The sequence below is a fragment of the Cavia porcellus genome, unplaced genomic scaffold, assembly GCF_034190915.1.
Source record: "Cavia porcellus strain 051 isolate PalLab524CR breed Dunkin Hartley unplaced genomic scaffold, mCavPor4.1 scaffold_18, whole genome shotgun sequence".
Classification (NCBI taxonomy): Eukaryota; Metazoa; Chordata; class Mammalia; order Rodentia; family Caviidae; genus Cavia; species Cavia porcellus.
The window spans coordinates 60,134,615-60,422,972 of NW_026947501.1; the positions used below are offsets into that span (position 1 = coordinate 60,134,615).

A 288,358-nucleotide genomic window follows, 5' to 3' on the forward strand; every position below is an offset into this window, starting at 1 on the left:
ATTTGAGCATACCTTCATACACTGTAGTATCAAACATAACAAAATAGTATCAAACTACTCAAGACAATGAAAGTCTTACAGGGTATTGAAAACCAACAGAAAACAAACAATGATTACTATATTATCTCCTTGTTCATAAAAATTTTTGCTTATACCATCACATATAATAAAATCCAATAAGATACAACATGATAAAACTGATGGAGACAGAAAAACAAACGCTTGGTAGGACTTCAAAACAAGATGGCATTAAATCAGCACTAGCTATTCTAACGTCTTGCTTTCTTCAAAATAGCTGTTCATGTCATCACAGAAAATAAAATCGAACCTAGAATAAAACCGTCCCAACTAATGAATGAAAACATTATAAGTTTTCAAAGCAATATAATGGGGAATCATGATTACTTTTATGTATATTTACCATTTCTTACACTAGAGAAACTATACAGTATTTATACATGTGAGTTTGATTTATTTCATTTATGAGTATAGTCTCAATGCCGCACCCATTTATTTATAAATATCTCAATGTGATCATTCTTGATAGCTGAGTAGTACTCCATTGTATAAAATACCACAACTTTTTTATCCATTCCTGCTGATGGACACTTAGATTGTTTCCAAGATCTAGCTATTACAAACTGTGCTGCTATAAACATGGGTGCACATATATCACTGTGGTATGATGGTTTCAGTTCTTCTGAGAATATGCCTAGAAGTGGAATAGCTGGAACAAATGGGACTTCCAATCCCAGCTTTTGAGAAATCTCCAGACTGACCTGCACAAAGGTTGTACCAGTCTACACTCCCACCAACAGTGCAGGAGAGTTCCTTTTTCCCCACAGCCTCTCCAGCATTTGTTGTTGTTGGTTTTCTTGATCCTGGCCATTCTTTCAGGAATGAGATGGTATCTCAGTGTGGTTTTAATTTGCATTTCTCTAATGACCAATGATGATGAGCATTTTTTCATGTATTTATTTGCCATTTGAATTTCTTCATCTAAGAATTGCATCCCGTATTAATTAACAGTAGACTGAAAAGATGTTTCTGCACCAGAAAGAGATCTAAGAGAAAGAGCATTGATAGAAATTGATACTGATCAAATGTGGGGAAGGACAGAGGCTGGCTCCCTGGTTTGCAACTTAAGAAACAGGAAACTATGACTTGAGGTCATCTTTCTACCCTAAGCCTGCTTTGTCTACATTGTGTACTTTTAGCAGCTACTTTCTCTCATGAAATCTACATAGTGTGTGTGTGTGTGTGTGTGTGTGTGTGTGTGCGCACACGCGCACGCACTGTGTGCTAGAGGAGGAGGCTCTGGAATATATGTTGATAAAGAGCATTCTTACAAAGAATTAGAATTACTAATGGGGGACAGAATGGTTTCCTCAATATGCAGGAACATCTATTACTATTTCCTCTATGCAAAACCACTAACCTATGTTTTACAGAAGCCACAAAGCTATTATCAGAAAAATGATTACACTGAATGCTAATCATTTGTTTCCTTGTATGATTTCACCATCAAACCATGACTCCCTTAAGAATGCAGTGCATATGTATCTATAAAACATCGGTTAACCTTGTAGATGTGTTTTGATTTTATTTGAATGAAGGCATGAAAATATAGTTTCCACAAAATAATGAGAAGTCACTTTGGATGTGATTATTTTAAAATGGCTCTTTTCCACTGAACTGTTCTTGCTTCTGTCCATACTTCTGTCCAAAGATAGCTAGCAAGCAGCTTCTGCCAATTAGTGCTAAACACATTCATTGGTCCATGGGGATCTTATTTCTGATTAAGAATTAATACACTTTGACATGAGTCTGTCAATGTCAATTGGCTTAATTCAAGCTGAAATGTCAAACCACTTACCACATGGATCATCCATATCTAATGCTGAAAGCAAGGGTGAAATAGCCAGAGTTCTCCTATAGAAGAAGCAAGCCCAGCACCCAGGGGGCTGCAGAGTATTTAAAGAAACAAACCCCCATCTGCAAACACATAAAGTCTTCTTGTTAGATTTTTTTCAACAATGCTGTGTGTTAAAGAGGTAAATATAAGTTACAAGGGGCCAAGAACTGTGTCTTCCATGTTTATCATACCATTCTCGTGATAAGAAAACAGGGCCTGGACGTGGTAAATAATCATTCAATTCTGGCTTAATAAAGAGGACCAATGATTTGCCCGAGCAAAATCATCATCAAAGGTGCATCAGCAATCATGCTCGCCTTACAAATGCAGAAAGAGTACTTCAAGGACAAATCCCATAACTCTGAAGTGAAGAAAGAAAAGGGTCAACAGTCATTGATGAAAAGATAATTACTCCTTCTCCAAATGAGATCACATGACCAAAGGCATCAATGTGCACAATTCCTGTATGGATTTCTGTGGTTTGGAGAAGTGCTCCCCAAAGGTACAGAGTTAAAAGAAGGGCCAACCCCCCCGGATGGCACTGTTGGAAAACTGGGGAGCAGTTGGGAAATCATTGAGAAGAAGGCCTAGTAGGTGACCTGCAGGTGGGGGAATGCTCCCAAAGGGGTTTGGAGACCCTGGCACTTTCCTGCTCTTCCCTTTTGCTCCCTGCCTCATGAAGAGGTAAATAGTTTTTCTCATTTCATAGTAAGTGTTCTTACCATGATTTATTTCTACACGACAGACTGAAAGCACAGCAGACTCAGTCATGACTAAAACTCCCATATTGTGAGCCAAAATGCATCTGTGCTCTTTAGAAGCTGATTATCTCAGGCATTTTCTTACAGTTACGGAAAGCTAACACATGAATCAAAGTGTAGCACTAATAATGCACACCAAGCTTCTGTTGAGTCACTTTGACTTAGGAACAAACTATTTTTGAAGACCCTTTTGGAAACTGGCTGCTCATTTAAAGGAAAGGAAAGTGTATGATGCTGATTTAGATATGCATATAATGTTTTATAGTTAACAAAAGTAATAACCAACCTTTGCTGATTGCTTACTATAGGCCAGATAATACTTTATCATTGCCTATTAATTCATTATTTACTCTTATTATCCCTCAATTTTACGTATCAGTAAAAGCAAGCTTAGGGGGAAAAAGCAACTTGCCTAGAAAGTGGTAGAAATGCAGGGAAAATACTCTTCTTGATACCAGACAGAATATTTGTCCAGATATGTAGAATGTAGGCCAAGAGTGAATCTTCTGTAGCTATGGCCTTTGGGTGAAAATGATCTCTAAATGCAAGTTCATCAACTATAGAAAAAGGACCAACGCTGTTACGTGATCATAAGCCTATGTTCTTCCTAGGTTGGATGACTGGTGAGCACTTAAGATGCAGTGTGGTAGGTTTTAAGGTGACAAAGAAAGTGAAACCTAAGGGAGCAAAAGAAAGAGCCAGTGAGACAAGAAGCCTGCAGGTAGCCCGCTGTAAATTCCAAGACGGGGCAGACACTGCAAAGACAGCCCAGGACAAGTGGGTAGACTTCATCAACCACAAAACAGTCACCTAAACCCATCGATCTAAACAAATTTGTATTTTTAATTATACAAGTCAGCCACAAATTCATGTTCACTACAAAAATCCAATCTAACATGGAGAAAATGGGAGAAAAGGAGTGCATATCTGCCTAGGCATGACAGTGCATGCCTAGAAGTCTAGCATTGTGTGAGGCTGAGACAGGATGGTTACCTGTTACTACCCTGGATAACTTGATGATTTAATGAGACTCTGTTAAAATAAAAAGGGTTGGCTCACAGATAAATTTCAATTACATGGCTATGTAGACTTTTGATGCATGCATAAATAAATACATATATAAACAAAACCTGTTTATACTTACATAGGTATTATTTTTTATTTCCTTTTTAAATTATCTCAGAAGCCTTATATTTGTCTATAAAAACAGCATTTTAAAGCTATTTGAATAGTATCATTTTTGTACAGAAATGATAGGTACTCAAGAGTTCATAGCAACAAAAGCACACTAAACCTGGAAAGTACAAAGCAAACCTCTCTAGGCCTCCCAAAACCATACACTCCTCCAACTGAGTGTGTAACGGTCTGCGTGTATTTTCTCCATAGCTTAAAGCTAGGCTGTTCTCGGGCAGGCAGGAAACAGCCGACCCCCCGCCCCGTGGATCACACTTGCCTCCCACTCAGCTGTCGGAGGATCTGAGTGTGAGGTGGGTGGAAGCAGCTCGGCTGCTCCCCATAATACGCTGAGAGATTTCTCGTCTGTGTCATGCGACCTCTGCAAATGCCAGTCTGAAAAGGACTGCATTCCTGATGTGAAACATTCTTTTAATGGAAAGATGCGTTGTGGAATAAGCAGAACATGCTCTTCCTTCAAATGTTAAGGGGAGGGATGGGGAATATTCCTTGTAAATTATTTACTGTCTTAAACTCAGTTATTCAGAGAGTGCATTTTGATAGGGCACGGTAAAACCAACAGGATCAGCAGGCAGAGCGTTTATTCAAATCGCCACCTGTACAAAGGAGGTAATACTGAATTCTCCAGCTCACAGCGTTCCGCTTTGCACCCTTCAGGGCCGTGCATGATTCCAGCTCACGTTTCTGTTATAATTTATAGTAAATGAGGCATGCATTTGTAGGAATTATTTATTTACTTTGAAGTAAATCCATGATCTGTGAGTGACCCTATTAATAGTGAATAAGAGGAAAGAATTACTTATTACCGGAATGAAGGGAGAAAAATAAGATCTAAGCCTGTAACGTGCTCGATGTTCGTACAGTGTAAATTCTCCCCCACATGGCTCATGACCGTAACATCCACAAGATAAGCGAGGTGAGATTACCCTCTAAACACAACAGACAAAAAAAATGGATGCTTTCGGATCTGACATCCTATTTTCTCTAAGAAGAAGCTGCAATCAAGGCACAAATATCCTAGGTTTTAGGAATGCATAATTCTTAATTCTTTCATAATTCAAATAATTAAATTATGCAAACTAGGGTTGATGCAGCATTTTACAGTTGAAAGCAATTTCACAGCAAGCAATTGATACTGTAACTGGATACTCTGGGTGCTAGTCACACTTCTTTACAAAAGTCACACTTCTTTACAAAAGTATGAACCCAGTGGATTTAAAGACTCACTTTAGGTCATATCTAAAAAGTGGCGGGATCGAAGTGGCAGCGCTTTGGCTAGCAAGTCCAGTGTTGGTCCCGTAAAGTTCATGACACTGTTTTCATCTAGAATCTCTAACTACCTGAAGTACATTTTACAGCCTCCCCCTTCTCTGTGAGATAGAGACATGGGGATTTTCAACCTTACTTTTCAGGGCACACCCCTCAAAGTACCAAGGATCAATGCTAAAGTCATCCTAGCAGCAGAAGTAACTGCTCCCAAATCAAGTACACTCTGTTTATGCAACGCTTAGTCATACTGTCTAAACGGTCCCAGTGGTTTTGCCCACGAAACCAGAACAGCTAAATAAACCCATTGCTTCCGTTCTGTGTAGGGATATAATACAAGTTTTCTAAGTTTGACCACATGGGGGCAGTATTACCATGCATTGAGAGTCTTCCAGCCGAACAGTTCAGGAGGAACCTGCACCAATTCACTCCAGAAAACATTCTTTTGTGTCCTCTTCTTTTATTGAGAGATGTGCAGAAACATAGCAAACTGTGTGGTCTGTGAATTGAGAGCCCTGTTTCTTCTGTCCAGTTCAATGCAAGGATGTAGGTGCAGGGCGAGAGCCATTACTACAAATAATAAGCCAATTAATTTGAGTGGTGTGAATTTGCCTAAGGACTAGGAGAAAGGCCTTCCTTGGAGAAGGAAGACAAGGCAGGGCGAGATGTGAAGGTGCCTGCGTTTAAGACTTCTCTCATCCCTTTGTTTGACTTTCCCACAAGGAATAAAGGAACATGGACAGTCATTGTCCGCTTTTTATGGGTGACTTCTAATTTATACAAGCCACATGTTGTAGCAACAAATTCGTAATGAAGTCAGCTTTGGAATCTGCACATTTTAAATGTTTCATCCTGCTCTTCGCTCACATGGTTTTAGTGTGGAGGAAACTAGTTCACATGCACATTGTATACACATTGTTTCCCGGTGTCCCGAAAGGACTGTCTCATTTCATCTTCACAGGAAGGGTTCGGAAGAGGTGCCATCATTTTCATCTCACAGGTGAAGAAACTGAAGTCAAAAAATTAACTGAGCTGATTCAGATTCCCACGGATAGTAATCAGGTTGAACTTGATTCATCTGAAGCAAATCATTAGTTCACCTCCACAGTGCGCTAAATTCACACCCAGAATATTTTCTCCTTTGAAAATTAATACTTTTATTTTGTTGTTATTCAACTTATTTTTAAACTCTTAAATAGGGACATATCAAGAAAGACACAAGAAATAACGGAAACTTATTATCCAAATGAGCCACAGTGCCTTCAGAGGTGCTTCTGTGTTCATGCAGGCTGATGTTCCTATCTAAAGGGAGACCACCCCACAACAAGGATGCAGTGCAATTAATTTAACCAGTGTGATTAATTTCCTCTGCCTTTGATCTTAACTAAGAAACACAAATGCTTAGTTCTCTCTTCATTTAAAAATCACATCTTGGTAACAATAATAACAAAAATTTAAAGGTGGTTAATAGTGGCTAGGTTAGAAAAACGTAGCTTGTGTGGTTTAGGAAATTGTAATGTAACTGTATTCTAATGACTTTGTCATTAGTTGCAGGAAGAACAAAGCCCAGCTGACTACACAGGGAAGTCATCAGGGGCCTGTTCAGGAAGTCCTCTGAGGGAGGTGCTCTCGGGAGCCCACCTAAAACATAATGGTGCACCTATTTCAGGCCCAAGGCTGTAGATGCACCCCCACACTTCTTTCTCCCAGTGTCTGGTCCCTGAATTTCCAGTCATGTTCTTTCTGTTTGTCCAGCCAGGCTATGTGCACTGCTCATCTGTGCATACTTCTGTGTGTGTGTGTGTGTGTGTGTGTGTGTGTGTGTGTGTGTGTGCATGTGTGTGCTGCACCTGTGGCTCAAGGAGACAGCTCCCTCTGCACCGAGCCAATGACCAGGTGTGTGAAGTTCTGCTCAAACCAAAGTGTTTCCTTTCACCACTGTCCTTCATGTCCGCCCCCACTGGTGACCAGAGAGCAGTGCTACATACTCAGTTGACAACAAAAAGTCATTCCAACCCACCGCATCCCAGGCCTTGATCACAGGAAACACTCTGGCAGGCTGTGGGCATACATGGAGAGAGATTTTGGGAAAATGTGGCAAGGTGTCCAGGCTGTTTATGTCATTTCTGGACCTGCGTTGGTCCAATTCATCACACACTATGTCCAGACTACAACAAATCTCAATGCTTTTTCATTCAGCTTGATGTGACTGCGTGTACTCAATTTATAATAGTAAACTTGATGTGAGATGCCATCAGTTCAGTGGACAGCAGGCAGGTCTCATAATGTCCAGATGGCTGAGATATCTACAGACAATGAGACAGAAGAGTGTGGGAAAATTAACACAGCCCTTGGCCATGAGAGAGTGTGGTTGCTGCTGTCCTGCTCTGAATGGGAAGTGATTTGAAACTCCCGCCCACATAGGCAGTGAAAGACAGTGCATTTTCCAACTTCAAAGATGTGTTCCACGTGCCAAAGACTTTTATCCTTTTCCCCAATAGAGCAAACCCAGGCTGGCACCTGTGCACACTGCATCCAGCCCCTTGTCATCATGTACTGATAATCACTACTTGCAGGATGCATCCTAGTGAGAACAGCAAGGATGAAGACCTCTGCCTCTGGTTCTTGTGTGTCTTTGGGAGTGGCAGGAATGGTTTCAGACTGATCATCTCAGCCAGGGTGGAGCAGGTCAGTTGTATGTGTTCATACTCAGTCTTTTCTCCCACAGTAGGGTTTACTTTACAACTCAGAGCACCCATGTGAACGTTCCACCAGGAACTGAGGATACCTTTTGGGTCTCAATTAGTGATGGTGATGATAAGAAAGAGTGGAGCTCTAACTCTGCATCACTCTGAATCCACATGCTTCGGCCACAACTGGAAGACTCTGAGTGTGAGGACCAGATAAACTCTTTTTTTCCAACAGTAACAGCCTGGATTTTCCTCTTTACCTAGTAGACAGTTATTCTGATAAATAGTTGCAGATGCTTCTAGGGAAAGACCAGGAAAATATTTACTACATAAACTCTGCAGACATCTTTCTGAAGGAGATGTGATATCTCTTTCCATCAGTAAGTTCTAGGTCTACAAAGAGATATAGTAGTAACTTGAGATTTCCCATCACGACAACTGCTCTCAGCCCTAGCTCACCATATCTTAGCCTCCCTTGATAACACAAATTGAGAAATAACTGACTTTCCATTGCTCCATCAAGAATTGTCGTAATTTAACAGTTATTGTCACTTCCTATCCCCACTGGACAAGATACCTGATTGCTACTCTGGCCTTGGTGCCAATTATAATAATTACGTCCATTTTGCCATTCTCCAGAGAGCTCAATTTCATGACAGCATCTCCCAATATCAAACAGGACTGCATAAAAACATCCATCACCTGGCTCTTCAGAAAGCAAGTATGCCCTCACCTGCACATGCTTTATGGCCCCAAGGAAGGAAATGTTTCCTGAGCTCACCTAGGAATCAGCAAGCTGGTCACTCTCCAGTCTTACATGGTAAAACCATTTGAACGTTCTTATCCTTTGAGACTTATCCACTCTTTAACATGTTCCCGAAGAGGTTTTGATGTATCTAGCCCATTCACTTTTTTTAATCTTTTTCCTTTTTATCGGTACTGGGGATCGAACTCACGACTGCCTGCTTGCAAGGCAGGCGCTTATGCCGCTGAGCTAAATCCCCAGCTCCCTAGCCCATTCATCCTTGTCCACATTTATATATAAACCTTGAGTTGTCAGCCCAGAATTCCTGATACTGCTTCCAGAACATGAATCTAGAGTCATGGACAACTCCAGGCATGCAGTTCACTGTGTTGTTCCTACATTTCATTCCTTTAAATGTCCCCCTAGTTCTTACCAAGCACCATTAGCAATTCTCTGGGGAAACTGCCATTGTTTTTCCTGAGGCTGAGACAGTACTTCTCTGGACAGTACTAAGCTCTGATCCTGGATGTTGGTTTTGGGGAAACTGAGGGATGGTGGAGGCAGAGCTTGAAAACAGGAAAACATGGTGAAGCCCCGAGCTGGGGGTAGATTCTCACATTGTCCCCAGCAAGGAGAGGCTGCTTTGCTCTGCAGAGGAAGAAAGCAGATTGTTACATTAGAAATTCAAGAGATGCTGCAGATTGCAGGCCCTAGGGCTCATCCACTCAGATGTCTGCAGGCCAGGTGTTGGGCACCCACTCTTTCTCTCCCAAGGTGCTAACACAGGAAATTCATGGCTGTGTATTCTGTCTCCTCTGCAGCTGTGCCACCTTGACTTTCTACACAGTCTGCACCATAGATGAGCAACCAAAAAGCTGCTCCAACTTTCACAGCATGCTTTCTGTTGAAGGTTACTGTTTTTGGATTGCAATACAGTTAATCCATTTTAGTAGCCTCACTTTTCCCATACTGCTTATTCAATAGAGCCTTTGCACAAAACAGTGCTCCATCTACCCGCTTTATGCTGTTCCAATTAACCACAGGTGGAAACATCATTGATTATACCTGTGCACACCCCGAGTTATCACACCAGTATCTAGCATGACAGCACGGATCTCAGACTGGCCTCAGACATAAGCACTCCAGCCTCCAGACATGTTCTTGGAGTCTGTTTTCTAAAGATTTTCCTGGCCTCGGATTTCATAAACTTGATATCCTAGAAGACAGAGTTGGAGGCAGAAATGCTTCTGTGCTTTCACAGACAGGAGATATATATATATCAGAAAACAAGATGATTAAATAGATAACTACAAGAGAATTGACTCTATTTATGAGTAACCTCTACAGCTCTGCACCCCATATGGGAATGTGATATTGATTGTGTATCTCTATCTCTGTATTTTGTATCGGCTGTATCTCTGTATCTCTGCATGGCTTTGGAGCACATCCTTCCTCACTGCCCTTAGTATCTCTAAGTATAAAATAAAAACAAATTATGGCCGCTATTTTGTAGAATTGTGACAAGGATCAAAGTAATGAAATACATTACCCATGAAATACAACACCCATGATGAATCTATGTGAATTCAACTCTTAAGTTCTTGTCCAGAGACAGAGATATAAAGACAGCAAGAAAAGAAATAACAGTTCAGCAGCATGTGAAATTCAACTTTCAATAATTGGTAGCTTGCCTGGGTGAGAAGGGAGGTGTGAATCCTCGATTCCCATATTTAGTTCCAGTTTTCCCTGCCTCTCAGAGTGAGCATCTCATAGATGAGACATCACTGGTGCTTGAAGTTACAGCTTAGTAAAAAGAACAAAGAATCAATGTGACCATCGATGTCCGTTGTTACCATTCTTCTCTACCCTCTTTGCTTTGCCAGCATGCTGTGACCTCTGCCACCCGTTGGCTTGTCGGGTCTTCTCTGTATCACAGACAGTTGTCCTGTGTAACAGCCATGGTTCACCCTGGAATCACTGATCTTTGCCAAATTCTTCCTTTCATGGCTATTTAGAAACAGCTACTCTTTTAGCAGAAATGGTTATTCAAACCAGAATTTACCTGTCTCATCTAATTCCACTTTTGTACCCCAATCAGCATCAGTTTCTCAACTTGAGGCTCATCTGATTGTGAAGCCCTTTTGCCCTCCCAAGAGAAAAGGGATAGGAAAGCAGTTGCATTCATCTTTATCTCGCTAACATTCAAGTTTCACCCCCATTTATGGCCTGGGATCTCATCCCACAGCCAATGGCAGGGACACTATTCTTCCCCATCCCTGACAATGTCATCTTCACTACGATGTGTGATCTGGACCTCGGATCCAGACCACAATGATCACCCGATAGTCCATTTCTAAAATACTCCCTTACCTAAACATAGGAACCCTGAATGAGAGATGCCAGTGGTCCTGCCAGGATGTATTACATTATCAAAAGCTGCTCTCAACCTCTTTTCCCCAGCCTTCCTGTCCATGCTGTGTGAGGAGGGAATCACGTGAACACATTTCTCACTGTGGCCTTCCTTTAGTTCTCCATCTCCTGGAATCAAATGTTTAGATACAAAAGGAGAAGAAGGCCATGAAAAGACAAAAATGTTTAGACACAGAGAAGGTTCAAAGACCCAGCTTTCAGGAGCACAACCTGTATGTAAGTTACTGAACAGATGACTCCCACCTTTGTTGTCACTGTCAATGTTTGGGTTGATTCTGTAGCTAACAGGGTCTTTACCAAAAACGGTAGATCTGGGTTAGTCTTATGTTCTTAAAATTGAAAGACTCACCAAAAATCTCACTCTCAGATATGATAAACTGATTTAAGCACAAAGATTTCCAACACACACTGGTTGTTGTAGTGCCTGGTACAGTAACCCTCAACTGTTGTTAATTTTTTAAATTATTATAGTCTTTATTCTTTACCACCTCATTATAAGTCATCATACTAGTAGATGCGTTGGGTGGAAAACAGACCTTTATTTTCTTTCTGCCTTCAGACTTCAATGAAACAAAAACAAATGCCTAATTTCTATTCCTAATTTGATCATTGATTTGATGTTATATAATTTCAAGATATTATATGTTGCATCAGAGTTCAAGTTAAAATTTCAGAAGTGCTTTACATGCCAATTCATTCTGCCATGGGCTACTTGTAAAAGAATTTTTAAAAAAAGAAGGAGAGAAAGAAAGAAAATAATTGTAATCCAGCATGGACCATATATCTAGACGTGTACCTTGATTCAGTATAATTATTTTACATGTTTTGTATATTTTTGACCTGTTATTCTGACTGTTAATTTGTATTTATGATAATTAACTTGATAGCAACATCTAAAATGAATGAATCTGATGCTGACAGAACAAGGAAAAATGTCTAAAAATGAGAGTTAAAGTAAAGAATCAAGATGTATTATATACATGTGTCAATTCTATGCAATGGGAGCAACCATATGTACTGAAAGTAGGTACTAATAAAAAACAACAAAGAAAGAATTCACACTGTATGCCCTGTTAATTAAAAGAACCTTTGAAACAAAAGAATTTGTGGATATTGGCATGAACAAGAAAAAACAAAAAGAGAAAAATTTTTCATGAAATCTTAGCAGTAGTTTAACAAAACTCCTGTGTTCAGCTGAGCAGGGTTGTGCACACTTGTAATCTTGGCACTCAGGAGGGTAAGGCAAGAGGATTGTTGCAAGTTTTAGACCAGCCTGAGCTACAAAGTGAGCTCAAGCCCAGCCTGAACTGCATAACGAGACCCTGTCTCACAAAAGCAGAAAAATAAAATAGCATAAAATAAAATATAAAATAAAATCATGAGCTCATTTTAGTGACTTCATTCTAGCTTGCAGAGTTCACTGTTATATTTGAAGGAATAAATTAATTAATTGTACATTTAATTTTTTCATTGGAAGGTTAAAACAACTGAATATTAGAGATGAAGAAAAAAATGCAAACCCAAAACCCCAAAACTAAGGCATCATCTTATACTCCACATGCTTATTGGGCGGCCTGGAAGCTGCTTCAGAAACTAATGGATGTACAGAAAGCATATGGATTTTGGACACAGATTAACCAAATAAAATCCAGGCGCTCCCTCTTAATTAATGTTTGTAATTCTAGTTGAGTTAACTTTCTTCCTCTAAATTTCATTTACCAGCCATAAAATGGAAATGATAATACCACCTACCTCATTATAGGCATACAAAACAGAATATGCACTGCACTGCTCTCTGACAAAGACCCATGAGATACCTGTCCCCATGCCTGGTACAGAGAAGCACCTGAGTGTCAACTATCATGAGATACCTGGTGATAAAATGGATATTTCTTCGAAAGTATTTAAGAGATGAGGTCACTCTGTCTTGTCTTGGGAGTAAAGATAGGAAAAAGTCTATTTCTGGCTCTTACATGACTCCTTATATAATAAGGAATATTTTATTTCAGATATCCATTCCAAAATTATCAGAGCCTTTTCACTGTCCAAAATATAAAGTCCAAATTCTTTGTTTGGAATTTTAAAATTTCCACTATGTGTGTCCACTGTATTACTCACTTGTACTCTGTTTCTAATCAAGTTAAATGTAGTAGTAGTAGTAGTAGTAGTGTGTGTGTGTGTGTGTGTGTGTGTGTGTGTGTGTCCCATTATATGACAGCTGCTAGCTTCCACGCGGAATGTACCTCCTTCTCCTGTCTCCATTGCTCCCACAATTCCTGCATGGCCAGCCAAAATGTTCTCTGCTATGGACACCAACCTTTTGGCTTTCTGTCTGTCCTTTTAATGAATGACTATTCTCTGTCTCAGTCTTTCTGACGTAGCTGAAAACAACAGACACCTTGGCCACAAAATAGATACCTGGATTTAGATCAAAGAGCATGTGGCATCCCCCTGCCCACTTTAGGAATTAGCTCAGAGGCTGCATTTGACCTCATTCAGGCCAGAGAGAAAGTCATCTGGGATTAATGAGGAATTTTCAAAATGAACACAGTGCAGTTGTGTTCCTTCACACTGGGGTAGGTAAGGTAGTCATGAAACCCTATATGCATCTAGAGCTACGAGTCAGCTAATGAGCAAGAATATTCATGAGGAAATTTAAACAGACTCAGAAATCCTGAAGAAACACTCACTTAGTAGCTTCTATGGCTGCTTATAAGAATTCTCTGTCCCTGGAAAATACCTCAGTAAGGGAAAGGCAAGGCATGAATTCCTGATGTTAGTGTTATGATTCATTTTCCCACAAATTATTCATAGGATTTTCCTCATTCATAGCAAGATGGAACTTTCCTGTGCTCATGGGGGGTTATTATTTCATTATTGTCATAGAATTAATAGGTTTCGTTAGGTTTAGAGTCTAATTTAGGTTGAGATCTTTCTGCATAACGAAACTCCTTTGAAGGTTAAAAGGAAGTCATTACTATGAATAAATGAGAAAGTGAATATAAAACCTAACCCTATAACCCTGAAATGACTTTAGAGATTTTTTCTTTGGGTTGAAGAAACTATTAAAAAAATCATTTTCTTTATGAGAATTCATTTCTTATCCTTGTCCTAAGTAGATACCAAAGGGCAGACCTTCGTAGAAGATAGCAACCAAATAGACATGGTTCAAACTAATGTTTTCTGAACCTTTAAGGAAATTATTTAGGGCTGCTATAGACAAAGTTTAATCATCGAAATGTAATCTCAGTTTAATCTAACCACCAAAGGTAATTGCTCTGTAGACTTTTAAAAAATAAACAAACCTGGCAAGTTTTTAAATCCTTAGAGCATTGTACATGGTTATAAATATGATATTGAAGTTGAAATCTCTCTTCCTAGAAGAAGGATTATTTTATCAGTTTAATTTCTGGTGAGGTCACTTTGGTGACCAAAGTATCTCTCCACGAAGAAGGGATGTTGGCGGAAAGATTTAACACTCAGCAAGCACCTACTGCATGTCAAGAACTGTAAATGATGCCAAACGTGCTAGCTTTCACGAAACCCTTGAAACAGATTTTCTTAGTTTGCAGGAAGGGGCTTGGAGGCGTGGAGGAACCGGGAAAAGTGTCTATGGCCCCCTCGAAGAAAGGTAATACTGAGATTCATAAAATACCTCTGTTTGATTAAAACAAACAGACACACAAAAGCCTTTAGTTTGTACTTTCCAGAAATCCATCTCTGTACTGATGAGTCCATCTAATGCAGGCCAGATTACTTTGGCATTTAGGCCATAACTCTCAATGCCCCCTTACTGCTGGGTGGTCGTCAATCTAAGCAAAGAAATCTGGAGAATACAATGGCTGCTACACCTGGACCTGGTCATTAATTCCTGGGGCAGTAGGCCAGTGTGATTGCTGCTCTCAGGGTATGTAGAGAAAGGTACAGTACCATGTGCTGTTCAGAGGACACAGCCAGAAAGGATGGAATCAAGCACAAACTCAGCTCTGATCTGACCTCAAAGACAGCAGAAGCCTCCTGACAAAAGACAGAATAACTAGACACAGGCCTCCCTTCTGCTTGCTCTGACCTCAGCCCCGCTGTTGCCAGGGGTCCCTGGGAACTACTCAGGACTGACTCAGTAACACAGAGGTTCTCCCTCCATCCCGTTTGCCTTTGCACAGCTGAGCTGGTCCTGGTCACTCTCCTTGAAGTCGCACAGATGCGTGGAGTCAGTCTGCATAGCTTATAACCAGAATATATAGCCGTCTGCCACAGAAAACCACCTGCAAAGAAAACCCCAAAACAAATGGTCTGAAAATGAGCTAAAGGGATGGAAACTCCTGAAAGAAAAGGACCATATCCTACTTATCTCTGATTCTCCCAGAACATAGAGCAGGCACTACATATGCAGTTGATAAACTGTTTGCTCTGATTAGAGGTGGTGGTGGGTAGAATGGCAGGGATTTCATGTCATCTTAAAATGGTCTACTCCTAGTGAGAGAATTGCTTAAGACTTCCATGAAATCACATTATAAATTTTAAGTAAATGTACAAATGATGAGCACTAGAAAGGAAACATAGCACTGCATCTGAAATACTATAAAAATCAAATTACTGGTAAAATCTTATACATTCAAGGCAGAGCAGAATTCAAGTACATCTGCACACACACATGCACACGCACACACACTACATTGCCCCTTCATTAAATCAATTAAACCTGCGAGTTTTTGGTAATGATTTGGGAACTGACTAATTTTGAAAAAAGAGAAAGAGAGCGTATGGTACCAAATATATTTAACATAAAAATCTGGTATCCGTTTGCATAGCAAAGCATTGGGTAATGCAGGCGTCTCTTCTAAGCCTGCTTTCCGCACTCTTGCACTTCGTTATTTATGGAAATGTGGGGGGCAGGGAGAAGATGAACTCTTACCATGGCAACCCTAGCAGAACACGTTACATCGAATACCGTCACTGCTTGGCTAGAGAGCACTTCTCACCATGGGAGAGAAAGAGGCATTTCGCTTGATTATATGACTATTTAATGTCTATCAGGGAAAACATGCAAAAAATTAAAAGAACACTCACTTTATCTTCCATTTTGAAACAAACCTCTGAGACTTTCCTCTATTCATGAAATCACCATATCTCTTATGGACAAATTGATAAATATGTATAAATGTCCTGTAGTGTCTTCATATGATGACCAGGTCCTACCCCTGTGCAAAGACTGAACATGCTGAGTTGTTTATGATTTATTTCTGGTAGTTTCAGTTCAAAACAAAACATTTCCTTGCCCAGCAATTGCTTTCCTTCAGGTGTTTACACTCAGGTTACCATGGATTCAACCTCTGAAACATTCAGTTGCAGCAGCCACAGCCTTGCTGCCAATTCCCTTTCCATCTCGTTTTCACCTGCCTACGCAGTCCCCCAGATATGCCCTTGTGAACCTTTCAGAGTTAAGCAAACAGTTTAACTTCCTATGTGTTCCTTTCTTTCCCCTTCTCTCCCTCCCTCTCTGTGTCCTTCACTCTCCCAGTTTTGCTTTCAATTATATTCTCAAGGATCTAACTTTTGCAAAACCTTGTTGAATTATCTGAAAATTTTATATACTGTCAAGCTACAAGAACATAAAAACCAAAGAGAAGCCTATGAAGTGGCATTGCTTCAAAGCCATGGTACAAGGCAGGGAAGAAAACAAGTTTCCTTAATCCACAGTTAGAAGAGACAGAGTTGTTTCCCAAAACATTCCAGCCACAAGGACCAGCCCAAATGGACAGTCATATCTTCAAGGATCAGAGCAGTCAGACAGAAACGCTTTGCTGATGCGATCCAGACATATCTCCGTTTGTACAGTTGAGCAAGTTTCACTAATTCATTCAGAGAGCATTTTTGTGACCAAGTGCTAGGTACTTAATGCCTGTTAAGTTTTGCAATTTCAGTTTAAGCTTTAGTTTCTCTAGGAAGGATTCTCAGTGTTTGAAATCAATGTCAGGAATCCTGATTTGTGTTTTCCTGACCCTCTCATTTAATAGTAAGACAGCATTAGTAGTCTTGCAATTAACTTCTTAGTCTTTGTGGTAATCAGAATAGGCTAAACATCAGAAGCAAACAACGCCCCAAAATTTTAATGCAGCACAGGTACATTTCTCAGTTAAATTATCAGGCATTGTAAACTTGGAAGCTCTATAATAATGTTCTTACCTGAGAAATGATTAATAAATTCAGCTAATTATAAAGAGGATGAAGGAAGAGACAGGGAGGAAGGGAGGAGACAGTGGAGATCTCATACCTGCTTTAAAATTTCTGAGAAAAGTTTAAAATTGGCAAAAAGTAAGGATATTGATACTATCTAGATAGGGGATGAGACGTGGAACAACATTTAGAAATTTAGTGAGAAACATGGCACTCTGCCATAATTACCTATATGAAAAATTAAATTGCAAATCTTTCAGCAGAATAATGGGTTGTATGACAATATTTCAGGTTGTAACTGACATGAGAGACACAGAAATGTACAAGAAAGAGAGCACTAACATGGGAAATATCTTTGAATAAGCCAGATAGAGTGGGATTATGAACAAAAGTAAAGACAGAGCACAAATAGACTTAAAGCTTGGGTGTAAGCATACTGAATACAAGGAGTGATTGGAAATATGATGAATATTTAAATTTCAAAAACTACTACATTAAAAGGCACAATGCCTTGAAGCAAAACAAATACATCTATATCTGGATATATTACAACCAAATGTCAAATGTAAGAGATAAAAATGACAATCATTAGAGAAACATAAAAGAAAGACAATAGAAATTATGATTAGATTAAAAATCAAATTTTATACATGTATATATACACATGTCAAAACTTATATGAAAAGGACAAACATCTTCAGAGAGCTCTTCTTAAAACTCATGTTCAAAGCTTAATATAAAATCCCATCTTTAAATGAATTAAGATGGTGGTTAAAATAAACACAGAGACAGAGAGAGACACAGAGACAGAGAGAGACAGAGACAGGGAGAGACAGAGAGAGAGAGAGACAGACAGACAGACAGAAAGACAGAGAAGTAAACAGAGAGAGATGAGTTCTCCCAAGGATTTGGGAAACAGATAAATTTTACAATTATAAAATATCCACAAAAAAACCAAAAAGATGGTAAATTCTCTCAAAGTGAATTATGAGGCTCTTGTAACTCCAACATCCAAGCCAGAAAAGGATGGGAAAATTACAGAGCAAGCTTATTCATAAATGTAGTTGTAAAATCTGAAATTAAATATTATATTATATTAGAAAGAACAATTGATTTAAGTATATTTCATTAAGAAGACTTTATGAAGGGAATCCAAATATATTTAATATGGAAAAAAAACTACTAATGTAAAATACCAAGTTAAGGGGGCTGGGGATTTAGCTCAGCAGCATAAGTACCTGCCTTGCAAGCAGGAGGTCATGAGTTCCATCCCCGGTACCGATAAAAAGATTTAAAACATTTTTTAAAAAATCTTAAAATACCAAATTAAGAAGAACAATGTTACATCACCAGTGTATGCAAAAACTACTTTTGGTAAATGATTGTTCATCATTAGAAACCTTAGAAAAAATATATTTACACTATTTTTACCCTGTATTATATTAAAATTTTAACCTGCATAATAAGATAAAAGTAACAAACAAAAGTTATAAAGATTTAAAATAAAAATTAAATTTTAACTTCAATTATATGGTTATCTCTATAGAAAAGTTTTGTGTGTGAACTCTTATTAGCATCTTTGCTTAATAGAAGAATAACACTAAAAGAGAATTTTTAATTCTAATAAACTAACAATAAATAAATAAATACACCATGGAAAGTTTTGAAATGACCATTTTTACAAATGAATAAAACAACAAAGTGAATAAGAATATAAAACAGTTCCTTTACTTCAGAGTACTGTTTGGCAATTTCTTATAAAGTTACATATTTACCTTCATAACTTAAGATTCCACTGCAGTTATTTACTCCAGAAAAAGGAAAACATATCCACAAAGAAAATTACACAATACTCTTACAAGATTTATTCCTAACAGACAAACTAGATATAATAGACAAAAGCAGCTCAAAACTTGTCAATAGGAAAATGTATAAATGCATTGTGTTGCTATACACTATAATATAAAATTAGGCCACAAGAAAATTCTATGAAACGCTGCTAATGCAACAGTTGGACAGAACCTTCAAATCATCACACTGGCTGAAATGAACCAGACACAAAAGAGTATGCACTGTATAATTCAATTTATGTGAATTCCAAGAATTGGCAAAAGAAATAATAGAAACCGAGAAAGTATTTTTTTCAGTGGTAATGGTAAACTGCTAGAAAGGGATTCAAGCCATAGTGTCTGGAGGAGTGGAAGTAGCCACTCTTGGAGCATATAAGGATTCATGTAATTCCCCAAATTTCTCAAGCTGAACACTTAGGAACCATGTATTTCATAAAATAATACTTCAGTACTTCAACAGAGAAATACCTAAGCACCTAGAAATAAATTTTAAAAGATCTTTAAGAATACCCAAAAATTGTAAAACTTTATTGAAAAGCATTAATCTAAATAAATGCTTATGTTAATAGAAAAAACCCTAAGTGATAAAGGTAATAATTTCACATGTTCCATTGAACAATTTTACACATTTGAAATCTCAACAGCTGTGTTTTGGACCACCTAGATAGGAATTTAGAAAAGTTATACAGAACATGGTGCTTAGAGTAGCTGTTGCAATACGTGAAGATGGATTTAACAGGATGAGCAGAAAATGGGCACAGGGGAAGGAGAGTTTACTTATCAGATAGCAAGGCTGCCCGACTATAGGCATAAGTAATTAGAGTACAGAGAACACTATATAATGGAATATGTGAAACCAATAGGCCAGCAGATTGGGAAAATATACCCCAAGTCATAAAGCAAGCTAGTTTCATTCCACCTAATTGTTTTTCCCCTCTTCACTGAACCATTTACACTTTTACACAGATCTAGTTGTTATTTCTCTTATCCTAAACACACACATTATTTTAATTCACTCATCCCTATTACTACCAAGCTCTTAGTTACCCTAATTTCTCCCTTCCCACCCTCCCTTACATCCCATCTCACTCCTACACTCATAACTGCTCCATCTACAAAGTCAGCCATAATCTCCACATTGGTGGTTTCCGTGGAGATTTTTTTCATTTTACTTGCATTTTAAATATAATTGATAAATTTCTCCTTCCTTGGAAACTTTTCTTGCTTCCATATCATCAGAGTCCTTTTTCTCAGTGATCATTCCATCTCAGTATCCTTTCTAAATGTCTCTCTCTTCTCCTGGCCTCTTAATTTTTAAATAACCATCAATTTTTAAAGGCACAATTCTTTTAAAAATTTCTATTTATATTTAAAGCCTTAGTGAAATAGCTTTAGATGCCATTTACATATCTACAACTCTCATCTTAGTTACTTTTCCATCACTGGGACAGATATTCTCAACATCCTGAACTTAAGATAGGAGACATTTATTTTGGCTCACAGTTTCAGTCTATGTTCAACTGGCCCCAAGGCAGAAATGTGATGGTGTGAGAGCACAGAGGAGGAAAGCTGTCCATCCCACGGCTCCCAGGAAGCAGAGACAGCAAGGAGGAGTCAGGGACAAGAATATGCTTTTCCAAGTCACACTCCCCAGGACCCACTTCCCACCGAGCTCCGGATGCTCTGCTATGAACTCATCAGCGAATGAATTCAGCGGGAAGGGTAGCACCCTGTGATCCAGTCACCTGCCAAACACATAGACTTGAGGGACACACACTAGGTTTAAACCACATCGACTTTCAAGTATAAATCTCCATCTTAAAGATGTCTCAAAAAGGACAATTCTTCCTCAAAAATTGCAATCAGCTTCTCAAATGCAACATATGAAATAAATGAATAAACTCCAGCTTTCTTCAAAACTACTGCACTTGGAATGGTTCAATTTCAGTTGGCAACTTCATTCTTGCGATTGCTTCTATAAAATCACTCGCAGCCATCCTTGTTATCTTTCTTCCTTTTCTATATAAAACCCAAAACAAAATGTCCTATCTTCCCACTACCTGTATTGCTAGGATTTTAATGAGCTGTCATCACTCCTTAGTGAGTTACTGTCAGGTGCATGCTAACAGATCACATTGGTCAAACAGGTTAACTGTTATAATAATCCCTCAGTATAAATGACTTGATACAAAGAAGTTTATATCATGCAAAGTTCAAAGCAGACATCCCTGCCATGATGATTCTTAGAATACTACTCCAAGATGTATTATAGGAACCCAGTCTGGCCCATCTGATGGCTCTGCATGACCTAGAGGCTTGGCAATGCCATAAATTTGGAAACGCAGTGCATTGGGCAGCATTCAATCACCTGGTTAAGTTGGTGGAAAGGAATCCTGAGAAATGTAGAGAAACATGTAGAGTGTATATTACAAGGTATCCCCATTTCTTCCCTTGCCACTATACATCTATTCTAAGTGTGGTAGCCAAAGTAATACTTTTACATGTATCACTTCTTTACTTAAACCTCAGAGAATAGTCCACTTCACTTAGACTAGAGGTCAAACTTCCTACCAATTGCTGTTATGGTTTATATCTATATTTTCCCCCAAAACCTCATGAGGTTATAGATGGAGCTTTTGGAGGTGACTGGATCTAGAGTGCATGATAGATTAAGGGTGTGAGATAACGAATTTAATTTAGCATAGATCTGGTGGGTATCATGGAAGCAATGCCCAGGTTGTGGGTGGCACTACCCAAAGGTTAATAACCTAGATGGGATACAAGGGGAAGGAAGGGAGGCTTGCTGCTTGTTGCTGCTACTTCCTGCCTGCCTTGCCATGGACTGCTCCTTCTCTGCCACAAACCTCTGCCATGACACTCTGCCTTGGAGCCAGCCAACTACAGACTGAAACCTCTACAAATTGTAAAATGAATCATACATTTTATCCTTTAAGTTATACCTTTTATCCTTGGCAGTACTGGAGTGTCAACTATTGTGTTTCAGGAAAAAGAAAAATGATTAAGATAGTTACCTAGAGTTTGAAATCTCAGAAACCTTTATTACTCCATTACTCTCTAACTTTTCTGTAGCCCCTGCTCTGTTCCAGCTTCACTGAAATGTTTATGTTCCTCTATTTCCAGCTTACGACTTTGTTCTCTGTGGGGATGCCTCTCGGTGGCTTCTCCCTAGACATCTCCACGGAGAGCCCCTTTATCTCTTTCTAGTCTTTTCTCACATGTCTTCCTATCAGTGAGGCCCACCATGAGCACTCTGCAGTTGCTGCAGCATATTATCCTCTCTGAAACTTCCAGGCCCTCTCCCTTTTGGCGTTCTCAACGCTGTCTAGCACTCCAAAACAACATCTTCTTTCCGTCTGTTACCTGTCTTATTCTACCAAAAGGCAAGCACCAAGGAAGTTCTTTGTTTTGGGTTGACTGGTAACTCCTACAATGGTGGCTGGATTACAGTGGAAGTTGAATTACACTTTCAAAAAAATCTATCACTTTAATCCTTAGTATTACTACTTCTTCTAATGTAAATAAACAGGCACAGAAAGACTCGATAGTAAACATCTAGGAAGTGATGAAGTTGTACTTCAAATCCTGGATGGTCTGACTCCAGGGTCCATAAGCAAAACCACTAAATCTGTTTCTCCATTACTCATGCTTGGCCCCTGTACAACCCAAAGGACAACCACGCGAGTTAGGAATTCTTGATAAATACCTCTGTATTACAGAAGAGAATACTGCACCGTACAGTTGGTAAGAGATACAACCACATTTGACTGAAATATTTTGTTCCTAGGACTTCTTCTGCATCTTTCTAAAACTTCCATGGAAGTATTTCTAGAAATCATACATTTCATTTTTATGGTTGTAAAAATTATAAGGTTTTGTTCAGTGGTGATTTTTTAAATGATGCAGACATTATTTTACTGGAAAAAATTGAACTACATCAGATCACATGGCTCACTCACAACATTTAATTAGTCAGTGCTCATAATATCAGGAGCCAAATTCTATGATATTTTCTTTCCATATCATAATTTGCAGATGACATGATCCTCTACATAGAAGACTCAAAAAATCCACCAAAAGATTACTAGAGTTAATAAGTAAGTAAATTCAATAGCATAGCTGGATACTAAGTCAACACTCAAAAATAAATAGCATTCCTGTACACAAAAAACAAACTCACTGAGAAATTATGAAAATAACACCTTTCATAATAGCATCGAAAGAAATGAAATACTTAGGACTCAATCTACCAAAGGAAGCAAACGATATACATTGAAAACGATAGTACTGGAGAGTTTAACAGAAAATGGAAAGATATTCCTTGCCCGTGAATGGGAAGCACCAACACTGTGAAAGTGGCCCTATACCCAAAACTGCTATACAGATTTATTGCAATTCCAATCAAAATACCATTGGCATACTTCACAGATCCAGAGAAAACACTTCTAAAGAATAGCAAAGGCAATCTTAGACAACAAAAGCAAGGCAGGAGGCATCACAATCTCTGACTTGAAATTATACTAAAAAGTTACTACTATAAAATCAGCCTGGTACTGGCAAAAACACAAATCTGAGGATAAGTAGAACAGACTAGGAGATTCAGATACAACTACAAACACACTAAGTAACTTACCTTTAAAAAAGGGGTCAAAATGCTCACTGGAAGAAAGATAGCATCTTCAATAGATGGTGCTGGAAAAATTGGCTTTCCATATGCCAAACACCAAAACTAGACCCATATCTACCACCATGCACTAAGCTAAAGTTAAAATGGATCACAAATCTAAATAGTAAAACAGAAACACTAAATATACTGAAAGACAAGATAGGTAGAAATCCTGAGGACATAGTGGATAGATAGAGTTCATGAACAAAATGTAAATTGTGTGGAAAGTACTTCAACATCTTAATAACTGAGTTCTCGTCACATTAAAAAGTATTTGCATATCAAAAGAAATCACCAACAGAGTGAAAAGAAAACCCACAAAATAGGAAAAGTTTTCAGCCAACTGTCCCTCAGACAAAGGATTTATACCTACAACATATAAAGAATTGAAAAAAAATTAAGCCCCAAAATTCAAAGATCCTATCCAAAAATGAGCATCTGAATGAAAGCACACTTCTCAGATGAAGAAATACAAATGACAAATAAATACCTGAATAAATGTCCAATATCATGGGTCATTCAAGAAATGTAAATTAAAACAACACTGAGATTCCATCTCCCTGCAGAAAGAATGACTGTCATTAAGAAATCAACCAGTAACAACTGCTATCAAGGCTGTGAGGAAAAAGCAACACTTTTCCAGTGCTGGTGGGAGCACAGCCTGGTGTAGCCACTATGGAAATCAGTGTGGAGATTCCTCAGAATCCTAGGATTGGAAGTCCCATTCAATACAGCAAATACTTCTAGGTATTTTCCTAGAAGAACTTCAATACCCAAATACTTCTGGGTATTTTCCTAGAAGAACTGAAAATATCATCTCTTATTATTTTGTTTTGAAATTCTGTATCATAATTTTTATTCTTTATTTTTGTTTTAAAATTAAACAAATATAAATAAAAAAACATACTGACCAGGTGGTGAGTATCACCTAGAGCCCATTCTGGAAGCTGGTTACTACCAATGCTTCTACATATGGGGGCCCCAAGCTGGCACTAAACCATCTGACACACACTAATTAGAAAAAAATATACTTCTCCCACCAACCAGACACAGACTAAATGTTCCCATGTCATACACACACATGAAATCCCTTCATGGGAGAATGCATTTCTGTGCTCATGGCTTGGCCCACAGAAATTTCATCTGTGAGTTGTACACATACTAACACTGAGCATCACATCCCGGGGCTCAATACAGGCTGATTTTGTTCAAGCACAGCATTGTGTTAAGGGACATGACTTTGAAAGTACAGAGCAGCCCACCGCCTTTCAGGAGAGTAACAGCTTTGATAGGGAATACAGGCGATGAAATATTGTCCATTAAACATGAAGAATGGCATCTTTAAAATTCAGTTGCTAGCTTTAAAGCAAATATATAGCTTTATGCAAATATAAGGAATAATACCCCATTTCTAATCTGGTGATTTCAGCTAACTAATTCCATCTAAAACCAGAATTTCATTTTGAGTACCCAGTAGTTAACCTCTTACTTCTATGTCACTTTTACTCGGAAAAACTTTATCTAGTACCATTTGCATATCAGATATTTTCTGAATAAAATTAACAGTGATACTGAATAAAATTAACAGTATCAGATAAGAATTTGCTCTTCATATAAGTGGTATATGAAAGACACCTACAAGGACTTAAACAGATTTAAGGGTTACATTTTTCTTATTCAAAACCTTCTTGCTATCATTAATCTCTTTGCATAAAACTCCCAAAGAAGGATAGGTAATTCCCAACAACTACACTGTACCATGCACTATATAATGCAGATTATCTGTATTCATTCAAAAGATGAAGAAGGAATTATAAATAAATTAATAAGACAACTTTCTGGGTCAACATTTCTCCAAGCAGAGGTTGGTTTTTAGATAATTTAAAAGATAATTTATCTTCTGGTGCTGTCTCTCAAACTAACCTTCTTTGGGCTGCCCATAAGGAAGAGAGATTGAGTCCTGGTTTTTCATTGCTTCAGATTAGAAATGAATTGTGTCACGTCCGCTCATGGCCCATTGCACAACAGTATTTACATGGCCTGACCAAACTTTAAAGGAGCTGAAAAGTGTGTCCTTCTGTGTGCTCAGAAGAACACAACAACTAGAATAATATCCATCACCACATCACATCCACAGTCCCTCTCAGCAAATATTTCTGCCCATATCAGAAAATGTAGGAAAACTTTCCAAAGTGATCTAGCAGAACCTGGATTAGAAACAGACTGTATCCAAAACGTGTTTTGTTTTGTGCTCCACCACAGAAACCTACCACACGGTGGAATCATTCCTTTAAGAATTTCTCAGTACAGTATTTATTTTAAAATGGTAAGCATTAAAAAGAACATTCTTAGTGCCTTACCCCAATCCAGTCCTAAGGGAACTGGTTCTCTCTCATAACTGAGTAACTCTCACTTAGACCTTGTCTCTCTGTGCCATTTTATATCCTTGACCATCCACAGACCAGTTGAAAATTCTGTTTGTAATTCTAAAACTCTGTTCCCATACAGTGATTATTTGAGAAAGTCACTTTTTTCATTTGCCCTTTATTCAGACTCTGCTTTCAGGAAAGAGTATAACATCCATCCTGTGTCATTAAAGAAATTCACCATATTCTATTTCAGTCATCCTCTCATTCCAAACACCTCTAAGTGGTCACTTGCTTACTAAAGGAAAGGACTGTCTGAGAAGGAAGGAAATAGACAAGTGTCTAATATATTTTCTGATCCATACTGCCACAGAACATGAAAAATCAGATCTCTTTCTGTCTCTGCCTCTGTCTCTGTCTCTCTCTGTCTCTGTCTGTCTCTGTCTGTCTCTGTCTCTGTCTGTCTCTCTCTCTCTCTGTCTCTCTCTCTCTCTCTCTCTCTCTCTCTCTGTCTCTCTCTCTCTGTCTCTCTCTCTGCCTGACCTTGTATACCTTATTTAAACAATATTCAACAATAATAGACCCTGCTAGGATCTTCTTTAGGAATGCAACTAATCAACAATTGATTACCAAGACATCAGAGTGGTAGCCTGTTAACTTGATTTGCTAACAAAAACAATGCATCTCAAACCAAAATGTCAGTCTCCTGAGAAATTAAACCATGTGCATATGTGTAGCTTAGGAAAGAAACTCCTAAAAAAATAGGTTCAAGGAAACACAATGTCCAGAGAAAAAGATCAGGTTCTGCTAATGTGACCAATGAAGGTTTTAAGGGGGAAGTGGCACTTGATAATAAAAATAGTAGCTGTAAAAATGGAAATAATATCAAATTAACATGATTGAAAATTTATACCAGAGATTTTCCTAAACATTGCATGTGTGTTAAGACTTTCAGGGGTTAGAATGAGTCTAAGAGACTTTTTGTTCACTCATGTAACAAATTTGCTGAATCCTTGTTTGCATCTCAGGTCAAAATCTATGAATTGAGCTTGTAGCAAAAGGAAAAACAGAAAATGCCACTGTTCTCTGAGAGTTATCTTCTACAAAAATATGATTACCATTCTCTGGGAAACTGAGATATGAAGACGTGAAGTATCCTGTCAAAAGCCGCATCCATTATCCAAGCCAAGGTGTGATCACAGAAAGTAAGGCATAGAGTGAGTTCTTACCAAGACGGGGTGACAGAGTGAGTGGTAAGAATAAAGGGACAGAAGTGTCAGAAAACATCTTATGGGTGCTTGTTATATCACAGTACTCTCCAATTTTACATGGGCTACTGAATTTATTCTTCAAAATACTATGTGTATAATAACTGGAATAAATATATGAGATGTATTCTTCAATCATACCATATTTTAAATCTTTATATCTTTTGTGCTTGGCTGTCATTTTTCCCCTTCCTCAATTTTCTCATCTAAAAGCTAGCAAATATAACTAGACAGTACCGAAAGAAACAGAGGTTTTGACACTAGCAATCTTACATGCTTCTGCTTTCTCTAAGTGTTTCAGAGTCAGTGGCCTGCCTGAGTCCTTGTTTTGTCCCAGTATCTGAAACCTTGGCACTGCAGGATGAATAGTTGATCAATAAATGCAGAATTGGTTTGAATAAATGACTTGTAATTTTCTAACATGCTTTTATGAATCAGGGCATATGGTATGTGCTGTATGACTCAGAGAACTTCCCAGCGTTTTAGAAACCACCGCCTATTGGAAGAATTATCCTTATTTATCCTTAACAAAGCCAAGGTGAGTACTTGTGGCTTCAAGGAAGACCCATGTACCTAAGGGAGAGAACTGTGTAGTGCAGGCCAAGGGAGGCACCTTTCACTGTTTCCCTAATGACCTTGGGCCCAGTTACAAAGGTCAGAAAGTAATTTCAAAATGCATAAATATTCCTAGAATAAGACAGTCTTGCAATAAAAATCCAACCAAACACTGTACTTGTGCATCATAATACAAGCCATTGACTGGTGTGCTAAACACATTACTGAGTCCTCTGCAGTTACAGGAATCCATTGCTAAGAGCTGCATTTTCAAAGTTGGCATGGAACACAGAAATGACGAACCCAAGATTCATCCATTTTCTTTCCACTAATGAATACTTCTTCTGTTCCAAAGTCTCCCCAGTGACTCCCCCTGACAATATAGGTAATTAATGGACCCTTCTTTTCCATTCAGACACTGTTGAAAATGCGAAAGGACTTGATAATTGAACCTGCATCCAAACTTTCCCATTATCTAAATGAATAATAAGTGTATACTAAAGTAATAATTTTAGGAACTTTTTAACAGCTTATTGATAACATTCATTTGACAACAGAGAAAATGTCAGTAGAGGAGCTTTGCCAAATAAGACTGGAGCAGAAATTTCTTTTGAGCTGGGATTTGTGAGTAGAACTGAGTAAAGTAAAAACATTCAATATTCTTGATAAGTCTTTCAAAATTCTAGAATTAAGTTATTAAATAATACGTTGGTTCACAAGGTTTTTAAAACAGATTTTAATGAATATGCTTAAGGTTTCTTTGCTTTCAAGTTTGGAATAAAAGATTTAGAAAGGAAAACTACATGATAATAAAATAATATTTAATACTTCTGATATTAATTAATCTTCAAAATTAATCACTTCAAAAACTGCTGCATAACAGGTAATAAAATCTATTTGGCTCTGATTTTATTTTGGTGTAGGTATCACAAAATGAGAGTCTACATATCAAAAGTGTTTGAACCATGCAGAAATCTACCTTTTCTAGAATAAGTCTTTTAAAATTTTTGTTATTTTAAAGAGAATAAAACAAAAGAGAACAGAACAATGCAAGCACACAGCACTTCACAAGCAGACATCCAGATATCAACAGTTGCTACCATAATGTCTCTTTTCTTCAAAATAGTTGAGCATACCTTTAGACACAATAATATCAAACATAACAATATAGTATAAAACTATTAAAAAGAATGAAAGCATTACAGGACTTCAAAACCAAATAATAGGAAATGAACAATGGCTACTATAATATCTCATTTTCCTCAAAAATTTGTCGATATCATCACACATAATAAAATCAAATAAACCACAGCAGGATAGAACCAGTTGAAACAGAAGAACAAAAGCATGGCAGGACTTCAAAGCAAGATGATAGTAAATTTCAAGCTTTTTTTTTTTTTTTTTTTTTTTTTTGGTACTGGGGATTGAACTCACAACTTTGTGTTTGCCAGTCAGGTGCTTGTGCCACTGAGCTAAATCCCCAGCTAAGATGATAGTAAATCATCTTAGAGTAAATGGCTACCATAGTAAATGGCTAGTAGATAGTAAATGGCTACCATAATGTCTTGTTTTCTTCAAAATAACTATTCATGCCATACACATAATAAAATTAAACAAAACATAATAAAACCAATCAACTGAATGAAACCATTTTAAGACTTCAAAGCAATATAACAGGAAACCATGATTACCACAATATATCCCAATATATCCAAAATAGCTGCCCCTACCATCTGACAGCTTTTACATTAACTATTTTTGCTTTGGACCCTATTAACTCTTTCTGTTTCTTATGCTAGGGTTCACACATATGAGTTCAAACTGTTTCAGTCATGAACATGATCTCTAGTTGGGTCCATTTAGCTACAGGAGCCTTGAGATTATTCTACTTTATAGCTGGGTAGTTTTCCACCACATGAAAATACCATATCTTTAATATACATTCTGTTGTTGAGGGGCAAGTTACTCTTGCTTTTTGGGTTTTTTGTTTGTTTGTTTGTTTGTTTGTTTTTTATTTTTTGATTTTGGTCTCCTGTCCCATGAAAGAATCATTTTCTCTCCTTTGATTTTCAGTCGATGATTTCCTTTCCAGATAAATCTGTTTCTTGTGTACAGTATATCGATGGATCTTGTTTCTTGATCCACTCTCCCTGTGTTTCTTTTTATTGCTAACCTAAGGCCATCTACATTAAGGCCAGCATACATTAATTTGTCTCTGCCCTATTATCCTCCTGTTGTTGGCCTTCCATTTTTACTCTTCATTCAATTGCTTATCTTGCTTGGAGATCTTCCTCTGCTGCTGTTCCTGGAACCACGGTCATCTTTATCTCTCTCTAGAATATTCTTTAGCACTCTCTGTAGGGTTGATTTGGTAGTCATGAATTCCTTCAGTTGTCCTTTATCATGGAAGTATCTTATTTTTCCATTAATTTTGAAAGATAGTTTTGCAAGGTAGATCAATCTAGGTTGGAAGTTGTTTTCTTTCAGGGTTTGCAACACTTCACTCCAAGCTCTTCTTAACTTTACGATTTGTGTTGATAAGTCTGCAGTGTTTCTGATAGTTTTCCTTTATAGGTGATCTGTCTCTTTTCTCTAACATCTTTTAATATTCTATTTTTGTGCTGAATTTATGGAATCTTGATTATTATATATCTGGGTGTAAATTTACTTTGGTTATGGTGTTGGATTCCTATGTGCCTCATTTATCTGCATGCCAGATCCATTTCCCATGTTTGGGAAGTTTTCTTCTACTACTTTGGTGAATATTCTTTTAATTTCATTTGTGTTGACCCCTGCTTCTTCACCTATACGTATCACTCTTAAGTTATGCTTCTTTGCATCACCTTGCAGCCACTGGGTTGTTATTTCCTGATTCAAAGTTATTTTTAAGAGATCTTTCCTTTCACAATCACTAGCTGCAATCCTGTCTTCAAGATTTGAAACTCTATCTTTAGTCTATTTCAAGCTGTTTTGCCAGCTTTTGATTGAATTTTTAATTTCCTGCATCTCTACTTGAATCTGTTTCACGCACTGTAATTCCTTTCTACATGCATTCAAGATTGCCATCATTTTCCTATGCTCTTCTTTTTTGTCTCTGTCTTCTTTAGACCTGCTGAACAATTCTTTTAGTATGTTTGTGATTTCTTCTTTTACCTGAGACATTATTTCTGATTTGACTGCTTTTACAATCTCATGGAGTTCTTTCTTTACTTCAGTTGCTATCCTCTCAGAGATTTCAGGAATGTTACTTCCGTTTTCTTCCATGACTGTATCTCCTAGGCTTATTCTGTGTGGGCTAGAGATCTGAATTTGCCTTTTGCTCCTTTCTCTTGACCTTCTCCTGGGTTCCTCCCAACAAACTGATTGTGGAGTCCTAGGCACTTCCTGTGTTGGCTACCCCTAGGCAGTGTAGAGGAATGAGACAGGCACATGGGTTCTTCTAATTCCAGACTTACAGGGAGATAGCAGTGTGTGGAACAGGCTTCTTCAGACCCATGCAGCAACACTGTGGCTTTGCTGATGATTAGGTGTACATGGAGTTGAGACTGCTTCTCTCAGCCTGTGTGTCTACATTGGGACTCCCACAATGGCGGTATGTTTGTCTGATTCTGCTATTGAGTGACAGCTGCCTGAGGGAACCAAGGGCCTCCTAAGGTGGCCTATAGATACACAGTGCTTACCTGGCTGTGTGTCCCTGCTCCTCCTGCTGCCTGCAGGAAGGAGTCTTCTGGTTACAGCTTCCTGAAGGTGAAGATGGATCGGTTGTTTCTCTCTGCCCATGCTGGCCACCTGTAGGACATGGCCTTTTGGTGGCAGCACATAGCAGACAGAGGTCGCTCTGTCTGTCTCCCTCAAACCACACTGCTCACATGGAACAAAAGCCTTCCAGCAGTGGTGCTCAGCAGGCAGAGGTGGATCTGTCTGTCTCCCTCGGCCTGTGCTGGGCACACAGAGGAAATGGCCTTCTGGCATTGCCCAGCGGGCAGAGGCCAATCTTGTGGTTCTCTCAGCACATGTGCAGAGGAAAACTGCTAGGATTAGTCTTAGTGTACATTAGGACACATACTCCAAAGGCACAGGATCAAATAAGAGTTAACTTAAGAAAATTCTGTAGCTTAAGAATTTTCTGCTTGAAGTTCTTGTACTGAATAATCCAGAGACATTTTCTTTCCCTTAAGGCAAAATGCAACATACAGAGAAATAATGGATTTTACAATTATTCACAGTAAGAATATCCCATTGTATTAATCACTTGAGGAGACACAAATGAACAATAAATAATTGCTCATAAAGAAAATGTTGCTTGTTATTTTCTGTTTTCTCATAGTAGTGTGGACAATGCAAGGAACAAACAAAGTAGTTAAGAAAAATTATTTTGAGTATGTTTTAGGAGTAATCACTGAGACATATGTCTCAGACGAAAGAAAACTGAAGAAACTAGAAATGAAAATGTATACTTGGGAGACAGGAAGTTTAATGACAAAATTCAAAAGTGCCAGTACTCAAGGATTGAGCAGTGGCTTTCATAGTGAGAAGGACTGTGAGTTCAGGGATGTTGAATCAGAGCAGCACAGCAGGTTCCTACACATCAGCTTCTCACACGACGTTACCTGAAGTTCCTCAGAAACATACATCTTGTATCATACAAGCTTGTAAAATAGTGTGGGCTGCTTCAGCATCCTGGAAACTCAAAACGTAACCTGAGGATAAAATTTGGATCAATCTTAGAGGAATGAAACCTATTTGGTACATTTCAATCTAACATTTTTAAACTATTTTATTATGGAACAGAGCTGTCTTTCCACCCACACATGCACACACAAACACATGCTCACATGCACGTACATTTTCTTGCTTTCCTTTCATTATCTTTTCCTGGATATCGACAAACATCTACTACTATTCACAACTGTAAGTTTCTTACAGACTTTTACTAAGGAGAATGACCTTGAATCTTCCATCAGACATACAATATCAAAGGTGTTTTGGTATGGGTTCAGTCTAAAGGCAGAGAGACTAAATCAGAAGTGACAGTGTGATTTATGATTAGAATTGATAAAGCATCTGTTAGATGGCGCTATGGGGTGGACATAATAAAAAGGAAAGAACAATAACTCTAAACCTGTCATGTATAACTAGTGGTGATTTTAAGACAAAACACATACAGAGCAGATTCAAGAATTAAACCTTGTCCATTGTTTAACTTTGGAAATTTATGATTTCTGCTGCATATGTTTTGGGGAAATGTCAAGGAAGCCAATTAGGGTGATAAGAAATGACTCAAAAATTGACCTGGATTAGGAAACATTAATATTTCATTGCCATGTGAATCAATACAATTATTAAACTTGTAAATTAATGTATCATTAACATGAGTTTCCATCTTTTGCAAACTAAAACCTGTAGTCTATTAACTTGTAAAAGGATAAGCATTCCAAATTGTGTATGATCCCTACAAGTCAGAAAATCAAGTTGCAAATTTAATTCCACTAGAAATTCAAGATTCAAAGGTAGATAGAAGTAGATCACTTAGTATCTTTGTGTCTTTTTGTATAACATGCCAAGGAAGCCAATTGACCTTGGAAATATCTAGGATAACTGGATACTAGGCACTACTTAAACAAAAACCAAAAGGGACACCAGTGAACCTTAATTTGTTAAAATTATAAACTCAACCAATTTTATCAGAAGTCATGACCTTTCCCCAGTGTGAAATTCCCACATCTGATTTGTTTGCCAGACAAAACTAAATCATCTTTAAATTCAAGCTTTCAGGTTCATCACCTTCTTGAAAGCTTTTTCCAAAGATAAAATACCTCATGTTACTTCTCATGCTCCAGATCACATGCTACCATACTATTAATTGGATTTATGTCTTTCCATCAATTGTGTGCTCCTTCAAGTTAGAACTCTTGTCTTATTCATCTCATATTCTCTCACTTCACCATCTTTGACTTGAGGCTGGTGGCCCCTATTGAATGCATAATAAAAATTTGATGACAAAACAAAAGAATACATATATTATAAAAAGTACAAAAGCAGACATGAAAAACTGAGTGTGTATAAGAAAGAACAAATGAATGAAGATCCATATTGTCCAACAATACCAGAACACTTAATTTGATCCACCTTGTTCATGCAATTTGGTCTTTCGGAAAACCGGGCAGTCAAAAACTATGGAGCACCACATATGGGGTTTTAGGAAATTAGGAATAATTCCTTCTCACAGAGGTTCAGGGAGGCCCCACTTACTGCCTTATACTGCCATTGAGCTTTTGGTTAGAAAACTTAAGAGCAAGCCATCTTGTACAGGTTTTAGATGAAGAAAAGGAGGAAAGGTTGTTTACATGGTAAGAAATGTTGCTCAGGTTATCACACTGAATGTAGAAAGGCCAAATCAGTGGAAAATGTCAGAGACTAGCAAAAATATTATGAAAGCTGATCCTGTAAACCTTATTTTGTTTGATGGGCAAAGACTATAATCCACAGCTCAAGTTCAGATTTCCTGTTTAAATACTGTTAGTTTGAATGTTAATCGGGGTTCCACGTTTGATTGGGGGATCAGGGGTGCAAATATGGATTATCATAAAAATGAAAGGCATTTTCTGAATAAGAAGCTGTATGTGAACCCAACTAACAAATATTACTTTGAGTTTCCATCTCATTCCCAAGGTAAAATGGAATTCTTTCTCCTTTTATGCTGCTTCATGAGCCACTTTTCACTGGACCAAATGCACACCCTGTGTCTGGGTACGTGTACAAAAGCTAAAATAAACAAGCCAAGTAGCCAAATATCATGGCAATCTAAGCAAACTTGAAACCACTAACTCACAACAATAAATCTCCACACATTTCAGAGCCACAACCAGATCTCCCGCTTTGTCTTCCCACTATGAAGTCCCACTTCCCTGAAGAACCACAGGGAATCACTGCTGCCTGACCTACTCCTAATAACTGATAAATTCAACCTGTGATACACAGCAAAGGAGAATGCGCTCAGCAGAGAACCCTCAGTTGGCAAAGTCCTGCTACCCTACAAGTGCTTTGCTTATACAAATAATCAAAAAATTCAGGTTAGAGTGGGGAGACACAATTTCACAGAATGTTAAGGGGCTAAAACTTCAAGGTGTGGAGGTGACAACAGAGAAACCCTGACATTATTATTCCTTCAACCAATCCTTTCTACACTGAATGCACTGATTTGCTACATATTTTATATGATCTGATGGGCCTGCAATATTTATATGTACAACTTTTATTATATGTGATTGAGGTATTGAATTTGAGAGGATGTGGAGAAATGAGGCATAAACTTTGCTGTGGGTCAGTAGACAAGCAATTCCACAGGAACAACAAACAAAATTCAAGCCAGTTGTATACTTTTTTTTAAGCATTCAATTTTCTTAAATTCTGCCCCTTTTTCTTTGTCTATAGCAGAGTGTTCAAGAGTTACATAGACACACCAGAATTAATGAGCTTCACATATCCAAATCCATAATTCCAAATATTAATTAGTGGACAGATACAGAACATGGCAAATTTCTCTCTACCTCAAGGAAAAATGGTGGAAAATACCAAGAGTAAATAAGTTCTTCAAAAACTAAATAAATCTCCTTAATTCTTTTTTAATTTTTTTAAAAAATGTATTAGTACATGTGTGTAGTATATAATGATTTCATGAAAATTATTTGTCTCTGCTGCTCTGGTATAAAAATATTCTCATCTATGCCGCAATGGTAGGAACCCAAAACTTAAGTTTTGTTTTCATGTTTGTTTTCTTGAATGACAAAATAATAAAATGGTATAACAAATCTTCAAATTAAAAACATAAATCATTTTATAAAACAAAATGCAGAAATGCATACAGAATGATACAAGAAACATTCACATTTCCCAAGTTTTAATTCATATTTATCAAATGTAGAATCTGATACTGTTCTTAGTTTTTTACATAATTAAGTGACTTAGCTAAAACCGGGTCCTCTTTGACTGTCAGCCTTAGTGGCCAATGAATGATTCTAGGTAGCATAACCTGGACTACCTTCCAGACCTTCACTGCCCAAACTCAGAGAGGTTCTGGGACAAGTGATAAATGATGCTCCAAAGAAACACCTCATGCACTGATATTCTGAGAAAATGCAAAGTACAGAAACAAAATGTAAAAGTAAGAAACAAAGTTGAGCAATGTGTCATAGAGTTATTCTCTGCTCTAGCAAGGTCCTGCAGTTCCAGGATCTTCTTAAGCAGGAACACTCAAGAATCAATACATTTCTCCCATCATGCTCCCCCAAAACATCATTTTGACAATTACACAAGACAGCACAATTTTAGAGATCAGGAGTCAAGCAAAGAAGTTTCAGCACACTGCTGGTGAAAAAAAAATCCATGAATTGATGCATAGATGAGTGTAAGAATAGTTTTACTTTATCTATGTCACCCCTTGCCCTAAAGTGGTACGGCTCAATGCTGAGAAAAATCCCTTATCCTGAAATTTCTCCCACAGATAATACAGAGTATGTGGTGCTTGAGAACTCAACTCTTGCAGCTATGTTGGGATACTGCTCTAGTAGACTCACTTCTGTTTTGCTCCACTACGAAATTTAATCTTGGTCTCAACTTGACTGGATAGAATGACACCTAGCAAATTGGTACCAACAAGTGGGGTCATTGCTGTGACTATACCTGAAATTAATATAAGAGAATGAAACTCCCAACCCACTATATTTCCAGTATAAGTTTGTGTTCTATAAAATCAAAGAATTAATTTTAGGAACAATGGAGGTTAAGAGCAGAATATATCTATTGAGAGAAAAAAAGCTTCTGTCTGAGAGACACAGAAGGGGTCCCAAATGGGCTGCCAAACACTGTCTTTTGCAGGGATATTTATAGAACTGGGCAAGCATAGAGATACAAGCCAGAGAGAGGCCAGAATGTTTATAAAATGGGGGCAGTAAAGTTATGCTCACAGGTTTCAGATGAAAATACGGATGTTATGGAGACTTGGACTAAAGGCTTGTGTCAAAGAATTTAAATGTGTTTTGCCTATGGCCTGAGATTTTGTGGGAAATCAAGTTTTAAGGTAATAGACTAATTAATCTGGCAGTGGAAATTTGAAGGCAACATAGAAAAACCTTTTGTGATGTGAATCCATCAATGGGTTATATCCTGAGAGATAGGTGTCCTCATGAGCCAATCACTTCTAAAGAGCTCTGCCTCTGAACACAGGCATATTGAAGACTACACATGAGGTTTTGGGGAACATTTAAGATTCAAGATGTAACAAGACTCAAGCACAATAAACCTGGAGGTATCACACTTTCTCATTTCAAATTATATTTCAAAGATCTAGTAGTAAAACTGTTATGGTTAATGGCATACAAATAGATGTAGAGATCAGTGGAGAATAGAAATCTCAGACAAAAACCCATGCATGTAGGGTTTTCTATAAGAGGCCTAGTATATTCCATAGGACAAAGACAATATCTTCAGTGCATGGTATTCAAAAAACTAGATGTCCATCTCTGAAAAACTGAAATTGCATCCTCATCTTACCACATACACCAAAATCAGCACAAATGGATTTGAAATGTAAACACAAGACTGGAAATCATGAAAGTATTGCAAGAAGACACGGGGCAAAACTCTATGACTTGTGTTTGGCAATGGTGTTTTGTTTTGTTTTTTGGTATGACAGAAAAAATACCAGTAACAAAAGCAAAAATGAAAAAGTGCAACCACATAAACCTCAAAACATTTCTGAATATTAAACAATTAACACAATCAAAAAGTAATCTATGGAATGAGAAAGAATATGTGTAACTCATATATCCAACTAAGAGTTAATATCCAAGATAGGTAAAGAATTCACACAACTGAATAGCAAAAATCAAGTAATCTGATTTAAAAATGGACAAAGGACTTGAATAGATGCTTTTTACAATAAATATATCATGTTCAATAATTATATGAAAGATGCTCAACACCGTCAGTTATCAGGAAAAGGCAAATCATAACCACAAAAGAAAAGTCAGTTATTCCTTTCATAATAGCCATTATCAAAATCTCAAAAATAGTAAGTGTCCTTGAGGAAGTGGAGAAAAGAGAACTTTCATACATTGTTGATGGGAATGCAATCATTATAGAAAGGAGTAGAACTTCCTAAAACAATGTAAAATTGAACTCCAAATAGTCCAGCACGCATACTTCTGGGTATATATTCATACAAAATCAGTATGTCAGGTGAAGTGAATTCATAAACAACATAGGATTCCAAGCAACCAAATTGATAAATTTGGAATTTTATTAGCTGAGCTCAGAGACGATCCGTAGACCCCTGTTTCAGAGTCAAAATGAGTGGTGCTGAACTGGAAAGTTACAGAGCTTTTAAAACAGAAAACTGCAAAACAAGACATCCTGTTGGAAACAATTTACTAGAACCTTACATTAATTTTGGTTGACACCTGTATCCTGCTTCTTTGTTGAGCAGGTTAATTTTCTCTCTTGTAGGTGCAGCTCATTCTGCTTTGTCATAGGATTTGTATCCTGAGTAATTTTTCACTCTTCTGGGTCAGATACAGGGCACTAGTCAAATTCAGGGCTCAAGATGGTGTTAGTTATGCCAAGCTTCAGCATCAAACATATATATTCACTCCCTGTTCATTGCAGTAGTATTCACAACAACCAAGACATAAACAATCTTGGTGTCTTCTGATAAATGATTAAAGAAAATATGGTATACATTTCTACATTCACACAGGACACAGCACACACTGTGAATACACTTCGGCCTTTATTTGTTTTTTAAGTGATTTAATAAATTTATTTTTAAATTAAGTTTATTAGCAGAATTTATATACATAATGATTATATTCATCATAGGGAATTTCTACATGTACAGGACATATCTTGATTCCTCTTTTTTTTTCCATTCCCTTTAACCACAACAACAAAAATCCTGCCGCTTGCAATGATCTCAATGAACCTGGAAGACAATATTCTAAGTGAAATGAACCAGACGTAGAAAGGCATATATTACATGATCTCATGTACACATTGTCTTAGTCAATTTCCCATTATTGGACAAAATAACTGACACCCACAATTTAAAGAAGAGGTTTATTTGGCTCACAGTTCAGGACATGGTTAGTCGTTCCAAGGCAGAGACAGGATGACAGAGGACATGGTGAAAGAAAACACAGGGCCACTAGAAAGCAGAAAATAATGAAGGATCCAGGCAAAGATTACACAGCACTCTTCGGGGTCTTTTCCCCAGTGACCCACCTCCAACCAGGGCCCAACCCCCAACAGCACATTCAGCTATTTGACTCATGAACAGATGTATCCACTGCTAAGTGTAATGCCCGTGACCCAGTCAACTTCCAGAAACATGAAAATGTGTGGGGACGTTTTAGATCTAAACCATAGTAGAATTTTAAAAGTAGAAAGCACAGAAACAGAGTGGTAGAATAGTTATCAATAGTTATGGTCAGGGACATGGGGAGATACTGGTGAAAGGGCACAAACATAGTTGTGAGAATACACTTTGGAGGCCCAGTTGTCAGTCAATGATGGTAAGAGTTAATCAAAATATACTGGTTCTTGAAATTTTCAGGTAGTAGATCTTAAGTAGTCTCCTGTCTATCTCTCTTCCCCTTTCCTTTTTCTCTCTCTCTCACACACACCCTATGTGAGGTTATGGATATGTTAATTTACTTGATTATGGTAATCAGCACATAATGTATAGCAAAATACATAATATAATCTCAATTCATGCAATATGATTCCTCAATTATACATCAATAAAATGAAAAAAGTAAAATCATTGTTGAATAAAAACTGAACTGCGCAGGAACAACTTCAAAGAATCAACAACTAGGATCTTAACTTATTAAAAGTTTTTGCACATTGAAAGAAATCACCAACACAGTGAAAAGGAAACCCCTGGATTGGGAAAAGATTTTTGCCAAATGTCCCTCAGACAAAAGACTTTTATCTAGACTATATGAAGCATTGAAAAAAATCAGACTTCCCAAACTCAAAGACCCAATCCAAAAATTCAAAAGTGAGCATCTGAGGTGAATGCACAATTCTCAGAGGAAATAAAAAATGATCATCATTGGTCATTTGAGAAATGCAAATGAAAACAACACTGAGACACCATCTTACTTCAGAAAAAGAAATTAACCAATAACAAATGCTGGTCTGGCTGTGGAGAAAAAGAAACACTTTTCCACTGTTGGTAGGAATGTCGAATGATAGGACCACTGTGGAAATAAGTATGAGATTCCTCAAAAACCTAGAGTTAGAGAAGCATTTAATAAAATTTTTTTTATGTAAAGAAAAGGAAACAAAAAAATACATGGAGATAAAAAAAAGGTAGAAATAATACAAAATTACAGAAAAACAAACGGTAAGAAATCACAGGTTGATAAGTTACATATTGTCATCTTAGAAATAGCTGTTCAGGTTACAAAATTAAAGTATTTAAAATGACATTCAAAAAGTGACACTGCAAACAGTTCTGCTCAATGATCGAACAAAAACTCAGTAATATGGTTGTCAGTCCTACACACTTGTTTTACATCTCAAAGAGGGTAAGATTAAACATATCAAAACAGAACAAAACAGTTAAAAAAAAACAATTTAAAGAAATACAGATTACAAAGCAAGTCCACAGGAGATCTTCACTATCTATCTGTCTCTAGTTTCTTACAAATAGTTGTCCCCATCTTCACCCACATTATATACTTATTGCATATTATAGAACTAATCAAATCATTACAGGATGATGAAGGCTTTTTAGGTCTTCGAGATCCAACATTAGGGAAGACAATAATAACTACCATCACATCTCTCATTCTCTTCATGGTAGCCATCCCCATCTCTACATAGCATTTAATAAATTACTCAGGAGATGCTACCATTTATTTTTGCTGTCATGAGTTTTCCTTCACCAAGGTTGTGCACTAACTGTGACTCTAAAGTTTACCACCTTCTACTGCTGAGTTCATTTTCCTTGCTTTTGTCGCATTTCCTAACATAAACCAGCCCTTACCAATCTGGAGGATATATGCAAGCCTCTTCACCAAACCAAGACTCATTTAGTCAGAGCGTTAGTTTGAAAGAGAGGATTCAGCATTAAAAAGTAGTTGTATATTTATTTACATTACGTGTTTCAAACACTTAGTATACTTCCTTAAGGCTAAGTAAACACTTAGCCTTCCTACACAAAGGGTCCAAAGCACCGTGAACAAAATCAGAAAATATTTAGTGCAGTCATATCCTGAGTCCATCAACTCTTGCATTAGCCTCCATTCATTCCTTCACTATCTAGCACTTACTTTTGGGGGCATGTTTTCTGTTAGTCTTTACTTGCAACACAAAGTTCTCATACACATTCCCTTGGGCCCATTCTGTCATTATTTCTCCCATCTTCCCCATGCCTCTCATGAATTGTTCACCCAAGCCTACATTTCCCACTTGCCACAGAAGGCAACCTATAGCAATTGGTACCCACATTCATGAAAACCTACGTTAAATATTCTTTAAATTTGGCAGCTTACCTGTGAAAATTTGAGGCTTATTTAAGGTTCATGACAATTCACTGGAAAGACACTTGGACAGAATCCTAAAACAGTCCATGCCTGGACTCCTACCCAACTGGATATGGCCTCTAAATATTTCTAGGTAGTTTCTCATAAACCATATTTAAGAAATCAGATGTATAAAAATTTCCTCCTTTTATTGACTTAATGTCTGCTTTCCAGTGCTTTCCAATCCTAATCTTGTTTTTCAGAATCAATAGAATATTTTCAAGTAATGGTAAGTAGGAAACTTTCACAGAAATAATAAAGACGCTCTGCTGAGAAAATCCAAATGGAGACCAAATATCTACTACTTCAATACCCTGCTTCCTTATAGGAGCCCATTTTTCCATTGTAGACAACCATCACTTCTCTAAGAACTCTCCTCTGACCACTGAACTTTCGTAGTTCTTTTAAAACACAAAATGTGAACCCAAACCCTGCCAAGCATGAATAAAAATTTTTTGTTGCTGATCTGTTGAAGAACGAGCTTCTTTGGAAGGTTTACCTAGAGATGGAATGACAGTGAAGCGAAGATTTCAAAGAAAAAAGTTCAAATGGTTAGACATTATTCGGCAATGCTCCATCTGTCAGTAATAAAAACAAAACATAGTGGCAAAGGATTTTCAGAGCTGTCTCTGGCCAGCTCACATTTCCCACAGGGAAATATTTTCTTCATCCAATCCTTGAGCTACTTTAATTTTGAGGCCTAAAGTTTGGACTACAACAGTTTTCAACTAACCCATATTTATGAAAACAGCATCTGAGAGCTTGAGGAGATTTCAACACCAAAAACGGTTCAATAAAGGCTGAAAAGTACATTTCTAGCCTTTGGAAAGGTCACTCTTCCTGTTTTCAGGCTTGTGAACTGCATTACTTGTGGTGGCTCTGTTTTATCTCTTGTTTCTTTTTCCTGCAGGGCATTTCTGTGTAAATGTCACTTTCTGTAGCTAGTACACTCTGCAGAAGAAATAAAGTCTTTCTATAAATATCTAATGTTCTGTTCACCTGGTAAGGTTTTGGGACATTGCTCCCCTTGTATTTTAATTAATCTTACTCACACAGTGCTGTTTGCAAAAGTATTACAAAAGAAGATTAAAACACCATCAAAAAGAAAAGCAAACATAAAACAGCACCACAGCACCAAGTCTGCACAGAGCCAGTACCCAACCTAGTGTCTGATGTTAGTAATCAATCAAATATTTTTCTGCTTGAATTTAGAATCAGTTAGGATTGCATACGGGAGCTAATAAGAGTGAATTACATTTTCTGGGAAACATCAGTGTGACTTTGCCCCACAGATACTGGGATTCTTAATTCTCTTTCCACAGAGCTGCAGTATCGTGGGTGACTTCTTCTGATGTGACAACCAATTACCAAAATAGAATAATTTTGTAGTGGGTAAAGAAAAAATACAAAAATGAAACTGAGGTTCAGATACTCTAGTTGGGAAACTTGGAACTCTATCATTTTAAACAAATTCCTTACTGTCAGCCTTAGTCTCTTTATTCATGAAATGGGTGGTCTGAGAATTAAATGAGATGATGAATGTGTTAAATTTTGCACATCATGAGAATTTCATAAACAACAGCTTCCATTTTGTCCAGAGTATCAGTCTTTTACTGGTATTCCCAAAAGATTCTTAAGATATAAGAGTTCTTCTTGCTCTTACCTTGGACACTAAAGTCCCAGAGACAGATCAGATGCCTCAGTTCTAAGGTTTCTCAATAGGAATGTTCTAGACATTATGTGGTCATGCAAATTTTAAGAAGTACCAGGCTGGGGATTTAGCTCAGCAGGCAAGCGTGTGGTTATGAGTTCGATCCCCTGTACCAAAACAAAACAAAACAACAAAAACCAAAAAAGTACCTCCTCACTCTTAGACACAATATAATGCACAAAAAAGGACTGAAATTTGGAAAGATATTTTCCACAGAAATAATGAATGGTGTGAGTGGGTACTATGGCAAGGAGGTATTAGTCTCTCTCCTTTGCTGAACTGTTTGTATGACAAAGTATCAAGGTCCAAACAGTCAATAAGGAAGTGAAACTTGAAGACCACAAATTATCCTATGTTCATAGAATATGCCAAAACAAATAGGATTATACATTGCAACATGAAGCTCAAATTAATATGGTACTTTATTTTTAATTCAAATTATTTAAAAACCTAAATTATAAAAGTAATTTCCAAGGCTTTCTGAGAACTTGGAAATTCCTTTCCAAACTACATTCAGGTCATCTTTCCTAATTCAGAAAACCAGACAAAGAGGTACAGTGCAAACTAACTCCACACACTATCCCTTAAGAATCTATAGTGAATCATTAATGGTCAATTGCAAAATTAAGATGAAGATAGATCGTCTGTAAGTTGAGAAAAATCATTACATAAAATCACATTAAATACATTTTTAACAGTTAGCTCCTACTTAAGAGTCATGAATGCTTTGTCTATCATGGCAAATTTAAATATATTAAATTATACTCTCTTTTCCATATTATATTTTATGTAATTAAAAGAGTGAGGTGATATGGAAATGTTAGGACTTCAGAAATTGGGAAACTAACAATTAGCAATGATGAAATTGACAGTACATTTATATCTTCATTAACTCTAAGAGAACAGAACTTCACAAAGAAACACCTAACCTGTCAAGGTAACATGTTCAGTAATAAAATCTAGATGGCCGACTTTGATAGGGACTATATAAGATGCTGCGTAGTTAAATGGTGGCTTAATCACAAGTCAGACTTATGGAAATGTCACTAATTACTTCATTCATTTATTTACTCTTTCATTACTGAGACATTTGTGCCAACAGTATGTCAAATGTTTGAGAGACAGATGCAATCAAAACAGAAGATTTCCTCCAATCTGGTAGCAGGCACAGCTTTGGCTATAAAAGTAAATTTCAGAATTCCAAAAACAGACCAAATACTGTTTGATGTATGAGAATCTTTCAGTCTACATGGAGATATTATTAACTCAGTTTACTAGTGGAAATAACAAGCCTTATTGTCTTGTTTCCTAATCCTCAGCACTTTTTAATCAGATACTATTAGTCCCACTATTGCTCAAAAACACATAACCAATGACATCAGTTACTACCATTCATTAAATTCTAACTTTGACCCAAGCACTAGTGTTAATATTTTACATATTCTAACATATTTAATCTTCACAGCAATCATTTGAGGGGTGTATCATCCTTATATTATCAGATAAGGAAACTTTGGCACAGAGAAGAGTCAATGATTTGCCATGATCACTCTCCTAGTAAGGAAAGAACCCATGCTTCAAAATCTGCCACAACCCCTTCCTAACGGAAGTCACTTTTCCAGAACATAACTTTGTCTTCCTTGATAAATACATTGGAGTTCTTCATAAAATTATAGGCTAGTTTGAGTTTGGTTATAATTTCTGTGTCTCGTTTCCCAAATAGGAAGTCCTTTGAGTTCACACACAGTGGCCAAATAGAGTACAATCATTGCTTAATGTTTCCTTTCTTTGTCCTGATAGTGAAATGTAGCTATTTATATAAATAGCTGGTAAAGGAGAAGAACCAGGGATTAATGTTAGGTCATCTTCTCTTGTTAATACTGTCATTTGTTTAGGAAAACATTTCCATCCTACTTATCAAAAGCAAACACACTCCAGTCTTTTATTATTGTGCATGAAGGCAGGACTAGGGTAAGTAAAATGTTCCCAAAGCCTCATTAAAAAGGAAAATGAAAAAAAAAAAAAAAAACCACCCCAAAAGGAAAAGTATGACAATGAAACTCTTTTTTGCAAACTTGGGTCACTTAAATCATCTATGTGAGTAAGACAACACAGAAACACTTCAAAGTTGAAAGTCATAGTTCAAACTTGGAGTCACAAAACCTAGGTGGGCAATTTGACACAACTTTATACCTTTCTGTTCTCAGGAAAACAAGTCATCACTAGGTAGTTCCTATCAGCAGTTATCTATAAATTTATATACTCTCTACACTGCTGAGTACATAAAAGTATTGTTAAAACTATAAAATGACTTGACAGATGTGAAAGTGCTCTATGAACTCGGGATACATTAATTTTTATTCAACTCACGAATGTTTGTTGAGTCTTTTCTGTGTGATAAAGACTATGATAAGGCCTGAGGTTGTAAGGTCAATGGGATCCAATCCAAAGCTTTAAAGGATTATTATTGCTAGTGAGTTATTTCTAAATCCTATCTATAGCAAAATAGAGTCTGTTTTGTGTGCAATATATACAATTTATAGTACACTTGGACCTCTTGTTTCATAAATATTTACTGTGAAGTGTATGTTCACTTTCTAGGACATAAGGCATAATTTTACACTTTGAATCATTGTTGTAGCTTTGCGCTTTCATGGTGTACTAATCATAATTTCTGTGATTTATTTGTTGACAAATCCTTGGTTGAAAGTATGAATGTCAATTATAATATTGTTTCCATAAGAAGCACATTCCAGTTTATAACATGTGTTTTAAGGAACACATTTCACTCTGACATGTAGACTGCTTGTATTTTAAATTCACTTTTCAGATCAAAATTGTAGCACTGAAAAGTGAATATTCTCCCAGGTAAACAAGAATATGATATTTTTTAGCAAGAAATGTTGAATATTCTTAAATTCTATGGGTCAAGTCTTTTGCATTTGACCCACTGATTGCATTTGTTTTAATTAAATGTGCATTTTTAGTTTTTTCCTGCAAAGGAGAGATTATCTTATCTCATTTTATCTATCAATAACTTAAGGGGGAATTTGTGGCATTGTCACTACCTTCCAAACACTATTTTCTATGCCCTAAGGGATATGAACAATTATAAAAACACTGAATGAATTAATGAAAAAACCATGCCCTTGAGGGGCTTCTAAAAATAAATATTCCTTAGACCTGTATGTTAAGAATACCTCATCAGAAAATAGAAGGAGCCTGGTCTCCAGAAAAAGACTCTATACTAGCCCTGGGATGTCAACTCCAAAACAACACATTTAAAAAGAAAAATGAAATTCCTTTAAACTGACTGTTTTTGGAAGGTTCCTATTATGCATAACTATATGCAATTCATAACACATGCAGATTTTATTCACAGGGAGCCCCAAAAGAGAAAATCCCTCCCCCAATAACCCTCTAGGTAGAAGCAAATGTACAGAAAGACACACCTTTAAAATATGATTAGCTGGCAACAGCATAGCATTTCCTAAGAAAAATTAAAACTAGAACTATCATCTAATTCAGAGATCTCATTACTTTATTATAAAGGAAATAAAAACATCTAGGAGATATTTCCATTTGCATGTTCATGTTCAATCTGTCCTTCAGTAGATAGCAAAGTACATAACCACACTGGAATAGTATTAGTCTTTAAAAAGAGAAGGAATTTTTGTCCTTTGTGACACCATACATGAATCTGAAGAACACTAAGCAAAATAAGACAGGCATAGAAAGACAAATACATGATCTCTCTTATAAGTGATCTCTCTTATGCAGAATTAAAAAGCATAGAATTCATAGAAGCAGAGAGAAGGGTGCTTAGCAGAGTTTGGGAAAGACAAGGTGAAGCCAATTTAGTCAAGGAACACAAAAGTAAGAGGAATAAGCTCAAGAAACCTGTTGTGCAGCATGGCAAACAAAGGGAATAGCTATGTATATTGTATTCCTGAAGCTGGCTAAAAGATTACACAGAAAGAAAGATACATGTGTGAACCCATGAACAGATAGTTTAGTTTTGACCATTCCACCAGGTACACTTTTTTCAAAATTCATTTATAACTATAAAACAACACAATTTTTGTTTGTTAAAAGAAGTAGAGAGGGAAGAAAGGAGGAAAATGAAGAGGTTAAAGAAGGAAAAAAGAAAAGACAGTGCACAGGAAAGTTTTACAGAGCATTAGAAGCTTTTAAAATGCAAGTTATGGGGATGCATAGCTAGAGACAGAGTCAATACAAAAACAATCAGGTAGGCATATAGGCGGAGGAAGGGAATTTGGAGAAGTAGGAGAAAACAAAGCAAATTTAAAAGCAGCAAGTGTCAGTGGGGCTGGGACTTGGTAATTATGAAAAGGGCTGGGCTGTATAAGTGGTGGAAAGTTCATGAATTGCCTAGCACGCCATGTTAAGGAGCTGCAGATTAATCCTCAGCCACCAAGGAAGGACACCAAGCTTCTTCCCAGTTAGAGATACAGGAACACAGTGGAAAAGCACTAAGCTGGACCATGGCTCCTGGAAGGCTGACTACAAAGTATAATTTGTCCTGCCCCAAGGAAAAGGCAGGGCATGTCCTTGCGTTTCACCTGTCATTCACCTTTCCAGAGGCTGCACATGAAACCCTGAAGAGCTGGGTTTGATTTTATCTCCACTACTGTGAAACTCTGAGTCACTTTCTCTTCTTAAAAATTTGAGCCTGTATTTCTTCTATAAAAGCTACATAGTATAGATCTCGTAGCTCTTTCAAAAAGCTTAACGTAACATTGAGCCCATGCATTGCTCTCAATAAATGGTAGCATCAGGCAATGAAAATGATGGTAAAGATGTGATCAGTCTCTGTTTCTAGAAGCGTTTCCCTGTTTCAAGACATCATGTAGAAAATAAATGGCCTTTTCATGTTGCATCAAAGGAAGCCTTATGAGATATGAAGCCCTTTGTAAGCTGTGGATTTTGAATTCATTCTAAAATGTGACCAAAGTCATGCTTACAACATCAACTAACCTGATGGTTGGTTAAATACAATGTGGCCTCTTCAAGATAATTGCCATGAAACTCTCCAAAAGTCTGCTTTTGGAAAATAACTTGTCTCTAGAACCTGGGCGCCCTATGCTTCAACTCATTCCTTATCAAAAATTATCAGCAAAGTCCACTGGGAAAGCTTCCTGAAAAGGGAAAAATATGTATGATATTAGCACATCAGTCAGAAGTCTGGGGGCCCCATTTTAGATTGGTTTAGCCTGATCATTTGGAAGTAAATGAATTTTCACCTACAAAACATAACATTTGTTGGTGTTGAACTAGCATTTCAAGTTAGGCTATGCAAATTAAGCCTTAAGGAAATTTATAAAACATATGTGTAGATATTTATTCCAATTTTGTGTTCATTAAGTTTTTGCATTTTGCTTATGCTTTGTCTTGTACATACAAATATAACTATAACTCACATGTAGCACCCACAAAGACTTATCATTCAAGTCTTTAAAGTAATTATCTCTGACCTAAAGAGTTCGTTTTCAATTGTTGAAAGAAATTCTGCAACAGGGATAAATGCCACTTTAGCAGGCTTGAAGACTACACAAGAGCTCCAGGCAGGCCCTGAAGTTTCCAGAGGTAGAGGGAGTTCCTCCACTGGGAGAACCTGGAGAGTGAGGTGAGGAGACTCGGATTTCAACTCTTGTTTTGGAATTCATTTATTTTATGACTTGTGAAAGTTATTTACCTCTCTGGGCTTTGGCTTCCTTCATTTAAAACTGAATATTTGTACTATATGACTTCTAAGGACTGGCCGGTTTACTGCGTAGAGAAAGATAATCTCTACCTGCAGTGAGGAGCGAGGGTCTCAGTGATTACTAACAACTGTAACTAGAGCCACAGCGCCCAAAGTCACTTCCAGCACTACCACTTATTTGCACTAGGATCTTTCTTTCCCAAGTCCTGAGACTTTCAGTGCACTGTTTACTCCTTTTGTAAAACTGGAATGATGATGATAGCAATACCTAACTTCTGGGGTTGATGGGTGAATTGAACAAATTAATATTTTAGATCAAATAGTTCTTAGCACAGTGTAAAGTTCGCTATAAAATCTCTGTAAGAATTACTCCTTACTAAAATCTGTGTTCAATCATTTACTTGTATTCATCATCCAACTCTCCCAGCCTCATTCAAAGCTATTATTCTGGTCCCTTAAGATCTACTGTCCTGCCTAGAGCTACCTAGCTAGACACGGCTGAGGCAGTATCTCAATTTCCAATGAGAAGCTCTCAAATTCTTTAAACTTTGATGACATCACATTGTCTCTCTGGTCCTTCTTTCTTTTCTCTTATTTCTGGCCCTTTCTATGTGAGGGCCTGAGGTTCACCAAGTAAAAAGTAGCAAAGTTGCTCAAGGAGAAATGATGTTTAAACCAACATTTATAAAGACTTCAAAGTCTCAGGATCAAATAACCATGCATGACTGACAAAACAATTAGGATTTTTCCTTTAAATTCTTTATAGTAGCATTACCTGACCAGAGCCTCTAAAGTTAGATTTATATGAGGTTAAGGTCATAGAACTGAAGGTTATAACTATGAAAAAATTAAAGACTAAAAAAGCAACACAATGTGATTGTCATGAAGTTATACTGGTGCAACTGAATATTGACTACATAAAAATGTTTTAAAATATCATGACGTAAGTAGTATGAACAAAAACTCATCATCACATTTAATCATGGTTCGAATGAGGTAATTACCTTTTATTTTAAAATAAATAAAAGGACTATGTAGGGATAGTACAACAAATCCAAAATAATAAATGTAATACCCCAAATAAACAGGAGCAAGGTCAAAAATCATACGATCATCTCAAAAGAAACAGAAAAAGCACCTGACAAAATCCAACATCCATTCATAACAAAAATCCTGAATTAAATAATAATAAGTCTTTATTTCATTCTTATACAGGTCATGTGAAAAAAAATGGCCAACATCATACTAAATAGAGAGGAGCTCAAAGCTTTCCCATTAAAATTGGAAACAAGACAAGGGATTTCCCTGTCACCACTTTGGTTGAGTGCAATTCCCCAAACATTTGCTAGAGCAACAAGACAAGAAAAAGAAATAAAAGGCATATGGATAAGGAGGGAAGAAGTTAAATTATCATTATTTGACATGATCATCTATATACAAGATTCCAAAAATTCCACCAAAAGACTTCTAGACATAATATTCAAATTTGGTGGCAACGTAGAATGCAAAGTCAACACACAAAAATCAATAGCATTTCTGTATACCAATAACAAACTCACTGAGAGGGAATTAGAGAAAAATTCTTTCATAATAGATCAAGACAAATGAAAAACATAGGAATTAACCTAACTAAGGAAGACAAACATCTTTACAATGAAAAGTACATTATTCTGAAAATGGAGGTGAAGGAAGATCTTTACAGTGAAGACCATACTATTCTTAAAAAGGAGATTCAGAAAGATTATCAAGGAAATGAAAAGATATTCCTGGCTCCAACATAGGCAGACCAGTATAGTCAAGGTGGCCTTACTTCCAAAACTGTTACATAGACTTAATGCAATCCCAATCAAAATGCCAATGGCATTCTTTATAGAATTGAAGAAGACAATCCCAAAATTCATACAGAATCAGAAGAGACCTATAATAGCAATTCTGGCAACAGGGTTAAGGCAGGGACCATCACAATCTTGGACTTCAAGCTATACTACAAAGCTACAGTGATGAAAGCAGCATGGTTTTAGCAACAAATGGACTCATGGTTTTTGGATCAAAATAGAAAATATGAAAACTACTTCTGATTTTTGACAAATGGGTAAAATCTCTTTGCTAGAGTAAAGGATAGCTTCTTTAATAAATGGTGATGGGAAAACTGACTATTCATATGCTAATGGTTGAATCTAGACTCATATTTTTCACCACACACTAAACTAAATTCAAAATGGACTAAAGATCTAAACATATGTAATTGAATGAATGACAAAATAGGTAACATATCTTGAAGATATATGCCAGCAAAGACCTTCTGAAAAAAACCCTGATTGTACAGGAAATAATACCAAGAATTGACAAATGGGATCATATTAAATTAAAAAGCTGCACAACAAGAGAAACCCCTGAGTGAAAACATAACGTACAGAATGAGAAAAAAACGTTTCCAACCACTTCTGAGACAAAAGACATAGATCTAGAGTATATAAAGAACTCAAATAAATTAAACCCCTCAGATTTAAAGACCCAGTTTTAAAAAATGGTCAACTGAAATGAGTAGGCATTTCTCAGATGAAGAAATACAAACAGGCAATAAATTCTTGAAGAAAAAGTTCAATATCACTGGCCTTCCAAGAAATGCAAGTTAAAACAACAGTGAGATTCCATCTCACTCCAGGAAGAATGGCTGTCATCAAGAAATCAACTCTGTCAGAAAAAATAAACGAGTATTTTATAAGAAAATGGATGCACCTTGAAACCATAATGTTCAGTGAAGTAACTCAAACACACAACACTCAAATATCTTATGGCTTCTTTTATATGAAAAAATTTTAACGTTCATATAAAAGACAGAGGATAGGAAAAAAGTACAGTAATCCAGCATGGATATTGAACCTAAAGTATACCTTGTTTAAGTATACTTTCTTACATGTTTCGTATGATTCCAGGCTATTAGTAAGGTTTTCCATCTGTTTATATGATAACTAACTTCAGAATTTCTTAAAACATGAGTAAAAGAATTTGAAGCTAGAAAAATAAAAGGGGAATGGAAAGCAAGGGAAAAAGGAATTTAAATGGATTATGTACATGTACCAATTCCCTACAGTAAATGTGTCCATTATGTACTACAAACCTGTAGTAATGTAACTCAAAGAAAAGTGATCATGAAAAGTATCTTTAAATGTTAAATAATTCTATATATTTATGCATTATATTGTAAAATTTTGCTATATCTATATCATGTGAAATTATTAAATCAAACTAGTTAATAAAAAAATGACAAAACCACCAAGCATGTTGATTAATATTTCTTCTCCAGCACATCTGAATGATACTACAGGATATTAATCTGATACAAAGAATGACAATTGTGAATGACAAGCAAAAATCTTATTAATTAAAGTATGATTATATATGTATAAATATCAGCATAGTAAGAGACTTCTAGAATTATAATGACAATTTTAATTAAATAAAGTAACAATATAAATGTTCAAAAATTTAGAATGGTGTGCCTTATCTGACAAACGCTACATATGTAAGCTTTTATTGATCTATTGCCTCTTGCTCTTAACCCATACAATTTATTTTCCACAGTGTAGATAAAATAATTGTTTTAGAGCAAATTGTTTATGACAATAGCCTGCATAATGTCCTTCAGTAATCTCCTATTGCATGCTAAATAAAACACTGACTCTGACCTTAGCATCCTGTTCAGTATATTTCGTAACTCTACCTCTTACTTGTGATGATTCGGGGGGGGGGGGCTTTGTTATTTCAGATTCTCAAACATTCTTAGATATTTGCACCTCAGGAATTTTGCACATTCTGTTTTGAGTGCTTTGCATACCTCTTCCATGTTTGTTGGGGGGTTGGATCCTTTCATTTTTCAGACGTTGGCTTAAAAGACTTAGAAAAGTTTCCTTTGAACACTCATGTTGGTAAGGTAGTATCCTTCCCAGAATTCCACATCCCAGGTATTCTTCTTTCTCATCATTAAAGCTTCACGGCTTTCAGTGTGTATACCCTTTCCTGAAATCTTGAATGTATCTCCGTTTCTATGTTTACTGTTTTCCTGTCTTCATAATTTACATCTCACTACTGTGGGGAATGTATTGTTTCCATGAAGTTCTAGTAAAAATTTTGGTGAAATTCCTTAGGAATATTAACAAAATGATTTTGACATTTATGAGAAATTATAAAAAGGTAATAATGACAATAATAATTTGATGCAGTGAAATAAAGGAGCATGATATTTTACAAACTAAACAAAATTGCAAAACTGCAATCATTAAGGTAATTGAAAGAACAAAGTTGAGATAATTCCTAGCAAATGCATTATTTAATATAAAAGAGATATCACTCAACAAGTAAAGAGATGGACTATTAAGCAAATATTATTAAAGAATTTTCCTACAGAAAAACATTGAGATCTTATTATTATCCACTATAAAGTAGAACAAAATTTAGAATAATTTATCTGCTAAATGTAGAAAATAAATAAGAAATAGAAGGTTGTATTGCAAAGATTGTTAAAAATCTTGTAGTAGATAAAAGCTTTCTAACTTTAACTGTAATGACTGAACATGACATCTCTGTATCAAACATAATCATGAAAAATCTGAAATTAACGTTACTTATCAGAGAAGCTATTCACAAGAAACTGACAATGTCATAAAATTGGCAATGTATAAACAATGTTTATAAATCAATTAAAATCAATTATATCCTTAAAAAATAAGACATTAGTAAAGGATTTTATAAATAAAATGGCAAATGCAATTATATACAATAAATTATCATTATCAGTAAACAAATGCAAATTTAATGAGCTAATATTTTTCTTGTATTAAAGTAGTAAAGACTTTTTGAAAATGGCTCTAATGTAGGCAGAGATGCATTAGACACAGGCACTCACTCATGTATTAGATAAGTAAGGGTAAATTAGCACAACTTGATAAAGAACTTGGCAATGTGGATCGAGTCTTTAGAAAGTTTACATCTGGATAGTCAGTAATCTTCTAGAAAAATACTCTGAATTCATGAACACACAGATTTGTTTACAAGAATGATTGATTATAATGCTACCTACAGTAGTGGTGGTTCTTAACCAGAGATGATTTTGCTCACCTCTCCAGCCCACTCAAAGAGACATTTCACAATGTCTGGAAAATAAATTTAAGTTAGAATTATGGATTAAATGCTGTTGGTAGCTATGCAGGGATGATGCAAGGAATTCTATAATGCACAGGAAAGTTGCTTACAACAATTAGCTAGCCCAGAAGTCTAGAGCACCAACTTGGAGAAACCCAGACCTCAAAGGATAGTTCTAGGAAAGATACTCAGTGAAATTCTGAGACTCAGATGCTGTATTTCTAAAATAATGCCAGTAATACTTACCTTAAAGTCAAGGTTAGAGTTGGACATAAAATACAAAACAAGTGTTCAGTCACATAGGCGCTCAAATCTGAATTTTATCTTCGCTTAAACTACTACCACCTTAGGTTCTGTCCCAAATAACTATCACATTCAGTCAACCACCAGACCTCCACATCCAGCTAAAGTCAACCAAATTGTCTAACAATCAAGTTCACTCACTAATATTTCAGTGTAACCAATATTTGTGTTACAAATCAATAACAAAAAGGTAAAGTGCTAAGGTGTTACTTAGGATCCAGGGATGCATTTCACTTTTAGAATTGTGTTGCTTTAAGATAAAGATCATATGGCCATGGATTGATCTACAAGGGTGTTTGTTACAGAGTTTTTTATGGTTGAAGAACAGCAGCGACATCATAAAAATGCAGCAGTAGAAATGGGTTAGATGAGCGCTAGAAAGTCCATTTTATGGCATAAAATAACTAAAGTAGACTACTAGAGATAGTACCCAAACTCAAAGCTTTATTGTAACATATCATTATGTATCAAAATGCCTGACCAGACAGACATTAAAGTAGGGAGAGTAGCTCTCATAGAGTGGTGAGGTGACCTCTGGCTTTTTGAGTACATTTCAAACTTTTTAAAATGAACTTATTACTTTAAACAAAAAGAGAAAAATAAACAGTACATAATTTGGGAGCTAAGTGTGTACTTTAATCAGGTTCAAAAACAGCTGCACTTTATTTGAATGCAGAAAATCGAGAGAAATGTGAAACATAAGTCTGGGTTTTCTTAGGGATAAAATGGGGGAATTACTGAACTGATGAGAGAGCTGTTGTCTCGCTGGGCAGGTGCCAAATTCATTAGTTGCAACCAAAATGTGAGTAGTGAGATTTTTAGCTCTCACAGAGAAAGTCGGATTCTTTCCCCTGAGACATTTTTCCTATCTAGATTTTTTTCTCCTTTGGTAGTATCAAATAGCCATTTGCCTTATCACAAGTGAGAGACGGGCTTGTCTAAATTCTCCAAGTTATTGTATACAAATTTTCTTAAATCTACATGGAAAATGTCTATTTTCCTCAGGCTTTCTTCATTTGTGTGTGGTGACTAATCTTCCATAATATTTTTAAGTATATAGATATATAAGAACTAAAGAATGAAAACTGTGAAGTGTTCCAAGAGCTTTCAGGAAACGCTTTTAATCTGTAAGTACTTCAATGTGGAACTTATGCAAATCGGGGAAATAGCAGTTTGCAGTACAGCAAAAACATCCATGTGCTCTTCCCACAGTTAGGCAGCTTTCACACCATTTACATTTCAAAGCAGGATTTCTAAGTCCTCCCCCAAATTTTGCATACCAATATTTTCCAATTATTCCAGCTATATTGATCAAATCATGAAGTAAAATCTAACAATGTAAGCAACTCAATGCAATTTAATTGGAAGTCCTCACACTCTCACCTTTTGGCTTATGTTCCTTGGCATATATTATAATCCTTTGCTACTTAGATCCTCATTCTTGGTTTTCACCTACATCTACCTCCCTAATTCTCTATGGGACACCACAACAGTTGCGGCTTCTCTAGTCAAGACCAGAAGACTTCTTTTGATGTGGTTTAATACTTGCCTTCTGAAGCCTTTCCTCCTGATGATCATTGGTGGCTACCTGCACTTAGGCCTGGCCAAGATTCATATTGAAAATACACCTGGCCTCCTGCATCAGACAATGGGACATGTCTCTGTTTAAAGGACATCTTCAAAACCCTGACATACAAAATTTGAGGAGCACAGATGCCATAACTAGCAATGCCAGCCCAGCCATTGAGAGAAGTAAGTAATTGTGTTGATAGTATTTTGGTTACCAAAAAAAAAAAAAAAAAAAGCCAATAGTACATATGAGTGAATAATTTCATAATATTGTCTAGGGCTTAGTACTTGATAAATAGTTCCCATATCTGTCACTCAGGGAATGAGTGATCTTGAACAAAGGATAAAATTTTCTGTGTTCTAGATTTCTCATCAGTGAAATGAAAAATTTGGATAAAAGCAGAGAATATTGAAGATCTCTGAGTTTATAACACTAGGATCATGTAAGACTGAATTTGAATAGTAATTTTATATCTAAATCCCTGTGTGACATGGCACAATTTATGTATAATTTCTCTGAGTCTCCTTCTATTCTCAACTCTAAAAATCAATAATTTATATTATTGAGTAGATTTAGAAAACATGAAGTGTTTGGCATGTAAGAATTACTGTATAGTTCTAAACATTGTTCTAACTATATAGCATAAAAATATCACATATTCACCATGCCAGAGCCAATAAATAAGTGGCTGATATTAATGTAGTTTAGAAATTTAAAACAAGAAAAAAATTCATGCTGTGTGTAATTGATTGCAATTCAAAAACATAAGTACTTCTGTACACTGTTATTTAGACACAGTAATACCGAAGATTATAGACATAGACCCAGAAGACTAAAATGTCATGAATTTTTAAATCTGATAAAGTAGAAAAAAAATCTTGTACTGAGTATTTTAGTTACTTTCTCATTGTCAGAACGAATTATTTGACACCGAGGACAAATAACTGACAAATTACAGGAGGAAAGGCTCATTTTGGCTCACAGTTTGTAGAGGTTTTAGCCCATAGTCATCTGATTCCAGGGCAGGGTGGTACAGCAGAGGAGAAACAATTCATGGTGTGGCAGACTGGAAGCAGAAAGACATACATATATATTCAGTTTACACCCACAGTGATCTACCTCATCCTACCAGGCTTTACCTCTCCACAGCACATCCAGCTTTAAACCATCAGTGGACCAATCCAGTATCATACACCCATGATCCAATGCCATACACCTATGGCCCAGTCACTCCCAAAAGCCCCTGAGTGCATGAAACTTTGTATATATATATATATATATATATATATATATATATAGAGAGAGAGAGAGAGAGAGAGAGAGAGAGAGAGAGATAAACCATAAAACTAAATTAAAATCATCTGAGTTATTGTTTTTAACCCTATCATTAACTAGAATTGTGATTTTCAGAAAGTGACAAATATATTACTCTTTCAAGTAAATAACAACAATTTAAATAGTTTAAAATTTAAAGATAATTATCAACGGGGAAGATTAGAGTTAGTGCTCCATGCAGGTGTGCAAAGATTGAGATGATATAGTTGATACTGTTTCTCTCTGGTAGATTTTGCATATTATTGACAATACAGATATTTATAATGCAAGACTGGTGTCCCACCCACCAGTGGAAAAATATCTTTCCCAGTAGCTGAGGCTCAAGAAAACAATCACAGAACAATCTCCAGCTGGCTTTTCCTGGGCCATATCCCTATTGCCAGACCAATAACATTGACCAGGGCTTTGGATGTGTATATAGTCCTGGCTGATATGGTCAGCTCTTCTTGTGATGATGAGAAAGAAAGGAATGCATGGCATTGGCTCCCCAGCAAAGTTGGTCGGTCTGTTTTTAAGACAAATCATTGCTGATCTAGATAAGAAAGACAGTGGTAGCTTATATGATCTCAAGGTTCCTCACAGTTTATTTTCTCTGTTCTACTATTCTAGGTCTTTTTGCAAATAAGTGTCTGAAAAGCAATTTGAAATCCACAGCAAAGAGATGTTAACATGACAAAAGAGCAGAAATAGGATGTTTGGCAAAACTGGAAATTTTATACCTGTTTACATCCGTCTGAGGCATCATGTTGCTGGATGCTTAGTACTCCCTTGGACACTCTTGTGAAGACCTGTGGGCGTGAGCTAGAGATGTGGAGACAGGGAAAATATGCAGAAACCGTGTGCTCCAGCTCCATGTAACCGGGTGGGTTTACAATCATAAAATTACCTCCTAAGGACATGACCTCATGAATTCTCTAAAGTTACCTGTAGATGACTTGCAACTGCTACACTAGCACCAATACCTAGCTCTCCAAATAAATTCAAAGAGCAAATGAGACAAATGTGAAAGCATTTAGTAATAGAGTACAGTAGAGATACAACTATTTTCACAAAACATTTTAAATAGGTGCTATATTTTGTGGCACCATATTCGGATAAAACAGTAGGTAGTGGATAATAATCTGATCATTTATTGAGGAATGATTAGATGAGGGCCTGAAAAGATGGTGTAGTCTGAAAAACAGAGAAGGCAGAAAAGTCTGCTGTAATAGACGAAGTTTTATAACTTGACTAGAAACTATGAGAAATTTCCAGATTCCTAGTTTTCTACCTTGTGCTAGTTCATGGTCACATTTACAGTTTTCCTTTTTTCTACTCATTATATTTTGCTTTGAAAGCATGGGCAAATTCCACAAGCCTCAGCTGATGAATAAAGCACTTTATGAAAAGTGTATACTAGCTAGAAAGTATCTCAGATGTTTACAGCAAAGTGCAGAGATTTGCCAGATAATCTGCAAACAATTTGGAGTCTGGTATCAAAGACTTCTTGGAAAAAGGCCTCGAGGAACCAAATATTTAATCTAATCCTTGGCATTTCAAGAGACAAGTGTTACTTGGAGAAAGCAGGGAAATTGGGCGATAGGTCTTGCATTTGCTTTTTCAGAAATTAAGTTAGCAATTTTTCTTTTCTTTAGGCTCTCATATCTTCCTACTCTTATACACCACTGCTCAAAAATGATTTAACATGCCCTTCTTTGTTCCAAGAATTTTCTGGGTTTAAGGGAAAAGAGATGAAGTCATGTACCTAACATCAAGGATCTTCTCTCTGGTGACTTAGGTTAACATATCCTAAATTGAAGAAAGATAACAAGGAAGAAGGATGAATACCATTTTTGGTGATCTTATTTTTGTTGAATAGGGATCACAAACCACATATTAATTTGTTACTTGAATTGTATCCACTTTACTGATGATTACAAAGCCACAAGGACTTTTGTCAAGTAATATGATTGAGAGGGGAGTTTTGTGATTCTAAATGTTGTAACCTTTCCACTGTACTTCTTTGTATCAGTCTAGGTGTTTATGTCTCTGTCTTATTTTCACTATCTTAGCATTTCGATTTTGTGAGGGGAAAGGCTGAGTTAGTTGATTAAGTGATTATTGAGTACATATTATTAATGGGGTGTTATGACAGAACAACATCTGAACAACATACAAGCAATTTCACACTGCACGTAGCACTGTACTGTGGTGTGTGAGAGCTAAATTTTAGAATGGTGATAAGTAAAGAGATTTTCAGGAGGTAGGGATCATTAAGGCTTATCAATTGATTAGTGTTTTGAACCATTTTCTCTGTATTTCATTCATTTAATCGTTTATTCTTTGCTCATTATTTCTAGTTTATTTGCTCTTTTTCTGTCTTTTTAAGGTGATATAAAGTCAATGATTACAAACTTCTGACACGAGCACTTAAAAATTCAAAAATGAAAGACATTTCATTTGTGCCAAAAGGCACAAAGCACCTGAAAACATGCTTAATATTACTAGTCATTAAAGAAAGACAAACCATAACCACAATGAGACAATATTTCATACCTATTAAAATGGTTATTATCAAAAGAACATGTGATAAATGTTGATAAGGTTGTGGAGATATTGGTATTCTTGTGCACTGCTGATGGAATATAAAATGGTACAACTGCTATGTAAAATAGTATAGAACTTCTTCAGAATATATATCCAAAAGACCTTAAATAAGGAACTCTAACTGATGTTAGTACATCAATGTTCACAGAAGCATTATTCATATTAGCCGAAAATTAGGCACATTCCAAGTATCTACAAGCATATGAATGAATAAGCAAAATTAATAAGTAATACTATTGATACTATTCAACCTTAAAAGGAAATGAAACAGTTGTAATATGAACTTTGAAGACATTACAGTAAATAAAATAAGCCAGATATAATAGCACAAATACACGATTCCCCCTTGTATGAGGTTCCTAAACTCTTCAAAATCCTAGAAATAGAATGTAGAACAATGTTAACCAGGAACTGGGGTACAGAGGGGAGGAGGAATGGGAAGTTACCATTTAATATTTATTCAGCTTGATATGGGCTCATAAAATAGTTCTGGACAACTATTTTGGCCTTATGTTTGTTCAAGAACTAAACAATATTTCAGCTGCATGTCAAGGATGGACTATTTTATATCTGCCCCAATCTCAGCATACTGAAATACTTAAGTCCTAATTCACAAAGATAGTATTTAGAGATGGAGTTTGGGAGGTAGAGATAGATTGGGTCTTGAAGGTAGAGACTTTATGGTGAAATCACTGGCCTTATAAGCAGAGGAAGTATTCTCTTTCCCTCCACCCATCCCTCCTTCTTTCCTCTCCTTCCTCCCTTCCTCCCCTTCAACCTTGTCCACATGCAAGGCAGCAAGCAAGCCGGTCACCAGGAAACAAATCAAGCGCCCCCTTGGGTTTGAGTTTGAGCTTCTCAGCTCCCGGAAGATGAGGCATAAATCTCTTCTTAATTATGCAGCACAGTTCACGGAATTTTCTCGTGACAGCCCAAACAAACTAAGACCCACAATTTCATCGTTTTTATGTAAGTTAAAATATTTTTAATTTCTCTTGTAATTTCTTTTCCGACTCACCCATTACTTAAGAACATCTGTGACATGATCAAAAACTAAGGTAAATGTTCATTTTTAAAAAATGTCCAGTAAAAGACCTATCGCTATTAATTCCTCTCAGAATATTTCCTTTCCCTTTGAACACAGTTACTGTTCTTGCCACATTCTGAAGCAGTTCTGGAGTCCTCTTTCGTGAATCTCTTCAGTTGCACAATTGCAGCTGCCTCAACATGCCGAATCAACTCAAAACATTTACGTGCTGCAGTAATTTTGGCTCTGAGAAGAGCTGGAAGGCGCCTGGTGCAGAGGCAGTGAATGGTGTAGGTGAAGATACACTGTAGTGATTTTGGGGGCTGCCTTCTTGTTGAATGGCATGTAGCAGCAGCATCCACCATATTTTTGAACAAACCTCATAGAGACACTTAGGAAAGAACTTGCAGACACTTTTTAAAAGGCATAAAGAAGAATCAGCATGTGCAAAGGCGGGAAGAGTATTTTGAGGGGATTAATAGTTATTTTCTTATTGTGATAAATTTAGAAATGTTTCACAATTTTTCATGAGCACATGTTTGCAGTGCATAGGTTTAATTCTTTGCAGGGAATTGGCACATGTACAGAATATGTTTTCATGCCTTGTTTCAGCCCCGTTCACTTCCATTCCTCCCCTCTGCATCCCTCTCTTGATCTTCCTCAGTTTTTTTTTTTTTGGGGGGGGGGGACGGTACCTTTGTAATGCATAATGTTTACGTTCCTTGCATGGACTCTTAATTCCTTTTTCCAACCTTCTTCCCTCCCCTCCCTTCCCCAAATGTTAATCACCTCCTGTAAATTGTTTCACTTCCAAAAATGTGGAGATTCTCCACGTATTTTTTGTTGCTGATTTCTGAGTGAATTCCTCTGTGTATCAGGAAATATATGTATGATTTCTATCTTTTAAAGTCTACTGAGATTTGCTTTGTTTAACAAATGGTCTACCCTGGTAAATAAAAGAATGTACACTCTTGAGCTCCTGGGTAAAGAGTTCTATAAACATCAATTAGGTAAAGTTGGCCAATAATTTTTTCGCAGCCCTATTATTTTTTTCTTACTGCAATACCAATTATCAAGAAAGGAGTGTTGAAACTTCTAACTATGTATATGAATTTTACTTTCTTCTCTAGTTCTGCAAATTTCTTTTTTATGTATCCTAACTTTTTGTTATGTGGTTCATACAAATTTAATTTGATTATATCATTATAGTGAATCCATATTTTTATTGTTATAAAAGATTTTTTTCATCATCTCTTGCAATAGTGCCCAAAAATCTATTCTGTCTCATATTAATACTGCCATCCCAACTTTCATATGATTGATGTTACTGTGGGGTATCTTATTTTTATGATTTTAAAGTACAATTCATGTTTTAAATATTTTTAGAGTCTTAGAAAAACTTGCGTTCTAGGACTTCAGTTAGAGAAAATGACAATAGCTTTTATTTTGGGGGGTCATGAACTTTGTCTATATTTTATTTATTGTTTTTTCTTTGTTCTTTATAGTTTTATTAACATGTTTCAAGTTAATTCATCTTTTCTACTGAAATGTTTGACTTCTTTTAAGAGTATTCAATGGAATTTTTATTTCAGAGATTATTTTCATCTCTAGAGGCTCCATGTGTTCTGGAAACATTTCTCCCATGTGTCCTCTTTTGGTTCCTGTTTCTTTATAGTCACAAGCATATTTTATAAACAGCCTTTTAAGATTCTTATTTCCTGATTGTTTCATCTCTGTTATTTATGGACCTGTTTCTACTGTCTTATTCTTTTCCTGGCTATGGATGACTTCTTTTGCTCCTTTATATGTCTGGCATTTTTGATTGAATGCAAGACATAGTAAATTTTACATGGTTGAATGCTAAATTGTGGTGAGTTTTGAGAGTTTTGGACTTTGTTATAGCAAGCAGTTTACTTGCTTAACAGTTTGTTCGTTTTAAACAGTATTTTCAAGTTATTTTCTGTATACATTTTTACTGAACATTCCCTCTAGGCAGAACGTAGGAGTACAGTGGAGTGCACTTCAGATGTTTTTCTTCTTTGATGGATCAAGACTTTATGCTCCCTGTCATTAAGTATCTGAAAATAGCTATTTTATATTTTTGCCCAATTTTCCTACTATAAATATAGACTTTGTTACTGTCTTACAGTTGAACAGGTAGAAACAGAGAGGGAGAGACAGATAGAGGCAGACAGACACAGACAGGTAAAAAGTCACTCTGAAAACTGTCTGTCCATGGAAGTCATGAAGCACCGTAAGACGTGTGACCAGAAACCAAACATATTTTGGCTACCCCAACAAAGAAAGCATGAGGATGGGGTAGTAGGAGAAAACTTGACAGCCAAGAACCACAACAACAATAATACACCGTAGCAGATGCCAGTTCGAGACCAAAGCTAACACAAATCAATTCCCTTCCTCTGGACTCTTTCAGTGTGAGATCTTACAAAAGCTCCCTGTTTTTTATATCACTTAGGGGAAAAGAGGGTGAAGGACATACGTGAAATGATAGAGAAAATCCCCAGGTGACTGAGAATGTATAAAATGCATAGAAAGATCAAGATTTCTAACACTAGATAAAAAAAATTCGGTTGTAGAAACAGAAATCACACCACCAACCACAGCAGAAGCTTCCTTAGGAGGACATCAGAGCAGTGGTTTAATTCCTCATTTCCCACTGGGACCCATTATTCTCTCATTGCTTTAGGTAGGCTCATCCTCATCCTCAAAGAGACTGTAAGTTTCCTAAAGACAAGTTTTCCACTCCATCTTCTTCTCTAAATACCCTGCAGTCTACAGCACTGTGTGGAGACCACAGGAGGAGTCGCACAATACACATGCGAGTGTTTGCCTGCAAAGCACCTGCCTGTGTTTCTTAATAATTCTCCCCAGATTTGTTTCAGAGCTTACAAATATCCTTTATTTTTTCTCCAATGAGAAAATTATTCTATATTTTCCTGGACAACTCCCTTGCATACAATATGAGCATTTTACCCATTCCCACACAATATGACAATTTTTATCCACATCTTATTTAGAAAATATAATCACTGCGTTTTAAATCAATATGAAAACCAGAACTTTACAAAAAAATTTTTGATTCTTTTAAAGAAACCTGTCACATGAAATCAATCTACTTCACGTGCCCCTCACTATCTAGATAAGCACTGGATTCTTTGTTAAGTAAGATGTAAGAAAAGGACATTTAAAGCAATTTTCTACTCACAAAGTAGTCTGATTGGCCAAAGATATATCAAGTATTCCAATACAGTTTTATATAAAGGGATAATTGTGTATTATTTTTCTCTGAATTAAAAAAAAAAAAAAAAACATGCCAATAGGGCCACTTCCAGAAAAAACAAAGGGGGAAAAAAGTCTACTAACAGAGGGGCTTAGGTGTTACAGGAGGAAAACAGATCAAAGCTGCTCCATTTAGATTGACAACAGTCAGCATAGGCTGTATAGTGATTATACTTTTTAAAATAGTAACCTCAGATCATTGGTGAGTAGACTTTGTTGTAAAATAAAACTTTTAAAACATTGCACTGTGCTGGCTTTCATACAGCACCAAAGAAGAAGTGAAGCAGTCCTTAGGAGTCAGTGGTTACCATAGAAACACTTACAAGTTGATCTTTCTACTCTTAGAGGTGTTTTGCATTCAGGCCATGGAAGGTGAGGCAAATCCTCAAGAGACAGACACACAGGGAATGCCAGTTAATTAGCATATTACAGAAGAACCAGAAGGGAAGGAAGGAAGGAGAATAGAATAATGGCCATTTAATTATGAATTAGTTCATTTCAGATACAAAAGGTATTGTCTTAACCATACTAAAGACTCAGATTTGCTTTCACCATAGACATGTTAGTTTACAAACTCAACAGATCCAATTTCTCTGAACGTTCCTTTCATCATCATCAAATGGCAGTACCTATGCCAACACTGCAGGATATTTGCAGATTTAAAAAGTGAAATACATGTAAAATGCGTAATATACTTCTTATGGTATTACAGGTATCCTTGACTTGAGATTCTTTCATTATATCAGCAAAATCCTGTTAAGACTTAGCCTGCTCCAAGGGAAAAGTATATGTGGTAAGTCTCATTTTTTATTGTAAATCGCTACTAAATATTTATGAAATATTAAAATTTATCTGATTTCTACATGGACTCTCACTCACCTACTCAAAAAGATTACTTAAATCAACATAAAGAGATCATGATAATTAAAAAGGTGGTATATCCTATTTAATAAAATATCCTCATAAGCAGAGAAACAGCATTCCAAATATCTTTATACAACTAATATATCAATCATTCAAATATGGGTTGAGTACAACTGAATTGTTTTGATGATTCAGAGGTTACTTTGCTTCTTTTAGGGCAAGGATTCAGAAATAATCATTTCGCAGAAGGATTGGAGGACCAATTAGCCAAACTGATTTGAGGAGGCAGATGGAAGAAATGGACTTGTAAATAATTTTTGAGAACTCATGCTTCATAATGTGCTGCTATCTCCTCTATCAGGCAATATTTGGAACGCTGAGGTAAGACAACAAATGAGGCTAGGTCTAGTCCAGGATAATCTCATTAGAGGGGACGAGAGAAACACAGAACAGATGTCAGCACCAAAAAGTTGTCACGGCATTTACAAACAGGAGCACAGAGATAAGCAGGGACATCTTAACCTAGCTTGCAGAGACATCAAGAAGAGCCCAATACAGCTCATAAGCCATAGTTTGGCACCCATAAGTGACAGCCCTGCTCAAAAGACTCCATCTTATCTGCACAATATAAAAATGAAAGTGTTATTGTGTAGCCTGACAGTAGTTTGCCTCTGTAAAATTAAGACATATGCTACTCTTCTTTGACTTTTAAAAAGAGACTTTCCATAAGTGTTGTCCAGAAAATCTGGCATTCTTTAAAGAAGCATCAGGGACACTGGCTTCCAAACTTTTTGTGACACCACCTTCTGCCTCCAGTGAGTGCATAAATAGGATGAGAGAAACACCATAGTTGAACAGAGGCAGGAACAGGAAATGGGAACCAATCAAAACTCTGATGGCGCCACCATTACCCTGACACACTGACAAGCTGAAATATGAATTCCTAACTTTCATATTCTTTAGTGGAGACGGCTGCTACTACACTGTATTGATTTATGGCTCTGAGAATGACACTCTCCAATTCATTGTCTCATGATACCTTGTTTCTCAATCAAATTTGCTAGTAATCAGGATTCCCATACAGCCATCCTTGAAACCGTTACGGCAGAACAACGTTATGTGTTCAACACGCTTTCTATTTCTAATTCAATAGAAATTATAAATTTTTCAAACTTCATCGGCCATTATGATGAGGTGATGTAAATAAGTTCTGGCCAATGAGCTGTAGCAAAGATGACGTAAGCCAAGCCTGGATATTTGTAAATTTATCCAACCCTCTTCATGTGCAAGCCTAGAGACCACAGGTCTCGGTGTGGCTGAAAGATGGAAGTGGGCTCTTTAACTCACGTTAGGGTTCATGTGAAGGAAAGTAGACACAGTCAAATCACTGTGTCAGCTAGTGTTGAGTATGCTGAAAGCTACCCAGTCAGTCTATCTGTTCTCCAACTGCAGTTAAACTTTTCTACTTCTGATCTTTTATTCTGCTTGGTGTTGTATGCTAAATATTCTTACTTCTTCAAGAATCAGTTCAATCTTTACCAACTCCCTTCTGGCTTTAGCTTTCATATTTTAAAATGAGTTGTGTGTGAAGCACATAGAGGATCATGATATTTAAACAGAAATAAGGCAGAGTATTACCTCTGCAAAGAATTTCACTATATGGCACATCCAGTAAATAAAAATATTTTATGTGGCACAGTAAAGCAGATGGATAAGGCTGTTTGTGAACAACGATAACATCCAGCAAACTTCAGCCTCCCCAAAATCTATTCAGCTTCCTAGAGGTGAAAGAGAGTTGATAACTTGAGATATCTTTCATCAGTTCTTAGTCAAACAATACACCATGGTTCATTTCCTGGGAAGTCCTGAAAGTGAAGAAACTTTTTTTTTTTTTTTTTTTTTTTTTTTGTCTTTTTCGTTTTTATCGGTACCAGGGATCGAACTCACGACTGCCTGCTTTCAAGGCAGGCGCTTATGCCGCTGAGCTAAATCCCCAGCCCTGAAAGTGAAGAAACTTAGTCCTGCATGCTTGAATGACCTTGGTCCCACCATTGTACTTCAGAATACTAAACTTCCTGCAGTCTCTTCTCACCTTCAGCATACTACCATGATAGCAGAATCTGCGTGGGTTATGCATCAAACTGTCTCATCAGTCCTCACGATGCATTCAGCACGATGCAGTCCTCAAGTAGCCTTCAGCATTTGTGGTTAGAGGAGAAAACCGAAGCTCAGAGAGGCTGAGTAATTTTCCCATGGTCCACAGTTTTGTGAGAGACTCTGGGCTGGAACTCAAGTATGCCCAACCCCAAAGCCACACAGCCTTTATCAAAGTGCTTCTCTCTATCAGCAAATTCATAGCAGTGACACCAATCTGCTGTAATGAATGATATTATATAAATTAGGATATTGATTCCAAATGTTCGTTATATTCTAATTTCTCAGTTCTCAGAAGATAATAATTTGCAGCCACTGAGAATGTTCTGTCTTGACCCCTAACTCAAGATCATCTCTAAGCTAAAGGCAGGCAGCTAAGCTGGTGGCAGGAGCAGGTAGGAGTCTCTCAAAAGGAATACAAAACGACAGGTGACAGTCTATCTCTTTCAGAAAGGTCCTTGTAGGAACGAAATATTCCAGAGTACCGAGGCTTGAGGAGTATAGAATCTCAACAAAGATAGGAGAAGCATCATGCTAGTCATCAAGTTAGCCCGATGGAACTTTCCTAATACAGAAAGACTTGTAGCAGCCTCAGATGACACAACACCAGTCATTTTTCCCAGGCTGACTCTATGGTCCCAGGCCCTGCATTCTTCTTCCTGTCTTCAGCCTCGCTCCATCCTACTCATTCCCTGACTTGAAGTCAGAAGAGGAATTTAAAATAAACCCTGACACTGTCAACCTTAGTCTTAGACCTTCTGTCATGCATTTTACCTTTTTCTGGAAAAGCACAGTGATTTTCTCTTTAGAACCACCACTCTAACTGGGGAAGAACTCACTCTCTGGTTAACAAACATATAATACCAAGCCTTAGGAAATGAATATATTCTGTTCTCCTGACCTACGGGATAGATTAAAAGCTGAACATATAACCCAAGCTGAATAGTTAAAAATAGGACACATAAGGAATTTTTAAAGTATTATTGAGAATGAAAATCTTGACTGTAGAAGGATACAAGGCCAAACTGACCATGAATATTTTGACAAGATGAAAATAAAAGCTTCCTGAGACTAAATTAGAAAAATAAGGAAACCCAATGAGGGAGCACAGAACTATAAGTCCACTCTTGGGAGGCTGAGGCAGGAGGACACAAGTTTGAGACCAGCCTGGACTACACAGCAAGACCCTGTTTTAAAAACCAAAACAAGAAACAACAGGACAAATGAAGTGAATAAAAAAAGTGAACAAAATAGGTTGAAAATAAACCTTAAGCACCTAAAACCAACTGTGCCTGAGGACGTTACTTTTTACCTTCAGCTGTGAACTAACTGTAAAGCACCCCCTTATTTTCCTGACCATAAGTCTCAAACTCCCTTTCATAAAGATCATTTATTTTTGAAATCTTGCAACTATAACTTCTTTGCCTGCCTTTTTGAGTTATAAATGTATTCTGCATCAGTTTTAGAACTCATGACTATCTTTCTCCAGGATCTAGGAGCCATTTCTTAGAAATGTAATCACCAAGATAAGTCCCTTACCTCCTTGCCTCTGCGGAAGATTAGAGACTTAACTTTGATATATATTTTTTCATTAGTACATATTAATTTTACAAAATACTAGGTCATTATGCCAATGTCATTTATGCATGTAATGCATTTTAAAATACCACCACCCCTTTTCCCTCCCGTACACTCTTTCAATTTTCCCTCTCCATTTGCTGTTCCCTTTCTCTTGGCTAAAGGGATGTCTGAAGGAATTTAACCTTTCTAGGGGTGGTACTAGAGACTAAACTCAGAGCCACTGTACCACTGAGCAATCTCCCAACATCTTTTAATTTTTTTTTTTATTTTGAGACAAAGTCATTCTAAACTGCACAGACTGACCTCACACTTGCAATCTTCTTTTCTCACCCTCATGGGTTGTGCATTCCGGAGCCTAAATAATGGGTGAAATTTAGCAATCTCAGATTACCTAATTACATAGACTGACATGCCCAGTGCCCTCCAACACTTTTCCATGAGTTCAATCCAGAGCTTAAAAAGCCTTCAACCTCCTGCTTCAGCAGAGTTGAGTTCAATTTATTTTCTCTGTTGTCTTTTTATATTACTACATGTTGGCTGGAGCAAATGTTTACATTCCTTGTCTGGAGTTGGTACATGTACATGACACATAGTAAAGGATTCTTTCCTTATTCATTTTACTCCAGCTTTTCTTTAACAGTTGGTTTACACTGGAACTTCTTTTTGTCTATGATATTGCTTTTCTTTATTTAAGCAAATCGAGTCACATTTTTCTGTTACAACTAAAAATAACATTAAATTTTAATATTTATTTTCTTATAAATGCTTAGGCTTTTAAAGGACCTCGATGTCTTCCTTCTAAATAACCTTTTAGGAGAATTTTGTACCGATCACTGCTTTCCTTTTCATGCCTGAGAAGTCAGAATAGGCTTTTTTTTTTTTTCATGATATGGGGTTTCACTATGCTGTTCAGTCTGGCCTTGAGCTCACGTTGTAGCCCAGGCTGGTCTTGAATTTGTGAGGATCCTCCTGCCTTAACTTCTTGAGTACTGAGATTCTAGGCATGCATCACCACCCCCAGCTTGAGTAGGCTCTTTTTAAGCCTTTTTAAATTATCTTACTTCCAATGTTCCCTCATCTGAGAACTTTTTGTCATATATTTACCTCATGTCTGAAACAAAAGGCTTTGCTATTGACTCTAATTCCCTTACACACTTGTGTTGCATTTTTTCAAAATAGCAAGATACATAGAAAAGGAGGAAAGTGAAGAACAAGAAAAACAGGCAGGGCAAAAACAAGGAGACTGAGAGGAAAAAGAAAGAAGACAAAAGGAAGAAAAGGAGAAAGAAATGAAGAATAGGGAGGAAGATAAAGTATAATGTAGCAGAGAAAAAAGGGAAGAAAGAAGATATGGAAGAAGTAGTAAAGGCAAAGAAAGAAAGAAAGAAAGAAAGAAAGAAAGAAAGAAAGAAAGAAAGAAAGAAAGAGAAAGAAAGAAAGAAAGAAAGAAAGAAAGAAAGAAAGAAAGAAAGAAAGCTTAACAAATAGTGTGTCAATGAGACAGCAGTTTGACCTCCATGATTGTATTATTCAGATTTCTGGTTGCTGGGATAAATTGCTTAACACCCACAATTTAGGAGGAGAAATTTCTTTAGCTTATACTTTCAGAGGATTCAGTCCAAGGTTAGCTGGCTCTAAGGCAGGAAGTTCATTGTAGAAGGGCATGTTTTAACAAGGATTCTTAGTTCATGATAGCCAGGAAGCAGAATAGAGGAACAGTAGAATGAATAAGGGGCCAAAGACCAGGACTAGGCCACAAAGTCATTCTTCCACAAACCACCCACGCAAACTCAGAAAAGTGCTTTACTAATCCTTGGGCAGTGTTATGGATTAAGAACTGGTGGTCAATTTAACGCCAGCTGGATTACATCACCATGGCACTGAGCATAGATGTTCCACCTGAGGAAAGTTGCCAGCATAAAGACAGACTTGGAGAAGGAGAAGCTATTGTGTTGAGGTACTGAGGCATGAGGGTTCTCCTATATGTTGCCGTTTGAGCTGCTGGTTCTCCTTGAGAAGCTCTGGTCCTCACATCGAGTATTGCTTCCTTGCTCCACAGAGAAGACGTGTGCCACTTGTCTCCAGGATGAACTCATCAGTCTGGCTTCCTGGCATGTACCTGACTGTGCTAGTCATTGGAGGAGTTCAGGGCCTCCGTGTTGCTGAGGATGCTTTTCAGGACAGCCCTGGTCTTTGTTGTGAGGGTGACTTCTCATCTCCAATGTAAAACTCTCAACCTACCAGCATAGCTCCTTCGCCCAATGGACATAGACTTCCTGGCTTCCACACTGACCTTTAGGCCTTCCCAGAATGGATCCATAAAAAAGACTGACATGAGTCCTTGTGGGCTCTAGACCTCCATTTGGACTTACAGGAGGCATTCTCGTGAGCTCTAGGTTTTAATATGGACTCATGTAGGACACTGCTGCAGGGTTCAGCCCATTGGCTAAATATTCTATGTCTTTAGTGTTGTGGACAGATTTCCTGCATTTTCTTATGTTAACTCTAGGTGGCCATTATAAAAATAATATTATAAACTCAATGTCCTGATTCTAATTGTTCTGTGTACAACCCCTAACTACAACAGGCAGCTCCCCAGACAATCAGGTTGATAATCTACTTTAACCATCACCATGACTATCTTCTTATCAACAATTCTCAGAGGAAAGGTAAGTCTTCCATTTCAGCATTAATAATGGCCTAAGTAGGGTAAAGGTCAAACACAGAGTACTGTCTTCAAATTGGCCGTATGGAAGCACTTATGGAAGCACTGATGCCTAAGGATGTTCGTCAGATCCACTGGTATCAAAACTATGGACAATTCACAGGGCTAGGTCCTTGGCTGCTCTTGTGATCTTTGCTGACCTCCTCATATGTGTGGCCTTTCAAATAATCCTAAATGCTGACTTCCCTTGCCCCTACTCTCCAGGTACCTGATATTGTTCACGCACCAACTTTTGTTGTTGAAAAAAGATGCATTTCCCATTCCCTTTTTCAGCCACTGGTGATGGTTTCCATCTCTCGTCCTAGAGCCTCTCAAAAATAGCACTGTCCCTCAGCCACTTCTAGACAGGATAACATCTGTAGCTACTCTATTAATTCTTATGTGAAAATGTTCCCTCAATTGATTAGAAATATATATTAATAGATATTAACATTACAAACATATGCCTCCAAATCAATATCTCATCTGGAAAAAAAATTTTTGGAATAATACCTAATAAGAAAAATTTTGTAAAAGAGACATAAAGAAATGGAACATTAGGCTCACCCTGCCAAACTTTTCAGTATTACTCATGTGTAATATGGCAATCCAGAGGACCACAATAGACTTTTACAGTGATGTCATAATTACCTGGAATATTTTGGAACTAACAATGGAGCAAAGAGTTCACACTTCACTTGGGCCATGGAGTGAGCCAGTATCAAGGTGGAAGTGGAGAATTCAAAAGAAAGGGAGGTGAGGGGACTCCTGAGGATCATAGGGCCTAGAAACAAAGCATGACTCAATGTAGATTTTGTGATTGGAGTTGGAGCTCAGTCTGTATGGAAAAAGAGAAGGAAGGAATAAAATACAAAGCCAGATCATGATTCATTTCTTTAAGCATTTATTGAATGATTGCTATATAACAAGCTTCGTAACTGTTCACTGAAGTTATAAAAATCAATCCATCATGGTTTCTATCTCTGGACTTCCTCAAATTTCACTAAAAGTAATTCCTTTTTATGGTGCACAAAAGTCTTTCATACATATTCTTGTGAAATTCTCAATATTTCCTCAGAAGTAAATCATAAATTAAATTTTCTATCTTATGGACAAATATACCAGGATCCAGAGACATTAAATGATTCATCCATTCTAGAAATTAGGGGAGTTGGTTTGCAAGTCTTGTGATTTCAAATCCAGCAATCTCTTTTAAATTTTGTGTGCTACTGCTTTTTACAATGCTGCATTGGCTTATAACCCATCATTCCATCAATACAGCATTTCAAACCTGATGCTGATGGCATTGGTATATAAAGTACAAAGATCAACGTTGGCCTTATTCAAATGCTTATCCTATTGCCAAGCCAAATTAACAGGTTTTAATGCTTATATAAAGCAATGCATTTTCAGAACACTCTTGTGTGCATCAGTATTTGATTTTCCATATTAAATGGTAAAGATTCAGTATAAGTTATTGTTTCTATAATATAATGAAGAAATGAAGGCATAGTGAAGACAGTTTGCCAGAAACCACTCACTGAATTGATTAGCAGTAGTGTAGGTGTGTGGTCTAGATTTTCCAATTTCCAGTCTACTTTGTTTGCTAAAACTCTTTATTAAAAAGATAAAAGATATTCATATGGGAGTGGGTATTCTGGAACATTTCATTCTCTATACTTTACTTTTATAAGGTATCATATATTATATATGTAGTTTATAGTTTATTAAAAAATGTGTTTCCTGTTTCTATGTAGCTTTTCATAAAAACTAAACACTAAAACTAACACTGATAGTTTAACATTCTAAATAGACTTCACTCACTCTGTATATACACATATATATTAGATGCAAAGTTATTGATGATAAAATGAAATGTATATTTTCAAATAACATAAATTCTATTAGAGACTATTGGTATAGACTTGTTATATTTTTTTTATTTTTTGTATTTGAAATAATGACAATATTATGTAACAGTTTATTAACTTTAGCAATAGTTGTGACATCATGTATGCTTTACTTTTTATAATAAGTGAGTAAAATATTTGTTGACTGTTCCCATGTACAAGGTGATCATTTGCAATTCCATCTCCTCTTCTCTATTACAGTACTGTGTTCCCTGAAGACCATAAAAATTCAGTGACTGAAGTTCACACTACCCAGAAGAACTTGGATAAAGACTACCACAGTTTACAATTCACTACTCATTCTCTTCAGGATGTTAACAGTAAATAACACACATAATGGGCCAAAGTTGTACAAACTTCACATTACAGGGCTTCTTGTGAAGTCACGTATTTCCTCATGTCAGGTAAAAAAAGACACCATCAGCACCCTGGTGGCATGCTCCAGTTATCATAACACACTGCTTAGGTGAGTCCCACCGGAAGTTTCCATGCGGTCCACCACAGGGATCTCTAGCCTCAGTCTGGCTCCAAGAGCCAGGAATCACAGAGCATTCTTCATCACCACCAGACTGCTCTGGAGAGCACCTCTTTCAAAGCTAGAAAACACATAGAAGTGCTTGCTTTGCTCCTCTTTACCCATTATACTTTCTTCTTACAAAACCCAGCTCCTTTGGAGCTATAATTCTCCAGCCTATGACATCCATTCATGATTTCCTTACCCCCTAGCCTCTCTCTTTAACTTATTGTTGACTTTAGCACGTGGCTTAATCTGTCTGTCTGTCTGTCTGTCTGTCTCTGTCTCTGTCTCTCTCAAACTCACACACACTCACTACTCCTTTATTTTCAGCTTTTAGAAGCTTTGACAGGCATACAAACAATTCATCCAATGTTCTGGTCTCAGTTCTTTTACCTCTTTAGCTCTTTTCTGTCATTCCCCCTTAGCCATCTGCTTCCATTTTCCCCATGCTAATCTATGTGCTCTGCAGTGTCTCCCCCCTTTCCATAAACTCCATCCCAAGCACTCTACCTCAACCAACAGCCTTTGTATCTTTTCAGTTCATCCCTTTGGTACTTAACTCAGTCAGTCACAGCAGAACTTTGAATCACTCTACACTGGCAATGCTCCAGCCCTCTCTGAATCAGAAAGCTGTACCCTCACTTGAGCAGCCAAACTCCACTGGAGGATCTACTCTCTTATTGGCCAGACTCAAAGGGACTCTCAATACTGCCTTTATTTACTGTGGGCCTGTAATAAATTCATTTCCCCACTTTGCAGGATCAAAATCACGTATCTTCTCTCACCTCAAATCCCCAGTGCTTCTCCCATATTATTGTCTCTGAATAACTGGTATATTTTATTGGGAAAATTGAACAAATTCATCCTTTCCTACATTATTCTCACCTCCATCTTTAGCCATGTACTCTGATTCCTTTCTTATTGTAAAGAAGAAACATCCTGCTTTCTTTAAATTCTTTCCTCAATGTTCAAAGTTCATCCCTTATTGCCACCTCAAAGCCTTCAATTCTGGAACATTCTCCAATGTTTAAAGCTTTGTTGATTTCATTCTTTAGTTCTGTTCCTTCTCAGCAGAAGGCATACATGCCATCAAAACCACTCCCTGGAGAAAGTCTAATTTTTCCTCTACATTTCTTCTAACCACTATGCTATTATCTTGCCACTTCTTAGACAAAATCCCTTAAAAGATATTCTCAGTGTCAATTTATGCCAATCAGACTTTCTATCACTCCACTGAAATGGACTCTCATCAATGGTAACTGTGGCCCACGCTTTGCTAAAACCAATGGCCAAATGCTCTGACTTCATCTTACCTAAACTCTGAGTGACACTTGACAAGGTTGATCTGACTTTCTCTATGGAATCCTCTCAGGATTCTACTATAGTTTGAATTTATTACCCCAAAATGCATACACTGAGACCCAGACCTCACTGGGATTATAATTGGAGATGAGTCTTTGAGGATGTTATTAAGGCTAAATGAGATTATAAAGATGAAGCCATAATCTAATAATTCAATAGGCCTGCAGTCCTTAAGAAAGAGGAAAAGGCACCAGTTAAGTTTCTCTCTCTTTTCCTCTGTTTCTCTCTTCTTCTCCATCCTTCTTTTTCCATCCCTTTCTTTCTCTTTTCACTTCCATATGGAGAAAATCCCTATGAGGATACAGCAAGATGACAGGTAAAAAAAAGACAGAGGAGGCCTCAGGAGACATCAAGCCTGTCCACACTTTTAGACTTTTAGCCCCAGAACTATGAAATTAAATTTTTGAGTTGCCTACTACTCTATGACATTTGTCAATGGCAGCCCTAGCAGACATTATAATGCTAGGTCTATGAACTGTCAGTTGTCTGGATTTGCTGCCCTCACCCACTGCTGCTTCTCATTCCTCTTTGGAAATCATCTTCTCATCCATCTGACTACTAAGTATGACCCTTTTCCCTTCTCCATCCTAGTGTCTTATCTAATTAAAGCATCTGCCTCAGTGACTTCACCCTGTTCTGTGGCTTCACGTTTGTATGTGTGATATCAAAGCATATTTTATAAAAGTCTATAATTATAATTTTAGAGATAGTGAAAAACACAGATAAAATGATACTCTCTGGAACTGGCTTCAAAATAACACAAATTGGAATGACAGGGTTGCTACAGGATTAGCTGCAGGATGACATCTACTGGAGGAGGCTGATGGGGCCATGGAGATTCATGATCTGGCCACCATGAGTTACATGGCATCATGCCAACCTTCATTTGTTGACTCTTGTACCCCAGTACTTCAAAACATGACTGTGTTTGGAGACAGAGCTTTTGAACAGGTACCTAAGGTAAATGAGGTTATCTGGGTAGGCTGTAATCCAGCGTGGATTTGGCTTTCTAAAAAAACAAATTAGGAAGCAGATAAATTAGAATATACAGGAAACTTAACTTATAGATAGTTAAGCCCAGAAGAGGTACCTCTGAAAAGCCAATGTTTCCCTTGAACCTCTAGCCTCAAGAACTGTGAGCAACTCATTTTCTGTTAAATCTCTCAGTTTGGGGTGTTATGGTAGCTCTAGAAAATGTATATCCTAGTCTGGTGTACAGAACTAAGGTGAAATCAGTGGTTCCAATTGTATTAGCTAATCTACAATCCGAAAATATTAATTGCAAAACTCCAGAAAGAAATAACTTGTAACTCTTACACTGCTCACTGTTCTGAGTTACATGATGAAATCGTGTAACATCCTTCCCTGTCCTGCCTCAGCTGTGTGATCCCCCTGACTGTCACATCCATGCTGCATACTCTAGCTTATCTGCTTGTCATTTAGTAGCCACCTTGATTAACAAATCTATCATAATGAAATCACAGTTTTTTTCTTCAGGAAATCCATATTTTATTGAACAAGCCCCAAAGATCAAGAGCAGTAGTAATTTTGGCAATTTTATTTCAGGCTATTGTAATTTTTCTATGTTATATTTAATCACTGTTGTTTATATCTTATTGAAGTGACTACTACATAAATCAATTTTTATTATTTATAAATTAACCTTTATCATAAATTAATTTGTATTTATAAAAATGTGTATATATAAGTTCTTTTTAACCCCAGGTTTAGGCAACCACAGGGGGTCCTGGCATACGTGAATAGTGGGGCAGATACATAATTAAAAGTGAAATTCTTTATAGAAAAAACACATTTTAAAAGAGCCTCTATCCATGGATGACTATCAATTTAGTACCTACAGCCCAAGCCCTTTATGTGTAGGTTCTTATACACAACTGTTCTCAACGTCTCCAGTTGCATCTATAGTAGGCATTGCCATCATAATGTAATCATTTTTGTATTTCCCCCACATACACTAAGGACATATCCACAATGATCCACCAAATCCATCAGAGCAAAGGCCAAGGAGATATCATTGAGTCTTTTTCACCCCCTACCCACAAAAGCTGACCACTTTTCTCCACCTTTGGCAGCATTTCAGCTTGCCTGAATCACTACATTTTCTCTCAATCCTCATCTTTTTGCTCACCTCTCTCACCATACAGAGGACAGACCTAAGGTTCAGTCAACAGTATGATTCAGATTAAATCACTCACTTCCTTGGAATCCACCAGTGTCTTCTAATATCCTGACAAGTAAGCATGATGTGGCCTGCATCTTCTTCTCCAGAGGTAAACATTCGTTGTTTAAGCCTTTACAATTTGAGAGGATCTTTATTACCAAAACATAATATTCCTTCACTGACTGATAATGCATGTGCCAGTATAGAAAACTTATTTCTTCTTTGCATGTTTCTTTCTCCTCTAAGATACAATTTCCTTGAGGGTAGGACTCTCTCTATCCCGTGTATTTCACACACAGTCCACCACATGATTGGAAGTGAAATATGGTTCACTCTCTGGTTTACTAGCAGTGTAAAAATGTGACTTTATCTTAAGACCACAGTGAGATGACTCCTTTCTAATTCAAATCTCAAACTTTGAGAAAAGTCTCCATATCCAGCCACTTTTATAGATGGATAACACAGCCCTGCCTCTCAAACAGATAAATCCAGTTAGAAGACCAGATTTTTATGGGCATGGGGAATATTGATTGGTCTGAATCAGACAGGAATGAGATAAAAAGTAATTTGCTATATGAGGGAGAAAGGGACAGGTACAAGGATGGAATGTTCCCGCACCTCAGGGAAGGAAATCACAGAGAAGTCTGTTCCCATATCTGGCTGCAGGACACATCAATGGCCACAGCTCAAAAGACAGTTCCAGTGCAGATCTGGCAGTCACTGAATGAGTTAGCTAGTCCTCTTTTGGAGAAAAAAGTAAACCAATAAACTGCACTGTACCTCAGTGGGAACAAAACAGCAGCATCCTCATGGGCCAAGGTCAAGATGTACAGATTGAAGGAGAGAGAATCCAGCCCCACTTCCAAAACCAAGGTATCCAGGCAACCTAGGCTTTCTAACCCTGTCTCTCTCAATTTCTAAACTACAGTCTTCATAATAGCACTGTAGGAGTTGTAGATATGGGTAGGGGAAAGACAAGAGAAGAAGGGTGAATCCAAGATGAAAAGATGACTTTATGAGTAAGTTTATGTTGAATATTTTTCAAACTGATTTTGGGATATTGTCATCTGTTTTGTCTCAGCAAGGAATTGATAAGGTAGATCAAATCAGAAAGCAAATAGTAAATATGAAGCAAGAATTCTGTAAGAGCTCATTTTAATTCATTTCCCTTCTGTTTTGGACAGAAACATCTTTTGAACAAGACAAAAATGAACCTACAATACAAAAAAGTAAGCTTTCTAATAGAACATTGCATGTGGGAAAAAGAAATAAATAAAATGCTCAGGGTCACTTCGTTCCCCTTTGAAAGTTGACATGTCATTTGAAATAAGCTTGCTTTGTTTAAGCTAGAATTTGTATCTTAGTAGAAGCTCACAAGCATGTAACCTGTGAGGGAATGGTTTCCATGACAACTGTAATGAGCCTGTCCTATGACCAGAGATATCTTACAGACAATATGTTTGTGCTCCTACTTATTATCACATTGGTCTCTGTTTTCCAGTCGAGAAGAGCTGAAAAATCACTCTAGCACAGGGAAATATTTATTAATGGTCTTATAACAAAGCATTTTAAACTTTGAATAAGAATAGAACTTTACAATATTAAAAACAACTATCTGCATAAAAATCAATTAGATAAAAAGTTTCTACTGCAATAAATCTGAGTGCTATTCTGGTAACAAATAAAGAATTGATATTAATACTAGTCAACCTTGGACTGATATATATATATATATGCTTACAGAATATTCTTCATCAAAAGATTTCAAAGAATTTTTGTTTGATAACTACGCTGGTAATCTTTCACACATCTCTTAAACAGCAAATGTGTATCAGGAGCTATGTAATTAACACAAAGTATATTCCTGTGCTTTACAGGCTTTTTTCAATCTAACATAGCTTTTCAATCTTAGGTTAAAATCCAGAAAGGTGATTTGGAGTTGGTCTCTTGAGGTCACACAGCAGAAAATTCCACATGGGGTAAAGGCAACCCTGTTGGAACTGTTACATCTTTTCTCACCAGTGACACTCCCTGCTCCATCAAAGTGTTCAGCACAAAAGCAAGTCCCTATCCTCCAAAAGGCTTTAATTCAATCAGATCATAAGAGAAAATCTAATTGAATCTTAACATCAGGATTCACAAACCCAGATTACGCCCTACCTGTCTAGATATTCTTCCTCAGTGCATAGATTATTGTAGGCTTTCATTGTCAGTAACTAACTAACAAAATCTGACAAGTTGGCCTAGCACAGTCAGAAACTGGATTCACCCATCTCAAAAGAGCAGTGAGTGTGTTGTCATAAAAACTATTGACTTTTATCTACTTTTGAAGACCTACAATGTCTCCAATGTTTTGGTTTTGTCGGTTTTATTCTTTACTGTTTTGTTCAATTTTATTATAACTAACGATATAGGCAATTCTATTAGAGATAGCGGGAGGCATTATGGTAACCATTGTTGATCACCTTGTATTATGTTTTTACATTATCTATTATGTCCACCCTTTTGACTTGACCGATTCTGTTCTGTTGTGTCACATTTGGTTTTACTCTCTTCCAAAAAAGTAATAAGAACCGTGGGAGCAATGAAACCCAAAATGTGTAATAGTCATGGTACAAAAGAGAGGAAAAGAAAGTGCTCCAAACTATATAACTGCATGTATATTTAAGTGTATAAGATAGAAAATGATATCACAGAGTTTTATTGGATCAATGAACAGAACTGTTTGCAATATCATTGATGGAATGTCCACTTTACAAGCTTTAATTTTGTGACTTGAACAATTATTTCTAAGATGACAATATGCAATCCATTAACTAGTGATTTCCTACTGTTCATTTTTTTTCTGTAAATCTGTATAACTTGTACCCTTTCACTGCTTTTTTTTTTTCTTTTCTCCTTAAATAAAATTAAAAAAAAAAACAAAAAACAAGAAACAAAAACTATTGGACAAAAATCCAGGTGAACATGCCATGGATAATTCTACACTGAAAACTGCATTTAACCAGAGTAGTGTGTGGATTCTATTTTAAAGCAACTATTAAGAGAAGTGTATTACAATATGATTTATGACTGGCATATCTGTTTTTTCTACTTCTATTAATTTTTGCCTCACATAATTTAAGGCTATGTTATTGGTGTCTACAGATTTTGATGCTGATACACTACTGGATTGATTCCATTTTCATTTTGAAACATTCTTATTGCTAGTATTGAATCTTGCCTCTAGTTTAATATTTTTTGTAAATATAGTTTTTCATTTAGGTAGTATTTGTATATGCTACAGTTTTTTGTCATTTTACTTTCACTCTATTTGTGTTTGTATAAGTAAAAAAAAGAAAAAGTGCATTTTAAAAACTTTCTGATAACTTATTTTCTATCTCTGCTCTCTTGTTCTCTCCCATTTTCCAAATTTGTCAGCAAATTCAGCCAACCACTCATCAAAAATATGCAAAAACACATTTCTGCAAAAATCATGTAAAGATTTTTTCTTGTAATTATTCCCTAAACAACATAGTATAACAACATTTACAATTTAAAGTACATGGGAGGATGTATATAGGTTTTATGCAAATGTTGCAGCATTTTATGTACACTTTTGTATAAAGGATACAAGTATCGGTAGATTTTGATATCTGAGGAGGGTCCTAGAATTAATTTCTCTGATTCAGATCTCTATCTCCACTTATCTAAGTGTGAAAAACTGGGTAAAAAAGAAGTAATGCTGCACTTTTGAGAGCTTACCAAGCTGCTGCTGCAATGAGACTAGCAGTATATTTGGATACGGACTTCCTCAGCACTGCAATATTGTGGAAAATTTCATTCCACCTTCACAAATTCGGGGGCTTACTGTCATTCCTTCTCCTTCAGCTGTCCACAGAGTCCTACAATTTCACAGATATCCCAGGCCCCTGCTCTGCATGACCCAAGCACTTAACTGGGCTTTTTTCCCCTTATCAAAGGCTTATATTCAGCCTGACCAAGCTTAGTAATCCTCACACATTCAGATTTGGAAAATGGCCCAAAGGAAATCATGGTTCATCTCACACTGGAGTCATTATCCCTTTTTCTAGAATTATAGTGAACTTATTTCTTGATTCTTCCTCTTCTAAGTCTTTAGCTTTTTATGGTTGCTATGCTGGGGATGTTAGATGGCCACTACTATCTTCGTCCTCTACAGAAATGAAAATCCACATATATGAAAAACAAGCATATACACTAAAGCATTCAACTTTAATCTATTGATGACTAGATCTGTGGACTCCAGTGGGACCTAAAGTACTTATTAAAAATGTTTCTTAAGGGACCTTTTACTCCTATACAATCAGTATTCTTAAGTGAGTAACTGGCTTAGTCAATGCTTACTAGAATCAGGCATAGAAGAGTACAAATGTCTGTTGCATGCTGGAGACTTGAAGGATACAATCAAGGGTCTGGAGCCCACAGCAATGCTGGTAAAAGTCTGTATCAAGGATCTGCACCGGAAAGGCTCAAGGGCAGTGATCAAAGACAGAAAGCTTGAACCATCAGAGTGAAAGTTCTGTGCGGGAAGGCTGAGGGATCTGTGCTTGAAGCTAGAAAGCTTCCAAGATGGAGATAGAGGTTGAAACTTTCCCAGAGGAAGACCGCACCCAAAGCTCATTTGAGGACAAATGGCTGAAAAGCAGCTTCTTCAGGAAAACCAGAAGCCCACAATGTTTCCCTCCTGTTCTCCTTTTACACCATTCTGACAACCCTCAAGTGGGCTTTCCACACTCAGAGCCCTGCTGACTCAGATCAGCTGGGTGTTCTCCTTTAAGCTGATCAATCATTAGTCCATCACAGTGACATTTGTATTTTTCACAAATTTAAATGACTTACATTCTGTGATAGCCAAAGAGCTCAATTATCTACAAGATAAGAATACAGACCATTTTGGGGTTTTATATGTTTGCAGGATATTTTTTACAACTCTAACATCCAAAAAACATCAATAATGTCAGCTTAATTAATCCTAATAGCTTCTACCACTTACTGCTGGATGGCTCCAACCAGCCATTGTTTTAGGTGATTTATCAGAATCAGCTCACTTCAGGTCCACAGCAACCCTATGATATGGGTTCTGCTGTCATTTTAGCTCTTTAGGTAAGAAAACTGAGGACTAGAAAAAGTCATTTTCTTAAAACTTAGTAACGAAGTAGGAGAGCAGGAATATGAGTATAGCCTCCCTTATTTACATTGGGAACCCTGAACCATTCAGTAGAGGGTGTCTTGGCATGAATATTGAATCAGTCTAATTCTATAACTTTGTCTTTACAAAAAAAATCCTATTTCTCTGGAATGCCCTTCCCTCTGCTCTCCTAGCATGGACTGAGAGAACCAGGAGATCTGCCTCTGGCTGCTGGGTGCTGACACCAAAAGGCCCTTTCTCCCGTGTGCCCAGAGTGGGTCAAGAGAGACAGACAGACCAACCTCTACCTGTTATGTGCTTCCACCAAAAGGCCACATCCTGCTTGTGGCCAGCATGGGCAGAGAGAACCAGCAGATCTGCCGTTACTCTCAGGGGGCTGCCACCAGAAGGTTCCTTTCTGCAGGCAACCAGCAGGAGCAGGGACACACAGCCAGGTAAGCCCTGTGCATTCATAGGCCACCATTGAGGCCACTGGTTCCCTCAGGCAGCTATCACCCACTAGCAGAATCAGACAAACACACTTCTATGTGTCTGCCACCACTGTGGGAGTTCCAGTGTAGACACACAGGCTGAGAGAAGCAGCCTCACCTCCACGTACCCCCGATCATCAGCAAAGCCACAGTGTTGCTGCATGGGTCTGAAGAAGCCTGTTCCATGCCCTGCTATATCCCTGTAAATCTGGAATTAAAATAACCCAGGTGCCTGTCTCATCTCCCTACACTGCCTAGGGGCAGCCAACACGAGAATTGCCTGGAGCCCCACAACCAGTTTGTTGGGAGGAACCCAGGAGAAGGTCAAGATAAAAGAACAAAAGGCAAACTCAGACCTCTAGCCCACTCAGAATAAGTTGGGGAGATATAGTCATGGAAAAAAATGGAAGTCACACTTCTTAAATCTCTGAGAGGAGAGCACTGAAGTAAGCAAACAACTTCATGAGATTGTAAAAGCAATAAAATCAGAAATAGTGTCTCAGGTAAAAGAAGAAATCACAAACATACTGAAAGAATTGTTCATACTGTTCATACTGAAAAAAGACAGAGACAAAAAAAGAGGAGCACAGGAAAATGATGGAAACCTTGAATGCATATAGAAAGGAATTACAAAGCATGAAACAGATTCAAAGAGAGATGCAGGAAATTAAAACTTCAATCAAAAGCTGGCAAAACTACTTGAAAGAGACTGAAGATAGACTTTCAGACCTTGAAGACAGGATTGCGGCCAGTGATCATGAAAGGAAAGATCTCTTAAAAATAACACGGGATAAGGAAATAACTCAATGGCTGCAAAATGATGCAAAGAAGCATAACTTTAAGAGTGGTAGGTGTAGGTGAAGAATCAGGGGTCAACACAAATGAAATTAAAAGGACATTCACAGAAGAAGTAGAAGAAAACTTCCCAAACATGGGAAATGGATCTGGCATGCAGATCTGTGAGGCATATAGGAATCCAACTGCCATAACCAATGTAAATCTACACTCAGACATATAATAATCAAGATTCCAGAAATTCAGCACAAGAATAGAATATTAAAAGCTGTTAGAGAAAAGAGACAGATCGCCTATAAAGGAAAAACAATCAGAATCACAGCAGACTTATCAACACAAATCTTCTGTTTTGATTGGTTCTATCCTGTTGTGTTTTATTTGATTTTATTATGTGTGATGGTATAGACAAATTTTTTAGGAAAACGAGATATTATTTTAGCCATTGTTCATTATTGGATTTTTGGCTTTGAATGTCCTATAATACTTTCCCTCTCTTGAATGGTTTTATACTATTTTGTTTGGTTAATATTACTGTGTTTGAAGGCATGCTCAATTATTTCAAAGAAAGGAGACATTATGGTAGCTACTGTTGATGTCCAGTTGTCTGGTTGTGAAGTGCTCTGTTGCTTGTATTGTTCTGTTCTAATTTTCTTTGCTCTGTTCTCATTTATTTTATTCTCCTTAAAATAAAAAATTGAAAGAAAAAGAAAGAAGCTGAGAGAAATAACAGCTGGTATCTGTTAAACACCAGCTGATGTGGGTCTTTCCACAAACCTAAATCTTTTCAACAGTCCTGTGAAAATTATCTGTTTTCCCTACCCTATTTCACCACCCAAAGCCTGATCATTTAGGGTTTTACAGACAGAGTTTTCTGTAGAAGCTCTTATTTATGGAATTGTTCAGCTCCTTATTCTGAGGCTGAAAATGATCGGGCTGAGAAAGTGGGCAAAAATAGTATAGGTAGTTGGTGAATGCAGAATGGGGCTCCTTTGCCTGAGATAAATCATGGAAGCAAAGCTCTAATGTACAACCACCATGATGAGGTGAGATACACAGGGGGAGGTCTTGTGCCAGCCCTCAGGAGAGGGAACCCTCAAGATGGTGGCCACAATGAAGATACAGAAGAGGATGATGAGGGATAAACAGCCTATCAGGGTATGACACACACCAGGATCACATCCATGGTGACAGAGCCCATCTTGTCTCCACAGGCCAAATTCAAGAGGGAAAACACATGACTGAGAATGTGGTAGATCACATGGAGACTCACAGAAGGTGAGGTGGTAAACTACTGATGTCATTATCATTCCCATGACTGAACCACCAGCCCAGGACCAGGCCACAGGATGGGCATAACAAGTGGGGCTCAGGAGCGCACTGTAATGCAGTGAATAGCAAATGGCCACATAGTGGTCATAATCCATGACCATGAGCAAGAAGGAGTGAGCATAGCCAAACTTGAAGGAGAATATCTGGGTAGCACAGGCCACAAAAGTGATGGAGTGATGGGTAGAGAGCAGATGGTCCAGCATGCGCAGCATGATGGTGACAGTTACCAGGATCTCAGAGACGGAGAGGGCACTCAGAAAGAGGTACATGGGTGTGTGGAGCTGGCATTCTGTCCACACAGTGGCCACAGGTTCCCAGCAGTGTGAACAGGTATATCAGAAGGTAGAGCAGGAAGAGAGCTGACAGCAGCGGGTGTGGGAAGGCTGAGAAGCCTAAAAGTATAAATTCTGATGTTGTGCTGTAATTCCGACCAGGCATGTTGCTGGATCTGGAGAGATCAGGAGCGGGAGCGGATCACAGTGGTGAAACCTCGTGCTCTGCCACAGTTCCAATGGCAGTTTAAGAACTCTGCATCATTGAACAGTTGTTGAACATTTTGGTCTCATTTCCAACATCTGTAAATAATGGTTCATACCATCCTGCATTGTTGTGTAGATAAAATAAAAGAGGTACATTTAAAAACTTTTTTAAAACTCCTATTTCTATCGCTTGGACCTTCCAAGTTTTCTTATAACTTTAAAATAGTAAAATGATAGGATATGAGGTATGATTGGATTCAGTTTAATGATACTACAGAAATTTTCTTTTAAGGAACAACTATTTATGCTATCTCAAATAAGACAAGAATGATATTCATTTCATCCATAAACTAAGGGAGCCTGGTCTGTGGTACGCATAGTTACTATGACTCCACCTCACACTTTTGCTGTTATTGAAATAGCATGCTCATCAGATGTACTGTACTTGTTCTTAATTCATAGTTATAGTTATTTTTTTTTGTCTTTTTCTTTTTTATCGGTACCGGGGATCGAACTCACGACTGCCTGCTTGCAAGGCAGGCACTTATGCCGCTGAGCTAAACCCCCAGCCCTAGTTATAGTTATTATTTTAAATTGTGTAATCTATTAAAGTATTTGGATAACGTGATAAGTAGCAAATGAGTAAAAATGTGGTCCATCAAAACAATTGCACAAGATCCAGGCGGGGTGTATGTAAAAATACAGATCCAAATTGCTGAAGCTCTATCCTTAGCTTCTTAGTCTACCTGGGAGAAAATAAAATGGAAGATCATGAAGGTTGTATGATTAGTGCCCCATGTGAAGCTATATGCAATCAGAAATAACCAAGACACTCCAAAATACAGGATTGAGTGAACAATTTCTGGCAAATCTGGGCTATTATACCATGAATTTGTTAATGTGTCATTTAAACTGAAATGGTAAAACAGCTAATTATATGAGATGGTCACTCTGTATAATGGAAATATTTTAAAGCAGTCTAAAATTCATATGGGTAACATAGTCTTACATCCTCAGATATGAATGACTCTCTAGATGATCACTGAAATTAGTTAGAACAATATCTGTAAAGCAATAATCAGTGAATATTTATTGACTCAAGTGACTGAAGTATGCTCAAATAAACAGAGAGCAGGAGAGAATAAGCAAAATGTTAACTGTGGTTGTTACTTGGCAGTGTGATTTTGCTACAGTTTTATTTTTGTTTTTGCTCACTGTTTTCATTATTTTTTCTTGCTGCTGAGACAAAATCCCTGACACCCAGTGTCAAAGAAGAAAAGATTTATTTTGGTTCACAGTTTGTAGAGTTTTCAGTTCATGGTTGGCTGGGTCCAAGACAGGGTAATATGGCAGAGGGGCATTACAGAGGAGAAACAGTCCATAGTGGGCATAAGGCAGGATGGCAGAAAAGCAGCAAAATAATAAGCAAAAAGCACCAAGAACAAGTGATGACAGTAGCTCTGTTTCTATACTTTATATTCTATCTAAACAACACACCTGTAGAGTGGGTAGTACTCACATCCAGAATGAGTCTTCGCATTATCCATACACAGAACTGTGCAGACCAAACAGTGGACTAATTTAATAATCACTCACCCTTAATCACAGCATCACACACTCTAGATCCAGCCACTTCTGAAAAGCCCCATCTATGACTGCATGAGGCTTTGGAGGAACATTTAGATGCCAGCCATAATGCTTGCATTTTCCATAGTGTATGTACATCTACATAATATTAATAGAGCTAACAGTATGTTCAAATGTATTCAAAGGAATTGAAAACTATACATGAATAAATTAGCAGGGACAAGCTTATCAGTTGTACTGTGCAGAATTTGCAAAGAGGCATCAGGAAAATGTTAGGCCATAAATGCTCTTAAAATCTTATAAAATGGGAGGATCTGCAGGTTTGAAAATCTAGTGTATCATAAAATGTTAAGTGACACAAAAGTGGTGAAGTGGTTATCTTGTGGACACTGAAAGGAAGCACCTCCTGGGCAAGGAGGACATGTAAGAAATCACTAAAATTTAAAAGGTACTGTACATCTGCACATAAAGATGCAGCACCTGAAAAACCACTTAAACGTAAGTATGTCAGCCAGGGTATAAACCAGGAACTAGAAATGGATCAATGACCCAAACACGTCGTGTCTACACTTGTGGTTGTCATATAAAACTCATCATCCCACTGTTTATGGAGATCTGAACAACAAAAGCCTACATCCCCAAAGGGGAGAAAACAGTGTATTTGAAGAAATAACATCATCTTTGGGTATGAAAGCTCTGTAGAGAGACCACTACAAGGCTTAGTTTTGTTCCTTGAAAGCAAAAGTATTAATATTATGTCTTGAGATATTAATACTATTGCTCTTTTGACCTCACTAAATATTGACATCTCCTAGGATCAAAGCATCATCCACTCTGTGAGGTCCCACATGGAGTAATCACCCCATTTTCTAAAAGGTAATATGGACCAGATAAACACTTTATGTGAAACAGTGGAAATTTTTAATTTACTCTGGCAGAAACACATTTCGGCAGAATTGCATTTGGAGTTCCTCTAAATGATACAAAATTATCTCCTTCCTAGCTGACAGGCTGTGTAGAGGAAGGGAAGACAGAGGAAATAGTCAATGTGGGTCCTTTAAGCCACGCGTGGTCCTTAATTCCTACCCCATCCTGTGCCCTGAAACCTGGCCCAAGAGCCAGGCCCTTCAAACTTCAGAACCTAGGCTTTTTCTACTGCCCCGTTTCACATTTTGTTGTAGTATCCAAAACCTGTTGCCTTCACATCGCATCTGATGTGCCCCCTTTACACTCCTTCACTAGTTCTTCTGGAGATGGAGAAGCTGTGTTCCTCTGTCGAATTTATCAGTTTATCCCTCAGTATTGCAGGTAATCATTTACACATCAGCCATCCTCAATAAAGGCAATACTTCTCCTGGGTCAGAACAATACTGCATTATTGTTTACAAATACCTTACCAAATAAAACACCCAGAAATATGTGAGCTTTAAGCTATCATACACCCCCAAAATGGTATATGGAGCAGGTAAGAATTTAAATCCACAAGATTATCAATGGCCTTTTATAGAGCCACACTCACTAACCATTATGAATGAATGAAGGCTCATGAAATCTTTGGACTGATTTATTTGTCAATGAAAATTTCTTAACAATTGCTAATTTTCATTCCTTATTGAGACAGTGGAGATACACCTAGGAACAGAGAAAAAGGCAACATGCCTACCCATATTGAGCCTTTATTCTCTACAGTATTATGGACTTTAGATAAAGATAGCCAAAAGGGATTCTGTATTGAGATGATAATGATGAGACAAGGCAAATGCAAGATGCTTTGACAGTAGGAAATTAATGTGTTATAGAAATTGTGAGAAAACTATAAAGCTCGTGCACAGTGAGCAAAGGCAGAAGGTCTAGGATGATGTTAGAGAGATAATCACACCAGATTTCGCAAGACTACAGAAATTTAATAAGGTTTTGGATTCTAGTATATCAACTTTCAAGTCTGCTTGTGGAAAACAGGTAGTATGCTAATATTCCAGTCGGAAAACTTTGATAAAATAGAGTTGTTGATACACACCCAAAAGAGGAAGAATTATGGTGAAAGAGGAATATTGTTAAACTCATGTAATCAGTCCATTTGTTCTTGAGTCCCAAAGGGTAAAAACACTTCTCCTGCAAAAAGCTGTGAACTTGGTAAAGGAAAAAGGAGAGAACAGAACATCAACAGAGCATACAACTGTGAGTGCAGTACCAAAGCAGATCAGCAGGCACACAAGTTTATTTAAAGAGAGAAAGAGAAGGAGAGAGAGAGAGACAGAGAGAGACAGAGACAGAGAGAGAGAGAGAGAGAGAGAGAGAGAGAGAGAGAGAGAGAAGCAGAAATGGAAAAAGGCTCTGTAGTAACACAGTACAAACAAGTATGTGTGTGTTGGAGAAAGAAATGGGGGAAAACATTTAACTGACTGAATTTCCAAATGGAATTCATGTCAAAATGGAACTTTTCCCAGGTCTTTACAAAAATATTACCAGGACAAATTCTATTATTTCAAACTAGAGTCACATACTAAATATACTACCACTAGCCACATACACCTATTTATATTTAAGTTAAGTAAAATTAAAGTGTTAATTTGGTCATTCTATCTTACAGCTCTCAAGTGCTTTGTGTCTAGTGGCTGCCATATTGGATTCATAGATTCTGCCACTGTGTAAAGGTCTATTGGACACCACTGAAGTAGTCTTGTACAAGATACAGATCACTATGAATTCACAAAACCTAGCATGGCCTATCATGAATTTTAAATGTTCAATAAACATTTTCAAACTGTTGGATGAAGCCAAATTCAGAGGAGGGAGGAAAGATAAATGGAGAAGTTAGTTGTAGGAAGCAAGTGAACAAAATGGGCCACTGAAACTTCATAAATCTGTTTATAATTGAAACTCCTGGTAAAGAGATTTAGCCTTTCTTCATAAGTTCTAAATATATGATATTTGTGGAATTTACTTTTTTTATGTTGTGATTGGTATAACTTCAAGCATATTTCTCTGAAAACAAGACAAATGCAAATAAATATATTCAGCTGCCTGCTGTTCTTATGGCCTACTTGGGTCAAGGATACAGTACCTGTTCTTTCAGCAAAAAAGTCCATCAGATAACTGTCTTCTGGATGAAGTCAATTAATTTTCTGCCCAGCTTCACTTCCCTTCACACAGTTTATAAAATTGCTGTGAACAATAAGGAAAGTAAGTGTTTAAAAGTGCTCTAAACATCCTAATGATCACATTTTTTAAAACTATAATTGCAATTTTGTGGAGCAGTCAAGTTGCATATAATTTCAGCCATCAACTCAAAATATGAAAAACCATTCCCAGTCTAATAATTAACTTACCTGTTCCACGGCTTATCAAATTGAAACACCTGGTTTTTGCTGTTAATGTTTAAAATCATTTGAAAGACTTCATTGATGTTTGTTTGGGTATAATAAAAACACTGGACCCTGGATCCATTATCTCTTGTCCTCATCACCTGTGTCTGCCTATTCTGTCTGCTGATTGAGTTTCAAAATTAGGCTGTCTTCACCGTCTCCCATCTTTATATGAGCCGTTGAGATTTGTATCAAAAGATAAATAAAGGTATCCATATCCAAAAGAAAATGCCAGTTGTTAAAAGATTCATTTGACAAAGAACAATAGTAAGAGAAACCAGAGAGATGCTATCATCTTTACAATGCTCAGTTTCCACACCATTCTCCTGACAGGATTATCATCATTATTAGGGCTTCTAAATTATTCTACATAGCTATCACATTAGCATAGCTAATATATTTACATTTAAATTTCAGATTAATCTTCTTTTTCAAGACAATTTATATTTAATTCAACATTATTCATTTATTATCTCATCCCAACCTCTCAGCTACCTCCTAAATTTGGTCGATCAAGCACTTCTATTTCGATTTTTCCCAAGGTTCAGAGAAGTGAAGTGATGCTCCCAGTCACACAGCTGGGGAGAAGCAGAATCAGTTGCACTGATGTCACCCAAGCAAACACTTGAACCATTCACTTTCTGGAAACTATGACACATGTGTTTTATTCCCAGTTGCCTAAAATTGTTCAGTGTTATTTCTTAGTTAAGTCCATGTAAGTATTCTTTTTCTGTTACAAATTTACATTATGGAAATATGTTAAAATATTTTTTCTGGGTCACCTATTCTCCATGCCATTCAAGGGTTGTAAAAAAAAACTCATATAGGCTAACCAACAACAGGAAGTTACAAGAGCCCTACCTCAATACAAAGATTAAAAAAAGAACCTCCACAGAAACTTAAGACTAAACCCATCTCTAGTGGGAGAGTACACTTTGCTGTGAAGATTTTTTTTTTCTGGTCAGGCTAAAAAGATCAAAACATAGAGCACCAATAATTTTTCAGGAAATGGAAGTGGGGTCACCAACTGACCCTGCACAGAAATGCGAGGAGCCCCTTCAACATATATACGACCATGGAATTATTCATAAGGTTGACTTTTCAAGCACCTTCTTATAGATTTTAGCAGGAAAGAGCCTTTCAGCCATCAGGGAAAAAAAATAGCACAAATAAACTGGCCTGGGAGGGGCTGGGCTTTGATGAAATTTTCTTTGCCCTCCCAGCCCCACAAGCATGGAATGCTAAAAGTAGGCAGACCGCCTACTCATTCAAGGGATGAGACAGTGCAGCAGAGTGTGTTGAAATGGATTGGGCAAGCCAGAAGGACTGGCTCTTACAAACGCTGAAAAATGAACTGTTTTAGTGCCTGTGCAGAATCAAGTACAGCTACACAAAGCAACGCACAGACAGCAAAACATGTGAAGGTTGAGAAAACCGATTTGACGGATTGAATTAAACTCCTAATGAAACAAACTGTCCAGAACTGTACCCTGACTTTTGAATTTGTGCCTAATGTTTTCATTGTTCCAACTAAGAGAAAATAGCTTACAGTCTCAGAGATTAAACAGTTTAGCTCAGCAACTGTTAGCAGAGATGAATTTGGCCACTAATATCCCTGTAGGAGAAATTTATTATTTTTCTTCCCACAAAAATATTTTCTCATGACTTTAAATAATCCATAATTATGCAGACTTTTTTTTACATGATTTGAGAAATGAATCAAAGTTTTCTGAAACTCTTACTGCGGTCAGAGTTGCCCACTAGCTAATGTCTTGTTTGTTGCAGTAAGAACACATATTTTAAAAAGTACAAGAATGATTGCCATGGGCCTGGGTTTGAGAGCTAACCTTGAAATGAACTCCCAGGCATGATTGGCTTTAATGGCTCATGGGGGTACTAACAATAGATGGCCCCAACCTGGGATAACTTCTAAGACTGCACAGTGACACCGTTGTAATTGAAATTGTATTTTAAAAAAAGAAACTGTAATATGAAATATGAAATGTACTACTTTGCTAATTTTGAAAGTTGTATTCTTTCCATTTGCACCCACACTGGGAATTTCTCCTCTCCTCCCACTTCATTCATTTCTGCTTTCTATTTTATACACATTCCCCATCCTCAATGTTCATACAAGAAGAAACAGACTATATTTTATCCCTCCTTGCCTATATTATTTCCGTGATTCATGCTATCCATTGAAAATAATATTTGTATTGAACATTTATCAAGCAAAATAAATGGGTAGCATATTGTTGGGACAATGAATAATTCAGTCAATGTGTCATAGCTGTTCTCTCATATTTAAGATAAAAATATAGGATTTGGAGAACTGTTTTAATACACTGATTAAGAATCTAAAATTTTGTAACAAGGGGGGAAAAGTTCAATTGCTAATCTGTAGAATGAACTGGGGCAAGTAATTTAACTTCTGTGAGCCTCAATATTCTCGTTGTAAAATAGGGATAGTAATATCTGATCCAAATGTTTCAAAAATTAAATGCAATGGTGAAATTACAGCATGTAGTAGAGAGCACTTTCTCAATGAGGGGTCATGATAATAACTTATTTTGCCTAATATACCATAAATCTATATTTTCTATGAAGGAAGCTGGTCCATTAATGACTAAAAACACAAGAAAAATAGCACAAAATTACTCCCTTCTGCTCATTAAATCTCTTTACACCTTGTCACTTTCTGACTACAGTAAAAAGGGAGATGTAAGGAAAAGGACTTCATTGTGTTATTTTCCAGCATAAACTAAACGGGGCTGGTGGCACTAAAGGCCAGAAGAGAGAAGCAATTACTGTTAATTAAACACAGTAACTTTGAAAAGGAGGATGCAGGATCCCATCATCATGCAGCAATATTACTACATGATTAACACCAACATGCAAAACTCACCTATCCCATTAGTGTTCCAGTCAAAGTCATTACCCTCTGCAGCCAGAAGCCCTGCCTCAGCATATGGAAGGAAAAATTTTTTCTCATAAAAGAGGATGCGTATTTATCTATCTATCTATCTATCTATCTATCCAACTATCTGTCATGCACCACCACCATGTGCACACAGCTGGTTAAACAGGTAACTTGTCAAGTAAAAGTAGACAGACTTGATAACAATAGAGCCTGTTTAATAACAAACAGTCTGCCAAGTCTGGCTAATGCTAAATCTTTTGCAAGATAAATTGTCAAAATTTTTGAAGCTGGAGGAGATATAAGTGTAGGTAATATAAGGCATGGATCTGAGCAAAATACTTACAGACATTGGACCTGCACCACCCCCAAATATGTGAGGGGGGTGTTGCTCAGGGCAAGAGAAAGACGGGAGAAGAAAGTGATCAAAATGTCTCATGTGCACACATCAATCTGCCAGAGTAAAATGCAGTCTTCTGTGAGATTAGAAAAGTGAAAAATTGTTACAAATTAAAGAAAATATATTCAGAAAAAAATATTTGATGAGGTAGAGATTTCTGCTGCTTTAGTTTAAGGGACTTACATTTGGTAGCTACAATAAAATACAGGTAAATATTAAGCAGTGGCTGATTTGGACTCCTCCAACCGCGGTGGAGCTGAGCTAGTTCTTTGGGCAGTTTCCACACATGTGAGTAAAGACATTTTTAACATCCTCAATTTCAGTCAAATAATGTTAATGTGGCCTGACAGTGCCTCTCTTTATTTCGTTAACCCTGATCATCAATTTTTTGGATTGCTACATATACACACTCTGTTGCTTTAGAAGAGATAGCTACTTATGCTCTGTGGCTTATTCATTAGTCAGGAAATATTTATCAAGTGTTTTGTTGTATCTGAATACATAGTATAAAATATACTAAAGCAGAGACAGACAGTAATATGCTTTTTAAAAAGACAAATAGAAGAAAAAATAATCTTAGGTAGCAATAAGCACTTAAAAATAAACTACATCAGTTTTCCCCGAAAAATGTCACCATTTCATCTTTTATATTTAGAGCATTTTGAGTTCACTTAAGCACATGTTTAGCGTAAGGTTTTTTTGTTGTTGTTGTTGTTGTTGTTAAACTGTACTTATTTACTTACTTTGCATATGAATATTTAGTTATTACCCTACCCCTCAGATTAGATTATTTTAGATTATCTTATTTAGATTATCTTCTCTGCTTTGAAATGTCTTTGGGAATATGTTAATAGTTTGATGTCTTCATATGTATGACCATCAATTTTCAGACTCTTTTCTCTATTCTATTATTGATGTGCTATTTTGATGCCAGTGCTATCCTGGCTTCACTGTGTTTACCAATGTAACTTTGCATGCCTAAAAAGCAAGTACTGTCAGACTTCTATCTATTCTCTTTTGAAAGAAAAATTAATCTAAATTCTTTTGTATTTTCATATGAATTTTAAAATCAGTCTGTTGATTCTTCAACATTCTTTTTTTAAAATTTTATTTAAAAGGAAAAAGAGAAAAAAACAAAACAAAACAAAGCGGTGTAAGGGTACAAGTAATAAAGAACTACAAAAAAAAACCAGTAAGAAATCACCAGTTAATAGATTACACATTATCATCTTAGACATAGTTGATCAAGTCACAGTATCAAAAGCATACAAAGTGGACATTCAAACAGTGAGACTGCAAACAGTTGTGTTCAATGATCCAACAAAAACATTAATATGGTCAGCTATTTAACACCCCTAAACACACTTGCAGTTGTATCCTTTAGAGCACTTTTTTTCCCTCTCGTTTTTACAACAAAATTTACACATTTTGGGTTTTATTACTTCTTGGTTCTTATTACTTTTTTTTTTGGAAGAGAATAAAGTCAAATATGGCAAAACAAAGCTGTCAGTCAATACCAAGGATAGACATAGTACATGATATAAAAACAGAATACAAGGTTATCAACAATGGTTACCATAATGCCTCTTGCTTCCTTAAAAAGAATTGTCTATCTCATTAGGTATTATGAAGTTGAACAAAACAGTAGAGAACAAGACCAATAAAATTTAAACATTGTAAACATTACAAGACTTCCAAAGGAGATAATAGTCAAACCAGAATGGGCATCTTAGTGAATCTTATTGCCTTCAAAGTAGTTGCCTATACCCTCAAACTTGATACTATCATACAGAATGGAACAGAGTCTAATCAGTCAAAACAAGATAGTGGGAGTATTACAAGACTTCAAATCAAGTTAATAGGAAATCAAAAAGTTACTATGATATAGCCTGCTAATTTTTAAAATTTTTCCCCTTAATTAAAAAAACCATAAAAAATAACTAATTTTTTAATGAATAAGGGACAGATTTGAGATAAAAGATGACATAACAACATAACAACACAGGTCAAAACATGACTGTTTCAGCAACCTAGTGCTTCACCACCAAATAACCCGACTTAATAGTAGTTACCATAGTGTCTGTCTTTTTCCTAGAAATATTTGAATATAATTTCATATACTATAGCTTCAAATATTTCCATATCAAGAATAAAGCCATTCCAATTAATAAGTGAAAACGTTATGAGGCTTCAAGGCCACATAATGGGGAATCATGATTACCACATACTTACATTACTTACATTAGGGAAACTATTCAGTATTCACACATGCGAGATTGATTTATTTCACTTATGAGTATGGTCTCAAGCTGAGCCCATTTATTGATAAATATCTCAATGTGACCCTTCTTTATAGCTGAGTAATACTCCATTGTATAGAAATACCACAACTTTTTATCCACTCCTCAGTTGATGGACACCTGGTTTGTTTCCAAGATCAGGCGATTACAAATTGTGCCGCTATAAACATAGGTGCACATATATGACTGTGGTATGATGCTTTCAGTTCTTCTGGGAATATGCCTAGAAGTGGAATAGCTGGAACAAATGGGACTTCCAATCCCAGCTTTTTGAGAACTCTCCAGACTGACCTCCACAAAGGTTGCCCCAGTCTATATTCCCACCAACAGTGTAGGAGAGTTCCTTTTTCCCTACAGCCTCTCCAGCATTTGTTGTTGTTGGTTTTCTTGATCCTGGCCATTCTTTCAGGAGTGAGATGGAATCTAAGTGTGGTTTTAATTTGCATTTCTCTAATGACAAATGATGATGAACATTTTTTCATATATTTATTTTCCATTTGTATTTCTTTATCTGAGAAGTGTATATTCATCTCAGATCCTCATTTTTGGATTGGATCTTTAAATTTTGGGGGTCTTGAGTTTTTTTTAATTCTTTATATGTTTTAGACAAGAGTCCCTTGTCTGAGAGGGAGTTCACTAAAATCTTTTCCCAGTTTGTGGGTTTTCTTTTCACTATGCTGGAGATTTCTTAAGAAGTGGTCCCAGTTATTGATTCTGGGAAGTATTTCCCGTGCAGTTTGAGTCCAGTTCATGAATTCTCTACCTACCCCTATGTCTTCAAGGTTTCTACCCAATTTGTCTTCCAATAAATTTAGTGTTTCTGTTTTAATATTCAGATATTTGACCCATTTAGATTTTAATTTAGTACATGGTGATAGGCATGGGTCTAGCTTTAGTTTTCGGCCAATGGAGAGCCAGTTTTTCCAGCACCATTTATTAAAGAGATTGTCATTCTTCCAGTGAAACTGCTTGGCTCCTTTATCAAAGATAAGGTGGTTGAGTGAGTTTTTAGTTGTGGTTGTATCTTCTAATCTATTCCACTGATCTTCGTCTCTGTTTTGATTCCAGTACCATGTTGATTTTACTACTGTTTTTTTGTAGTATAACTTCAAGTCAGGGATTGCCTTTGTGCCTGTGTCTTCTGGCTCTCTGGCTGCTCCTCATCCCCTTCATCTGTAGAGGTGCTGATGGAGCCCTTGCTAGGAGCAGATGCTGTGCCCGATGCTCCAATCATGGTGCCCAGGTGGTTTTCCTGAGTGTGCACTTCCTGTCTGTGGGTGTGCCTGCTTGTGTGCTTGTCAGAGGAGGGCATGTGTCATCACTTCTACTGCTTAGGATCCAGCTGTCCGGTTCATTGCCCTGAGTGCTTTTGCCCTGGGTTTGGAAATGCATGGGGCGCTTCCTGCCCTTCCAGACTTTGCTGCTGCTTTTCGCAGAGGCAGGTGTTTGTTATTTTCCCCTCCCTGGAGACATCTCCATGTCCCACCCAGGGGCCATGTCCTTTCTGTATGGTCTTTCCCTGCACCCGTGTGTCTGTTCCACACTCACCAACCTCCATGTACACAATGTGCACAGCCAAGTGCAGCCTGCCAGGAAGTGGAGCTGTTTCCGTGAAATCGTGTTTTCAGTCCTTAGGAGGCATGGCCTTCTCTTTAGGGTGCTGAGATGGCAGAAGAGAAAGTGGCCCACTTTTCTGATTCATATGCTTTTCACAGATGAAGACTCTCAAACTAGACCTTGAGTCCCAGGGAGCAAAAGGATTGTGCTTTTTAATAGTTTTCAAACCCTAACCCCAAGGGCAAACCAGATATCATTAGTTGCTCATTCCCAGTAGCATACACTGAATGAGCTGCAATCCTGAACATAGATCAGATATGAATTAATGGAAATATATTGCACTATTGCCCAGCTGAAAAGAAGAGTGCTAAGATTTTATGCATTATATTGCACGGAAAGCGAAGTTATGACAAGGTGTCCTGTGGTGATGAAGATGGATAAGGGGGTGTCAGGTGTCTGATACCGGCTCTTCCCCAGCCTCGTCCTGATGCTGTTCTGTGTTCCGCAAGCACCAGTTCCCCATGACTGTCCTTCGCTCAGAGACCTGGTCTCCAGGACCCAGTGCCTGTGTCTGAGCTGGGCGAGGAGATGCACAGGCAGAGAGCCGCAGCGAGAGGGCTAGACCAGGGCAATGAGAAGCCCAGGGAGTGGGCAGGCTGTGTGCTGCTGGCCCTGCAGGGGCCCTGCTGCCAGAGTAAGTGCACTTCGGGGAACTTCACTGACACAGATGGTCCCCGCTGTCACTACTTCTGGGAATGTGCAGAGAAAAAGATCTTTTGTTTCTCAAAAATGAAGCTTTAGCTAATGGAATATTTCCATGATCAGAAGAACTCTGGTGGCTAAGTAAGGAAATATGGGCCTGCTGTACATGTGTGCGTGTGTGTGTGCATGTGAGCTTTTTCCTGGAGACTGGAGAGTGGCCGGGGTCCATGCATCCCAGCTTTCCTCTCATTTGTCCCTGGCAGGGTTTGGGTCTTAAATGTGCCCAAAGGCTCACGTGCTGAACGTGTGGTCCTAGTTGATGGTGCCAGTGAGTGTGGTGGAAACTCTAGGAGTCGGAGCCTTGCTGGAGAAGTAGGGCACTGGGCAGTGCCTTCAGAAGGTGGCCTTTTGCCCCTGTGTCCCCACTTCCTGTCCTCATGAAGCGAGCAGCTTTGCTCCACCGTGCCTTTCTGCCTTGTTCTCTGCTTCTCCACAGCCCAGAAGCAATGGAGCAGCCCGTGTGGACTGACCCTCTGCCACCATGAGCTGAATGTATCTGTTCTCTTTCGAGTTGATCGTCTCAAGTATTTTGATTTAGAGATGAGAAGCTGCCTAAAAACTCTGCCAGTGTAAGCAAGTCATTTAAATGTTCAACCCCAAATTATATTGGTGGCCAAAGGCCTCAATTAGCTTAGAAAAAAAAAAAGAAAAGAAAAAACAACACTCTTCTACTCACAAGTGGTCATTCCAGGATGAAATTATAGAAGTGTTGTTCCTTTCATCATCAAATGTGTATGTATTACCATATATATATATATATATATATATATATATATATATATATGCATATGCATATGGAATACCTACATATGTATGTATTCCATTTATATATGTTCCATTAAGTATATTCCATTAAATCTGAAAGCATTCGAAAATTCCTGTAATAGGCAAAGGCAGAGGAATCCAGTAACCTTCTGCACATTGGAACCCGACACCCAGCATCCACAGTTCAGAGGAGAAGAGACTGATTTGGGTTCATGACTTCAGCTGGAGTGAGCGGGCTCCAAAGCAGAAATGGTGTGTAAACAAGTCAGCAGGAGGAGAGCTGCTCTGGGCACGATGGTCAGGAAGCAGAGAGAGAAGGGTGCGGCTGAGGAGGGGGTCCACACCTCCAGTTGTACCCCTGGGACCCACCTCTGCCCCTAGACCTCATCTCCTAACAGGACACTCAGTGGCAGAGTTCAGCAGAGGACAAATCCACCAAGGAGCACAGCACCTTGTGATTAAACCACCTTCCCCCCTACCCCTGAACACCTGAGACTGGGGAGACGTCCCAGATGGGAACCATGACACCCACATGTAAGTCACACCTAGATGTTATCTGAGACCCTGTTTAGCAATCACTGCAATACTTAAATCCTTCCCCTGGTCCTTATTCATAAGTTCTCAAGGTCACACTGTGAGCAGTGGCTGAAAGTACCGTGGAAGCAAAAGCAGTGGGTCATGGTCCCTTCCCTAAAGGATACAGGCAGGTGGTTTGGAGAATCAATGGGAAACAAGAGCCAAGTAAACTAATTCTCATCAAGGATAACCCTTTACTCACTTCCAAGAAAGTGCATGTGCTTTTGTGGCTTGCTTTTACTCACATAACAAAAGCCTAAGACAGAGTGTTCATACACACTCAACTCACAAGTGTTTCAGAGGCTAAAACCAACCCCAATACCAGGGAAATCAGAAAATGTGAGGATATACACACCCTGCCTGGGCAAACAGTGAATCCAGCTTTGCATTCTTATTTGTGTGAGTCTGAAAATTTGAGTTCAGATCTCCTCCCTTCTGAAGTAGTGCTTTGGTTACTAACTTACCCTCCAGATTCAGTTCCTGTGTCTGTGAAAGCAAGGGCTGCAAGCGCCTTCCTCAGGCTGGGCTGTGACATGGTGATAGGGCAGCGTGGAGGGATCTCATTTTCTGGCCACTTCATGTCCTTACTATGTCAACTTCCGGTCACTATGCTTCCTCCACATACCTGCAGGTGCTTTTTAATTTCCCCCAGTCCTCTATAGCACAAGTGGCATAGGCCTTCCTTAGTCCCGCAGTGAAGGCTGCTGTGATCTGGGATTGAAGTTGCTGGTTAAAGATGCCCCCTCCCATTGCAGTAGGATTTTAGAATCACAGGATCTCCCACAGCCTCCACTGCGGTCTAGATTGGGGCCCTCTCTGATGTCTCCAGACCCACCTCACCAGGACTCCATCTTGTGGGCATCGTCTCCATTTCTGTCCGTGTTTGGTGCAGGCTGCATGTGCAGTGTCTCACTTGTTGATTTCCTCTGTGTCTTCACAGCAGGGCAACATACACAGTTGCGGTTTTGATGCAGAGGTACCGAAAGTCTCATGTGTTCAGAGGTGAGGCTTTCTGACAGATGATTGAATGATGCCCCTTCAACTTTATCAGTGAAATAATCTGTTGATAAGATCATAACTTGATGGTGTTATTGGGAAGTAATGCAAATTTAGAAGGTGGGCTCCAGCTGCAGAGCCATGGGGGGTAACCCTGGGGACTCTCTGTGGTCCTTGTCCCCTTTCTCTCTGGCTTTCCTTTCTTTGGTTCCTGGTTGCCATGGTGTGAGCAGCTACCTCTGTCATGACTTTCTGTCATGTTTCTGCATAAAATAAGCCAACCATGGACTGAACACTCTGAAACTGTGAGCCAAAATATGTCTGTACCTGTTGTTTTCTCAAGCACTTGGCCACAGCGATGAGCAGGGCCTAATGCATGCCAGGTGCTACTCAGGGCACTGTGTGCTTGAAGGAGCTCTTCACCAGGCTACCATCCTGACATGCTCTCCCCTCTACTTTCTGAAAGACCAATGATATACAATGCTTTTGCTGACAGGGAAGTGTAGCATCTCTTCTAGTGCCACTTGCCTAGTAGGGCTGTGCTCCTAGCTGCTTGTCCCTGGGGTTTATGTCTCTTGTAATGTAAATGTCACTCAACCTCCCAGTGCTGTCTTTGCTACAGGCATGATGAGTCCCATCTGGGTTCATAAAATTCACACTGCAGTTTATTGTGCAGTGTAAGGTTCTGAATGCTGCTGCTGGACGAGGTTTGAAGTCTCTTGCAAGGTCCCTGGACTCCACAGCAATGGGTGGTGACAGGCACAGACATGGTGCATGGCACTGCTTCTCTGTACTCATTGTGCTGATGTTCCTGGGCCAGGGTGGGACATACAGGGATCCTTTGAGGTTTAAAATCAAACAGAGCAGGCTTTCTAAAGAGTGCCTCAGTCCTGGTCCCATGGTTGGACTGAACATGGAAAATTAGCTTTTACTGCTCCAAATGCCAAGAAATTCTGCATGAAATATTCCTAACTCTCCTAAAGGGGTGCAGAGCCAGGAAGGGAGCCAATGAGGAAGCAGAGCTGACCAGCTCGGCCCCAGGGCTGAGCCTTCCTCACTGTCTGGGATTGGAAATGCATTTGTAGGGTTTGCACTAAGCAGGAAGCAGAAATTGAATTTCTGCTTGAAACCAGGGGCTCAGAGCCTGCAGCCTGTCTTTGAATAGGGACCAAGGGTTTTTCCAACAGCCCAGAGTCACAGCCCAGAGAGCACTGACCCTCCCCAGTGAGGCTGTAACTAGAACCGCCTCCAGGTGGCAGCTCAGTCCTGCAGAACTTTTGGAGGTTGGACCTGACACTGCTATTCCTGAGAGAGGGAGGGTTAGGAACTGTTGGGGTGGGTGGGTGCAGGCAACTGCTGAACCAGGCTTGGAGAGGTCTCTGTGGCCCAGAGGAAGAAAGTGCCTGTGCATGCTGAGGTGGGGACGCGGTCATGGTCACAGAGAAGCTGTCACAGTGAGGCTGGTTCTCTGAACACTTCAGGAGCATGTGACCAAGGGAGAAGAGGCAGGAGAGGATAGGACACTGGTGGCCTCAGTATCTATGGCCCAGGAACTCAAGCAGATAAAGGAGGGGATAGCAAACACAGGGGAAAACACGTTTGTGGGGTGGAGCAGGCAGATAAGGAAAACACCCTAAAAATAGTAATTTTACTTTTCATCTAGACTGATTAAATCACAGATCAGACAGAAAGGAAGGCAGACCCAGGGAGGTGGAAGAGAAGCCTGGAGTGCAGGGATTGAAGGGATAGAGAGAGAGACAGAGAGAGAGAGAAAAAGGGAAAGTAAGAGGTAAGATATATGTCTTGTTGTAGGTTTAGGAGATGAAAGAATAGAATCAATACTCAAAAAGAAAATGCTAGAATTTTTTAGAAATGAAGAAACCTTCACATTAGTGAGATGGAAGACGTTGGCTTCATAAACTCACATTGTAGTGTTATAACAAAACTTCAAAGCCCCAAGAGCAAACTCCCAATTACCTGGAGAGAAAACTCCAGGAGTGCTCAGGGGCAAGGAAAGAGCAGCCCGAGGGATGTGGAGACCCCCAGGGACCTGTGGTGGTCCCCCACTTCCTGAGGTATGAAGGAGCCAGAGAAAATAATTTGGAAAGGGAAAATTATTTATTAAAGCACAGGCCTGGCAACACAGTCTCCAGTAGCCAATATGGAAGACTGCGCGCCTAACAGCTAAAGGGCAGGGTTATTTTCCTGTAAAACCGCAAACTTCTGCTGGTCTCATAATGCAGGGGTGGTGGGGTTGTGGTACACTACAGAACAGGAACACAGCGGTTACATTTCTTGGGAAGAACAAGGTTTAGATGGGCTAACAAGCAAGTTTAGGTTAGGCAAACATCCTGTTCTGCTCTTAGAATTACCTTTGATCTTTCTCTTACCTCCGGGGAGATTTATGAGGGGTTTTTTTTTATATAGGTTACAACATTCCCCACTGATTTTATGTCTGCCTCTCCAAATCTTTAGGGAAGACTTGAGAACTAATCTTGATGGTGAACCAGTAACATTTCATAACCTTGGTGGCGTAACACCATCAGCCTCACATCTTGTACTTGCTGCCTGATAAAGTTAGCCTATTGACTATACAGGAGCCTATTAAAATCAAGCAATCCTAGCAGTGGTCCAAGCAAGGGCAGAAGATAAGGCAGGATTCCATTCCAGACACTCCCCGGGGGTTTTCAAATAGCTCTCTTCTTTTTACCAGGTTTTCAGGAGGTCTAGCCCTCTTCTATTTTGAAGGACCACTTCAGCTAATGAATCTGTCAGATATTAGATAATGCCTGTACATCTTTAACGATCTTGTTGGAAAGTTGAACAGACAACCCCATTCCTGCTGCCCCCATACTCAGGGCTCCTGATATTCCCAGACCTACCAATAATCCAGGCTAGGAATGGGGACAGGCTCATCCCTGGGTAAAACCTCTATGTCAGGCAACAGGACAGCTGCTCTTTGCTTACAGGAGGTCCAAACTTGCTGTATGAAGTCAGTAACAGCGCCATTAAAGTCCCCAGTAGTGGGATAGAAGGGACAAAAGCAAGCAAGCTAAAGCAGCACATGCCTGATACAATTTAACTATACTTAGTCAATTTTAACTTTAAGGGGTTACCAGTCTGCTGCACAATCCATTGGTCCTGGGAAGGTTGGTCTCCTTGGGTGTCCAGAACCTTCACATGAGAGTGGTGGATCCGAGGCATTTTTCCAGGCACCTGCACTGCAGTGGGAGAGCTGAGGACCACGGTGTATGGTCCCTCCCAGCGAGCCTCAAGGGTGTCTCATTGGTGACGCTTGACTAGGACCAGAGTACTGGGTTCCACCAGCAGGCTGGACTCAGAGTGAGAGTCTACCAGAGGATGATTCAGCCTGAATAACCAATGCATAGCGGTCAAGATGGGCTGAAGAGTCTGCAGGGACTTAATGAGATCTTGGTTAGTCAATTCTGCCAATTTTCCCTCAGAGAGTTTTGGAATGAGAGGAGGGGGCCTCCTGTGCATTGCTTCAAAAGGGGATATACCAGAAACATAAGGAGTACATCGGGTCCGCAGGAGGGCAAAACTCAAGTTGCATCCATTTACCTATGAATGCCTTGTCTTTTTTTACATTAGATTTTATTGCTATATTTTAGATATTCATAATGATCATTCTTATTTATCTTTCTTTATGGTAGTACTTTATCATGTATAAATGCCACATTTTCCTTATCTAGTCATGGACAAATGGACTGTCAAGGACTATTTATAATTTGTATTTATATTTATATTTTGTATATATATATATTTATATTTATATTTATATTTTTTATTTGTGCTGCTATAAACATGTATACATGTATCCCTGTAATATGATGATAACTCTTTGGGGAAGATACCCAGAAGGAGGATAGCTAGATCAAATGGGATTTCTATTTTTACTTTTTTAGGAATTGCCACACTGATTTCCATACTGACTGTATTAGTTTACACTCTTCTGAGACATTTTTCATCCAAACCATAACACATGGTCATTGTCCTTATCTGCACATTCAATAGGGATTGAAAGTGGTTGCATTTTGACACTCCATTTCTTTCTCAGCTGTACGACTTCAATAATGAGAATTTCCTGTTACCCACTAATTGATTAACCTGAATATAGCTTTTTTTCCCCCCTAGTACTGGGAATTGAACCCAGGACCTTCATACTGGGCTAGATCTGCAGTCTTTTTTTATTTTACTTTTGAGACAGTATCATACTAAGTGGCTAAGTTGCCTAGGCTGGGCTCCAACTTTTGATCCTTCTGCCCCAATCTCCTGTAGTGCTAGGACAAGAGGCATGTGCCACCACATCCAGCTCTTGAATATAGTTTGATTAAAACAGTGGAAGTATACTTGGACCTTGCCCTCTATCTTTACCAGTTTTTCAATAAGTCATGAGTTGGTAAAACATGAACATCAGGAACAATCTGATTTACAAAGAAACCTCCTCATATTTTCAAAGCCCACAAGCTCAACAAAGAGAGAGAGAGAGAAGGAAAAGAGCAGGACAAAATAACCCTTTGACATAGAATCACAGATTTTCTGTCTAATGGACATAACAATTGTACATATTTGAGGTACGGTGTGTATCTGGATATATATATATAGGTATACAACATAAAATCATTATATCTGGAAAATCACATTTCCTTTTTATTAAACATTTACTACTTCTATGTGTGGCAAAACTTCAAACTTTTCTTGTTTTTTATAAAATAAAGAATAAATTCTTGTAAACTGGTTATTCAAACTGGAATATCGATTTTCTAGAAAAATGTCAAAAGGCTGGAGTACAGTTGATTCTTGGTATTCTTGTCATAAAACCACTAAACATGAATGAGCCAAAACAGAACTTCTGCCTCTAGGGGAGACACAAGTGAGGCTCCTGAGAACCTCTGGGTGCGCTGTCTCTGTCACCCATGGACACACAACCTTGTGTGTCTCTCTGTTTCTCTTAACACTGAACCAGCACTGCAAAACGAAGCTTGTCTATCTCATATGCTTTCTCGAGAAAGCACATCCCAGGGTTCCTGAGCTTAGAAACACAGGAGAGTGAGCACCTCAGTAATGTGCTTGGGCAAATTTAAACAATAAACTCAATGAAAAGCACCCCCAAAACTGTCGCTCTATAGATGAATAAAAGACACTTATTTCTACACTTATCTCTATCGAGAAGGTAGAGTATTACCATGTTCCACTTCCACTGGGAACATGTACCTCTGAGGGTTCTTTTCATTTTATTTTTTGCAGTCCTGTGCACGCCCATGAATCTGTGCAAAAGCACCCCAAGCATTGACTTATACACTGTGGAAAGCTGGTAAGAATCTGGAAAAATGAGGAGCAATTGTATTTCACAGGTGCAGGTTGATTCATATGCTAGTTAGACAAATTGACAAAGAAGATACTTCTGAAAAGTCAAGGTTGTTTCAAAGGGCATCCAAAGAAAAAGATGTTTCGTGCAGCAGCAAGAGGTTTCTGCAAGTTGCTCTGCCTACCCCAAAGCTTTTCGCTGAAGTATCCACCACCTCCTGGAGCAGAGGAGCCTGTGAACACCCTGAGTTTGCTGCAGCCAGCCAGGGGTTGATGCTGCTTTACCTTTTGGACCCTTCACACACAGCACTCTGCTCAGTCCACGTTTCTCTGACTTATTCTTTCCTGTCTGTCAGTCTCTTGGAGATGTCTGAGGTGCTCAGAAAAAGTGTCAAATTAACAGGCACTCAGCTCCAGGTGGAACTCGGCAGGAAGTCAGGAGGAAGATCAGGTCTTTGAGGGGGGAGGTGAGAGGACGTATCTTTCTGGGACCTAGCGGGGGGGAAAAAGTCCACGGGGGTCTGGAAGACCTGAGAGAAGTTTAATTAAAAGATTAGAACTGACACCACCATCGGTACCTGCCACACACCAAAGGGACAAGAAGCTGATTTGCCAGAGTGCAGGACAAGCTAGAGTCACAGCTGCCTTCAGAGTAAAATAAAATGCAAAGCCCTCTGTAGAAAATCAGGCACAATGACTGGGAAGGTTCTGAAACACAAAACTCTTTCCTTTCTTCTTCATTGAATTTTCCTTCCCTTTCCCTTGTCCTCTCTCCCTAGCACATAGTTTCTTCTTTGCTATTAAATATCACCAACGCTCCAGCACACAGATACATTCAGGGACTGGAACAGACCTTCGCAGGCATCTGCAGACCTTTGCTTTAGTCTCAGCAAACCTCTACCCCCCACTGCTGGGTTCTCCTCCCTCTGGCCACGACACAGGATGGGCACTTCCTGACCCAGCCAGAGACCAGCAAGTGGGATAAGGCAGCCTCATTCCCTTGGGCTACTACTCCAGTCAACATGGGAGAAAAGGCTCCCCTAGGTATTCTTACTGGGATGCCCCTGACATTTGATGGGGTATAGGAAAGGCTCACCCCAAGAGAGTTGTCCATGGAAACAGCCATGGTAATGGGAGTATGGAGAAAATGGCGACCACCATGTCCCAAGGTGTGGTACCCTCTGCAAGCCCCCATGCACCTCTGCCTCACCAAGGACGCAAGATGGTAGCAGTTGGTGCATAGTGTGGAGAGGAGAAGGCTAGGTGGGCCCAGGGAACTTCATGGGGAGCAGGTGGCTGAAAACCCTTTCTTAGGATATGGGATATCGCATGAGCCTTGGCTCCATGTCCCTGCACGTGACCTACTGTCCCACTGGACACCACCCTTATAAAACACACATTAAAAGGAAATTAGTATCAAGATGGCAACTTCAGGGCACTAATCCCAAGCCCAAGGCCCTTCTGAATGTGGGGTTCTGTGTAACTGCACCGATCTTACACCCATTGAGGTCAACCCGGAGAGGAAAGGGACATGGCCAGCTGGAGAGGACTCCATAGAAACAGGGTCAGGGAACAAGGCCCCAACCCCACTCTTCTTCCCCACTCCTGGTTGTCTCTTCATTCCCAGAACCCAAATGCAAGCCAGAAAGAAAGATCACCCATATAATAGACTCCTCCAGGTCAGCATCCTAGTGCAGATGGGAGGGTGCAAAGAAGACTAGAGCATGTAATCCCAAAGCATCTTCATTTTTATGCCTCCACATCCACTCTTTTCTTTGAGTGAAAAGGAGCTATCTTATAACAGTGTGGTAAAATTGGCTCAGTTGCTGCTATGATGTAATGAGTCCCCTAAACTCATCTATTGAAACTTAATACCTGATATGGTGCTATTAAGAGGAGGCCTTTGGGGAGGTAACTAGGTCATGTGGATGGAGTCTCCATGAATGACATTAGTGCCCTTATAAAAAAGACCCCAGAGAGTTCCTTCTTCCCTTCCAGCATGTGAGGGCACAGTAAAATACCAGAAAGCAGATCCCTAGCAGATACTGAATGCTGGTGCCTTCAACTTGGGCCTCTCAGCCTATATATGAACTTCTATCCATCAGCCACTCCATCTATTATCCCACGGGTTGTCATAGCAGCCTGAATGGACAAAATCGTCACACTCCCACCTGAAACAGAAAGGAAGGCACCAGCCACGTTCTATATATGAAGCGGTAGGGGCAAGGCCACAGTGACGAACTGTAAGTGTCACTGCTGCAACCCCTGTTTCTGTAGCTGGTCCCGAGTCCTAAGTGGGAATGACATTTTCTCCTGTTACCGCCTGATCCATAGTCCATGTGGCCTTGGTTAATCAGGGTTCTTCAGTTGGCAGGGTGACTCAACCTTTCTTTCCTATAGGAAACGGTATTTCTGTCTTCATTGGGTTGCTACAGTTTGCCATTATAGTTTTACAGTGGGACATGGAAACATATCAAGGGGTCCTCAGTGAATCCCCCCCACTATAAAGCAGCAGCCTATGTTCTTCTGGCTATTGGGACCTATGACCAGAGGCGATATAGTGACCCCTCAGCATGCATATTGGCCTAGCAGCATGAGGGGCTCAGAATAACTGGAATGGGAGGCATTTCCACTTGCTTCCCTGGGACTATGACCATGTTACTTTATAGAAAAAGCTTCCTTCGAGTATCAGCTTTAGTTTGGACAAGTGTCCCCTACAAGTCCATTAAAGCATGGTTTTGAAGGGGAGATGCCACGGGCCATTAAGAAGTAGCATGTAGTGAGAGGTGCTTGAATCACTGAGGGGGTGACCACAGAGGGGACTGTGGGGCCTCCAACCAATCCTCTCTTTTGTTTTTGTTCCTGATTCACAATGCAAATAGTGTGCTCTGTTGGGAACCCCTGCTATGATGTGCAGCCCCCACCAAAGCCTCAAACAATGGCAAAGCCCAATCCTGGACTGGACCCTCCGGAACTATGAGCCAAAATAAATTTTTTTCTCTTTGTAATCTTTCTCTTCAGGTGTATCATTACCGTAACATGAAGTTGACTGATACAGGCACCTTCACACGCCAATATTGTAGAAGCAACAAAGCAAAGTATTTAAGGCTTTGTTGAGCAGAACAGTGATAAGGGCCACTTTTCCCACCACCAAGACCTGGTAATGTGGCACTGGCAACATACATTGACTACTTGCTGGCTTAATGTATATCCATATCCTGGAGGTTACCACTTAACTCTTACAGACTCCCAAATGGCACTGTAACTCCACTTACATAGGCCAATCTATTGCTCTACCAAGCCAGCTACTTCTCTGGTAAAACCACTGGGTTCCATGACCTTACACCCTAACTGCTAACCATCCATGTTCAGTGAAGGATGTGTTACATCCATACTGCACAGTCCTTTTGTCAGGTTGTGAATGGTGCTGTTAACATCTGTGTTATGACCAGAGCAATCAAATCCATTCCCAGAACATGCGTTATTTCTCCAAAAACAAGTCATCGACCCCTTAAAGGGAAAAATGTTCACGGGAATCAACCAGGTAACCACAGCTGCCTCTCTTAGTTACTTTCTCATTGCTGGGACGAAATGCTCAATGCTCAGTAGTTAAAAGAGAAAAGGGCTATTTTAGCTCACAGTTTGTAGAAGTTTCAGTCCATAGTTGGCTGGCTCCAAAGCAAGGAGAACAGGCAGAAGGGCATGGAAGAAGAAAAACAGTTCGTGATGTGGCAGCCAGGAAACAGTACATCTTCTTTTTTTGTTTTTTTCCTTTTTCTTCCATCCCTGCTGTAAGCCTATTGGTTGGTGTTACCCACACCCAGGATTGATTTTCTCCCTGTTAGAAACTTCATCAACCATACCCAGAACTATGCTAAGCCAACTAATGAGCTAGGCCAAAATCCAGTCTCATTTACCCAGGATCCACACACCTTCCCAAAGCCCCCTCATGACCTCATGGTCCCTCAGGGGGGACACCTAGCACCAGGGACTGGGGGAAATAGGTATGTGACACCCATGGAGACCAATTCCATATGTAAACTTCAGATGAATTTAGTAACATGCAAAAAAGGCCTAATTCTGCAAATGGAAACCTCTTTTGCCTTGGTAAGTAGTTCAAACAGCAAGTTCACAGTGCATTTAATACTTCATTTAAAAGATTCTGTTATCAATTAACTCGTGACACTTGACTTTTGGCCTGTTAATCCAAATTTAATCCTCACCTCAGAGTGAGTTTACCATGACCAAATCCACTAAAATCCCTTACTGAAACAAGTCACCAAGGAGGAAAACACAAGCTTTCCAGTTCAGGACACACTGGCTTCTGACTTCCCAGGCAGCTCCATTCTGGCCAAAGTTGCCTCCTGCTAAAATAAGGGCCTAACTGTGGCCCCTAACAGCGCTACACATCTAAGGATTTCCCATCTTCAAACCTCCACCATACATGATCTGGGTTATTTTTAGCCAAAGATATTTTGTGGATGAGCACAGAGTTCCAAGTGCAGTTCGAATTTCACTGGCTGCCCAAGTATGTAACTCCAGGCTGCCAAGATCTAAAAGGCTCCTTAAAAATATCTTACCAAAATCCTGTCTTAAAAATGAGCAAACTGAGATGCAGAAAAATTTATTCTCTTCTGATTCTCCTGTTTGCCTTTCAGTTCCACCATCCACCTAGAAGCTTCCCTGACTATTCACTGTCATTAACCCCAAATATTTACTGCATTAGGTACCGGCCCCTGTGATAGACACTTGAGATTCTCCAGCACAAAATGAATATCAAAATCCCTGCCCTCAAGTAGCTTTCATTCTAGCAGAGGACCAGGCAATAAACAGTAAGTGTCACAATTCAGTCATCCTGGAGGAGAACAGAAAAGGTCTGTGGTGATCAGGAGCATCTGAGAGCAGGGCAGGTTGAGTTTGTGATTTTTAAATAATCCAGTAGGCTTCATGGAGAAGGGACGATTGACAAAAACATCCAGGAGATAAGGAGGCCAGTTTGCTTTTGAGACAGGGTGTTGCTATGTAGTTCAGGCTGGCCTCAAACTCACAGCAATCCTCAGCCTCCCAAGAGCTGGGATCACAGGCATGTGCTACCACACCCAGCATCTATCACTTTGTCTCTCTCTCTCTCTCTCTCTCTCTCTCTCTCTCTCTCTCTCACTTTCTTTCGACTTTGTCTGAGTCTGTATTCCTTTCCTACTGTGTGACACTGAGATACATATTTGGTCTCTGTCTAGTCTCCTAGCATACAGCTCCCCAACTCCTTGGCCTTTCTGTAGTGGTAAGAGTCTTTCCTATGCTGATGTGATCACTGATGCCTCCTATGTAACTTCAGGGTAAGGGTTGGTCACTGGAAAGATCAAGGCATAATGAGGTTGGGACCCCTGACTCACCCTTCAACCTCCAGGGAAAGGGGTGGGAGGTACTGAAAGGTTAAGTTGCTCACTATTGGCCAGTGATTTCATCAATCATACCCACATAAAAATCCAAAAAGTCTGGGTTCCAATGGGCTTCTGAATAGCTGAACACAGGGAGATGCTGAAAGATGCTGCACCCAGACAGGGATGAATGCTCCACAACTCTTTCCACATACCTTGTCCTACTCAGCTCTTCCAGCTGTTGTCCACCTGCATCTTTTGTAACATCCTTTATAATGAATGGGTAAAGTGAAATGTTCCCCTGAGTGCTGTGAGCTGCTCTAGAAAATTAGTCAAACTTGAGGTGAGGGTTGTGGGAACTCTTGATTTACAGCCAGTCAAAAAGCATAGCTCACATCAAGTGGAGGCGGGGACAGTCTTGTCACTCTGAGCCCTCAATGTGAGGAATCTGACACTATCCTTCAAGGAGACAGTGCATAATTAAACTGAATTAGAAGACACTCTGCGATGTCAGCTGAATTGGCTGGTGAGTGCTTCCTTCCCACACCTGATGTCACAAGCATTGTGAGTATATTGAGAGTGTATTGTGGGTGTGTTGTTTGTGACCTGAGCTGATCAGTATGAGAATTACAGTGGAGAAACCAGTGTTTCCCTCATATGCAGAGGAAGCTCTGCATAACACATCACCACAAACTCAGCAGCTTAAAACTCACTTTTATGATCTCACACTTTCCACGGGCCAGGAGCGGAGGCACAATGTAGCAGGACCCCTCTTAGATCTTACAAGACTGCAAGCAAAACACAAGCTGAGAGCCCGGAGTGGTGGCACACACCTGCAGTCCCAGCACTCTGGAGGCTGAAGCATTTGCCCACCCAGGGAAATTCAGTGACTTAAACAGAACTCGTTTCAGACGAGATTGGACGCATTCAGGGTGGTATGGCCATAGACTGGAACTCGTTTCAAAAAAATAACTTTAAAAAGGGCTGGAGATGTAGTTCATTGTGAAGGCCATGGGTTCAATCCCCAGTACTGCAAAAAAAGAAAAAAAGAAAAAAAAAGCCAGCTGTATTCTCACCTGGGCTATCTGATGGAGAAGAATCTGCTCCAAGGTCGTTGGGGTCGAAGGCAGCTTTTATTCCCTCATGGTTGCAGGACAGAGGGCTTCAGCTTTCAGGCAGCTACTGGTCAGAGGTATCCTGCCATTCCTGGGGGTCACCTGCAATTCTGTGCTCTGTGAACATCTTCAACATGTTCACTTAATTCATCAAGCTGCCAGAAAGTTCTTCGACCTAGTAAAAATTTTGCATAGCATGAAGTAACCACAGGCCTAACATCACACCATCTCTGCTTTATTCAGTTAGAAGCAAGCTCAAGGGCCCGCCAGCACTTCAGAGACTCAGGAGGTGGGAATTATCCCAGGTTCCAGTGGATTTCATCATTAGAAACTTGTTCCTTTTTTCTATCCCAACAATTCTGATCTGTATCAGTTCATGCCCAGCATGACCCCTAGACCTGTACTAGATTTTAATTTTTTAAAAAATTTAATGAATCCTCACTTAATTTTAAAATCGATTCTAAAGTCAGTTGTAAAAAATACCCACGTGTTAAGAACAACTCGACTATAAATCTACTTTTCAATTGCACATCCTATGAAATGTAGTATCGACGGGCTGTTAATTGTAAATTATATCATATTCCAAAGACTCATTATAAAAACAATAATTTTAAAAACAGGGAATAAAACAAATTACATGTTGAAATGACAATGTCCTGTATATATTGAGAAAAGCAAAATATATTATTAAAAATAACTTCATCTATTTCTATTGGTTTATATTTTTTAAAACCCAATTAACCAGAAAATTTTAAATTACACGTGGGGCTCTACTGCTGAGCACATATAGAGTTTAAGGCTCTGAACTCAGAATTGGGTTGGCAAGACAGCAGTGTTAGCTAATCATGCATGACAATGTGATTAACGTTAAACATTAGGGAGGGGTAGAAACATGGACCCATCTAGACAGCGGGGAAGTCTCGGAGAACACACCCATGCGTGAGAGGAGGCGGGGCGCAGCGCTTTCCATCGGCTTTGCAGCGCCCAGGCTTGTAAACGCGCTGCGTCCTTTGACCCCGGCGCCACGCCGTAGGCCGCGCTGTACGCCCGGCGGCCGCGATGGCGGATGTGTCGGAGAGGACGCTGCAGGTGTCGGTGCTGCTGGCCTTCGCCTCCGGAGTGCTCGTGGGCTGGCAAGCGAACTGGTTACGGAGGCGCTACCTGGACTGGAGGAAACGAAGACTGCAGGACAAGCTGGCCACGACGCAGAAGAAGCTGGACCTGGCCTGAGAGTCGGCGCCGTGGGTCCCGGCCTCGCGATGCCGGCGCGCAAGCCCAGTTCCCGGGCGGGTCTGAGCCGGGCTCGCCTCACCTCGCCCTCTCCCAGCCGGAGCGCGGGTGAGCGGTGCGCACCGGGGCCAAAGGGGAGGCTGGGATCGGGCGCTGTCTAGAAAGTGGAAATGGTTTTCTCTAATATCACGTTCTTCGGTATTAACTGTTTAGTTCACTGCGGTTGTTTAGTAAGAATGCTTTAAAGTGGGCAATATAGTTGCACCCTGACAACACTTAATTTCAAAGTGGAAAATACTGAAAAACACCAAATTTAAAAAAAAAAAAAAGGAATGACTCGTGAATGTGTTTCTGCCCCGCGTCGTTCATTTTGATAACATCTTTGGTAGTGATATAGGGGGATAAAACTCCCGATTTACCGTATGACCGGTATGAGTTCTTGTTCTCTAAAATCGAAGAATGAATTTTAGGAACAAGGGTGGTTAACAGCAGAATGTATTTACTGAGAGAAACAAAGCTTTTGTCTGAGAGAAAGACAGACAGAAGGGGTCCCAAGAGAGTTGCCAAGACTGTCTTTTTTAAGAGACTTTTATAGAGTAAAATCATGAGGTGAGATGGGTCCATGGTGGAGAAAAATGAGGAAAACTGGGAACTCGCAAGGTGGGCATAAGGTGGAGCAGAACTGTGGTCAACCAGTAAGATTAATTGCTCAGGTAAAATTGATTAAATCAGGAACAAATGGGGGAGCGAGTCACATAGTAAGCTGGCATGCTTAACAGCAGTGACTCTTATTGTAGGGGGTGGGATGCTGACTCCTGACTTCCTCAGGGTGACCGAGAACTATTTGGATTGTGGATCCTTAGGATATGGGTGTATTTGCTCTTTGCCTTTTGTCTTGAGATCTGACCCACCAAAGGAGGTGATTGTCTCCTTCAAGGCTGCAAGGTCTCTGAACTAATGCACAGGCACCTTTGAGGGCCCAGCCCTGTCTTACTGCCTATAATATTTCTAACTAACTCAGCTGCCTGTAACAGTAGCGGGGTAGCACATCTTGGCATTGAGATTTTGTAAACTTCCGCCCAAATTCTTGGGTAGTTGTTGGCCCGGTAAATTGGAAGGAACTTTGGCCTGAATATCGAGGAACCTTGTGTCCAGGAATAGTTTTTTTCATCAGAGTTGTGCCCATAAATTTTCAGGGGCTCAGTTTTCTTGTCTGTGATACCAGTTCTTATAATCCACAACTTAATTCAATTATTTGAAGTTAAAGTTTATGTGTTACTAATTTTCTTTTCTTCTGTCTCCCACAGCTTGTTGATGATGGATGTAAAGCACTGAAAGAAAGAATTTCTTACTGTACTATATGAAGTCTATTTTTAAAATAAAAAATTTTGAACATCTTTGGACCTTTTCCAAAGGGAAAGGAGTGTTGCTTATCATTCCTGCATAGGACAGTAGGATTCTGAAAGCTGGTGTTTGTGGTTTTGAGCAGCCATCTGTCATCTTTCCTGTGGAATCTGTGCCAGTTCCTTGGTACAGGTACAAGGCAGAGCTAGCGATGGGACCTTGATGGTCCTGTTACTGAGCGTGTTCAGGATGGCAAGGGGGTGGTGTGCACCATAACTGAAGTAAGGGAGATATAAGACCAAATGCAGAATGTAAAGTTTTATTGGCTGAAATCCCCTTTATATGTCATGAAATATACATGGGAAGGAAAAACCCTGTTGAATAGGTCAGTCATTCTCAAGATTGAGTGATCAAGACCCTGACTAATTTTGATTCACAAGAGATGTTTTCTGGCACACTGTCCTTGCTACAAAAATTGTGTATAAGATGGTTTGGGAAAGCTGTCTTTGCAGGAAGCTGCCCTTTCACTTCGGCTTTACAGGGGCTGCTGTACCTTATTAGTTCCACCTTTGTCTTCATTCATGCTGTGAATGCAGAAGGTGCGGACCAAAACGTTGCTTCTTAGAGTTCCATCCCATTGGGCCACGGTTTTCTGAAGCTGGTCTGTGATACCAGTTCACCCTACTCACCCTCACTCACTGAGGCTCAGAGAATTGAGGCTGAAACGGTAGGTTTCTTGAGGTGTGTGTTGTCCCCAGAGTGTTGGAATATGCCCCGTAAAGCATCTGGATTTTGACTGATTAGTTCTGCCGCTGGGCCTGCTCCCGTCATGCTCCTGGTGAATCTGATCTTCCCAATGCTGATTCTCATTTATGCGTGTCATCCTGACACACTCGCCCAGGACACACTTGCCCTCTCCTGGACGCATACTGCTCACTCCCAAGGGTCTATCACAGACTCTCTAGCCAGTCCTTATTTTCTTCCTACTACATTATGCTATGCCCATGTCCTCCATCGATGGTAAGCAGTTCCCCTTGACGTGTGTCACCTGTTCTACCTTTACCCCATTTAAATGTTGGGATTTTTCCCTCCGGAAATGCCATCTCACATGGAGACAGTACTTTGTTACCCAGATTGGAAAGGACATTTGGAGCCAGAGTCACAAGGCAGTTCCAGGGTATGCCATACCCTGGAAATGGCATACTGTTGACTCATTGAAGAAACGTGCCCTCACTCCCTTTGTCACAGCCATTTAGTCTCAGTCGGCCCACTTCTGCTTCCTTACCCTGCCCGCTTATGTGTCCCATTTGGGCTTCCCAGACCACCTGCTTCAATCCATTGCTTCTGCCATGCCCTGGACCTTGTCTTCAAAAGGCTTGGACTTCATTCTCACATTGAACTTGGCCTCTTTAAACAAGCACACTGCTTACGGAGAGCGGATATTCTCCACGTCTCTATGTCTGCCTACTTCGGAGGCCACTGATATTCCACCTCTCCCCATCCTCATCAGTCACTCGGCTCCCAGTCACAGTAGACTCATACTAGATGGTCACCCTTCATCACTGCTTTTGCTCTCAATTTTGGCCACCAAACTTACCATCGAGAGACACTTTTAACTGTTTCACGTGGCCCAGGATGGGGATTGGGTGTCCCACTGTGACTTTTCAGGATGCTTTTCTGTATTCCATGAGCTCCCAGTTTTTACCTCTCACCCCTCACGTCACTCACCACCATATCAGATAAAGGCTATTAGGTGAGAATTCCCATCTCTCAATGCTGTATTTTCAACAGGGCTGCCCATTATGATCACGTAGGGAGACTTGGAAAACCAATCCCCTTGCCAGGCATGGTGGCACTCACCATAATATCAGCAATCTGGGAAGCTGAGCCAGGAGGATCAAGTTGTGGCCCGACCTGGGCAATTTAGGGCCTGTCACAAAAAAAATTTTTTTTGCAAGGCTGGGGATACAGCACAGTGTAAGGTCCTTGGGTTTAATTTCCAGTACACCACGCGCGCGCACACACACACACACACACACACACACACACACACACACACACAGGAACATGTAGTACAAGCCTGTAATCCTAATAGGGAGGACGATGGAGGATAGAAAGTTCAAGGCTAGCTAGGGTAACATAGTGAGACCCTGTTTCAAAAATAAAGGGTTGGGTGTGTAGCTCAGTCATAGAACATCACATAAGGCCTGGGTTCCACCCCAAGACCCCCCAAAACAATCCCTGCGTGCCACTCCCCAGAAATTTTGGGTGGCGTAGTTGGAGTATGGCCCAGGCATGAGGATTTTTAACCACTTAACTGTACCCCAAGCATCACCCCAGCAGTGTTTGTTTATGTATGGAAGATCCAGAGCATTGCTCAGGCGGGTGTTATTTCAACCAATCAATTCTTGTATTGAATAAATTTTTGTCATTTTTATACTTCCTGTTATAAACTCAAAATACGCAATTTTGGGTTATCCTGTATTTAAATATTTGGACTGGTAAGTGGTTAGGGCTCCTTGGATGATTGCTGCTCAGTTAAGGTTGAAAACCATTGTTTTTGTTAAGAAATTTTTGTACTTTTATTGAGGCACGGAGCCATCTAAACAAATCAATATTTGGTAAGGCAGCTGCTTTCTCCACTTCTTTGAGTTACAATAGCATCTTGTCAGTGGATTAAAAAATAATAAGACAACTGTTTGTATACTCAAGTCTTACCAAGGCGTGAGGTGATAGGACACAGACTCCTGTCAGATGCACTAGTCTAACATCCAGACATCATGCACAGCGCTGTGGTGGCAGCAGCACATGGTACCCACTTCAACCACGACCCTGCTCACTTGTGTGTGATATTTAGAGCATCTGGAGGAGTGTGACACTATCAGCAAGTGGACGGAGGAGGAATAGCATGAGTGCCTAGCTGGGAGGAGGTCAGCCAAAGCTGTGCAGGGCAAGCCTCAACGTATCATTTGGTGCAAACCCAAGCATTGTGGAAACATCTGGTGGAACCCCACGAAGGGGTCTTCATCGGCCCAGAACTGGCCCACAGCCATGCTGATGCAGCTGTCTGGTATAGGCTGATGGTTCAGTGCTTGATGCTGTGCTGGATTTTCAGGAATGGAAGGATCAACAACTTCTCCACAACGACAGATTCGCCCTGGAAGTGCTGTCATCCTCACGTAAGGCATGATGGATGGATCAATGTAAATTGTGCCTAGTTGGGTTCTGTCATTATAAAATAACCAGTAATAATGTTGAATGAAGCTGGACCTGATCTGCACCCAAATTATCTTGTCTCCTAATCTGGAGTGTCACCCAGTATCACTGAGACCCAAGTTGACTCTGGAGGGAGCCAGGTGGCACTGCCCATCCCCAGATCCGCGAAGATGGGTGGCATGCTGTAAGGATAGTGTCTGCCCATTACAACTGCCTGCTTAGGTAGCAAATTTTATTTATTTATTTTTTGTCTTTTTCTTTTTTATCAGTACCAGCGATTGAACTCATGACTGCACACTTGCAAGGCAGTCGCTTATGCAGCTGAGCTAAATCCCCAGCCCCTAGGTAGCAAAATTTAAGCAAGCCAGGCCAGACAGGGTGGAACCCTAAAAGCCCCTTCTGGTAGTCAGGACCAGAAGAAAAAAGTCTGGCCACAGCACACCAACCACGGTACTGTACAGTCTGGATAGCACCTGTCTGGCTCTCAGCATTCCCCATGGCTGGCGCTTCAGAGGAATGGTGGGAGTCCTGAAACCCATTATTTTTGAGGCTCTGTCTCATTCACTTTTCTTTATCAAGAGAGACACAGGAACCCCTTTCCAGGATGACATCTCTCTGGCCTTGGTTGTATTCTGTATCCTGCCCTAACCCCAACTCCCCTCATAGGAACTTGCCCCCAGTACATTGTCTAGCATCTGCAGTCTCTTCCTATTTAGCATCTAGTTAGGAACACATAGTTCTTGACTTAAAACTCCAGGCTGGGGATATAGCTTAGTGGCATGAGCACCCGATTGGCAAGCACAAGGTCCTAAATCTGAGTCCCAGTATAAAAAATAAAACAAAAAATTCTAATGAGAATGAACAAACTATAACCACAGACAAAAAAAAAATCTTATATACATGATGTTGAAAGAACACAAGAAACCAGCATACACTGCATGATTCCATTATAAAGTTTAAGGAACCAAAACAAGTTTGTGTCATTATAACCTAGGATAAGACCAAGAGATGGAGGGAAGGGGAAGGAGGGAAAAAAGACTGAAAAAGACATGTTACGTACATGTTCCGCTTCTCCATGTGATCATTATGTGCTGCAAACATCTACTAACAAAACAATAGGATAGTATTTACTTTTGGTGATCGGAGTTGAGGGTGCTACAAACTAGAAGACGACTTAGGATGCATGTAATGTTCTATTTTTAATCTAAAGGCTGTTATATGCAGTGTATTCAGCGCATGGAAGTACAGTGAGCTGCACCTTTATGGTCTGTGAGCTTTCCTCAAGGTATATACTTGAATAAATACATAAATAAATGCCAATTCAGGCTGGCCTGTATTATTACGTGCGGCACTAAACAACACTCATTTATATGAATGCGGTCCATCATTTCAGAGGTGAGCTCGGATCATCAACATTCATATTTAAGTATAATTTGATGTACTGTTGTTTGGGAGGTGCATTTAGAGGCTTGCGCCCCACCTGGGGAAAAAGTACCACTTTCTGGAGACTCCGTGTAAACTGTGGCTCATAAATCACAACTCAAAATTTGCTCACAGACTTCCTGTAGGCCCAATCACCACCACCACCCTACAGACTTCAGGACGGACAACGCGTAAATCTGGAATGAAGCGAAACATCAGGAATACCCCAAACCGCAAGGAAGATATGCAACAGATCCACGCACACAATGAGGACCGTAAAGTTCTTAAGAAACTCAAATTGTATCGTAAGGTTAAGTTAGCAAGTGACGTAAGACCCAAACTACATAAAACATAGTACCCCAAAAGGAACGGCGCATCATGCCCATGTAAGGTGGGACGTGTAGTTTAGGATCCCGTGAAGCATTCCTCAAATCCTCCAGAATGGGGAGGAAAAATAACTCCCTAGACAGCGAGACCGAGCTGAGACCGCAGGACGCGCGGGGCTGGCGCGTCTCCGCCGGTCCTGGCTGGGAGGCGGGCCCGCGGCGATGGCGTCATCTTCCCGCGCCGACGCATTGGTTTCCCTGGCAACCGTCGAGCCCGCGGCGCTGCGGCAGGAGAGATGCTACCCTGGCGCCCGCGCGATCCCCTGCAGGCGGTGCGGCGCCGCAGTCAGGAGCTGAAGCTACAGGTATGTTGGGGCGCACGGCGAGGGGCTGGGCCTGAGAAAGGGCCGGCTGTGCTGCGGGCGAGAGGTGGGGCGCCTTCCTCTCCGTGACCCCAGGCCTCCCAAGAAGCCACGTCCAACCCGCCCTTCTCCCGGGTTGGAAGTCTCCGCTCCCCCAGCCCCGACCCTCGCGCCAAGTCCGGATTGCAACCCAACCCCCAGCCACTGACGAAACGGCCCGAAAATCGTGACGCCCACTGATGTCCTCCTCCCTCCGAGCTCAGCCTTCGCCCCACCTCGACAGCTCCCCTCACCTCGCAGCCGAGCTCTGCAGCGGCTGCCGGCTGCCGCTTCCCGCCACCATGCGATGCCTGTTACTCTCGGCAGAATTCAGGCCTGAGTAGGCTCAGGGTGTGAGAACACTGCGATCTGACAAACTGAAGGACGGGAACGTGAGAGAAAACACAAGTAACTGTGAGCGCGAGAGAACGTTAATTTCCAAAGATAACCCAGTAATCACAAAGGAAATGAGCTACCACAAACGTATAAAAGTCACAGGACTCAGCCCTGGAGCCGAGGACTAAACAGATGCTTAACATTGGCGACCCGTGTGTAAGGGACAGCATTACTGGAAATCGGCTTGACAGAATGAAGAGCCATTCTCGCTCTTCGGCTGGGTAGTTGATAGGATTATTTCCAGAAGATGAAAAATATTCCCAAAAGATGAGGAGTATAAATCAAAAGAGGCCTTTATTCTGGGAACACGGAGAGAGAGGACTGGCACGCTGGCTGCTGAAATCTGGTGATGTCTCACGCTGACACGTGGCATGGGGGGGGATATAAGTAGCCTAAGCTTAGGGCAGTGCCCTAAGGCCATTAGAGATGCACAGGTATTTCATTGGCACACGTTTGGTGCCAGGGGCAGATTCCAAAGGGTGGGGGGGGGTATAGGGTTACAGGTAAATCTCTAGGGGCGGGGTAGACAGGAGCTCCCTAATTCTGGCTGAGGCTTTTTCTGGCTGCAGTGTCCGGTCTGGGTCAACAACCCTTTCAGTAGTTACATTTCCAAAAATCTGCTGTGTGAGATGATTAAAAATTGGAACAAAGATCAGCGGTAAATGTTCATCACATTGCCGCTTGTAATAGAAAAAATACTGAGACTTAAATGATCAGTTATAGAGGAATGGATAAATTGATTGATTGATTTGTACTCAATCTAGAGCAGTTCAGAATATTAAAGCGAGGAGGCAAGTAGATATTAATAAGGGGGGTCACGGAAGGAGTCACTACAAGGAAGGCTGTGGCGGCTCTCTGCAAAGGGCAGGTTTTGCCTGATACAGCCTCTGATGGGGGTCGGGCTCTGGGGCTGATGTGAGCTGATTTATTTTTTGAAATTGTAGAGGATTGGGTAAATCTTTACATGCCTGAGATTTGGCAGACTTTTGGGAGGGAGAAGCCGTAGGGGCTTCTGGGAAGAAGGAAGTGTGCGTTATCAGGGCACAGCTTTGAACCACTGCTGTGATGATTGTGCTGTCTCTCAGGTGGGCGGACCTAACATAAATAACTTAGGGGTAGGATAATATTGTCACTAAAATTTGTTGAGGCATATAGTATATAGGGAAAATATGATAAAATAGCAAGTTAGAGACATAGAAAGGATTATACAATATTCTGGTGACATGGACAGAGATAGAAGGTAGCATACTAAAATGGTACGGGTATGGTTAAACAACACTAGGTTATTTTCCTTGTGTATATTTTCAAAGCATTGAGTGCTTATTTTAAAAATAAGAAAAAAGTAATGGACTGTTCATTTATTTTCTGAAATTTACATTTCACTTTACTGTTTGTACTTTTTAAAAGTCTGATTCACCATATATTTTTCCACTAAAATAAAATTATTAAATTTTTTGACAGTTATAAGATGATCTCAGGTTCATTATTTTATGCTGTTTAAACTCTTATTTAAAAGTTTAAAAAAATTTAAATGTTTTCACCCTTGCCTAGCATGTGTAAGACCATCTCCATATCATGGGAAAGGAAAAAAAATTTAAATATTTTCATCATAAAGAAGTAATAATTGCTTGAGGAGATAGGTATGTTTAACCTCATTTAAATGTTATACAAGGTATAAATGTATTGAAATATCATTGGTACCTCATAAAATATATAATTTTTGGGTTTTTTGTATCAGTTAAAAATAAATTGAACAAAGTACAAAAGATTTGGCAGATAAATTTTAGTGACTTTGAAAGATAAAATTTAGTGAATTATAGTGACTTTGGAATCATAGTGATGCAATAAAAACAAAATATTCTTGAGAAATAAAAGTAAAATTTGATGGGGCCCTGACTTCTGCTGAATTTTATTAGACTTAATAAGGTTGGGAGAAAATTTGAGTGATTCCCCTTGAATGCAGAATAATTGCTATAACTTTGATTATATGGAAACTTATTTCCTTATTCTGATATGTACAAAGCTGACTGTTGTATTTCCTTCTCTCTTCAATTGACTCTAAGATTGCAAACAAGGCTAGGGAAGTACTGGTATGTAATCTCTAAAGCCCACAGACAGTCTCCTCACGTGGTGTTCTACCTGTAAAGGATGTGAACACAGTGGGATGGTAGAGCCATCAGCTCCAGGAATGTCAGCTGGGTAGGAGCTCAAGGTAAAGAGGGTGTGACTCGCCAGGGCACCAAAGCTTACATATCAGAAACCAAAGCAACAGCCTCCTAAAACAGTTTATTTACTACTTTAATTGAATTATGCAAATCGATCCCTCTGCATATCCATATGTCTGCATTTTGCAGAGATGCTTTTCTCCCTACCTAGCCAGGCTGCTTAAGTTATCCACAGAATTATGGAATTCCCGCCATCCTCACTGTCACTCATCCTCAAGGCACCAGCTTCTTCACGAGATAATAAATTTGGGGAGACTTAGGATCAGGGCCTTTGTCTGCACATCCTCATGGGAGGTGGTGAGTTCCCACTATCCTCACTGTCGCTCATCCTCGAGCCACCCCCCTTCTTCACAAGATAATAAATGCTGGGAGAGGCTGAGGATCAGGGCCTCTGTCTGCACCTCCTCATGAGGATTGGATTTAGGACCCCTTGGCTGCCCTTAACTTGGAATATATCATGGTGTCTTTACTGTCACAGTGGGTTGCATTGGAGTTGGTAAATTGGAATTAACTTGCCAGGATCCCAATAAAGCCTCAGGGATTATAAATATAACTCTTTGGATTGTGAAGAAAACTGAAAAAGGGATATATGCTATCTTATTATAATATAGATATATATTCTATATTTGTTTGCTCTTTTTTTTTTTTTACTTTTTATCGGTACTAGGGATCGAACTCACGACCGCCTGCTTGCAAGGCAGGTGCTTATGCCGCTGAGCTAAATTCCCAGCCCCTTATATTCTATATTATAATTCTTGGATGACTGTATACAAAATTTGGGATTACAATAATATGGTTCTTACGTGATTTTAAATTTAGTGGAACATTAGAAGGACCAGGACAAGTTTCAGAAGGAAACTATAAAAATAATTACTAAAACAAAATAAAACCGACTATTGCAGGGATCAAACTGAATCATGAGCATTTTAATACTTCAAGTATCTGGAAAGAACATTTTGATAATATTAGCTAATTGTTTACTATCTCCACAACAGACGCCTGAAGCAAAAAAAAAAAAAAAAAAAAAAAAAAAAAAAAGAAAAAGAAAGAAAGAAAAAAGACAAAAGAAAAGAAACAAAGAAATGTATTACCAACTCAGTGTCCATAGGCAAGGAATCCACTTCCTGTTTGGGGCATGCCTGTGATAACCTGCCCTATCAAAATCAATGTATGATTTTGTAACACTCAGGTGGATGCCACATAGGAAACACAGAGAAGAAGTTAATGAAATTTTCTCTCTTTTTTTATCTACTATCTTCTCATGCAATCTGTAGAAAAAAACCCAGAGATGTGCTTTTTTTGTGGTGCTTTGACAAGAATATACGTAGTACATGTAGTGCTTGTAAAATATTAGATCAAGATAAACAAAGTGGTGGTACACTTGATTCAATGAATTCTACTCAGTAATAAAGAATAAACTAACAATAACATGGAAGTATCTTAGAAACAGCACAGTAGAGAAATTTAAACATAAATATATACTGTGTAAGTCCATTTTTTTCAAAGTTTAAGAGCAGCTAAAGTTAATTTATGGTGGAAAAAAATAAACAGGTTTGTCTCTGGAAAGATGGGATAGAGATTTGCTTGGAACGGGAACTTTCTGAGGTAATTGATAGAATTTTCTGCATGGTAGGGAACCATCTGATAGAATTTTCTGCGTGGCTAAAAAGATAAGTATGAAATAAAAGCTGCCTTTATTTAAAGAATGTGGAGAGAGACTCTATGACCTCCAGGGTCTGGCATTCTCTCCACCAGACCGTGGTATGGGGGCATACATGTAGCTTAGGTTTGGGGTGGTGCCTAAGGGGCATTATTGATGCACTGGTAGCCCATTGGAATTCATTTTTTTGCCACAGGTAAATTGCCTCGGGGCGGGAACGGTGACCTCAAGATAGAGCCCCTTGATTCCACCTCCAGTGTCCCATCTGGGGCAAAATCCTTTCAGTAATTTCCTGTATCTTGATAGGGATTTGGGTTCTATAAGTGTATATGTTTGTCAAACTGTGACAAAGGTACACTTTAGGTTTGTGTATCTGGTGTGTCCATTTATAGCAAATATTAAACTCTAGTTAATGACACCCCCAAGGTCATTCTTTTTTTTTAGGTACTGGGGATTGAAACAATCTCGCACTTGCCAAGCAGGCTCTTAACACCACTGAAGTAATTCCTGACCCTAAGTTTGTTATTTAGGGAGAGTTGTACTGATGACTAAAGTTTACTTTGAAATGCATATAAAACAAGACGGATTGATAGATGGATAGATCAAATAGGCATAATAAAATGTTTAAGGTAGAATCTAGTTATAAGTGAATAAGTATTTGCTGTAAAATTCTTTCAACTTTATTATTGTATGTTTCAAACTGCTTGTTATATATTGGAGGTAAAAAGAGATTTAGTTTATCTCCTAAAGTGACGTTTTAAACTGTCTCCATTTGCCATAGGTTGATACTTTACTTTCTGAAAGCCAGTTGAAAGCAACTCTAGAGCCCAGTAAAAGGCAAGATGTTTACCAAAGGTAAAGTGTGCTAACTTCTATGAACTTCCTAGGAACTGTGCTTACATTTCAAGTAGTGTTTAAGACACTGAAATCGTTTTAAGCTTTATTTCTTTTTCTTTCTTTCTTCTCTTTACTTCCATCCCTTTTCTTCCTTTTTATTTATACAATTTCCAAAAACACAAGTGGAACTAATATTGACCTAACAGTGAATGAAATTTTCCAAAATGTATTTTTAAATACACTTTGTAGATCATCAAAGCTAATGGCTAGAAAAGCATTTCCATGTGAAATTTTAAACATCAGTTCATGGAATAGCTAATTTCTTTGCTGCCTAGAGTCGGCAAATAATTTTATAAAATAGCTTTCCTGTTCTGACAACAGTAAACCAATGTGTTCTCTTTCTTTTTAAAAATTTAGATGTATTCAGTTAAAACAGGCAATTGATGAAAATAAAACCACTCTTCAAAAATTAAAGAAGGTAAGTATTATAATTAGTGACATTACAAAAAAAAATGTGTTATCAAATATTGTCCCTCACTGGGAAGGAAATGCAGTTGCCAAAGCCCTGGGTTTGCGATAGGGAAGGAGTCTGACAACAGCTGTGCCCGAGAGGTCACTAAGTACCTGTGTGGGGCAGAAATGCCACAGCTCGGATACCGCAGACCATCCCAGCTCTGATGAGTCACCTGATTTTTAAAAACTATAAGGTACAGGGGCTGCTGATTAGAACTGTTTTTATATTTTAATCCCATCGCGAGGAGAGAGTACACTGTCTGGTCCTGAGGTAAGTGATGACAAAGCCCCGTGTCACGTGGCAGTGGCCCTGACGTCACTGGCTCTGCAAAGGCAGGAGGCTGAGTCCACCCTCGCCATCCCTTCAGGATCCTTCATGTTTGAGCCTCAGCTTCAGTTCGGTGTCCAGGGCTGCAGACCCACGGAGACTTAAGGCGGAGTCTGAAGTCCTTCCTACCTGCATCTGAGTCCTGCTCCCCGGATCTGGATGCCATCTCTGCATTTCTCCAGGGACACCAGAGTTTCCAGCTTAGGAGACAGGAGCCCTAGATTTGAGAACTTAACTATGCGTGGTTCACAGAGGAGAAAACAGGCTCTGATAGAAGAAGAAATCAGGTCCTCCTGTCACTAAAGTGGCGGAATTTAGGAACGGCCCCTGTCGTGTTGGCTGTAGAGCCAGTCTGTGGTCACAGCTTGTCCCTCGCTGACAGAGCCACAGTTCCTCCTTAGCTCATTTCTGCAGGACAGACTCATTTCACAGGGCATTTATTTTGCTTTGCAGCATTTGATGGAGTCTTTGGTTTTATTCTCTTAAAATAAATATGATTAGGAAAGCGAAATCAGTTTTCTCGGCCATGCTCTCTCTCAGGCCGACGAAGCAGCCCCTGTGGGGAACTATGATCAGAGGAAGGCGGAGGAGCAGAGCCTCCTGGAGAAGCTCACCCAGCAGCTACAGGAACTCGCCATGGCCATAAGTAAAGAAAATATGACCAGGTACGCCTCCTCTCCTTTTTTTAGATTTAAAAAAAAAATATGTTCAGTACTGAATCTAAGGCTTTTGCACTGAGTTGCATCCCCAGACTTTTAAAAAATTTTATTTTTTATTTTGAAACAGAATCTCACTAACTTGTCCAATCTTGGCTCAAACTTGTGATCCTCCTGCCTCAGCCTCCTAGAGTACCGTGCATAGCACCACCAGTTTTTATATTGGATTCAGGATAAAGACATATAACTGTAGAAACAAAAAACAATAACTAACTGTATAACCAGTCCACATTTATTTATTATGTATAATAGAATGTGTTTGGAGCCTATGAGAGTTATAAAGAGGCATAAACTATAGTCTCTAACTTCATGTTATTTATAATCTAGTTAATGAAACAGCAGATCTGAAAAGAACAATGCCTTTAATGTCACTATCAATGTGTATGAGGTAAAATAACCTGGATTGTTTACATAGTCCTTGGGTAGGTGTTCTTCAAAAATTCAAGCATAAACATCCATTATTTTTCTACTAGAGGGATTATTAATAACAAATCTTGTAATTTGCAATAAGACTTTTATGTGTAAACAAACCCAATTTCTAGGGAGCCAAAAAACAATCAATTCAGACTACTCAGACTCTGATTGTGGTTCCAGCTTTTTACACTGCACCCTGGAAAAAACACTAACATATGTAGACGCAAGAATTCCAGAATCCCGGGTGAGAGTTACAGGACGCTGATACTGGGCTTCTTCCCACCACAAACAGCCCTGAACTCTGGGCAGAGTATCGGAGCAGCTGTCTGCAGGCATCGTGGTCAACCGAGCAGGGCTGATAACCTGATCTGGGGAGAGACAGGGCGGGGCCTGTGTTCACCCAGGCTCTCTCCCTGGGATGTCGATGGGCTCTGCTGCAGGAAGGTGGGCCGCAAGAGGAAACGAGCAGCCTCACTGCACTGAGGAGCTGAGGCCCCTGAGACATCGGAGCAAGGTGCAGCAGGGAGAAGGGAGCTGATTCGCTTCCCCTAGTGAATTACTGCAAATACTTAACAAAGAATTAATACCACTGTTATAAAATCTCCCTGGAGACTAGAAGAAGAATGCAAAGCATTGTACGAGCTGCCAGATAACACTGATAGCAAATCCTGACAGAAAGCACTGTAAGAAAATCATGTGCAAAGGCATGCTCATTGTGGTACTAGCAGACCGAATCTAGAGGCAGATCACAAGGAGGACACATCCTGACCAGGTAGAATTTATTCCAGAACCAGTGGTTGGTTTAACACTAAGGAACTGATGATTAAAATCCACCACATCAACATTCATGGAAGTGAAAAACCATGCCAAATTCCTGTTACCCTTGGCAGCATTCTGGAGTAATTGTCCCATGTGAAATACATGCAGGGTATCTCTTAAAGGGGTGCCTTGAAAATCAGTGTGCTATAGCTTATGGAGTTTTGTTCTTGAGGTACAAAGATTATTTTTATTCAGTTTCTGTTTGTGTGTAGGGCAGTATCCTATGAGAGTCCTATACCTATTTTAAGCCAAGATATTCTAGAATAGTGATGGTGAACCTTTTAGAGCTCTCAGTGATGGTAAACAGCCTGCGAGGCCTGCATGCCATAGGTTTGCTACCGCTGCTCTAGAAAATCATAGGCTGTCTTGCTAGTTAGATGTTCTTTTGCATTAGTTTAAGTATCATTAGCTCCATTTGTTTTAAGTTAAACCGCACAGGGACGCGTTCTGCCCACCTCTTCTGGGCTCTTTGCCTGAGCCTTGCCCTGCCATTTGTGAGCTACTTAATGTTCCCTGGTCTTGAACTTCCTTTTTCCTCTCCCTCTGCCTTCTTTTTACTCTTTATTGCCTAGCTAAATTCCAGCTCATCCTGAAGCCCTAATTCTAAGCCTTTTCTGATCCCAAGCACAGTCTGGTTGGGTGTCTGTCCTGTTCGATTCCTTAGCATCCTGTGGTGCCTACCGTAGTACCTGTGGAGCTGAATTGAAACTGTCTGTGTCCTACACCTTCTCGACATAAGCTCCTTTAGCACAGTGTCCACCTTGGCATCCCTCGTGTCTCACGTGGAACCTGGCATGCAATGTCATTATCACCATAACCCACTTGGACCGAAAGCTCGCTAAGGGCAAGTTCTCGACACTTAGCAGGTTGTGACTCTTCTAATTCTTGTGACCAGGACAGGAATACAATCTTATTATCTTGGCCTTATCAGTGAAAAAGGGAGAGCTTATCAGAAACCTAGTAAGGTCATCCAGGGAAGAGGAGATAGAACCGGAATGTAAACCAGCCATGCGCTAAGTTCTGTAAAGTCGCTCCAGGAACAGTGGCCCAGTGGATGATTCCAGGATTTGCGTAGCGTTCGTGAGTGCAAGCCCATGTTCTGCCCTCTTGCATGCCTTGTTCAGATAAATCTGAAGCCCCCAGCGCTTCAGAGCGCACCTGCTCAGCCGGATGGTGGAAATCGTTGGTTGTAATTTCCCCTTGTTTCTTTTATTTACCAGCTCTAAATATGGAGCAGTTTTTCTACACATGGAAATTCTACTCATATTTGCTCTGCTCTTGTATGTTATTTCAAATGGCCGAGTCATAGAAATGCTTTCTGTAGGACTGGTGCCCATACCGAAAGGGAGGAAGATGCTGATTCTACTGAAGATGAACAGGACGAGGACGAGGAGGAGGATGGTGATGATGATGGTGATGATGGTGGTGATGGTGATGATGATGATAAAGGAGAAGAAGACAGTGAAGAAAGTGATGGGGAGGAAGAAGAGTCAGAAGAGGAGGAAGAGCAGCAGGGAGAGGAATCTCTCAAACAAGCAGCAAATGAAGAATACATTGCCCTTGGTGACTTTACTGCCCAGCAAGCTGGGGATCTTACATTTAAAGTGAGTAGAAGAAACCTGAAACTATCTAAAGGTAGCTTTGCACACTTAGTACACTAAGAAAACTCTGCCTGGGTGCCTGTATTGGAGGAGGGGGATTGATACAGGGTCTCACTTCATGGTTTAAGCTGGCCTTGAACTTACTGAATATCCCAGGCTGCCTTAGACTCATGACAGTCTTCCTGCCTCAGCTTCCCAAGTGCTGCTGTTACAGGAATGCACCCCAGAGCCAGTTTTGTACACCTGTGTTACATAGTCCTTATATATTTTTTTAACACTGTTCAAATAAATAATCATTTGTAAGTGGTAGTAATATGATATTCTGTCATTAAAGTTACCTCTTCTAAGGCATTTCAAAAAGAGCTTTCATGTCAGTAATTCTCATTGGGGGCAGAATTTTCTGATTGTTTTTGATCATCACAGGTAGAGACGGTGTGCTTAGCTAGAGGCAGCAGGGGACACTGGTCAGGTGGCACGTCTCCTTGTTGGTTCAGATAGGAAAGGGGCTTGCTTGGCCTGTGTACAAATAAATAGCAACTGGGATGGAAAATCCCATTGTGTTTATAAAAGAGATTGGAGCTGGACTTGGTGGTGTACATCTGTAATCCTAGCACTCAGAGGCTGAGGCAGGAGGATCACTGCAAGTTCAAGACTAGCCTACGGTACTAAGTGAGTTCAAGGACTGACTCATTGCAACTGCATTGCAAGACCCTGTCTCAAAAAGACAAAAAAAAATTTAAAAAATAAATAAAAGAGATTGGGATCCAGGTGTGGTGGTGCCCTCCTGTAAACTCAGCACTCTAGAAGGTGAGGCCGGAGGAATGCAAGTTCAAGCCCAGCTGGGATACATGGCAAGATCCTGTCTCCAGAAAAACAAAGCTCAAAAGGGTGATGGGGGATTGAAACTGTTTTCTGTTAGCAAAATAAGTCAAGGAAATATCAATGAATGTACAGACTGTGGGCCTTGTGTTTATTTACCTGCAAGTTTCATAACTGATTACTAATAAAATATGCAAGGATATTGTACAACTAATACATTTTAATTCATAGAGTTTATTTTCAGATTCTCCCAGAAAATACTATCAACATTAGGCAATACTGTATATTCGTAGGGCTGAGGATTTAGCTCAGCAGCATAAGCGTCTGCCTCGCAAGTGCAAGGTCATGAGTTCAATCCTTGGTACCAAAAAAAAAATAATGTATATTCTGTAAAAGTCTTTGCTTTTAAATGTCCTCTATAATAGAAATTCTTTGTTTTTCCAAGTTGGATTATATTTTTATTCATGGACAAGTATTATTCAAAACATGAATTAGGCAGACAAACATATTGAGAAAATACTATTTTTGCTTCAAAATAAGGTTTAAGTTTTAACACAGTTGATTTTCTTCAAGGATATGTATACTGCTTCTAAAAGATACTCTACAAAGAGATTCAGAAACTCAAAGATATTTTATACAGTGATCCAATTGCTGGAATCATTGCTGACAATGATTATGAAAATTGCTTCCCTTTGCACATAGGATTCAAATGAATGTTAAGCAACCAAGTGGAATGATTTATTTATAGCTATATTATCATCATGTAGGTTTAGGGTAGGGTGGTGATAAAAATTGGGATAAGCAATGGATGGGAAAAATACTGTACCTTTCTTCTGCCATGCATTTTAAAGCATTAGTAATGAAGTAAGTCTCATGTCTTTTGAGTTTTCCTTTAAAATTTGTATTGCATTTTGCTTTAAGAAAGGGGAAATTCTCCTTATAATTGAAAAAAAGCCTGACGGTTGGTGGATAGCAAAGAATGCTGAAGGAAATGAAGGGCTTATTCCCAGAACCTACCTAGAGGTGAGTCCTTGTTTATGCTTTTCTCCCCTTCAACTATTTTCATTTTTAATAAAACATTGTTATATTTTTTGATCAATTGATTGGTGAATGGGTTGAGATACAGAAATTGCTTTAATTTTAGAGATAGAGTGAGGAAAACCCGCGTGTGTAATGGGTCTGGGTTCCTGTGAAATGCTTTTATGCCTGTGAGCCCTGGCACAAATTTCACAGTGAAGCTTTGCAGGTTAATACTGTTCATAGCAAGGCATTTCATGTTAACTTTGCATTAACTGCCAGGTCCTCTAAAAGGCCTTCTAGCCCGTCTAATGCTGTTGATCATGACTTACCAATTTGAGCAACACTAGCTTCCCTATACAAATCTTTTCTAAGATTGTTGAGATGTGGTGGATTTCCACATGCTGTACATACTAGCAAGATCGGTCACATGAACACCACCTTTGTATTTCTCCACGGTTTCCTTCTTCCTTTTGATTGTGTTTCTTTCTTTACCTTTCATTCCTTCCTGAGCTGCTTTTGTAGCTTTTGGGGGGCCATTTTGATAGCAGCAATCGGAGCAATTATATAAAGCACTCAGCAAAATCATGCCTGCAGACACCCACATCTGGGCACAAACTGATGCTTACCTGTGCCCTCCTACACTATGCTGGCGTCGTGCGTCTTTGTTTACAGCTGCATAAGCAGCCGGCATTTGGGCCACAACTCAAGACTTTGGTCATAAGTTCAACCTAAAATCCAGTCGTAACCCAAGATGTTCATATGCGAGGTCATAATCAAGGGGCCACTGTGTATCATCATCTCCTTCCTCGTGTGAACATACAGTGCACACATGTTTGTAGCCTATTTTGTTTCCTGATAGAGTATGATCATTTTCTCTGCCAAGTAGGGTAGACATCTGTCTGAGTTGGTGTTGCCAAGAGAATTCAAATGCATACCGCATTTGGAATTTTAAATCTTCCAGTAATCACATTGAGGGGTCTTTTTTCTTGACACCACCTCTGATACCATATGTGAGACTTCTCTGACACCAAAGATATATTTCATTTCCTCATTGCTGGAGACCTGACACACCGTTCTGCAAGACTGCACCAGGTTCGATGACAAGCATAGAAATTCCAGAAGCCATCAGTTTTTAGGACTGGTGGTCTGTAAATTCAGGGATCCCCTTCACCCTTCTTCAGGGGTATGAAATTCACCATGCTGATTCATGGAACTCAGGGAAACACTTTACAATTTGTCTTCTGTCTCCAAGGATTTCTGATCTGTGCATTCAACCAACATCACGTCAAAAGTATTTGAAGAAACAAATTGCATCTATATTGAACATATACAAACTTTTTCTTGTCATTATTCCCTAAACCATACAGTACAACAATCATTTGCATAGCGTTTCCATTGTGTTAGGTATTATGAGTAATTAGAAATGATTCAAAGTACACAGAAAAATGGGTCCAGGTTATGGGCAAATACTGTACCATTTTATATAGGAGACTTGTGCATCCTTGGGTTTTGGTCTTCCTGAAAGGTCTTGGAACTGATCTCTTGAGGAAAGATTGTATTTGCATTTACCAGGTTATTTTACAGGACCTAACTCAGATATAGTTAAATAGGAAAGATACACAGGGCATGGTATTGGGGTGGGCTGGCCTGCACGCCATCTCTGGGTATGTCACCCTCCTGGTATCTTGATGTGTTCTCTAGCCCAGAGGATCGCAGGGTGTTTCCACTTGGTTTAGTTGATTTCGGTTAATTGTACTAGTTGAATCACTGACCATGGGTGATTACCAGGCACCAGTTCCTCTCTCTTCCCCAGAGGCTGGCGCATGGGGCTGAGCATTTCCATGTCTAATCCCATGGTTGGTTCCTCTGGCAACCAGCCAATCCCTGTAGTTGTCTGCAGGCCATCTAAAGTTGCCTCATTAGCATAACCACTGGGACCCCTATGGATAAGAAAACACAAGGTATCATTCAGGAAATTCCAAGGCTTTGTGTCTGCCAGGAACAGAGAGAGATCAGATGTCTATTTCTTATTACCTACATTTTTAAAAATGAAACAATGGAGTTGTCTTAAATAATGTATTTTATTCTATCCAGTGTATCGAATGTACAATTTCAACATGCAATCAGTATTTGAAAGTATGGAGCTATTTTACTTCTTACACGGAGTTCATAGGCCAGTGTGGGGTTTGCTTTTACAGTGCATCTCAAGCTGAACTAAAATGTAAAGCTCGGTAGCCACATGCAGTCAAGGGCTGCTGAATTGCACAGGTGGCGTCTGGATCATGTTTTGAGAGGCAGCAAGGATTCTGGTCTCATTTAGGTAGGCGTTTAGATTGTGTTCAACCTGTAATCACTATTGTATTACAAAGAAGCTACAATCAGCTGCCCCTGAGTGCAGAGGATTCTCCCCAGGAAGTGGCCACCCTTGAGGAGAAGCCCATTTCTTTCAAGAGAGGAAGGAATGTGAAGATAGACAATCCAGCACTGGTTAAAGCCCTGTATAATATTTTACTCTGTAGCTACACGTGAAGCAGCTCTTCCTGTTAAGCAGATCCGCTGCTGGATCTTGTAATGCGTCTATGCAGTGAAAGACAGAGAGGGAAGAAATCTAACGGCATAGTGTTAGTTTTCCGGAAGCCACACAAAAACTTCAAGTTATACTTCACTGAGCAGCATCTGGTTCCATGGCAACACCTAGCAGCCTGCAAAAGTCCGGGTTCTGCCAGCGAGGAAGGGGTGGGGACGACCAGGTCTCAGCCCACCACCCGCCCATTTTGATCAGTCTGCTCGTGTGTCTGTGCCAAGTTGCTTAATTATACCTCTTCCATAAATTCCGGATGTTTGTCACAGCCTCACAGGACTTACATCTTTATTGTCTTGATTTATTTTGCCAATTTCTTCTCCCACCTCCAGCCTCTGAGTGTTTCCCCATATAAATGCCAGTGTTAACTGTAATTAATCTTTTTTTAATTTTTGGCCTGCGTGATTGGCAAAAGCAGTCTCATTGTTTTTAAGTGCATTCATTATACTCTTAAGGAGGTTGAGCGACCTTTCGTGTTTTGTGACCATTTTTATTCCTTCTCTGTGAATTGCCTTTTCTGGTCTTTTGGACATTTTTTCAGGGGATTTTTAGAAATCTTTTACTCATTGATTTATAAGAGCTTCTGTAATATTTTAATAATAGAAGTATTGGTCCTTAGAAATTGTCTTTGTTGACTCTCAGCTCTGTGTGTGTTTCATTGTCTGGATCTGTCAGTGTTTCACTTACAATTTTGCCTTTGTTATCATCACTGTTAAGGGTTTCCTCATCTCGAGATGACCTTCTTATAATACTTTTATATTTCTTTTATCTTGACCGTAACTTTTTTCCTTGGCATAAATCCCATCTGGGTTTATTTTGGTTAGAACTTGCTGCCTGCCTCAGGCTTTGCCATTTTATCACATAGTGAAGTCATCAACTATATGCTGAAAACTTCTTTCCTATCATATTTTTTCTATTGTATTCTAATTTCCCTGCTATGCTTGAGTCTTTCGGAAAGAGCTAGGATTTTTATTGATTGATTGCTACACCTGTTGAAGAGCACTTCCTATTTCACTGCTTCCCCAGCTCTGCAATAAAGAAAAAGAAGAGCAGGAACCAAGTGACCAGGACAGCGAGGAGGCTGTGGACGTGGAGGATGAAACTGCAGACGGAGCTGAAGCTAAGCCACGGTACGGATGGGCAGAGACCTCGAATGGCTTGGGAACTTTCTACTTTACTTTTATACAAGACTCCAGACTTTCTTTTATTCTTTTTTGATTAATTAATTTTTTTTTCGGATCTGGAGTTGAACCCAGAGCCTCCTACCTATACTGAGTTGCATCTCTTCAAAACTCTCTGGAAGAGGACACAACTTACTCTTGGGGGCTTTCCCTATGATTGTTTGCTTACAGCTCATCACTGCTTTAATCTTGTAGCTACTATGTAGCGCCTTTAGCCCTAGCTCGGTTTCATCTAGGGACTGTTTGGCTTTGAGGCCTCACTGACAGTGAGGTTCTGCTCTGTGATGACTGTGGTTCCCCAGGTGAACCCAGAGCGAAACCTGTCACTTGCTCTTTTGTCTCCCCAGAACCGATTCCCACTGGAGTGCGGTTCGCAAAGCCATCTCAGAGGTTAGTAACTCCTGCCTTAGTGATGACGGCTGCTATTTCACGTTTAACAATCTGTTTAATAGATAAAGTGTGGTTGGTGTCTTGTTTCTGTATCATTACAAAGTAGCTCTGATTGAGTTCAGACTCAAATGGGATGGAAGCTTGGAAAGAGAGCAGAGGTCACAGACAGCACTCAAGGCATAGGAAGAATGTAAAGAAAAAACACATTCCTGGTCAGTAAACCCACGCCCCACGTAATATTTCTCATTAGCTCTTTTTGTACAAGAAAGATTCGATCCTCTGATTCATGGTATCATTTGATGGCTCAGAACTATTCTCACTGATCCTACTAGAATTTTCTATCATTTTGTTGAAGACTAAATTTCATTTACTGTTTGGAAAAATCTGACAAATTACCTGTAATCCTATCATTTAAAAAAATATAGAACAAAATGAAAAATTTCCCTCAGATCATCACTATTATCACTATGTTTAGTGGATATTCTTCCTGACATTTCATTCCATGTTTTACTTAAGCATGTGCTCATGTGTGTGTATGTGTGTGTGCGTGTGTATTCACATACACAGAGCACCCTTAATTCCTCAGTGGGAATCAGTCTCAGTGTTCAGGCTAGTGAGTGGCCATGCATGGGGGAGCAGAGCAGAGGGTCCGTTTTGATAAAGGATGCATAGAAGCACTGGTCTAGAACTCTGCCTTCCGAGCTCGGTGTGAGGCTCAGGCCCTTGGGAAGGGCGGGATTCGGGGCTGGTTACTGCTTTCAGGAATTGGGGGCCCCATGGCAGTATTTTCCCCTTAAAGTCTATGTGTTTGCACTACAGAAGTGAAGCAGCGTGAAGGAAAGCAAGCAGATTCATTCTGTTCCCCTCTCTTCAGCAGCTAAATACCGTGGACGTGCTCGCCACCATGGGGGCCATTCCTGCGGGCTTCCGGCCCTCCACGCTGGCCCAGCTGCTGGAGGAAGGTGACCGGGTTAAGCAGTTAGGCGTGTAATGTTGAGGACGATGCTGACTCTCACTGCTCGCTGACTCTCATCTTTTCCTCATCTTCCCCCCACAGCAGACAAAAACCCCTGATCGTAGTGTCTGTAGCCTGCACCTGTTTCCCCGCTCGGTCCTCCCAGCGCACCTCACACCACCGCCCCCAGCGCTGGCCGTGCTGCCTAAGCCTCCCTTTACTGCTCCTCTTTCAGAGGGCTTCTCCAGATTCCTTCTCCATTTGGGGTTTCTGATTCCTTATTCAGCCGGATTTCCCCGTAGCTGGCTCATTTCAGAGTGGAGTCCTGCAGGGCAGGGCGTCTCCTGTCTACCTGACTGCTAAGTTACCCACGGAAGGGCTGCACTGGGGTTGCCGACACCCCTCAAGTGCCCCTCCCATCCCACCGGTCTCGGGGCAGACCCCACCTTACAAGGGGGAAGGGGCCTTCATAATGTCATCGTGTGGGTCCCTCTACTGCCTTGCACCTGGACACCCATTCCTTCACTCTGCTGTAAGCAGTGAGGGCAGGGAACACATCTGCCTCATTCACTGTTCCCTCTCCAGCTCCTAGCATAGCGCTCGGCACAGAACAGGGACTCTATTTGTTGGATGACTAAGTGATTTTATAAGAAGTATTCTTCATAACTAGGGCAACCCAGTTGGGACCCCTTCTGTCTCTCACTTGGACAGAAGCTTTCTTTCTCTCAATAAATGTATTCTGCTGAAAATAGAAGTATTCTTCATAATTAAACTGGAGCCAAAGAGTAAAAATGCTTTTGTGTTCCATGGAACCACAGGTTATTTTTTTTTTCTAAAGTCTGCAAAATGCTTAGGGATTTCTGCATTTTACAAAAATATTTGAATGAATTATCTTCACTATGAGGCATGTTATTGGCCTAAAATTCTTTAAGATCTTTCTTTAAGCTTCCTTAAGATAATCTTTTACCTGTTTATTTCTTTAAATGTTATATTGTGTTAATAAGTATGGGTCAAACTTCTGTCTCAGAAAGCAAATTACAACTGGGTGGGGTAGTGCATGCATGTAATCCTAGCATTTGAAAGGCTGAGGCAGGAGGATCCTTGAAAATGTAAGACCAGCCTAGGCTACAAAGTGGATTCAAGGCCAGCCTGAACTGCATAGTAAGACCCTGTCAAAAAGACCATAAAGCAAGCAAGGGGTGGGGAGAGAGAGACAGAAAAGAAAAGAAGGAAGGAAAAAGAGTTCCTAGTAAGCAGTTTGCCATTTTGGAAGTTTGTGTTCCTACATTCGTAGCACAGTACAGTAATATGGATGTTGGGTTTTGAATTCTATTCCTCTTTTTGTGAGAAAATCAAGGAATGAATTATCTTTACAGGGAATCGATTTCGAGCAAGTTCCTTCTTACAGCCAGAGCTCACGGCATCACAACTGGCCTTCAGAGACCTAGTGTGGGACGCCAAGTCGGGCACTGTAAGTGTAGTTACCATCAGTAAATACAGCTAACATGTGAATGGATGCACTACAGGAACCAAAGAATTGTTTCCACGTTGGAATTCTTTAAATGTGATGTTTCATAGGTAAGGTAAAACCTAGACCTGGTACCTTGACTATATCTTGTTTCCCTTCTCTAATTGCTCTGTTTCTCCCGTTGTTATAAAGGGAAAATGCCAGGTTTCGATCCTAATTGTTCTTTACCTGTTTCTTCATCTGTACAAGTGGGGCTGGCCATCCTTCCCATGTGGAGTTGCACAGAGAATAATTTTATACAGAAAGGTTTAGCCATCTGGTAGGCGTGGGTGTCTGTCACCCCATCCCCCATGGACTGCAAGTCCATGATCAGGGCCGCGGGTCGCAGGGCTGCGCCCCTTCCCTGCTCCCTTCTGCTTCCTGGCCGCCTTGATGCACTGCCTGAACCCAGGACTGAGGAACAGTGAGGCCAACTGACCAGGACAGAAGCCAGGCGCTGAAACAGACCTTTGCCCTTTCTTAAAGCTATGGCCTCGGATATTTGTTACAGCACTGGAAAGCTGATGGACACAGCGAGTGTCATCATCAGTGGTACCGTCGAAGTACTGTGTTAAGTACATGTGGAGGAGGAAGCAGCAGAGCTGCATCGGGCAGGGCTAAGAGCAAAGGGCTCTTGCTGTCTCTGTGTTTGAGGCAGAAAATGCCTGATATTTCCTTCTACTTTATATCAGCTTAGAGCGGATATAAACCCCGTCAGACACATCCCCGCCCTTCTGTTTATCTTCTCCCTCGTCTACCCCCCTCCCCTGCAGTCTAAGGGGAGAGGAACTTAGTGGTCAGGTTTGCAGGAGTGAGGGTCGGGGTGCAGGACCTCAGCACCCCTTTCCCTCCCAATCTTAGTGTGACCTGGAAACTTCTTAGCATTGAGTTTCTTGTTTTCTAAGTCAACAAAGATGTTATATTTGGTCTATTTAATGTACATTAAATGTTACAAATCTATGCCCAGAAAACTAAATATTTAGCTCACATTTCTTAAAACAGTTGACAACTTTTAGATACTGTCTTGCGATTTCAATGACAAATTTATTTAAGTGAAACAGCTCGTGGTCACAAAGCAAAATGGACGGTTAACTATTTGAGGCAGTTCTTTAAAAATCCAAAGCCAGAATGCCAGTTTGTTTATTCTTCATCTGACCTCTTGTCTGTGAAATAGATCTGAATAATCTCATCAAATAGTATATTTTCTCTGTCAACAGATGCAAGTAAGATGTCAAAGAACAAGGTAGATAGTTGCTTGGAATTTTAAAAAAGAAGGAGCACTTAGCTGGGTAATATTGATGCCAGAGTTCTTGGTCGTCGTGCCATGGTAATCCACACTCAGACCCTCATGTGTCCAAGATGGGAAACCGTGTCTCCGTGGTCAGCTCGGACACTTGCACTGCTACTACTGCCTGTTTTTCCTGTCTCGGCTTTTAACTCATTAGGAAAAATTCAGATAGTCCAAATCCAGCTTTGAAAATTTTACCCAGAATGACTAGTTTTGACTTGAAATGACCAGACTATTAAGACTTTTCTCACATTGGTATATGTTTGTGTACAATTTTTCCTTATTGTCTTTTTAAATTCTGTGTATATTTTCTTAAGCCACTCTTACAAAAGCTGCTCTGGACAGTGGATCTGGACTTCATGTAACAAAAATACACTTTCCGACTAACTCCCCTCTCAGATCAGGCCAAGACCCAGCCGCGTCTCGCTGGTGCTCACGCTGTGGAGCTGTAAGATGATCCCGCACCCTGGAGCCAGCCTCCAAGTCCTCAGCAGACACGTGCGCCTCTGTGCCTTCGATGGCAGCAAGGTGAGGGCGCCAGGGTGGAGGGGAGCCCTTCGGGGTTGGTAAAGCCACACAGCAAACACACAGCACGTAGCAGGGGTGCGCTCTCCTCCTCTCTGCCTCTCTCATCACCTGTTGCTGCACACATGCGGTGTAGCCACAGCAGCCCTGCTGCTGGCCGTCTCGCCCGGGTCTTCCAGGTGCGAGGTATGTGACACTGGCACTTCAGTCCCGTCGAACCGTCTCAGCCTTAGATTGTTTCTCACCTTCAAAAGGCCTGGTGCATGTCTTCTAGTGTTTCCAACAGCGCAGACCTTACACAGTGCGGTCCTGTGTTTATGTCCAACACCCTCATCAACAGAGTGTTGTCATCTGCTGTTTCTTTGTGTCCTTTTTAACTCAACTTCTCCCTGATTCCTGCGAGACTACTTTTTACACAGTACCAAACAAGTCTGACCGGCTTTTCCTAAATTAATTTACCTTTCATGAGGTTCACCTTAAAGGGAGCTTCGGTGGAAACGTAGCTCTAATTGCATATACTACAAAGAAGAAAGATTTAAAATCAGTCCTGTAAGCTAACATTTAAGAAGCTGGAAATAGAATAGTGAGTTAAAGCTGGAGAAAGGAGGAAATAATAAAGATAAGAGGAGTCATTGATGAAATAAAAAGCAAATAAAAGAACATTTTTTAAAAAGTTGATTCTTTGAAGAGATTAATAAAATTGAAAGATGCCCCGTAAGAGTGATCAAAAAACTTTTAAAAGAAAGGAAGCAAAGGGGCTGGGGACTTAGCTCAGTGGCATAAGCGCTTGCCTTGCAAGTGTGTGGTCATGAGTTCAATCCCTGGTACTCATAAAAAAAAGAAAAAGACAAAAAAGATTAAAAAAAAAAAAAGAAAGGAAGCAAGTTATCAATATCTGCCATAGGAAGAAGAACACTGTCACAGCTTCCACAGACCCTAAGGGAACAGTAAAGGGATATTAGAAATTTTGAGCCAATATATTTTACATTGATAAAATAGATAATTTCATTAAACTTAATAAAATTGGCATAATAAATTAGAAAAGTTAAGTAACCTCTGTTAAAGAAATTAAAATTGTAATTTAAAAAATTTTCCCACAAAAAAAAAAAAAACAAAACTCAAGGCGCAGATACTTTTGGTAGTGAATTGCTCCAAACATTTAAGGAAGGCACAATACCAATCTTATGCATACTCTCCCAAAGAGTAGATAAAGAAGAAATGTTTCCTGGCACATTTTATAAAGCCAAAAAAATCAACATTGTGAAAATGGCCATACTTCCAAAACTGTTATATGGATTCAATGCAAACCCAGTCAAAATTCCAATAGCATATCTCACAGAATTAGAGAAAACATTCCTAAAATATGTCTGGAATCAGAAGAGACCTAGAATAGCAAAGGCAATCCCGGGCAACAAAGGCAAGGCAGGGGGCATCACAATCCCTGACTTGGAATTATACTATAAAGCTTCTATGATAAAAACAGCATGGTGCTGGCAAAAAAAAAAGTCAGACCCGAAGATCAACTGTAAAAATTGTCTAATTTCTTCTGTGACCCATTGATTTTCAGCAGGGTATTATTTAATTTCCATGTGTTTATGAAGTTCTTCTGGTTTCTTTTGCCATGGATTTCTAAGTTCATTGCACTGTAGCCTGATAGTACGCGTGGGATAATTTCAAGTCTTTTTCATTTATTTAAACATTTTCTAGAGGCCAGTATGTGTCTGTTTTGAAGAATGTCCATGTGCAACTGAAAAGAAAGTGTATTCTGATGTTGTGGGGTGGAACACACTGTAGATAACCTACTAAGTCAGTTCTAATATTTTATTATTAATTTTTTTGTCTAGTTGATCTGTCTTTTTTGTGACAGTGGGGTATTGAGATCTCCTAAGACAATTGTATCAGGGCTTCTTGAATTTTTATTGCCCATTTGTTTTATATAGTTGGGTGTGCTGGTATTTGTTGCATATATATTTATGATGGTTATCTCTTCCTCTTGGATTATTCCCTTTACTAGGATGTAGTGACCTTCTTTATCTTTCTTCATCGGTCTTGGCTTGCAATTCACTTTGTCTACAAATAAAATAGCCACTCCTACTTTTTTCTGGGTTCCTGTTGCATGGAATATTGTTTTCCATCTTTTGATTTTCAGTTTATGAATTTCTTCTTTAATTAAATGTGTTTCTTGTAAGCAACGTACTGTTGGATCTTGCTTCTTGAGCCATTCTGCCAACTGTCTTTTGATTGGTAAATTGAGATCATTAGTCTGGATGGTTATAACAATATGTATTGATTTATCCTTGTCGTGTTATTTTCCTGTTGTTGGGTCCCCTCCTTTTTTTCCCCCTCTCTCTAATTGTTTGCCTTGCCTGGTGGATTCCATCTGTTGGAGTTCATGGAACTGTAGTCCTTTTTATCTCTTTCTAGAATGTCCTTCAGAACATTTTGGAGTGCTGATTTCAGAGATTATAAATTTCCTCAGGTGTTCTTTGTCATGAAAGTATCTTATTTCTCCATCAATTTTGAAAGATAGTTTTTGTAGGGTACATCAGTTTGGGTTGAAAGTTGTTTTCCTTTAGAACTCAGAATATTTCACTCCAAGCTCTCCTTGACTTCAGAGTTTGTGCTGAGAAGTCAGCTGTGATTCTGATGGGCTTTCCTTTTTGGTGATTTGTTTCTTTTCTCTAACAGCTCTTAAGATTCTATTGTGTTGAATTTCTGGAATCTTGACTATGGTATGCCTGGCTGTAGAATTTTTTGATCATAACTAATTGGAGTTCTATTTGCCTTGCTTATCTGTATATCAAATTCTTTTTCTCTACCAGGAAAATTTTCTGCCCTAATGTCTGTGAACATTTTTAAAATGTCATTTGTGATATCTCCTACTTTTTCATTGATTTCAGTCTATCTTAAGTTACTCTTCTTTGTCTCATCTAGCAGCTGCTGGATTGAATACTTTCAATGGAACATGTATTCTCCTGGATGTCTGCTTGAATCTGCTTTATGGATCCTATTTCTTTTGTATGCTGAGGTTCCATAATTTTCTTAAGCTCATCTTTGTTTTGTTTGTTTGTTTGTTTCTGCTTTAGCTTCACTAATCATGGACTTTATCTGAGAAATTATTTCTGATTTCATTTTTTCCAGAGGCTCTCTTAATTGCTTTGTTGCTACCACTTCAGGGAGGCCAGGTGGGAGGCTTTTGGATTGTCCCGCCTCATCGCTCCTGGATTTGCCTTTGGTGAACTTAATGTCTGGGGTTGCATTTTCTTTAACTCTGTTTTTAGGGTCCCTAGGTGATGACTACTTCTCTGAGGTACGTTCCAGGAATAGTTGTGTTTTGGGTTTGAGTCCATTGGAAGATCTGACCTCTTCAGTTTGTTGGAGATGAGAAGTTGTTTAGCCCAGTCCCTGGTTCTTTGACACTGTGCTATAGCAACCCTTATTTTATGCAACCCTTAGTGAATCTCAGTCATGTAATACCAACAGCTGTTTAGAACATTATGTCAATTTTGGCTATAGTGGTACCAGTAGCATCCAACACATCCTAGAAAATGACAAACTGAGCTAACCCTCAGTTTGCAACACTTTTAACCATAGTGAACTAGATTTGTAGTTACATAATAAGATCTAAAACAAACCAGAAAATTATATGCAGTATAAAAGTCCTTACTGTGTCAGTTTTGCCCTCGGGTTAGAATTCAAAATGGATTAAAGAGAAAATAGAGAAGTGGAAGAAGAGGAAGCGATTAGAAGTGAGGTTAGTGGACAAAGGAGGATCACATCAACTTTGGGAAACTGGTGCAGAAGACTGAAGGAAAAGAGATAGAAGAGATAAAAGGAAGAAAGAACAGAACCACATCCATAAAGAGGCCAGGGACCAGTTCACACTCATATAAAAACAAGATCAAACAGTGATGGGGAAAGAGGAAAAAAATTTTAAAAATAATCCCATTTCCAGGTTTCTCTCTGGTTTCACCAGGTGACAAGCTGTGGAGATAGAGTGATTGGTACAGATCTCTCCCAGAAAGCCAGCAGTAGCCTTTTGGTGGGATAGTGGATGATCTCAGCAGGCCTGCCCAGAGACCAGGCTCATTGGGCTTTCTGCCATCCACACAGTTTCCACAGGAGTGACCCCAGGTGGGAGCTGTTAGATGGAGCCAGCCTCTGAACTCACTGCCAGCCAGTGCAGCCCTCCACATCTGCTGCTGACCTCCCCTACTGCCTCTGCAGAGGCCTCTGGAGTCCCCATCACCCTGGGCCTGCTAGCTTGAACCACTCCTGTCAGGCAGTGAGTCCCTCTTTGGCTTCTCTGTGGGCTTCAGTTCACATTTCTGATGCTTCCTGGGTCCCGTGGCCCCACTCCTCTCCTCGTCTTCCTCAGTGCTGTATGCCACTGTCTGAAAAGTGACTCTCAGAGAGGCTGTTTTCTCTGCTGCTTACTGCCTCGCCATCTTGGTCTCTCTCAACTCGATTTTTTAAATGAGCAAAATAGTTGGATTTTAAAAAAGAAGTATGGCAAATCAATAAGAATAGAAAAGGCACTGAACAAGTAATAAGTTATCAGGAAAATCCACATTAAAACTAAGGGAGACCCAGCTATATGCTCTGTACGAGAAGCCACCATAAATTTAAGAATGTAGATAGGTTAAAAGTAGAAGGAAGAAAAAAGATACACCACTCAAAAGACACAAACATCCAAGTAGTCGTTAGCTCACAGTGAGAGATAATTCACCAAGAAGACTAACAACCCTGACCATGCACACGGCCCACATCAGAGTTCAAGGTACTTGAAATGAAATTGTGTAGAACTGAAAAGAGAAATAGGCAAAGCCACAATTAGAGTTGGAACTTTAATACTTCTCTCTCACTGATGTAGAAGTAGCAGACGGAAAATTAGTAAGGCTGTCAAAGAATCAAATAGCATTTCAGCTAATGAGACTGAATTGGTATTTGTATAATACTTCACCTCGAAATAGTAAAATATGCTTTCTTTTAAGTATATGTGGAGGGTCAGGGGTTTGGCTTACAGCACAAGCACCTGCTAGGCAAGTGCAAGGTCATGAGTTTGATCCCCACTACCAAAAATATGAAGTACATGTGGAATATTCCCAAAGATAGATGGGTGATCAGAAAATGAGCCTCAACCAATTTGAAAGAGTTTAAACCCATACAATACATGGTCTTGGAGCACATGGAGTTAAATTAGACATCAATAACAAAGATAAATGAGAAAACCTGCGAATATTTGGAAATTAATAAATTTCTAAATAACTAATGGTTTAAAAGGAAGATTAGAATATATTTTGTGCTGTACAAAAAGTGAACATGCAATGTATAACTTGGGAGAGAGAGTTAACTAAAGCATTCTTAGAGCGAAGCTTGGGGCCCGATATTTACATTAGGAAATAACCAGCAAGTCCACAATCAGAGCTGCCCCCCCCCCCCCCACGGACAGCGCTTGAGCTGGGAGCCAGGGGCGACCCAGTCTTAATGTGAAGGAGCCAGAGGGAACAGAAATAACCACCGGAGGGCCAGGGGTGACCGGCATGGCAGTCAGAGGACAGCAAAGCGTTCTCTTCAAGAGAACCAAACCCACACCTGGACTCGGTTTGCCTGAGCTGAACCCTGGCTCCCCTTCGCAGAGTGCGGGCTTTGGCCCGGTGACTTGGCCTTGCTGTGTCACCTTCCTCATCCAGTACCCACGCTGGGGTGAGGGCAAGGTAGACAGCACTTGCAATAGGGAGTGTCTGGTGCGTGGGGCGTGCGTCTAGGTGGAGATGGCAGATGGAAGCGGTGAGAAGCCACCGAACCTGTGTGACTGATGTGAAGGTGGAGGGAGCTGGACGCCCGTGAAACACCAGGCTTCAGACTGCCGGGTCTGCTCGATTGCTGGAAGCATGCAGGGGCACAAGTCTGGAGGAGCTGCCGTGGGCTTGGTTTCACCTTGCTTTCCTCTTTCTTTCTTCTGGATCTGGAGTAAGTCATCATGATCCTCATTTCTAGTCTGCACAAAAACCAGAAATGCGCCAGTAGGGGTCGCCACTGACCAAGCAGATTCCAGAAGCTTTCTCCCAGATCTGGTTTAATCCTTTCTCTCACGCTTTTCCTTGGTCTCTCTTCCTTTCTGATGTTCTAAAATTCCTCTTTTTTTTTACAGTCATGCTCTTTCTGTTTAGAGAATGTCTTTCAACCATTCTTTTAGGGTCGGTCTGCTGGTGACAGATCTCTTAAACTTTACCTGCGAATATCTTTTTTTTTTAAATAGAGTTTCACTATGTAGTTCTGGCCCGCCTTGAACTCACTTTGTAGCCCAGGTTGGCCTTAAACTAGCAGCGGTCCTCCTGCCTCAGCCTCCTTAATGCTGGGATTACAGGCATGCACCACCACACCCGGTTTGAAAATATTTTATTTCTCCTAAAGGCTCATTCTTACAATTCTAGATCGACAGTGCTTCTCTTTTGAGAGTATGTGAAAAATATTGTGCTACTTCCTGTCAGCCTCTGGCTCTGATGAGAAATCCAATCATTCAAATTGTTTCTCCCTTAAGGGGAACATGGCTGTTGTTTCTCGATGCTTCCCACATGTTCTCTTTCTGTTTGCTTTTCAGAAGTTGATGGTGTACTGGGCGTGAATTGCTTGGCTTTATCCTCATTAGAATAGCTTTTTTTTTTTTTTTTTTTGTCTTTAGAATAGCTTTTTAAATCTGTGAGATTATGTCTTCTGGCTAATTTGGAGACTACTCAGGCTTTATCTTGTCAGATGCTGTTTAACTGCAGACTCTCCTCCCCTCTGGGATTCCAGTGACCCAAATGGTAGATCTTTTGTTATAATCCCACAAGTTTCTGAGATTTTCTTTTCTTTATCTTTCTTTCACCAACTTTATCTCTGCTCTTCAGATTGTATGATTCCTGCTTTCTGATCTGTAAGTTTATTGGCTAATTCCTTTTATCCTCTGTTCTGCTACTGAGTCTATGTAATGAGTTGGGGGGTTGTTTGTTTCTCTTGATTGTATTTTTCAGTTCTAGAATTTCCATTTCATTCTTCTTTTTTTCTTCCATTTTTAATGTTGAGATTTTCTTCTTTTTAAGGAAATGTTTTAAATTTTCTTCAAGCACTTCTCAAGTTATTAACATATTTTTATTTGGCTCCTTTAAAATCTTAGACAATTCTTCCATCTGTGTTTGTCTTAGTGTTGGTCTATTGAGTGTCTTTTCTAATTCAATCTGGGATGTTCCTGGTTTTCTTAGTAAGATAAATGATGTTTTATTAGATCCTGGATATTTGAAGTGTTGAGATTTTCTGAATCTTAAAATTTCTTTTAAAGCCAGACATGGTGGTTCACACTTATAATGCCAGCACTCAGAAGGCTGATGCAGAAGCCAGCCTAGGTGGCACAGAGAATTCAAGGCCATTTTGTACTACATAGTGAGGACATCTCCAAAAAAAATTTTTTTAAAGTTCTTGGGGGTGGGGATTTAGCTCAGCGGCATAAGCACTTGCCTGGCAAGCACACGGTTGTGAATTTGATCCCCGATACCAAAAAAAAAGTTCTCTTGTAACTAGACCTTGACACCACGCTGGCAGGGGAAGCTGGCAGATGCCTCACATCACTTCAGGTGAAGAGAGGCCCAGGTTCTGCACGTGGCCTCTGTCCCCACTAAGGGGACAGTGGTTCTCTGGACCATGAGCCCTGCCAGCGATGAAGACACTCCCTTCCCCGTGCCTCTGTTAACCCACCCACTGTGTCAGTTTTAGGTCCTGTAACCCCTGGCCACCCCAGCTTCCTCTCTCTACCCATGATACACATAAACACAAGGTCATGATTTTTTTTGTTAGATTTTACATCAAACAAGAACGTAAACAAAGACTCAAGTTTAATAGTATGCGTGGCAAAGGTCAGACAAGTTTAGTAATGTCTGTAAATTTGCAGAAGGTGAGAATATAAGGTGAGTTGCTGGGTGGGGAGAGGATATGTGTGGGATGAAACAGCAGCGGTGCAGAGCTGCTGCAGGACTGGGTGGTGAGCGCCTGAGCGCCCAGTGCACGCTGCTTTCATCTGCTTTGGTGTGTTTGACACATTTCATAGCTAACCACCATCATCTGTGTTACCCTTTTAAAATTTAATTGAAACCCTGAAAGGCTCATTTTAAAAACTCATCAACTAATTATCTGTGCCAGTAAAAAGAAAAAGACAAACCCAAGTCTCACACTTAAAATCTTTCTTATCTTGGAATGTTACTTCTTTTGAACTTCTGTTTAATTCTTTTCGTATCTGTTTTATATCCCAGTCTAATTTTTATTGGAACTCTTAGTTTATTGGAACTCTTAGTATTTTTTAAATTGTGAACTATTTCAAATGCACCAGAACATGCAGAGTCTAATAGAAGATTCCTGCAGCTACACCGCCTGACTTTGTTTGAATCTACCAGTTTGCAATTTATACTTGTTTTTTTTTAATAAAAAGTAAGTACTTTCTGCTTACTTCTCTTAAACTAAAAGTTCTCTAAAAGACAAAGTCAATTCAAATTTAATTGGCCATAACGTTACAGAATTTGGCATAAACTTTTACATAAAGTTTCAAAAGTTCTCTTTTGTACTTCATTGCTTTATGTAAACTTCAGGGTGGACCTTTTGTGGGTGCCATTTCATAAGAGATTAAATTGCAGGATGTAATTCTCAGGCCTCAAATCTTGAATCGAAACATGGTGTATATCCCAGCTGAGGACAACATGTAAAATGCGCGTCCCATCTCTGAAACCATTTCAATCTGCAGTTTCACTCTCAGCTCTGAAGTATTTCACTTACAACAACTTACCACAGGCACAAAGGTCCAAGTCTGAATTCATTTTATTAGTTTCTTCATGGTTTTATTAATAAATATTGGAAGGCTTTTTTTCACTATTTCAGAAGTTATATGCATGCTGGACCTTGATGTAAAAAGAAACACATCGTGGAATTACATGAAATAAACATTGAAAGTTCTGCTTTCCCGCCGTCAGCACTCTGGCACTCAGAAGCAGTTATGTATCAGAGAACTTTCTACAGTGCAATTTCAAATGGGAAACTCTCATTTCAGGTCCTGAGCAACATTCATACTGTCCGAGCCACGTGGCAACCTAAAAAGCCCAAAACATGGGCATTTTCTCCCCAGGTAGGTAATCTCTGAGTGAAGAGAAGAAAAAAATGAATTTTTTTTTTAACCTATTAAGTTGCTGCAGTTAAGATCTAAGGTGAGGCTGTAACTGTGACGGACTCGGCACAGGATGCAAGGGCCCAGATTTAAATCTTTAAATTCCTTAGTGTGTTCCTAGATTTTAAAAAAGTCACTCATATTCCTGACGCACCCATGTTATGTTTCCTATGAATCATCTTGTTCAATGGATGTCAATTTTAGAAACTACCCATTTGATGAAACATGAAAACAAAAAGATAACATTTAGAAAGCAGGGTGTTTTTTCAAAAATGAACGCTTCCCCTGTGCTCCTGAGGTTGTGTTTTCCCAGATAACATCAAAGGTGACGCCCGAGGACTGTCCCTACACCCTGGGGACTGTCACTGTCCAGTGAGGGCTTCAAACCACTGACTCAGGGTTACGTGGACACCAGTGAATCGAGGGTGTCTTTATGTTCTTTATCCAGCATTAATTGCATGTAGCATACTTGGTTTCCACCACTGTGGTTTCGTTACTCTAGTATTTTATTTCCCTACAATTAACTTGTTTATGTTACTGCACCCTGAAAACCCTTCATTGAGCTTCCTCTTATTGCATCAAAAGAGTTAGAGTGAGATCTGGGAGAGTTAGGGGGAGGTCTGAGAGAGGTCACTTCACTGCGTGTGCATGTCCCCACTCATCCCCCAAACTAGTGCAGGTGCAGGGCGACCTCGAGAGCTCCCTGCTCCCAGGGAGAAACCGCCAGCCTGTGGCACAGCCCTGCACGAGTGTGCAGTGGTATCTGCGTGTGTGAAGTGTAAGGGTGAGGTGTGAGGTGCTAACACTTTCCTGGGTTATAAAGATGAGCCATTGGGAGGACGTGTAAGTATACAACCCGTTGCCGAATCCAGTTAAGCATCTGCCAAGTGCCAGGCATCCACCCTGGACATGTGGGAACTTGCAGGATAATGGAGAAGAAACTCGTGAGTGATAGCAGCTCCCTCCATCCATGGTGCCCAGCTGTGTGCCAGGCCCTGGGTGAGATGTCTTGCTGCAGCCTTGGAGGCTCCCTGGGTGTGGGCACTGTGGAAATAAATCTTCACTCTGGCTGATGGGGTTCTGAGTGCTTTGGGAGCCCGAGGAGGTGAGGCTAATTCTAGCCTGATCCCCAGGGAAGGTATCGTGGAAGAGAAAGCAGACGTAAAGGACGGGTAGGACTACTGAGGCGAGAAGGGGGATTTGGTTATTAGGAGAGAGGAGAGATGAGCAAGAGGGAAAGAACATTCGCAGGACGGGCGGCAGGCGAGCTGAGCGAGCATGTATTGGTCTCTCGGGTTAGATCCATCTAAGCAGCGGAGCAGTGGCTAGGCACACACCTTAGGTAAGCAGCTCACACAGACTGTGCACTTGAGCCTGCGGACAGCGCTTGTCTCACAGTGCAAAAGCAGGTGACAGTAATCCCTTGAAATAAGGTTTTTATTTCAAACCTTTGTTATAGATGATAAGCCCAGTGCATCTGCTTTTTATTTTCCTTAAAAGACCTTTATCATACTGCAGGGGCATAAACCGTTCACAGATGGTCCAAGGAGCTAAACTCCTCCCCACTTCTTCTTACCGGTGACTTTGGTTTCTCTGTCATGCAGGTCACTGGCATCTTGCCCTGCTTGCTCAGTGGGGACTGTTTCATCAGGTCCAATTCTTCATCTCCCGACCTCGGAATCCTGTTTGAACTTGGAATTTCCTATATTCGCAACGTACGTCAACTGAAACATAAGGTTTTCTAATGTCTCCATTAAAAGGGAAGTGTCAGAAGTATGTCTGTATTTACAGGTAAAATACAGGAAGGCTTCTGTGTAATAGAATTTTAATCCCTTGTGGAATGAGATTGATGGTGATTCTCATTTTTTAGATAATGCTACAATGGTATTTAAAATAGTATTTAAATTGACATTAAAAGCCAGGCATGGTGGCATATGACTAACCCCAGCACTCAGGAAGCTGAGGCAGGAGGATTGCTGCAAGTTTGAGGCCAACCTGGGCTAAAAAGTGAATTCAAAGTCAGCTGGAACTGCATCTCAAAAGTCTGTCTTAAAAAACCAATAATAACATAATAATAATAAATAACTTGGCCCCAGTAACCAGAGTCATCACAGAGAGGTTATGTCAGTGGTCCTATATTGCCACTGCTGTTCTTTAAGACAGACCGAGGCATGTGCTTTGCAGATAGGTGGGATGGTGAGGGGAGGAGCAGGTCCCCAAGCAAGCCCTAGTGGCCTCTGTCAATTGACAGTGAAGATAAACTTTGGAGCAAAACTTTGGAGCTCCTTGAGTGACCCCTGCTGCATTCCACCAGGCAGTGAAACCCAGTCTCATGACCCCAAGTGGTATCGGTGTGATTTGATATCAGTTTACAAAGTTCACAGCACTCAAGATCCGAGAGCAGTCATGGCCACCTTGTCAGATTTAAGGAATTTTCAAGAGCAAGGATTTTCAACGAAACACGGTTGTCACTTGAAGTAGCGACAGTTTGTTAGTTTGCGAAGGAAGCGGGCATCTATTAGGTCTCATTGTATTTTCTGGGAAAGAGCTGCTCCTGTAGTGGGGGTGAACGCGCGTTTTGTTCTCTCTGGGCTGCAGACACAGAGTCACATACTTGTTTTGCTCCCTAGTCTACCGGTGACCGAGGAGAGTTAAGCTGTGGCTGGGCGTTTCTGAAGCTGTTCGATGCCAGCGGCGCTCCTATTCCGGCCAGGTAAGCGGGCTGGGCGTTCCCTACCGCTGGGCCATTTTGCACGAGTTCACCTTTTAGGCTCTGGGTAGCTCAGATTGGTTCTGGTAGCTCTTCAACAAGTTGAGTGTTGTCTGATGCTGCACAGAGACAGCTTGCAGACTTTCGTCCCAGGCAGGAAAAAATGATGTATGGAGTCAGTGTTTTAAGAGCTGTTTGCACTGGCTGGCTGCTGAGTGATTTCCCGTGTCCTGGCACATTTCCCTGTGCTGCGAGCAAAGCCTGATTCTCTTCAAAGAGTGGGGAGCTGAGCCAGGGTCCCCAAGTCCTGTGACCTCTGCCTCCCTCCTAAAGGTGGAACGTGGAAACTGTAGTGGGAATCTGTAAACAGATTTAAACCTTAGGAGCAAAAAGGCAGACAGGAAGCAGATTTTTGCGATAAGAACCCTATAGCCCCTAATGCAAAAAGAGCTCTTGAAAATTAATAAGACCAAGATCATCTGAATTTCTAAATGGGAGAAAATACAGCTCTAAGTCTAGGGTATAAAGCGAAATTCACAGCAGAGATGCAAATGGGCAGGCAGGGAGCTGCATGGTGATCAGGATCCCAAGCTTGGAATTATAAAGTCCGAGGCTGTGGTCTGTAACATCTCAAGGCCAGAGGTAAAGTCCTGATTACCTCCTTTCTTGGCGTCACCCCCATGCATGGGTGGGAGGGCTCCCCCAGTAACAGGAGTGGGTATAGAAACCCAAGCTTTCTTGTGGTGTGTTTAGAAAACATGCTCAGGGGTGGGGTGCAGTCCTTAATGAAGGAAATAAAGAAAATACGTCTCCATCTTTCTACAAGTCAGGTGACAGGTGTTTTTTAAGCAAGAAGCGAGGTAGAGCTCTATGTATTAATACAGAGACGCTTCCAGTGTATAGCAGACAAAATGTAAGACACAGACCAGTCTGAATACCGTGACCCCACCCCCCTTTAATTGTTCATTGAAAACTATTTGTTTGCTTCTGTGGGCAGATGCAGGTAAACTGGATCAGAATGGGGACCCTGGCGTGGTAGGAGTAAAGGGGCCTTTTAACTTCCTTCCTGCACTCAGGTGGTGTCTGCTTCAGAACAGACGCACGCAGAGCTGCAGGAGTAGCTCCTGGTCGTCTTTCCATGAAGCCCTGCTTTTGATCCCCAGGACCGAGGTGTGGGGGAAACATGTATCAGCTTGTTTGCATTTGCATAGAAAAAGAGCAGCTGGGAATTTAGCTCAGTGGCACAAGCACCAGCCTGGCAAGCGCAGGGTTGTGAATTCAATTCCTGGTACCAAAAAGAAAAGAAAAAAAAGCAGAAGATGTGTCAGCATAGGAAGGAAAGATGGGGAGGAGTTTCTTTGCCATCCAAATGTTTTACACTATACTCGTCACTTTCCTATTTTAAAAATAATTGAAATTCATGATGACTTTGTTTCCAATAATGATTCGATTCATTTGAAAATACATTCAAAGCAGTTATTGTCATTAAAGTCAAATAATGTCAATTAATCTTTCTCATTTTCATGTAAACAAAAAACCCCATATTCTCAATAGTTTGTGCTGAGAGTCTGTTGACCAAGATGGCACCTACTAGGGACCCAGAGCTGTCTCCCTTCTGTCACAGATTATAGACATAATAATAACCAATGTTATGTCTGTAAATAACTTTGTGCTCAAATGTACTTTACTGCTGACTCCAGTGTTCCCGAATGCCTACGAGACATACCCACCCAAGCAAGTTTTTCTATTCTAGAACTTACGAGCTCTTCCTGAACGGCGGGACCCCCTATGAGAAAGGCGTGGAAGTGGACCCTTCCGTGTCCAGGAGAGGTACGGCTCTTAGGTGTTGCTTTCCTTCCCTTAACGCCCAACACGGTCACGTGAGAAGGCAGCTCGCACGGTGTTCTTCACTTGCATTTGTGCTCTTAGAAACAGGTCAGGCTAAGCCAGAGCCCGCCTGAGGCAACGTCAAAGCGCATAAACAAGGAACGGTGATCTGCATGGCTCACTGTCCTGCAAAAAGTTGAGCGCCTTTTACCTGGCCTTCGGCCCGGCAGTGTGCTGGGAGTTGGGAGGCGGAGGGTGAGACACCCTAGTCTTCATTTGGTGGTCAGAGCAGCCTCCCTGCCGCTGTCCCCACAGGCCTGGCATCCCAGCTTCTTGGAACAGGAAGGAGCTTGGAGTCTGAGATGCAGCTGGTTCTACCTAGGGCCGGATGTGCTCTTTAAACTCCCCTTCTCCGCTGCTTAAGCAGGCAGCGGTGACACCATCTGGGGCCTGTCTGTGTCCATCAGGATTCGCATCACCCTTTGTCCCTCGGCTCTCTGAGAATACTCGGGACTCCTGCCTGTTGCACACTTGGTACACGGATGGCACATTTTCACCGAACACTTGGTCTACTGTACTCATTCCCAAACACTTCACATTTTTAGTTTTATCTTTGATTTTTTTTTCAGCACACAGCAGTGTTTTCCATCAGATGCTGACCATGCGAAGGCAGCCTCAACTTCTGGTGAAACTGAGGTCTCTGAACCAAAGATCGAGAAACATCCTGAGGTTGGTCCCTGCTCGCCTTTCCCATGTGCTCGGGCACCTTTGCAGGGCGCCGCAGCTTCGGCTTCTCCTCCTGCTTACTCGGCCAAGTCTTTCTCAGTGGTTTTGTCCCCCATTAATTCTTCTGCCTAAGATCAGTAGGGAGCTGAACATAGAGGTGCACACCTGTGATTAAAGAAAATCTCCGGGAGTTTGAGGCCAGTGTGAGCTTCATAGTGACTTCAAAACCAGCCTGTATCTCACGGGGAAACCCTGTCTCCAAAAACCCAAACACCCCAACCCCATCAGTAAGGAAGCAGGATAGTAACACCGTGTACACTCACTCACAGTCCTGTTTACCAATAAGCCCAAGTGATAGGCTTCGCTATAGATAATTCAGCCACTTTTGAATAAATGGGGCTTACCAATCTCTAATCCTGTCTTCAGGGAACCTTTTCTTGTCAGATGTACTGAGGTTTAATTTACATACAGCAAATTTACCCTTTTTAGTGGGTGGGGTCTTGGAGTTTTGACAGATGTGTACAATCATGTAAAAACAGCCACCAGGATACAGAATGTTTTCCTTACTCTAAAAGCTGAATTCAGGTCTATAGTCAGCTCCCAGCGCCCAGCCTCACACCTGTTTTCTTCCCTACTAGCTTTGCCTTTTCTGGATCTCATAAATGGAACTGTACAGTAGCGGCCTTTGAATCTGGCTTCTTTCTCTCAGCACGGCGCCTTGGAGATTAACCCAGGCTGCTGCGTGTATTCGATTGTTCCTTTTCTTTCTAGGCAGTATCACATTTTATGAATGTAACACAGTTTGTTTATCATTCTCTAGGTTGCTAGATTGTGTCTAGTTTGGGTAATTATGAATAAGGGCCCCTAAACACATGCATACAAGATTTTTCTTCACCCAGCATAGGGGATTAACCCCAGGGCCTTCACACTGACCTGCATCCCTGCCCTTTTTAAAAAATCTTTAATGTTGAGATTTTTGAGACAGGGCCTCACAAAGTCACCAATTCCCTAGGCTGGGCTCAAGCTTGTGACCCTTTGGCTTCAGCCTCCCAGGGTGCTGGTGTGATGGGGCAGTATACCACCGTGCCCAGCTCGCCCACAGGTTTCCCAGTGTGGACATCTGCCTCCATCTCTTGTGGGTAGACATAACCTAGGAATGGGACTGCTGGCTCGTCTGGTTTTAGTTTAACTTTATAAGAAGCTGCCAAACTGTTTTCCAAAATTACTGTACCATTTACCCTCTCCCTAACAGGGTGTGAATTTCACTTACTCCATATTTTTTTTTCCCCCTCATCAGGCTGGCCTTGAGGTCATTTTATGCGCAGGCTGGTCGCAAATTTGAGGTCTGAGATTACAGGTATGTGCCACCACGCCAGGCATATACCATATTCTTTTTTTTACTTCTTTTTTTTTTCTTTAGCTTTTTATCAGTAGCGGGTATCAAACTCATGACTGCCTGCTTACAAGGCAGGTGCTTATGCCGCTGAGCTAAATCCCCAGCCCCTCGTATACCATATTCTTGACAGCACTTTGTATTGACATTTTTTTCTGTTCTGGCCATTTTAAAAAGCCAGTAGTGGTTTCCATGGTGTTTTTCTTGTGTTTTGTGCAAGAAGCATTTATACTAGTGGAATCTCAGATCTACTAATTTTTCACTCAGTGTCCTTAGACTTTTAACCATTTCTCAGCCTTTTAAATAGACCAATAAGACCGTGCCATCTAAAACCAGACAGTTCTCACTCTGCACCTGGGGTGCCTTATCTCTTTTGTTGCCTCCACATTTTATGTTATTGACATTAAAATTTATGACTTTTAACTTTGTGTATATGTTAAAAATTATTGCAGCTATTTATTTTAAATGTTTTCATTTTTACGCTAGAATTAAAAGCGATTTGTATGCCACCCTTTACAATATTAAGACTAGTCTGAAAAAGCAGGCGTACCAGCATAGACCCCTTACCACTGGAACAAGAGTGTCTGGAAAGAAAGCATATAAACCCCTGGCTTCATGTTGATTGTGCTTGGCACACAGTGGAGCACATAGTGCCAGCCATTAGCATCCGCCATTGGAATAATGATGTAGATTCAACGCCAAGGAGACAGTGCTGTAAAGACTGTTTGGATGAAGATGTGGTTTTCAGCAGGGAGGGTCCGGGGAGGAGCAGAAGCAGACTTTGCAGGATGGCAGGAAGGTGGCCATGGGAGAGGAAAGGAGCTTCTCACAGAGGACACGGGCACCCGGGGGACAGGGCGAGGTGAGCACAGTGTGGGGCAGAGCCCATCCAGGGGGCTGTGCTCCCAGGACAGCTCCTTACCGCAGATTTCCAAGAAGCTGGGGGAGAGGGATTGGGGTGCCCCCGAGGGGTTTGCTTTGCTCATTCCGGATCCCGAGGTTAAATACCCCTTGCTCTGACCTCAGACCGAGGTGCATCTTATAATTACCCTACTCACAGTTCAGTCTTTCAACAACCGTTGATGGTGCGCTCCTAGGTATTACTCACTCTCTTGGGTTTTTTCTTTCTTTCTTGGATGTTCTTAGAGCCTGTAAATTCCCCTTTTTGGCAGTCTTTCCATGGAAAACTTCTTTTTCATGGTGCAGACCCAGCACAGTAGCGGTCTCTGTAAGTGAACAGCCTCATCCCGCTCGACCTCACTCTTGCACTGCTCCAGCTGGTAGGCAGGGCTCTGAGAGCCGGGCACTGCCAGCGCGTCTGGCACGCACAGCTCTTGATGCTGTGCCTCTGGCTCTGCATTCCGGTTTTCAGATGCGTCTTCCCATTCTGAGATCAAGTCGGGCTGCACAGCGCAGAGGTCAGGAGAGCAGCTGGGAACACTCCCATGTGCTGGGCCTGACTGAAGGGTCCTGCAGCCTTGTCCCCCAGAACTCAGGGACAGAAGCACATGTGTGATGACAGCACATGGTAGGCACCCAAGAAAGTGTTTGTGAAGCAATTTCCAAGTAGGGCTCCTTCTCCCGGCCTGTCTCTTGCGTGCTCTTCTCTTTTCCCATGGTCATGAGCACCGCTCCATGCTGCCTGGTCCTGAAAGGCACAGCCTGGGGCTGTTACAGACAGGCTAAGGTCCCCTGCTGGCGTGACCCAGGCACAGCCCACCCTCTCAGAGAAACCAGGCCAGGACATGGTGAGATCCGGTGGGGCAGACCAAGGGTGCAGAGCCCTGGTGGAGTATGCGTCAGGCCCCTTTCCCCTGGCCCCCTGATGCCCAGTTCTCGGTGGCCCTCACAGCCAACAGTGTCACACGCATGGGTCCTTTGGCCTGCAGACCTGTGACAATGCAAACAAGCTGGGCAGGCCAGCCTGTCTCTTCCAACAGGAAAGCGCACCCGGCTCGCCTTCAAGCCCTTCAGAGAGTCAGTTGTGATCATGGTGACCCCGACTCTTTGACAAGAAGCAGATAGATGCTTCTGCTTCACCAAAACTTGTCTTTCTAATTTTGGAGCTGCTTTCCAAAGGGGTTTAACCTGGTGTGATTTGACCAAGGCCTGCTCCTAAGCCCCGGTTAAGGGAAAGGTCCAAATTTAGACTCTGAGTTCTGAGCGCCAGGAGATACCAGGCTGTAAAGTAGATTGTATGGATCTCCATGTGAATTTGCTGTGAATTTATTTTGCTTGTCTTTTTGATCCATTCCATATTGTCTTTTTTTCTAAATTGAATTGAATATTACAATTGAATAAAGTAGGACTATTACTTGACTGAGGCCCACTCATCACATCTGTTCCCCTCCTGCCAGCAGCACTTGCACTGGCAGAGACATAGCTTTTTACTTCTTCAACTCAGCTAACTGTTTGTTGCCCAGAACTTTCTGGTCACCTTGGGTGTGGAAAAACCAGAGGTTTCTCTGAAGAAAATCTTTAAAAAGTGAAGCCACATTGTCTCATGTAGGAAGGTTTCAGAAGGAAAGGAGGGCCCACACGGTGCCCACACTGGTGCCTGGCAGACAGATGGAGAAAGGCGAGGACAGAGCGGGAGGAAGGAAGGAAGGCTCCTCCCTTCCCCTGGCAAAGGCCCCCGCTGTTCCTCAGCATGAGCCCTGAGTCTGGGCATGCACAGGAACACTGCTTGGGTGGGCTGGAGACCAGAGCCAGAGCCAGACAACCCTCCTCAGAAGTCTCAGGAAGAACCCCAACAGTGCCTGGTGGTGGCTCGGCTGCTCCCCTGTAGTCAGTCTTTGAAATCTCAGTTGGAATTTGGGGAGCACTGGAAAAATGATTTCTGGCTCTGTGTGCCCACTAGTATATATGATATGAATGTGGTAAGAGAACCTGTATTGTAATTTTTTAGTGTTTCTAGAAACGCAGGGAGTGGTGGGGGATGCTCAGCCTAAACTCCAGGCACTGACCACCTGAGGACCCTATCCCTTCTGCACCAGCATAGTGTCGTTTTCTGTCTGTTCCCCTGTGATCAGCTGCAGGACCGAACATTGCCTTTCTCATAATTTTTTCCTTCTAAACTTTTCTGGAAATTAAAGATTAACTTACAAAAATTTAAGTCTTATTGATGACTTTTGAGTGTCCTTCATCTAGAATGTCTTATAGAAAGCATATAGTTGCATTTTATATTTTAAATCTATTCTTCCAACTTTTATCTTTTGATTGGGGTTTTAATCCATTTACACTTAAAGAAATTGCCAATAGGAAAGACCTGACTTGGGCATTTTGTTTCTTGTTTCCTTGACATTGTGTCACTTTTTGTGTCTTTCGTTTCCTCCCTGTTGCTTTCCTTTGTGCTTGACCTTTCACGGGGACACATTTTTACCCCGTTTCATTTCCTCTGTGTATGTTCTATAGACATTTTCTTTGTGGTTGCCATGGGGATTCCGTCACACATCCCAAAACTGTAGCACTCTAACCTGGTAACACCTTCAGTTGTGCACGGTTTCCTGCCCTGGAGCCCTGTCTATGCGGACGCTGCTTTAGGCATTTAATCCTTTTACTCAGGTGAACTGTGGATCATCTCCTCACATTCCACACACAAGGAAATTAAAGTACAGGGAGAGTGAGCCCTAAGGAGTCCACAGCCTCACAGCCAAGTCGGGATCCGCCCGGCCATTCAAACCCTGGGCCTGTCACACCCTGTGGCACCCGCCCTGAAACAGTCTCTCTGGGATTTCCGCATCAGTCAGGCGTGGCAGCCACATGCCTTTGTTCAAGTGGGTGGCTCACTCGGCACTCGCTGTCTGACACAAGTACTCCAGGGCTTTTCTTTTTATTTGCCATTTTCCAGGGGTGTCTGTGCTAAAATGGAAACACAAGGGTTACAGCACGGCGGAGGCTGGAAGTACACACCTCAAATGTGTATCGGAAGCTTACTGTGGCCACTTGGTAGAAATTCTCCTTTCGGTTCTTAAAATGTTTCCCAACACCGTGCAGGAAAAGCCCTGCGGGCAGCCTGGAGGGACGCTTGCTAAATGCATTTTTCCCTTCCGTGACAGCTTCCTGCCGGAAACCTTGGTTGGAAGTATGTGCTGCTCCCACCTGCTGGTATTTTATCGGCAGATTCTTGGAGATGCGCTGCTAAAAGACAGGACAAACTCACAGAACGCTGGTAAGGAGTCCTCACGCTTCTTCATTCACTGGTACTCTATGCCTGCATGGATGTAACCTTGGTTTCTAAGTGGGACATTTGGAATACAATATGGGGGTGGCATCAATGTCAGTACGCCCGATGCAAAGCGTGGACATTTGGAACCTCAAATACATGCTCAGTTCTTTCAGATACATTCTTTTGCATTTTTAAATATGGAAGCTTGAAATTGAAATCTGTCTCTGAATATCTTTCCCCCTCCCTGCACTTGGCATGCAAGTTGTCATTTGGGGAAAAAACAAAATCCTCAAATAACTGATTCTTAGAGCATGAAATATAGGAGTCATTGGATTAGTTTAAAATCAGTGATTTGGCCAGGCATGGTGGTACATGCCTGTGACTCCAGCACTCGAGAGGCTGAGGCAGGAGGATTGCTGTGAATTCAAGGCCAGCCTGGCTACATAGTGAGATCCTGTCTCAAAACAAAATAACCAGTGAATCAAGATAAAGAATATTCTAATTGTTTATGTACTGTTTTTATTCTTGAAACTTCTTTTGAATTTGGAAATTATTCCAAGTCAAAAGTTGAAAGATTATTTAGGAAATCAACAAGCTACTTGTAAGGAGAAATGCATGTGTCAGAAGAATAGCCCTCAGAGAGGAAAGCAGCTTAGCTTCATTGACTGGGGTTTGAACTGAGTAAATCATCGAGCTGACATGTGCGGTCTGCTGCATGCCAGACATTATGTAGGACCAGGATGAATAAGACAGGCAGGGTCGTCCCCACCCTGGTGGGACAGCAGGCCTCAGACACGGTCACATGACTAAGCTGTCCATCCTCTGAATGAGAGCTCAGCAGGAAGATGCTCAGAAGGGGAGAGTGATCGCTAGGAGGCCTGAATTAACTGTGAGGAAATGCTGCACTGAGCAAGGACTATTGAAAAGAGCTCAGAAGGGAGTTAACCCCTGGGGGTGTGAGGAGGAGCTTTCTGGATAGAGGAGCTGGTCTAAGCACCCAGGCAAGAACCTGTGCTCACGTTGGAGGGATAGAACTGAAGGCCGCCAGGATGGACAGGGCCAAGGGGCTGGGCTGTGATGAGCTGGCAGCGTGCACAGGTGATGTCCTGGGCCAGTCTTGCCACCTGCACCACCAACCAGCAGTGGAACTCAGAGTCAGAAGGCACAGATTTCTCAAAGAATAGTCATAGTTCCAGGGGGAGCCAGTGAAGCCTTTTAACTCACACTCACCTTTGAGTTTATTTTAATGATTTTAGAAAAGCTTCATGAGTGACATTACTTCTTAAAGGGGATGAGGGGTGTAATTTTTTTCTCTCAGTAAAGAGAGAGTGGCTCAAGACAGATGGCTTTGTTTGCAGTCGGTCAGCAGAACAAGCTTAGCAGGATCTAAAGAAAGGATTATTCTCTAAGGACATTGGTGTTGTCAAATGTATCACCCTTGCTATTTGAGAAGTACCTACTATAGTCTGAATGTCTGCTCCGAAATCCAGGCTTTGCTCTTGTGATAGTGTCAAGAGGAGAGGATTTTGAGAGGTGATTAGACCAAGAGTGCTCCTCTCTCATGAGTGGCCTCAGGTGACCTTACAGAAGGGTGTGACCATGGACAGGGATCTTTCTTGCTTATCTTTCTGCCTTCTGCCACACAGGACACAATGTCATTCTCTCCAAAGGGCCAGCATCTTGGCTACTTTTCTCTTGTTTCTAAGACAAAATACTTGATGCTCAAAATGAAGGAAGGAAAGGTTTATTTAACTTAGACTTTGGAGGTTTCAATCCATACTGGCTGCAAGGCAGGGTGGCATGGTGAAGGGGAACCATTCTGCAAACAACAGGCCAGAAAGGGCAAAAAAGGAAAAAGCACATCTCCTTACCTCCCTTATATTGTTAGCTGGCTCTGCTCCTGGGCAGGTGCAGCACTCACACCAGCAATCCCAGCACTAGACAACAAACCAATCACAAAGGCTAGACTCAGCCACCTTCATGCCTACAGGTGGCTTTGGGGGGACATTTAAATGCAAACCACACTGGCCAGTAAGACAGCCCTCACCAGATACTAAATGCTTAACTGGTGCCTTAATCTTGGGGCCCCGGTGTCCAGAGCTGTGTGATGTAAATCCCCATTGTTTGTGAAGCAATAGCAGGTCCAGGTGCTCTGGCATAGAGGTACCAGTGAACCCACAAATGCCCGCTGCTGTGTCTTGTACTACATCTTCTGTGCCGTTATTCATGATAAAGTATCAGTGTTCCCCACACAATATCTGGTCACGTGACCAGACTCTCCTGTTCTTAATGATAGAACTGTGGGGGAGGACCGGCGGCGGCTGAAAAGATAAGTATGAAATATAAATGACCTTTATTTTGAGAATGCAGAGAGAGACACCCTGATCCCCCAGGGCGTGGCATCTCCACCCCAGGGTCCGCGCATCTCTCCATGGAACACGTGGAGTGAGGCACATAAGTAGCCTCAGTTTGGGATGGAAGCTAAGGGGGGCATTAGGGAAGCACAGGTAGCCCCTTGGTCCTAGGTTTGGCGCCATAGGTAAATCCCCAGGGGCGGGAAGATGGCGTCACAGGTAAATTCCTAGGGGCGGGGGAGACAGGGGCTTCCTGGTTCTGGTTGAGGCTTTCCTGGCTACAGAGTCCTGTCTGGGCCAAAACCCTTTCACTGAATTCTTTCCTGGCACACCTGTACAAGGTATAGGGAGGGGCAGAGGTGGAGGTTAAAGTGTATAGAAGGTGTTATCAAGAAATCATTTGGTACCGTGATTTTAATGTGAATGAATATGCGTGTGTGTGGTGCAGTCAGGTACAGTGAATGCAGTTCACGTAAGCTTCTCCTCTTGTGTCTTTCAGATCTCATCAGTCACCCAATGCTGGCCTCCTTCCCCCAGCTCCTGGAGCAGCCTGAAGTGATGGACGCGCTAAGGGTGGGTAGCGCCCTCCACGCTGGAAACCAGCTGGATCTGTGGCTGAACACACCGTGGTAATGGGTTCAGACTCCTGCCCTAGGCTGTTTTCCTCCCGCAGGAGGATGGTGTCTCCCCGTCCCCTCCACTGCCTACCTGACAGCTTCAATCTTTCCAGTGTTAGTACAAATGTCACTTCCCAACAACCAGGTGGAGTCTGCTGTGTGCACACTGCACTCTCTTGCCTGTTTGTTCCTTGATTTGCGGGAGCCTGTGATGGTGTCCTAAGAGCAAAAATTCTGAAGGGTTTGGTAGAGGAATCAACTGCGTTTTCAGGGAAGAGCCAGGACATGCGTATCATTTTTAATTTGACACGTACCGTCTGCTGTGTGAAATAGCACTGATGTTAGGTGGAGCCATACGAAATCTCTCATTCTCAGCCACGTTTAACTGTTTCACATGGCTCAGCCTAAAATATCAGAGTCAATAAATACTAGCAGTCCTGTGTTCATGCGAGACCCGTGCATTGGTAATGTGGCAGTGTGACAGGGAAGTGTCATCCTGGGCCTTGAAGATTTAAAGTAGGCAGCAAATGTGGGTCGGGGCCCTGCTGCCTTAAAGAAGATAAAGGGCTGGGGCCACAGAGGACTTTCGACCTGCCGAGGGGTGAAGACCCTGCAGGTGAGTGGTCAGCAGGAACAGACCGTTTGGGGCAGGAAGGATTCGAGAGTGCTGGTGAGGGAGCATGGCGGATCTTGGGGTCTTTATGTGGAAGGTGATGAGGGGGCCTGGGGCCAGGTAACCCCAAAGAGTCTGCTGCAGCCTGACCCGCTGGCAGTGCAGGGGGGTGGAAGAGCTCTGCCGCTGAGGGGGTTTGGGCGGGCCTGACAGAAATGGAAGGGCTCTGTCTTCAGAGATTTACACTAGACCTTGAAGGGGATTCATGCGCTGGCTTGGCTGAGGCAGGGGGCGTGCACAGTTCCAGAGACGTTTAGAGAAAGAAGAGTTAAGAAAGTGTTCATAGTATATGATAGTCTACGATTTTAAATGGGTTTGGGTGGAACTGTAGTTAGATAATGCAGTGTTGGTCTTATTTCCCCTCTAAAATCATTTGTGTCATCATGTTCATTCATTTTCAGAACATAAGTGCATTCATTCATTCACCAAAGATTTCAGAGTACAAGGGGCCATTAAAATGTACAGCACATGTTTGCTTTTTTAAAAAATCTATTCCAGTGAAAGACGCATTGTCATTAAGCCCCCCGCAACAGTCCCCTCCTTGCTGCAGACACGCTCAGCCCATCCCTCTCGCCACTTTCTGAAGCAGTTCTGGAAGTCATCCTCCATGGCTCTATGGGGCATGATCAGAAGCACAGTGAACGCTGCTGCCACGTGCCATCCGGTGGAAAGGCAGCTTACAGTGTCCTCAGCCACCCTTTCCACCGGATCTGACCCTGTGTGACCTCTGGCTCTTCCCCAAAGTCAAAATGACCATGAAAGGTAAATGTTTTGAGTAGATTTAGGACCTCAAGGCAGCCAGCAGCACCACTGAAGCCATGGAAGAGGACTCAGAACTGCCTCAGACGGTGGCCAGAAAGGTGGGATAAATACGTCCAAAGTGAGAGGGAGGATTGTGAGGGGTATGGAGAACAATGTGTCTTTAACTGTAATAATTTTTTAAAAATTTAAGCACTCACCGTATCTTTCAGTCACACTTGGTATTTCTCTAGGTGTGCACCAGGCAGATTCAGGATGCGACATTCGGAAAGAACCCGAATGCTAAGCTGGTCTAAAATCTGCCTGTCTTCCATGAGAAGGTGGCTCAGAGCTCAGCAGGGGCCACACCAGAGCTGCAGTGTCAGCCAACTCTGCATGTGCCTAGATACACCAAGGTACACCACGGCTGGTCAAGAAAGCTCAGGCCCAGCCTGGGCAGCTTAGCAATGCAGGAGGACCCTGGCTCCAAAGAACATGAATACAGAAGGGCCGAGGATGTGGCTCAGTGTAATGGCCCTGGCAGCCCCTTGTACTGGAAAGGAAAAAGAAGAAAAGACATAAACTAGGGGCTAGGGATTTAGCTCAGCGGCATAAGCGCCTGCCTTTCAAGCAGGCAGTCGTGAGTTTGATCCCTGGTACCGATAAAAAGGAAAAAAAACAAAAAAAAAAAACAAAAAAAAGACATAAGCTCATTCAAATCTCTTTATTAAATGAAAAAAATTCATTTGAGATCTTTGCCTATGAGATCTAGACAAAGAAAGGTATCAGCGATCACCTCTGATCCTGGGTTATTTTATCTGTATTTTCCTAAGTTACCTGTATAACAAATAATGAAAATTAGTAACAAGAGTAGTTAGCCCTACACACCTGAGCCTGTCCCTCGAGGCCAACTGTGTGACTCAGGATAAGCTCAGGGGGACTGGGTGGCCAGTGCAGTCCCATCCAGCTTGACTCAGTGGGATACTTGCTCCACAGCCCCCCAAGGGTGCAGGATGGGGGAAGCCCCACCACCTTACAGCACCCTGGGAAGTGAGTAGCTGCAGAAAAAGAGAGTGGAGGGCTGTCCTTGGGGTTTCTGCTGCCCTTGCCTGAGGAACCCGGGCCACTTGTCACAGGGCATTGACAAGGAAGAGGCCCACTCCACTTCCCTGGTTGGGAGCTGTGAGGTAGGGGCTGTGTTTGTTCCAGAAGGGAAGAGGTGAGCCACACATGGTTTCTGTCTCCGCCAACTCAGTCTTGGCAAAGCATCCCACTGCCTGCTGGTGACCCAGTGAACAATAGCATGGAAGCCCCACACTTATCAACAGGAGGCCATGTTTCCATACAAGAAGTCTAAATCCCCTGAGTGACTTATCTGTATAGCTCCTGAAATCCACACTCAAGTGTGTGGACCTGCTGGTATGCACTTAGCCAAGTTCACTTTGTGGTGGGCATTTTAAAAATAATTACGGCCCCTGGCCCATTTCATGAGGCACTCAGGCTTCCTAAGGGTCCTCTGCAAGCTCCTGAGCATCTACAGCCCAGTGGAGCTAGGGTGGGTGCCACATCCCCAAGGGGGTAACCAGGAGCCCTCTGGGACCTGCCAGCCTCCAGTGAAAAAGGGCCCTTTGGCGCCCCCTTCCTTCCGTGGGGAATGTCTTCCTTGGCCGAGTGCTTTCAGGTTGCCCAGGAAATCAGGTGCCAACAGGAAGACTCCCACAAACACACACAACCCAGGCCCTGGGCTGGGCAGCCTGGCCACATTCCACCCAGACCCAGGTCTGCTCTGTGAAAGGCTTCAGTTCCTGTTTCTGTGGGATCAGCTGAACTCTGGGTGTTCATTTCTCTCAAGAAGCTCTTGTGACGTCTTGTGGACAGATTGGAATTATTTACTTGCAAAACCACTTCAGTCTGTCTGACCCCAGCCGGTATCATCATCGCAGCAGGCAGGATTGCTAGGAGCTGGGCATTTGGTGGTGGTGTCTGCTCTCGTTGATAGCTTACCTGAGAAGCTATTTAGAAGCCTAATTCTGTTTCATTGTCCTGCTGTGTCTGCACACCGACTCTTCTTTTTTTCCCTCTGATCCAATTCTGGGGATTGAACCCAGAGCCTTCACACTGAGCTACATCCCAATCCCTCTTCTCCTTTCTTTTCTTTTCTTTTTTTGAAGACAGGGTCTTGCTAAGTCATTAAGTTGCACAGGCTGGGCTTGAACTTACTCTCCTCCATCTGTCTCAGCTTTCGAGAGAACTGGGATTACGGACACTTTTTAAAAAATTAGTTCTGACTTAAAAATGGGCATGGTGGCACGTGCCTGTAATCCCAGTATTTGGGAGGCTGAAGCAGAAGGATCATAACAAGTAGAACTACACAGTTCAAGGCCAGCCTAGGCTACATAACAGCCCTGTCTCAACAACACAACACAAAACAAAAAACACAGGTATCTTTCATGGACATGTCCAGTCAGTCCTGTTCCACACTCTTAGCAGTGGACACCTAATGACAGAGTCGCTTCTGGCATGTGTAGATTCCGAGTGGCGTTGCTAGCCCTGCTCATAAGCTTATTACACCATAAAGTGGCACAAGTGTTGCAAGGATTTGTGAATACTCAAACTAATATATTTCTGTTGGCTTTTGTAGAGTTCATGGGCTGAGAAAGAAAGCACACTGAAAAGATCAGAGAAGGTAATACAATTTTTCACGTGGGACTTTCTGTAGTGCTATGGTTGCATGCATGTTCTTTAGCTAAAAAGTCATAGCCCCGCTTACTCAGGTAGCTGTGCTATTTCGGTTTCAAAGACATATTCTAAGAAGGGTGTGCGTGGCCTCCAGAACGTCATTTCAGGTCACCGAGGTTTATTTAAATGAAGGGGGAATTTCTAAACCAGAGTCTCCAGCTGGCTATCCCATATCCCTGATTTTAAAAAAAATTTTCCCTCCAGCTGCCAACAACTAAATCACATGGGGACAAGGAAAGATGAGTTTGGCCTAGGCTGTGTCCCATACTCACAAGTGCCTGGGTCCGCTAGTGTCACTTAGAAGAACGGTGATTATCACAGAAGTCGCATGGATCTGTGAGCAGCGGTTCAACTGCGCTAACCCAAGATCAGCAGGCGACTTCTGTAAAGGGCCGGGTGGTAAATATTTCACCCTGCGGGCCACACATCTGGCGACAAGCACTGTCCTCTGCCGCCAGGATACAAGTGCCTGAGGCTGGCCTCGGACCTCTGAGGCCCTGTGTACACACAGACGCATTTCCCCGTGGTCCTGTTTGCCATTTCCTGATCTAAAGTGCTGGTTATCTGAAGTGTTGATCTAAGTAAGGGTTGTGGGAGAACAAGCAAACCGAAAACTCTGACTGCTGGGGGTGCTATATCCCATAGACTTATTTACACAGCATATAAATATACCACAGACTTATTTATACAGCTTACTTGGGCTTCCCTTTGCTATATGACCTTTCCCACAGCTGGCACACGACCTTTGCTAAAAGGCAGGCTGCAGTACCTCAGTGTTGTCAGGGCAGTGTTTGGGTGGAGAGTGCTGCATACGGATTGCTCTGCCCTCGGCCATTGTGCCCCTTGTGCCCCGGCCATGGCCTGATGGCCTCGGGGCTGGGTGGATCCTCTTGATACAGGGAGGCTCTGGTGCCCTCTGGACCACAGGACCCCCGCTTCCCAGCCCAGGCACTGCTAGAATTTTACCGAATCCTTACCTCCTGGATCTCCTTTCTCTGGACCCCATGTGTACATCTGTCCCTCCCTTACAGAAGCCAGACAGTTGTCTCTACTATGCTGTCACTGGGCTAAGTAGACACAGCTGACCTTGCTCTGCATCTTAGCAGAACCACACATTTGTCACCAGCGTTAGATGGCAATGCCGTGGTCTCCTGAGAGTGTGTGACACTCAAGGAGACACTGGGAGACTGTCTCAGGGAACCCCCCGGCTGTGCTCTGGGGTGGCTTTTTAGCTGTCAGGCACAAAGGGCACCTCTCCCATGGCGCCTTGCAGGTGGCTTTTAACTAACAAGGGTCAGAATCTCCTGCTTAAGCGTAATGATGTGTTCCACCCACGGTTACTCTTGCTGGCTGCCGCTGTTTCCCCAGAGGGACAGAGAGCTCCTGAAGGCCAGCTTCCTCCTGGTCTACCACGACCTTGTGCTCCCGCTGCTGCACTCCACGCTGCTGCCCCCCTTCCGGTGGGCCGAAGAGGAGACCCAGGCTGCGCGGTGGAAAATCATCGCTGACTTCCTCAAGCAAACCCAGGAGAACCAGGGTGCCCTGCAGGCCCTGCTGTCCAAGGACGGAGTCCATGAGCCTTTCGACCTCTCGGAGCAGGCCTACGACTTCCTGGGTGCAGGCAGGAGGAGTGATCCACGGGGAGGCCTCTCACCAAGTGGCAGAACCCAGAGTGACCCATTCTGACTGGGACCTGCTCTTTTTCTGTACAGATGATATTTTTAAAGATATATTTATCTAATAATATGAATGCTTTTAAAAAATAAAATCAATTTTATAAGGAATACTGTTATACTTTAATTTGAAGATAACTTTCAAAAACCAACTACTTAAGTTTTAAGTTGATAGTACAGATTTCTACATAAGCCAGATCTTATGAAAAGCCAAGTTTATGTTTATTCAGAAACAACCCACAAAATAGAAGATATTTCCAAATCACATATCTGACAAGAATTTCATAGCCAATATATATAAATTTACAAGTTTTACTAGCAAAATTGATCTCATCTGTTAATCACTCAATTCAGTTTGATATTTAAATATGATTTACCCCTAATTAGCCATTTTTTCCTTTTAAAATCAATATGTGTGTTCTGTCAAAAAGAAATCAAGGGGCTGGGAATACAGCTCAGAGGCATAAGCACCTGCCTGGCAAGTGAAAGGTCTTGAGTTCAATTCCCAGTGCCAAAGAAAAAGACAAAAAAGAAATCAAGCCTGGAGAGTGGGATTATCTCACCCTTCCAGAGTACAGAGATGAGCTAATCGGGTCTTTCTCCATTCAGATAAACCTGTGGCTGCTGGCAGAAGTCCAGCCTTGCTGTTGTAATTAATGGTAGCAGCTGATGAGTGGAACCAGCCGGCATTGATGGAGTGCCTTTTGTGCGACTGGCACTGTTCTGGCTGGCTCAGTGGTCTTCACCACCACTGCAGCAGGAAGACCTGGTTTTCTCCATGTTACTGCTGTTACTGCTGTGCCCAGGCCAGCACATGAGATCCTCGCCTGAGATCAGAGCTAGTGGGTAGCACGGCTGATGCACACTGAAGACCGGGTGTCATTTTCTCTTCATGAGATGCAAGCATTTAAGAACTGTGTGCAAATAAAATCTGAGGACACTATTTGAAGAAAAGTATGACAGGTTGGTTGGGAAAGGGTGTAACCTCAACTCTTAGAACCATTAGAGATTTTTTACAGCATTCTGCTATAAAAGAGGCAGGTATGTTTAGAGATCTGTCAGGTTGTTAAATTTCTGTACCACATCCTAGTTAACCCTTAACCTAAACTTGGTCCTTGTATGAGTCCATTTGCTACCACTATGACAAGATACCTAAGCAGGGTCACTTACAGAGAAAACAGGTGTTTACCTCACAGCTATGGAGTTTCAGGGAGCGGCACAGTATCCGCTGGGCTCTGGCAAAGGCCACTAGAGTTCACAGCAGGCAGGATGGCAACCCACAGAGCAGGGAGGGCACTTGTCCCCAACTTGCTCTGCCCTGCCAAGAGCTGCCCCCATGGGACCTGCCTTCATCCCTGCTGGGGGCAGCACCCCAAGATCCAACCAACTGCCCTAACCCTCCCTCCCCCACCTCTTAAGGGTCCTGGCAGCTCCTCACATCACCACACAGGGGACCAAGCTTCCAACACAGGAGGTTTGGGGACACACCTAAATTCTACCCTCAAGCCACGCAGTCCTTAGTCTTGGAAATTGGCATGGCATGGAGGGTCACCGGCCACAGCAGTGATCATCAGAACCTGGCCTTGGAAAAGAGGCTTCACAATGTTTCTGAGAGTGAGTTTGGGGAGACCCCCTCCCTCCACCCTCCTGTCTTCCCTCAGTGACAGGTGAGGTGCTGATGATGCCCAAGACACCTTTGCCATCACTACATAGCCCCCTGGGACACCTCTAGATGACACCCTCCTGTCCCCAGGACCATGCCCTCCATAGAAGCAGGGACTTGTTCCTACACTGTTGCTGAGTGGCTGTCTCGTCATCCCCAAGGCCCTCTCTGGAAGGAACGGGAGGCTGTGTGAAACACCCCCCCCCCCGTGACTCATTTCTCTGCAGAACCTTTATTTCCTAGGTTCTGCCTTTCTGTTTTTAACCACTGACCATGCTGGTGGATTCCTTTCCCAGGATGGAGTCAGAGAGGATGAACTGGCCTGAGGGTGTGTTTCCAGACTCATCCAGGCTGCTCTGAAGATGTGTCATGCGCCTGGACAATGTCATAGTTTCTGACACATGAGAAAAGTACAGGGACTGGAGAGAAAACAGCTTCAGTGTCGCTGAGGCCAAAATCTGAGGGTCGTGGCATGTTAGTCTGAGTAGAGGGGACAGATGTCTCTGCCACCGATTGACCACCTTCTCTTCAACCAGTGGAATCTTGGTGGGATTAAAAAAAAAAAAAAATGAGACCTCTTTTTCAAATGCTCCTCTTTAGCTTCCAAAACAGGAAGGGGCTGTCAAGGAGCCAGAAACATCCTGAAAACCAGTCCCGGCACTTTGGTGTCAATGAGCCAGGCTAGGCCACCCTGAGCTGACCTGAGAGCTGGGCGGGTGAATAGCAATGGGGTGACCTGCGGCCCATGCTGGTGACGCGCCTGCAGTGACTGTCACTGTGGCCTGCCCTGGGGCTGGGACTCCCTACTGCAGGACCGTGGCAAGGGATGGGGCAGGACCTGTTCCTCCCCAGCCTCAAGACCTCTTGGCACCAGCCGAGTGTTTCTCTATCAGATCCACTGCAGGTGAAATTCCTCGCAGTTCCCGAGCCTGGTGCTCAGCGTGATGAGGGGTGGCAGCCCAAGAGGAGGGCGATTTCAGAGCTCTGTGATTTTGTGGTCTCATGTGTGAGGTCAGAACAGCCCAAATGGAACCAGCACCATCAGTGACAGCTGGCAGAGGAGCGTGGGCTCAGGAGCAGCTGAGAAGCCTATCTGTTCAGTGAAGAGCTGGAGGTGTTATCTGCCAGCAGAGGGCTTTGTCACTGTGCAGAGCAGTCAGGTGGCTCGAAGACCCCTCCATCTCTGCGTCCTGCCATTACATTCAAGTTCCAACAGTGCCACGGCCAGGGAATGGGTAGCACTGTGGCAACGCAGAGCAGAAGTGTGCCAGTGTTCTTCCTACCCAGACATGTCCTCTGTGGACTGACTCCCCAGCTGCCCCTGGGGACCTGTGGATTCAGACACATTTTTAGATGAATCCCCACATCCTCCTGGGAAACTCAAGAATGAGCGACTCAAATCCAGACCCGCCATCTGAAGGCCGGGGATCTGAACACAGCAGCCAGATGGACTTCGTGGGGCAAGGCTGAGGACAGGGCGATGTGGGGCTGGACCAAGGTGCAGTAGGACGTGGTGGCATTGGGTGTCTGAAAAGCAGATTGGACCTTCACCTGCCCATTTATGTCAGCTTTGCCAGCAAGAAGTAAATTGGCAGACCTTTGTCCTCTCACGGAGGCCAAAATGGGGAAACACACACACACACACACACACACATACACACACACGCACGCATATACACACAATGCACAGGGCTCCTGCTTTCTGAGCTCTTCGCCCACAGAGTCCCTCTTCTCTCCTGGCAGCTGTAGTCTTTGGAGCCTGAAGCTCATGCACACCCTAGCTGTGATACACACTACAAACACCACGTCACTCAGCCTCTCCTGAGTGCACCCCGCTACACTCGCCTACCCCATCTGACAGTTGGGTGAATTTGATCTGTGAGACAGCAGCAGGCTAGAGCCAGGGAGACATGGAGAGGGAGAGCTTGTCCTGCTCCTTAGCAGGGGAGCCAGGGTCGGGGACGTCTGGGGCCCCTACGGACCGACCTTCATGTCCTTCTCTACCTGCAACTTCCCCACCTTGGGAGCACATTTGAGTCAGCAGACCGAGTCTCACGCAGAGCCAGTATTACCTCTGGATTTCTCACTGACCCAAAGCAATGAATTCTCTCCCTGTCACAGCGGATCAGAAGGGATTTTCTGACACATTCGATGGAAGTAATCCCCGTTACAGATAGTGCTGTCTGCTCTTCCCCCAGGTATCTCTGGCTTTCTCTGGGCCTGACCCTTTGGTACCAGGCAACCTGGAGATTGCTTCTGAGCGATGTGTAGAGCCGTGTGTTGACGGGGCGAGAGTTTGAGGAAGAGGAGTCGAAAAGAGATAGGCAGCTGTCTCCAGAGCCCTGAAGACTGGGAGGGGAGACTGAATCACTCTGAACCTCTACAGAGCATGCTCAGTGGGCCAGGCAGCCCTAAAGGTGGTGCGATGTCCTGGTTCCCCACAGGCACAAAGCTGCTGCTCCCCTGAAGCTCACATCCTAGAGAGGTGCGCAGATGGGGAGACAGAAAATTGGCAAATGAGTGGGTGACAAGAAAAGTACTTGCACAGAATCACAAGCTGGAGTGGTTTCTGCTCTAGTCAAGTACAGAAGGCTACTATGTCTCCCTGTGTCATTACCTAACTTACCCTAAAGCTGACTCTGTGCTAATACCCAGGGATTTCAGAACTGAGCTACGGAGCTCCAGTTTGGCCTTCAGTCCAAGACAGCAGTGCAGAGCCTCACAAATGGAAGTGACCTTGAAGCCACAGCTGAGAAGAGACAAACCTGCAGCCTGGCCCCCAGCAAGCAGGCCTCCTGCTAAAGCAAGTGAAAAATCAGTATTCAAATAGGATTTGAACAAGAATCCTGTCCCATGACACATTATTTGTTAAGGTCTGGATACAAGCCAAAGTTACTGAATCTTTTGGAGCTGAACGAGAATCTCAGTATCTCCAAAGGGAAAAGACAAAAAGAAAATCAAGAGGTAGCAGCTCCAAGAGGATACAACAGTTGATATTGAGACACAAAAGCAGCTATTATAGGCAGCTCCAGAAAAGAAAGGGCAAACTCCTGAGCGATGAACAGAGAGACAGACCACCTCGGAGCGGGAGCAGATGAATCACACGCAGAGCCAAGCTGAGATTTTAGAGGCAGGAAATGTGTAACAGCCAAAATGACAGTACAGATCTGGCTCAGCCGCACGGCTCTGCCTGGCAAGCACAGGGTCCTGGTTCAATCCCCGTACCAAGCAAATAAAAAAATAACCGAAATGACAAAATCCAGTGGCAAACCCAATACCTCAGTAGACTCAATAACAATGTAAATGGCAGATCAATATAAACGGCCCAGTCTGAACAACAGAAAGGAAAGAGATTTAAACAATGAAGAAACGAGCTCAGGACTCTGTGGTACAATACTAAGGAGCTAACGTTCCTGTCAGGAAGGAGGAAAGAGTACAGTTAGAGAACATTTTGGTCAGAAATAAATGGTTAAAACTCCCCATGTTTGGTGAAAGACACAGTTGAAGATTCAAAAAGCTCAGTTACCAAACAAGATAAGGTCAGGAATTGTCATAACCAAACTACTAAAGCTAAAGACAGAGAGAGAACTTTTGGTGTGGTGTGGTGTGTGGTGTGTGTGTGTGTGTGTGGTTACTGGAGACTGAACCCAGGGCCTTCACACTGAGCTATAGCCCAGCCTTTTAAAATTTTTTTTTAATCTAAACACAGGGCCTCGAAACACCAGGCATGGTGGCGAATGCCTCTAATCTCAGCACTTGGGAGGCTGACCCAGGAGGATCTCTGGTGAGTTTAAAGCCAGTCTGATCTACAAAGTGAGCTCAAGGCCAGCCTGAAGGTTGCATTTTAAAAAATAAAAAAAATAAATAACTAAACAAATAAAGACAGGGTTTCACTAAGTCACTAAGTTGTCAACACCAGGCTCAGATTTAATGACCTTCCTGCTTTAGCCTTCCTGAGTGTTGGGGTTACAGACATACCCCGCCACGCCCAGCTCTGACTGCAGATTTCTCATCAGAAATCATGAAGTGGAACGATATTTTTAAAGTGCTACAAGAAAAAAAATAAAGCCCAGCCAAAAATTCCATCTTCCATAAAGGTATTGTTTAGGAATAAAGGTGAATGAAAGATGTCCTCAGGTGGAGAAAAACTGAAGGACGTCATTGCCAGCAAAGTGACTCTAACAGCAATCCCATAGGACGCTCCTGGGCAGAGGGAAATACACTGGAAGGAAGCCGGGGGCATTGCTGTGACAGGGGAGTGCTCTGTGGATCACTACACCAGACTTCTCCGTCCGAAGTTCCCTCCAGTACAAGGGTTGAGAGTGAAAACTGTGGCATTTCTGAGGACCTTTTGATTTGTGTACCTCTGACATGATGACAAATGCATTAACAGGCGCTGGCATGGGGTTAAGATCTTTATGCTCAACTCAAAGTGGCAAATACCAACTCTGGGTAGCCTGGAAAGTTCTCAGAACCAGCCTGGCATCTAGCAAGAGCTGCCTGAGGATTGCCAAAGAAACCACCTTAAACGCGGGTTGGCGTTTCTGTCAAAGGCGGGCCTCGGCAGTGCGGTGCATGTGGAGTGACACGCATGTCCCCTGCATGTTGTGAGACTGCACGATTAGCGTGCTATTGTGGCAGAGGCTGAGATTTAGTCTTTGTTTTTCCATAGCCAAACGCTGAATGAAAGAGGATTTGAATGGAACGATAAAAATGGCCAAAACACCCAAAAGAACTCAGGAAAGGGGGCTGGGGGTTTAGCTCAGTGGCATAAGCGCCTGCCTTGCAAACAGGCAGTCGTGAGTTTGATCCCCGGTACCGATAAAAACGAAAAAGACCAGAAAAAAAAAAAAAAAAAAGAACTCAGGAAAGGCACTATAGACTAAATACAAATGCATAAAAAATAAAATGGTAGATGTACTCAAATAATATCAGTAATACTAAATGTAAGTGGTCTAAAGTCATCGATGAGAGGTAGCAAACTTTAGAACTACAGCAGAGCCATAAAAACTCATAAACACAGCTGGGCAGGGTGCCGCACTCCTGTAATTCCAGCACTGGGGAGGCTGAGGTGGGAGGACAGCTGTGAGGTCAAGGCCAGCCTGAACTGCATAGTGGACTCTGTCTCCAAAAGAAAAAAAAAAGTCATAATTTTAAAGGTAAACGAAAAAGATAGTGAAACATTGACACCACCCCCCCAAAATGTGAATTTGGGAGGAGGACCAGGAAAATGAAGGCTAGGGGTTGGAAGCTGGAGACAAGTTGTCTCAGTCTCTGGGACCTGTTTTTGTGGGGAAAGCAGGGCTCACCGTGGGGTCCCAGCGTCAGGTACCAGGGCCCGAGCAGCCATGGCTCTTGGGATCCTTGGGGTAAATTCCCTCATGAAATACGACAGATGACTGGAAGGCAAAATCACTGACTAATCATTGTCACTAGGGAATTAAGGCCAGGAAATGAGACATAAATGCATGTGGGATATTTGAAATGCATTAAGTGATATGTGGGTGTCCAGAATAGCAGCAGCAATAGCACTAGGATATGGACCATCTACTCACCTACCACCCAGGGACACACCAAGGAACGCTGGAGAGTCTGGCCTCTTCTCTCTGCTCTGCAAACCCCATTCAAAAACACACAGTTTGCAGGGAAAAAGGCTGAGAACCAAGAGCTCAAACCCATGATTACTCTGAGATGCGCCATGTGAAACTTGAAAACAGGAGGGTAACACTGTATGAACAAAGGGTCTGACACAGCAGGCAAAGCTGAGCTTGTCAGTGTCCCACCCCCAACTGTGCTGGGGGCGCCTCCCCGCTCTGGTCTAACCAGGCCCAATCTTCAGCAGGACCCCATCTTCTCTTGCCTCATGCCCAGCTACACTTATGTCATCCAGCTTTCTGTCCGGTGATTTCCATAGCGACACTACCTTCAGAGAACCTGCCTGGAGCAGGAAGCAAAACAGCTGTGCCTGAGACAGGGATTTAGCTCAGTGTCATGAGTGCCTGCCTGGCAAGCATGAGGTTATGAGTTCGATGTCTGGTAACACACACACACACACACACACACACACACACTCCAGCCGCACTTAACTTTTAACAAAATCTTGGCCTATTCAAAGAACTCTTCATTGGCAGTGAAAAATGATTCAGAACTTTATTGAAAGAAAGCAATAAATAATACTGTGATTAAAATAGTTCAAAAGTATATATATGTATATGACTGTATACTTTGTTACATACTCAGAAAATTCCACAAAAATTAATAGAAAAAGGGCAGTAATATGGATTGTACAAGTGAATTGTATGCATAAACCAAATTATTTTTTTTTCTTTCTTTTTTTTTTTTTTTTTTTTTTTTTTGTCTTTTTCGTTTTTATCGGTACCAGGGATCGAACTCACGATGGCCTGCTTGCAAGGCAGGCGCTTATGCCGCTGAGCTAAATCCCCAGCCCCTGCATAAACTAAATTAAAAAGGCATGCTGCCTCTACCCATGTATCAGTTGCACAATAAATAACATGCACCCTGATCTGACTCCTTCCTTGCTGGCTTTTTAATATGCCAGTGAAAAGCAAGTTGCTTTTGCTACTTGTTCAATCCAAAATGGCTATGTCATCAAAATCTAAAAATGTATGACTAGTTGAAACATGTTTATAAACCAATGTAAAAAGGTGACTGACATATGAAAAATAAGGCCTTGATTAGTTAGAGTTGTACAACTTTATTTTCAGGGTTTCCTGCTCTCATCTGCTCATGCACCAATGTCTGTGAGATGTGAGCACAGTGCTCAGTGATTGGTCCTCTAAGAATAGCTGGAGGCACCTTCCACATGCTCACAGGAAAGAGGCAGGGAAGGTGCCAGGCTGGGGTCCACCCCTGGCCACTCCAGCCCTGCTGAGAGCAGCTCCAAGCTCATGGCTTCTGGTCAAGTCTCTGAAGACAAGCTCCCCAAGTCCAGAGACAGGATGGGGAAAAGGGAACCAGTGCTAAGAAAGTTCTATAGTGCTCTGGTGCAACGGTTCAGTCCTGACTTTATTAGACTCTGATTTCTTGCTAAAAAAAGAACAGTTAAGGTCAGTCAACCTCAAAATATGACAACTGCTTGGAATGAAGTCTCCTGATTTTAAAATGACTGATGTAGAGCAAGGTGAAGGATAATGCACATTGCTTATGTCACAACAATTTTATAAATGTAGTAAACTGGGCTGGGGATTTAGCTCAGTGGCATAAGCACCTGCCTTGCAAGCAGGCAGTCCTGAGTTTGATCCCTAGTGCCGATAAAAACAAAAAAGACAAAAAAAGGGGCTGGGGATTTAGCTCAGCGGCATAAGCACCTGCCTTGGAAGCAGGCAGTCGTGAGTTCGATCCCTGGTACCAATAAAAAGGAAAAAGACCAAAAAAAAAAAAAAAAAAAAAAGTAACAAAATTAAAAAAAAAAAAAAAGACAAAAAAAAGTGTAGTAAACTAATTTTTTCAGGGATGGCTTATCATTAAAAAGTTAAATAGTAATAATTACAATATGTGCACAATTTACAAAAGCCATGTATTTGTTCATAGGGTTTATACATACAAGCATTACAGTACATTCATTTGAAAGACTAAAATTAGATATAAGAACATGAATTGCTTCCAGAGATATTTATAGCCTAAACATAGATGAAAAAGTAAGTAACTATATAAATGAAAAGTCCTAAGTTTACAAAAATAGAAGAAACATTAAATTCTAAAATATTTTCTCTATGTTATTGATGAATTTTTGACTAATTACAAACTCTGTTATAAAATATCTTAGGATTCCATATAACAAGTATTAACAGATAGCGATTCAACTGAATTAAAAAACGTAGTCTCTGTTGGATTCAAAATGCTGCATATCATCTGTAGAAGTAGTGCAGGAAAACTGGAAGATAAAAACAAACAGAAAGCCTCTCTTAACACAAACCACCTGGAAAAGGACCATGACTTCAGACACACACGCTGGGGCCCACTTCCCCAGGCCTCCTGCCTCCTCCCTGCTGGAGCGTCAGCAGACAGAACACTGAGGACCCTGCTCATGGACTAGAGAGGTTTTACATTTTGTGACAGTTTTAAAAGTTAAAGTTAAAAGACTATGGAGCCCATCCCAGATTCCAGCTGAGGCACTGAACACAAGCACAGTAGGCAGAGCTCCAGCTGGGGTTCTGATCACGGGTCAATGACACCTCTGCCATCAGTCAGTCAGAGCTCTAGACCATGAGGACACAAGTGGCTCACTGGCGCCCAGGCATGGCAATGCAGCTTTGTGTTTAAAATGTCTGCCATGTATGGTGGCACGTCTGCAATCCCGTATGTCAGAAGGCTGAGGCAGAAAGATTGCAAGTTTGAACAAGGACTAGATGATCTAGGAAGACCCTGTCCCCACTAAAAAGGGGATGGGGTGCTAGGGATATAGCACAGTGGGAACACTCTGGGTTCAATTCCCCATATATGTGTGCGTACATGTGTGTTTGTAACAAAGCCAGTATAGGAGCTGTGTACCACTGTGTATAAACACAGTGGAAGAGATGCTTCCCAATCTCAGGCTCTGGCCTCCTGGTGTGGTCAGCTTTTGGGGTGCTTTTTTCCTCAGTTGCTGCTTTCCTGCCCACCCCCCAACAATGGCATCAGCAGATCATCACTTCAAGTGAGTAGGCATTTTTAGCTTTTAGGAAAAAATGGGAACGAACGTGTTTTTCTTTAAAACTGGAGACACAAGGGAGACAGGAGAGGGGAGGTAAAAAGATTTAAGATGTCCTAGTACAGGTACCAACTCTCCATGATGAATTTAAGTACAACTAACTTACTAATAAAAATAAAAGTTAACAGAACAAAAATGACACACAGCCCTCTTTATGGTCAGCTAAAAACCAAAATCGCCTTGATGGGTACAGAGCTACTATTTCTGTCATTTTGAAGTTCCCCATGTAAATTGGCATGGTCTAAACCCACACTGTTAGCCCTGTTACAGCTTCACCCTGCTGTACAGGGATGATCTCCAGGGATTACGCTGCTCTCTACTCACCAACAGGAGGCTTAACAGGAGGAAGTCCTGGTTGTCGCAGAATCCAACTTCTGTGTTTCTGATACACTGCCTGTTCCAACAACCATGAGAGGAAGTGTGCAAAAACAAAGTGCTGTTAGTTTTAACACTTCACACGGGGCACAGGTAAGACACACATCTCCACACCTACAATGGTGTCTACTGAGGAATCCTAAGACTGCCTGGGAGAGTGAGGCAAGAGCATCAGAGGGCTGCCCAGAGTGGTTCTGTCACCACCCAAGGGGACACTGGCACCTAAAATAGCAATAGGGCCCCTTGGAAGTGCAAACCACCTCAGTGTGCACATACAGAGAGGACAACCACCTAACATAGCTACTCTGCAGCTCCTTAAGCCACACTTTGATATAGCAACTGGACTTTTCCTTGTGCCCTACAGCTAGACCTCCAGGAATGAATGGGGTGAATCAGCAGCACGAAGGGGAGGAGGGAACCCCAGCTGCTCTGCAGGCACTGCTCTCAGGGTGGGTTGCAGGCAAAGAGGCACAGCCCAGAGGCCATGGCCAGTGCTTCTCAGAAGACTAAAGCTTGTCTCAGTTTCTACAAAAAAGGATGGAGAACACGGAGGCAGGGGTCCTTGTTTGACAAACACTGGGTGGCTAAACAGGCAGTACAGCCCTGTCACAAACTGGGTAAAGAGCTTGCAACATCTTCTGCAGATATTTACACTCCCAGTTGTACAGTGTTTTGTTTTCCTGCAAGTATACCAGGAATACTTCTTAGCAACATCTTGCCATAGCTCTAGAAAAGACAGATAGCTGGCCGTGTTGGTAAGACTGGGCAGTCATTGTAAACCTTCATTCTAAAGTCTAGGAGACATGCTGTAATTTATCTTATACTCTCCACCTCGCAAGTCATTTGTAACAGTCCACCTTCTTACCAATGTGGCATAGACATCTTCTATGTAATTTACCCTGACAACTTTTTCTATTCAATCCATTTAAATTTAGTGTTACACAGTTTGCCTGCACATGCCTGTAATCCTAGCACTCTGGGAGGTTGAGGCAGGAAAACTCCAAGTTCAAACCAGGCCTGGACAATTTAACAAGACCCTTTCTGGATAATAAAAGAAGGGGTGGTGTGTAGTACAGGTAGAAGGCTCCCTCCCGAGTACCACCCCAAACCCCAAAACAACAACCACAACCACAAAAATGCCACCAAAAAAACAAATCAACAACAAACAAACTCATTAATACTACCCTTTATTTTTGTTTTGTTTTGTTGAAACAAGGTCTCCCTGTGTAGTTCACACTGGCCCTACAATCCCTGTGAATTCGAGGCTGGTACTGAGCTCTCAGCAACCTTCCTGCCTTAGCTTCCCCAGTGCCGGGATTACAGGGGATCTCCACACCCAGCTATGTTAATATTGCTTGCAATGTTCAGAGAGAAAATGTGATTCTTATAGTGAAACAGAAATTGAAGGTACAGGGAAAACAACAGAGTACTCATTTAGACTATTTAGTAAGCCAATGGAAATTAAGCTCAAGGCCCGTCACAGCTTACTTACTTATCTATTTTATTTATGATACAAGGTCTTCCTATGAAGCTCAGTATAGCCTTAACCTGGATTTATGGTTCACATACATCTCAGATTCATGATTTTCCTGCCTGAGCCTCCCAAGTACTGGAATTACAGGCATGCACTTCCATGCCTTGCCAACATTTGTAAGACACCTTGAGGGAGAAAGTGTTAATTCTTAAGAACTTACTAGTTAAAAGACACACTGGAAAGTGTTCAGCTTTAAAAAGTTTATATAAATGTATTTTTCTCTGATTTTCATACAGGCAAGAAAGAGAAAAAAGGAAAACTACCTACACAGGGGGCTAACAACAGGAAACTTGTAAAAACCCCACTGGTACAGTTTATACAGCACAACCATGTACATCAGGGATGAGAAGGAATGAAGTCTCCACCTAGCACTGAGATTGTCAGCAATGCACGAGGCTCAGGACTCCATCAGCTTCACCCACATGACACATTGAAGCATCAAAATCACATTACTATGATGCCCAAGTTACAGATATGGAAACTGAGGCACAGCACAGCTGCATGACTTGCTCAAGGTCATGTCCCTGCTACCACAAGAGCTGGATGTGGATGTGGGCTCTCTCAGGACCCTATCAGTGCCTTTTACTAGGTGGGCAGGACTGTCAGGGACTCAAGGTCTCCTCTCAGCCAACTGCACTCTTCAGTCAGCAGTTACATAAGGGCCATCCCGACTGCACTGGAAAGGTCAATGCCTTGCCATCTCTCACTGAGAAGGCAGCAGGGCTGCCCTAGCGGTCTCCACAAGGCTTCTGCCTTCTTCCCTGTCCCTCTTCAGGTGGCACAAGGTAAGTATATGGAAAGAGAACACTGGAGGGAAGGGAAAAGGAAAGACAGAGTTGGCAGAACCTGGAAGTTGTGAGCTAAAGTTTACTCTGCCATTTCTTCTAGTGTGGAGAGAAGTCCCAAGTGTCACACTGCAATTTTCCTGGCAAGCCAGTGCTGCCTGCCACACACTGCACCCCACAGGTGCATCAGCCTCAGCCCTGAGAGCACAGATGGGTGCTCCACTTTATTAGTTGGGCAAGGATGCTAAGGTTCAACCAGACAGATTTTTTAAAAATTCTATTATTGTTGTTAACCATTTTCCAACAAATGTTAGGGCTAATCCTGAACCATTGACACCTGGGCATGCAACCAAACTCAGATGCTTTGTAACACATACAATGGCCACTCTAGGTAATTATTAGCGCGCACATGCTCCCAGCCAGTGTTGCATTACATGGCCCACCACATACCATCCATCTGGATCTCATTGGGCTGCACAGAGCGGGAAGACTTGGAAGAAGAGACTCGGAAGTTTGCAGGGAGTGTCTCTGATGACCCAGTTGCCACGCCGTGAATGGCCTTTTCTCTAACCTTCTCTCTCCATGAAGGTGCTCTCCTAAAGTGTTTGTCATCCTCCTGGCAAATGAAAACACAGAACAGGCACACTCTAATAAAGATAACTGTCCTTCAGAAGGACTCCTAAGCCCCTGACTGTTTTGCTTTACTTAGCCTTTCCTGGTGACCTTCCAATGTGCTGCACACACTGGAACTTCAGTGTGAGAGGAAACATGATTACATTCCTGCTGGGCCCCAACTGGAGAAACGAGGGCAGTCCTGGGCACCAGGGATGTGATTTTCTCACCCATCAGAATATTTTATTTCTTACTGTGGACAAGCTCTTGCCTGCTATATAATGTACTTTTATTTATTTTCAAAATATTCTGGCTACAAATAATCCAACAAATGCTTTGCTTCCAGATTCAGCTTCCATCTTCTTTGTGAAAATCAAGTACTCTTGGAGCTCACTGAAGACAATCGTAATGTATGGCAACAGGTTAGTCATGATTTAGCATGAGGGGAAATTTAATATACTTTTGAAAGAAACCTTCCAAACAGAAGAACTGGGGCAGGACAGTCAGCTGTCACCAAAACACAACTTAAGACTTTGATCGCAGGCTGCAATCTGTTTGACAATATAGAAATAATTTTTGAAGGTTGCCAAAAATTAAGTAGTGGACCAAGAGCAAGGATCAGTAGTAGAGCACTCAACTGGCATATGTGAAGCCCTGAGGTTGATTCCTAGCAGTGAGAGGAGAAAAAAGCTGAAAACTTACGACATCAAAACGTCTGACAGTCCCAAGGACCAAAAGGTCGGCAAATTCTTTGTCCAAGACATTTCGAGCCTGAAGTAACAAAACAACAACTAAATATATCTGAAGGATGTTACACATTACAATTTTTTAAAACAAAGACTTCAAAGACTCACATGCTTGCAACACAAACTGGAAAGAAAAGATAGTGAAAAATCAAGCATTTGCTTATTTTGAACTACCATATTATAGATTAGTTATGGAAAGTGATTACTAGTTGTCTAGAGTTAAATTTTCTCTCCATTCAAATGAAAAATAAGTATTCTAGAACCACAGAAAAACCGAACACTGTGGCTAAGCAGACAGAGGCACAGACTCCGTTGTCACCTTTCTGTTCTCTGTCGGGATCTGTAACAACAGGGCCAATGTGTTGTAATCGAAGGCTTCATCTAAGGCCAGCTGTGCGCCATGAACCCCACTCTCTATGAGGTTGTTTGCATATTCTTTAAGGCCAATGGATATGACCCAGCGAATCACTCGATCATTGCTCCAAACAAGCACATCTGTGAAAGAACAAAACAACTGTAAATGTGGCTTCAGAAAACCTCTTCATCATACATGTCCTGCAATGCAGGGGAAAGATTCCTAGCATGGATCTTGATCCCTCAGCTCCTGAAAATGGACTCCACACTCACAAATACTGACAGACACACACCTAGACACAGCTGTTTTGGTTCTGCCTCATTCTAATAAAAACTTTCCCTTTAGAAGCCTCCCCTAGTGCACTCAGGTGTCACAGTAAGATTGTGGATAGGATATATTCAGGGAACAATACAGCATGATTGGCTGAGGATGTAGCTTGGTGGCAGATCACTTGCCTAGTATGTACAAGGCCTGGGGTTCAATCCTAAGACTGCAAAAACATCAGGCTGAGGGTCAGAGTCAGACCTAGCACGTATAAGCATGTTTCCTACACAGACCCCAGAGTCTCCTGAAATGCTTCTCCATCATGAAAGGGGCAGATACCATGACAGTTCAGATACCTTGCTGAGTTCAACACAAACTCTTTGCTTCTGACCTTCTGACCTTCGTTTTCTTTTACTTTTTCTTGTTGTTGTACTGGGAATCAAACTCAGAGCCTTGTGCTTACCAGGTAGGTGCTAAGCCACTGAGCCATACCCCAGCCCCTGTGCTTCTGAAGCTTTGGTCATATCAACATCTTAATATATTACAAAGAAAGAATTTTAAAGACATTCCAGCATACTAGATTTTGGCAATCGTATATCATACAAAGATAATTATTAAATGTATTCTATTACAGACCAAAAAATTGCCACTCTGTAAAAATATATCTGACCACCAATCTTTTCAAAGACTGCTTTTGCCAACTGACAAAATATGGAGAGGGGATATAGAAAACAAATTAAGTGGATTAATACATTTCATGTCTGATTTTTTTTCTCAACTTTGTTTTGGTACCAGGGATCAAACTCATGACCTTGCACTTGCCAGGCAGCCGCTCTGTTGTTGAGCTATATCCCCGGCCATGACTTTCTTTTCTAAATAGACCTCAACGTATTCTTTGTTTTAAAAGAATTAAAACCCAGGCCTTGCACAGACTAGGCAAGTGTCCTACCACAGGGCTACATCCCTGGCCAATAGATAATCCTTTATTTTATTTAGAAAAAGACATCAGAATGAGGATGAAAATAACAGAACCACGATGCAGCCTGAATGAATCAACTATGGAAGACTTGACACAGTGCTTGATCATTATTCAGTAAGTCTCATTTCTTCTCATCACTGCAGTGCTATTAGTAACTACCGAGAATTCTGAGAGACTCTCGTGAGCATGACATTCAGTGTTGTCTTCAGAGAAAATGCCTGTCCCTGTCATACTGAGGGGGCTGCCATGCCCTCTCCTTCCTCCTGGCCTGTTTCTGACATGTCTTTCCTTTGCCCACAGGACACTCTGTGGTTTCTGTAAGGACTGCAACCCCAGTTAGTATGGGTGCTGTGGCAGGAGGGTCACAGGTGTAATCCCAGACCAGGGTACTTAGTGAAATTCTGTCTCAAAATAAATAAATAAATTACAAAATTATGGGTGCTAGGCTATTGGTTGCCTTGACCTCTCCCTCCCTCTGGGAGCAGAACTGTGTGCCCTGCATGCTGCTACAGGCCTTAGAAAAAGCTCCCAAAGCTGTAGTTTTAACCTCTATCCAGTAAGCAAAAGGCAGTGGCTTGTTTGCCTTGCTCTGATCTAATAGCATAAGGCAGCATCTCTGAGAGAGTGTATACAGTGTACAACAACAAAAGGAAAACTACATGAAAGAATGCCAGCACCAAGAGGGTAGCCTACAGACTGAGATAAGCACACACTGTCTCAGGGCACCCCTTTTCATCCCTCCTCTTGTTATCATGCCAAGCCAGTTGTTTCCACTTAAAAGTCTTCCCTGATTTATTTTTTTGTGGTACTAGAGACAGAAGCCAGAGCCCTGAGCATGCTAGGCAAGTCTTTTTTCACTGAACTACATTCTTAGCACCCCTAATTTTCAAATCTAGTTTTAGTGTTCTGAGACAGGGTCTCACTAAATTGCCAGGTCGGCCCTGAATTTGTGATCTTCCTGCCTTAGTATTCTTAGTAGCTGGAACTGTAATTTGTGTAATTCCCAGATAAATGTATGATTATTTTGTGCTTTTTTTTTTCAGTCCTAGGGATCAAACCCAGGGCAATGCAAGTGGTAAGCAAGTGCCTTATCACTAAGCCCTTGATTTCTTTTTGAGGTACTCAGGAATAAACACAGGGATTTGCACTGAGCTGCATCTCTAGCCCTGTTATACTTTTTATTTTGAGAGAAGGTTTCACGGAGTCCAAGCTGCCTGGGCTAGGCTTGTGACTCTGCTGCTATATCCTCCCAGAGTGCTAGGATTGCAGGTATGTGCCAGCTCAGCTGGCTGCTATACTTTTTCAAACAGGCAATCACCCAGGCTGCCTGGGAGGCAGCAGGCATGTGCTGCATCCATCCGGCATAATGTACTTGCCTTTAACTACATCCTGACTTTCTTCTCTTCTTCTTTCCAGTTCTTTCCGATCATAATTTAACCTTTTCAGGCACATAAGTCCACACTGGAAGCTGTTCCTATTTACAAAATAAGGGGTTATTTAACGGTGGCAATGTGAAGTCTCTTGATCCGTTAGGAAGAACCACTTGCACTGCCTCACCTGTGAAAACTGTCAACCATTTTCAGCCGCCCCCGCAGGTCTTTCTTGGTCAGGTGGTCCAGCATCCGAGCATCCACAAGGCACTCCATGAAATAGCTTCGGTACTGAGGTAGGCCCAGGCTGGGCAGCCACTCATTGCCAATCCACTCGTGGTCCATGTCCCCATATGCAAGTGTCTGATTTCAACAAATGAGTGACATCAGTTCAGATTTTTAATCTAGACAACATTCTTAAAGGCTAAATGAATGACAACATTGCTTTTCATAATTTCTAAATATTTGGTCTCCCATTCCTACCTTTTCAAATTCCTAAAGTTTTATCCAACAGAAATCATATTGGCAAAATTTTATGACTCATTTAGGACAATTTACCAAGCTATAGAAAAATCATACCTGTCTATAAATTCCTTTTCTGAATTAGTTTTCAATATAATAATATAGGAATAAAGAATGATCATGACTCATGAACAAGTTTGAAGAATCAATTCAAATCATTCAAATGAGCTCTAGCTGGTTTTGATTTTATTTTTAATACTTTGTCTTCCTAAATGACAAGTGTATTTGAAAATCAGGAAAAGTAAATTTAAAATGATAAACGAACAACTAATGAGACTAAGAACAAAAACAGAAAAATACAATTAAATTTAGAAGACTTCAACACTCCTCTCTTAACAACTGGTTCAATGTGCCAATCAAAAAACCAAAAAGGACTAAGAAAAGGAAAACAATCAGGAAGGCTACGGACAAAAACAATACTGTCAATCAATCTGACCCAGATATAACTTACACTTTTTCCTTTCTTTTTTTTGGGGGGGGTACTGGGAATTGAACTCAGGACCTCATGCTTGCAAGGCAGGTGCTGCACCACTGAGCTAAATCCCCAGCCCCTCCCCACAACCTTTAAAGACAGAGATTCCCATTATATTACCAGGATTGAGTGCAGTGGCTATGCACAAGCACTCCCTATGCAAAGAGATATTGATGCCACTCTTAGTATGATGTCCATCTTAGTTTAATGCCCAATTGTCATAGGACATTATAACAGCCAACTTCTGGGCTCAGTCTCTTGAGTTTTGGCAACTACAGGGGTGCATCATCACATCTGGCTTCAGGACGTACTTTTTTGTGGTGTGGTATGGTGGTGCATGCCTGTAAACCCAGCACTCAGGAGGCTGAGACAAAAGTATTTCGAGTTTGGGACTAGTCTGCACTACACCAAAAATAAGGAATCATGGTAAGTAGGTTTACTGACTCAGGAATAGGTTGGTTCACCAACTGAGGAGGAAAAAAATAAATCAATGAAATTTGCCCAATTACGAGATCAGCAAAGAAAGCCATGTCTCATAATACCTTATGTGGCACAAGATCCATCATTCAGTTATGAAACTCAGCATTCTAGGACGAAAGACCCACCGCCTCAATCTATTAAGGGTCATCTACCAAAAGCCTGCAGCTAAAAACCTCACAATGAGGGACCAAATGTCTCCCTGAACGGAAAGAAGCACAAGGGGCGTCCACTGTCACCGTTTATGTTTGGCTGTGCTGGAGACCTGGCCACTGTAATGGCAGGAAAAACATAAAAATGGCATGAGTTGAGAAAGACATAAACCTCTCTTTATTAGTAAATGACACAATTATCATTGTTGAAAAAGTCTATGAAATAGCTATTAGGATTTATACATGAATTTAGCAAAGCTGCTGAATATACAATGAATACACAAAAATTAACATTTCTAAATATACAAAATGAACTGGAAATTGAGATTTTAGAAGTATCTTATATAATGGCACTAAACTGCATAAAATACTTAGCAACCAATTCAACAGAATATGTCCAAGGTCTGTACAATGAAAAATAGACATGATATACAACCACTTCACAGAGAATGGTTCGTTATGCTCTCCAGCTAAGGAAGATTAAATTACATTCACAGGAATCCTAAGGTACATTGAGGAATCCTTTAAAATAAAAACTATCCATTCCCATCCATCCTCTCCTGGCTTGAACTCAGGGTTTCATACCTGCTAGGCAAGCACTCTAACCTGAGCTACATCCCCAACCCCTTACAACAGGGTCTCACTAGGCCCAGGCTGGTCTCTAAGTTGATATCTTCCAGCCTCAGCCTCCTGAGTTATGGGATTACAGTCATAAACCACCATGCATGGCCTCCATGTTTGGTTTAGAACAATGGATTCCACTCTAGTATTTTACTTGTTCCAGTCAAGATACAAGGGATGGCTCAGCTAAGAGGAATGTTCCAATTCTAACAGAAAAGATTTCATAACTTTCTTTAAATGATGAGTGACAAATATACCACTATGGTAACCATTAAGATACCTAACAATGTTACCATGATGCAGTCCTTTGAGTCATACTTTCATGGGCCTGGGATTCACAGCCTGAATATTTGATGTTTTCTGGCCTGCTGACTATGCTCTCTTCTAATGAGTAGAAGAAATCTTCCAAATAAAAAGCTGTGCGGAAGCAAACCCTCCATATCTCTGTTTACTACTTTTGCAGTTGCTGATAATGCAGATTCTGACAGCTCAGACTCAGTTTGAGGGAGAGCCTCCTCCTCTCCCTGGCTGCCACCACAGCCTTCTGAAGAAGTGTGCAAAGGGACCTCATGCTCCAAGCATGGACAAGTCACGCTCAGTCTCAAGGTCAGTAAAATGCGAGCTCCATGAGAGTGGGACTGCAGCTGTCCTGCTCATTAATGGCTCCTGGCAGCTGGCACAGCCTTCTTACACAGCCAGTCATATCTTACATCTGATATGCGAACAGTTCTGACCACACTTGAGTGTTCCTTCCAAAGCTCAGTCAGGAGTGAGGCCACCCAGTGCCAGCACGGGCAAAGCACAATGCTTTGTGCTAGCATAGCTCTGTCCTAGCAGCTCTGTCTGGGAAAGGATGGTGGCAAAGTGCACCAAGCTTCTGCAGAACATTGCATGTGGGGTAAATCTGGAATCTTCTGCATGGGCCCCTTTTATATGGTCACTGCAAAAAGCAAATGTTAAGCTTATTCAACTACACTTTATGTCTCTGATGCTATTTCATATTGAAGTGGTGACCATATTCTACTTTGTCTTTTGGAATATATTGAAACTTACGTAATTATGAAATGCACTGCTTAATTCACTGATGGTCATTGTTGGACCTGTAGAGAGACCTCTAACTAGGTGAATTTAAGTGATTCTAGAGGCAGGGAGTATCTAAACCCAGGGAGGGAAACCCAGTTAGTAGCTATTCTCTTTCTTCTTAGTTTTTGTTTCTAAACTTTTTGTAATTTTGAGACAGGATTTTACTATGTAGTTTAGGCTGACCTTGAACTCACTATGTAGCCTATGCTGGTCTCAAATTTGCAACAAACATGCTTGATCAACCTCCCAAGTCCTGGGATGACCCATATGTGTCACCAAGTTCCACCTCTCTTTTTTTCAAATGAACAAACAAAACAAACAACCAAGTGCTATAACTGAATAACCTTTAGAAATGCAAACAGAAGCAACTGTTTCAAGCATCATCTTGGAATCAGCAAATTCTAATCTTAACTCATTTATACTTGCTTTCAGACATATGCTAACTCTTCTGAGCCCCCGAATACCATGCCCCTGGGAAAAGCTGAAGAACTACAAGTCCCCTGGTACTGCACTGTGCCCACCAAAGACCCAAGAGGGCAGAGGGATGCTGGGAATTTAACCAAGTCATCTGACTCAGACACTGTAAAACATGGGGCAGAGCTTTCTGTGTAGTGAAGAGTTAGGCAGCTGAAATTCAATCTCTGTGAAGTGATAAGCCTTAATTTCTGAGAACTCCATTACTAAGATCTTTAACTCAACACAGTAGGGCAGTACTTAGTCAAATAACAATATAAATACATAGAGGGAAAGGCCCCGTGCCAACTTTCAGGTTTAGAAGTGTATTTCATGATTTTTTTCAGCAGTACATTTTAGAACAAAACTAACCCAGCAACGAACTACATGTACATAAACTCAGGAGTTGCCTAAACCAGGGGACTTTGTATAAAAGATTCTATTCATAAATAAAACAACCTTCGTTCAAAGTAATTTCCATGATCCCATATGGGAAATGTTCAAAATTATCCATGAGATGTAATCTTTAATCCTGTGATTTATTTGATTACATTCTTCAAGTCATTAATGATACTATGAATAAATTAAGGTGTGAAAAACACCTACTAAAGCAGGTCACACAAGTTTACATCCTCAATTGCTTTTTGTTGCTACAGAGTGAAGAAATATTATAGAAAGACTCCAACCTTATCCAGCTTCCCTCCTCATCTTCCTGATGTTAGGTTGTTAGGAATGTAAAAGAACATAACTATTAGTATTAGTGAACTTTAGTAGTGTAAGCAAATTAATTCTGCAGGGAACATGCACCTTGACTGAGTGAAAAACATTCAAAATATCAATGCCTCATGCAAAAACTCATGAAAATCCAAGAATTTCAATTTTCCATGCAAGGAGCAGACTTTTTCCATGCCAACTAACCTCATACAGTAGACTGTTGGTGTTAGACAACCACAACGCAGTGCTCAATGGAGGTCTCTCCAAAAGGAGAAGCAAATTACATCTTCTCTAAATGGGGCAAATCTATAAACTAAATTCTTGTAAAAATCTAAAAAATGCAAATACGCTAAGAGCTAATAACCTAAAAAGAACACATTATATTTGAAACAAATGCAAATTAACTTTTGTTTTCAACAAAAGACAAAGGGCCCTTTGGTCTGGAGTAGGAAACCCACTTTGGAACATGAGCTGCAGGGCTGACTGACCATCTGAGATGTGGCTGCGAGTGTTTCCATCTCTTCATGTGTTAACCAGACATTTCCTGTGGTCTAAGGTGACCCCAGTGCACCAGCCACATCCAGGGCAAGGGAAGCATGACAGAAAGGAGAAGGACGCACATATGAGCCACAGGCACAGTAAGGAGCCACGAGGCAAAGGTCACTCTTTGCACATTTTCATTTCAGGCACCCACAGAGAAAGCCAGAGATCATTAACACAGGCTCATCCTCTTTTAAACAATAACAGTGTGGTCGGAATATAAGGAGAACAGCACACAATTTCCAGATCACATGCTTAAAAGTATGGATGAGAACATACTTTATATTTCTGAAAAGTTACTTTCCTCAGTAACTGATGATTCAATAGACAGTATTTTCAATAGTCTCACCATGTTGGAGGTATAGCTCATGATAGGGTTTTTGCCTGGCTCTCCCAAAGCACTAGGTTTAAGCCTCAGTACAGCAAAACAAAAGAATAAAACAAAACACACAGAAAGCAGTCTCACCCCAACACAGGCTAACAACAGGATGCTCTGGCCTTGGCTTCCTGTGGCTGCTTTCAGCAGATGATCCAAAGCCAGAGGAAGCCCAGGAGGCCAGGGCACAAGATAGTGAGCACAGGAGAGCCAAACAATGCAAACACCAAAAACAAAGCACTTGTCACCATCTGAGTCAAACCTGAGACTGATGGCCACTCTGCTAGCCCACTGTAAGCTCCCCAAGAACAGCAATTTCTGTGTTTGTAACTGGTGATATGGAGAGTCTTTCTGATGTGAGGTCTAGTCCTTGCCAATAGTTCAACTGAATCACAGAAGCTCCCTTTTGAAAGAGGGTTCTTAAAAGCTTTGCAAAAGCCATGCAGCATCTTCATTTCTACAAAGCCCACATTAATGTGGAAATAGCTGCAGAACAGACTGATACTGGTTACAAAACATTCCACCAAGGGAAAGTGTTCTTTGGCCATACGTTAAAAAAAAAAAGGCTTATTGTTCATTTTCATAATTCTCTAACAACAAAATCTTCACACTTTTTTGTGTATAAAGTTACTGTAGGCAGACCTTGCTCTGCTGCTCAGAAGGATGTCTACACAGCTCTAAGAGTTTGTTGAACATCTAAATGAAAAAACCCCTGAACTTTGCAACTTAAGAGCTGGCCTGCTCTTCCCTTCTAATAACCACCAATGTTTCATCAGAAGAGTCACCAGGAAGCTCTTTGAGGGCTCTTCACTACTCCCCAAGTGGACAGCATCTTTGTGAGCACAGGCATGGTTGGACAGACACATGCAGCTCCCAAGACCCAGAGCACCTGCTGGTGCCGTGACACACAACCACAGTGCATCTAGGAAACTCAGCATTTTTCCTCCTTTAGTTCTTGTAGGGAAAAAAAGACATCCACAAAGAAGAGAAGCTTAGAACTGTCCAGGAACCAGTGGATTTCTGGGAGGTGACCACCCCTTGTTAGCATGTCAACTGTATGTCAGTGGCACCTCTGGACTGCCACAAATTACAGTTACTCTGTAAGTCCCGCCTATATGTGCAGTGATGCAGATGCACTCACACGCACAAGACTGAAGGAAAGAAGCCACACACAACAAAGTAAGGGCAGCCCAACCTAGTTTATAGCCAAGGGGCCGTAGCCAGGTGCTTATTTATGCCCGGGGATTGTATGCAAGGGTTTATACATTCCTGGGCTTATCTGTATATTTTGCTACCTGTATACTTGAAGAAAAACAATATTTTCCTCATATAATTTGCTTAGCAAGTACCTTTATATACCGTACAAGTACTAATTATTGTTTGAACTATGAAATAGAAATCAAAGTTCAAGGATGAAATGCTACTTAAAATGTTAACTTTTCCTTCCTCAAGAGGTCCTTACACTTACTCAGTTTTGATAAATTCATACGTACATTTGTGACAATCAATTTTCTACCTTTCAAAAAGCCTTCTTTCTTAAAGAAGGCCTTTCTAACCAAGTTTTATTCATTTATTTAATTATTTATTTTTTGGTCTTTTCTGAAACGGGATCTCATTACTCAGTTCAAGCTGCTCACACTGTAACCCACTGGCCTAGAACTCACAGTGATCCTCCCACCTCAGCCTTCTGAGTGCTGGAACTACAGGCATGTGCCACCACGCCTGGCTTTAACCACACTTTTACACAAGCAGTTCACACATTTTCTTTGGATCACTCAACCCCTCCAAGTTAGGGGTTGTACTATGCTTTCCTGAAATTTTAAGTTGAAACCACCCTGTATGATTAGGAAGCAGCACGGAAACATTAGCAGGCTACTGCTTTTGTGGGCTCTGCCTTCCTCCTCCACAGAGGGCACACAGAGCCTCTGTGAACATACCTTTTTCAATGTGGGTGGAGCCGAAGGGCTGGTGAGCCACAGGGTTTCCTGGATGGCCAGCCGCAGCTTCAGTCTGTGCAGAGGGTGGCTGATGCCAATCTCTTGCTGGATCTGTCTGTCTGACAGAGCTGACATGATGGCCCCACTTTTCACATTTGCTCTGCAGGCAGCCACATAGCAAGCAGGCATCCCAACCCAGAGCTAGAAAGAAGAATGAAAAGACCAGAACATCAGGTAGAGACAGGAGATGCACGACAAGCTTGTGTCATGTAGCATAGGTCTCTGTAGTAAAGGGATGTACCTCCAGCCATTCAACCACGGTTGGCCCGTCCCACTGTGAAAATGGTAAGCCTTGCCTCTGGGCTTCCTCCAGCAACTCAGGCCTGTGAAAAAGAAGACATTCAAATTAAAGAAGCACTGTTACACATCCAACAAGTTAATGGAACAGTCTCTGAGCATTTTCAAAAGTATAACACATATTCTCAGTTCCTTTTATCTTCTACAGTTTTAATGTTATTAACATCATCCTTGTAATGACAGTCACACACATACTATGGAGAATGCCTGAGTAAATAAAAAATGCTACAGAGTTCTCTTGATTCCCAGTCAAATCACCATTACTTCAGAGAATTGAAGAATTACTACCAACTTATAAAACTCAAGCAGAATTTTCATATCCAAGGTAGTAAGACAATTAGGGGAAAACATGAAACCCTACTTCAACAATGAAGAAACAGTATCTAGGAAGAGGAAACCACACCTCAGTTGAGACATCAGTGCCTAATTTTGTGAGAGACTTTAAAAAACAGTGTTTTGGGGGGGTGGTTGTGGTTTGGGGAATGTTGAGACAAAGTCTTGCTATGTATGTAGTCCAGGTTGGCCTCAAACTCTGTGTAACCAGTCTCCCCCAGTGCTTGGATTATAGATGTGTTTCATACTCCCAGCTGTAATGCAGACTTTTAACCACAAAAAGATTATCGTCTAATACAGCAAACAAGTAACAGAGGACAGTTTCTATTGTACACTGCTCTTTAAGTAAACGGGTACTTGCTAAGTCACTGGGTCATTCTGTGGTTTTAACCCATTGATCTCTTCTTTAGCCAGCCATTCAACACCTCCTTCAATGCCGAATGTATCACCAGCACAGAAACTTATGCAATACCAAGGCAGTACTGCAGGGAAGTGGGTAGGTGAGTCTTGCATGCACTCCGTAATGTGATTTGAGGTTTCATATATGCTTTATTTCTAAAGACTCAAGTCACACTTTTACTATACTAACATCTCTAAAAGTGATTTGTGTAACACAGTTATGTGAAACAGTAACATTGTAAGCATGGTAAGTCTGACATTAGAACACAAAGGACAAGTATGTTTCAGATACACAAAAACCCTAGTCAGTCTCAGTCAATCAGTCTCTCTTCCCCTTTTCTTTCTTTTGGAAACTTATGTTCCTAAGTAAAATGTTTCATATACAATTTCAACTAAGAGTTCCTTAAGTTACCGCTAAGCTTACAGGAACAATCACCAGGGAGTAACTGTACCAGAGAAGGCAGCAAATGTGTTATCTCAGATGAAACAAGAAAAAAACAAAAAGAAGAAGAAGAAGAACAACAACAACAACAACAATTTTCTAGTTGAAACAAGCAAAGCTATTCACAGAGAAACAGATCGGCAGAAGTGTGCTCCTAAGTACAAGAAGTAGTAGGCTACTGTCATGGTTTATGTCTGTGGCCCCCAGGCCTCATGCATTTTCATTGTGCATTTGTGATGGTTCATTGTCTAGTGCTTGGATTCATGGTGTCAGTGTTACACCCACATAAGAGTGGAGCCAGGATATGATGTAATGGTAGGAAGAAAGTGTATCTTGCTCTTTGCCTGTTCCTACTTGCTGTTTGCAGCCACCCTGAACTGTGACCCAGCCATGCCCACCTGCCTTGGAGCCAACTGAGTGTGGACTGAAACCTCCAAAAACTGTAAGAAATAACCTTTTCCTTTCCAAACTTGGGCTTCAGGTATTTTGTCTCAGCAATGAGTAAAAAGTAACTAAGACAGAATTTGGTACCGAAGAATGGGGTTGTTTGCTGTGACTATACCTTACCATGTTTTTCAAGAAATGGCTTTGGAAATGGCTTGTGGGCAGAGTTTGGAAAGGTTTGGATGTGTTGCCTGGATGCATAGAGCTAGAGCAGCTTAGGCAGTTCTGTAGAGGAGATAGTGGTCACAGCTCAGGAGACCAGAAGGCTGATAGGAAGCCTGATGGTAAAGACCAGGCCTGGGAGATTTCTGCTGGGAAGAAGGACTGCAGTGGTTGTTGGACTCCCCATGATGTGAGTTATGGGTTGGCAGAAAGTTGTCTACATTTTGCTCATGTCCAGAGACTTTGCCTGAGACTGAAACAAAGGGCAATGGACTGATTAATCTTGAAAAAGAAATTAAAAAGCAATCAAATGTTGAGTCTGTGGCATGGCTACTGTAGAGGGCTTTTAGCCAGCTTTATGTTGCAAATCAAGAGGAAAGAGCCCAGCGGGATAATTTGCAATACTGTGAGTTTGGCCAGAAAGAATATTTCAGGAAGGCTGTGGATTGTAAAGACAGTGGAGATTCTGATGGCTGAGGGAAAACAGAGAAATAAGAAAGATGGGCCGGGGGCATCCCAGGAAGCAGGTCCCCACCCTGTGCAGCCTCACTGCAAAGGTAAAAGAATTTTTTCAGAGGAGAAAGCTGCAGAGCACCAGGTTCCAGAATGGCGACAGAGACCACATGAGTTTCCAGAATGGTGACAGGCCACATGAGGCTCCAGAATGGTGGCAACATAGAGAAGCTTTTCCTCACAATCAGTTAAACAGAGCCCTGTGATCCAGGCAACTGACCCCTACAGCCAAGAGAGAGAAAAGCCTGAGTACTGCTCTAGCTAGCAGCAAACCTTGGCAACATCCACATGGTGCTGATCTTAGGTGCTAGGAAAATGCACAAATTCTGAGGGTAAGATGGCTTCTACCTCTATTGCAAAGGGCCTGGGAGGCCAAGCTGTGTGCCCCTGAGAGGGCAATTTGTGAAGACATAAAGGTGAAGCCAAAGGTGCAGTGGAGACCCCAAAAGTTTGGAAAAGCCAGAAACATGGACGATCCAAGGAAAGCTCCAAAAAGCAAGCAGAGAGGATGTAAGAGAAAAGCTGCAGGAGGTGAAATCCCTGGAAGTGCCTTGGGGGTGGAATCACACAAGCCTTTTGGAGCTTGTAACCATATTGCTTCAGATGCAGAGCAAGGAACTCTAGGACTTAATGTTCATCCTGCTGGATGTTGGATTTGCTTTGTTTCCAATGCTTTATATTCCCCTGTTTGTAACTTTTGGAATAGTAATGTTTATTTTGTGCCTTTGCATTTGAGAAATGTTTAAACTTGTTTCATTTGTACAGGGGTTACAGTTAAGAGTTTGCCATAGATCATGGAGGAGACATGGGACTTGGACTGTTCAGCAATGCTGAAACTTAAGACTTTGGAAACTCTTGGTGGTAGACTAAATGTCTTTTGTATAAAGGATGTACAAGAGTCCTGGGGGCCAGGGGAGGAATGTCATGGTTTATGTCTGTGGGCCCCCAGGCTTCATGTATTTGTATTGTGCATTTGTGATGGTTCATTGTTAGTGCTTGGATTGATGGTGTCAGTGCTATACCCACAGAGGGGTGGAGCCAGGATGTAATGTAATGGCAGGGAGAAGGTGTGTCTTGCTCTTTGCCTGTTCCTGCTTGCTGTTTGCAGCCACCATGAACTGTGGCCCAGCCATGCCCTGGAGCCAACTGAGTGTGTGAAACCTCCAAAAACTGTAAGAAATAAACCTTTCCTTTCCCAACTTGGCCTTTAGGTATTTTGTCTCAGCAATGAGTAAAAAGTAACTAAGACAGCTACCAAACCTGGCTACAGAGCTGCTATGACTCATTTAAGGAAACAAGAAACACACACACACACACACACACACATACACACACACACACACACAGAGAAAGAGAGAGTGTGTGACAAACATACAGAGAGACAGACAGACAGACAGACAGACAGACAGACTGACCCCAAGAAGCAGTGTAAATCCATTTCTGGGTAAAGATCTGAAATTCTGTAATATTAAGTGAGGGTCTGTCCTGGATGCTCTGGCCAGGCCAGGGAAGAGGAAGACTACTGCTGTAGGTCAGAAGCACTTCTAGATTATGTGCCTATTCAAATAGACTAAGTAAGAACAATGTCCTCAGTAGTCTAAAAATGATTTTGTTGGTGTTTTCATTATTTTTGATGGTACTGGGGATGGAACCAAGCACTCATTGAACTAAACCGCCAGCCATTTGTACTATACTTTTTATCTTGAGACAGTTTCTTAAGTTGCCTAGAACAATGGTATTGTCATCATAAATGACCCTCCTGCCTGGACCTCCCAGGTAGCTCGGATGATTAAAGGTACATACCACTGCACAGCTGTAATTTGTGAAAGTACATACCAGACATGTACTGCAAACAAGAACAAGGCCCACTACCTGAAGCTTGGTATAAACTGCTGTTGCCTTTACATCCTTCCTCCTCCTTACACCTGCATCCAGATGCAGCAGTGGGAGTGGTGTGAAGGTAGCAGAAGTAGGATGATGCATTCAAAAGTCATGGGATGTTAGGAAATAACACAGAAGACCCTGGCTGGGGAGTTGGCCCAAGTTCCACCTACAGGTAGCTACACCTCCCCTACCAGGTAGTTTGTGGACTACGAGATTGGGCACCTAACCTTGGTTAACATGATAGGTGGGCACATTAGAGTCCAGTTTTCTTGAGAGTTGTTCCCAAAAGTGTACAGAAGGATCCTGTGTTAAGATGCAGAATCTGGAGCCTGCAGACACTTCTGCGCACCTCTACTCTGGCTCTTTGCAATGTTTGGTGATATGCACAACTACCTTCCTTTTACACTGGGTATTGAAACTGGATCTCTTTTGCTTGCTACTGCACATACTTAGTACAGACACCCATTTGTCCAAATCTGTGACCTCCAAGAACTAAATGGCTTCACAGTGTTTACTCACCTACCTGACTATCCACTTAGGTAAGGTTATCCGTCTACCCATATGATTAGTTTGGAATAGGAGAACCACCTATTTCCTCCCCCTCTACTAAAGCTGCAAACATTTAAGCTTTAGCAACATTCATTCTTTTCTTGCTCAACTTCCCAAATAATAACTCTTCCAGCTCTGAGCCCCAAAGCTTCAAGCAAGGTAATCAAGCTGGGTATGGTGGCATCATCTATAATCCAGCATGTGGGAGATGAAGGCAAGAGGATTACCATGAATTCAAGGCTAGTCTGGACTACATAAGGAGCCCCCAGGGGAAAAAAAGGAAAAATTTAAAAAGAGCAAATAAAAACATAGTAACCAGTGGGGGGGGGCATACTCTGCAGAATGTCCATCATCTGTCCACACTGAATAGCCACCAAGGGCATCTGAATAATATGTCAGTAATCCTAGATGTTGATGTGTCATATCCATCAACTCCAGAAGAAAACCCCTTTGGTTTATTCTGATATTTGCTTGCTCCTGGGCTGTGAGATATCATATCCCAATAGATGTGACAGGCAGGCCAAGCTGGGGCCCTTTGCAGAAGGTGGCTGGGCACTAGATTGCTCTGTTCCTGACATTGTCAGAGCTTCTTTTCTTCAGCTTATAGCTTCTCCCATAGAACCAAACACTAGACACCAGGGTTGATATTTATAATATTGCTCTAATGCCAGGATGATGGTACACACCTGTAATCCCAGCACTTTGGAAGCTGAGGCAGGAGAATTGCTATGAGCTGAAAGTCAGCCTGGGTTACATAATGATTTCAAGTCCAACCTGAACAACACAGTGAGACCCTTTTTTAAAAAAAGAAAAGGAGGCCAGGAATTTAGCTCAGCAGCATAGCACCTGCCTGGCAAGTGCAAGGGCATGAGTTTGATCCCCAGTACCAAAAAAGGAAAAGAAACGAAACACACACACACACACACACACACACACACACACACACACACACAAACACAGAGTATCTGCTCTAATGCAAACTGATATGGGAACCTTCCTGCCTTTAAATTAGAGACTGGGGGCTGAGTGTAGCTCATTAGTAAAGCACTTGCCCAGCCTTCACAAGGTGCTATGTTTGATCTGCAGCACCAACATGTATATACATGCATACATACATACATACATACATACTGTTGGAGGAGGCAGCTATTTTAGATTCTGTCATACTAATGATGGAGCTCAGGGCTTTAGCATACTAGGAAAGTGTTCTACAGCTATGCTGTATTCTCTTGGACCAAAATACACTAAATTCTCTGGGGAACAAATGCGTAAAATAAAAGTTACGTGAAGGCCAGGGATTTAGCTCAGCAGCTTAAGGGCCTGCCTGGCAAGTGTGAGGTTGTGAGTTTGATCCCTGGTACAAAAAATGTCATGTAATCTATGAATTATGATATATTTTATAATGTAGGCAAAAGCACAATGGTAAAGCTGCCCTTCATTTCAAGAAGCTTGTGCGAGTTTCTGCAGAATAAACATTATCTAAGTGACATATAGCAAGAACTTTAACTCTCCATAGTAAATACATGACTGTATTTCCAAGAGATGGGACACTTTTCAACTTCAGGGGTCTTGCACAAGGGCTAAGGAGACCCTTTCTCATGGGTGCAGCTCAGGCTCACATTTCACATGCTAGTCACACTGTGAGGAAGAGTACTGGGGACCAGTGTGTTGTTTTGACAAGTGAGGAATGGAAGCAACTTTTCTCACCAAACAGAAATATACTCTTGGGAAGTTTAGCAGAGAACCCAAAGCTGGTAACACCAGCACTCCACACTATATGATTCAGAGTACCACTGAGTATGGCTCCATGTGTAACCAACTTCCCACAGCAAATGCACCACAATGCCACGCAACCGGAGGAGAGCACTACAAAGACAAAGGTGAGTTGGAGATCCATGTTTTGAAACTTCACACAGCATTCTATGAGCTGATGAACGGACTCCAGTCTGAGTCATGCTGATAGTTGCATTGACTACTGAGCACCTCAAGTGTCAGCAGAGCATCAAATTCTTCCAGTAATTCTCAGAGAGCATGAGTTCAGCTGGTCAACATGTGCACTGAGTCCTGGGAACCCTCCTTCAGTCAATGTGATAGGCTAGTGGTTCAGCGGCAAGGAGCATGGCCTACAGCCAAGTTAGGGCTCATCACAAGAAGTACTGTATTTCTGAGAAAGTACCAAAGTGTTGAACTGTACTCTGTATTCACAGAACAGTTTTTTATTACATCAAGAATGCTCAAAGTAGCTGGATGTGGTTGTGCATGCCTGTAATTCCAGCACTTGAGAGGCTGAGGCAGGAGGATCATTGTGAGTTTGAGGTCAGCCTGAGCTACAAAGTGAGCTCAAAGCCAGCCTGAACTGCATAGTGAGACCTGTCTCAGAAAAACAAAAACAAAACCAAAAAAAAAACAAAACAAAACAAAACAATAATGCTCAAAGTATTAAACTGTACCCTGTATTCACAAAATACTTTTTTTCTTCAAATCAATTACAATTCAGGTTATCTGACAGATATCACAAAACTGCCCACCATAGTCAGATGACTACTTTAGAATTTTCCCTATGAACTTTCTACTATGGTTGAGAAATCACATATGCATCCCACATAGAACTATAAAGTACAGAGCAAAGACCCATTCTTAGACACCTTGAAACAGCCACAACAGATGTTTGGAGTAAGCAGCATAAACTTGAATCTCCTTGCTACCGAGAAATCTCCCTCCCTACCACCACACACACACACACACACACACACACACACACACACACACGCGTGCGCGCGCGCGCGCACGCACACAAACCTGTAAACATGCATGCCTGGTGTGCAATTTAATCATGTGTTTGGGCAAATAATTCAAAGCCTGTCCTGAGGGTGCACACACACTTCTTGAGAGTTAGAAAGTCAATTTTTACAACAGGGAAACATTTTGGTTTTCTGTTTTTTGCTTTTATTGTGGTACTGGGGATTGAACCTAAGGCCTTAATGCATGCTAAGAGTACTACACTACCGAGCCACATCCCCAGCAAAATAGCCAAACATATTAGGAAAATTATTTCTTCTCTTCCATGAAACATAAACTTCAGAAGGCAATGGGGTGAATGATCAAGCTGTGCTGCTGTTGTTTTTATTACATTGAAATGAGCACATGAAATAAAAGACACTGGCAAAATCTAGGCAACACTATTTCTTTAGCATGGTTTCGAGAGGGAAAATGACTAGCTTTAATATTAAGCTCCACAAAGCCAACTGCTCATTGCTTAAATTATTATAAAAGACTTTTACACAGTTCAGATTTTGTGGTTAAATGGTACTATAAAATTCTATTTACAGAGCACCAAAGATTGAGTATTTGTATAGAATGTTTCCATAACAGAATTTCACCTGCAATGGCATGTCATCACTGTTGAGCTGCTTAAAACAGTTACTATGGCCAAGTGCGGTAGCACATGCCTGTAATCCCACCACTTGGGCAACTAAATCAGGAGGACTGCTGTGAGTTCAGTCCAGCCTGAATTACAAAGTATGATTCTTGTCTCAAAAAATAAATGAATAAAATAAAAAACAAAAGACTCATTATAATATGAAAAACTTCATATATAAGTTAGCTATGAAATAAAAGACAGACAATAGAAGAAAAAAGTTATTGTAACTCAGCATGGAAAATATATCTAAAGGAATACTTCGACTTAGTACAATTGTGTTCCATCTTTTATATGTGTTTTGGCTTATAGTCTGGTATGTTTGATATATATATATAATATATATTGATATTGATATATATATCTTATATATATATATATATTTCTTTTTAATAGTCTTATTTTTAATCTGTATACATGACAAGGGTTTATAAGAGAAATGCATGAATGGGATTCTGGCAAAATACAAGGATGGTGGAAAATAAAGAATAGAAATGTGTCATGGACATGTATCAACTCCCAAGAACCAACATGATTATTATGTACTGCAAACACATACCAATAGAAGTTTAAAAAAAAAAGGCAGTCATGAATTCAGAGAAGACAACTAAAATGAGTGAGATTTCATAACTTTCCAGCAGAAAGGGTTCCTAGGGATTCGAGTGCAACGCTAGTGTCAGGGCCTTTGCACTCTGAGTTCCACACAGTACTGGCTTCACTGAGAAGTGGACACCTGATGTTTCCCATATACAAATTTATCCAAGAACCCACCAACTTTCACCTTTTCTCAAGACCAGTGTGCCCATCTTACCTTAGGCTTTCAAACTTTCCCTACTGTCAAGTTCAAATTGTACCTCTTAGACATTATACTGTCTGATTTTGTTGCAGAAAGCTTTTTGATTGATATTTTATTAATCATCTCACTAGGAAAATGTCTCAACCTATCTAGTTCACTTATAACTCTAGTTTTGGGTGTGATCAGCTTACACAACCAATCCTACATCAGAGAAGTGTACATACTTCCCTGATATGTTGGTGCCTGTGCTCCCCTATGCAAAATCATTCGGAACAGTATATATTATTTTCAGAATCTATCTTTATGTGGGCCTAGGGATGGTATGTCAAGCCAGTACGCTCTCACTTATACTCCACTCCTCAGCCCCTTAAGATTTAGTAGAGGATTATAGTTCAATAATACACTGTAAAGTAGAGATCCAATCTCAGATAAAATGTAAAATTATATCACGGTAAATGCTTCTGGAGGACCACTTGTGTAAACAATAGAAGTCACCACAGTGACCTTAATTATAGCTTATTTAGGACTTGTGTCCATGTTTTAAAACATATACATGCACATATATAATTCTATCAAACTGAGAAAAAGCCACACGATGCATGAACAACTGTAACAGTCATTTGACAGTTGAGAAAACTGAAGCTTAAGCTAAATAACTTTGTCAGACAGCTAACTAGAGAATTAACCAGGATTCAGCGGCCAAAGCTCAAATGGCCAAGCCTAACTATTACCCATTCTATCATCTAGAGAGACAACTCTGCAAAGGAAGACTGAGAATACACATGTGAGTTCAGTCAAAGTTTCCAAATGTCCTCTGTTCTCCAGACATGATAGCTTAAAACAGGCTTTAGGTCAATGGAGGCAAACCTATGGCATGCATGTTGCAGCAAGCTCTTTGTACCACTGAAAGCTCTATCACTGCTTTAGGTTCATCTTTCAAAAGACAATGTATTTACAATAGCTAGAAATTACATTTAAAATCAGCTAAGAATGATGGTTAACTCAGAAAACTGTTTCATGAGATGGAGAAATAACAAAAAGCTTACTGTTTTTGAAGTTGATGATTTTTTTCATCCTTTCCTCCCAATTTGCTAAGTTGGAAGGCATCCTGAGATGAGTTTTCCGTTTCAGAAACAACGGCTACAAAAGAGAAGAAAAGCCCCCAAATTTAGAGTAAATTAACATGGCAAAGTTTCATGTTTTACAAATAGGAAGAAGATTCTGCAGGTAGAGAGCTGAATAATTTCTGAAGGGTAAGCTTCCGAGCAAACACATATACATGTTCAAGCGTATAAATTAGCACATAAGAGGGTTATTCATTCAAGCCAAATGAATGTCCACTGCTCTGCTCTGGTTCACATGTGGGCAGACTGGGCTGTCAGGAGAACGCTCAGCCATGACTCCTCGGGGGCACTGGACACCTGCAGCAGGCACATAGGAAAAATCTCACGCTCTCCCAAACCCAGCAGTTAGGACAGCTGCCTAAAACCGGCCCACCTTGTCTTGGTGATTCTTTGCCAGTTTGTCCAGGCGGACCCTTTTCCTTTTTGCCAAACAAACGACCAGTGGAGGACTTGATGCTCTTCTTCTTTGGGGCTTTGTGGAGTGGGTTCTCCCTGCTGTCACTGCTGCTGGGAACGCACACAGGACCATCCTGGGAGCCTCTTGAGCTTGAAGGAAAGAACATGGACTTTTACCACCCTCTTCCCAGCTCCACAGTCCATTCACATGTACAAGAAAAGTGTGCATTTTTAATATTCCTACCTTCAACTTCCTAAAGAATTTTTCAACTCTCTTACACACAATACAATATTCATTGTGATTCAGGGTCCCAGTAATGCTTCCACAGACCAGTGTCTGGAAAGCCAAGATTCTGATGTGCTCCCTGCTCAGAGCAGGCCTGTACTCTAGCCTGCCTTGTTTGGACACATAAGGGAACACCCTCTGCAGGGGCCTTGCTCAGGCACTGAGGGATGCACTCAGTCAACAGGAAAGAGAACAAGGTCTCAGAAGCCTGACTATAATTGTAACATATTTAGGACCTGTGTCCATGTTTTAAAACATATACGTGCACATATATAATTCTATTGAACTGAAAAAAAACCACATGATGTATGAACAACTGTAACTGCCATTTGACAGTTTAGAGAACTGAAGCACAAGCTAAGTAACTTTGTCAGAGACACACAGCTAACTAGAGAATTAACCAGGATTCAGTGGCCAGAGCTCAAATGTCTAAGCCTAACTCTTAACCACTCTGTCCACTAGGGAGACAAGTCTGCAAAGGGAGACTGAGAATAAATGTGTGAGATAAGTCAAAATTTCCAAATGTCCTTGGTTCTCCAGACATGATGGCTTAAAACAGCCTTTAGGTCAGTGGAGGCAAACCTATGGCGTGCATGCTGCAGCAAGCTCTTTGTATCACTGAAAGCTCTATCACTGCTTTAGATTCATCTTTCAAAAGACAATGTATTTACATAGCTAGAAATTACACTTAAAATCAGCTAAGAATGACTGTTAACTCAGAAAACTGTTTCATGAGATGGAGAAATAACAAAAAGCTTACTGTTTTTGAAGTTGATGATTTTTTTCATCCTTTCCTCCCAGTTTGCTAAGTTGGAAGGCATCCTGAGATGAGTTTGGTGTTTCAGAAACAACAGCTACAAAAAAGAAGAAAAGCCCCCAAATTTAGAGTAAATTAACATGGCAAAGTTATATGTTTCACAAATAGGAAGAAGATTCTGCAGGTAGAGAGCTGAATAATTTCTGAAGTGTAAGCATCCGAGCAAACACATATAAATGTTCAAGAGTATAAATTAGCATATAAGAGGGTTATTCATTCAAGCCAAATGAATTTCCACTGCTCTGCTTTGTTTCACATGTGGGCAAACTGGGCTGTCAGAAGAACGCTCAGCCATGACTCCTCGTGGGCACTGGACACTTGCAGCAGGCACATAGGAAAAATCTCAGGCTCTCCCAATCCCAGCAGTTAGGACAGCTGCCTAAAACCGGCCCACCTTGTCTTGGTGATTCTTTGCCAGTTTGTCCAGGCAGAACCTTTTTCTTTTTGCCAAACAAACGACCAGTGGAGGACTTGATGCTCTTCTTCTTTGGGGCTTTGTGAAGCGCATCCTGCCTGCTGTCACTGGTACTGGGATTGTTCACAGGACCTTCCTGGGAGCCTGTTGAGCTTCAAAGAAATAAAATGGATTTTTACCACCCTCTTCCCAGCTCCACAGTCCATTCACACGTACAAGAACAGTCTGCATTTTTAATATTCCTACCTTCAACTTCCTAAAAAACGTTTCGAGTCTCTTACACACAGTACAATATGCCTTGTGATGCAGGGTCCCAGTAATGCTTCCACAGACCTGTGTCTGGAAAGCCAAGATTCTGATGTGCTGCCTGCTCAGAGCAGGCCTATACTCTAGCCTGCCTTGTTTGGACACATAAGGGAACACCCTCTGCAGGGGCCTTGCTCAGGCACTGAGGGATGCACTCAGTCAACAGGAAAGAAAACAAGGTCTCAGAAGCCTGACTGTAATTGTAACTTATTTAGGAATTGTGTCCATGTTATAAAACATATACATGCACATATATAATTCTATTGAACTGAAAAACAGCCACATGATGTATGAACAACTGTAACTGCCATTTGACAGATGAGAAAACTGAAGCACAGGATAAGTAACTTTGTCAGAGACACACAGCTAACTAGAGAATTAACCAGGATTCAGCGGCCAGAGCTCAAATGGCCAAGCCTAACTATTACCCATTCTATTATCCTGGGAGAACACTCTGAAAAGGTAGACTGAGAATACATGTGTGAATTCAGTCAAGACTTCCTAATGTCCTCTGTTCTCCAGACATGATGGCTTCAAACAGGCTTTAGGTCAGTGGAGGCAAACCTATGGCGTGCATGCTGCAGCAAGCTCTTTGTATCACTGAAAGCTCTATCACTGCTTTAGGTTCATCTTTCAAAAGACAATGTATTTACATAGCTAGAAATTACACTTACAATCAGCTAAGAATGACTGTTAACTCAGAAAACTGTTTCATGAGATGGAGAAATAACAAAAAGCTTACTGTTTTTGAAGTTGATGATTTTTTTCATCCTTTCCTCCCAATTTGCTAAGTTGGAAGGCATCCTGAGATGAGTTTTCTGTTTCAGAAACAACAGCTACAAAAAAGAAGAAAATTCACCAAATTTAGAGTAAATTAACATGGCAAAGTTATATGTTTCACAAATAGGAAGAAGATTCTGCAGGTAGAGAGCTGAATCATTTCTGAAGTGTAAGCTTCCGAGCAAACACATATAAATGTTCAAGCATATAAATTAGCATATAAGAGGGTTATTCATTCACGCCAAATGAATGTCCACTGCTCTGCTCTGGTTCACATGTGGGCAGACTGGGCTGTCTGGAGAATGCTCAGCCATGATTCCTTGTGGGCACTGGACACCTGTGGCAGGTACATAGGAAAAAGCTCATGCTCTCCCAATCCCAGCAGTTAGGACAGCTGCCTAAAACCGGCCCACCTTGTCTTGGTGATTCTTTGCCAGTTTCTCCAGGTGGACCCTTTTTCTTTTTGCCAAACAAACGACCAGTGGAGGACTTGATGCTCTTCTTCTTTGGGGCTTTGTGGAGCGCGTCCTGCCTGCTGTCACTGGTACTGGGATTGTTCACAGGACCTTCCTGGGAGCCTGTTGAGCTTCAAAGAAATAAAATGGATTTTTACCACCCTCTTCCCAGATCTACAGTCCATTCACACGTACAAGAACAGTCTGCATTTTTAATATTCCTACCTTCAACTTCCTAAAAAACGTTTTGAGTCTCTTACACACAGTACAATATGCATTGTGATGCAGGGTCCCAGTAATGCTTCCACAGACCTGTGTCTGGAAAGCCAAGATTCTGATGTGCTCCCTGCTCAGAGCAGGCCTATACTCTAGCCTGCCTTGTTTGGACACATAAGGGAACACCCTCTGAAGGGGCCTTGCTCAGGCACTGAGGGATGCACTCAGTCAACAGGAAAGAAAACAAGGTCTCAGAAGCCTGACTGTAATTGTAACTTATTTAGGAATTGTGTCCATGTTATAAAACATATACATGCACATATATAATTCTATTGAACTGAAAAACAGCCACATGATGTATGAACAACTGTAACTGCCATTTGACAGTTGAGAAAACTGAAGCACAGGATAAGTAACTTTGTCAGAGACACACAGCTAACTAGAGAATTAACCAGGATTCAGCGGCCAGAGCTCAAATGGCCAAGCCTAACTATTACCCATTCTATCATCCTAGGAGACAACTCTGAAAAGGTAGACTGAGAATACATGTGTGAATTCAGTCAAGATTTCCAAATGTCCTCTGTTCACCAGACATGATGGCTTAAAACAGGCTTTAGGTCAATGGAGGCAAACCTATGGCGTGCATGCTGCAGCAAGCTCTTTGTATCACTGGAAGCTCTATCACTGCTTTAGGTTCATCTTTCAAAAGACAATGTATTTACATAGCTAGAAATTACACTTAAAATCAGCTAAGAATGACTGTTAACTCAGAAAAATGTTTCATGAGATGGAGAAATAACAAAAAGCTTACTGTTTTTGAAATTGACGATTTTTTTCATCCTTTCCTCCCAATTTGCTAAGTTGGAAGGCAGCCTGAGATGAGTTTTCGGCTTCAGAAACAACAGCTACAAAAAAGAAGAAAATTCCCCAAATTTAGAGTAAATTAACATGGCAAAGTTATATGTTTCACAAATAGGAAGAAGATTCTGCAGGTAGAGAGCTGAATAATTTCTGAAGGGTAAGCTTCCGGGCAAACACATATAAATGTTCAAGCGTATAAATTAGCATATAAGAGGGTTATTCATTCACGCCAAATGAATGTCCACTGCTCTGCTCTGGTTCACATGTGGGCAGACTGGGCTGTCTGGAGAATGCTCAGCCATGATTCCTTGTGGGCACTGGACACCTGTGGCAGGTACATAGGAAAAAGCGCATGCTCTCCCAATCCCAGCAGTTAGGACAGCTGCCTAAAACCGGCCCACCTTGTCTTGGTGATTCTTTGCCAGTTTGTCCAGGCGGACCCTTTTCCTTTTTGCCAAACAAACGACCAGTGGAGGACTTGATGCTCTTCTTCTTTAGAGCTTTGTGGAGTGGGTTCTCCCTGCTGTCACTGCTGCTGGGAACACTCACAGGACCATCCTGGGAGCCTGTTGAGCTTGAAGGAAAGAACATGGACTTTTACCACCCTCTTCACAGCTCCACAGTCCATTCACATGTACAAGAAAAGTGTGCATTTTTAATATTCCTACCTTCAACTTCCTAAAGAATTTTTCAACTCTCTTACACACAGTACAATATTCATTGTGATTCAGGGTCCCAGTAATGCTTCCACAGATCAGTGTCTGGAAAGCCAAGATTCTGATGTGCTCCCTGCTCAGAGCAGGCCTGTACTCTAGCCTGCCTTGTTTGGACACATAAGGGAACACCCTCTGCAGGGGCCTTGCTCAGGCACTGAGGGATGCACTCAGTCAACAGGAAAGAGAACAAGGTCTCAGAAGCCTGACTATAATTGTAACATATTTAGGACCTGTGTCCATGTTTTAAAACATATACGTGCACATATATAATTCTATTGAACTGAAAAACAGCCACATGATGTATGAACAACTGTAACTGCCATTTGACAGTTTAGAGAACTGAAGCACAAGCTAAGTAACTTTGTCAGAGACACACAGCTAACTAGAGAATTAACCAGGATTCAGTGGCCAGAGCTCAAATGTCTAAGCCTAACTCTTAACCACTCTGTCCACTAGGGAGACAAGTCTGCAAAGGGAGACTGAGAATAAATGTGTGAGTTAAGTCAAAATTTCCAAATGTCCTTGGTTCTCCAGACATGATGGCTTAAAACAGCCTTTAGGTCAATGGAGGCAAACCTATGGCGTGCATGCTGCAGCAAGCTCTTTGTATCACTGAAAGCTCTATCACTGCTTTAGATTCATCTTTCAAAAGACAATGTATTTACATAGCTAGAAATTACACTTAAAATCAGCTAAGAATGACTGTTAACTCAGAAAACTGTTTCATGAGATGGAGAAATAACAAAAAGCTTACTGTTTTTGAAGTTGATGATTTTTTTCATCCTTTCCTCCCAGTTTGCTAAGTTTGAAGGCATCCTGAGATGAGTTTGGTGTTTCAGAAACAACAGCTACAAAAAAGAAGAAAAGCCCCCAAATTTAGAGTAAATTAACATGGCAAAGTTATATGTTTCACAAATAGGAAGAAGATTCTGCAGGTAGAGAGCTGAATAATTTCTGAAGGGTAAGCTTCCGAGCAAACACATATAAATGTTCAAGAGTATAAATTAGCACATAAGAGGGTTATTCATTCAAGCCAAATGAATTTCCACTGCTCTGCTTTGTTTCACATGTGGGCAAACTGGGCTGTCAGAAGAACGCTCAGCCATGACTCCTCGTGGGCACTGGACACTTGCAGCAGGCACATAGGAAAAATCTCAGGCTCTCCCAATCCCAGCAGTTAGGACAGCTGCCTAAAACCGGCCCACCTTGTCTTGGTGATTCTTTGCCAGTTTGTCCAGGCAGAACCTTTTTCTTTTTGCCAAACAAACGACCAGTGGAGGACTTGATGCTCTTCTTCTTTGGGGCTTTGTGGAGCGCGTCCTGCCTGCTGTCACTGGTACTGGGATTGTTCACAGGACCTTCCTGGGAGCCTGTTGAGCTTCAAAGAAATAAAATGGATTTTTACCACCCTCTTCCCAGCTCCACAGTCCATTCACACGTACAAGAACAGTCTGCATTTTTAATATTCCTACCTTCAACTTCCTAAAAAATGTTTCGAGTCTCTTACACACAGTACAATATGCATTGTGATGCAGGGTCCCAGTAATGCTTCCACAGACCTGTGTCTGGAAAGCCAAGATTCTGATGTGCTCCCTGCTCAGAGCAGGCCTGTACTCTAGCCTGCCTTGTTTGGACACATAAGGGAACACCCTCTGCAGGGGCCTTGCTCAGGCACTGAGGGATGCACTCAGTCAACAGGAAAGAAAACAAGGTCTCAGAAGCCTGACTGTAATTGTAACTTATTTAGGAATTGTGTCCATGTTATAAAACATATACATGCACATATATAATTCTATTGAACTGAAAAACAGCCACATGATGTATGAACAACTGTAACTGCCATTTGACAGATGAGAAAACTGAAGCACAGGATAAGTAACTTTGTCAGAGACACACAGCTAACTAGAGAATTAACCAGGATTCAGCGGCCAGAGCTCAAATGGCCAAGCCTAACTATTACCCATTCTATTATCCTGGGAGAACACTCTGAAAAGGTAGACTGAGAATACATGTGTGAATTCAGTCAAGACTTCCTAATGTCCTCTGTTCTCCAGACATGATGGCTTCAAACAGGCTTTAGGTCAGTGGAGGCAAACCTATGGCGTGCATGCTGCAGCAAGCTCTTTGTATCACTGAAAGCTCTATCACTGCTTTAGGTTCATCTTTCAAAAGACAATGTATTTACATAGCTAGAAATTACACTTACAATCAGCTAAGAATGACTGTTAACTCAGAAAAATGTTTCATGAGATGGAGAAATAACAAAAAGCTTACTGTTTTTGAAGTTGATGATTTTTTTCATCCTTTCCTCCCAATTTGCTAAGTTGGAAGGCATCCTGAGATGAGTTTTCTGTTTCAGAAACAACAGCTACAAAAAAGAAGAAAATTCACCAAATTTAGAGTAAATTAACATGGCAAAGTTATATGTTTCACAAATAGGAAGAAGATTCTGCAGGTAGAGAGCTGAATCATTTCTGAAGTGTAAGCTTCCGAGCAAACACATATAAATGTTCAAGCGTATAAATTAGCATATAAGAGGGTTATTCATTCACGCCAAATGAATGTCCACTGCTCTGCTCTGGTTCACATGTGGGCCGACTGGGCTGTCTGGAGAATGCTCAGCCATGATTCCTTGTGGGCACTGGACACCTGTGGCAGGTACATAGGAAAAAGCTCATGCTCTCCCAATCCCAGCAGTTAGGACAGCTGCCTAAAACCGGCCCACCTTGTCTTGGTGATTCTTTGCCAGTTTCTCCAGGTGGACCCTTTTTCTTTTTGCCAAACAAACGACCAGTGGAGGACTTGATGCTCTTCTTCTTTGGGGCTTTGTGGAGCGCGTCCTGCCTGCTGTCACTGGTACTGGGATTGTTCACAGGACCTTCCTGGGAGCCTGTTGAGCTTCAAAGAAATAAAATGGATTTTTACCACCCTCTTCCCAGATCCACAGTCCATTCACACGTACAAGAACAGTCTGCATTTTTAATATTCCTACCTTCAACTTCCTAAAAAACGTTTTGAGTCTCTTACACACAGTACAATATGCATTGTGATGCAGGGTCCCAGTAATGCTTCCACAGACCTGTGTCTGGAAAGCCAAGATTCTGATGTGCTCCCTGCTCAGAGCAGGCCTGTACTCTAGCCTGCCTTGTTTGGACACATAAGGGAACACCCTCTGCAGGGGCCTTGCTCAGGCACTGAGGGATGCACTCAGTCAACAGGAAAGAAAACAAGGTCTCAGAAGCCTGACTGTAATTGTAACTTATTTAGGAATTGTGTCCATGTTATAAAACATATACATGCACATATATAATTCTATTGAACTGAAAAACAGCCACATGATGTATGAACAACTGTAACTGCCATTTGACAGTTGAGAAAACTGAAGCACAGGATAAGTAACTTTGTCAGAGACACACAGCTAACTAGAGAATTAACCAGGATTCAGCGGCCAGAGCTCAAATGGCCAAGCCTAACTATTACCCATTCTATCATCCTGGGAGACAACTCTGAAAAGGTAGACTGAGAATACATGTGTGAATTCAGTCAAGATTTCCAAATGTCCTCTGTTCACCAGACATGATGGCTTAAAACAGGCTTTAGGTCAATGGAGGCAAACCTATGGCGTGCATGCTGCAGCAAGCTCTTTGTATCACTGAAAGCTCTATCACTGCTTTAGGTTCATCTTTCAAAAGACAATGTATTTACATAGCTAGAAATTACACTTAAAATCAGCTAACAATTACTGTTAACTCAGAAACCTGTTTCATGAGATGGAGAAATAACAAAAAGCTTACTTTTTTTGAAATTTTCGATTTTTTTCAGCCTTTCCTCCCAATTTGCTAAGTCGGAACGCATCCTGAGATGAGGTTTCTGTTTCAGAAAGAACAGCTATTAAAAAATCAGAAAAGCCCCCAAATTTACAGTAAATTAACATGGCAAAGTTATATGTTTCACAAATAGGTTGAAGGTTCTGCAGGTAGAGAGCTAAATAATTTCTGAAGGGTAAGCTTCCAAGCAAACACATACAAATGTTCAAGAGTGTAAAGTAGCACTTATGAGGGTTATTCATTCACGCCAAATGAATGTCCACTGCTCTGCTTTGGTTCACACATGGGCAGACTGAGAAAGCAGACTGGGCTTTTCTGGAGAACCCTCAGCCATGACTCCAGGTGGACACTGCGCACCTGCGGCAGGCACACAGGACAAAGTTCACGTTCTCCCATTCCCAGCAGTTAGGACAGCTGCCGAAACCCCACCCACCTTGTCCTGGTGATTCTTTGCCAGTTTGTCCAGGCCGACCCTTTTCCTTTTTGCCAAACAAACGACCAATGGAGGACTTGATGCCCTTCTTCTTTGGGGCTTTGTGGGGCGAGTCCTGCCTGCTGTCACTGCTACTGGGATTGCTCACAGGACCATCCTGGGCACTTTTTGATCTTGAAGGAAAGAAAATGGACTTTTACCACATGCCCTCTTTAGAACTCCACAGTCCACTCACATGTACCAAAACAGTCTGCATTTTTAATATTCCTACTTCAACTCCCTGAAGATCCTTTCCAGTCTCTTACCCACAGCACACTATGCATAGCAATGCAGGGTCCCAGTAATGCTTCCACAGACCTTTGTCTGGAAAGCCAAGATTCTGATGTTGCTCCCTGCTCAGAGGAGGCCTGTACTCTAGCCTGCCTGGTTTGGACATCTAAGGGAACACCCTCTGCAGGGGCCTTGCTCAGCCAGTGAGGTTTACACTCAGCCCTCAGGAAAGAGAACAAGGTCTCAGAAGCCAGAAGAACTGGAATTCCACCTTCCCTCTCAGCAGCTCCTGCAGGCTGGTTCCTTGGATCCTGCTCTCCTGCAAAGTGAGAGCTGTACTATCTCTCAGGACACTGTGGAGACCAATGTGCCTGCTTGATCATACTGCCTGGTATGGAACAAAAGCTTCTAAGAGGAAGTGTGGAAAACAACAGTCTATAAGTAACCAAGCCTTCATGGCCTCCTGATGGAACATGCTTCCTAAAGGGATAGGGACAATGTGGGACTCTCAAGAGCTTAGAAGACCCAGAGTGTGGGAGGGTACCTGAGAGGCACCGATTGTCCACAGAATAGCACGATCCAGAACCTGCCACATCTGTGTGGCAAATTCTTCACCAGGAATAGAAAGAAAGTTCTTAAAAGAAGTGAGTGTGTGGGATCTGAAGAAATGGAGCTTTTCTCTCAAGTGCTAATTTCAAATAATTCCTATTCTTTCTAAACTTTGCCCAAACAGATGGCCTTTTCCACTGGATGTCACTACAGCCGCAGAACAGGAGAACACATTCTAGGTCTAACGTTTAAATAATCACAACCAAATGAGCTTGCTGAGAATTCTTTAAAAACTTGGTTTTTCTCACAGGAAAAGATTAATAGATGTTCTTAAAAACTAAGACAAGCAAGTTTCTCAGGGGTCTGGTGGCCTACGAGACCTGCTCCTTACTTTTGCATGTCCCTGATGTCCTCGTGGCTGACTATTTGCAACGCCCCTGTGTGCAGCCTGTCTAGCTGAAGGGACTTCGGAGAGGAGAGAGGGGAAGTTTCACATTTTATCGTTGTCTTGTCATCTCGTTCTTCTTCTCTGCAAGCTAGCAACTGAGGAGTGAAAAAACAACATCAGCTAACAGTACATTATAAGAAAACACATCACATAGGCTTTAAATAACATAAACTGACTCAAAACCTATTAGCTAAACTTTCTACCTGTCCTGAGAAGTCTCATTTTAATTGAATGCCAACCTGAAGGCCTGTTTGTCTGGGGGAAATGGACCACATAGCAGAGAGAGAGCAGGGCAGGTTGACCTATAGCCTTCCTTCATGGAAGCCCCGGGAAGCCCAGGGACAGCATCACCCCCCCTTTAAGATTCTGTTCTCCGTACAACCTCAGGTACCTCTGAGGATAGTTACTGAGGGACAGTGAAGTCCTAAACGAAGCCTGTTCACTGCACTTTATCACTTCAGGTTAACAAAGTTACTCTCATTACTGAAGAGCCTGTGACACATATCTTCAGTTACTGATGTCACTCAAAGGAACACTAGTGGGGGCCGAAGCCTCAGGGAAACTGTCAATACTTTTACCTCTAGCAAGAAACAAGACAAGGACAGCATGAGCGAAGACCCAAATATGCATGTGTGTGGCTTCTGTTTCTCACTGTGTGGACCAAATGTTATGAGCAGAAGCATTTGCATGCAGCCTAAAACCCTCCTTCCATGTGGCTTCATAAAATAATCCTGGGTTTTGGGTTTGCATATTATCTTTTTTTGAAGTCCTGCAATGTCTCCAATGTTTTGCTTTTATTGGTTTTGTTCTTTAATGTTTTCAGTTTTATTATAACTGATGATATAGGCAATTCTTTTTAAGATAGCAAGAGGCATTATGGTAACCAATGATCATCATCACTTTGTCTTCCGTTTTTATATTATGTACTATATCCATTCTTTTGATTTGACTGACTCTGTTTTGTTATGTCACATTGGATTTTATTCTCTTCAAATAGAAAGTAATAAGAACTGTGGGAGTAATAAAACCCAAAATGTATAATTGTCATAGTAAAAAAGAGAGGAAAAGAAAGTGCTCTAAAGGATATAATTGCATGTATATTTAAGTGTATAAGATAGATAACCATATTGCTAAGTTTTTGTGGGATCATTGAACAGAATTGTTTGTAGTCTCACAGTTTGAATGTCTACTTTATATGCTTTAATTTTGTAATCTGAACAACCATTTCTAAGATGACAGTATGTAATCTATTAACTAGTGACTTCCTACTGTTTATTTTTTTTTTTGAAATTCTGTATCACTTGTATCCTTTTTCTGTTTTTTTTTTTCTTTTTCTCCTTAAATAAAAAAATAATAATAATCCTGGGTATATTATTAAAAGAGGGTCACGCAGACCCTGGGATTTCTTTTAGGGGATGGCCCATGAGTATGCCTATGTGTTGAGGAAGGCAGGACTGTGGAAATAGTGCATATGTGAACTCTTTCAGGGTCTGGTTAGGCCCTGTTTAGAAGGTTGTTATTTTCGGGTTTTGAAGCAGGACTAGATTTCATGAAACATTCATGGTGAACAACAAGTGGTGAATAGTTAATTTATTTATCTGTACAATGGTATAAAGGATACAGATTCCATTATAGTCCTGTAGCAGCTCACTGAAGACCACCTAGACTAGTGTGAGCTGAGAGCATTTAGGATATAATTTTTTTTTTGTCTTTTTCCTTTTTATTGGTGCTGGGGATCGAACTCACGACTGCCTGCTTACAAGGCAGGCGTTTATGCTGCTGAGCTAAACTTCCAGCCCGCTAGGATATAATCTTAACAGATAAACAGATAAATTCTGTATCTTTCTCTCTTTTTTTTGAGATAAGGTTTCATTATACAGTTCTGGCTGGCCATGAACTCACATGATAGCCCAGGCTGGCTTCAAACTCCAGCAGTCCTCCCTTATCAGCCTCCTGAGTGCTGGGATTACAGGCATATATCACCTTGTCTGGCTCTCATTTCTAATTGTAGTAACAAAACAAAAGACTGTCGGGGGCTGGGGTAACCAGAGCTCACTTACTTAGCTTGTTTGAGGCCCTGTGTTTAACCGCCAGCAATCTCATCTCTAAAAAAGTCCATCAAGCTTGAAATCAACAACATGAATCATAAAAGTTCAAAAAAACTTTTTGGGAGGGAAAAAGAAATCAAACTTAGGACATTGTTTGCCAGGCATCATTTAAATTTCACGTTAAAATAATCATTTGTTAAAGTAGAAAAGAAAAAGAAGAGGTAAGGCACTATACGTATGCTCCACCCACAAAAAGAGATTTTTTTTTTAATTTAAGGAGAAAAGAAAAGAAAGAAAAAAAAACAGTGAAGGGGTACAAGTTATACAGATTTACAGAATAAAAAAATGCACAGTAGGAAATCACTAGTTAATGGATTACATATTGCCATCTTAGAAATAATTGTTTAAGTCACAAAATTAAAGCTTGTAGAGTGGACATTCCAACAATGATACTGCAAACAGTTCTGTTCAATGATCCAATAAAACTCTGTGCTATCATTTTCTATCTTATACATTTAAATATACATGCAGTTATATAGTTTAGAGCACTTTCTTTTCCTCTCTTTTGTACAGTGACTATTACACATTTTGGGTTTCATTGCTCCCACGGTTCTTGTTGCTTTTTTTGGAAGAGAGTAAAACCAAATGTGACATAAGAGATTCTTGCACCAAGACTCCCCTACACTAGCCCCTGCTCTGCCCAGAGCCTTCCAGGCTCACTGAACCAGGTCTTCATTCTGCCTCTGTTCTCTTGTGGGAGGAAAGCACAAGGCTAGGGCCCACTGCCTTGTCTCAGACATGTCTACAAGTGCCAAGAAGTCACCTTAGTCTGCCCAGTAAAACTGAAATGAAGAAGTAACCATCCCATATCGCTCTTTGTCTGGCCCATATTTTCTGTCCTTAGACTCACTGCTAGGCTAATCTTCACAGCCAGCCCAGAGCAAGTCTTCTCAAAGTCACCAGGCTGCATGCTGAGGAGAGATGACTAGTGAACAAGAGGAGGCCACAGTGTCTGAGTCTAAGTCAACAGACTGCTTCCTTTGCTGAGAAATTCTTACTGCCAAAACCAAAATATCCAAACCACACTGAAGTCCACTGAACAGAGGTAAGCTCTGAGGCCGGCTGCTGGTGAAAGCGCGGCATCTCACTTTGGGCGGGCACAGATCAGGGCCATTCCAAGCAGCACTACTGTGTGGATCACTACCTCACTTACAAGAGAGCAAGCCATGGTTCCACTGGGCCAAGGAACAGCTCCCAGGCCAGGAACTAATCAGCAACAGAGTGAGGATCTGTACCCGTGTCCTTAGTAAATTTCCCTTCTGCTCAGCCACATAGAGAAGCTCACACACAGCTGCTGAGGACAATCACTACTTGGCACCTGCAGCAGCACTGCCCCACAAGTGTACCACCAGGAAGGCAGGAAGCATGAAGCGGGCATGGCACAGGGCCAGAGGCAGCAGGCATTAGGGGGAGCTTCTAGATGGACAGAAAGAAAACCTCACAATCCCCACTGCTCCCAGGGTACTGCTTTTACTTTCAAGTTTTACTCTGAGAGGGAGACTCCCAGCAGATCAGAGCATCTTGACAAATCTAGGCCCAAGGGAGAAATGGTCCTGGTTTTGAAATCAAAACACACTTAACTCCTACCTGCTCTGCACATCATGTGATCTAAATTTCAGTTTCCACATCTGTAATTGGGGGCAAGCACAGCAACTGGTTTCTCACGGGGATGTGCTTGTGGACTAAATATAGCAAAAAAATGGCCAAGTACTGAGTTTGGCACCCGGCAGAGAGCAGTGCTTACTAATTTCTAGCCTTCCATATCAGAGAAAACTGTTTTTCCTCCATCTAAAGCCTATGGCTCTGCTTCAATCATTCCCTCCTTTCAAATCCTAAATTTTCCATCTATTATACACACGCATGCAATGGTTAGAGGCAAAAGCTCTGAGTATAGCAAGCACTGACATCTGTCCCCATGTTCCATGGATGGCTGATTGCCAAGAGAACAGTAACTTGTGATGTGGCAGGTCAGTTTAAACATTTCCAATGAAACATCACTTATTCATTACAATATATTGACAACATTACACTTATGTGTGACATACTATACTCTTCCATGCATTAGGGAGATACAAAGGTATGCTCAGTTACTGGAAAATTTGCCTTTCTATGATAGTTCCTTAAGTTGCTAGGCTGACAAGACGCATGCATAGAAATAGACACCAGATTTATGACACGATTTAAAGCTAAAAATTCAAGGATCTACTCAGGCAAATATATTACAATACAAAGGACAAGACAGAAATAAGGGAGACAGGATTTAGAGGAAATATAACTGGAAATCAAATAATCTTTTATCACAAATTTAAATCTAAGTTATCCAAGATTTACTAGAAAACACTATAAATTACTACTCAAAGAGCACATTCTGTTTGAACACATGCGATTTAAAGCATGACACTATAGAACAAAGGGCCCTGATAACCACCTACTCTCTAATATTCCCATGATGACAAGGATGTTACAGCAATATCTATTATAAAACTGAACAGCCAGGCATGGTGGTGCAGAGTGTAATCCCAGCATTTGGGAATCTGAGCCTGGAGAACTGCCAACATGTACTACACGAGTTCAAAGCCAGCCTGAACTGCATGGCGAGATCCTGTAATAAGCAGATGAACAAAGCTCTATAAAAATAAAAACAGAAATAATTTCTTAGATAACTACAGAGATGGTGAGTGACTCTAGAACTATATGGATAAAAAGATAAATAACGAGCTTAGGGAAATAATGGAGACCATGAATGCCTAGCACAGGAAAGAAATATTGTGCTCTGAGTGAATGATTTGGGGATGATAATGAATAATGTATGTGCCATTGTTGCCCTGATTGCTGTTTTGAAATTTTTGTTTTAGTTTTTTTTTCTCTCAAAATAAAATGGGTTTGGGGGGAGAGGAACCAAGAAGAAATAGATTCAAACAGATATCCAGGAGATTATAGAAGATGAATTACAGTTAGCAATCATGGAAAGAAAGATTTCTTAAAAGAAGCAAAGGGCCAAAAAAAAAAAAAAGTCAATCCAGTGGCCACTAAATGATGCAAAGAGGAATAATGTAAGATTGACTGGAGTCAATGAAAAAGCAGGAGATACCACAAATTGCTTAAACTTGTTCACAAAAGTAATGGGAAAAAAATTCCCAAGCAGGGTAAAAAATTCAACACAGAGATAAGTGAAGAAATTAGCCATTATAAAAACTCCAATTCACCACTACAAAAACAATCTATACCAAGGCATATAATACTCAAAATTCCACAAATTCACCACAAGAACAGATTATTAAAAGTTGTTAGAGAAAAGAAACAAATCACTTATAAAGAAAAGCCCATCAGAATCAGCAGACTTCTCAACATAAATGCTCAAGTTAAGGAGAGCTTGGAGTGAAGCCTTTCAAGCCCTAGAAAACAACCTCCAAACTAGATTGATTTACACTGGAAAACTAACTTTCAAAATTAATGAATAAAACTTTCCATGATAAAGAACACCTGAGGAAACCCACGAACACCAAACCAGCACACCAAAATGTTCTGATGGACATTCCTGAAAGAGATATTAAGGACTACAACTCCATGAAGAACAACAGAATCAATCAACCAGGCAAGGCAAGCAATTCACAGAGGAGGGAAAAAGAGAACCAATGATAAGAGAATAACCATGAAAAGATAAGTCAATACATATCAGTTATAATCAATGTTAATGGCCTCAGTTCCCCAACGAAAGAAACAGACTGGCAGAATGGATCAAAAAGCAGGATCGAACAATATGCTGCATACAAGAAACACATTTTATTCAAAAAGAAATTCACAGACTGAAAGGTCAAAGGATGGAAAACAATACTCATGTAACAGGAACCTGGAAAAAAGCAGGGGTAGTTATTCTATCTGCAGACAAAGGGATTTCAAGCCAAGACTGATTAAGAGACAAAGGTCACTGTATCCTTGTAAAGGGAACAATCCAAGAGGAAATGATAACAGTCATAAATATATATGCACCAAATGCCAACCATGGAAAACCCAACTATACAAACAAATATTAATAGACATGATAAGCAAAATATGCACTAATACATTTATAACAGGGAATTCACTATCCCACTGTCACAAATGGGTGGATCAACTAAACAAGAAAATCAACAATGTAATGTCAGAACTGAACCAAATTGTTAAACAAACGGATTTAGCAGATTTCTACAGTGTATTCCACACCAGAACATCAGAGGACACATTCTTTTTGCTGCATATGCAACCTTCTCCACAATAGGACACATGGTAGCTCACAGAACATGCTTAAAGAAATGGAAAGAAGTTGAAATTATTCCAGACATATTATCAGCCCACAGTGCAGTGAAACTGGAAATCAATGGCCAACTACAAGATTCATAAACATATAGATATTCAATAATACCTTCCTGGATAACCAATGGGTTATAGATGAAATTAAATAGTATCTATAATTAAATGATAATGCCAATACATTGTAACAGAACATAAGGAACACAATGAAAGCAGTCCTAGGAGGGAAATTTACAGCACTGAATACCCATAGCTGAAAAACAGAGCAAGCTCAAATAACCTACTGTTGAACCTCAAGCTTTTAGATCAAGGGCAGGTCATGCCTAAAGCTTGTAAAAAGGAGGATGTTATAGAGAACAGAGCAGAAGTTAAAGCAATGGAGACTAACAAAATAATACAAAGAATCAATGAAACAAAGAGTTCTGTGTTACATTAAATGAACTTGACAAACTCTCAGCCAACCTTATTAAAAACAAAAAAGACCCAAACACATACAATTGGGAATCAAAAGGTGGAAATCACAAGAAGCCCTACAGATATTCAGAAGATCCTCAAAACCAAACCTACTTTCAGAATGTGTATTGTAAGATAGAAAACAAAGAAGAAATAGACAGATTCCTAGTTACATATGAATTACCACAGCTGAATCAAGAAGGTATAAAAATTCTAAATAAATCAGTATCTGTCAGTGAAAGTGAAGATGTAATTAAAACCCCATCAATAAAAAAAACCCTAGGCCCTGACAGATTCACTGCTGAACACCACAAGAAATTTAGAGAAAACCTAATACTACTACTTCAGTCTCTTTTAAGAAATTGAAAGAGAAGCCATACTCCCAAATTCATTCCTGGAAGCATGTATTATCCTGATACCAAAACCAGAAAGGAATCCAATCAATCCTTGACTGCAAATTATACTACAAAGTTATTGTGATAAAAACTGGCAAAACAAAACAAAACAAAACAAAACAAAACAACCAGACTCAAGGATCAATGGAACAGATTTTAAGATGTAGAAACAACTCCAGCATACTCAATCATCTTATCTTTGACAAAGGAGCCAAACATACTCACTGGAAGAAAGATAGCTTCTTTAAGAAATGGTGCTGGAAAAAACTGGCTTTCCACATGCCAAAGATTACAACTAGACCCATATCCCTTCCCAGGCATTAAGCTAAAATCCAAATAGCTCAAAGACTTCAATATGAAAATAGAAACAACTCCAATCTGCTGGAAGACAGGTAGAACTGAAGACTTTGGTATAGGCAAAGATCTCATGGAAAAAAACCCCAATTGCAAAGCTTCTATCAGAAATAATCAACAACTTGGACTGCATCTTATTCAAAATCTTTTGAAAAGCAAGAGAAACTACCAAGAGAGTGAAGAGACAACCCACGCGATGGTAAAACATTTTTGCCAGCTGTTCCTCAGACAAAGGATTAATGCCTAAAATATATAAGGAGCTCAAAAATACAGAACCACCCCCAAATTCAAAAAATGGGCATCAAAAATGAACAGACCCTTCTCAGATGAAGAAGTAGAAATGCTAAAGAAATACATGAAATACATGATAAGGGGCTGGGCATTTAGCTCAGTGGCAAAAGCACCTGCCTTGCAAGCAGGTAGTCGTGAGTTCGATCTCTGGTACCTCTCTCACTAAGTCACCTCTCCCATTAAATAGGCACCAGAAAAGCTAACATAAAAGAATAAACAATGGGGGCTGGGGATTTAGCTCAGCAGAATAAGTGCCTGCCTTGAAGCAGGTGGTCATGATTTCGAGCCCTGGTACCAGTTAAAAAAAAAAAAAAAGAATGAACAGTGTCAGGGTTAAAGATGATATGCGCACTGACTTCTCACATGCTGTTGGTGTCAGTACAATGCCACTTTTAGCAATATCTCTTAAGGCTGAACAAATGCATGGGATATCTATCACTCCACAGTTCTCTGCTTTTTTTTTTTTTTTTTTTTTTTTTTAAGGATCCGAGGGCCAGGGATATAGCTTAGTGGCACAACTCCTGTTTGGCAACACAATGTCCTGAGTTCAAGTCCCATTACCTCCCCCCCAAAAAAGACAGGTTCTCAGTATAAAGCCCAAGAGGGGCGCAAACTCGCAGTCTTCTTGCCTCAACATTCTGCCCTGCTGAGTTTATAGGCATATGCCGCCATGCTCAGCCATAGCTTCACTCTCATACACAAAAGAAATAATACACAAGAATACTCAGGATAGAATTGATAAAAACTGGAATCAACCTGAATGTTCATGAATAGAAAAGAACACATTTTGATATATTGGTATGCTGGATTACCAGACAACAGATGAGAATAGGCAAAAAATATAGGACACAGGTAAATCTCATGAACAATGAAACAACCAAGAAACACAATATAGGTACTATTTTACTTCATTTAGTCAAGAAGAAGCAAAAATAATCAATGGTGAGAGATCAAGACCATTGTTAGAATTGGAGGAAAGGTACAAGGATTCCTCATTTAACCACCAAGTCCTATTCCTGTCAGTACAGCGTTAAAAGAATTAGTTGCTAAATGAGGAGCTGTATATAGTACATACATTACAACACTCAGCACAAAGAAATGGTCAAAGGAAACTCCAACTTGATGACTTTGCCTTTATTTGCACAACTTCTATGCAGTATATAATGTACAACAGAACATGAAACTACAGTATCATAGAGTACCATCAGAAAAAGTATAGTACTGTATAAACATTACAAACTAAAAAAAAAAAAAACCATTGAGGGTCTCTGAACCAGATGTGCAGAACTTTACAAAAAAAAGAGGAGGCATAAGTCTGAGCAGCAGGGAAGTCCAAACAGTTGTTAAGCAGGTAATTAAATGAGAAACACCTGTACTGGAAACTAGGCAGGGGCTTCCAGTGTTTCATTTTGATGTAGGAACTGTTTCTCAAGTGTGTTGGCTCTATGGAAAATTCGCTGAGAAGATTTCTGATATTTGCTATAGTTGGGGGCCTTCATTCTGAGGAGCATTCTCTGCTCTCTTTTTATTTTTTATTTAAGACAACTGCTAAGTTTCTCAGGCTGGGCTCAAATTTCTGATCCTCCTGCCTTGGCCTCCCTAAGGGTTGAAGATTCCAGGAATGCACTACCATGCCCAGCCTTTTACTTCAATTTTTAGAAGTAGGGCACATTCTGACCTGCCTACCTAATGTGCCAAAAGTACACCGGGCACTTACTTGACAGGCCTCTCTAGTCAAACAACTACCAAAGATGAGCCTGATTCCAGGAAAGGAAAAGGACCAAAACAAGTTTGTTTCATGGTTTCTGTGTTTCTGAAATGCTGCATCAGGTGCTCAGATGGTGACGGGACCTGGTGGCATCATCACATTATGCACTAAACTAAGCATTTCCAGGCTGCTACACTGAGAACCCCCCAGAAACAAATCACCAGGCAACCACCTCATCAGCAGGTGTGACAACACCCACTGCCTGAAACCAACTCTACAAAACTCCTGTCACTTCCCTCTCAGGTCCTGCCTGCCTGTTTTTTCCAAAAACTGAATAGATTAACTATGTATTAGATAAACTGTAGATCTATCTCAAATTATAGTCAATATATTACAAAAACAAAACTAAACCATCACAAATTTACAAATACCTGTATATACTATAAAATCCTTCACATAAACTGCTCCCCATTACCTCCCTACACAAATACAAGTTGGCCAGTTCTTATAATCTTCTATAGTAAAATCTGACCTAAATAAACTCTGACATTTATAAGATTCCAATGAGAAAAATCTTAATGTGACTAGGAGGGATGGAGCTCAGTGACAGAGCACTTAGGCAAACACAAATGAAGCCCTCCTTCAACCCTATGCTCCACAAAAGCAAACAATTTACTGATTCTCTAACCAACAAAAGAAACATATAGCACTAACATCAAATTATTGTTTCTAAAAAGGAAATTCAAATGCTTGGCTTATTAATCTTTCAGGAGAATTGACTATAGCCAACAAATACATTAGGGCTAGTGTTCATTTGCCGATTTATCACTGCAGACTCATCATGACAGCATAGATGTATGCTTATTCAGGTCTACCTGAATGGACCAGAAAGGCAACTATTATGAACAAGTAAAATGGTACTCGATGGCTTATAAACACCTAAATAATAAGCTACTTATCTCCCACTATGCTGTGTACCATTTACCTTACATTTTTCTAGTTTTACTATGTTCTCCCTTCGCATGCCATTCAGTCTCCATTTAATTCCACAAGAGGCAGTTTTGAGATACTGGGCTGAATGTAATATAATTAAAGAAAGAACTACAGTTGTTTCCAACTTTGAGGTGGTTTTTACTTTTATATATTTGTTTTTGGTACTGGGGATCAAACTCATGACTTTATGCTTGCCAGGCAGAAGCTTATGCTGCTGAACTAAATCCCCAGCCCAGTTGTTTTAAACTTAGAAGTCTAGTCTAAAAGGAGAAAGTTCCTAAAGAATAAATTTCCAGTTTTCTATCCCTTATTACAAATGTGATTTACAAACACCGGTATTCTGTAAAGATAGTCTGTAAAAATTTTTCTCTGTGAAATCAATCCTTGTCTACCAAATTTCAAGGGCTAGAGATAATATCTCAGCAGCAACAAGCATCTGCTTGGCAAGAGCAAGGTCCTCAGTTCGGTTCCTGATACCAAAAACAAAAAAAAAATTATTATCTACCAAATTTCATTAGAAAACTGCAAATCCTTGAGATACAATCCTAAACACACATACAATTCCTGAGATACAAGCCATGGGAAGCCTACATTAAGCAAGAGATCTCACAAAACAGAATCAAAGAAACCAAGGACCATGCCGCTTGGTTGTTGTTTCAAGTCTTTTTAAAAAACCTTCAAAGTGCATTCCCAAATCTTTAGCAGTTCCTCAGCGAAGAGTGAAAGTAGTAAGATATTTTCACATGACTTTACAGAACACTAGTTTGTTTGCCCTAAGTAGCTGAATCCCCAGGAACTCTGCATGCGCTTACAAACACTAGGAACTATCATTTGACAAGTGGTTGGTTACACAAAATATACAGGTACAAAAACAAAAGATGGTACCACAGAAAGACACGTAACAGAAAAAACCTGTAGTTTCAGGTGAAAACCACACATACCTGTGGAAGCGCAGTATTGAGTTGTCTCTGCAACGAATCTCTCTCATGACCAACCTCGAGTAATTTCCCCTGGGTCAACGCCAATGTTTCTTGAGTCTCTATCAGTGTGCTCTGAGCAATGTATGTTTCTTCTAGCATGGACATCATGTGCTGTTCAAAATGGGAATCTGCATCTGGTTGTGAAGGGCAGCCAGATCCATGGTTTTCACTTCCTCCTGAAGGGCCTTCTTCACTGATGGTGGGCATCACCTCACACATCATTTTGGAACAAAAACACAGGACTAGTCATTATACGGAAAATACAGGTTCCCACAAATCTACAACTTTATGAGTATCTGTAGCTAATAAAGGAAAGCTGACAATCTCTTTATTCACAGATCTGTTATTCTTTGGATGCAAATACTCTGTGAAGATACACCCAGGCACCCATTAAATGCAGAAAGCCACCACAGGAAGACACTAAAGAAGACAACAATGCTGGGAAGATGTAAGGCCCAAAGAGAGCTACTTATTTCTCCTATAAAGAATAGAGCAAACCATGTGAGGTTTTGTTTGCAAAAGCAAACTTTTTAGTTTTGAAAACAAGTGCGCTTCTGTTACCTAGTTTTTTCTATTTCCTGGTAGGGGCCCATTCCACTCAATCCTTTTTCAGGAAAAGCACAGAAGCAGTATACAGCCAGGAAAACTGACAAGTACAAAATCCAACAGGCATCTTACATCTTACATCTTATTGACTGTGTGCAGTCAGCTCCTGGGAAGGCCTGCCTGAATTCTTGGGCTTAATTTAGTGAACACAGAAAGGAATTGGATTTGCTATGGCTCAAGAGAGATGTTTTTCAAGGACTGCAGTGGCTGTTCAGTCAACCTAACTTAAGTTTACAGCTCAAAAAAAAAAAAAAAAAGAAGAAGGCTTCACAATGGAAATACAGCAGGTCAGTACAGTGGAGAATGGTTAGGAAGGAAAGGTGAGAGGTACGATCATGAGAGGCTATTGTGTCACATAGACAGACGGGCCTAATGAGGGCGACAGGGATCGCTGAAGACTTCCAGGTAGTACCCCAGGCAGGTGCGACCCTCCAGCAGGAGATCCCCGCGACCGCACACCTGACCACGATGATTTCTAGCACCTCACCGGGTGCTGTACAAGTTCTGGCCCCACTTACCCTAGAGCTTTCCAGGACGCGGCCATACAGGCGAGTCCACAGTGCCATCACTGGGGTCTCCTGGGCAATGTGCAGTGGTTTAGAATCCGTCCCTCGAGACCTAGGGGGTCCTGCTAGCCGCGAGCAGGACCAACCGCCAGCGCAGGACCAACTGCCAGCCAAGCGCTGAAGCTTTGCCCCCGCCCACGCGCACCCCCGGGTGACATTTGGCGGGTGGCCCCTGGCCAGCTCCAACCTTCCTTTTTTTTTTTTTTTTTTTTTTATTTAAGAGGAAAAAGAGAAAAACACAAAACAAAACAAAGCAGTGTAAGGTTACACATAATACAGAAATACAAAAAAAAAACATAACAGTAAGAAATCACCTGTTAATAGATTACATAATATCATCTTGGAAATAGTTGCTCAAATCACAGTATCAAAGAATACAAAGTAGACATTCAAACGGAGAGACTGCAAACAGCTGTGTTCAATGATCCAAAAACATTAATATAGTCAGCTATTTAACATCCCTAAACACACTTGTTGTTATATCCGTTAGAGCTCTTTTTTTTCCCCTCCCTCTCTTTTTTATAACAAAATTTACACATTTTGGATTTTATTACTCCTTAGTTCTTATTACTTTTTTGGGGGGGAGAGAATAAAGTCAAATATGGCAAAACAAAGCTGTAAGTCAAAACCAAGGATAGACATAGCACATGATGTAGAACAGAGTACAAGGTCATCAACAATGGTTATCAACATTGTCTCTTGTTTTCTTAAAAGGAATTGTCCATCTCATTAGATATTATAAAGCCGGACAAAACAGTGGAGAACAAGACCAATAAAACGTAGGCATTGTGAACATTACAGGACTTCCAAAGGAGACAATAGTCAAACCAGAATGGGCATCTTTGTGAATCTTATTGCCTTCAAATTAGTTGCTTATACCTTCAAACTTGCTACTATCGCACAGAATGGAACAGAGTCTAATCAGTCAAAACAAGATCTTGGGAGTATTACAGGACTTCAAAACAAGTTAATAGGAGATCAAAAAGAGTTACTACTATATATCCTAATTTTTAAAGTTTTTCCCTTAATTAAAATAAACATAAGAAATAGCTAAATAATTTTTTTAAAGAATAGTAGTTACCATAGTGTCTGTCTTTTTCCTTAAAATATTTGGATAAAACTTCATATACTATAGCTTCAAATATTTCCATATCAAAAGCCCAGAGTAAAGCCTTTCTAATTAATAAGTGAAAATTTTATAAGGCTTCAAGGCCACATAATGGGGAATCATGATTATCACATATTTTTATATATTTGAATCATTACTTACATTAGGGAAACTATTCGGTATTCATACATGCGAGATTGATTTATTTCACTTATGAGTATGGTCTCAAGCTGCGCCCATTTATTGATAAATATCTCAATGCGATCCTTCTTTATAGCTGAATAATACTCCATTGTATAGAAATACCACAACTTTTTTATCCATTCCTCAGTTGATGGACACTTGGGTTGTTTCCAAGATCTGGCGATTATAAATTGTGCTGCTATAAACATAGGTGCACATATATCCCTGTGGTATGATGCTTTCAGTTCTTCTGGGAATATGCCTAGAAGTGGAATAGCTGGAATAAATGGGATTTCCAATCCCAACTTTTTGAGAAACCTCCAGACAGACCTCCACAAAGGCTGTACCAGTCTACACTCCCACCAACAGTGCAGGAGAGTTCCTTTTTCCCCACAGCCTCTCCAGCATTTGTTGTTGTTGGTTTTCTTGATCCTGGCCATTCTTTCAGGAGTGAGATGGTATCTCAGTGTGGTTTTAATTTGCATTTCTCTAATGACCAATGATGATGAGCATTTTTTCATGTATTTATTTGCCATTTGCATTTCTTCATCTGAGAATTGCGTATTCATCACAGATGCCCATTTTTGGATTGGATCTTTGAATTTTGAAGGTCTGGGTTTTTTTAATTCTTTATATGTTTTAGACAAGAGTCCCTTGTCTGAGAGAGAGTTCACTAAAATCTTTTCCCAGTTTGTGGGTTTTCTTTTCACTATGCTGGAGATTTCTTTTGACATGCAAAAACTTTTTAATAAGAAGTGGTCCCAGTTATTGATTCTGGGAAGTATTTCCCATGCAGTTTGAGTCCTATTCATGAATTCTCTACCTACTCCTATGTCTCCAAGGTTTCTAGCCAATTTGTCTTCCAATAGATTTAGCGTTTCTGTTTTAATATTCAGATCTTTGACCCATTTAGATTTTAATTTAGTACATGGTGATAGACATGGGTCTAGCTTTAGTTTTCGGCAAATGGAGAGCCAGTTTTTCCAGCACCATTTATTAAAGAGACTGTCGTTCTTCCAGTGAACCTGCTTGGCTCCTTTATCGAAGATAAGGTGGTTGAGTGTGTTTGTAGTTGTGGTTGTATCTTCTAATCTATTCCATTGATCTTCAGCTCTGTTTTGATTCCAATACCATGTTGATTTTACCACTGTTGCTTTGTAGTATAATTTCAAGTCAGGGATTGTGGTGCCTCCTGCTTTGTCTTTGCTGCTTAGAATTGCTTTTGCGATTCTAGGTCTCTTCTGGTTCCAGATGAAATTTAGGAGTGATTTCTCTAGATCTATAAGGTATGTTGATGGTATTTCTATTGGGATTGCATTGAATCTGTATAAGAGTTTTGGGAGAATGGCCATCTTCACAATGTTTGTTCTTCCTATCCATGAGCAAGGGATGTCTTTCCATTTTCTGAGATCATCTTCAATTTCCTTTTTCAGTGTAATATAGTTTTCACTGTATAAGTCTTTCACTTCTTTCGTAAGAGTAATTCCTAAATATTTCATTTTTTTGCTTGCTAATGTGAATAGTCCAGTTTCCCTTATTTCCCTCTCTGTGGTTTTGTTGTTTGTGTATAGGAATGCTATTGATTTCTGAGTATTGATTTTGTATCCAGCCACATTACTGAATTTATTTATTGTATCTAAGAGTCTTTCAATGGAGCTTAGGGGGTCTTCTATGTAGAGTATCATGTCATCTGCAAACAATGACAACTTAACTTCTTCTTTTCCTATCTTTACCCCTTTTATTTCTCTTTCTTGCCTAATTGCTCTGGCTAGTACTTCCAGTACTATATTAAATAGGAGTGGTGATAAAGGACATCCTTGTCTTGTGCCTGATTTTAAAGTAAAGGCTTTCAATTTTTGGCCATTTAGTATGATGCTGGCTGTTGGTTTGTCATAAATGGCCTTTATTATATTGAGGTAAAGACCATCTATTCCAATTTTCTGTAGAGTTTTTATCATGAATAAATGTTGGACCTTATCGAAGGCTTTTTCTGCATCTATAGAAATGATCATGTGATTCTTATTTTTGGCTTTATTGATATGGTGGATTACATTTATTGATTTGCGTATGTTGAACCATCCTTGCATTCCTGGGATGAATCCCACTTGGTCATGGTGTATAATCTTCTTGATGATTTGCTGGATCCTATTTGCCAATATTTTATTGAGGATTTTTGCATCTGTGTTCATTAGGGAGATCGGTCTATAGTTCTCTTTTTTAGTTGGGTCTTTCTCAGGTTTTGGTACTAGAGTGATATTTGCTTCCAGGAATGACTTAGGAAGGATTGCTTCCCTTTCAATTTCATTGAATAGTTTGAGGAGTGTCGGCATTAGGTCTTCTTTGTATTTCTTGTAGAATTCTGCCAGCTCCAACCTTCCTGCCTCAGTCTCCCGCTCCTTACCTTGCACGCAGTCTTTTTAAACATTGCGATATAAAACAAAAACCATTCTTAAAAAGCAAAAAGGGTTCAGTTGACTTAAGAGTTGTCATCACGAAGAAAAAATAACCCCAAGCGATAACACACGTGAATTAGCTCAGTTTAGCTGTTCTGCAGTGTGTACACATATCAAAATATGTGACAGACTGGGCGATGTGGCACACACCGCTATTCCCAGCTCGTGGGAGGCTGAAGCAAGAAGAATGCTGTGGGTTCAAGGACAGCCTGAACTACAGAGCAAAAGTGTCTCAAAAATCCAAGAAACAAAACAAGTAGCATGTTACCAATCATAAATATAGACAAATTTTGATCCTGCCAATTAAAACTTGAGGAGGGGAGTCTGGGAGTGTGTCTCAGTGTCAGGGTGCCTGACTAGAGCGTGTGTGAGGGTCCTGGTTCTGTACCCTGCACCACAGAAAAGTGGGAGGAAACATCACATGGAGAAATCACCAAACGTGGGTCCCTTGATTCTTCATGCCATCAGGTTTGCATCATTTATCAAGCAAAGCACCTTCTGGGCACCCAGCAGTCACCTAGTGGAGAAAGGGACTCTGTGGTCAGACACAGACCATGCCAACCACCAAGTAATGAAGACTGGATGGTCTGTGGAGACTCTGGTGACACCACAAGCTTGATAACCTAAAGAAACAGTGTCCCTTCAGTTTTGTAGGTCTGGATCTGGCAAGGGTCTTCCTGAGCTAAAGACATGGTATGGCCAGGCTGCCTTCCTTTCTGCAGGTCCAGTGGAAAATCCACTTCCTCCTGCCTCCAGTTTCTGGAGGGACTTGTGGATTCTGTCCACTTTCCTCAACTTCAGAGCTGGCAGTAACAGTCAAGGTCCTCTCCCACCCCACCACGGTGACTCTGAGCTCTTAGCCTCCCTTTGCTTCTTTTTCATTTTTATCGGTACTGGGGATCGAACTCACAACTGCCTGCTTGCAAGGCAGGTGCTTATGCCGCTGAGCTAAATCCCCAGGCCCCTCCCTTTGCCTCTTGAAGACCCCTTTGGATTATGCTGGGTCGACTCAGAAATTTCTAATCTCTGTTGGACAAGTTTGTTTTCAGCAGGGTATGGCAGCATACATCTATAATTCTAGCTGAGGCAGGAGGATTGCTGCAAGGTGAAGGTCAGCCTGGGCTAGCTACATAGAAGTTCAAGGCCAGCCTGAGCTATGAAAAAGACCCTGTCTCAAAAAGCAAACAGACAACAAGATATATTTTCGTTATGGTAAAACACACACAAAACTTCCCATCTGAACCATGTTCAGGTGCACAGGTCGGGGGCATTAGGTATGCTCACACTACTGACCAGCTGTCCCCACGTCCACCTCCAGAATGTCCTCATCTTCCCACACTGAAGCTCTGCCCCCTTAACCACTGATTCCTCAGCGCCCTCTTCCTGCTTCCATCTGCAACCGAATTCTCCCGTGCCAGACAGGACATTCTCACAAATCCCGGGGATGACAAGGTGGGCTTCTGTGGGAAGTCACTGTTCTGCCTGGAAAAGCGCCCTGGGCCTACTGAGTCTCACAGTGCACCTGAGAGGTGGGATTTCCTTATTTACTAGGAGGAAGTTTCATTAACAGAGAAATTAACCGCATTAAATCTAGATGGCTTGTTTATGGGAAATCTTACAGAGCAGAAATGACAACTGAGCTGTCTGGCTCATGGAATTTTTAAATGTTCATTGAATAAGCACTATTGTAACAATGATAATGTTGGGGGGAAAACAACCTCACCACGCAGCCTGTGTTTACTGTACTTGAATGACTATATTCCTTACATGGCATCACCTTCACAATCATAATCAAAAGCAAGGGGTCTGTTTCCATGGCAGAAAATGTCAGAAGAAAGAAGAAAAAACAGAATTCACAACACTGGATGGAAGCAAGGACCTGAAGGCATCTTGGTGTCTCCAGAAAAGCCAGTTACTCAATGTATCACTGTATCACATTGCAATACATGCTCAAATCATTCCATGCAGTTGTTGCTTTGAGCTGGGTCTTGTTATGTTGCCTAGACTGGCCTGGATTGTCTGGGCTCAGGCAAGCCTCAAAGTGCTGAGACCAAAGGCATGTGACACTGTGCCTGGCCCATCCAGCTGGGAAGGTGTGTCCTGGCACTTGAGCATGTGAAATGCTTCTAGCAAGCACCTGACTAGAGAGAGAGAGCTGTCTTGTCTTTTGGTTTTTGGAAGACGAGGACTCATTATCTAGTTCAGGCTGGCCTCAAACTTTCAGCAATTCTCCTGTCTCAGCTTCAAGAGTGTGCCACTTCAGCTAGTTGAGGTGGCTGTTTTTAATCCTCCTCAGATAAAGAAGCTGAATATCTGCAAGCCAGTGTAGGAGGCAAAGCACCTGCCCACTCTACCAGCGTCTGCAGGGTGCAAGAGCACAGGGCACAGCTCTGGGGCACCTGTGTTCTCTTCTTGGTTACACAATCTGTAGCTGGAGGTAATAATGAAGGTGGAAGCAGCTGTTCCCCACCAGAGCCCTCCCTCACCAGTCATTCCACATGCAGGGACAGCACCCGGGACATGCTCCGTTAACTTCCCATGCAGTCCCTTTCTGGACATCTTTGGTTGAACAAGGACCAGCAAAAGTATCTTCCACACACAAGACAAGAAGTTTCACCTGCTCTCAGTTTTGCTTCTCTGTGTGCACTTCAGAGCTGCCCAAAGTGGCCATCAGAAACTGCAGTGCTTCCCAGAGACCCTTGCTGCCTCCATACCATGAAATCACTCCTCATGGCTGGGCCTCAACAGAGAAAAGCCTGCTAACCTCTGACCTCCAGCTTCCAGTGGCTGAGAGCACAAAGGGGCCCAGAAACCCAGTCCCGAGTTGTTCCTCAGACTAAAGGGGTCCTTGAGATCAAACTTAAGAATTACAGATGTATGACTCAGCAAAATGGAAAGGGACCTGTCCACTTTGTGTCCGGGGTCTGCAAGGCCCCTGCCACATCTATGGTCACAGAGCAAGTGGGTAAACAGTGGGCAATGGAAACACTGTTACCATATATCCCCTATCATGTCACACCCGAGTTCAAGATCTGCCCACCCTCTCCAACAGGTAGCAGCAGCTTCACTGGTAGACAGTTCCCTTCTCCCACCCCCAAACTATAGTCATACATGAGAGTTTCCACACTGGGGACCCCTTGATGCACCAAATTTTTTGTGGGAGGAGAGATGGACTCTCAGGATTGTATCACACAAGCAACACTGGCAAAGTTCTGCTATCAAGGTGGAGGCAAGGCAGGGCACTGGGGATGCTGCTGCCAGCTCAGAGGCTGGAGGGGCTTTTCAGCTGGGCTTCCACAGGAGGGCCCAGCAGGCAGGGTATGAGTGGAACCAGGTTTTCAAGCCCTGCTCCTGGCTCCTGCTGGCAGGAAGAGTCAAGGGACCTCACCAGACAGCAAGGACAGTGCCCAAAGCTCAGGGTTCTGGGCCTGTCCCTACACCAGGACTATGGCTGCAGTAAGCTACTCTCAGCTCCTGCAAACGACACGAACATAAAAGCGTTGCACAGCTATGATTTGCATTGTGCTTCCCTTGCTTCCAGGTATAACAGAGTGCCTTTTCCCAAAGGTTCAAAGCCCTCTTGTGCTGGCACTGGGTCTGGGAGCTGCCCAGGAAGGAAGGTCTGCCTGTCCACCTTGGAGGGAGCACCAGCTCCCTTGCCACTGCCCTGGGGGTTTCCAAAGAGGTGGCTAGTCCCTCATCCATGATTGTTCCTTTTAAAGCAGACTGGCCAGAGCCCAGGGCAGGTCCAGGAGCCAGGCCCTTGCTGCAGACACCAGCTCCTCTGCCCAGGCTCAGCACTTCCTTCAGGCCCTGAGGTGTGTGAGCTGAAGGAAACTAATGCCTCTGACTACACGGCAACCACTGAAGGATTCATTTTGAGAGCTGCAGCTCAGAAGTGATTGCTAAATATGGCATTTTCTGTTCTGATTGGAGACTTCCTTCAAATCAAGATTTGAGGGTGCATTTCAGGTGATAAAACGTGCCCTTGAGAAGGGGACTTTGCTTCACCTGAGAAGCAGAAGGATGGCACATTGGCTGGAGGGTGGTCCAGGCCAGGTCTCTCACGGAATGCAGGACACTGACACCCACAAAGGCACTTTCAACTCCAGAACAAAGTGACCAAGTATCAAAGCAAATCACACAGCAAATCAGTTTAAAAAAAGAAAAAAAAAGGTTTATTCAGAATATTTGATTTTTTAAAAATCATACGTATGAGGTATACTACAGAAATCCAGATACAGTAAGTTGTATGTAAAACCCAACCTAATAGTGGGAAAAGCAAGACTGCAGAAATCACTTCCAGAGAGAAAACATGCACATCAGGACCGCCAAGTGTCCCCAACAGTCATAACATTTCCGTGGATCTGTCCCCCAATCATGTGCACCAACAAGACTGGCCCTGGTGTCTCAGGAAGGACAGGTATTCCCCCTGCAAGTAGCAGGCAGTATGGACAGAGTGGCTTAAAGAGACCACCGTGGCACAACGGGAAGGAACACTTGCTTGTTCCCAGTCGTATTTTAGCCAACTCAATCACATTTTAATAACTAAACACGAGATTTTGGCAAAATGCACAACCCCCTGATGAGGGCGTCCTTCTGGCAGTCCACAGCAAGTACCTGCCTCCCCCAACTGGGGGCCATCCAGACACACATGTCACCCCCCCTGCATGAGCAGACAGCCATGGGAGCAGCCCTGGGTGGCACCCAGGCCCAACACTAGCTTTAAGCTCACCTCTAAGCCCAGGGCCCTTCACTGTGGGCCAGTGTGTAAGACAAGCAGTGAGGGAACAATGGAAGGACGTGGTGACACCTAGCAGGGCAGGAGTCAGGGGTCAGGAGAGCCATGGAGATAGGGATAAGACAGGGGCACAGGAGAAAGCCTCGCACAACCTTGGGTCACATGGGATGAGATGTGGGGGTGTCCCACCTGACAGGGGAGCCAGCACCCCTCCAGGGGTTCCCACCAGTCTTACTCTTGACCCGGGTCTTCCCTCCACTTCCGAACACTGCTGCCCCACAGAGCTTATGTAGTCAGCCACTCCCAGAGCTGCAGACATGGACATCAGTCCTGGGAGACCCAACAGTCATGACAAACATACAGACAACATGCACTGCTGACCTCAGGAGAGCCACAGGTACCTGAAGTGGCTACACATGACAAGGCAATTTGGCAAAAAAAAAAAAAAGTTCAAAAACAATCACCAAAGTCCTCCTAGGGAACATGATTACAATTTATTAGCACATTCTGTGGCATCAACATTTTCAAAAGCATCAGTAGAAGTATTAAATATAAAATCAATATGTATATTTCCCTCCTCACCCTCAGAAAACAGAACAAAAAATACAAACCCAAAACCCCAAACCAGCAAAGGCATGATCTGAAGTGTGATTCTGTACAGGCCCGCAGGGCAGGCGGGCCGCCTACTGCCACATCTCCACATAGTTGGCCGGGAAGAGCCCGTACAGGCGCTTGCACACGCTGCGCTGCCAGCCTTCCTCATGCATCATTTCTATGTTGCTGATGATGTCATCAGGGTCAAAGGAGATTTCGTCACCACGCGCTGGGAAAAAAGCAAAGAGACAGACACAAATGGAAAACATTTCCAGGGGGGCTGGGAGGAGCATGCAGCAAGAAGAAGGAGGCAGCCACAGCCCGTGTAAGGCTGGGATGCACAAATGTGAGCGGCGTCTTCCAAAAACATCCACCCTGGCCAGACACTGTTTTTGAGAAATGGCCAGGATGGGTGGGAACTCGCCTTCCTTCCCACCTTCACTGGGGGAGTGAGGGAAGGGTGCCACCACTGACAGGGCACAGGGGGACGAGGACATGTAGGAGGGGTGGTCAGGGTGGGTGGTTCTGAACACAGGAAGGGGTCTAGAAAGAAGCCCAGGTGACGGGCTGGAACACAGGTCACGGGATGAACTCAAACATATGTACAGATGCCAAAATATCAGAGAACCCATTGAAGAATAAATAGAAACATGTGTGCTGCTGGGCATGGTGGTGCACATTTGTAATCCTAGCAGTCGGGAGGCTTACACAGGAGGATCACATGGCACAAGTTCAAGGGCTACATAGTGAGTTTAAAGCCAGCATCAACTCTATTTCAGGTGATAAAAAGGTTTTATCACTTGAATAGAGACCCTGCCTCAAAAGAAAAAAAAAGCAAGAGAAATGTATAGATAGGGGAATAAATAATAGCAGGTGCAGAAAGGCCACGCTCTGCCTTTGACCGCCCCCACTCAGCGGGGAGGAGGAACTGGGAAGCTACTGTCAGGGAAGGCCAAGTGAGGCTGAGAGAAGACAGGACCTGGGGGGCTCACCATAGCGCCTCGCAGTCATCAACTGCTACTGGAGTGGTGTGGATTGGCAGGTGATAGTGACCAATGCCACAGAAATAACATACAGGGTAGGGCAGGGATTTATCTCAGTGGTGTAAGCACCTGCTTGGCAAGTACAAGGTCAGGAGTTCGATCCTGGGTACCACAAAAAAGACAACTCAGCACAGGGAGGCACCGAATTGTATCTGTGGCCTTCCTACCATGCGAGCACCAACTCTGCTGGGCCCTGGCCAACTGTGGAAGGACACGGCCCAGGAACAGGGCCAAACAGGACCAACGCCGAGGGGTGTGTCATGTGCACAAGTGACCTCCCAGAGGGTGGAGAGTGCTGGAAGTACTCATATGAGACCCTGGATGTCCTAGACATGCACAGTGCAGTTTTCGAGTTTTGTTTTCTGTATTTTTGTAATACTAGGGAGGGAATGGGGGCCACCTGCAGGCGTTTCACAGAGCTACATCCCCAACACATCTATTTCTTTGGAGACAGGGTTTTGCTAATTCACCCAGACAGGGTTCAAATTTGCATTCCCCTGTTTTGGTCTCCCAAATAGCCAGGATTTCAGGTACGTGCCATCACATCAAATGGGGTTTTTAGGGGCAATGGGGACCTTGCAGGTCCCCGATGGATCTGAGAATAAATGTAATTGAAGTGGTTAAGTGCATGAGTTTGTACATGCACACATGCAGAAAATTAGGACCTGGTTGAGACATGAGAGTCCTTGTCACTGTACTGGGAGTTTTTCTGTAACTGAAACTATTTCAAAATAGAAACTGCAGCATCACTGGAAAAGTCAGATTCTTAGGGGCTGAGCTGGCAGGAACAAAGGGCAGGAAGTTGCTCAGGCGCCTCACCAGCCTGGTAGTCCTAAAGTGCGATGGCTGTGATGCCCAGGTCGTTCTCATACTCGTCATAGGTGTTCTCTTCTGAAAGGAAATGGGGACAGTTGAGCAGCAGCTGGTACCCACCTGTACCTCCCCACTGTAACTGCTTTTCACACAATGATTCCCAAGATTTGGGGCAGAGCACTTGCTAGCAAAAAATCTCAGTGAGTGAGCTCCACTCTGAGGGCAGCAGGAGAGAGGAAAGGAGGCACCTCCTGGAAACTCAAGAGAAGACTCCAGCTTTCAAGAGCAAGTCCATGGACTCCCAGCTCTGCCATCACCCAGGGAACATGGCTCTCATGACCATTTTGAGAGTATAACTTTTAAAATGCAAAATATCTAGCATCATCAGGGAAGTGAATAAGAGAAGGGACAGGGCAATCAATGCCTGTGACGCTGTCAAGGTAAGAGGCCTCCCCCCCCGTCACGTGGGTTCTCAGCCCAAGTGGCTCCTGCCCTCCATACCGACCACATTACCACATTGCTCCATGTGGGATAAGGGGTCTGTGCTGGACCTGGCGTACTACAGGAAACCTCAGTATTAAAGGACAATAAGCAAAACTGCAGTGTTCACCTAGATCAGGGGCAGAAAACCTTTTGGAGACCAACTAACTACTCAAACTGTAACACAAAACCCACTTATGTATCACAAAGTGATAATGCTGTAATTAAACCTGAATACCGAGGTTTTAGTTTACAAAAATAACCTAATTCAACGCTGGGTTTCTGGCGGGACTTGGATTGTGAGCCAACAGAGAGGGCTCTGCGCATACCCACTGCAGCAGGCATGCTATAGGTTCACCACACTGACCTAAGTGAAACACCTGCACCATCTTCAAGCCGCAGAAAATGTCACCTTTAAGGTTGTCCTGCAGCAGACAGGTGCTTGATGTCCAGAGGAAATGCCACAGTAACAGAAGCCCGTTTCCTGACTCCAGACCTATCCCCAGGTTCCCTGTATCCCAGAATACCAGGGACCTTCCCAGGACCACTGCTGCCACTGGAGACCACTGTGCCTAGGGCCATTCTAACAGGGAAACAAAGAGTTCGGGGGTGGGGGGTGTGAGCAGACAGGAACCCTGAACACATTCTTCATGGGGAATAATGCTGGGTGGGATCTCTCAGAGAGCCCCATTCCCAGGAAGGGCATGGGAGTGTGGGCACAGTACCTGCTTGATAGTGGCCAGAGGGTTTGGTGGTGTCCTAGATGGCTTCCGGATCATAGCCCAGGCTCTGCTAACTGCTGGCCTGTGGGAAGGTAGTTTGTGGCCTCTGCACTGTACACATGCTAGGGCTCACTTTCACTTGCAGGACCTCTGCGTTCAAGGAGGCTGCATCCTGAAAAGGAACAAATGGACATATCCTGTGGCCTGGCTGGCACCTACAAAGTTTACAGCTACACTGTCAATGCCACCTAAGACATGGGGACTTATTTCCTAGCTTCGGCTGGGATTGAGGAAAAGGACACTAGTCAGGAAGGCATCAGTTCAAAGTCCTGACTGACCTCTCATCCAGGGAGCCCCAGTCCTTATTACCCCCAACACTCCCAAATCCTGAAGGGACTGAAGTCCACTCTCCTCACCAGGAACCATACACTCCCCAAACTGCATCCCCAGGGCTCGAGTCATTCCATCCTGAGTTCAAATTAGCCTGTTTGTATTTTAGGTCTCAGGTTTCTGTCCTGTCCAGTGCTGCCTATCAGCACCAGCCAGCAGCTTCTTGTCTTCTAACCAAATCCTCCGCACAGAGTGAGGCAAGGGAACCACCAAAAGAACCATGTTCAAAGACAAAGGTACTCAGAGAAAATACACACCTTATAATTTAAAACTGCGTGACTAAAAAATTTTTTAAATAAAAAAAAACCATATGACTTCTGAGTTCTAACAGGCATCCTGAAGCACACATTAACATTGGCTCCAATGTTTCTGACCAGGTGCCCTCTGTGGGTCACAAAAAACAAGGCAAGTGGTCAGGAATGGCACTTGCAGGATGCTGCTGGGAGGCCTGGCTTTCTCTGGATTTGGGAGTAAGACCAGGAATACCCAGGCCCGGCCCTGTGCATCTCCATAGCTTTCACGGGTCTGTAACCTCCCTGTGTCTTGAGTCCTCAGCAGTTGCAATTCACTGACACAAAGTGCTATTTAGATAAAAGAGTAAATGTGCAGCCCAGAGTGGCTATGGGGGAAACAGGAAACAGGACAAGGGCCACAGTGGAGGGGGAGCCAGGAGCTGTCAGGCAGGTTAGCATCTGAGGGACAAAGCAAGATCGCAGGTCTGTGAGAGGCACCAATGTGGCACAGAAGGGAGGTGTCTGGGAACACACCATCAGAGCCACAGGAGTGACACTGGTGGTGGCGCCTCAGTGCCAAAGGAGGCTGGTTCCCATAAAGAAGTGCAGCCAGCTCAACACACACAGGCTTGTGAAAGAAGACCAACAAAACCAATGTGACTGAGCATTTGGCATCCAGCGACTTACCCAGGGCTGTAGGGAGACAGTGACCCACTCCTCAGCTGGCAGTCTGACTGCAGGGAGGTGCAGAAAGGTAAAGAAGGGCAACGGGGAGGATGCCTCACTCCAAGGATGCCATCCCTGAACCCTGCCACACCACAAGCCCAGTGTGGGCACAGAGCACAGCACATCAAACATCCACACGGGCACTGCAAAAGGTTCAAGACTCCTTCACGAACCAAACAAAAACACCCACCTCATAGATGGGGCTGGAAGGCTGCCTCTCCTCAGCTGAATGAGGAGTGGGGGACTCAGGGGGTGTTTCCTTTTTGGCTCTGGCTTGCTCCTGCAATAGAAAAATAGCAACCAGAAGGTCATGACCGTCTCGATGACACCAGCAACTCAGAAAAGGAAGGTACCTTAGCCTGAAGAATGGGCCTGATGCAACAGCAGACAGTGTCACACATCCTAGAGAAGGAGCTGCTGCAGCAAAGGAAAGTCATGCAGTCAGCAGACCACCTTGAGAGGAAAGACCTCGGCGGCCTGCAGCACTTCGCGGTGCCACGCCTGGAAGATGCACTTCACTGGGCACTAGGCACAATTGCAGTGCTGGCGCTGGCCTATAGTTCGCTGTGGAGTCCTCACTCACTGAGGGGATATAGATGATGAGTTGATGCTGTAGTGGACTAAGGTTCTCAGGGACCATGACGTGAGGGGACTATATTATGAGTGGGAGGAAAGTGTGACTCTTTGGCCGTCATGGATACAATGCAGTAGACAAATAATGCCCCCTGCTCTGATTCCATGGTCGGCCCAATGTCATCATGAGGTCCTCATAAGACAAGGAGGAGTGTGACAGGCAGTCAAGACATGTGAGGATGGAAGCAGAGTCTGGAGTCACACGAGCCAAGAAACGCAAGGGCCTCTAAAAGCTAGAAAAAGGACAGACACACAGAGCCTGCAAAGGAATGCAGCCCCTCTGACACCTCTGGGGATTCCTGAGTGCCACAAGTGAAGAATGTGTTGTTTCAAGCTCAGTGAGGGTGACCTGAAATGGCAGCCACAGGAAACACACTGATGGCCTGCATGCTCCAGGGAGGACTGTGGAGGACACACAGCCAGGGAACCGTAGAGGCATAATCTGAACCCCAGGTGCCCATGGCACACCTCCCCCATGGGACAACGAAACACTGTCTCATTTTGTTGGAAAGCAAAGCAGGCCTGGTCCTCGACAGGTCTCTGCATCGCTGTGGACTAGCCTGACCTGCAAGCATTTGTCACCTGGAATCCTACACAGGTTCAAAACCCAAGGCCTGAGTCCCGGGCAGCCGTGAAGGGCAGGACTGGGCCCACCAGCCTCAGCACCCAGGCCCCTGGCTGCAGGGTAACTGGATCACTTCACAAACACAGCTGCAGGCCGAAGGGCCTACCTCCAGCTCTTCCCAAACCCAGCTGGGTGAGAAGCCTCCTCAACAGCAGCCACCAGACAGTGTGGATTGACACATAGGCTTCTCCTGCCAGGACGCACTGTGCCAACCTGTCTGGGGTGCTCCTAAGTAACGGAGGGGGTCCACGTGAGACTCAGCACACTCCTGGGGAGGAGGGGGGGCCTGTAAACAGAAAAGGACTCAGCAAGCAACCTGCAAAGAAAAGAATATTATGTGTATTTCATTACCTCTGTGTGGGGTGTTCACCCCATTTCGCTCTCAGGATGACTGGGTAGACTCCCTCGAAGCCAGCAGGTTTAGGTTGAGTGTTGAGGTGTGTACTGGCTGGACCCTGGGGCTTCTACAGGGACACAAGGGGTGACACTGTCACCAGTGACATCAGACAGATGTGCCATATGCTACCTCTAAAGCTTTACCCACCCTGCAGGCATTCACAGGTAGCCCTTCTGGGGCTGCATCCTCATGGCCTGTATGAAAGTGTCCACAGAGCCAGACCCTGACCCCAGAACATGTTGAGATGAGCCCCTCGCAGGGTCAGCCTCAAGAGTTCTGCCAGAGGGGCAGGATCCAGCATCTCTGGAGGGGTGGAGGAGTAAGAGAGAACTTGGCATTTGGTCATCAAGGGAGGAGGAAGGGCCATGGCAGAGATGCTGGCAATATCTGAAATGCAGCTAAAACCTGTGTGACCCAGGACCCAGTGTTCAGAACCATCGCAGGTCGTCCAAGGTTTCCAGCCTTGCTGTGGGGATCTCAGCCTCAGTTAGCAGGGCCTCATTTGAACATAACATTCCTCAAATGTAACTGAGGAAGGCTGGGTCCAGTGTAAAGTGGGGTGTAAGGACATGAAAGGCGTTGAGCCAAGAACTATAGGTGCCTTCCAGACTTGATCTCTCCCTCTAGGACACTTGGAACTTATGTGATCTGCATTTGGCGTGCATAACTATGGGTTCCTAAGTCCCCCACCATGGACCTGAGCTGGCTGGCCAGTTTTGTTTAACCTGAAGCTCAGCACAGTTGGGGATCAGAGCCATACACAGGTCACTTTACGGTTAGATAGACGCAGCCTCCCCTAAACCAGCAGTGCAAATTCCCAGTACCTGAGAGAGTTCTGATCCATTGGATACCTAAGGAAAGGGACCACCATGCATGCTAGCCACTTGCCATGTATTGTGGTACCAACTGAGTGTGCACTAGTTGGTCTACAAGGACAGACCAGGTATGTGGAGGCCATGCAACTGCAGAAGGACAAGGCATAATGACAATGACAGGTAGTTGAAGAAAGCAAGTCCTGCTTTTGTACAAAACTGATGTAATGAGAAATACTTGCCTTTCATATTTGCTTGGTTTGCCTGAGAAATACTGGGATGATAAACAAAGTACTAATACAAAATAGTTGAATAGGAGGAGGCAGGACAAGAATATGGAAATCTTATCTAGAAGCCAGGGGAGACAGATAAACCAGAAGGAAAGTGGAGGGATTCTTTTATCAGAATCTTATGGCCTGGCATTCCCCACCTATGAGGATCCTGGCTGTCCTGTGGAGTGTAACTGGAAATCCATTATGGCAGGAGCCAGCCTTTGTGTGCACTGCCTATGCTCACTTTTGCCAAGCACATGCAGCCCCTCTGTGACAACTGGAAAGATGCCACTGAAGACATTCCAATAAATTCCTGGAGGACCTTAGAGGTACTTAGACTTCACCATCTTGACATCAAAGGTTGAGTAAATGGGCAGACCACACTTCTTCCATCTGCACAGAGACTGGCCTGTGTCCTTTGTCTGCCCCACAATTGATTTAAGACCAACGCTTTTGTTTCCTCACATCATATCCTGTATAATCATGCCATCAACTCCACTGGAACCATGGACCTGCAGGACAAATGGCAATGCCCTGCCCCATTACCAAACACTTGTCACCTGCTGTAGTGTCCAGTAACTTGGTGGCAGTGCCTGATGTTTTGTGATGGCAAATTTCACTCCTGTACTCACTTAAAAATTTTCTTCTCTCTCATTGGGCAGAAAGAGCTCCTCTCTGTGTCATCAGCCACTACTGTGTCCTCCTTCCTCCACAGGAATGGAAGCCATGTCTGAGAATACCATGCTGTAAAGTTATATTTCCCATACACCAATGGCAGAAGCAGGAGCCACTGAAAGGTGTGTGCAGAAATCAGGGTTCAGCATGTCCCAGGAACTGGGATTCTCCTCCTTGGCTCCTCAACTTCAGGCTAGGTCACAATACAGACCGTCATCTCCAGGGCAGACTCCATGCCAGTGGAGGTTAGAGGTCTTGGAGTTGGTCAGTGTGTAAGTTTAGGGAAGAGGTATCTGTACTCTCAGGCCATCTTTATGGTAAGGCTTCTTTTAGCACAGTCTGCAACCCCCTTTGTGTCTGCTTTCCGGTCTCCACTGGACATTCTATAGATCTGATGTCCCCTGATCACCCTCTCTTGCTTTGGCAGCAGAGACAACTCCCTCCCACCACGCAGGAGGCAAGGACACAGTCTTGACTCTGCCACTGATTTGGTGAGAACCACACTACACACAGGACTATGGAACACAGGTGTCATGGAACTGTGGTCCAGGAAAGGAAAAGAAAAACTGATATTTTCTATCTGCCATTGTAAAGTGCCACACATGGGGTGACCTACATTACAGAAATTCATTTACCTTTCCATGCAGCTTGTCCTGGATTCCTCTTCTGACCAGAACACCAGGCACACTGGAAGAGGTCCTCCCACGGATTGCATTGGAGTGGACCATTGTTAGATGCCCATATGATGGACCCTAGATGAAGCATCAATGAGCAGCCTTTAGGATTCATCAGTTGGTTTTTCTATTAATCTGTCCTAGGACTAAGTGGCTTACCTGGGAGTCTAGTAGGCAGCATGCAGACATAGAACTTTCCATGCCAACAGTCTCAGTATAGACTTGTAGTGGTCTGTGACACTCTGATGACTCTGAAGGCAAGATAATATGGCAGCTGTGGGCACTGATTCTTCCTCAGATTTTCAAGGGCAATGCTACCAACCTTAGAGATGAAACAGTCCTCACATTAAGCAAAGATTTACTGTTTAAAATGTCTTTGTTCTACTGTCTCAAGGCCTTGCCCATTTTTGTACTTCTTTTGCCTCAGCACTTTCCTGCACTCCACAGTATGTTAAGGACCCAATAAATACTGACTGAAGAGAAGTATTTGTTTTAGTCACAAATACTTCTGATCTTCCCAGAACACTGCAAACTACATTGTATTGTCTCTTTTATTTTATTCTTTGTCATAAACTCATCTATAAGATTAGGAGACTGAACAGCTCCCAATATCCCTCTCCAGATAGACCACATCTGAAGTATGGCTCTAGGAGTCAGTATCTGCATTTGGGGATCATCAGCTAGTCCCTAATATAAGAAAACCCCAGGAAGTGTCATATTACTTCCCTGAGCATCTCCAACCTGCAGCAAAGAGAAGCGAATACAAACAGAGCTTAAGGACTTGAGGAATTGCAGAGACAGGTGGAGGTGCCATACTTGGCAGGATCTGGGCACAGAGAATAGGGGTCACCTCAGAGTGCACAGTCTCTCCAGAACTATGAAGGGCTCAACTTGTGAGGGACGCGTCACTCAGCCTCAAGTTGGGGGACAATCTTCACACCCTCGTGCTGGGAGGGCAGTTTTCAGGGTCTTATGCTGGGACATGCTTTACCACAGCCTTATGCTAGAGGATGCTCCATACAACCTTAACCTGGAGCATGCTTGGCACATCCTCAAGCTGGATGACATTGCGCAGAGCCTCACCTGGGGGACACACTACACTGTCTCAGGCTGGGGAGTGGGCCACACAGATGTGTGAGGGGTGAGCAAGGGATAATGAGACAGAAGATGACCTGGTTCTCTTTCTTCTATAACAGTGGCAGGGCTTGTTGGTTTGGCCAGCAGCATATTCTGCTGTTATCTCTAAGGTCACTTCACTGCTACTCTCTGGACTTCCCTGACAGCAGGTACTTCTTCATGTGTGCCATTCCAGATGCTGCTGCTAGAGCAGCAGAGAAGCCTTCTTAATGTGGTTGAGATCACACAGGGCTCCTGGCCCATTATTAATATGCCCAGGCCTTACAGAACTGTGATGAATACAACAAGTCCTCCTGAAATTTCCCCACTTCCAGTCTCATCATGCTCATGGAGACATGACAGCTGTCAAACAGCTGCCACCATAATAACCATGACTGTTCTGGATACCTCATACCTAACCTGGGCAGTGTCTAATGTCAGTGGGCTTGAATTTAAGCCAAACAGTAGAATTGAATTTTGCCCAATTGTAAGCTGAGAGTCAGACCAATCACAAGCTTGAATTGGAACCCACAACAGGCCTGCAACTACTACATATGCATTTCTTTTTTCATAGTCAGATTGGGCTAGGAGGGCTCCTAGAAGTGTACTGATCCGTGTACTGCAGCCAAGCCCTATTCAAACACAGCACCACTCCAGTAACCTTGCACAAGTTTATTTGTGATTTACTTCTCAGGAAGTGTGGGTATAGAAGACCCTATAAATCTACTCAGGATTCTTACCCTGAGCAGTGTGGACAGAGTAAATGCTTTACAAAAAAAGTTGTAAACCGTTTGCTCTGCAGAACTCAAAGACAGCATCAGATGGAGATCAGCAACAGAGACCAACAACTGGGCCAGTGTTGACCAATGTATCCTATAGTAGCTGACAGCAGTAGAGAGCAGCAATGTTGTTTTGTGGCATCTGATATTATCTACTGTCAGCAATGGAACTCTGATCTCATGCATTCTAGGGTATACATCTGTGACACTCGGGATGTGGGCCTTTGCACTCAAAGCTCATGGATGCTAGTAGAGTTGTACTTTGCTGGCTGTGATTTCTTTTTGAGTGAAGCAAAAGAACTTTCAACTTATTGCTGACATGTGGACCTCCTAAGTGGAGAATTCTAGAAGCTCAAAAAGATAAATCTAATACAGATGTGGGGCTGTGGCATATAGCAGCAAAGAGTGTAGTGGGCTTGAGGGGGACCCAAGGATCCCATCTCTGCACTGAAGAAAAAGAGGTAAACGGGCATCTCTGGCTAGCAAGGTCCTTAGACACATGTAAAATGGAACTCACACATGGACTCATTCTAAAGTGACAACAACAAAAAATTTATTACAAGAAAGAAACAGTTGGCTGATCCACAGACACAGATGTCAAGTTAATAAGCAAAGCATACTCACCCATGGGCAGAATGGCTCAGGGATGGACAGCAGGGTAGCACAGAGAAAGAGCCCCAGAAGGGCAGCAGTACTGATCATACTACAGACAGCTCCATCACAGAAGGCATTTCCCTTTTACAGGTTATATAAGAAATTATGTTAATTACAGTTTTTTTCTTCAGGAAGGATTAGGGTCTCTGGATTGAGTGGAGTCCACTGCACAGGCATGACTGTAGAAGTTTATTATCAGATATTGAGCAGATCTGTTGGAATCTTTGTTTGCTCTAGTCTCATCCAGTTTATTAGTGTACCTCAAGTTATTAACTTTAATAAAGAAATGAATCACTAGCTTAACTAACAGACTGATTTACCTTCCTCTCTTATTTACAAAAAGTGCATCTGCCTGTTTTTTCTTTTTTAGATGACTTGAAATTCTTTCCAAAGCTGTTGCAGGAGTAATCAGAAAAGGTAGGCTAGGGGAGAGACTTTCACCATCTTTTTAAAAAAGAGAAAAAAACATTTTAGAGCATGTGTGTGCGTGTGCGTGTGTGTGTGTGTGTGTGTGTGTGTGTGTGTGTGTGTGTGTGTGTGTGTGTTTCTTACTGGGGATGGGAGTCTGGGCTTCATGCACACCAGGTAAGTGCTCCATTATGGAGCTATGTCCCTGGTGCTTTTGAAATCTTGAGATAGGCTGTTGCTAAATTGCCCAAGTGGCCTCAAGCCTGCTATCTCCCTGCTTTAGCTTTCTGAGTAGCTAAAATTATGGACATGCACTGCTATATCTGGCCTAGAATATTATGAAGAATGAAATAAAATGACACCCAGGCAGTGTCTCACAGTGTATTAATCAGCACTAAGTGCCTGTCACTCTTGAGAACCCAAGGAAAAAGTAGGCCTTCTAGGCATGTAGACCATGGTGCCCTCCATCCATCTGAACAAGAGAAAACATCTTGGATCAAGCAGTGCTGGATAGTTGTCCACCCACCTTCACATACTGGAGAAAACCATTAGGGTGAGTAATTTATCTAGAGATAGAAATTCCTTTATAATTAATATCTCTATTGTTGCTTCTGCCCATCAGGCACTATTTAATGTCCTTCGTATCATTTGGGATAAAGGAATCATGCATCTTATTTTTATCTAAATAAGAGACTTCTATAAGATACTTTGAGACCAGGACTTCAGGGAGGGAGTCAATATGGTAACTATTTTTGGGTCGGAAATATCTGGTGGTGAAATACTATTCTGCTTAAATGGTTATGTTTTGATCTGCCCTGTTTCGCTGTTATGCCCTCTTTTTTCTCAATCTCCACTCCATTATTTACTTTTTTATTTTTATCCATTTAATTAAAGGGAAAAATATAGCAGGATATAATATAGTAACCCACTTTGACTTTCTATTATCTCGATTTGAAGCCCTGTACTATTCTCACCATCTTGTTTTTGACTGAGGTTCCTCTATTCTGTTTTGCTGGATAGTATCAGGTTCGAAAGTTTAGGCATCAGCTGAGAAGACAATGAGATTCATTATAACACCCATTCTCGTTGACTTTTATCTACTTTTGAAGACCTACAATATCTCCAATGTTTTGGTTTTGTCGGTCTTATTCTTTACGGTTTTGTTCAATTGTATTACAACTAATGATATAGGTAATTCTATTAGAAATAGCGGGAGGCATTAGGGTAACCATTGTTGATCACCTTGTATTATGTTTTTATATTATCTATTATATCCACCCTTTTGACTTGACCGATTCTGTTCTGTTATGTCACATTTGGTTTTACTCTCTTCCAAAAAAGCAATAAGAACCGTGGGAGCAATGAAACCCAAAATGTGTAATAGTCACTGTACAAAAGAGAGGAAAAGAAAGTGCTCTAAACTATATAACTGCATGTATATTTAAATGTATAAGATAGAAAATGATATCACAGAGTTTTATTGGATCATTGAACAGAACTGTTTGCAGTATCATTGTTGGAATGTCCACTCTACAAGCTTTAATTTTGTGACTTGAACAATTATTTCTAAGATGGCAATATGTAATCCATTAACTAGTGATTTCCTACTGCGCATTTTTTTCTTCTGTAAATCTGTATAACTTGTACCCCTTCACTGTTTTTTTTTCTTTCTTTTCTTTTCTCCTTAAATAAAAAAAAAAAAAGATACTTTGAGACCTAATTCCATCTCTTGGAATTTTCTTTTTTCTTTTGAAAGTAGTAAAATACAAGACAGAACAAAGCCAATCGAGACAATTCAGTGAAATTGGTATAGAACTTCATAGCAAGATACCAGGATAACAATAATAAGTACCATAGTATATCTTGTTATCTCCATAATAGTTGTCCATTCAATTAGGCAAAATCAAACCCAAAACAGAACAATATAAAACCTGCCAAAACAGAATAGTGAATAGAGCAAAAACAATTAACCAGATCAAAGCAAAACAGTGGAAACAATATTTGCCTTCAAAGAGAAAATAGAAGGAAATCCCCCATTTTGCTATATTGCATATTGTCATTCTCCTAAGACATGCTCAGGCCTCTGGCCCCAGGTCAGCGCAATCAACCCAACAATACAAGCATTTACTTGCTTTATGTTTCTTAGTTGCTTTCAACTCTGGCTGTCCTCCACACCATCCAGTTGTTAAATGGTGTGTGGGGGGGATGGAACATTTGATTATCAGCCTGTGCAGGTGGGCTCACGGAAGACACTGACTTGTTCTCTCCATGGTGCACCTGTTGCTTGCTCACGCCACAGCCAACAAGCCAGGGAGGAGGGCTTGTTGTTTCTTGCTTGGCCCCCCAAGTTCCAACATGGCTGGATCTCAGGAGACGCTGACTTGTTCTTGGAATTTTCCACTATAACACTCTCCAAAATTTCTCAGAAATTTTCTGGACAATTTCAAATGATCTATTAAATCTTTACCTGCCCTAAATTGGCACTGCCCACTCTGATACTGGGTAAATTTTACATCTGTTCTGAAATTTTCACAGAACCAGTGTTTGTTTTTATCAACAGGGAAGCTATTTTAATAGCCTGAGGAAGACACAGCACCACCTTTGACTCAGTGTGATTGCTGAGCAGCATTTGCTCACTGATCTCTCAATCTGAAGAGGAAATTATTTTGGTGAAGGCAAACTGTATATATCTTCTTCATCAGGAAAAGTATAACATAGGTTTTATTATACTACTTTTTGCTGCTGAATGAGAAGAAAAAAAAGGCAAATAGCTTCCGTTTTCACCTGGTTTTTACAAAGTAAGCATCTGAAAAAATCAGTTTACAAAACACGAGTTTACATCAACAGTTAAGCTGCTGCTGCTGCTCAAATGTTGGAGGATGGCTGGCCTTTAGCTGCAAGGAACTTGGGGTGGATCATTTATTCACATAAATGTGGACAGAAACCACTAAGCAATAGTGAAATAGGGGCTCATTCTTCATGTTAGTGTGCACTTGCATTTTCAAAAGATTAGGCCCCTTTTTGGTTGGAAAATAGTTAAGTTTCATCTTCATCTGCCAGTCAGAAAAGCAGAATGTCTTAATATGGCAAACAAATGAGTGAAGTTCCTTGAAAAATACTGATTGAACTATGGGTCTGAGAAGGCTGTAGAACGAAAAGGCTTGGTTGCATGGATGTTAGTGCAGTAATATTACAGTATTTTCACATTCATAGGCATTTTTTCACAGAATAACTTTTAATGTTTTTTAAAATGAAAGTCAGATCTCAGAAGAGCTGTAAGAATTAGAGTGCCAGCAGCATATGACCTGTGAATCAATTTAATTCATGTAATTATAATTCCTAACCAGTATAGGAAGACAACATTTACAATGATCAAATGAAATAATTTGAAATTTTCTAATTTTTTAATATAGGGTCTTGTTATGTAGTGCAGGCTGGCCTTGAACTTGCTTATGTAGCTCATGGTGATCTTCCTGACTCAGTCTCCCAAGTTCTGGGATTATAGGCATGTAACACCACACTTGGCCCAAATTAAATAATTTGAAAGATTCTAGAAGGTTCTTTCAATTTCTCCATTTGCTAATATTCCTAAAATCTCACTGCATTATTTACTTTCCTATTGTTGGGACAAAATGACTGATACAATTTGAAAGGAGGAGAGATATATTTTGGTTCATGGTTTCTGAGAATTCAATTTATGGTCACTGGCTCCAAGGCAAACACATAGTGAAATGGTGTGGTGGAGCAAAGCTGCTCAATTCATGGCAGCCAGAAAGCAGAAGGTGAAAGAAGGTGCCAGAGACAAGAATTCCCCTTCCAGGTCACACTCCCTAGAAATCTACCACTCCAAAGAGGTCCTATTCCCTAACAGCACATTTGACTATGACTCATCAATTGATTAATCCACTGAACAGTATAGCGCACCCTCTCAACCATGACTCAGTCACATTCCAAAAGCTCCACTTGTGAATATATGAAACTTTTGGGGGAACATTTCAAGCTGAAACCACAAGTGGGGTATTTTCATTTAGATTTAAATTCTTTCCCCACAACCAACTCATGTGCTAAAGACTTAGTTACTAGTTAATGAGCCTCTCCTTTTCTCCTCTAACCCTTCTCTCTCGCCCTCCCTGTCTCCTCCTCCTTCCAGCTGCCATGAGCTGAGAGGTTTTTCTCCATCATGCCCAACTGCCATGATGTGTCTGTCTTGGAGGCACCCAAATATGGACCAAAACCTGTGAAACTATGTGCCAAATTACATAGTCCTCCTCTAAGTTGTTTCTCTCAGATATCTGGTCACAGCAACAAAAACTTTATACATTTATCATTAAAATTAATTTGTTTTGAACTCTTCATTCTTTAAACACTCTACCATTTGTTTTAATTTCTTCTGAACTCAGTGGAAGATAGAGGGCTCTAGGTCCCTGGAAAATCCTAACACTTAAGGGTACTGGCCAGGAACTGTGTGGTAACACACAGGATGGATGATGGTGAACAAAGGGACTCAGAAGACCTTGTAGAAACTGGGAGCATGGAGTCTCAGTACATGGGCAGTTTTTTGTTCCCACTTTCCCTGCCTCTGAACATTTAACATACTGCACATCTAAAAGAACAGTCAGATGAATTTTCACAGACATCAGCTGTTGGAGACCACTATGAAGCGAAGCAGCTGTGAGCAAGATTGAAATTTTACTAATTGGCTTTCTATATTTATCTGTGAGTCTGTCCTGGGCCTAGACCCCTTGCCTGGCAATGGGAGTTGATTCATAGTAAGTGAACCTCTATGAATCACTGGTCCTGGCTGAGGCCTGTAGTGGCCTGTGAGGCCAGAGATACCTCAAAGGGCAAGATAAGGTCATATCTGTAGACACTCTGGCTTCAACCCCAATTAACAAGGTAGAGACTACAGCTGCAAAGATTACTCCCACAGTCTCACTTCTACCATGTCTTCATGATAATACAGTGCTACTGAATTGACTTGATTCATGACTTGGAGACATCCTTGAAGTGACTCTCAAAGTCCTGCTCATTGCCTGCACTTTCCTCAGTTTCTCCACCCTTTGTCCTTGGTCCTAATATAAGTGGACTAACCTAGAGAATCCTTTGTCTTTACCCTTGAAGCCTCGAGCTTAATTAAAAGGTTTTGACCCTCCCGGAGCCCTAAAAATCATACAATTTGTCTCGTTTTATTTAACCTCCATCGTACACTCATTTGGGAGGACAGAACCCGATAATCAACAACACCAAGATCAACAAATTTGCCAGCTGCTCCTCGGACTTTCTTCCTCACCCTCCTCCACTGGAGTAACTGCCCCATTCTGGCTTCATGGATTTGATGGGAAAGGCTATCATTCTCAGTGCTCTCTAGTTCTACTACGCTGGTGGGTTTCTAGTTCTGAATTTGGGCTAGGGATTTAAGGCTTGGGGTCTATGTTGCTTTCACTTGTAGGTGGCTGCTACTTGTGGTTGCTCTTTCCACAGGTGAGTGACTATTTCTACAGGGAGACACTCATGCCAAGTATGGCCCAGGATGGCAGAGTATGCTTTGAAGCAGTTTGTGTAGTGGCAGGAGCCTGACTACATCAGTCTCAGCAGACTCATCAAAGCTGGAGGGAATGGGTGTGACACATACAATTTGATGAGAAGAGATTCTTTGTAATCTGTTTTTTCCCTCTTTCTCTTCCTTGCTTTTCTCTCCCACTCCCTTTTTACCCTTCCCATTTTAGCATTTTTTCCCTATTTCCCAAAATCTATTATACATTTTGGTCCTTATTTACCTTTTGGTTTCTTACACCAGAGAAACAATGTAATATTTAAACAATTATCTGGTTTATTTAAGAGTAGTTTCACATTGCATATATTTATTACAAATGTCTCAGTTTTATCCTTCTTTATGGTAGATTAGTACTCCATTATATAAAAAACTGACATCTTTATCTATTCATTAGTTGAGGGGCATTTGGCTCTTTCCAAGATTTAGCTATTACAATGCTTGCTTTAGCAGTGCATACACAAGATTCAGCAGTTCTAAACTGGGCTACTATAAACATGGATGTGCATGTATTGCTGTGATGTGATGTTCTTAATTCTTTTGGAAAGATACGAAGGGGAATAGATGGGTCAAATGGAACCCCTAGTTTTAATTTTTTGGGAAAACTCTACACTGATTTCCACAGTGCTTGTACTAGTCTATACTCCACCAACAGTAGAGAAAAGTTCCTTTTTCCCTACGGCCCTGCCAACATTTGTTATTGGTTGATTTCTTCATAGTATCTATTCTTTCTGGAATGAGATGGAATCTCTGCATTAATTTGCATCTCTCAAGTGACTAGCAATGTTGAATATTTTCCATAAATTTATTTGTCATTTTTACTTCTTCATCTGAGAAATATCTATTCATTTCACATTTTTGGATACTGTCTTTAAATTTAAATTTGGGGGAGGGTCTGATTATTTTGAGTTCTGTGGGTTGCCTTTTCACTCTGTTGGTGGTTTCTTTTGCTGTGCAAAAGCTTTTTAATGAAATCCCAGTAGTCGATTCTTTGTGATGCTGCTTACTGGAATGGGGTTTTGTTCATAAAGTTTTTCCTACACCTACATCTTCAAGAGTTCTATCTATTCTATTTTCCAGAAGATGTAGTGTTTGTTTTAATATTTAGATCTTTGATCCATTTTGATTTTTGTGTAGTACATGGTGAGAGAGATGGGTCTAATTTTAATCTTCAGTATGTGGAAAGCCAATTTTTTCCAACACCATTTATTAAAGAGGCTTTCTTCCAGTGAAGATACTTGGTCCTTTTGTCAAAAAAAAAAAAATGACTGAATGTGTTTGAATCTGTTTCTGCATCTTCCAATCTGTTCCACTATCCTTTATTTTTTTTTTGCCAGCACCATGCTGTTTTTATCAGGTAGCTTTGTAGTTTAAATTTAAGTTAATGATTGTGATGCTCCTTGTCTTGCCTTTGTTGCCCAGAAAAGTTTTTGTTATTTTAAGTCCTTTCTGACTCCAAGTGAATTTTAGGACCACTTTCTCTATGAGTTATAGTATTGGTATTTTTATTGCAAGTACATAAAATCTGTATAACAATTTTGGAAATATAATCATTTTCACTACATTGGTTCTGCCTACCCAGCAACAAGGGCTATCTTTTCATTTTTGATATCCTCATTGCATCTCTCAAATGATTAGCAATGTTGAATATTTTCCATAAATTTATTTGTCATTTTTACTTCTTCATCTGAGAAGTATCTATTCATTTCACATTTTTGGATACTGTCTTTCAATTTAAATTTGGGGGAACATCCATGAACAATTTCCTCCTTTTCCAGAGTACCATAGTTTTCAATGCAGAGGTCTTTTACTTCCTTCATTAGATTGACTTGGTATTCCGCTATAAGACTGAATTTGATTATTAAATCTAGAAGTCTTTTGGTAGAGTTTTTTGGGTCTTTTATGTAGAGTACCATGTCATACATAAATAGTGATAATTTAACTTCTTCTTTTCTTACCCTATTCCTTTTCTTTTCTTAATTGCTCTGGCTGTTTCAGAACTACATTGAGTAAGAGTGGTGACAGGAGAAATCCTTGTCTTGATCCTGATTTTATTTATTTATTTATTTTTCATTTAAAAGGAAAAAAAGAAAAAAAAACAAAACAAAACAGTATAAGGGTACAAGTAGAGTGAAAGTTTCAGTTTTTGATCATTTAATATGATGTTGGCTGTTGGTTTGTCATAGATGACTTTTATCAGATTGAGATAAGGATCACCTATTCCAATTTTCTGTAGGTTTTTTTTTTATCATGAATGGATGTTGGACTTTGTCAAATGCTTTTTCTGATTCTGTAGCAATGACCCTTTGATTAATGTAAAGTGTTACACTTATTGATTTTAATATGCTGAACCATCCCTGTATCATTGGGTCATGATGTATAATCTTCTTGATAATTTGCTACATGTCGTTTGCCAATTTGCTACATTTCGTTTGCCAGTTATTGAGGATTTTTGCACCTGTTTATTAGGGAGATTGGTTTATAGTTTTCTTTTTTGGATGGATGCTCTTTGGTTTTGGTATCATAGCAATGCTTGCTTCCAGGAGTGAGTTTGGGAGTATTGCTTCCCTTATTTTTTGTATTTTCTTAGTTTCAACTGCATTAATTTTTGCTCTGATCTTTACAATTTTTCCCTTGTATAAGCTCTGGATTCGACTTGATCCATACCCTCCAATAAAATGCTGAATGGAAAGGAAGGTTAGCAGCTTTTCTCGGCTTACACCAAGAAAAAGCTTTCAACATTTCACCATTTTGTTGCTTGCTAATGGGTTGCTTTGTTAAGTGTCCTTTATCAAAGTAAGAATGTTTCTTTCTACATAGTGTTCTAAGAGATTTTTCACATTTTCAATTTTAAAGATGCAAAATTGATAGTCTCTAAACTTATAGGAATAGTTATAATTTTCCTTTAATGTTTATGTATGGATTATGTTAGTTATATAATGTTAGAACAAGCCTGACTCCTGGAATAAACCAACTTGTGCATATGGTGTTATCCTTGATACATTCTGAGGTTGTTCAGTGTTTTTGTTCTGGATTACTGAGTGTCTGTTCATGAGTGAAATCAGGCTTTTTGCAAATGTACTTACCAGGCTTTGAAATGAAAGTCAAACAGCCTTATGAGTTTGAGAAAGCATTAGTTTCTATGCCATTGTAACAAATTACCACAAATTCTGTGGCTAAGAGCAAGGTTGAAGTCTGACTGCATTCTCAATGGGCCAAAACTAAGGTATCTGTTGGGGTGCACTGCTGTGGGCTTTAGAGCCAACTCTTCCCTCTTCTTTTAGTGTCTACATCCTTGGTTCAGGGTCCCACTTGTCCTCAAAGCCAACTGCTCAAATTCTGTTCCCTTTGTTCACAGCAGGCAATGCTCTGCTCCTAAGGACCCAAGTGACTGCTCTGAACTGATCTTTAACTTCCACCACATCTGGAATTTCCCTTTTGCCTTGTGAAGTAATGAATTCACCCACCCAGCAATCAGGATGTGAATATCCTTGGGGGAACCATAACTCACCAACTGGGCAGTATGTGATAAGACTGGCTTTGCTCTTTCAATATCACATAGGATTCTTGAATAAACTTGCAGCCTAATCTTTATGAGGATTTTAATTATGGATTATCTTTTTGTTATAAGCTTTTTTATTAATTCTGATATCAGTTAATTTTTTTCCATTCAAAAGAATGAAAACATTACAGGACTTCAAAACCAAATAATAGGAAATAAACAATGGTTACTATAATATCTCATTTTCCTCAAAAAATTTGTTTATACCATCACACATAACAAAATCAAATAAAACACAACAAGATAGAACCAATCAAAACAGAATAACAAAAGCATGGACTTCAAAACAAAAGATAGTAAATCATCAATGGCTGCCATGATGTCTTGTTTTCTTCAAAATAGCTTTTCATAGCATCATACATAATAAAATGAAACAAAACAGAATAAAACCAATCAAACCAATGAATGAAAGCATTGTAAGACTTCAAAGCAATAAATAGGAAACCATGATTACCATAAAATATCCCATTATATTCAAAATAGCTGCCCCTACCATCTGACAGCATAAAACCTAACAAAACAGAACAAAAGCCAAACCTAACAACATTGTGTAAACAATGCAAGAGTTCAATATAAGACAATAAGAAATTGACAGTAGTTTCCACTTTTCCCTCCCAAGTCTTTCCTCCCCTTTGCTCTTATATTAACTATTTTCTTTTGGATCCCATTAGCTACTTCTATTTCTTATGCTAGGGTTCATGCAAAACTGTTTCATCCATGAACATGACCTCCAGTTGCGTCCTTTTACCTATAGGAACCTTGAGATTATTCCACTTTATGGCTGGGTAGCTTCCACTGCATGAAAACACCATACCTTTCTTATCCATTCTGTGGTTGCTGGGCAAGTGACTCTTGTTTTTTTTTTTTTTTTTTTTTTTTTGTCTCCTGTCACATGGAACAATTGTTTTCTTTCCTTTGATTTTCAGTTTATGAATTTCTTTTCCAGCTAAATGTGTTTCTTTTGTATAGTGTATTGATGGATCTTGTTTCTTGATCCACTCTCCCTGTGTTTCTTTTTATTGCTGACCTGAGGCCATCTACATTAACGGTTACAACTGGCATGCGTTGGTTTGTCTCTGCCCTGTTATCCTCCTGTTGTTGACCTTCTACTTTTCCCCTTTATTCAACTGTCTGTCTTGTTTGGTGATCCTCCTCTGCTGCTGTCCTGGAACCACGGTCATCTTTATCTCTCTCTAAAATATCCTTCAGCAGTCTCTGTAGGGTTGTTTTGATAGTCATGAATTCCTTCAGTTGTTCTTTATCATGGAAGTATCTTATTTTTCCATCAATTTTGAAAGGTAGTTTTTCAGGGTAGATCAATCTGGGTTGGAAGTTGTTTTCTTTCAGGGTTTGAAACACTTCAGTCCAAACTCTCCTTAACTTGATGGTTTGTGTTGATACATCTTCTGTGATTCTGATTGGTTTCCCTTTAAAAGTGAGCACTTTTCTCTAACAGTTTTTAATATTCTATTCTTGTGCTGCATTTCTGGGATCTTATTATATGTCTGGGTGTAGATTTACTTTGGCTATGGTTAATTGGAGTCCTATATGCCTCACTTATCTGCATGCCAGATCCATTTCCCATGTTTGGGACATTTTCTTCTATTACTTCTGTGAATATCCTTTAAATTTCATTAGTGTTGACTCCTGCTTCTTCACCTACACCTGTTAACTCTTAAGCTATGCTTCTTTGCATCATCTTGAAGCTGTTGGGTTGTTATTTCCTGATTCTGTGTTATTTTTAAGAGATCTTTCCTTTCACAATCATTAGCTGCAATCCTGTCTTCAAGGGTTGAAAGTCTATCTTCAGTCTCTTTCAAGTGGTTTTGCCAGCTTTTAATTGAACTTTTAATTTCCTGCATTTCTCTTTGAATCTGTTTCATGTATTGTAATTCCTTTCTATATTCATTCAAGTTTTCCATCATTTTCCTATGCTCCTCTTTAGTGTCTCTTCTTCAGACCTGCTGAACAATTCTTTCAGTATGTTTGTAATTTCTTTTTTACCTGAGACATTATTTCTGATCTGACTGCTTTTACAATCTTATGAAATTGTTTTTTCAGTTGCTATCCTCTGAGATTTCAGGTGTGTGACTTCCATTTTCTTCCATAACTGTATCTCCCAGACTTGTTCTGTGTGGGTTAGAGGTCTGAGTTTGCCTTTTGTTCCTTCGTCTTGACATTCTCCTGGGTTCCTCCCAACAAGCTGGTTGTGGGGTTCCAGGCACTTCCCACTTTGGCTGCCCCTAAGCAATGTAGGGGGATGGGACAGGCACCTGGGGTCCTCTAATTCCAGATTTAGAGGGAGGTAGCAGGGTGTGAAGTGGGCTTCTCCAGGGCTATGCAGCTACACTGGGGCTTTGCTGATGGAGGAAAGGGCCTTCTGGTGGTGGCGCTTAGCAGGCAGAGGCAGATCTCTTTGTACTTTCTCCCTGTGCTGACTGCATGGAGGATAGGGCCTTCCAGTGGCAGTACCCAGCAGGCAGAGGCAGATTGCTTGGTTCTCTCTGCCTGAGTTAGGCACACAGAGGCAGTAAGTTAATTTTTAAACATGTTTTTTCATCTCTTCTATATTTTCAAATTTATTCAGATTTTAATGCTTACTGGATTGTATATAGGGATTTCTTCTACTTTAAAAATTCTTGCTGCTTTTGCCTTTTATGTTTTATTTTTCAGAGAAATATCAGATTTGTTGAAGTATAATTTATATATGGCAGGCAATTCTTTTAGTCAGTTGTATTTGTTTTTATGAATATATATATATATATATATTAAAGATACAGAATATTTCCACCATTACCAAAAGTTTTGTTGTGCAATTTGAAGTCAATCTAGCAAGCCCAGCATTCACACTTCACTTCTTTACTTGTATTAACTACATTATGATCTGACAATATTAATTGGTGTGTTTTAATTCTCTAGATGTTATGGAGGCTTACATTTTAGATAAGCACATAGTTACTTCTGTCATTGCTGTGTCCACCTGGTCACAGTATGCAGTTTGTAGTTCTGGGAACTGTTTTGAGATGCTCATAAGGCCAGGGCTGTTCAATGTCTCCTTCAAGCCTCTTCATATGAGTGTTTTGCTCTTACTATTCTCTCATATACAACAGATATGTTAAAACCTGATTAAGTGTAGATTTATATATTTTTCTGTATTCCATCAATTTTTGCTTCAAATATGCTGATACTATTGTTTCACAAAAAAATTTATAACTTCAGGTTGCATTTAGTCTCTCACCTGAAGTTCCCTCTTTTCCCTTGGCAGTTATGCACATCGCATCTGCTTAATGTGTATGAGGTACAGCATCTTTTAATATCTTCTTTGAACCTTTCTAGTGTGTCATATTCTAGACCACCCTCTTATAAGCTGGATATAGCTGATTTTTTTAAAAAGTTAATGAAATTAGAGTGATACAGGTGGATATCTATCCACTACACTATAATGCTATGTGCTTTCTGGTTTTTACACTTGTTCTATTTTCTCTACGTTCCTGCTTCCTTCTGGATTTTCATTTCTTGTTATATCAGTTTCTCTTTCTATTAGCCTAGAAGCCACATACTTTATTTAGTGGCTGCTCTAGCAACTGTGGCAGAGGGCTTTGACTAATATGATTGAGACTTCTATCCTTGTTTTAGTTAACACAGCAAAGTTAGATCAATCAATTCATCTTACCCTCCCAACTTTCCTGTCAGTACTGTTTTTTTTTAAATTCTTTGCATATTTTCAACTCCAAAGACACTGTCGTTATTTCACACAGTCATCATTCATCTGGATTTAATCCAATCGCTACTATATTCATTATTTCTTGGTCACTATATTTTGAACAGCTTCTTAGGTCACCCTGTTATACACCCAGTATTAATTACTGTACTCTCCTACAGCCAGCCTGCCTCAGCCTCTTTCCTTCCAGTACCCCAATATCTCTTGTCCTACAAATCACTGAGAATAAATTTTATAATAGAGAACTTGAACTTTATAGCACAACAGTTTTTCCTTTGTAGCGGAACTCTTAAAAAAAAAAAAAAAAAACTCAGGTGGAATCCCAAGCTCAAAAAGCAGGCTGGAAGATCACAATGTGGAATAAGTAGTCTTTAGCTCAACCAGAATAACGCAGTTCCTGGCTACCAGAAACTGGCCACCAGCTCAGCAAGAAAAGACAGCGGTTTCACCACATGCCCAGATATCAAAACAGGGACATAAGAAACAGAAAAAGGCAAGGAAACAACATCCCAGGGTCCTCCAGTTCTCCAGTAATAGATCTAAAATGAAAGAGAATTTACAAAATTCCTGAAAAAGAATTCAGAATAGTGATCTTAGGGAAGTTGAACAAGATACAAGAGAATATAGACAATTCAGTGACAAGATAACAATTCAGAGCCTGAAGGAAAAAAAAGGAACAGAAATATTAAAAAAACAAACACAAATCTTGCAACAAAAGAATTCAATCAATGAAATAAAAAAACTATAGTTGAGCAATAACAACGAACTCAGTGAAGCAGAAGACTTCGAAATTAACTTAATCAGAAGGACAATGAGAACAAAAAGTGAAGAAATTTTTATGGGACCTATGAGATACAACCAAGGAGATAAATATTTTCATTATAGGGATTCCTGAGATGGAAAAATACAGACAGCATGTTTAATAAAATAATAGCTGAAAATTCCCCAAATTTTGAGAGAAAGATGGCCATCTGGGTTGATGAAGCTCAAAGAACTCCAATTAGGGTCTACCCAGAGGTCTTCTTCAATGCCATTATAAGCCAGTTGTCAAAGGTCAAAAGTAGCTAGGGGTGGTGGCACACAACCGTAATCCCAATGGTTCAAGAGGCTAGGGCTGGAAGATTACAAATTCAAAGTCAGTCTGGGCAACTTAAGTGAGCCTTGTCTCAAAAGAAAATCAACCAAAAGGAGAAGGAATGTAACTGTTGTAGAGCCTTCCCTAGCATATGCAAGGCCCTGGGTTCAATCTCTAGCAAAACACACAATGTGTGCGCAAACATGTGAAACCCAAAAGCCAAAGACAGAAAATTTTAAAAGCAGCAAGAGAAAAAAATCAAGTCATTAGACAACAGCAGAAAGAAACCTTACAGGCCAGGAGATAACAGATGATACATCCAGAATGCTGAAAGAGGAAAATACAGCCAAGAATTCTATACTCAGCAAACCTGTCCTTCAGGAAAAATAAAGACATTTTTGGACAAACAAATTTATCACCATTATATAGGTTTTACAAGAAATGCTTAAGGGAACCTTATATAGAGAGGCTATAGGATGATAATTACTATCATAGAACACATGTATTATCAAACTCATTGCTAATATAGATATCAAATGAGAAAGCAAAGGAATAAAAACACTGACAAAAAACAAAGATTAAAAGTAAGGAAGACAGAGACAAAGGACATACAAAACAAGGAGAAAAAATGTTTAACAAAATGATGGGAGTAGATAATCCATCAATAATAGCCCTGAATGTAAATGGTGTATTAAATTCCACAATTAAAGCCACAAAATGGCTGAATAGGTAAAACAAAACAAAACAAAACAAAACAATCCAACTACATACTCCATCAAAAATCATTTTACCAGTAAAGGCACACAGGATGAAAGAGAAGACAGTGGAAAGAGATACTCCATATAAGTGGAAGCTAAAAATGAGCAGAAGCAGCTCTAACTCCTATCAGACAAGCAGACTTCAAGTCAAAACTGTACAAAGCAGACTTCTGGGAGAACATGGCAGACAAATAACAGCAGCCACAGAGGCTCTCTGAGATTACCAATTTAGAATCCAGTAGCAGTGCCGTGTGAGGAGTCCTACATGAGGGGAGATGTACCCTGCCAACCCAGGAACAAACTAAGCTGAGAGAAACCAACTGGAAATGCAATCTTGATGCTATAACAGGAACAGATAAGATCTCAGTGTGGAAGCTGGATCCCATGCCATTGGAAGCCATGGTTTGAATTTCCTGCTGCCACTACTGCATCTCAATCCGCATGGCAGGGAGAGAGACACACAAAAGCTCTGAGAGTGGGAATCGGCGAACCAAATGGCATTGAGAGCGGGACTGGCAGGGAGCCCTGAATCGACCTGTGGTGAGTGAGAGAAATGGGGACCCTTTCATAGACTAGGAGGCTACAACAGAGGACATTCTGGGAATGAGCAGACTGGCCGGAACAGGGCCCTGCAGTGACTTTAGTCGCATATTCCCCTCTCAAGCGGGAGTGGTGGGGAGCACTTGGCCTGGTGACGCTACAGACTAAGATCCAGTAGGCTAGTCCAAATCAGGTCCCTGCACCTGGCAGTGTACCCTAGCAGTGAAGCATTCAGTAGGTTGACCTAAAGGGGCGGTCCCAGCAGAGGCTGCCCAGGTCTGTGTCTCCCTAGTACACTGCAGTGGGCTGGAACACCTAGCCGGCAGATTCAAACAAATTGTAACAGACAAAGAGAAAAAAAAACTGGGCCTCCTATATAGGCTTGTATGGAAGGAACAAAAAGTATGGGAAAAGGGAGCAACAAGAAAGGGTCCTCAGTCCCCAATCCTGAAAACACTGATCCAGGAAAGGTAAATGCAAAAGAGAATGAAGACAGAAAACATGCAATATCAGATATGGCACCTATAGACATAAAGCGGTATCTCTGAAGACTCATAGACGAGTTCAAAAATGAAGTATTTAATGGAATAAAGCAAGAAATAAGTAGAATAGTTAGAGAAATGCTAAGCACTTCCCAAGAAAAAAACAGATGGTGGAATGGAAGAACAGAAAAAAAGGAGAGAATTGTTTATGGAGAAAATAGAGAAAACATAGAATACATGAAGCAGGTTCAAAGAGATTACCAGGAAACTAAAAACTCTGTTGAAAGCTGGCATAACAGCTTGAAAGAAACTAAGGATAGATATTAGAACTGGAGGACAGATTTGTAAGGTGGGAGCATGAAATGAAAAACTTCTTAAAAATAACAAGGAAACAAACAGCAATAATGCAAAGACTAGAAGATGATAAGAGGATCTATAACTTAAGAATTAAGAACATAAAAGAAGCAGTAGGGACTCAAACAAATGAACTACAAAAGCTATTCACAGAAATAATCCAGGAGAATTTCCCTAATTTAGCAAAAGGTAAAGATATTCAGATGTATGAGACATACAGGACCCAGCCACCTACAACCCAAACAGAGCTACACCCAGGCATATAATAATCAAAATTCCAGAAATCCAGTATAAGAACAGAATATTAAAAGCCGTCAAAGACAAGAAACAGATCATTTACAAGGGAACGCCCATCACAATTACAGTAGACTTCTCGGCACAAACCATCAAATCACAAAGAGCATGGGGGGAAATAATTCAAGCTTTGAAAGATAATAACCTCCAGCCAAGATTGGTATATCCTGCACAACTGTCCCTAGAAATTGATGGAAAAACAAGGTGCTTCCAGGATAAAGAGGAACTAGGGGAATTTGCAACCACCAATTAAACTCTACAGAGATGACTGCAGGATATTCTAAAAAAGAAAAATACCAAGATTCCAGAAACAGTGGCAGAGAGGCCACAATGAACGTAGCAGAAAGTGAAATGAAGAAGACAAACTGACAACTAATGACAGAAAAAGAGCTCAACAGAAATGAGGCAGAGAAGGTTGGATGGTAGTAACAGCCATTTTGGAGAAAACAAGACATCATAATAGGTAGTGCTGATTTAATATCCTCTTGTTTTGAAGTCCCATCATGCTTTTGTTCTTCTGTCTCCATCGGTTTTAACATGTTGTATCTTATTGGATTTTATTATATGTGATAATATAAACAAAAAATTTTATAGACAAAGAGATTACACAGAAACCATTGTTCATTTTCTGTTAGTTGATTCTAAATACCCTGTAATACTGTCATTCTCTTGAACGGTTTTACATTGTCTTGATATGTTTGATGCAGTATACGAAGTTATACCCAAAGATTTTAAGGGAAGAGACACTATGGTAACTACTATTATGTCGAGATTATCTTGTGGTGAAACACTATTTTGCTTAAATGACTATATTTTGACCTGTGCTGTTTTGTTGTTATGCCCTCTTTTTTATCTCAATCTCCTTTTCATTATCTACTTTTTCATTTTTATCCTTTTAATTAAGGGAAAAATAAATAAAAAATAGCAGGATATATTATAGTAACCCACTTTGATTTCCTATTAACTTGATTTGAAACTCTGTATTGCTCTCACCATCTTGTTTTGACTGATTTTCCTCTATTCTGTTATGCTTGATAGTATAACAAGTTTGAAAGTATAGGCAACAATTATGAAGACAGTAAGATTCATTGTGATGCCCATTCTGGTTGACTATTATCTTCTTTTGAAGTCCTCTAATGTCTCCAATGTTTTGGTTTTATTGGTCTTATTCTTTACTGTTTTGTTCAATTTTATTATAACTGATGACATAGGCAATTCTTTTTAAGATAACAAGAGGCATTATGGTAACCATTGTTGATCACCTTGTATTTTGTTTTTACATTATGTATTATGTCCATCCTTTTGATTTGACTGACTCTGTCCTGGTATGTCACATTTGGTTTTACTTTCTTCAAAAAAAAAAATAAATAGTAAGAACTGTGAGAGTAATAAAACCCAAAATATGTAATTATCATTGTACAAAAGAAAGGATAAGAAAGTTCTCTAAAAGATATAACTGCATATATATTTAAGTGTATAAGATAGATAACCATATTACTGAGTTTTGTTGGATCACTGAACAAAACTCTTTGCAGTCTCAAATAAAAAACCAAAAAACAAAACTGTACAAAGCAGGTCACCATTTGATGACAGAAGCATCAGTGCAAAGAGAATAAAGACTTGTTAACATACAGACACCTGACACCTGAACACTCAGATACATAAAGCAAATATTGTTAAAAACTAAAGGGAAAGACAGACTCAAATATAGTCATATAACAATGGTGGGAAATTTCAACATTTTATTTTCCTTGTTAGATAATCCAGACCACCCCCATTCAACACACACTGTGGTAAAATAAAAAAAAATTTAAAAAAAGAAAAAGAAAAAAGAAAAAAAGAAAACGGAATCAAACAGACATATAAGAAAACACTTCATCCAACAGTTATAGAAGACATCTTTTTTCCCAGCATATGGCACATTCTCTAGGATAGACCATATGTTAAATAATAAAATAAATCTCAATGGATTTTTTTGTACCAGGAATTAAACTCATGACCTTTTTTTGCCAGGCGGGCACTTACGGTACTGAGCCATATCCCTGGCTCAGTCAAGTTTTTAATGCTGGAAGAAAACCACTACGTTAGTCAGCCTTCCATCTCTGAAACATGTATCTGCAACAATCAGTTTATAAAGAGAAAAAGTCTGTTTGGCTCAGAGTTTTGGAGGCCTACTGCTTTTAGGCCTGTGGTGGAGGAACAGCAAATCACAGCAGGCATACACGGTAGAGCAAATTCATTCACTTCTTGGCTAGGATGCAAAAGAAAGAAGGAGGGAGCAGGGTCCCACAATCAATATCCTTGGTGAGCAACACCCCACTGACCTACAACCAAAGACTAGGTCCCAAGGTGGGGACCAAGGTTTGACACACAGGTTTTTTTTGGGTTTTTGTTTTGTTTTGTTTTGTTTTGTTTTTGTACCAGGGATCAAACTCATCACCTTGTGCTTGCCAGGCAGGTGCTGTGCCACTGAGCTATACCTCTGGCCCAACTTGTAGGTTTTTGGGTGACATTCCAGACCCAAGTTTTAGCAACCAGGTATATTCTGTGACCATAATGGAATGAAAGCAGTCAATATAAAAGGAACTATAAGAATTGTACAAATAACCGGAAGGTGAGTGCCCAGCTGAGCGGAGGCTGGCCCTGCTGCCATTTCTCTCGCCCAGGGCCCAACTACCACCGCTGGGGACCGGAGGGTGAGTGTCCAGCCGAGTGGAGGCTGGCCCTGCTGCTGCCTCTCTCACCCAGGGCCCAACTACCACCTCTGGGGACCGGAAGGTGCACATCCAGCTGAGCGGAGGCGACTCCGGTCCGGCCCTGAAACTGTGCAAATTGAGGAAACTTTAGGTCTACCTGAGAGGAGCCTGGCAAGCCTCTTTTAATCCAGGGGCTCCGCTGCCCAAGGAGGGAGCTACTACAAGAGGAGTCCCAAGATCCCAGGACATAAGAGTCAATTTACAACACAACCAGGGGAAACTCTGAAACAACACTTGAAACACAGTAATATAGGAAAATGACAAAACAAAAGACCAAAATGCAATCTCAAACACCCAACCCATCCCCCCAAGAAAGCCTAGGAGCCATGTACATAGAAGAAAATACATGCCATATACCTGAAATACCTGGAACAATAGTAACAGAAATAAAGAAGCAGCTCCGGGAAGCTTTGAAGGAATTCAAACTAGAAATAATATATCAGGTAAAAGAAGAAATAATAAAAGAAATGAAGGAGATGCTGAACATATCTAAAGAAGACACAGCTAAAAAATTGGAGGAACTAAACAAAAGGATAGAATCTCTGGATGAACAATATAAGAAAAAACAGAATATATAAAACAGATGCAAAGAGATATACAGGAAATCAAAAGCAACATTGAAAGTTCTAAAAACCGCCTGAATGAATGTGAAGATAGAATTTCAGACCTCGAAGACAAGATTGCAGCCAGTGAACAGGAAAGACTTCTAAAAATAACAAGAAATCAAGAAATAACAATACAACACCTGCAAGATGACGCAAAGAAAAACAACATCAGGTTGATAGGGATAAATGAAAAAGAAGGAGACAATACAAAGGATGTCAAGAGGATATTTCGAGAAGTAATTGCTGAAAACTTCCCAAACATGAAATTGGAAACTGATATCAGGGTCAATGAGACATATAGAACTCCAAATAGCCATAACCAAAATAAAACTACACCCAGACATATAATAATCACCATTCCAGAAATCGAACAAAAGAATAGAATATTAAAAGCTGTCAGAGATAAAAGACAGATCACCTATAAAGGAAAACCTATCAGAATCACAGCAGACTTCTCAACACAAACAATAAAGGCAAGAAGAGCATGGAGTGAAGTATTTCAGACCGTAAAGGAAAATGATTTGCAACCTAGACTGATGTACACTGAAAAACTGTCCTTCAAAATTGATGGAGAAATAAGATTCCTCCTACAACAAAGAACCACTGAAGAAATTCATGATCACCAAGCCAATCCTGCAAAGAATACTGAAAGACAGTCTAGATACACTTAAGAAAAAAACCACTTAACAAAGCAGACAATTAAATAGAACAGGAAGATAAAGATGCAACAGCAGAAATATAACATGTCACTTATAAACCAATATATAACACTTATAACCATTAACATAAGTGGTCTCAATGCACTAATTAAAAGAAATAGACTGGCAGAATGGATCAAGAAGCAAAATCCAACCATATGCTGTCTACAAGAAACCCATCTAACCCAAAAGGATACTCACAGACTGAAAGTCAAAGGATGGAAAACAATACTTCATGCAACAGGAACCCAAAAAAAAGTGGGGTAGCTATTATGTTTGCAGACAATGTGAACTTCAAACCAATAATGATCAGAAGAGACAAAGCAGGTCACTACATATTGATTACGGGAAAACTTCAAGAGGAAGAGATTACTATCTTAAATATATATGTACCAAATTCGAAAACACCCAGTTATATAAAACAAGTAGTGTCAGAAATGAAAAACCAAATTAGCAGTAATACAACTATAACAGGAGATTTTAACACACCATTGACACCAATAGACAGATCAACAGGACAGAAAATCAGCAAAGAGATAAAAGAACTAAATCACACCTGTGAACAAATGGAATTGATAGACATATACAGAGTATTCCACCCAACAACAGAATACACATTTTTCTCAGCAGTCCATGGATCATTCTCTAAAATAGACCATATATTAACTCATAGAACATATTTAAAGAAAGGCAAAAGAGTTGAAATCATCCCCTGCATGTTATCAGATCATAGCGCTATGAAATTAGTAATTAATGATAAAAGATACTGCAAAAATCCCATAAACACATGGAAACTGAATAACACACTCTTGAGTAATCAGTGGGTCACAGAGGAAATTAAAGAGGAAATTAAACAATACCTAAAAACAAATGAAAACACAAATACAACTTACCGGAATCTGTGGGATGCAATGAAAGCTGTCCTCAGAGGGAAATTTATTGCACTGAGTTCCCACATCAGGAAAACAGAACAAATACAAATAAATAACTTGATGCTACACCTCAAACAGCTAGAAAAAGAAGAGCAAGTCAAGCCCAAAGCCAAAAGAAGAGAGGAAATTATAAAAATCAGAGCAGAAATCAATGCAATAGAGACTAAGAAAACAATACAAAGAATCAATGAATCAAAGAGTTGGTTCTTTGAAAGAATAAATAAAATTGATAAGCCCCTAGCCAACCTTATTAAGAAAAGGAAAGAAAAAGCTCAAATTCATGCAATAAAGAATGAAAAAGTTGAAATCACTACAGACCCAATAGAAATACAGAAGATCATCAACACCTATATCAAAAACCTCTACTCTCAAAGGTTAGATAACACAGAAGAAATAGACAGATTTCTAGAAGCACATGAAGTACCAAAGCTAGGTCAAGAAGAAGTAAAACTGCTGAATAACCCAATTTCTATTCATGAAATCGAAAATGTAATTAAGTCATTATCTACAAATAAGAGCCCAGGCCCAGATGGATTCACTGCAGAATTCTACAAAAAATACAAAGAGGACCTAATGCCGATACTCCTCAAACTCTTCAATGAAATTGAAAGGGAAGCAATCCTTCCTAAGTCATTCCTGGAAGCAAATATTACTCTAGTACCAAAACCTGAGAAAGACCCAACTGAAAAAGAGAACTACAGACCAATCTCCCTAATGAACACAGATACAAAGATCCTCAATAAAATATTGGCAAATAGAATGCAGCAAGTCATCAAGAAGATTATACACCATGACCAAGTGGGATTCATTCCAGGTATGCAGGGATGGTTCAATATACATAAATCAATAAATGTAATCCACCATATCAATAGAGTCAAATGTAAGAATCACATGATCATTTCTATAGATGCAGAAAAAGCTTTTGATAAGGTACAACATTCATTTATGATAAGAACCTTACAGAAAATTGGAATAGATGGTCTTTACCTCAACATAATAAAGGCCATCTATGACAAACCAACAGCCAGTATCATACTAAATGGCCAAAAATTGAAGGCCTTTACTTTAAAATCAGGCACAAGACAAGGATGTCCCCTGTCACCACTCCTATTTAATATAGTACTGGAAATACTAGCCAGAGCAATTAGACATGAAAGAAAAATAAAGGTGTAAAGATAGGAAAAGAAGAAGTTAAATTATCACTATTTGCAGATGATATGATACTCTACATAGAAGACCCCCAAAACTCCATTGAAAGACTCCTAGATATAATAAATTCAGCAACGTGGCTGGATACAAAATCAATATTCAAAAATCAATAGCATTCTTATATACTAACAACAAAATCACAGAGAGAGAAATAAGAGAAGCCACACCCTTCACACTAGCAACCAAGAAAATGAAATATTTAGGAATTACTCTCACGAAAGAAGTGAAAGACCTATACAGGGAAAATTAAAATACATTGAAAAATGAAATTGAAGATGATCTCAGGAAATGGAAAGACATCCCTTGCTCATGGATAGGAAGAATAAATATTGTGAAAATGGCCATTCTCCCAAAACTGTTATACAGATTCAATGCAATTCCGATAAAAATACCATCAACATACCTCATAGATCTCGAAAAATCAATCCTAAAATTCATCTGGAACCAGAAGAGACCTAGAATAGCAAGGACAGTTCTAAGCAGCAAAGGCAAGGCAGGAGGCATCATAATCCCTGACTTGAAGTTATACTACAAAGCAACTGTAGTAAAATCAACATGGTCCTGGAATCAAAACAGAGCCAAAGACCCATGGAATAGATTAGAAGATACAAGAACAACTACAAACACACTCAACCACCTCATATTTGATAAAGGGGCCAAACAGGTTCACTGGAAGAATGACAGTCTCTTTAATAAATGGTGTTGGAAAAACTGGCTCTCCATATGCCGAAAACTAAAACTAGACCCATGCCTGTCACCATATACTAAAATAAAATCTAAATGGATCAAAGATCTAAGTATTAAAACAGAAACACTAAATCTATTGGAAGACAAATTGGGTAAAAACCTTGAAGACATAGGGGTAGGTAGAGAATTCATGAACAAGACTCAAACCGCATGGGAAATACTTCCCAGAGTCAATAACTGGGATCACATCTTATTAAAAAGTTTCTGTACATCGAAAGAAATCTCTAACATAGTGAAAAGAAAACCCACAAACTGGGAAAAAATCCTAGTGAACTGTCCCTCAGACAAAGGACTTCTGTCTAAAACATACAAAGAATTAAAAAAAATCAGACCCCCCAAATTCAAAGACCCCATCCAAAAATGGGCATCAGAGATGAATAAACAATTTTCAGATGAAGAAATACAAACGGCAAATAAATATATGAAAAAATGTTCAGCATCACTAAGTCATTAGAGAAATGCAAATTAAAACCACACTGAGATTTCATTTCACTCCTGAAAGAATGGCCAAGATCAAGAAAACCACAAATAACAAATGCTGGAGAGGCTGTGGGGAAAAAGGAAGTCTCCTGCACTGTTAGTGGGAGTGTAGACTGGTGCAACCATTGTGGAGGTCAGTCTGGAGATTTCTCAGAAAGCTGGGACTGGAAGCACCATTTGACCCAGCTATTCCACTCCTACGCATATTCCCAGAAAAACTGAAAGCATCATACCACAGTGATATATGTGCACCCGTGTTTATAGCAGCACAATTTGTAATAGCCAGATCTTGGAAACAACCTAAGTGTCCATCAACTGAGGAATGGATAAAAAAGTTGTGGTATTTTTATACAATGGCGTACTACTCAGCTATAAAGAATGATCACATTGAGACATTTGTAAACAAATGGACGCAGCTCGAGATCATACTTACAAGTGAAATAAATCAAACTCACCTGTATAAATACCGAATAGTTTCCCTAGTGTAAGAAACGATAAGAATACATGAAAGTATGTGGTAATCGTGATTCCCAGTCACGCTGGTTTGAAGCCATATGTTTTCACTCATTACTTGGAATGGTTTTAATTTGGGTGTTTTTATTTTATTGTCTGTGATACTACAAATGACTATTTTGAAGAGAATAAGAGCGTAATAGCTAGCGCTGATTTAATATCATCCTGTTTTGAAGCCCCATCAAGTTTTTGTTCATTTGTTTCCATTGGTTCTAGCATGTGGTACCTTATTATATCTTAATGTATGTGATAGTATAAGCAAGTTTTTTTTATAGACAAAGAGATAATATAGAAATTGATGTTTGGTTTCTGCTAGCTGGTTCTAAATTCTCTGCAACAATTTCATTCTCTTGAACAGTCTCACACTGTCTTGATAAATTTGATGCTCTAGTATACGAAGTTAGACTCAAATATTTCAAGGAAAGAGTCACTATGGTAACTACTATTAATGTCAAGCTATCTAGGGGTGAAACACAATGATGGTTAAATTTTTCGATTCTGACCGGTGTTGTTATATTGATACGTTCTTTTTTTTTTTTAATCTCAGTCTCCCCCCTTTTTTCTTTCATTTTTTAAAAAAAATTAATTTATTTCTTAGTATCTTTTAACTAAGGGAAAATTAAATTAAAAATAGTGCGATAGATTATAGTAATTTTTTTTGTCTCCCTATTAACCTGATTTGAACCCCTGTAGTGTTCTTTATATCTTGTTCTGACTGATTTTATTATATTCTGTTTCACTTAATAGTATCAAGTTTGAGGGTATAGGCAACCATTTGGAAGGCAACCAGATATTCTATGATGCCCGTTATTATTTGACTATTATCGTCTTTGGAATCCTGTAAGCTCTCTAATGTGGTTTTATTGGTCTTATGTACAGTTTTGCTCAATTCTTTTATACTAGCTGATATAGGCTACTCTTTTTAGGATAAAAAGAGGCATAATGGTAACCATTGTTGATCACCTAGTAATTCCCCCCTTTATTTTTATTTTTATTAATTTTTTTTTCATTTTATGCTATGTCCATCCTTCTGATCTAAGTGACTCTGTTTTGCTTTGTCACATTGGGTTTTTCTTTGGTCCGTCTTGTTTTGTTTTTTGTTTTTTGGCCTTTTTTTCAATCTTTTTTCTTTTCCTCTTCAAAGAAAAAGTTAAAAAAAAACTGTGGAAGTAATGGAAACTAAAATGTGCGATTGTTAGTGTAAAAAAGAGAGGAAGGAAAGTGATCTCAAGGATATAACTGCAAGTTTATTTAAATGTGTAGGAAAAAGAACCATATTGCTGAATTTTTCTTGGATCATTGAACAGAACTGACCAGTCTCACTATATTAATCTCCACTTTGTATGCTTTAATTTTGTAATCTGGACAGCTGTTTGTAAGTTAACAATGTGTGATCTATTAACTGGTGAACTCTTACTGTATGTTTTTTCTCTTGAAATTCTGTGTTGCTTCTAGCCTTTTACTGTCTTGCTTCGTTTAGTTTTTTCTCTTTCAATTAAAAAAAAAAGAATTGTACAAATACATGGAGATTAAAAACTTGCCCTGAATGGTGAACATGCTAACAAAAATTTAAAGGAAAATTTAAAGATTTCTTTAAGCAAATGAAAATGAAAATGCAACTACTGAAAACTACATGATACAATACAAGCAATACTAAAAAACGAAGCTTATAGCAATAAACATCTACATAAAAAATTGAAAAACATAAAATAAAAACAACTGGAAGAATTAGAATAAACCAAATTAAAAATTAATAAAAGTGAAGAAATAATAAATCTCAGAGCAAAGATAAATGAAATGGAGGATTTTTTAAAAAATAAAACAAACCCCAAAATAAAATTTAACCCCCCCAAAATAGTTTTGAAATAAAGAAATACATAAAATCAACAAATCTTTAACTAAGATAAGAAAAAAAGAAGAGTCCAACAAAACCAGGGATGAAAAGGAACCACAGATAACAATGGATCACTGAGGACTACTAAGAGCAGCCACACACCAAGAAAGTGGAAAGCCTGGAAGAATTGGGTTAGTTCCTAGACATATATAATCCACTAAGACTGAACAGGAGGAAACAGAAGACACACCAGTAATGAGCAACAAAACTCAATTAGTACAGTGGCTATTCCAACAAATACAGAGATAGCACTTAAAATTCAACACCCTTTCACAACAACTTGCAACAAATCAGGTACAGAAGGAACATATCTCAATACAATTAATACTACGTATAACAAGCTCATAGGTAATATTATGAATGAGAAAAAGCTGAAAACATTTCCTTTAAGATTGGAAATCAGACAAAAATGTCAACTGTACCACTAATATACAAAACAGTGATGAAAGTTCTAGCAGACAATTAGGCAACAGAAATACAGAGCAAGCTAACTGAAAAGGAGCTAAGTCTCTAACCCTGCAGATGACATGATTTAAGAGTACATATGTACACACACACATGATATGAGAAGCCAATCCCCCCACCTTTGATTGTGTGAAAGAAATATATAAAGGAACTGGGAGTAGCAAAAGTGAAACTTTATTTCTCAAACTTGCAAGAATGGGTACCAGCTTAACAGACCTACACAATCTAGAATAGGGTGCCTAACTTTAACCTGCTTCCTCTGTGAATATTTTGCTGGTTTTAAAAGTAAATGATTAAACTAAAGGAGGTAACTTCTTAACTGCCAGTGCTTTTCCAATCAGAGTTAGCACAATAAGTTTCATATTTTATTGACTTATCTATCCTCCCCTCCTTGTTTAGAGACACTCTCAGAAGCATGACCTCAGTCATGTCCTCAGCAAAATAGTTTTTCACTCAAGAGTTAAAGACCTTATCTTGAAAACAGACTACTTTAAGTTTCTATATCTTTTAAAGAGAAAGATACAGGATACAGAAATATGTAGCATTTCTACACACCAGTAATAGTGTAGCTAGAAAGAAATCAAGAAAGCAATGCCATTTATAATAGCTACAAAATTTCCCCAGGAATAAATTTAATCAAGAAAATGAAAAATTCCTATTGTAAAAACTGTAAAACAGTGGTGAAAGAAATTTTAGACAATATACATACAAAAATGAAAAGATATCACCTTATGGATTAGAAAAATATTGTTAAAATGTCCATTCTACCCAAATTGATCGACAGATTCAAAACAATTTCTATCAAAATACCAATGATACTACTCTTCATGGAACTAGAAAAAAACACTTGTAAAGTTCATACAGTATCAGAAAAGATCCCAAGTAGCCAAAGCAATCCTGAGCAAAAAGAATAAAGATGGAGTCATCACAAGTATCTGACTTCAAATAATACTATTTAACAAAACAATGATACAGGTTTAAAAACAGATTTGTACACTAATGAAACATAACAGAGTTGCCAGAGATAATTCATATATTTACAGCCAATTTGTTTTTTTCAGAGCTGCCAAAACATTCATTGGAGAGAAAGGCAATCTCTTTAATAAATAGTGCTGGGAAAATTAAATATCCATAGGAAGAACAAACCACACCCAATCACCTGCCATGTATACCAAAATCAAAGCAAAAAAAGAAAAAGTAGTTTTACGGTTTTATGAAACCACCAAAAGAAAACACAGGTGAATCAATTTAGGTCATCAGTCTGGGCAAAGAATTTTTAAATATAACCCCAAAAGTATAAGCAACAATTGAAATGGCATTGCATCAACCTAACAATTCCTACACAGCATAGGAACTGATCAACAGAGTTAAAAGACTGCCCCTTAGAAGTTAGCAGAGTGAACTATGTTCAAAAGAGACTAGTATCTGGCATCTGTAAGGAAACCAAATCATTCAATACCAAAAAAGAAAAAAAAAGCCAAATGAAAGGAAATGAACACATCAAGAAACATGTGCACTCACATGTTTTATGTAGCTGTGGTCACCAGTCAAGATAAAGATCAACTCAAATACCCTTCCATGGATGAATGGATAAAGAAAATATGGTACATATACACAACATAATATTAGATAGCCCTAAGTATGAAACACAGCAACACAGGAGGACATTATGGTAAGTGATATCAAACACAGAAAGATAGGTACTGCATGTTCTCCTGCATATGCATAAACTAACAAGGTTGGTCTCATAGAGGTAAATAACGGAGGTGAGGAAAGGCTGGGAAGCATTTGGGAAATGGAGGAATGAAGAGAGAATAACTAATGGGTATAAGAGAGCAGTTGGTTAGTAGGTAACTTCCAACAGTCTACAGCAGGCTGATTGTCCACAGAAGGGTGGACAATAGTTAAGTACCAAGTACAGAGGATTCTGAAAGTTTCCAACACATACACAAACAGTGAAGAAAGTATGAGGTAAATGATATGCCAATTACCATGATTTGGTCATTATACATTGTATATGTAAGTAGTGAAATATCACATGGTATCCCATAAAAATGTAAATTACGTGTTAAATAAAAATAAAACAATAAACACATTTTAGGAAACATGCAGACATATTTTGTCAAGAATATCAGTTTTATTTAGAATATCCAAGTACAAAAAAGGAAAATGTGTATACCTATGACTGTTAAAAAGTTAGAATCTATTAAGATATTCTGTGAATGCTTAGGCACTGAATACAAATATCCCCTAAAACATGAATAATCAGACTTGTTATATATTTAACATTAAAATGTTCATAGTTATTGTCTTAAGAAATCTAGTAAAAATTATTCAACTTACTTTTCCCTCAAACATAGAGTTTCAAACAAGTATTTAAGATAGACTAATGGAAATTGAGGTCTATAGACCTAGATGTTTTAAGCTTTTGAAGATATTATGTTTCATCAAAGTAAGATGCCAACCACAATAAGGAATACTGAAGCATAAATGTGGTTAAAGCTTAGGATACTACTTGTCAACTGTGTAAAAAATTAACTCTATAAAACTTTTGAGAGGCTAGAGTTTAGCTATGATCCATTCCAAAATATATTCCCCCAATTTTTTTGTTTAGTGTATTAGCAAAAAAGATTCATTTTGGAATACAAATAATGGGAAAGCGCTCTGCACTTTCAGTGGCACTAAATCTTGCTCTTTGGTATAATGTATGCAAAATGACAAGAACCTGGCAAAGGAGAAGACATCTAGATTTATTGCAAAATAGCAACTTAGAAATCTTTATCAACAGTGAATACATAAGTAGTATCATTCACTCTGACTTATGTATTACCCTCACATTTGAAAATCTTTTACCATAAATGTCAGTGACTGTGTCCATCTGCCAGATATATATAGAATCAGTGGTGACAAATAAAAACAAGAAAATCAAAGCACACTCATAACAGTTTACTCTTGCTTATGATGGCCTTCTGCACTCTGGAACTCTGCACTCTGGTTACATAAAATTGGAGCTGGAAAAAGAAAAAAAACCCTTTTAATTAGTACAATAAAAAACAATATAGGAAATAAAAATTACCAGAATCTTCTGCTTCTGGTTTCACAAGCTCTAACATCAAAGTACTGCACTTTAATCAAGAGCCTGGTTTCCTTATAAAAACAAAAGTTCTCAGAAAAGTCAATGATTAATAAATTTGGTTTAAAATGAGCCTAAGAATTAGGATTCTTTAATGTAGACTATAGTTTTATTTCAATGATTCCCCAACAAAATGCAATTACCATTTATACACAAAATTCAAAACAGCTCAAGGTAAGCCAATAGTCACTAGCTGAGTTTTAGAGCTAAGGCTGGGCTATGAAATAAGAACAGACTGTTTTTTCCTCAGCTAACTGACTCTTTTGTACTACAATGTGTTTTTATTTTATTCACTCATTCGTTTTGAAAAATAGTTACTGAGCATTTAATTTATACCAGGAGCTGTTTCAGCTGCTGGAAAACAGCAGTGAGTGAGAGGAGTGAGGTCTCCAGGAGGTGCAATGACAGTGCAGAAGGTGGATAGGGAGAAGGTAAACAGAGGTGCTAGGAAGATCAAACAGGGCCAGGAGGGCTGGTTGAGGGCTCAGTGGTACAACACCTGCCTACCATGCACCAGGCTCTGGGTTTGAGTTCTAGAACCATACAAGGACAAGCCAATCACCCAAGAAAACAAAAACAACAGGATCAGGAGACAGAAGGTGCAGGGTGGGTCTGCAGATGCAGGGATTCTTTCTTCTTATGGTCCTTGTCCTTCTTCATGCCGATACCTGATGCCAGAAAGGACTGGTTCTGGAGTATCTCAGAGGCAACCTTCTTTTTAGAGAAAGCAATTATTTCTGCTTCCAAAATTCTTCTCTTTTCTTCAAGTTTGATCCTCTCTTCTTGGTGAACTCTTTTAAGGTGCTCAAATTTGGCTTGCAGCTGTGACACAAAAGTGAAATTCCAACTGCTGGCACCAGGTGACAGCACACACACACAGGAATATGCTCTGGTGAGCAACAATCAATCTCAAATTGCTTCAAGCAACAGTTCACAGGCACAACAGCCTTGGCAACTTAATTTTATAGAAGTTTCCTGCAAAAATTACTTGAACTAAATGTAATAAAAACTATAACCTCATGAACAAAATTCGATCTTTCCCTAGGGTTAGTTTCTTGTTTTACATTTTTTCAATAAAGTCTAACAGTTTCTCAAATCTATGTTCAGTAACAATATGGTACATAAAAACACAGAAGGAAATTAAGAGGAAAAAAGCTGCACTTATTTTCTATGTAAAGATAACATATGTAAGGAGAAAAGTTTTGAAAATTACACTGGGAAACCCTATTGGAAAGCAAGTGTCAGTTGTTAGTTTATGTTATGAACTTTAAAACTGCATCACATTTTTACAGTCATTTAAAGTATGAAAGTGATTCTAATTAGAAACAAAAGACAGGGATTCTCAGGCCTCTAATCTGAAGTAGGAAAGCAGAAATAAAGATAAGTAAAAAGAAGGCCAGAAAATCATAATTCTAAATTGCACTTTTAAGAAAACTATAGCTTCAGGACACCTGCACTTCTTTTTATTGCCTAAGAAATGTCTCTGTGCCCCTCAACTAGTGAGTCCTGTAATTCTTTTCTGTGATATAAGTCAGCAAACCTACACAACCTATCCTGTGGCTAAGTGTTGGGCACAGGCGCTCAACATACCATACCCCACCCGGGACTAAGGACCACGCCAGCTTCCGCAATGCGCTACGTCCCTCTTTAAACTAGCCAACCCGTGCGCACTTTGTGCTCACTCCGTACTCTGTGGCAACTCCTGATTGGCCACAGCTGGATATAGTAGCCAGAGCCTGCGTCCCATTCCCGCCCTGCTTCCTCGTGGCAGCCTGTGATTGGTCACGGCCAAATATATAAACCAGAGCCCGCGTGAATAAAGCAGCAGTTAACTGTCGCCCACAAGAGCGTCTCCTGTCTCATTGGGGAGCTGCGCCGGTCAGCTAAGGAGAGATGAGATCTCTATTTCCTCCTTAGGAGGATTTACTGGACGCTATCTAATGCAACCTATGATCCTTACCTTTCCACGGAGAGATGTGTCTTTCTCTATCCTTCCTTGCTGACAATGTATGGAACATACCTTCCCCTTATCCATCTACCCTTACTGCAAGGACCAGGTGTGCTCTGAGAGCAGAGAGGACCAGGATGTCTCCAAGGGCCAGAACAGCTGCTAACTCATAGTTTACATAGGAAGAAAATCCCTTCAAACATGACGAAGTTTCAGGAAGCATCATGTTCATAATTTATCAGATCCTCATCAGACCCTAGCCCACCCTAGAGATGCCCAAAAAATCTGGTGTAAATGAGCCAGCTTGGTTTTCTCTATCAGAGTGGTATTCCCTTTAGCTTATCTTCCTTCCCATGTTTTCTTTCTTCTCAAAGCTTTTGCCTGTAAATTTGCACTGCTGCCTCAGTTTTAGTTTCCTGCATTTCCTGTGTCATTTCAAATTTCTTGAAAACAAAACTAAAAGACATCTAAATTAAGAGAAAGCTTAACTCCATAAATCCAACAGAAATAAAGTCAAAAAGAATAAATTTAGAATGGAAAAAAAGAACAGAATACAGTAAACTTTTATTTCCTTGGGGCTAAAAGCCATTTTGATAGATCATATGAAGGAGCAATGTGCCTTAGAAGTACACTTGGGTTTGACTTCATTTTGTGCCACAGTTTGAAGAATGCCCTAGATGTATCAAAAAGGGCTTATCTTTCAAGGGTATGAAGGCTGTAAAGTTCTTAGAAACAATGGATAAAAACAATGCCCAACAAATGAAAGAGAGGGCTTTAGAAAACGTACTCAAAATTTTATCATGATATGTGACACAGAATACAGACTTGAAAATCATTAGTAATTATTAACTGAACAAAACAAAACAAAAACCCACACACATACACAAAAAAGAAGAGGTTAGATCTTTCTACCTGTGGCCCTTCTACCTGTGGCCGCCAAAGAAAGTCTCAGTAATTCATGTTGCAGAGGACCTATATGGGCAACATCACCTTGAGGACTGCTTAGGAGCTCTGCCTTTTCTCTTCACCCCAGCACCCTCTATAAGATGTGGAAGAGAACCAGTTATGAGACACAGAGCAGAGTGTGGGAGAGCCATAGGAAGCTCAGAGTCAGGTGGATCTGGCTAGACTGTGGTCTACCTTCCAAACCACCACCTAGGGACCTCAGTGGGCTCCACATCAATAGGCTGTGGTTGTACCTGTCAGTAACACATATACATCAGCAAAACCTAGACCAATAAAGATACCTTGCTTTTCTCCTCTGATCTGGTAAGATAAACCTAGGATTAGTACTACTCTAGGTAGCAACCTAGGATTCATATAGAAAGTATGACTTGGTATGTAGATAAGATCATATAAGATAATTAGGGAAACAGTTCATTAAACAACAGAGAACAAAGGTAGAAACCCAGAGAGAGCTAAATTCTAGCTTAATGAAAAGTGTATGTTACCAAGTGGTGATTTTATAGGCCAGTGAGCTCCTGATAGCAATACTCAAAAGAGAGATCAGGCTAAAACAGTATTAAGCAAGGCCTTTTCTAACCTAAGGTATTTTGTTCCTAGAGGACACTTTTTCAGAGCAGCATTAGGTCCTTAGCACGGTACAGCTGTGGTCTACCGAGGAACCTACAGCTTCCTTAAATGGTTCCTGCTTAAGAAAAGATAATGTAATAAGTACACATGTGTGTTCAGTGCCTGTGCTAAAAGGATGAGAATCGCTGTGATAATTCAAATCAGTGGCATGGGGGCTGATGTACAAAGCACAGTGGCAGAGCACTTGTCTAGCACATGCAGGCTGGGATTCAATCCTTAGCATCTCCCCCCAACCCCCACCAAATAACACATCAGTGGTATAAGTGAGAGACATGTGTGCCCTTTGGTGTGGAAGAGGAGCAGAGTGAGGGTAAAAGCATGAGAGGGGACAGACCTACATTATATGAATAAAGACCACATTTGTGTTATTTAAATGGACATTTCTATGTTATAGGCATACTAAAAAGTTAGAGAGTACTTTATACATCATGAGGGTGATTAAGACTTCTAGGAAAACTACAAAAGGCAAAGTATTTTAAAATGTGAGTTAGAGGAGATTACGGTATTCCTATTAATCTTCTTAGGTATGGGAAGGGAGAATCACTATGCTTTCACTTCTAAAATTTTTTCAAAATAAAACATCAAAATTCAAACTACAAATGAATCAATATATTTGCACTTTTACAAAACTACTTCTTATGGAGTTCATTTAATTCCAAGTACTACAAGTATTCTTCAAATAATAAATTTGCATAATTGAATTACAGATAACTTTTCAGGAACTCTTACATCATTAGTATTAATTTATATTAACATTTGCCTTTTCTTAACAATTCCTTTTTGCAGCAAAATGACCGTCAACTTAATGCAGCCATTTTCTTGAAAGCCACCACTGCACTTATTTCTATAGCTCAACAGAAAAGAGCTTAACTCTAATAATACTAAAATTATTACTTGAAGAACTAGAAGCAAACACAATAATGGAAACTTACTAATGTTTTCTTGTGCCACTGTCATTCCAAGGTCATTTCTAGACCGCATAACTGTAGCTAGAAGGTTGGAGTTCAAATGTAAAGAAAGCTATTTCATAGCTTTCAGTTATCCATATGCTTTAACAACTCTCAGAAGTCTTCTTAAGTTATGGCTAAAATGTTGATGGCCATAATTAAGGTATTTAGAATATCTTTTAGTAATGTATGCCATTGTAAGTCCTTGGTAAGCCATTTCTAAAAGAAGAGTATTTGGGGGCTGGGGATTTAGCTCAGTGGCATAAGCACCTGCCTTGCAAGCCTGTGGCCGTGAGTTTGATCCCTGGTACCGGTAAAAAAAAAAAAAAAAAAGAAAAAGAGTATTTGCTCAAGTGGCTAAGATTTTGAATTCAATTTCAGGCTATGATTTTTTTAAAAGTCAGTATTCAAAGACTATGTGTTAAAATAGCCATTTTTTAAAAGACATGCAGGCTTCAAAAATTTCTCACCTACATTCTTAAGATAAATCTTTCAAATTAAAATGAAACCTAAAACTAAATGCAAATCACATCACTTGCAAAACAACCACACTTGTCTCTCTTTCAGCTTCTTTCAGTATGGCTTCTTTCTCTTTTACTCGCTGTACAAACATCTGCTTCATTTCCTCCTCCTTCCTCTGACGCTCACCATGGAATTCGTGTCTTTTGGCTTCATAGGTCTCTTGAAGACTAAAAAGTTATTTTCATTATTTACTTAAGATGATGTAACAAACTTGCAAAGCATCATACACTTCTCTTTGGGCCTCAGAAATGTACTGCCAGGTAACATTATCTTCTAACATATAGTGACCTGAAATATGCCATCTAACCTGAACTCTGATCAAAAGAATGAGAAAAAAGATCTCTGGGGCTGCACAGTGTTTCAGCATTGGCCAAAGTCATTCACGAGAGGTATCCAAACACATTACCTTTGCCATCTTTGTTAACTGTCATCACTGTACAGAGAAACAAAGCTTAAAGAAATAGTCCCCTGGGTCTTATCCCTTGTGCTTATTTTTGTGTCTGAGCCCTAGTCTGTCAATTCAGCCTTGAAGTAAACACCTCTAAAATCCAGTGATCTTTCCACTTCTATAGACATCCTATTACAACCCAAGGTGATCATTGTTATTTGTTGCCTTCACTATTGAAGTGATCTCCTAACTAATCTCTGGGTATGTAGTCTCTTTCTCTCACTTTGTACCACTCCCTAGATTTTCTACCAAGACCAGAGATTTGGCATGTATCAGAAACTCAAAGCCCTCCCATTTCAGCTCACCATGAGAATACCCTGGAGATTCAACAGACAATACAAATTCATCTTTCTGCTGTGTCAGTCAGAAAGTTTTATTGCATATAGAAAGACTTTATAGATTCTAAAATATGATGAATTAAGGATTTATACTAATCTTAAATACTGTAACTGTGGAAATTAAACTTTTAAATATAGAATTCTGCAAGTTCAAGGAAACAGAGTAAGAAATGTTGCACAACAATCATTACGGCTGACAGTTAAGTATGTGTCATGCATAGCAGGTATTCCAAGAAGGAACACATTCTCACAACCTGTAAAGAACATTTTTTTAAAGAACAAAGTTTAACCTCGTACAAAATATCCTTAGGTACCTCCTAAATGCATCAAATCCAAAAGAAGCATTTAACTATGGATGAGGTTTTGAGGTGTTTTCTTCTTGTTTGTTTTGGTATCATTTTAAACAAACCCCAGTATCCACCAGATACTTTTACACATTTCAGAACCTTCATCACATTTGCTGAAACAACACTGGATATTCTTTAATAACAAAACAACTAAAATAACACCTTGAATTTCTATCATGTATAAAGTTTGAAAAAATGCTTCATTACTCTCTCTGTACAAGGACTTGAGTTGCTTAGAAGGAAAACAAATCTACATGGTGAAGAGAAGAGACTTAACACTGATTAAATATCTGCCTACCACTAAGACAGCATTAGACTTCTCATGTTCATGACATTCCACAGAAACATGGAAGCTCAAAGAAGTAACTACCCAAAGCAATATAGCTGAAAAGCAACAACCTGACACATGAAGCAGATCAGCACCTATCTTCTGTTTTGCCTAATTTATTACAGTTTAAAACAGTCACTCACTCAAGAAAGTCTTTCCTAATTTTCCAGTTTAACTTAGAACCTTGGGGAGCTCTAGGGTCTCATCTTATACCCTGTGTACTTTTCCTTTAGCACATATTTTTCTCTGCAATTTGGAAATTAATCTCAGCCTCTCCTATAAGCTTATAAATTCCAGGAGCGCAAGAATTACTTGAAATCCACAATATTCACACCAGAATCTAACAAATTGTAGAACCTTTGGGTGTGGTTGAGTAGCTCAGTCCCTGGGTTTAATCTCAAGCACTACCACCACCAACACAAACATACACACACAAACATGGCAGGTACTTCAAAACTACTTATAATTTTATGCATTATTGTTCATGTTGACTCCCTACCTCAAGTCTAACTCCTGAACTCCAGATTAATTTACCTAAATACTCAGATTTTTTACCCAAATATTTAACAAATCATTTACATTTAACATTTACCAAACTTTGATTTTTCTTTTTGTACTGGGGGTCAAACTTATGACTTTATACTTGCCAGGCAGGCACTTTTGCCACTGAGCTAAATCCCCTGCCCAACCAAACTTCTTGACTAATAACCAGTACCTAACTTTTTCTCTTTCCATCTTGCTCGTGTCAATAACTACCATTCACCCTGTTTCTCAATTCAAAATAATAACTGAGGGCTTGGGTAGATCTCAGCAGTAGTGCCCTTACTTGTCTAGCATGTATTCAATCTCTAGCATCACAGGAAAATAACAACAACAAAAAAAAAAGGTTCCAGTAATGATGGAGGATAGGTAACAGCAGGCACCATAAGACAGTCAACTTAGATTCCAAAAATAATACAGCGTGGGGAATCCTGAACAGAGGGAGATGGATCCTCCCGACCCAGGAACAACTAAGCTGAGAGAAACCAATTAAACATACAGTCCCAGTGCTACTACTGGAATAGCTAAAGGCTCGGTGCTCCTGCTGGCAGGGCTTGAACTCGTGCAGCTGAGACTTGCCGAGACTACTCAAAAGCCCACTGCTTCTACTCACTGGAGACGCACTCATGCTGAGGTCAGGGGTCAGCGAGTTGAACTGAGAGCTGAGCTGGCGGGGAACTTGCATCGACCTGTGGTGAGTGACGGAATAAAAACAATCCACAGAAAAAGGGGCTACAGCAGACGACATTCTGGGGCTGGGCAGACTGGCGAGAACAAGGAGCAGCAGTGACTTCAGTCAGCTGCTCCCTTCTCAAGCAGGATTGGTGGGGTGTGCTTGGCCTGGGTCACGCCCTGGGCTGAGACCCAATAGGTCAGCCCAAACTAAGTCCCTATGCCTGGTGTTACATCCTAATGCAGGGAAGCCCTTAGCAATTTGACTGACCCAGAGGGGAGGACCCAGAATATGCTGCCCCTGTTTGTACCTCCATAGTACAATGCAGTGGGCAGGAGCACCTAGTCAGCATACTTCAGACGAACTGTAACTAACAAAGAAAGAAACTGGGGCCCCCTATATACACCTGTATGGAAGAAACAAAAGATATGAAAAGAGGAAGAAACAAGAAAAGGGTCTCCAGCCCCCAACCCTGAGAACATTGATCCAGGAAAGGTAAATGCAAAGGAAATTGAGGATGGCAAACATGTAATATCAGACATGGTACCAGTGGACATAAAGCGATATCTTTGGGACCTCATAGACGAGTTCAAAAGTGAAATATTTAACCAAGTAAAGCAAGATATAAATAGATTAATAAAAGAAATGCTAAGCACCTTTCAAGAAGACATAGTTGGAAGAATGGAGGAAAAACAAAAAAGGGAGAATCATTTGATGAAGAATATGAAGAAAACATAGAATAAATGAAGCAGGTTCAAAGAGATTACCAGAAAATTAAAAACTTCATGGAAAGCTTGCAAAACTGCTTGAAAGAAACTAAGGACAGATTATCCAAACTGGAGGACAGGTTTGCAATGTGGGATCATGAAAGAAAAAATTTCTTAAAAATAACAAGGAAACCAGCAGTAACAACACAAAGGCTAGAAGACGACAAGAGGATCTATAACTTAAGAATAAAGAATGTGAATGAAGAAGCAGGGGTACAAACAAAGGAACTACAAAGGCTATTCACAGAAATAATTAAGGAAAACTTCCCAAACATAGAAAAAGGAAATGATATTCAGATGTATGAGGCATACAGAACTCCAGCCACCTACAACCAAAACAGAACTACACCCAGGCATATAATAATCAAGACCCCAGAAATCCAATATAAGAACAGAATATTAAAAGCTGTCAGAGACAAGAAATGGATTACTTATAAAAGAAAGCCTATCAGAATTATGGCAGACTTTTTGGCAAAAACCATCAAATCAAGAAGAGCATGGAGCAAAGCATTCCAAGTCCTGAAAGAAAATAACCTCCAGGCCAGATTGATATACCCTGAAAAACTGTCTCTAGACAGAGAAACAAGATGCTTCCAAGATAAAGAGGAACTGGGGGAATTCACAACCACCAACCCAACTCTACAGAGAATACTGTAGGACATTCTAAAGAGATAGAAAAGTAACAGGATTTCAGGAACAGTGGCAGAGAGGCCTCAACAAATGGAGCAGAAAGCAAAATGAAGACAAACAGACAACTAATGATAGAAAAAGAGCACAACAGAAATGAGGCAGAGAAGGTTGGATATAATTTCTAATATAGATGGCCTAGATACACTAACTTAAGGAAAAAAAGAGAGAATCACAGGCAGAGTGGATCAAGAGGTAGAGTCCACCGAGATGCTCTTTATAGGAAATATAATTGTCCTGAAGAAGGGTATATAGACAGAAAATCAAACATGAGAAGATACTACTCTATGTGGTAGGGAACCAGAGAGCAGTTTGGTATGTCTTTTTAGGTTTATGTGTCTGTAGGAATGTTTTGTTCTGTTCTGCCTTGTTCTGTTTTTCCCTCTAATATAGAAAGGATAGAAATACATGTTAAGACTCATGCTTGTGTAAAACCTATAAACATAAAGAATTGATCTTTTGACACATGATGAAATGAACAAATACTTTGAAGGAAAAAAAGGCACTACAGTACCCAGTGCTGATTCCTGAGTGTTATGATATGAAATCCAGCAATAATATTATTCTTTGTTCAGAGTGATTTTAGTCTGATTTGGTTTGTTTAATCTCAACATAAATGAAGATATGGATAAATGCGTGCATGTTTTAGTGTATAGGATTGATAATCATATTACTAAGTTTTTATTAGTTAGTTGAAACAGAACTATTTGCAGTCTCCCTGTTTGAATTCCCATTTATATGTTCCACTTTTGTATCCTGAACAATTATTTGGAAAAGGACAATATGTAAACATCAACTAGTGATTTGTTACTGTTTTTTTCTTTGAAAGTATGTATTATTTCCACCCATTTTCTGTTTTGTTTTGTCTTTCTTTAAATAAAATTTTTAAAAAACAGAAAAACAAAACAAAGTAAAACAAAACAAAAAAACCAGTGACAGAAGTCATCCTTGATTCCTATTTCCTTA

At 40.6% G+C, this 288,358-nt stretch overlaps 3 protein-coding genes, 3 long non-coding RNA genes and 2 pseudogenes across 17 annotated transcripts; 3 read left to right on the forward strand and 5 right to left on the reverse strand.

Annotated features, from left to right (window-relative positions):
• Positions 1-84,756: 84,756 nt before the first annotated feature.
• On the reverse strand, positions 84,757-85,668 carry LOC134471458 (olfactory receptor 10H28-like; annotated as a pseudogene).
• Positions 85,669-103,033: 17,365 nt separating this feature from the next.
• Positions 103,034-120,525, reverse strand: LOC134471459 (nuclear transport factor 2-like; annotated as a pseudogene).
• On the forward strand, positions 113,815-115,382 carry LOC134471384 (mitoregulin-like). Of its 2 annotated transcripts, none has more exons than XM_063230094.1 (2): positions 113,815-114,100; positions 115,293-115,382. In XM_063230094.1, exon 1 carries the CDS (start codon positions 113,815-113,817, stop codon positions 113,983-113,985), a length of 171 nt encoding a protein of 56 aa, XP_063086164.1. In that variant the 3' UTR covers positions 113,986-114,100; positions 115,293-115,382. The 2 variants fall into 2 exon arrangements, with proteins under 2 accessions (XP_063086164.1, XP_063086163.1); XM_063230093.1 differs by having other exon boundaries at positions 113,815-114,093.
• Positions 120,526-120,534: 9 nt separating the features above from the next.
• Positions 120,535-169,385, forward strand: LOC101787169 (nephrocystin-1-like). Of its 9 annotated transcripts, XR_010040829.1 has the most exons (21): positions 120,535-120,658; positions 125,757-125,830; positions 126,230-126,290; positions 127,194-127,318; positions 129,927-130,206; positions 131,944-132,045; positions 135,650-135,753; positions 136,152-136,194; positions 137,069-137,156; positions 138,526-138,620; positions 140,344-140,472; positions 149,543-149,617; positions 151,261-151,371; positions 152,287-152,369; positions 154,120-154,196; positions 154,823-154,922; positions 160,163-160,260; positions 160,371-160,483; positions 163,334-163,407; positions 167,504-167,548; positions 168,970-169,099. XR_010040829.1 is itself a non-coding variant. In XM_063230086.1 (20 exons), exons 1-20 carry the CDS (start codon positions 120,590-120,592, stop codon positions 169,285-169,287), a joined length of 2,166 nt encoding a protein of 721 aa, XP_063086156.1. In that variant the 5' UTR covers positions 120,535-120,589; the 3' UTR covers positions 169,288-169,385. The 9 variants fall into 9 exon arrangements, 6 of the variants coding, with proteins under 6 accessions (XP_063086156.1, XP_063086157.1, XP_063086159.1 ...); XM_063230086.1 differs by lacking the exon at positions 160,163-160,260 and having other exon boundaries at positions 168,970-169,385; XM_063230087.1 differs by lacking the exon at positions 160,163-160,260 and having other exon boundaries at positions 137,072-137,156; positions 168,970-169,385.
• LOC134471385 (uncharacterized) lies at positions 163,414-165,720 on the forward strand. Its single transcript, XR_010040832.1, has 2 exons — positions 163,414-164,984; positions 165,117-165,720. It is a non-coding gene; the product is annotated as an uncharacterized LOC134471385 (long non-coding RNA).
• A 9,039-nt stretch (positions 169,386-178,424) lies between the features above and the next one.
• On the reverse strand, positions 178,425-206,461 carry LOC134471386 (liprin-alpha-1-like; the record flags this gene model as incomplete). The annotated part of the gene is made up of 11 exons (XM_063230095.1): positions 178,425-178,831; positions 179,972-180,041; positions 182,792-182,957; positions 183,656-183,724; positions 184,019-184,194; positions 186,674-186,771; positions 186,855-187,030; positions 194,015-194,215; positions 194,316-194,397; positions 205,878-205,971; positions 206,329-206,461. Coding segments are annotated over 10 exons (1,254 nt in total), but the record flags the coding sequence as incomplete, so codon positions are not given.
• Positions 206,462-207,403: 942 nt separating this feature from the next.
• LOC101787664 (uncharacterized) lies at positions 207,404-217,453 on the reverse strand. The gene is made up of 7 exons (XR_010040833.1): positions 215,154-217,453; positions 213,944-214,116; positions 213,478-213,553; positions 211,958-212,581; positions 210,438-211,061; positions 208,918-209,541; positions 207,404-208,021 (listed from the first exon to the last, which is right to left on the reverse strand). It is a non-coding gene; the product is annotated as an uncharacterized LOC101787664 (long non-coding RNA).
• A 19,458-nt stretch (positions 217,454-236,911) lies between these two features.
• Positions 236,912-242,194, reverse strand: LOC100714023 (uncharacterized). 3 transcript variants are annotated; one of them, XR_010040836.1, is made up of 5 exons: positions 241,631-242,194; positions 241,402-241,522; positions 240,095-240,263; positions 238,896-238,967; positions 236,912-237,262 (listed from the first exon to the last, which is right to left on the reverse strand). It is a non-coding gene; the product is annotated as an uncharacterized LOC100714023 (long non-coding RNA). The 3 variants fall into 3 exon arrangements; XR_010040835.1 differs by having other exon boundaries at positions 241,402-241,448; positions 241,631-242,187; XR_010040834.1 differs by lacking the exon at positions 241,402-241,522 and having other exon boundaries at positions 241,631-242,177.
• Between the last annotated feature and the right edge of the window lie 46,164 nt (positions 242,195-288,358).

What these genes read in the sequence shown, in the direction of transcription:
- LOC134471384 (XM_063230094.1), top strand. Translation starts at nt 113,815, where the DNA reads ATGGCGGATGTGTCGGAGAGGACGCTGCAGGTGTCGGTGCTGCTGGCC.
- LOC101787169 (XM_063230086.1), top strand. Translation starts at nt 120,590, where the DNA reads ATGCTACCCTGGCGCCCGCGCGATCCCCTGCAGGCGGTGCGGCGCCGC. An exon ending in GTCAGGAGCTGAAGCTACAG is followed by an intron (nt 120,659 to 125,756) that starts GTATGTTGGGGC and finishes CATTTGCCATAG; the next exon opens with GTTGATACTTTACTTTCTGA. An exon ending in GAATTTCCTATATTCGCAAC is followed by an intron (nt 151,372 to 152,286) that starts GTACGTCAACTG and finishes TTTGCTCCCTAG; the next exon opens with TCTACCGGTGACCGAGGAGA.